Below are 288,358 nucleotides of genomic sequence, written 5' to 3'. Positions count from 1 at the left end.
TCCATCAGGCAAGTAGGGCCCAGTCTCCCAAGAGATTATAAATATTTTTGGAGGGAGGGAGGGAGAGAGAGAATGTGTATTTATGTGTGCTGAGACACATGTATTTGTAGAGCATGTGTATGCTTGTACGTGTGGAGGTAAAAGGTCAACCTCGGGAGTCATTCATCTGGAGCCATCCACATTTAATCCACATCCATTATTTATTAAAAATAATACATAATAATTATGTATTATTATGTGCACGCACGCATGATATGTGTGGGCATGCACATGTCATGGTGCTTACGTGGAGGTCAGAGGACAAATTAGAGTGGTTGATCGTTTCCTTTCACCATGTGAGTCCTGCAGACTACCTGCTGAGCCTCTTCACGGCCCCCGCATCTTCCTTTCTAAGTTTAAGACAGGGTCTTCACTGGTCTGGAACTCTCCAAGGAGGCTGGGCTGGCTGACCCGAGAGCTGCCTGTCTCTGCCTTCACAGCACTGGGTGAACAAGCATGTGCCACAGCTGAGGCGTGGAGTGGGGCTGAGTCAGGAGTGCAAACCCAGGTCATATGCTTGCAAAGTAAGAATGTAACTTGTAGATTTTGAAGTGAAATTTCTGTGTCGGATAGTTTTAAAATTCTCTCAATAGACCAGACAGCTTAGAGGATATCTCAGTCTGTCACCCGGACGACAGTATCAGCACACCAGATAGTGGGTGGCCTGGGCAGGGGAAGCATATTGCTCACAGCTTCAGAGGCTATGAGGACAGCTTCTGTGTGGGGCCTAAGGATCTGAACTCAGTTTCTCATGTGTTCATAGCAAGCGTTTTACCTTCTGGACCATCTCGCCAGTCCCTCTAAAACTTCATTTTGCAAAACCCTACCCATAAAGTAACAATCCCATGTTTACCCCTCCTGTTACCCCTGGCAGCCATCAACATGGCTGTCTCAGTGGGCACGAAGTGTTCTCTCCCTGGTTTTGAGATGCGTTCCCTTGATGTATAATGATGTTGCTATCTTTTTATATCTACTTATTGATAATCTGAATCTGTTTCCATAAGACCTTTGCCAGGTTAACTGGGTGACTTGTCATTTTGTTGTTGAGCTGTGTTTCTTATTTTGGGTTTTAGGCTTTTATTAGACTAATGGTCTACAACCATCTCTCCCATTCTACAGATTTTCCCTTGGCCCTTGGCGTTCTTTGCTTCAGAGATTATAATTTTTTTTAAACATGTATTTAAAGTTATGTATACAGTATCCTGTCTGCATGTATCCCTGCCCGCCAGAAGAAGGTACCAGATCTCATTATAGATGGTTGTGAGCCATCATGTGGTTGCTGGGAATTGACTCAGGACCTCTGGAAGAGCAGCCAGTGCTCTTAACCTCTGAGCCGTCTCTCCAGCCCCAGAGTTTCTAATTTTAATGTCTTCAACTGAGCTATGTTTTTCATTGTCTTTATAGCTGTCATTCTGCCAGTACCACTGTCTTGATTTCTGTAGCTTTATGGATAAACATTGAAATTGTTTCAAGAACATTTAGGCTCTTCTAGGTTCTTTAAATTTTCATATAGTTATGGGATCAGTCTTCAAATTTATGAAGTATGATTGGCTGGGATTTTGACGGTCTTACATTGAGTCTGTAATTTGAGTCATGTTGCCATTCTGACTGGTGAACCCACTTACTGAGGTCTTGAATGTCAACCTTGTTCTATAGTTTTTGAGTGTAGATTTTGTATTTCTTTTGTTGAAGTGTGCCTGTGTGTGTGTTTATTCTCTCTGGTGCTATCGTTCATGGAGTTTTTTCCTACAGCTCCTCTGGGAATGATTTCTAGGAATGGGGCTGGCTCTTTTTCATTTTATCTTTATCTAGCAGTCTTTCTGAGCTTATTTACTAGTTCAGTGGTTTTTGTAGTGTTAGACTTAATAAATTTCCTTGCAATATTCTGATATTTGGAAAGAGAGATGATTTTACATCTTTTCTAGTCTGAATGCCTCTGTCTCCACATGTATGCTGAACTGTGCTGGGCAGGATGATGGGGACCAGAAATGGTGGCTGCAGCACCCTGTCTTTGTCCTAGGGGAGAGAGTCCATTCTTTCATGATGCAGTGTGCCTGCTTAGAGTTGGTTTGGGACTTTTCAAAAAAGCGTAAGGACTTTTCTAGTATATTCCTTTGTTATTGGGTGTTTCTATCATGAATAGGAGTTTAATTTTTTAAAGTGAACGAACATATAATTTTTTTAATGATACTAATGTATCCCATTATGAGATTAATTTTTTCTCATATGCATTTAAATTTTGAAAAATATTTTTATCAGTTGTGCATTGCATTTTTGATCACGTTCACTGCCCTTTTCCAGTATAAGGGATTTTTTTTTTTTAATGTTCAAGACACTCTCATTTCTATGGCAATCCCAGTCTGTCGTGGTGTCATTTTTCTTTTTGGTGAACTTGGTTGGCTAGTGTTTTTATGACATCTGTCTCATAAGTATGTCATGAGGATGATTGGTGTAGGGTTGTTGGGGTTGGCTTTTGAGGCATAGTCTTACTATTGAGGTGCCACCAGGATGACCTTGAATTTGAGATCCTTATGTTTCAGTTCCCTGAATGCTGTCTATGCTTCAGTTCCCTGAATGCTGTCACATAGGCAGGGATCACCATGCCTGGCTGTTGTGTGTTTTCCTCACACCTTTTTATGCTTTTGTTACCAGGCTATGCTGGCCTGTAGACTGGGTTTGACAGTGTTCCTTTTTGTCTCATCTTATGGAAGAGTTTGTGAAAAAGTGGCATTATTTTCCCTTATTTGATTTCAGTTTTGAAAGGACCAACTTGGCCATCAATTCTTCCTCTCAAGCCATGGCAAACATTCCATCTTTCCCTGTGACCAAGACTCACCTCCATGACACTTTGACTCATGTCCTCCTCCATGACACTGCCAATCATGTCCCACCTAGATGACATTTTCTCTGAACTTATACAGCTAAGGGATAAACCCTTTAAGCACCCCTGTCAGTGTGCCTGGGGCCAGGTGGCCACACTCTGCTGTTACTTGCTTTGCTTTTGTTGTCCACTCTGAATGTGACCTCGATGAGGGTGACGGCTGCAGTGTCCTCTTCCCATAGTGCCCTGAAGTACCCAGCACACTACAGCAAGGAAAAGGGCAGCCTTGTATAGGATTAAGTGCTCTAAAAAGTCTCTGTGAAGGTGTTTTAGTACATGAGTTTCTTCATGTCAGATAAACTCGTGTGTGTGTGTGTGTGTGTGTGTGTGTGTGTGTGTGTGTATGTGTGTGTATTTGTATGGATATATATCCATAGGTGCCTCTGGTTATGCATGTGCAAATTCTCATACATTGTACAGTATACACATATCATGACCATGTTATTTCAAACATGGATCTAAGTATAGTAGAGAATGAAACAGAAGACAGCATCCTGGGATCCAACCCTGGCTTATTTACCATAAGCTGAGCGTTCTGTTCTGAGGCTTGACTTTTGTCTCTTTCCTTCATATAATATAGAATTAGTTTAAGCCCAGGAATAAAAGTATAGATTGTCTAGTACAGTAGTTTACATTAGTAGGCAAGTCGTGAATGATGACATAGTGATATTTTCAACTCCTTTTCAGTGATTCTGTTACTAGCCATATCCTAAGATCTATTTATTATCTACCATGGTGTGGTATGAATTTGAACTAATAGGGGACTATTTCAGTGAAGTCTTAGGTTTTGCTTATATCTGATTGGCTGAAACCTGTCCTCATTCAGTTCTTTGGCAAAGGAGCATCCTTTCTCCCCACTTTGATTCTCTGGGCTGGCTTTGGAAACTGTTGTTAGAGATTGTCATTTTCCCCTTAGCCATGGGAACTCTGAGCCTGAGGATGCCTTCGGGAGCACCGAGTCCAGTCTCGGCTGCAGCGTACTCAGGTTCCCAGGCTCTCTGCTGGACAGCATCTGGCCCACTCCTCATCTGTCACCTGGAGATAAGGTCATGCCTCCCAGCATCCTTCTGAGAACTCAGACTTGGGTGACAGGCCCTCAGCACAGCACGTGGCCTGGCAGGGACTGATAAGTAATTGCAGTAGGTGTGTCCTCTTCCTTGTCATCTCCAGGGCCTCAGAGTATTTGGCATGTAAGAAATGTCGGAACAAAAGCCAGCAAGGTGGCTCAGCAGGTGATGGCACTTGCCACCGAGTCTGGCAACCTGAGTTTGGGCCTCAGAGCCCATACACTCCTGCAGGCCATCATCTGACCTCCACATGTGCCCTAGGGACACAGCCATACAAGCTGTATACAGATGTGCGTACAGCTATAAGGGCAACAGAATGAAAGGTTTTCCTCGGGGAGGGTATTTTCTTTTGCTTCTGTAGTGCTTGGAATCGAATTTCAGGTTTCCAGATACCAGGCATGGGCTCTGTCGCCAAGCTTCCCTAGCCCTGAGTTTTGTTGGCAAACGGCTTGTCAGAAAGTTCCTGGTTTTTTCTGCCTGTAGCAAGGGTCCCTGCATTTGGAAGGCAGCCCACCTATGTGAAATCAGTGTCGAAGTAGGCCGAGGGTCTGAGCGTGGGGAAGGATGCTTGCCCAGGAGCCTCTGTTGACAGACGGGAGGAAGAACGGGGCTCCTTGCTGGTCGTGTGCCGCTTGCTCTCATTTCTGAACTGGGCCATTCCTGCTGGTTCTGCTAGGGTTAAAACTATCGAGCGGAGTAGATGGTATCGGTGTTGGGAAAACTCAGCGTGTTACTCCAGTTCATTACTCAGGACAGGTAAACAGAACCGGTCCATTAAACCAGACCCGGTGAGCAAGGGCCACTCCTGCAGGGACACAGGGCCATTGGCGCCCACACTGGATGAGTGTCACGCAGGGTCTCCGTTAATTACTTATTTTTGCTGCATTTGGGGTCAGGGTGTATGAAGCTGCTCTAGCAGACTTCTGGTCACATGTCCATTCCTGACCTGTGTGGGCTGCCCGGAAGACTGGAGAGAGACTGTTATGAGCCCAGACAGGCCTAATACAACAGCAAAGGCATGGCATTTTGGCTGCTGTGGTTGTTAATGTTCCCAGTGCTTTATCTCTGACTCGGTATAACGTTTTACATCAGTTTTGCTTTTATTTGCATATTTAGGTGCTTTTGGGAGGGATGTGGGTTTGGAGTATGAAATCACATCGATTGAATTTAGATCTTTTAAAATGTTTTCATCGCACACGTTAAATGTGCTGAGAATAAGATTTCTTCTGGACAGTTGGCATTGTCCCTGATTTCCCTGAGGGACAAGTGCCCTCTCACCCCACCAGGATCAGGTGACGAAGCCAGAAACTCTAGTCAAGGGCATCACCGCTCCTTAAATGTGGCACACAAAAGAGCAGTGTCCTAATGTTGGAACTCTTGCTAAATAGCTTTCAAGGAGGCCTAATTGAGGCGTTGCTACTCCCTTACAATCCTGTGTGCCACCGAAGCGGCGGCCTTCCTTGGTGGCGCCCCTGGACTGTGAGAGGCAGAGGGGAGGTGGCTTCTGCTCCGCACTGGGTCAGAAATAGGGAAGGTGTTTGTTCTAATACCGATTTTACTCTGCGTCAGTCTTGAAAATAGTGCCCAGAAGTGTCCTTGAGACATGTCGGCAGTGTTGTTTACCCAGGGAAGCCTGGGCTGTTGTGGGGGTTAATGTGGAGTAAAGAGAGCAGTGGGAACAACTGGACTCCATGGCTTCCTCCCCGTGGTGCTGGGTATTGCATGTCGACCGATTTTGAATTAAAGGGGGCATGGTGTCATCAGTGTTGACTGAGAGGGACATATCTTTATGAAATCTGTGTTAAAGCCATTTGGAGAGTCTGGAAACCTCTGGATGCACTCCTAAATCTAATAGTCAGATCTCGTTCCTGCGTCCCAGCAACTCCTGACCTAAGCTCCCTTAAGTGGGTGCAGCATGGACCAGGAACCATTGGCACAGGCCCATCTCATTGTCACAAACAACTGCACGTATGTGGGAAAGTGGGGAAGGCAGAGAGAGAACACCCGCCGCCCTTTGATGCCAGGATTGTTACTTTGTCGTCTGCCCACTCCCTACCCTCCCCGGCTGTTGATGCCAGTCTTGGTTTCTCCAGAGTGTATGTTTAACCTGTTGGATTTTTCTCTCTCTGATGTGTGGTGGTTGTTATATATTAACTTAATGCCAGGCAGCCAGGCAGACTTCTAAATCACACTGGTGGATTTTGTGTTCAGTGTAGGACAAAGTTCAGAGCTAATTTCATGGTCTGGAGTCCCCAGTTTAAGTGACTGGATCCCAAATAAAGACATTCCTGTTGAGGCATGGCCCTGTAGTGAAGAACCTAAAACACAGGATGTACCCAGTTTGCTGCTTTTTTTTTTCCTTCGGTTTTTTTGATACAGTGTTTCTCTGTGTATCCCGGTCGGTTCTGGGATTCTTGTAGACCAGGCTGGCCTCTAACTCAGTGTTCTGCCTGCCTCTGCCTCCTGCATGCTGGGATTAAAGGCGTGCACGACCTGCACCGCCATCACCCAGTTTGCAGTTCGTTGCTTTTATATATTGTTCTTTAGTTATGGTGGTGGAAGTAGGTTATGAGAAAGAGCATGGCGTGAGTGCTGTTCTAAGCATAAGGTCCAGTGGCAGGGCTTGAAGTCCACCCCTGCTTTGCTGCTTTGGGGTCCAGGCAGATGCCATGGTGGTCTGTGAAAGCCTCTGATGCCATTCAGAGCAGGACCAGGGTAAGCCTGTGGTTTCTGTTTTACTCCTCCAGGGGGCCTGCCTTGTAATTGTGTTTATTGCCAGTTTGGGCTTCCTCCACCTTGTGAGGTTGAATAGAAGCCTTTCCTCCTAAGGAAGGCTGCAGCACCACGTGGAGAACCTTTGTGGTGCCGAGTAGATGCCACTTCCTGTCACCATAGACCTTACAGCAAACGCTTTGTTCAGAGCAATGCCCAGTGCACAGGACAGACACCCAAGGACGTTTATTGCTTACTTTATAGAAGGTTTTCTTCATGAGGGATTTATTTATTAGTAAAATACTGCTGCGAGCATGATTTTTAGGGGCCCGTAATTTAGACTTTATTGGTCCAAGGCTGTAATTTTTTTCTAAAGCTATCTGGAGATCCATTCACTAAGAAATAAGCTTTTGCTGAAAATTAGGGATTGAGAACTGAAAGAGCTGAATGAAGTTATGACTTTTGTATTACCTCTGGAAGTAATTGCTCCTTTAACTCAAAATCCATTAGTAGCCTGGGTATCATTTTTTTTTGACATCATGATTATTAATGTCTTTTAACAAGCTTTCATTTCAGAAACGTTCAGCAAATCACTGATTTTATTATAGTAGGCATGTTATTTTAGAAATCAAATGATGTATTTATTGAAGGTATCCAGTTGCCTTGGTTTAACTTCGAAGACATATATATATATATATATATATATATATATTCTTTCATGACCCATGTATTAGTCTCAGTTCCCTGAAGAACAGAGTCTGCGGGTTGTACGTATATGTGGGCAGATAGGTGTGTATCCATCCTTATCTGGGGTTTTTAAATGTTGGAATATTTTCATAAGCATAGTGAGATATGATATGCCTTGGGGGTGGAACTCAAGTCTGAACGTCCAGTTCAGGTCTGTTTCATAGACAGGTTGTACATATAGCCCCAGAGTCATTTCAGCTGTTTTAATAATTTTATAACAAAGTTCATGATGTGGGATTCTGAACCGAGGTATATATTAGTTTCACTGTTGCTCGCTAAAATGGCTGAGGCAGATTGCTTGCAAAGAAAAAGGAGTTCACTCACAATGAACCTGATAGAAGAGAAAGTGGGAAGTACTCTACAACACATGGGCACAGGAGACCACTTCCTACGTATAACCCCAGCAGCACAGACATTAAGGGCCTCATTGAATAAATGGGACCTCCTGAGACTGAGAAGCTTCTGTAAAGCAAAGGACACTGTCACTAAGACAAAAAGGCAACCCACTGACTGGGAGAAGATCTTCACCAACCCCGCAACTGACAAAAGTCTGATCTCCAAAATATATAAAGAACTCAAGAAACTAGACCGTAAAAGGCTAATCAACCCAATTATAAAATGGGGCACTGAGCTGAACAGAGAATTCTCAATAGAAGAAGTTCAAATAGCCAAAAGACACTTCAGGTCATGCTCAACTTCCTTAGCCATCAGGGAAATGCAAATCAAGACAACTTTAAGATACCATCTTACACCTGTCAGAATGGCTAAAATAAAAACCACCAATGATAGCCTTTGCTGGAGAGGTTGTGGAGAAAGGGGTACTCATCCATTGCTGGTGGGAATGCAAACTTGTGCAACCACTCTGGAAAGCAGTGTGGCGGTTTCTCAGGAAATTCGGGATCAACCTACCCCTGGACCCAGCAATACCACTCTTGGGAATATACCCAAGAGAGGCCTTATCATACAACAAAAGTACATGCTCAACTATGTTCATAGCAGCATTGTTTGTAATAGCCAGAACCTGGAAACAACCTAGATGCCCTTCAATGGAAGAATTGATGAAGAAAGTATGGAATGTATACATATTAGAGTACTACTCAGCAGTAAAAAACAATGACTTCTTGAAGTTTGCATACAAATGGATGGAAATAGAAAACACTATCCTGAGTGAGGTAAGCCAGACCCAAAAAGAGGAACATGGGATGTACTCACTCATATTTGGTTTCTAGCCATAAATAAAGGACATTGAGCCTATAATTCGCGATCCTAGAGAAGCTAAATAAGAAGGTCGACCCAAAGAAAAACATATAGGCATCCTCCTGAATATTAACCTTCATCAGGCGATGAAAGGAGACAGAGACAGAGACCCACATTGGAGCACCAGACTGAAATCTCAAGGTCCAAATCAGGAGCAGAAGGAGAGAGAGCACGAGCAAGGAACTCAGGACCGCGAGGGGTGCACCCACACACTGAGACAATGGGGATGTTCTATCAGGAACTCACCAAGGCCAGCTGGCCTGGGTCTGAAAAAGCATGGGATAAAACCGGACTTGCTGAACATAGTGGACAATGAGGACTACTGAGAACTCAAGAACAATGGCAATGGGATTTTGATCCTACTGCATGTACTGGCTTTGTAGGAGCCTAGGCAGTTTGGATGCTCACCTTACTAGACCTGGATGGAGGTGGGTGGTCCTTGGACTTCCCACAGGTCAGGGAACCCTGATTGCTCTTTGGGCTGATGAGGGAGGGGAACTTGATCGGGGGAGGGGAAGGGAAATGGGAGGCAGTGGCGGGGAGGAGGCAGAAATCTTTAATAAATAAATAAATTTTTTAAAAAAGTGAAAAAAAAAAGAAAAAGAAAAAGGAGTTCACTTAGTTGACAGTTTCAGGGGAGGCTGAAAGTCCACACAGCTCAGGGCCTCTGATGAGGCAGCATGGGCTTTATCACCTCATGGTGGATCGCCATGAGGGAAGTCAGAGTGATTGAGAGGGGCCAGGCCCAGGCTTTTAGAACACTTCTTTCAGGAGAGCCAGCCCACCTCCTGGGAGGAATTCTTTAAGCCAGTGGTTCTCAACTTGTAGTTTGCAACACCTGAGGTGGGGGCGGTGTGCAAATGTCCCACTCACAGGGGTTGCATGTCAGATGTTTATATTACAATTCATAACATTCATAACAGTAGCAAAATTATCGTTATACAGTAACAACAAAAGTAATTTTAGGGTTGTGGGTCACTGCAACAAGAGGAACAGTAAAGGGTCAGAACGTTAGGATGACTGAGGACCCCTGACTTAAGCCCTCCTGAAGGCACAGCCCTCCTGGCCTTAGAAACTTTTCATCAGGCCCTACCTCTGAACGGTTCCACAAGTTTCCAGCAAGGTAGGGAGGTGGGGAGGTGGCTGAAGGAGAGGCACTTATCTAAACTGTAACGTGATGCAGATCTGTGTTCAAAAAGTTTCACATTGGGGGGTTTTTAGATTTCAGTTTTACACATTCTGAAAACTCAGCAAGGTTGGGGAGTGTCAAGGAAGGAGAGAGAGAGATTGCGAAGTGCCGCTCAGCTTTGAAAAGTAAGCTTGTGAGCCGGGCGATGGTGGCGCACGCCTTTAATCCCAGCACTCGGGAGGCAGAGGCAGGCGGATCTCTGTGAGTTCGAGACCAGCCTGGTCTACAGAGCTAGTTCCAGGACAGGCTCCAAAGCCACAGAGAAACCCTGTCTCAAAAAAAAAAAAAGAAAAGAAAAGAAAAGTAAGCTTGTGGATTGTAGGGCTTTGGCAAGCTTAGAGTCAGCAGGGTGGGTCAGTAGGCTGGGAGTCCTAGCTGCAGCTGATGTTTGAGCCTGGATACCAAAGGTAATGTCTTAGGGTTTCTGTTGCTGTGATGGAACACCATGACCAAAAAGCAAGCTGCGGAGGAAAAGGCTTATTTGGCTTACACTTCCGTATTGCTGTTCATCAGTGAAGGAAGTCAGGATAGGAGTTCAAGTGGGGCAGGAACCTGGAGCCAGGAGCTGATGCAGGGGCCATAGAGGGGTGCATCTTACGGGCTTACCACCATGGCTTGTTTGCTCAGCCTGCTTTCTTACAGAACCCAGGACCACCAACTCAGGGATAACGCCACCTACAATGGGCTGGGCCCTTCCCTTCAATAAATAATTAAGAAAATGCCTTACAGCTGGACCTTTTGGAAACCTTTTCATAATTGAGTTCCCTTCTTCTAGATGACTCTTAGCTTGTGTTACATTACCATACACCTAACCAGGACGGGTAATCTCAGGCTGAGTTCCCTGTGTTGAAGACTCTCAGGGTTCCTCTAAAGGCTTCCCTCTGATTGGCTGAGGCCACTCACACCATGAAGGATAACCAGCTCTATTTAAAGTCTACAAACTTAACTGCCACTCACATTTTAATATGTCCTCAACAGGGACATCTATCCAGGCTGGCATTGTACCAAACAGGTGGGCACCCTGTTACCCTTTGCTCCTAGAGGAGGAGATGTGGACATTGTAGCCTATGCAAGGATGTGGTGTGGAGGACATCTTCCTCCATCTGCTGTGTGATGGAACTGGACAGAAGCAGGGAGTAGCTGGCAGGTGTGGGAATAGCATCAGGAGAAGCAGATGCCGGGCCGGCAAATTGAAATTAGCCATACTCCACAGAAGTATTGTGACCTGTCAAAGAAACACAGTGGTTCATGCCACGCATGTGCTGGGGGCTGGTATGTTGTCACAGAGAGAAGGATTTAGATGAGGGAACAGTGTCAAGGGTCTGGCAGAACCAATGCAGGAAACGTGAGGTTCCAGGACTGAATAAAACCAGAAGAGACTGGAGAGGTGGTTCAGGCAGAAAAGCGATTACCAGGCTGGGACCTGAGTTCTGTCCCCAGAACCAACATAAGAAGTTGTGTGAGGTGGCAATCCTAGCAGTGGGGAAGCTGAGAGAGAGGTAGATCTCCGGACCTGTCTCAAAAAGAGTAAGGGGGAGAGTAGGGAATTTGGGCTGGAGAGGTGGCTTAGTCGGTACAGTGCTAGCTGTATAAGCATGAAGACTGGCTTTTGGATCTCCAGCACCAGGTGAAAGCTGGGAATGCTGGTGTATGTCTTGAACCCCCAGATCGCATTGGCCAACTAACCTAGCGGAATTTGTGTCTCAGGGTCAGTGAGAGATTGTCTTAAACACGAAGGCAGAGAGTGGTGGGAGAAGACACTTAACAACTACTTCTGGCCTCCATACAGATATGCACCCCATATACATGTGCATACACCCCAGGAACATAAACATAACACCTTGCCCCCCTTTACACACACAAAGATAGATGGCGTTCCTGAGGAATGATATCCAAGTCTGTCCTCTGGCTCCCACAGGCACATGTAACCAAACATACATATGTGTGCCTGCAAACACCACACACACACACACACACACACACACACACACTACTTACTCCCGGAATACTATGCTGGGAGTGTGACCTAGTGGTTGAGGTTTTCTAGCATACTTGAGGTTATAGCTGGATCCCCGGCACTGGAAACAAAGCAAAACCACAATAAGCAAACTCTTCCAGTTATGTTGTCTGAGCCAAACTCCCAGCCCAAGTGACTCCACAATGACCTTGGGGGCTGAATCTTGCTACCATATCAGGCCTGGTGCTTTTAACCTTTCAGGATTTCTCAGCCTTCAGTCTCGAGGAGCTGAAAAAAGATGGTGATGATGCAGGCTTGCTAGTTTTCTGCATGGAAAACACAAGCTTTAGAAGTGCTCTTCAGGGCCACAGTTAGGGAGGAGAGCTGAAGCCAGTGAAACAGTTGGTGCACTGAGAAGAAAAAAAAAAGACCAAGGAAGCCGAGTGCAGAGTTGGAGCTGGTAAAGCTAGCAATCCATTGAGAAGAAAAAGGAAGACCAAGGAAGCCGAGTGCAGAGTTGGACCTAGTGATGCCATCAACCCAATGAGAAGGAATAGGAAGACCAAAGGAGCTGAGCACATTTGGCTTTGGATATACTTGGGAAATGCTAATTGGCGCGTTCATGGAGAACCTGGTTACTTTTCTGTGCAGTCACTCGGACCATGCTGTTTAGTTAGTGGGGCCTTAGTGGGGCTCAGTTGTGTGGGTGTGGGTTTATGCAGAATGAGCCGCACCACAGAAGAGACTTCTGTTCATCCTTCTGGAGGGGGGCTGCTCCAGGGAACATTGGGTTGCATACAGTCTTCCTGACAGGAGGGACTTTTTCCAAGGTGGTGTCCCCGGTTCATCTGTTGTTATTAGACCCTGTACTGCCACCCACACAGCGAGCTCTCTTTGACTTACTAGGTCATTGCTGAAGGTCTTTGCTCTGCGGTTCCCAGCCCCTCTCACCCCCAGTCACTGTCCTTGTCTCCACGCCCCTCTTTTCTGGAAGTCCAATGGGAGCATGGGGTGCAGCTGCCTCACCAGGCCTGTATCTCCGAGGGCTTTGCATGACCATTTGCCCGTTTAAAGTAGCGAAGCGATCCTGACTTACTCAGTGGTCTCTCCATTTGCATAGCAGGAACCATTGCTTGGGACATAGTCATCCTCTGCACCCTTGGCATTTTGAGTCTTTCCACCCTTCACACGAGTCTGCATTGTGAAGGTGACACCTGCTATTCTAGTCCTCCTTTGGGCAGCCCCCCTTAAATATAGATGTCTCCCAGAACACTGGTCTTTTGTGTCTCTTCTGAGTTAAGACGTGAAATCCTGGTAGGTAGTGTGTGTTTCGTGTGGAGGCCCGTGATGTTAACTTCTAGTGTTCCCTCCTCTCCCCAAGGCTGAGGACCCTAAGAAGGGCAACTTTATCCAGACTCCAGAGCCTAGATATGGTCTCATCCACTTCTAGTTATACTTGTGGGAAGGAGTGTCATGGAGACAGAACTTTAGAATCTCCTAGAAGATTTGAGAAGCTCCATGGCAAAAAAAATGGTCTTCCATGTGGGTGAAACTAGCAGAAGAATCCAGGAAGCATGCATTGCTCTCAGACGTCAGTTTTTGTTTTGTTTTGTTTTTGTTGAGCAAAGCCTACGTACTGTCCTTGCATGAAGTGAGACTCTGGAAGGTTTCCAAGAATTCCTACAGGTAAGGGCTGCTGTGCAGGATGAAGAACTTGAGGACTGAGCTTTATCCAGGAAGGGACATTGGATGTAATTCTGTGACAAGGGCTGTCCAGAAAGACTTAGGACCTGGTAATGTAGACACTGGATGAGTAGACTGTAGAGTTGAAGCGTGGAATCTAGGTTGAGGAGAAGTCACCGAGCTCCGGGTAGAGAGTAACTTGGAGTGGACAGGAGGGAGTGGCCAAAAGACCTGCGTGTAGAGTGGGTAGAAAATGGGTAACTCAAGGGCAGGAAGATGGTTGACACACAGGCCTTTCTTGATTTGTGATAGTTTGTCAAGGCAGGGTTGTTGCTGCTGAGCTTGTTTTTCCTTTGTTATTGTGGTCTAGAAGTCATGCATCTTCAGTAATCCCTTTAGATTTTCAGTTTGGTTGCTCTTTAGCCTGGTGTCATGCGGCCAGTTTTCTCTTTGCTGGGCTGCAAAAGTGGTCTCTTCTCCTAGTCAGTCCCTCGATCGTGAGGAAGAAGCGCTGATCCCTGCAGTGTTGTGTGCTCCAGAGTGGGCTGTCTGGTAGGGTCAGTGAAGGCAATGCATTTTTTAGCTTGGCATTTTTAACTTACGGTGGATTTTTTTCAGGATATGTCCCCATGGTAAGTTGAGGAGTATTTGTGTTCTCAGGGTTGTAGGTATAGACAAAGATGGTGTAGAGAACTGCTTGTGTGTTGAAGACAAAGCTTCTCCCGAACGTGGTGGTACATGCTTCTAATCCCAGCACTCAGGAGACAGAAGCAGGTCAAGGCCAGCCTGGTCTACAGAACGAGTTCCTGTACAGCCAGTACTACACAGAGAAACCCTGTCTTGAGGTGGGGGGGGGGTACAAAAGAGAGAAATGAGAGAGAGAAGGTTCTGTGTGGTTGGATTACAATGAAAGGGGTGAACCCTGGTGGAGATGTTCCCAGCTCAGAGGCGTTATTGCACCTGAAGCTGGGAATGTGATAGTGACCACTCAGGCACATCGGTCCCTGCAGAAACAGATTGCATTTGGGTTCTCAAAATGGGCAGAGGAAACAAGATCAGGAATAGAGGAATAGCATGCAAATGAGAAGGCTCCACAGAGGTTGGTGCTTCGAGTGTCTAGAGAAGAACCAATAGCTATGACATCAGAGGTTTTTTAGGCAAGGCAGGCTAGATTCTCTCTACAGAGTCCATTTGGCTTGACACTTAGTAATGCATTGACAAAAATACCCCAGGCATTCCAAGATTGAAGGAAACTAACTCAGTGAATCTGGCCACAAAGCTACTCATTGGCTAAACAGTGATCCTTGGAGTTCTGCTGTGTGCCAGGCCCTGTGCTAGGGGTTGAAGCCGCTCTTTCAAACAGAAAGTTCCCAGGTAATGCGCAGTAGGAAATGTGACCAGCAGTGTATGAGTCAAGCTTCCTTGCAGGAATAGAACCCGTGGCCTCTACATGTGTTGTATAATTATGGATTATAAAGGGATTTATTGAGCAGTGGCGGTCCTCATGCTGGAGAGGTTGAGAACCCCAGTGGCTGCTCAGTCCAAAAAGTTGGGCTAGTTTGGCACTGAAAGCCTGGAGGCTCCTTGGACAGTCGCTGGTGTTGAGCACACTTTGAAAGACCAAAGAGGCCAGAGTGTGAGGTTGGTGGAGCACAACGGCATTGGCAGGGGCACTGTGCGGAAGGCGTGGAGCTTGCTTCAAGGACTGGCTGTCCTCTCTCATAGCTCTTTATCTGTCTTGGCCCCCAAACCATTGGACGGCATTGCCTACATTTGGGGCGTTTCTTTCCTCCCAGTTACTGTCTGTCATATCAGTCTTCTCTGGAAATACCTTCACAAACACACTGAGAAGTATGCTTCAGTAGCCATCTCTCAATCCAGCCATGTTTACAGTCAAGACCAACACCCCAACTCTACAAAGCGGTGCTGATACCCTATGATAAGTCCAAAATGGAATTCGTAATAAGAACTCCGAAAACACAGAAGACAGACTGGAGTTTGAAGAGTTTGTAGAAGAGACTCACCTTCCCCTCTTCAAGTCCCAGGTCCACTTTCCAATCTTTTAGTCCCGGGGTCAATAGCACAGCCATCTGGACCTCAGTGGTCCTTTCTGCTCTACTGTGTGTGAACCCCATAGCTGCATCCAGAGACTTTGAAAGGCCTTTAGAACCAGAGATCCCAGACTCAAGACTTTGGTGCTCCAGCAGGATAGTTAAATGATAAATTATGGGGAAGAAACTTGTCAATATGCATTTTCAGATTTCTTACTAGAAAAGTCCCAAACTTGACATCATTTAAAGTATTTGACTGAAAGATGACCAGGCGGAGGCATTGTTGGCTTGTTCATACAGCTAAATTAATGGAAACTTTTCTTTCTTGGGCCCTATAAGAATGTGATAGACATTGTAAGGGACCACTCACTCCCCAGCTCTTTTCAGTACAGGGCACATGGTTGGAAGTGTGGAGAACCATTGGCAGCAAACTACAACTCACCGTGCAGAGAAACAAGATGGGGAGTTACGATGGTGCTTTGTGTGTTCTTAGATGTGGTTCATACGAGGCTCCAGCCACTCCCTAGATAAGGGTTAACGATTCTCCGTTCACCCTACTCAGACTTTTGAAAGATGGTTTGTACAAGCCTGGGAGTTAACTAGTAACTGTGCGGTGGGCTCCCTGAGGGATCTCACTGAAGCCCCTCCCCACCGCCAGGGCTGACCTGGTCCCTGCATTCATCTAGAAAGACAGGGATTTCCTTTAGCATGTCATTGACTCTGTGGCTGAACTGTTGTCTCTGGCAATTCCTAACCTGCTTTCTGCTACTTCTATGTGCGTATTCTAGACATATCATACAAACAGAGTCATGGACTATGTGGCATTTTGCAGTTAGTGTCTTTTCTTTGGAATAATATTTTCTAGGTTCCTCTGTGAAGGATGTGGAGTACCTCCTATTTATAGGGGAAAATACAGTTTTATGGACAAATCCCAGAATTATTCATCCATCCATCTCTGAATATTTGGTTTGTTATGGATATAAATAAACCTTGAAACACATGTTTTTGTGTGTTCATAGGTTTTCAGTTTTCTGGAGCCTGTCTTTAGAAAGGGAGTTGCTGGGTCACATGCTAACTATGTATTTGAGGACCTACCCCTGTTTTCCCAAAGTGGCGGCACCATTTTCAATTCACACCAGCAGGAGAAGGGAGCTCTGCCGTCTTCCAAGCCTGGCCAGCTCTTAGGGTTGTTTGGGATTATGTAGTTTGGCACCAGACTCTGTCGGGTGCTGGTCTGTAGGGGAACTTTCGTTTCCCTTTATCTGTCTCCCGAGTTACTGATTTGTTCGCTTTACTTCAGTATCTCCTTTTACTCCACTGGAAAACGAGGGTGGAAAGAACCAGAGACAACTCATACTGGTTAATGTAGATACATATTAACACTTGCTTACAAGTTGTCAGAAAAGTCCGAGTGGGGAAAGGCTGAATTAATGACCTTAATTAATACTCTGGATTCATGGCTGGCAAACCTGTAGGACTGTAGGTGTATTCTTGGGTATTATGATAATACGTAAATTTTGTTTTCATTTGTGGATCTGTTAAAAATATAGCTGATATTTTACGTTCCATATTAGGTGGATGGCCGCTGCATAAGGAAAACTGCAACTGCAGCTGTTAATACCGACTGTGCCAAGAAACCCTAGCCAGGTCACAGCATGCAGTGCAGCATTCAAAACATCCGGGGGGGGGGGACATTTTCTATTAGCCTCTTAAATCCAGCACATTGGGCGGGGTTGCCAGCTGGTACCTTGGTGTTGTTTCTACAAAGTACCCAGTGAGGTCGATTAGAAGCAGGCGCTCTCCCACAGGGCTCCAGATCTGACATCAAGTGGCCCATTATAAGTAAGCAATGCTTTTAAGTACTATTCTCCAGTCTTTGAGAACACACTGACACTTATATTGTCTCTTAAATTTAATGTGCATAGAGTAAGTACTATTTATTTTTGTATTAAAACCGTAACCTTCATAACATCGAATAGAAATAGCTGTCTCTTTCTCGAGCACATCATAAATGTTCCTCTTTGTCTAGAACAGATGTCTAGTGTTCTTTTCACGTTATCTGCTCACTTAATGCTTTGCAAGCCTTTGTTGATCCTGGCACTAGGCGTATCCAGATAGAAAGCTGTTGTTCCGCCCCTTGCAGAGCGTGCACGAAGCGCAAGGAAGCAGCCCCGAGATGTGCTGCAGGAACTCCGTGCCCAGGAAACTGAACACACACAAGGATGCTTTGAGAGATCCGAAGGCAGGGTAATTGCAAATAAATCACTGGGGGTGACAGCTTTATAGGCAGCGGTTCTGACACTTCCTGTATGATGCTGGCCCAGATGCTCACTGACTCTGTCTCAGTGGCACTAGGAATTGTGCATGGTAAGATCACACTGGACATTTGTAGAATGAGGTGAGATTTGAGAGACACTGTCGTGTGGTGAAGAAGTCAGGTTTTGTTTTCCTACCGTGTGGCGGCCTTGGGTCCCTCTGTATGTGTCTGTGACTTGGTTAACCTCCTCTATAGTGGAAGGTATCTGTAGTCACAGTGGGACAGAAAATGATTGGGTTGTTCCTGGTGTTAACATCTACAGGATTGATAAAATTGGATTGGTTTTTAAATATTTTCATCTTTAGAAAAAAAAATTATGACTTATCTTTCTAGTCTTTAAAAATCATCCCTAACTGCTAAAACTATTTGTAACATTTGTATGATGAACAGGAAAAAATAATGGTGACATAAACTTTTTTGTCATCAAACGGTCTCAATAGAAATATTGCAAAGACAGAAAGTGTGAGCTGACCAGTAGTGACTGAGAAGAGGACTTAGCTGGTCAAAGTGCAGATTCCAAAATGTCACTGCATGGCATCCCTGCAAGCATTTCGTGACCACGTGTCAGAGATTTACTTAGATTAAGTTAACTCCTTAATGTGGATTCCACAGGATGTTAGCGTTGGCTCCCAAATCACTAAAGAGATTTATATATTCTGTTGGGAAAGACTTGAAAAAAATGCCAAGTTAGAAACAAAACTGGGAAATGTTCTATAGATAAAACCATAGCTCTTGTGGCAATTTTTTCTGAAGGGCAGAAGCTGTTGGCATCTCTAGTGGACAAAAAGGAAAACCCACAAATTAACTTGTAACCTGCCTAAATCACAGTGAATTAGCAAGTCAGAATAATGTGTGGTCTCCTGGGGAATGGCACCCGCTTTGGGTAGACCAGCTCTACTGGCTCTGGCTTAGTGTTGGAAAGTTAGCTGACTGGCCATTCATCCACCCATCTATCGCCTGTGTTTTGGCTAATTTAAAAAATACATTATACATTAGGAGTAAAAAGTGGCCATTGATACCAACAGAATTCCTAGGAAGCTCAGAACTTCAGCTGTTTCTTCAGTTCTCCCAGGGCAGAGTTTTCTCTTGGGCTGACATCCCTGAAAAACACACACAACCGGTTAGCCTTCATAGCCTTTGGGTTCTGTAGCCTCAGATTCAGCCAGCTGCAGGTTGGAAATATTTGAGAAAAAGAACTATGATGAGCATTGACTTGACACTGATAGTTAAGAATGGTGATTCTGAGTGATTTAAAGTATACAGGACAGACAGCGTGCCTGGGCTGATGCAAACGCTGTGCTAGTTGCCAGTAAGGGTTTAGCATCTCTGGACTTCAGTACCAGGTGAGGGAGATGTCCGGAACCAGTCCTCCCGAGATGTCCAGGTGGCTCAGTGTCTGCCTGGTGTGCACAAGGCCAGTGTTGAGTCCTGAGCCCTGCAGAACAGAACCCAGCTTTGTTCTTCCAGTCCCCCAGGGTCCCCTTCTCCTCTTCTCTCCTCTCATCTCATTTGCCAACTTCTCACTAGGAAACATAGCCATGGGAAGTTGTAATTTATTTGGAGTATCGATTTTTGTTGTTCTGGGCATCAAACCCGGCTTTGCACATGATGGGCAAGGACTCTACCCCTTAGATACATCTTCAGTCCTTTATTTTGACTTTTAAAGACAGGATACCACTGTGTAGCCCAGGCTATTCTCAAACTCAAGTGCTCTAGCCTCTGCCTCCTGAGTACCCATCTTTATACATTGTTTAGAAAGTTGGATTGTAGCAAAGTGGGAAGTGTGTGTGTGTGTGTGTGTGTGTGTATGTGTGTGTGAAAGAGAGAGAGAAAGAGAGGAAGGGAGGGAGAGAGGGAGGGAGGGAGGGAGGGAGGGAAGGAGGGAGGGAGAGAGATTGATTTACAAAGTTTAGACCCAGACAACACAATCCACAAGAGACTTTGACAGTTGTCTTGTTGAGCCTCCTTGGAGCTACTCTAGGGCTGCTGGTATTCCTCGTTTTTATTCTGCTGGCAGTCCATTATTGCTTTCCTAGGAAATGTGGGTTAGAATTGAAAACTGGACCGATTGGGGCTGGAGAGATGGCTCAGCGGTTAAGAGCATTGCCTGCTCTTCCAAAGGTCCTGAGTTCAATTCCCAGCAACCACATGGTGGCTCACAACCATCTGTAATGAGGTCTGGTGCCCTCTCTGGCCTGCAGGCATACACGCAGAAAGAACATTGTATATAAAATAAATAAATAAAAAACTAAACCGATGTCAGGCAAGAAGGTGAGGGCTGTTTTACACTCTCTTCTCATGCAAAAACCTGGACACTACTATGTGGGCCTGCCCCACATGCTGCCATTAGGATACAGGTACTGATGCAGGTTTTGGAATCCATCAGAGTTAAGGGAATGCCAGTCACAGCAGCTCTCCAGTAGTTGCCAGAGGGCATCTAAGGTGCCAGCCTCCTCCTCAGAGACTCAGTGCCTCCATGTTGTTTGCAAAACATTTTAATGGTTAGAGTATGTTTACATCTTTAGAATCACAAAATCTTACAGTTAGAAAAAAGATCTCCGTAGTTTGCTGCACAGGTTGGTTTGTCAGAATCCATCCCGCTGTTTGGCTCCACACTGGAGGGCTTTAAGGTGGAAAGCCAAACCTTGCTGGACAGCAGGTTTGTTTGTGAGCATCATTAACTGTTAGTTTTCAGACACAGACTAAAACTGCCTTATCCTGACATTGATGTTGCCGGAGTGTACATCTCAATAAGAGCTCAGTCTCTCTTCCAGAGGAAACCATTGTTCTTTGTCTACCCAGTGGCTGTATTTTGAAGCCGGATGTTACGGTGGATGTGAGTGTCAAAACTGTTGTCCAAACCACTGTTGGGTCGGCCTTTGTTTCCTTTAAGCACTAGTGGCAGAGGCTGAGGCAGGAGGATTTTGAGTTTAAGGCCAGGGTGAGCTGCCTAGTAAGTACCTGGCCAAGGCGGCGGGGTTGGGGGGGGGGAGAAACAGTAAATAAATAAAACAAATTATATTCTTGCTTGTTATTTGTTTTAAAGGCAAAGGTAAAAGTAGAGATATCAAAGGATGCAGGAGTCAAAGATTGTTGAGCCACTTCTAAAACATATTCTAAAAATATGTATTGTTACAACATGAATAAACTTCAGAAACACTGTGCCAAAGAAGGAAAGAACAAAGTCATGTGCTGTACAATCCAGAAGGTGCCTATCCATGGAGACAGCAAGTAGCTCCGCTGTTGTCAGGGGCAGGAAGAGAAACCAGCTGAAGGGAGTAGGAGGAGATGGGAAAATAATAGATGCAGGATCTGAAGGAAGAGACCTGTCACCGTTTACCGTCATTTGGTCTTCATCTCTTCGTGCACTCCATGATATTCAAGGGAAGAAATTTCCGTGCAGCCGGGGGAGTGAGGTTCTCCCAAGAGATGTACATAGTGCTTCATGCGCCCCTCTTTCTGATAAAGCTGCTTACCTTGTTAGGGGTGGGGCTGGAGAAGGGAGGAGGAGGATGCAACACAAGGGAGATACAGATTTGTGAAGGGGACTTTACCATCAAGATTCCAGAGTGGAACTTGGAGTGGCCAAGTGTCTTCAGTGTATCCTGAGCCCAGAATCGCCAGGACCACTTTAAAGAGGATGTGGCGTAAATCAGTGCCAGGACCATTAGTCAAGCTGATGTCCTAGCTTTTTCCATACCTCTTCTCAGGATTTTATGCACAGTCTCACATGCTCGGGCTGAGCTTCGTCAAGTCTGTGTGTGTCATGGCTGACTCATCGGTCAAGGTTCTCTGGCTCCTGCGTTGCTTTCCCTGAACCTGCTGCTGAGGACCTGACTCTGTGTGCAGATTGCTGTGCGGGGTCTGAGGAGCATTGCGTGTGGATGAAGGATGAAGACTTCAGTGACACAGGCCACATTCTTACCTCATGACCAGTTCTGGAAAACAGGAAGTGGGGTAGGGAGATGGTGGGATCGCTCAGCAAGCAAAGGTGCATGCTGCCAAGTCTGATGACCAGGGTTCAGTCCTGGGAACCCACTTGGTGTAAGGGTCATTTCTGGCTTCAAGTTCACTGTCTGTACTGGCTCTGGGGCTGGACTTTTTCTCTTAGATGTTATGTGGGAGAAGAAACCGGAAAGCAGTTCTTTATATTAGAAAGTTCAGATGATTCAGAAGTTTGTGTTTTCGGTGCTGGGGGTGCTGGGGGTGGAGCCACGGGCCTTGCACGCTCTCCTTGAGCTGTACCACAGCCTGAGACTTTCTGTCCTCATCCAAGTTCTGTACAGTATTTACTGAGCTTCTTCTCTTTGGTCAGACTCTGCAGTGTACGTACGCTGTGACTGGGGCTGACTAAGAGCCTGTCCTGAGCAGTTTGCAGTCATACCGCGGCTAGCCTTCTGTCGTGGGGAATGTGTCCCGGGAATCCTGGCACAGGTCATGGTTGAACGTGGGGTTCTCAGTACCAGGGTGGCGGCGAGAGAACTGCATCTCCCAAAACAGAAGCTCATAGGTAAGTTAGGATTACCCAGGGATGCCAGAAGGCTCAAGGTGAGGCAGACCACAGGCCTTGTCTGTGATAACAGCCAGCAGCAGTTAATATTAGACCTTATCAGTAAGTAATACTGTTTAATCCTCACAGTGGGCCTCTGGGGTCTCTTGCTAACCTTGTTTAGCTGATGGAAAAGTTAAAAAAACAGCCTTCAGGAACATCCAAAATGAATTATGAATTCCCATGAATCCAATATAGTTTGGAAATTTTTAATAATTTAACTGGTAAGTTATTAAAACCATTGCTTTGTGAGTTTTGTTTTAGGCAGACCCTGTAGTAAGGTCTGTTTAATGTAAGATACTGAGCATTCTGGGGTGAGCGAGCCTTGGTCGTTCTGCTCACAACATTCCCCATTCCCATCCGGAACTTCCTCGTTTTCCCAAACTGAGTCTCTGAATCTGGGAAACTGCATTCCCATCATCCCCGCCCTTCCATGTTCCGATAGTACCATTCAATTTGGGTCTCTACACATTCGGTTCACTGGGTACCTCACATAAGTGTACAATGTTTGCCTGTGTGACTGTCTTATCTCTCCAAGCCACGCGTTTATCCATGCGTCAAAGTGCCCTTGCTTTCTTGGGATGAACGGTATTTTATTTTGTTTATATGCCACAGTTTTGTCTGTCCATCCGTTTGTCTGCCCGCCCATCCATCCATCCATCCATCCACCCATCCATCCATCCACCCATCCATCCATCCATGCACACACACTTGGGTCAAGTCTTTTTTTTTGGTTATTACAAATTATGCCACTGTAAACTCATGTCTACAGATGCCTGTTTTATCTCCTGTCCTCAGTTCATTTGGGAGTTTAGCTGCAGGAGGATTGCTAGAACAAATAAGAATTGTGTTTGATTGGTTTTTGTTTTTGTTTTGTTTTGAAGACCCTTCAAAGTGGTCTTCATAGTGGCTATAACATTTTACATTCTCATCAGTGGTGCACAAGAATTCCAGCATTTCCATGTCTTCAACACTTAAAAAAAATAGTAGTCATCGTTAATGATGTGAGGTTGAAGGCATTGGTGGTGTGTGTATATACGTACATACATACATACATACATAATACATACATGCAAGTCATATGAAAAGAATACATTTATGTTACTTTAAAGGTGAATCTCTGGTGCTTTAAAGGGATTTTCTCCTCATAGCCCAAGGCAGTTTCAGTGGATTAAGAGAATACACTAGTTAGACTCCCTGGTGCAAATGGCAGCTCTAATCATTGCTTAGGATGTGATTTCGGAACTTAGATTTTTACCTTTGTAAAATGAAAGTGATAATACAGGATGTGGTAGCCTTGCTTTTCTGTGCGACAAGTGCCAAATCTAGTGCATGCTCGCAACTGCATAGCACCAACCTGATGTGTGGGGTGTGTGTGTGTGTGTGTGTGTGTGTGTGTGTATTTTCCATATCTGTGCTACATATCCCTATGGTAAAGTTTAATTTGTAACTAGGCACAGTTATTAACAGTAACAAACATAACAATTACAGCAATTACCGTCAGCATATTCTCTCTTACAGTCTTGTAGTAATCATGTTATGGTGTATCTGGTGAACATCACTGTATCTCAGTATTGGGGTGCTGGTATTGCATATGACAAAGAAAGCTGTAAAATGTTTTCTTTAACTTAAGGCTTAGAAAGAAAGACAGCAAACATCAGGGTTGTCAAGCCCTGCGGTAAGAACTGATCCTCCATTTTCTACACATGAAGTTACTAAGAGGGAGAGACTTCATCATGATTGCATACAGCTGAAACTGCAAAATTAAATGTCAGGCTAAGAAGGGGCCACTGCAGTTGTCTCTCTCTTTCTACCCATCCATCTGTCCGTCTGTCCCTCCCTCACCCCTTTCTCTGATAATCCATCTGTCTATTATTGCAAAGTCTGTTTTTCCTGGTAGTCTTATAAAAGGAGGGGGCTTATTGGCTTTGCAGAGAGGGATGCTGTAGATGGGCAGTCAGTGAGGAAGTGGCAGCCTTTTCTCTGTCAAAGCTGCCACAAATGTTTGAGTCTGAAATCTTTGTCCTCAGCCTGGAGGAAGGTGCTGTTGTCCTGTGAAGCTCAAAGTCACTGAGTGTTTTCAGAATCAAAGACCTGATGCTGTCCCTCTGCAAATAGTGGGCATCTTGGGGCAAGGCAACTGGATCCCAGGAAAGCATCCATCCTGAAGCAAGCGGGTGGACCCTCCAGGTTCCTCTTGGTTATGCACTGTGTTTCCCATAGTGGCTGGAATGACTGTAGAATCGAGGTTGGAGTTAATTTCGTCACCTCTCGTACTGCTAAGAAGCCAGTGAGTCAAAACAAACAGAACCAGGGTCTCAGAGAGCTACCTTCCCTTCCTGTGGATGGTGGCTTATGCTAGCTAATAAGTTATGCATTGGGAGACAGCAGTAGTAAGCAGTATTGGGGCTTCCCACATTAAGCTTCAATGGCCCGTAGGTTTAGCCTGACTTTCTTCTTCTTGGCAACCTGGTGTCTCAGTGAATCTTGACATAGGCCGTTGGTCAAAAGAAATACTGATGGTCCCACTGCCTGTATAGCTTTAACCAACTGTCTGGAAATGGGCATTTCTAAGTGTAGAGAGAAAGGAAAATTAAGAACAAATTTGTTCAGAAATTATTGTGCATTTCCCTTTGAAGCCACTCCATTTGAAGAGGCCCTGTCACTGAAGACTGGAGAATTGTAGTTTTCTTTTGGAACCTAAAGTTTGTTGAAATACTTTCACCTAAGCACAGAGGTCCTGGAAGTAAGATCACGAACTATATTTTCATTGCCTTTTTTGGTTTTTTTTTTTTTTTTTGAGATGGTCTTACTCCATCACCCAGATTGGCCTCTATCCCGTGATGCCTATCTTTCTGCCACGTGAGTGCTGGGATCACTAGTGTGAACCATGTCCAGCATTTTTGTTGCCTTCTCGACAAGGTTATCTTCTAGAGAGAATGTGAGTTGTGACTTTTAGGGCCTTTGGCACCAATACAGCAGTGGGGACCATTGTGCTTTGTTGTAATAAGAGCGGCGGGGCTACGTTCCTGGCACCCGGCCGCCTGCACGGCTAGCTTTATACCTGAAATAATTACACGGAAACTGTATTCTTTTGAACACTGCCTGGCCCATTAGTTCCAGCCTCTTATTGGCTAGCTCTTACATATTGATCTAACCCACTTCTAATAATCTGTGTAGCTCCACGAGCTGGCTTACCAGGAAAGATCTTAACCTGCGTCTGTCTGGAGTGGGAGAATCATGGTGACTCACTGACTCAGCTTCTTTCTCCCAGCATCTGTTCTGGTTACTCCATCCACCTAAGGGTTGGCCTATCAAATGGGCCTAGGCAGTTTCTTTATTACTTAACCAATGAAACAACAGATAGAAAGATGACCCTCCTCCATCAGTGCTTAGTGGCCAGTGTTGTTTGAGGAATCAGTTTGATGACCACAATAATACCCAGGATGTTGAAAACGGCCATCCTCTTGCTCTCTGAAGTGTCCTTTAGGCTTTTAGTCATCTCAGATGACCAGAAGTATAGGATTTTAGCTTCACTTTCTCTTTACTAAAAGGTGAGTGTGTTTTGATGGCCACACGCTTCAGGCGTGGAGGTTAGGAGTTGGAGCAGCAGTCACAGCCTAGGGTAACTTGATAAAGCAAAACCGTGCAGTCTAGCAGCTGGTAACAGCGCCAACACCATAGCCTGGGGGCTCCTCTCACCCATGGGTCCCTGCATGTTGGTTCATGCTGGGCTCCCTGCTTCAGGCTGCCTTTCTCTGTGTCCCTTCAGAGGTGGTCCTAGGGCCACAGCACCAGTCTGCTCCTTCCGGTGCTGGTTGCTGTCCAAATGACAGAGCAACTTGGGGATCGTTGTCTCATGTTTAGATAGCTGATCAGTGTCAGGCCCAGGACGTATCTGTGGCTATCCCCTGAGCATTCTCCTTGCAAGTTGTAAAAAACAATGCCTGCCCATCCGCCTACCCATCTATCTGTCCACCCACCCACTTACCTAAGTACCTACCTAGAATGGAGGTATGTGTTTTCCCGAGCTTTACTGATTAACAGTGAGCAAATCTCCTGAGAGCAGGAGAGCGTGCTGATAGAGAGCTTGTTGAGTATGAGCAAGGCCTCCCCACTTCCTGCAAACTTCCAGCCCCTGGCATTCACCATTCTACTTTGAGTTGCACATGTGAGTGAGGTCTTGTAGAACTTGTCTTTCTCTCTGACACAGCTCCATTCATGTCCCCTGGCCCATAGACACTTCAGTTGGTCTCAGATTCCTCCACAATTAGCACTTTGCTTGGGCTCACAGTCCCCGACCCGTAGGCACTTTGGTTGGTCCCACACTTCTCCTTCTCCACCCTTTAGCTCTTTGGTTGGTCCCATATCTTGGCTGTTTTGAGTAAGCCTTGAGTATGAGGATGAAGATATACATCTCTTTAAAGAGCATCTCTTTACAGGTCTTTTGAGAGGTGGGGAGGAGGATGAAGCAGTTGGTCTCCTGAGTTTTTTGAAGCACCTCCGTACTCTTCTATAAAAGCTATACCACCTTCTCCTCCCAGCTGAGGCTCCTTTTCTTTATACATCCTTCTTAAGGTTTGCTGTCTCTCCGAGTTTGAAGGTAGACTCCACGAGTGGTATGAAGAGTAGCTTCTTGTAGTTTTGATTTCTAATATTGAAAAGTTTTTTTTATAGGTCTTGGCCATCTGTATCTCTTCTTTTAAAATATTTTTAATCTCATTTCTTTATTGTGTGTGTGTATGTGCATGCATACATGTGCTTACACATGCATACCATGGCATGCATAGAGAGGCAGAAGACAACTTTCCAGAGTTGGTTGTCTCTTTCTGCCATGTGGGTTCTGGAAGTTGAACTTAGGTCTGCAGCCTTGACTGAAGGCACAAATGTGCTCTGAGTCACCTCGCTAGCCCCATGTGTGTGTGTACTTTAGAGCACGATTAATCTGGTGTGGTAATGCACTCATGTATCCCAGCCCTGGGAAAACAGAAGGATACTGAGTTCAAAACCAGCCTGGCTACAAGATGAGACCCTGATGAGACTGTGTCTCAAGAGAATCAACAACAACAGATTAAAAGAGGAAAACCGTCTGTTTGGGTGTTTTCCATTTTGAACTGTATTCATTTGGTAGCTTTTGTTACCAATGAGTTCAATTCCATATGATTTTTTTCTTCCTTTCTCTTTCTGAAGCAGATCCCTTCTATGTGACCCTATGTATTCAGACTCCGCATGTGCCATCCTCCAGATGCTGGGATTATAGGTGTGCCCCGCACCTGGCTGGGATTCCAGTTTTATGCTGAAGTCTTTTGTTTTCTTTTTGTCATAGAGACAGAGTCTCACCATGTAGATTTGTTTACCCTGGAACTCACTATGTAGACCATGTTGGCCTTGAACCCACAGAGATCTAGCTGCCTTTGCTTCTGAGCACTGGGATCAGGACGTGTACCACCCTGACAACCCCTTATGTTTAAATCTTTATTGATCTTGAAATGAGTTTGTGTATTCTATAGGGTTTGTTTTTTTATTCTTTGGTGTGCAGTGTGCCGTTTTCCAATACCATTTTAATAAACGATACTGTCTAGTCCCCATTTTTGGTACTTTGTCAAGTATGAGTTGATCATATTAAGTACATATGCATGAGTGACTTAGTTTCTCCGCTCTCGTGACGGCTGGAGTTCATTGTCAACTTGACAGAATTTAGACTCACCTAGAAGCTCGGCTACTAAGTGTGCCTGTGGGAGATTATCCTGATTGCATTAATTGATGTGGGATAACCTATCTTAATTGTGGGTGAGATTATTCTCTGGCTGGCCCCTGCATTGCAGAAGTGCAGAAAGGGAACGGAACAGGCCTGCATTCATCTCTCTGTTTGCTGATTGTGCATGGGTTGTGACTAGCTCTTACCTTGGCTTCTCCTCCTGACACACTGTACCTTGACCTGGGAGCTGAAATAAACGTCCTACTGTGGGTTGCTAATGATTCTAGTGCTTTGTCATAGCAACAGAGAAAGAAACCAGGGCAGCTCCCCACCCTGTGGTGCTGCTCGGCACATCCATTTCATGCCAACATTATGATGTCTTAATTGGGATTTGAAATCAGGTAGTTTGATCTAAAAATAGCTTTGTCTATTTGGATTCCTTTGGTTGGTTGCGTATGAATTTTCAGATTTTTCCTCCATTGCTGTTGCAGAGATTATATGGACTATATAGATCACTTTGAGGAATATGAACATTTTTACTATGTCAGTTTTTATACTAGTACTCTCCTGTTTCTCCCATCTGTGTTCAACTCCTTGGTTAAATTTATTCTTAGGGTTTTTTTTTTAAACTGCTCTTGCAAACAGGATATTTCTTGATTTCTCTATACATGGAATTCATTTCTATATAACATATAGAAAGACTATTGATTTTCATATAGTGATTTTGTATACTGCAGCCCTGCAGTGGTGTTTATTCTTTCCAACAGTTTCAGCTGTAGTCTGTGTAGCGTTTTCTCTGCATGACACTGCAAGCCGGGACGGTACAACTTCTTTTCTGATTTTTATTTTTGAGACAGGTCCTTATATGACTTAGGTTGACCTGGACTCGCTATGTAGCCAAGGATGACCTTGAACTTCTGATCGTCTTGTTTCTACCCTCCAAGTGTTGAGAGTGTAGATATGTGCTCTCATGCCTGGCTGGTTCATTAATTCTTATTGCTTGCCTAACTGTTTTAGGTAGGACTTTGATTATTATGTTGGCATCGTAGAGCCTAGGCACTCTTGCCTTGTTCCTGGCCTCAGAGGGGTAGCTTGTAGCTGTTAACTATTGACTTCATGGCTTGTTACACATGGCCTTTATAATGTTGGTGATTGATGTCTCGGATGACATGTTTAAGGAAGTTTTTCTCATGAATGTTGCATACCACTGAAGGCTTCCCTGCATATTGAGATGAACAGATGAATGTAAGATTATTCTGCACTTTGCTGAGGATCCATACTCACCGAGGGTATTGGCTTTCAGTTTTCTCCCAAGTCGGTATATTTAAAACTGGACTCTTTGCATGTCCCCCCCCCCCTTCACTTGCATCCCAAAGGCCTCTGTGAGCCTGTACACTACACCTTGGAACCTTGCCTGATGCTAGACTCACTCCTGTCCCTGCCACACTCACACACACACATGCACACACACTCAAGCATATGCACACATATGCTCATGCACATACACATACACACACAATCCGGCATCAGGCCCTGTTGATGGCACCCCCTACATCTAGCTATGCTTTGGCAGCCTTCAGTGCTGTTCTCCTATGATCTGCAGAGGTCATCTGCTGCCTGACATTGGTGGATACTCCAGTGTCCTCTCCTTACCCACCTTCCTTCAGCTAGGGTCTGCTTCAGGCTGTTGGAGTTTGCAGTTGTCTGCTGTGACATCTGTGCAGATGAGGATGCTCACACTGTCCATACTGCCGGCATCACCTATTCTTCCCCAGACACTCCGTAGTGGCTAGGATGGGTTTGCTGGCTGTTGTCCTCCTACCAGGCCTAATACCAATATTGGTTCTAATGTCGCATAGGCAGGGGGAACCTAGCAAACATTTGGTATGTGATTGAGCAAGGACATGAACAAATGACATCTCACCTGAAGTTTGTTGTTGCTCAACAAGCAAGTCAGAGAAATCTTGCTTCAACAGCGCAGATAGTGCTCCTTCCTAAGCTGTTCCCTGGAGTGACAGCTGTCTTGGTTGTCACTGAAGGTGTCCTTACTGTCTGTGGCCCTGAGCTGTTTATGTAATCACTCCAGGGGCTGCTGAGATGGCTGTCAAATCTCTCAATTCTCTTGTATCAGGACAGTTGGTCTAAGAGGGACCACTGGGACTTAGAGAGTGACTGCCATGTTATCCTAAGTCCTGAAGAGTGTGGAAAAGAAACGAGCCGTCTAACTCTGATAGTTTGGGGGCGAGGCAGATGATGCCAGGTTTTGTTTTTGTTTTTAATGAAATTTAAATACAATTCTATGGGCCACACTATAGGACATATGTTCCTTTCCAGGTTGCCAGATATTGAACCAGTGGAAAGCCTGGCTTTGTCTGTTGGATGGGCAGGCAGAGGCTCAGGAAATCACCACTTACGATCATTGCTCTTGGAGTGTCACTGCTGTTCTTTAGTTCTAAGAGGAACAACAAACAGCCAGTCAGATCAATCCAGGAGACAGCATGCACAGAAAGTCTGGGCAGCAGGTTAAAGGAGCTAACATCACAGCAGTCTGACATTTTCATGTGTGGGAGCCCACGACAGCACAGGAAACTGCAGGTTCACCTCTGTATGTGGGCCTTTGTTGTTTTGCCTCTGCAATATTGAGGACAGATCCCTAGGCTAAGAAACTGGGGAATGTGGCCACGTGTGTTAGGGAACCTGATGAGGGCTGGGAGCCCTAAGAGGAAGCCACCAGAGAATGCCAGAGACAAAGGTGCTGTCTTAGTTATGGTTTTATTGTTGTGATGAGACACCATGACGGTGGCAACTCTTGTAAAGGAAAACAATTGGGTTTGGCTTACAAGTGCAGCGGTTTCGTCAGTTAGCAACATGGTGGGAAACATGGCAGTGCACAGGCAGATGTGGTGCTGGAGAAAGAGCCTAGAGTTCTAAGTCCACATCAGCAGGCAGTAGGAAGAGAGAGACACTGGGCCTGGCTTGAGCATTTGAAACCTCAAAGCACAACCCCAGTGACACTTCCTCCAGCAAAGGCACACCCCCTAATGCCACTCCCTAAGCATTCAAGTATGAATCTATTGGCCATTCTTATGCAGACCGCCACAGCTGCCACTTCAAGACTGTAAAGGGTCTCTGTCACACCGAGAAGAAAGAGGACATTGCTTCTCGTTCTTTCCATGTCTACTACCATTCTGACTTCTGCTGATAGTGATCAGCAGGTTCCTCTTTTTATAGAACAATGACTAGTCACTTACTTTGGTATATTACAAGTGAATAATTACCAATAGATTAACCCTGTTACTATTAGCGTCTTAGTTTGGTTCTCTTTGGCTATGATATTATGGTAAAATACCTTGACAAACGCAACTTACTGGAGAAGGGGCTTATTTTGGCTCCCAGTCCATTAGGCGGAAGTGTGAGGCAGCTGGTCACATTGCATGCAGTCAGGAATGAGGCAAGATGACGGATGCTGATGCTGAGCCATCTCTCTCCTGTCTATGCAGTCTAGAACATCAGCCCAGGGAAAGTGGCCACCAGATGTAGGGTTGGTCTTCTCACCCAGTTAACATAACCCTCACAGGTGTGCTCCAGGGCTTGGTTTCCCAGATGATGCTAAAGCCTGTGAGGTTGCAAATCATCGTGATTAGAAAGTAGTCTAATTGCATTATGAATTTAGTCCAACTGGGGTAATAATATGAACATTTTGTGGTAAGGGGTATTTTAAAGTCTGAGCAATTTGACATACAGGTGTTTTGAATATTTATATCTCACAGTCTGATGACCTGAGTTTGGTTCCCAGAACTCAGAGGGTGGAAGGAGATCTGTCTGTTGCAAGTCGTCTTCTGGCCTCTGCCACATGTTCGCTGTCACAATGTACACACACACACATGCACACGCACAGGCACACGTGCACGTGTGCATGCATGCACACATACACACAATTAATTGGTTAAATATAAGAAAAGAAATAAGCAGTTCCTTTTTTGAAGGAAAGTAAGCAAGACATCCATAAGTGTGGATCTGGGTTCCTTGAGGGAGAGTCATGTGACTTAATGCACGCGCAAGTTTTGATATTTCTTTTGTTTTTCTGACTACCTTTTGTGAGAGTGGAATTGCTTTCCTGTGGTAGAATATAACACGGACACTCTCTACCTCCCTTTTCTTTACCGTGGGGCAGAAGTGAAACATAAGTAGCAATGGTCTTGCGGTTCCACCTTTGGACTAGCCCTGTGAGGTGAAATTTCCTCTCACAGTGCTGGGCAGTGGCAGCAGCCACCACTTCCAGTCAGTTCCATGACCATGAGAGGACATCTAGACCTCTGTGTCAAAGGATCATGTCAGTGGGATGCCAGAGTGTAGCTGAGTCAGGAGCAAGCTTGTCCTGTTTCATTAGGTGCCCATCAGATGTTCCTAGCTGCTGGATGCCAGTGCTGTCCCACCCAAGGAAGAGGAGTGTGTCCCTGTGCTGTTTGGGTGCCTCTAACAGGGCAAAGATGGGCGGTGTGGGCAAGGCACTTCGTATAGACAGTCCCAGGTGAACAATGACAGAACCATGACATGGAAATCAAGCAGACACGGAGGCCTGGGAAACATGTCCATCCTGCGTTTACTAGAAGGTACTGGGATGGGGGAATGTTCTCTGGCAGGGTTTGGCCCTTCCTACTCATTATTGATTTATTGGATGTAGAGGAAAGAGCAGGTGCCCACCAAAGACATTGATGTGCCTTGGCCCATTGCCTGTCACTGTAACAGAATACTGCAGGCTGGGAGATTACAAATGCTAAAGGTATATTCACCTCAGTCCAAGATGGAGGAGCAACATCTAGACAATGAAGGCCTGAGTCAAGGGCTCTTGTCTGCATCCTAACATGGTGGGAGGCATCAAATGGCAAGGGAGGAAGATGGAAGAATGCAAAAGAAGGCCAAGTTTACACTCTCAGTGATAAGCTTACTTCCGTAGTTAGGGTCATTTATTCTGCAAGTCAGTCCGTTTCTGAGGGCATAGCCCTCGGTGTGTGATCAGTTCTCAGTCGCTTAGGCTGTTCCTCTGCCAAGTTGCCGTGTGAGGTTTGAAGGGCTCTACATTAGCAACCTCTGTCACTCTGACAGAGGCGACTGAAGGGACAGAGGATTGATTCTGGTTCACAGTCTCAGGTGATATAAGTCTGTCTTGGTAAGGAAACCGTGACGGTAGGGCTGACTGCTGTCTCGGGTTGGAGCATGAGGCAGCGAATCACGTCACAGAGGCAGGCAAGAAGCAGGTATCATCTTCAAGACCTGCCCTCCACAACCCGTTTCTGCTTCTAAGACCACAGTCCCCAAAGCTCCGCAGAACACCGTGCTGCCAACAGTGGATCAAGTGGGACATTTCACAGTCAGACCCTAATAGGGACATTGAAACCATAGCAACCCGTGTAAGTGCCGTCCTTGATTGTTCACAGGGAGGACTCTGCAAGTCTGGGCACCTGGAATGGTGCTGGTACTGAGATACTCTGAGTAGCTAAACTCACTAGCAGCGGGATGTGCTGGCAGCTCAGGGGCCCCTGTGGAAGCTACTGGCCGTGTGTCCTTATGGAGACAAAGCCTTGCGCTGCCTATGAGTCCCTTTTTGTAGCACAGCTCTCCAAGGGGCAGACCCTGAGATTTCTGTGTCACTTTTCTTTCTTGTAACTTTCTCTTAACGGGGTGTTCCTTCTTTCTTAGTTTTCCCTGAGGTTGCGCCCCATTTGCTCTCTCAGTCAAAAGGGTAAGAATGCCACTTTCCCATTGGTTGCCAGGAGCTCTATGCTTGGGCACAGTGTCCCCAAGGATGAGCTAGAGACCAGAGCCTCCCCTTTAACAAAGTGACCATAGATTTTCTGCCGGACCAGGACATGTGGCAGGGGGAGGGGTGAGGCTGCCAGGAGCTATGGGTGGCTGGTTCCTACTGGCTGTATTCATTGTTGTATCATTGCACTCTGTCGTCAAGTGACTTAGGAAGGTCTATGCCAAGAGTTGTGAAGGGCTCTGCAAGAAGACATGGAACCTGTCAGTTCCATCAGAGGACAGCAGTTAGGCGTGACAACAGAAAGGGTCTTGGCTGTACAGTAGTGCTGGCGTGGTAATCTGAGTTGCTGGGCTGCACAGCTGGACGAAGGGTCTTTTCTTGATTCTGTCTTTTACTGTTACGGAACATGTTGGAGGAGGGGGTCACTTGTTTGTTCCTGGCCGCCCGTCTAGCTTAGCCCTGAAATAATCACACAGAAACCATATTAATTAAATCACTGATTGGCCCATTAGCTCTAGCTTCTTATTGGCTAACTCTTACGTATTAATTTAACCCATTTATATTAATCTGTGTATTGCCACGTGGCTGTGGCTTACCGGCTAAAGTTTCAATATGTCTGACTCTGGCCTGGGCTCCATGGTGTCTCTCTGACCCCGCCCAGCAAACAGCCTAACTCTCCCCACCCAGTTCTGTTCTGCCCTTGCCATAGGCTCAAAGCAGTTCTTTACTCATTAACCAGTAAAAGCAACACTTAGACAGAAGGCCCTCCCACGCCAAGAACACTTTGCTGTGATCTTCCCTGAACCATGGAGAGATCGCTTCCTTTACTCTTGGATGGAAACCAAGCAGAGAGTCCATCTCTCAAACCGCAGACACAGAGACACAATTAGTACCAACAGCCGAGCCATACACTCTCAGAAATGTAAACATGCTGGGGAAACATGATGGTCCGTGCTCCTATCAACAGTCATTCGCGTGGCCAGCGGAACTCTGGCTGAACCACTTGGCTGTTCCTCTTGGTCATTTCTGTGTCAGAGGACCATCAGTCTGAGTGTGTGAGCCCACTGGCACATAGCCCTGGAGTCTGAGTGTGTGAGCCCACTGGCACATAGCCCTGGAGTCTGAGTGTGTGAGCCCACTGGCACATAGCCCTGCAGTCTGAGTGTGTGAGCCCACTGGCACATAGCCCTGCAGTCTGGTCAGTCTGCCTCCAGCAAGGAGAGGTGTTGCTTCTGCTCCAGTGACCCTTCTAAGTGCTCCAAGATGAAGGCCACCTATCTGGGAAAGCTCTCTTTGCTCTGAGTGGTGAGAACAGGACGCATAGGCACAGGCTTCACAGTGCCATCTGTCTTGGCATTTGTGCAGTTTTGTGCAGGCCTTAGGTGGCCTTGGCTGGTAGCCGCTTCAGTTTTTGTTGTTGTTGTTGTTGTTTTCCTCTGCTGTAAGGCAAGTGCAGAAACTGTGGGTAGCCTTGACAAGCCACTGGACAATTTTAGGGGACAGTTTTTCAAAATTATCTGAGCCCCTGAGTGCATGTGAGGTGAAGGAAGAAGGGGACAGGGCCAGGACCTGTTCTGAGCTTTAGGATTGGCACCCTGTGTGGCCAGCACAGCACATTACCCGCCTGCTTCTGTACCTCATGTCCACCTCCCTGAACCCCCTACTCCAGAGACAGCAGGGAGATTTTCTTTAGATCTAAAACTGACTTTTGAGCCGGGTGGTGGTGGCCCACACCCTTAATCCTGCACTTGGAAGGCAGAGACAGGCGGATCTCTGAGTTCGAGGCCAGCCTGGTCTACAGAGTGAGTTCCTGGACAGCCAGGGCTACATAGTGAAACCCTGTCTAAAAACCAGAAACAAACAAACAAGCCTCCTTAAATCCATCAAACCCTAACTTTTGAAATGCCCATTTTTTCTCATTCTTGCCATAGGAATGTAGTTTAGCCCCATAACGTAGATAAGAAATACCTGGGGCCATGTCATGCTTACATGAAATTTACACATTTTTCAAATGCACAATTATTCTGTCTTACCCAGTTACTCACAGTTTCATTTCTAACGCATAAACATTTAATTTCAATCATTGAATAGTTGGATAATCACATGACTTTAGAAACCACCTGTCTCTACACTTGGGAGAGTGCTGAGTCCCGGATCTACGGAAGGGGCCTCCTTCCCTTCCTGAGCTGCTGGTGCATAGGGGGTCCCGTGAGCCTGGGAAGTAAACCACTTTGCCCCCTGGAATTAGAAACTCTGATGCATGTGACTAGAGAAACATCGTACATTGTGATACAGTGAAAGAGTAGCTGTGTTATATACGTTCAGTATAGATGGAATAACCTAAAATGCAATAAAAAAGAAAATGAAATTTTTAGAAAGACACCCCCCACCATGTAGGCACTTTCCTGTATGAAATACATTACTCATACGAAAGAAATACAGCCAGTTCTCAAAATGTGAAATTTTAACTTCTGGCCTCTGACTTTGTCCTGAAAAGTGCTGAGAGGACAGGAAGGTAAGAGCGCTGCTGTGGGAGAGGCACGTGCGCTTGTCCAGCCGGAACAAAGCATCGCATCGCCATGGGCTTTTCATTCTCTGGGTCCCAAACTGAAATGAATTGCACGGGTTTATGGTGAAGGACCATGCTTGACGTTGTGAGATATTTAGAATTTTATTATTTATCTGAATACATTTTAGCTGCACATTTCTGCTTTTTTCCATAGCCATCACTATCTATCTATCTATCTATCTATCTTCTATCTTCTATCTTCTATCTTTCTATCATCTATCATCTATCTATCTATCTATCTATCTATCTCCATCTATCTACCCACCCACCCACCTACCTACCTATCCATGGGGCCCATAGATGTGAGTTCTTCTCCACCTTAACTAAAGATCAGAGAGCTTGAACTTATTTTTATTCTTTCAAAGTTGTTGGCGACAGGTGTGGCTGCAAACAAGATATCCTGATCTAGGGTGTGGTTACTTGGTATTTTGGACATTAAGATGGCCCACAGAGGCTGACTGCTCCACCCTCTCCACAGGTCAGAGAGTTCAAGTCTCTTCCTACCCCTTCATTTTAGACCAAGGAATGACTGCCTACAGGATACTTGGTCTAAAGTGTATTCGCCGCATATCCTGCCGAAAATATCAGAATGCTTAACTCAGGAAATAGTGTTGAAGCAAATAACTGTTCTGATTGTCCTTTGTGTCGTGTTAAAGCAGTCCTTGGCCTTCTTCCCCCCTTTTTGAATTGGGGTACATAAGCGTATGGAAAATAAACGGGGATGGATTCAGTATTCAGTATTCACTGAGCTGTCCTCCTGGTGCCATCCTATGTCTCTGTGTTTCTTTCATATCTCTGTTCCTCCTACCTAATTTTTCTAACCCACACGCCCCTACCCTGGAATGTACAAACCCGTTGAAACGGGACCCTGACTCCTGTCTATCTTGATGTTTTTGAGACAGCATCTCAGAATTTAGCCTAGGCTGCTCTAAAACTTGCTGTATAACCCAGACTGGCCTCAAAGTCAAGATCTTCCTGTGCCAGTCTCTTAAGTGCTAGGATTGCCTTGAGCTGCCACACCTGATGCAGTCTTTCTTGTCCCCGGTAGCTTTAGTAGCCACCTCCGGCATGGCATAGTCTAGAAGACATGGGGCAGCTCCCACCGAAGAATGATGTGACCTCAGATGTATCTCAGATATCTGATGTATGCAGAACAAATGCCGTCATCCTTATCCTCAGTCTGTCATTCATGTGGTGGATGCTGAGGACAACAAAATCAGAAGTAGAACTTTTCACACTCTTCACAGGTTGCCAGGGAAACCAGAGAAGGAGCAGGATGCTGGAGCAAAGGTGGTGAACAGTAGAATCTGTTGAGCTACACACAAGGAGGTGCTGGGAACCAGAGAAAGGGCCCCTGCCTCAGAGAGGGAGGAACGGCTATGTTAATAAAGTCAAGGCAAAGCACATGCCTCTTAAACAGGACCGAAAGGCCTCTAGGTGTTTCCAACAGAGACGCCAGCACAGGGTTTGTATACAGTCGGTAATGGGGCAGATATGCTACTGACCCCTAGGCTGGAGAAGAGAGGGGGCTATCACTTGAACCCAGGAACTGAGAGCACCTGACAGGACCTGGGATATGATAGGATGGATGCCATCCACAGAGGTCCAGGGCCTCCTTCCTCCCACGCTCAGGTCACCTCCCACAGTGAGTTCCCACTGACCAAACCTATCGGATGTCTTTAGTCATGGAAGTTAGGAACTGTGAGCCCCTGTGACCACAGCAGCGCTCACAGGAGAGCCATCTGAGAGTGGAAGAGGGCAGCAGTAGGGAAGACTGTGAGCTGGAGGGGTAACCCTGAGGTGGAGAGCTCGCCTAGCTTGCACAGGCTGGCAGGTTTTTGTTATTTATTTATTTTTTTTTTTTAAAAAAATGAGCTCTACAAAACCTAAACAGAATGGAACCTGGCTGGGGTGAGGTCTGGAGTGCTAAGCCAACGACATAGTTTTCACTGAACGCTCCACCTGCAGATCAGGAAGTACCTTAGTGACAGAGTGAAGGGGGAGGGGAGAGCTGGATGCAAGAAGGGAGGTAGGCAGGAGCCAAGCGTCCAGGAGGAAGGCGCCTCAGGCTAGTGATAAGGTAGCACACCGCGCCACACTCCTGGAGCCAGGCAGGGATAGTCTCTGAGATTTGGTGACCACAGAGACCAGGGAAAGAAGTGGGGAGATTGTCTCCAGGTTCTGGTCAGTGCGGGATAGTGCTGGACGAGATTCCAGGCCCACCTGTTATGTTTTCCCCAGTACTGGCCTTGTGCTTCCCACCCCTATCTAACAATCGAGACTCCTGGTGAATGCCTGAAACTTAGATAAAGTTGAACTTTAAGTTGAATGGTAAGCGTAAGGTGCTGTTTGTTTACATACATGTAAGGGAAGAGCTTTCTTGAGCCCCTTTGAACGGCCAGCATCTCTCCTCTTGTGCTTTGGGTAAGTAAAACAAGGATTATTTGAACTCACCACTGCAATGCCACGGCAGCCACTCTGATGGCTACTCAGTGACTCGAGGGAGGGAAGGAAGTGTGTGTGGCATGGGTAAGCTAGCCAGAGAGATGGTCTGTGCCGCGGGCAGGACAGAGAAGGGTGGTGTAAAATGCAAAGAAAAACCTATGAATTGTCTACTTTTGGAATATTCCTTTTAACCATTTTTTTTGGTCACATTTGTCTGAACATAGCTGAAGACATGGAAATGGATGGGAGGGGGTGGCGTTGCACGGTAGTGCTCATCCTCACTGATTTTTAGGAGGGCATTAGATGTGCTCACGGGCAGTATCCGTAACCCAGAAAAGCCGGTCCCCACTTTTCCATTAACACTCCCGGTTCCAGTGCATTTTCTACCAGTGTCATTGTTTTCTGCAATTTACATTTAGTCAGTGGTTTTTTTTGTTTGTTTGTTTGTTTTTATCACTCATTTTCAAATTTCAGTTCTAATTTAAGTTTGCTTGGTACAGCTGCTTTTAGAGAATCCTCATTACAAGTGGGGAGAAATATTCCGCTGTAAAGTTCGTTCAGCCCGGAGTCCAGCTTGTGGGCCACTGGGTTTCCCAATATTCCCATCTCACATTCTTTCTCGTAGCCTCTCTTCACAAGCCTCTCTGGCAGGGTTCCCGTGATTGAGAAGGGCTGGCCATAAAGCCAGTAATTGAATTGCGGCCCTTGTTAGTTAATGGGGGTCAAGGCATCGGATCGAAATAATGCAACTTGGTGTGTTACTCAGAGATTCCAGGAAAGCTTTTATTTTTTCCTGTGATTTTCACTTTCCACCCTAAAGCGGTGAACAGCAGTGGCCTTGTTCAGCTCGCTCAAACAGCGCATCGTTCATCTTCTAAAGCTACGCCCTCTACTGGCGTCACTACAGAAGACTTTTAGAAAGTGCCCAGGCTGTTGCAAGTGTGCTCTGGAGTCTGAATCTAAATTTACGTATCTTTTAAAGTAAATACTTGACTAGTGTTGTAAAGACGTAAGCATCTTCAATCTAGAAAACAACTGTTAGGCAGTGCCTGATGGTACTTCTTAGGTGGCTGAGGCAGGAGGATGGCTGTTCATAGATAAACTTAGTGAGACCCTGTCTCAAAATAAATGGTAATAAAACAAATAGCAGCAAAACAGTATCAGTTGTGTGTGTGTGGGGGGGGTACTGGGATAGAGTTCAATGGTGGAATGCTTGTCTAGTGTGTGTGAGGGAGGTTCTGATTTAATCACCAGTTAGAGCAAAGAAGAGAAAACTCCTACAGGCTGTCATGCTGATCTGCTACCTGACCAAGGAGGCTGTCAGAAAAACTGATACAGCTTTGTTTCAGGATAACCCTGAGAAAGCTTAAGTGTGCAGTTACACAGTTCTCACACTCATCAGGTACACAGATCTGTTTGTATTTCTGGAGTCTCGTTATGCTTTGGACATGTGGTGAGCCTTCAGCCCCGTGGAAGCACAGAACAAGCAATCTCCTTCACAGAGAAAGTGACTCCTGCAGTTGGCCTCAAAGAATTGGGTTTTCTATGCAGGGTATGTAGACCTATGGCCCCATTTCCCATGCCTCCCAGCTCGTACTGCATTGGGCCACCCCTGCAGCTGCACCAATGTATCCAGTTAAGGACTTCCCCAACTTTTGCCTGAAAGCTGAGACCGCTCACCTTGATTCACTGCCTCCCAGGCGGACTGTGTTCCCAGGTGCCCTGGGCTCGTGCCTAGTCCTTCTCACTGTTTTGAATTCCTCATGGGGCCTGCCCTGCTGCTTGCCCCCAGCGGAGGATCGCCGTTGACTTAATGAGTTGTTGATCGCTGACTCCTGTTTTATAGACGACAGCATGAGGCATAAGTTGCTGAGGTGACTTCCTGGAGGTTGTGTGACGGTAGTGGGTTTAGCATCTAGGCCTAGCCCCTGTGTCTTCTAACAAGCATTTTCAAATTACCCAACAGGCTTGCTTCTCTGTACCCCTTGAGCCCTGAGGGTCCCTTTACCACAGGGTTTGTCCTGAAATAAAATGGTCTTAGGGTGCCCTCTACTGGTGTCACTAACGTCAGCCAAGCTATAAGGCGGGAATCCTGCCTTCCCTTGTGTGACCATTATGTGACTCAGCCTGCAGTCAGTTCTTGCCTGTGAAGGGACTTGGATACTTAACTATCTGGTTCATTTAGGATCCCGAGGGATGGATATAAGCACACTCCCATGTTGCTGAGGATGGATGGATGATCTAATTACTCTTGGCCCCTTTCAGACAGTTACAGATGTCACCTCCAGTCTCAGGGAGAAGATTCAAGACTCTGCTCTTGTGACTTATTCAGATGCAACCCAGGGCTCCTCCCCAGCCCCATGCTCTCACTGGCTGCCCCCTCCATTAGAATTCCTCCCCACTGCAGAGGGTGCAGTAGGGCCAACAGTATTCCTATGGGTAAAGTGCCGACAGGCTGAGTCAGTGGGGGCTCCCTTAACCCAGGCTGAGTCAGTGGGGGCTCCCTTATCCCAGGCAGAGTCAGTGGGGGCTCCCTTATCCCAGGCAGAGTCAGTGGGGGCTTCCTTAACCCAGGCAGAGTCAGTGGGGACTCCCTTATCCCAGGCTGAGTCAGTGGGGGATCCCTTATCCCAGGCAGAGTCAGTGGGGGCTCCCTTAACCCAGGCTGAGTCAGTCAGTGGGGGCTCCCTTATCCCAGGCGGCATGGACCCTTTATCAGCTTTCCCCTGGCTCTCCCGACAATCCTCCCTCACTGGGCACCATGCAGGAACCAAAAGGAAAAGAAAGTGGTGAAGTGGTGTGCAGGAGCAGGTAAAACATGCTGCCCTTCACGTAAGATTAAGTTCAACTTGAAAGCGGTAAGCTAAATCAAACCTAACCTCAGGTTCTCCCTACAGTTTCCTCCTGCTGCCTTGACTGTATGTTGGAGGTAATGTCCTTGACTCACATCTAAAAGCAGCTGGGATTTGATTTGTCAAGGTCGGGAGGGACTGGGATTGGAGGCAGATGCCCAGGGTGCAGATCCCAGCTGCGTCCCTGTCTCCCTACGTGTTAGTTTAAAGCAACCTTCAGAGAGGTTGGCTCAGGACCGCCAGACAAATGCTTCACCTGTCCATGTGGCTCCGTCCAATTGTCTGTACAGCAGAGTTCCTTCTGATGGCCTCAAACTTGTAAAGACCTCAGCATGGAGCCTGTCTCTGTGCTTGACCTTCGTCAAAGGTCTAGAGACGGTACAAGCACTGTCTGAGCTGTGTTCTTTTGTAGTTTTATAATCTGTCACTCAGTTATTAATTCATTTATTGGGAACAGAATAGCCATGGCATTTAAGCCATTCTGTGAAGGCCAGGAAAGTCTGAGCCAGACTTGTCTGATGGCAAAGGTTAAAGATGCAGTGTTTTCACTTTGGGAAAATAGGTATTGCTGCAGAAAGGTGTGGGCAGGGGCAGTGGGCACGGGCAAGGGGGAACGGGCAAGGGGGAATGGGCACGGGCAAGGGGGAATGGGCACGGGCAAGGGGGAATTGGCACGGGCAAGGGGGAATGGGCAAGGGGGAATGGGCACGGGCAAGGGGGAATGGGCAAGGGGGAATGGGCACGGGCAAGGGGGAATGGGCACAGGCAAGGGGAATGGGCACGGGCAGGGGGAACGGGCAGGGGCAATGGGCACAGGCAGGGGGAATGGGCACGGGCAGGGGCAATGGGCACGGGCAGGGGCAATGGGCAGGGGCAATGGGGAATGGGCACGGGCAAGGGGGAATGGGCAGGGGCAATGGGCACAGACAAGGGCAATGGGCACAGACAAGGGCAATGGGCACAGACAAGGGCAATGGGCACAGACAAGGGCAATGGGCACGGGCAGGGGCAATGGGCACGGGTAGGGGCAATGGGCACGGGCAGGGGCAATGGGCACAGTTGTGTTATATAGGGGCTTGGATGTAAGAGGGAAGAAGGCATTTTATTCACATGTCTGTATCTGAGTGTCTGATACTCCCATGCGTTTCTTCACATCACTTGGAGGACAGGTAGAGCTTTCTGGGTGTCGTCTACACAGGGCCTTTCCTTGAGCTTTCCTGGCAAGGTGTGTTGGGCCACGAGTCCCTGTAACACCGTATGGCTCTCTCGCTGGGATTCTGAAGTATGTTATAGCCTTCCGTAGACACTTGACCTCTGTCAGATTTCCCAGGAGTCCGCAAACCCGGCTTCTTGTTCATTGCAGTGCTACCTTGCAGGCTGGTGTTTCAGCAGGCAAGCTTGGAAGTCACTGTGGGGTCAGTGTTTGATAATAAAAGATCCCTTCCAGTTCACACAGAGAACAACGTCTTGCCATTTCCGTCCAGCATTCTCTCAGGATTTCAGGAGTTTGTTGAATGTACATCCCTAGCTCTCTGTCTCATTCCTCATGTTAGGACTATATATATTTGCATTCCTTCCATTCTTGCTGTGATGAAAAGTAAATTTTAAAGTAATTCTGAATTCATCAGTCTTGTCCTGGGCCCTTCCTTTTTCTTCCATTATCAGTTGTTAGGTTGAACGATCAGCCTCTGTGGAGGCGCCTCCTTGGGGACAATGGTTAAATGCTGGCTTTGTTTTGTGCTGCAGGCAGTAGCTGCGACTACGGATCCAGATGTACACAGCAGATGTGACAGCCAGGCTGGCATCCTTGGAGATGAAGGTCTGGAGCTGGGACCTCCGGTCACAGGCGTGAATGGGGGTCTGAACCAGGCTGCCCACCCCAAGAACATGACAACAGCTCAGAATGGCCATGGGCAGGGTGCCACGGCCACTTGTTCAGCCTCCAACCTAAAGGCCCCCAAAATGGTGACATCCTCAGCATGTCAGAATGGAAGCTGCAAAAGCAGCCCAAGCAGCGACCCGGAAGCCGCGGAAACCAGGCTCAGCCCTTCCAAGCTGGTGCGTCTTTTCTCTGGGAATCGGAAGAGGATGAACGCCAACCCTGAGAGGCCCCGCTCGGTGGTCCTCGTGGGGAATTCTTCCACGTGGAATGCCCTGGCCTCCTTTCGTAAAATGGGATCTTTTAAAAGACTGAAATCCTCTGTCCTACAAGGAATTCAGAACCGGGAGGGGGCAGATGTTTCCAAGGAAGGGCCAGCAGGAGACCCGGGAAGGGCTGCTCCCAATGGCACCATAGGCATCCTGGGAAAGGGCCTGGGCAGGTGTCCATCCTTGGGGCCTGCAGGGGATGGGACCGGGTCCGACTGCTCGGACCCTGAGGACACAGAGGATGCCTTCCAGAGGAGCACGCACCGCTCACGCAGCATTCGCAGAGCCTATGGTCTGGGCCGCATCAGCCTGCTGGACCTGGGGCGGCAGGCAGCACCGGAGCCCACCCTGTGCGAGATCCATGTGAGCGACCCTGAGCCCATCCCTCTGCCGCGCAGAAGCAAGAGCATCGACAGCTTGAGCATCCTGAAGAGCTCCTTCAAGCGCAAGTCTGCGTCCAACCTCACGGAACTGACAGGCGACAGGCAGGTTCCCCCCAGGACCCTGAGCAGCTCATCCACTGACTCCGAGAAGCCAGGTGGCTCCCAGAGAAGGACCAGACGCTGGAGGAGCCCCATCAGGGCCAAGGACTTCGACAGGGTTTTAAGACTGGTGAGCACCGTCAAGGATGCAGCCTGGAAGAGGGAGGCCTCTAGGAGTATGGCTCCTAGCCCAGGCCCTGGCCCAGGGGATGTGAACCCGCCACTGGAGTCACGCAGCAGGCTCCATGATGACTACTCGCGCCGCACCAGCAGCAGCGCGGAGCCAGATGCCAGGCGTGGTGGCCCTTTATCCACACCCTGTATCCCTGCACCATGCGCGGCCACGCCCATCGTAGCTCAAGGACCCCACCTGGATGTAGACACGGCAGTCTTTCCCCTGGAAGCCAAAAGCGTGCAGGCCCTGGGGGATGATGAGCCTAGTGCCAGTAGCCCATCACCAAGTCTCACAGACCCAGAGGGGTCAAGCCAAGCCTCCAGTGAGGCAACTGCTGGCAGCCAGCTTCCCTTGGACCCTGTACAACTTCCCACCCCTCTGAGGCCCACCACGCCCAAGCCCCAAAGCCCTCAGAGCCCAGGGAGTACTAAATACCCCAGCCTAAGTGTGCTGTCCCTCAGCTCAGCAGACAGTGAAGAAAGGACTGAGGATGCTGCCCACAGGCAGCCAGAACCCGTGTCCCTCCAGGATGCCGGACGCACCGCGGCTGGTGGTGAGGGAGGAGAAAGTAGTGACAGCTGTTTGCCCGCGACTCTCGATGGGGCTGCCAATTCGGAAGAGAGGAAGGAGGAGGTAAGGGTCCAGGCCCCTCTGGTTGGTGCTGGTGTCAGAAGAGCTGCTTCTTGGTATTGCTTGGCCATTCTCCCAGGGATTTCCGAAGGCTGCTGGTTCTGTCTGTGTCGAGTAATCTCGTAGAATATTTGCCGAGATGGAAGTTGTTGAATTAATCTAGTTGTGGAGTACTTTATCATCTGTGTATTTTAAATTGGGTCCTTGCAGATGCAGCTCTTTGTGACAGGGAACATTACGTGTCTTGAGTCTTTTATTTCCTAGGAATGAATTAGAAATGCGCAGCTCGGTACCTGTCAAGCCCAGGATGATGCTTCTTCCAAGAGATTTTAATGATGGCCATTGTACGTATTTTTAGGGTAGAGCTCCAAGCAGCTCATGGATTGAGTCAGCACACAGCTGTCAGAGCTACAAGAGCAGTGTTCTTTTCACATCCTGTCAAGCATCCAGGCAATTTTTACTTCACTGTGCAAATCTTACTTTATAAGAACACTCAGTGATATTTCCTTACATAGCTAAAGACAGAAGTGTGTCTATATGTATATATTGTAAATTGTTCTTTGCACATGTTCCTAGACTATGCCACAGCTGTGAATTGGTGCTTGGGATAGGGAGTTACCCCTTAGGAAATGTTTTCTCCTGCTAGGTCCTGGAGAGGGCCAGCGGATAAATGGTTGCACAGCTAGTTGGGTTTGCAAGCAGAAGCCAGGGCAGCCTGTAGACTAGCTGTTATAAATTTACTGAGATGAGGTCTTGCTCCATAGCCCAGACTGGCCTCAAGGTCACAGCCCCAGGTGATACCACACTTCCATACCTGGCAAATACCTATTTTTGACCTTTGCTGTCCAGAGACATCTAGATCATAGGGCCTTCGGGAAAGGACCTAGAAAGTAAAATTACTGCAGAGTGCTTGGGGAAGAGCCAAACCAGATTTAAGGGTACCCCGTCAGCAGGAGTGTGGCTATTCACTCTCTAGGCCTGAGGGCCAGGTTGTCTGTCAGAGCTGTCCAGTACTGAAGATGATTTGCTCATCTGCATACTTAAAAAAGAAGTGTGGGTCCCTTGCAGGACACAGGCGGCCCTGGGAAGGAGTTCCAACTCTGCTGACTTTGGGTTGTTTTTTTTTTTTTTTTTTTTAATTAGGTAAAGGCTTTATTCAATCCTGAGCATGCTTGTCAGTATTGGATCTGTACCACAGAAGGCCCTGGCTTCTGGCTGCGTGTGTTTGCACACACATGTAATCTCAGTGCCTACAGAATGTTCTGGCCACTGGCTGTGTGTGGTTGCACACACGTGTAATCTTATTGCCCGGGAGATGGAGGGAGGAGGACTGTGACCCCGACACCGCTCTGCTGTGTAGCATGGCGGCCTCAACAGAGAGTAGTATCTTGTTGATGGTTGTGCTGGTTGAGACCAAAGATTTGGCAGTCCTATTGGACTCTGACAGGGGTTGCGTATCGTGTCAGAGACTGAGTACATCTCAAGATTGGAGGCAGAGAGAGAAGGGGTAAGTAAGACCACATAGTCCCCATCAAGGGCATTCCCCAAGTGACCTCAGGACTTCCCACTAGGGTCTCCTAATACTTTGACCCCAGAAACTGAGCTTTAGCTTTGGACCTTTAGAGGACATTGAACATCCAAATTGGCCTTTGTGAGACATCCTCAAGCAGACACTCCTGCCCCCATTTTCTGGAGGCCCACCACTCTAGTAAAGGATTTTCGTAAGTCTAGCAGGTTCTATATGTTAAAGGTAGGATTCTGGGGCTGAGGTAGATTGCTTCCTTCCTATGCTGAGTGTGATCTCCGGGACTATATAATCCCAGTGTGGTATCTCCTGCCCTGTAATCTCATCTCTTGAGAGGTAGAGACAGGAGAACCAGAAGCTTAAGGTAATCCTCAGTTACATTAAGCAAAGCAGAACAAAATACAAAATAATTTGGGGGAAACTTTAAATTTTTAAGTGTTTTAACCAGATTGCTATAAAAAGGAGCTGGGATCAGCAGGGGGCTGGAGGGGTGTTGGGCTATACTGCTGTCTTTTGCAAAACACAACCTCATCCTGCCACCTGGTGGTGAGTCTTGGTAAAGAACAGTGCTGGATTGGACATGACCCTAAAAATTATTCCTTCTTTTAAAAATGCCATTCAGAAGCTGAGTGTACTGACACAGATCTGTAACCCCAGAGGGGCAGAGGCAGGAGGATTTCGAGTTCAAGGCCAACCAGAGCTTCCTAGTAAGCTCTGTCTTAAAAAGACACACATAGACGTACACACAAGCACACGCACATTCAAGACCCAGGGCCGTCACTCTCTGGTAGAGTTCCTCCCCAGCACTTGGCAGACCGTGAGTTCCATCCTTGAACTTTGGAGATGGAGGCCTTCTGACATTTATTTGTTAACAGTGTTCCTCCTTCCCTAGAACGGTGCAGGATCCATAGTTCACGGTATTAGTATGGAATTTACAAAAGGAACACTGTATTTCTACCTGTCTGCAGAGTAGAACCGTTGACTATAAGTAATGAGCGCTCCAGCTCTGAGCCCTTTCCAGAGCTGGGGTGAATCTTTTGTAAATGCTTCTAGTTTGTGCCATTCAGGTATCTTGGCAAACCGGGGAATCTTGAACGTCTCTGGGTCTCTGTTGTCCCTAAGTATGGAGTGACCTGATAGAATTGCGGAAGCCACATAGTCTCTTATTTAAATGTTTACCTAACATCTCAACAGTTTCAAGATGATCATTTTAAGTATGTGTTTGTCATACATGTATGTATGAGACAACATGTATATCTGTGTACCCTGTATGTGTCTAGTGTCTGAGGAGGCCTAAGGAGAATATTGGATCTCCTGAAACGGGAGTTATGGATGGTTATGAGTTGCCATATGGATGCTGGGAATTGAACTGAGGTCCCCTGGTCCTCCAAAGAAGAAATAAATGCTCTTAACCACTGAGCCATCTCTCCAGCCACACTCCCTCAAATCTTTTGTATATAACACTGCATTATACTTTGACAAGAAGTTGAGAAATTCTTCCAATAATTAGATTGGTTGCACATTAGTATTTTTAATGAGTCAGCATCTAATTTAGTTCAGGCTGACCTTGAATTCACTATAAAACCTTGAACTTATTACCCTCCTGCTTCTGCCTCCCCAGTGCTGGGATGACAGTGGGAACCACTGTTCCTGTGTATGTGCTGCTAGTAACCAAAACTAACAGCTTCATTCATACGAGGCAAGCTCTCTGCTACCTGCCACCCCAGGCCTTTTATATCCTAACAGTGTGTTATTTCATTCAGTGACCTCATCAAACCCAGTGTGTTTTGAATCTACCAGGTGCAAGAGACTGAAGTCAGGTAAAGCCTGGTAAGGCATACAGACACCACTGAGGTTATGTGAGGATTATCTAGCATGGAATATATCCCACAAAAGACATAAAGACAATATAAAGAAGAGTCATGGTTCTCACACACTTGTGTGAAATTGGTCCCAGTAGTTGCAGATTTGATAAGGGTGACCACACTTGACTGACAGCAGTGGGGTTCCGGAAGGTGTAGTCGTCTGGGCATGTGATGCAGACCCCTGTTACTGTAAAGAGCGAGGAGGGGTGTCACTTGGTTTGATGTTGTAGAGCCATCCAGCCGCTGATGCCATAGTTGTGGTCAGGTCACCCACACTCCCAGCCCCCATGCAGAGACGCTGTTACCTGGTGAGTGCTGAGGAGCCAGGAACGTGTGAACAGAGAGACAAGCCAGGCTCCGAGCTCTGGAGATGAGATTTAGAAGGAAAAGCCCCAGAAGGAAAGTTGCCAGTTTATATAAAAATATCCTGAAGGTGGTAAGCTGAGGTTGAGAGTGGACAGGAACTAAGGTGCGCTGAGGTTAACCTGGGCCTGTCACACAAGCTGCTGTGTGGTTAGCCCGGGCTGACCAGTCCCTCCACACAGGCTGCTGCAAAGGTAGGTGGGCTCACACACCTGACTTCCTGTGTCTGTCAGAGGCTTGCTTGCGCCTGGCGGTGCCAGGTGGCTGAACTGCTGTGTGCTTGGGGAACTGCAGATGGGCTAACTTTTGTGCAGGTGGATGGGTGGAGAAATGACAGATAAGGTTGGTCAGTAGGTCTGGATGTGATTAGAGAGGACCTGGCTTGGAGCAATAGACGTGTCCCTTACCCTGCAGGCATTGAGGAGTCAGGAGACAGCAGGGGCAACTGTGGAGTCAGGCTTCACTGAACCAGCTTTGTAGAGAAGTGGTAGCCCTCCTGAGTCTAATCCTGCATGGAGGGGAGGAGGTCACAGACCGCAAAGTCATTTAGCAGTTTCTATGTGCAGCGAGTCTGTGTGAGTGTTTACGGGGACAGAGGGTCGGTGGCCCTTTGTGCCACAAGGGAAGTACTTTGTGTTGGCATGCCAGCCATCAAACAAGCCACGAACCTCGCAGACTGGGAAGCAAAAGGAAGGACCCCTTGAACACTAAGTACGCTGCTGCTAAGATAAAATGTCCCTCCCCCCGTAGAGCAGTAGAATCGTCCAGCAGGGAAACGGTGAATTCAAGCCAGCTTTCAGCGCTAATGAACGACTCTAGGGTCTTCTGATGCTGCTGCGGCTGCGCAGTTCAGCGGAGGTGCACGGAACCTGGCGAGTCCAGCAATGTTGCTTCTGGGAGATTTTGATGGCTTTGAAGTTATTTCACACAACCGTTCCTACAACCAGGAAAATGTTACATCCACAGAAATGAACGTAGCTGGGCATGCATGAAGCTCTCGGTTCATCCCCAGAGCCTGTAAACAGGCATGGAGGTGCACCACGAGGGAGGTGATCTGTTGCTGCTTACCGAGTTTAAGACCAGCCCGAACTACATACGACCCAATAAAGGGAAGAAAGGAAGGAAAGAAGGCAGGAAGGAAGCAAGCAAGGAAGCTGGCTAGTGAGATGGCTCAGCAGGCATTGGCACTTCTCACCAAACCTGACCACCTGAGTTCTACCCCCAGAATCCTCATGGTGGAAGGAGAGAACCAGTACCCACTGGTTGTCCTCTGACCTCCACACTTGAGCTACAGTACTCCTGTGTATATGCACATACATACATATAGATAGTTTTTTTTTAAAAAAAAAATCTGTTTAAAAAGAAAACAAAGGGAGAAATGTATTGATCCCAGAAAATCTGCTCGGGATTGACTTAGGCACCTTATGGAGGTGGAATTGGAAGCTTACAGCCTGTCACATCGACCTTGGATGTGGTTTCTTCTTTTAAGAATGTGTTTGCATTTATTTATTGCATACCACAGCCTATGTGTGGCAGTCAGAGGACAGCTTGGGGGAGGACTCGGTGCTCGCCTTCCACCACGTGTAGGTCCCGGGGCTGGAACTCAGGTGAGCAGATGGCGCAGCAGGCTCCTTTGTTAGCTTACATTTGTTCTCTCCTCCTAAGAGGTTTTCAGCTATGCCCCCACCCCGCCCTGTTTCTTCTTTTGGAGGAAGAAAAACATCCAAAGTGCAAAGGGAACTGGACGTGGCAGTGCATGTCTGTCACCCCAGCACTCAAGGCTGAGGCAGGAGGATTGCCATAAATAGGACAGCCTATTTACACATGGAGACCCTGCCCTTCAACCTCTATCCCCACTCCAGTCCAGCCCCCAAAAAGAAAGACAAGAAAAGAGTTGTTTGTAGAAAGACAAAGCTAGACACTCAGATCTGGAGTCTGTGTGAAACAGCTCTTTATTTGTATAATGGAGTCATTTTCCAACCCGGTCTTTTCGAAAGTTGTTTCCATTTGCTCTGAAGTCCTTTGCTTGTTATTACACACAAAGATGCTCTTTCTTCAGTGACAGGTTTCACAGAGTTCTGCTGGACCCTTCGTGCTGACTGACTGGGACTCCTTGAACTTACAAACACCTCTAAACGGGAGTTATGGCCAAGGCCAGGGGCTCTTGGGAGGCCAACCTGGACTGCATAATGAGCTCCTGGCCAGCCTGGGCTACATGTGAGACCCTGTCCCAAGAAAAAAATAAGAACGGCTTTCTAAGATGATTTCTAAATATCTTTTTTTTAATATTTATTTATTATGTATACAATATTCTGTTTGCATGTATGTCTCCAGGCCAGAAGAGGGCACCAGACCTCATTACAGATGGTTGTGAGCCACCATGTGGTTGCTGGGAATTGAACTCAGGACCTTTGGAAAAGCAGGCGATGCTCTTAACCACTGAGCCATCTCTCCAGCCCCCTCTAAGATGATTTCTAAAAGCTGAAATCTGAAGAAATGCCGGCGTGCCTGCGCGTGTCAGGCTTCCATGTCCTGTTTCTAGACTAGTTTGTGTCTGGTGAAATGCCATCAGAGATGATGTGCCCTCTGAAAACTCCAGGCGCAAGCCCGTGGGGAGCACCCGTAGGCCCTGAGCTTGTGAAGACTGGGAGGTGGGAGGATCCTTGGAGCCCACGAGTCATAGGCCAACCTGGAAGCATAGGGGAGACCTCATTTCTAAATAAATAAATAAATAAACCTCAGGAAAAACAACAGGGAGAGAGGAAGGGATCAAAATCACACAGATGCTTTTCCTGAGCACAAGCCTCAACCCACCTTTTAAGATTTACATGTATTTATGGAGTGTTTTAATTTGGAGCATGGACGCTGTGTGATAATCCTAGCACGGTAACAAGCTGTTTCCATTGCCTTTTCCATTTTATTTATTTTCTCTTATTTGAAACTGATTTGAATTCCCAATCTTCTTGCTGCCCCACCTACCCTTTTGTGGGGAGGGAGAACAGTATTTTGCTATGTTACTCAGGCTGGCTTCAAGCTCTTGATTCAAGCGCTTCTACCCCAGCCTCCTGACTAACTGGGACCACTGTTAACTGCTCCAGGCCCAGGGCACTGGGCCTAGCTTTAAAGGCATTTTAAATCATTGGCTGAAGTTATTTTTTTTCTCTGTCTCATCTACAGGATGGATAAGGCCATTTACTCTGCCACTGAGTCATGCCCCCACCCCAGCATGTCACATTAATGTTATGAGTAGCATTAATTAACTTTCTAGTGACTAATATTAAACATGTTACACATTCTCATGTTTATGAAAACCTGGGCTAGGAGGATGTGGCTCAGAGTTCGAGTGCTTTGTCTAGCCCATGCCCGATCCTCAGCACTGGAAAGAATGTAGGATAATAATCACATTAATGTGAACCATTGTCGTCACAGTACAGGGAAAGTTTTCTCTCAGCTACCAGCTTATTTTATTAGGGGCTCAAAAAGGCATAATAAACCTTAACTGAACTCCTAAAATAAGAAGAGTCAATTTCAGTGTTCTTTTCTGGGCCAGTTCTCACTGCTGGCTAAGAATAGATTCTAGTGTATATGTTTTGTTGCCAGATTTCTCTCTCCTAAGCTTTCCTGTGATAGATCAGAATGGAAATTCCTTTCTGGCTGGCGGGTGACAGGTGTACCATCTGCATATCAGACAATATATGTGGCTATCAGACAATATCAGACGGTCTGTTTGGTAGAGGGAAAGGGGGACATTCTATAAGCGGGGTGTCAAACATCGGCCATGTTTTCTCTGATAGCCTGCAGCCCTGTGTGGTTGGAAGGGTGTGCCCCCTTTCTGTGGAGCAGCACTTTCCACCCAGGGAGAAATGTGTGGCTTGAGGAAAGGCGAAGCTGTAAGGAAACTGTGGGAATTTGAGGGACGGGCTGGGTGAGTGAAGGGGACAGAGGCATTAAAACAAAAGCAAGTCTTCTCTTTCCAGACGTGTCTTTATTAGTTTGTTGTTTTGTTTTTTGAAAGAGGGTCCTGCTGTGTAACCCAGGTTGGCCTTGTCCTCTCCACCCTCCTGTCTCTACCCGCTGGGTCACAGGTCCTACTTAGGCACTTTGAAAACCTGTCATTCATCTGGAATCTTAGGAGTTCTTACTTGAAAAATCATAAAAAATATATATATGCCCATATATATATATATATATATATATATATATATATATATCAACTAATTAGATGGAGATTTCACCTTGCTGCACAGCAGTTAGTCTTTAGTTTCTCTGTCCCTTCTCCCTCAGTTTTTTCTGTCTTTGAGACATGGTCCTGCTGGGTAGCCCAGTGCAGCCTTCATCTCCTGGGTGCTGGGGTCACGGTGCACCCCAAACCCAGCTAACGTCTATTTTCCAAACTCATGTCTGTCCTCAGAAATGTTTCACGTATGCTTGTAAGCTTATTTATATTTATGCTGAATAATTTGGGGTACTGTATTTAAGTGGATGCTGTTAGAATCATGTGCACTGAAAGTGTTATAAAGACAGTACCTTTAATAAATCTTGGGAGTGGGGCTGGAGAGATGGCTCAGCAGTTAAGAGCATTGCCTGCTCTTCCAAAGGTCCTGAGTTCAATTCCCAGCAACCACATGGTGGCTCACAACCATCTGTAATGAGGTCTGGCGCCCTCTTCTGGCCTTCAGGAATACACACAGACAGAACATTGTATACATAATAAATAAGTAAATATTAAAAAAAAATAAATCTTGGGAGTTTTAAAAAAAAAAACAACTATGCACGCTAATGGCATATTGCTCAGACTGTCTTCAGACACATTAATCTTCATTTAGGGAATAAAGAGCATCCCTAATCCAAATGTTTGAAAGCCAGAATCTTCCAAATTCCATGACTTGTTGAGCACTGATATGATTGCACAAGGGAAACTGTTCGTACACAAAATTGTTTAAAAAAAATTGCCCTTAAATTGCCATTGGGCTGACTGTGATGAGGTATGTGTGAAACAGTAGAGAACTTTGCTTTTACACTTGGACCCTGTTTAGTATAGTTTGTGTTATTTGATAAAGACTGTGACCAGGGCTGAAGAGATGACTCAGGGGAGCACTGGCTGCTCTTCTAGAGAGTCTGAGTTTAGTTCCCAGCAACCACATGGTGGCTCACAACCATCCCTAATGAGATCCTGTGCCTTCTTCTAGCCTGCAGGCATACATGCAGACAGAACACTGTATACATAATAAATAAATAAATTTTCCCCCCAGCGCTTGGGAGGCAGAGACCTTTGTGAGTTCAAGGCCAGCCTGGTATATAAGTGCTAGTTCTAGGATAGGCTCCAAAGCTACAGAGAAACCACGTCTTGAAAACAAACAAATAAACAAACAAAAAGATAGTGGGACCAAAAGCAACTTGGGGAGGAAAGGATTTATTTTATTTTATCTCAGTACTTATAATCCGTCATGAAGGGGAAGTCTTGGAAGAAACTTGAGGCAGGAACCAGGAGTCAGGAGATGAAGCAGAGACTGCGAAGGAACGCTGCTTATTGGCTTGCTCCTCATGGCTTGCTCTGTGTGCTTTCCTACACACTCCAGGACTGTTGTTCAGGGGTGGCACCGTCCGTAGTGTGCTGGGCCCTCCCACATCAATCATTAATCCATAAAGTGAACGACAGACTTGCCTACAGGTAATCTGATGGAGGCATTTTTCTCATCCGAGGTCCCTCTTCCCAAATAACTCTAGCTTGTGTCAAGTTGAAAAAAAATCAAAAACAACCAGAACAAACCCATCCCTGAGATCTCTTTATTTGTATGCAAATACTCTAGAATTAGAATCCAGAAATAATCTTGCATAAACGGAGGCCATGACTGCTCCAAGTGTGGTTGAGTGGGGAGGTTTGTGTTGTAGAGGCGAGGGAGAGAGGAGCCAGGGGCATCTGGAAGAGTCCAGAGCAGAGAGAGAAAGTAGTAGGTTAAATGTGGCCGGCCGACTGAGCCAGGCCAGGAGAGGAGAGAGAATGACTGGGGGAGGAGGAGGAGGAAGAGAAGGAGACAAGCGAGAAAGAGCAGGTCAAAAGAGGAAGACAAAAGAGAGAGCACACGGCCTGCAGAAATGGCAGGGTTATAAGGGAATGAGAAAGGGGGAGGAAGTATGAGCTGGAGACATTTAGGGTGGGAGGGGGGTGAGAAGAGCCAGGGTACTTGTTATACTGAGTGAGCCTGGAGGCCAGCATGTACTTTGATATGCCTATAGGCACCACAGTTAGCCATTTGTCCCCAGTTTATTTTGGATCTAACAAATCTGAAATGCTCTTATCCTAGGGTAAAGATACCCTAGGATCTCCAGTTGGGGCTGGAGAGATGGCTCAGGTGTTAAAAGCACTACCTGCCCTTCTAAAGGTACAGAGTTCAATTCCTACAATGAGATCTGGTGCCCTCTTCTGGTCTGCAGACATACATGCAGACAGAACACTGTATATATAATAGTCTTTTTTTTTTTTAAAAAAAAAAAAAAGATACTCAAGAGGGCTGGAGAGATGGCTCAGCGGTTAAGAGCACTGACTGCACTTCCAGAGGTCCTGAGTTCAATTCCCAGCAACCACATGGTGGCTCACAACCACCTATAATGAGATCTGGTGCCATCTTCTGACCTACAGGCAAGATACTGTATAAATAAATAAATAAGTCTTTTAAAAAAAAGATACTCAAGTCATAATTTTTAATAAGGATTTGGGTTTTTGTCAGGAGTAGGGCTTCGCCTCCAACTTCACTCTGCTGAAGTGGAGCGTGGGACAGGTGCCCTTAGCGCCTTGGTTTTTGAGTAGATCCCTCCAGTGCTTTCCTCCGGAGTGGTCAGGAAGTTTAAATATGGAAGCATGTGTTCCGGGAAGCGTGTGTTCCGGGCTTCAGGCAGGGAGACTGTGCTCTGCATCCCTGTAAACCACGGTAAAGCAGGCTGTGGGTCTCAACCCCTTTGGGGGGTCCCCTATCGAACATCCTGCATACCAGATATTTACATTATGATTCATGACAGCAGCAATGTTATGGTTATGAAGTAGCAATGAAAATAATTTTATGGTTGGGAGTCACCATAACGTGAGGAACTGTGTTAAAGGGTCACAGTGTTGGGAAGGTTGGGAACCACTGCTATAGAGGGTCTTCCCTTTGTCTTCCATCTCCTAACTTTGTCTGGGCCTGTGGTTCTCCAGGAGCATTCTGGGAAGTAAGCTTGATACGATACGCATTTTCAGAAACCTGTGTCTCCATCAGTTTCTTTTTTAATCTTTATAGAGTGTCTTTAATTTCATTACGTGTTACATTTTCTTCTCAATTCCCCTGCTGTCTCAGCTAGCTAGACTTGCCTAACACGGAACATGCAGCAGATGGCTAAAACAGCAGACAGTTCCCACCTCACAGGTATGGAAACCACAAGGTCAGAGTCAGAGTTTGGCAGTGACGATCTCTGGCTTGTAAATGTGTCATTCCTTAACTGGGGACAGAGCTCAGCTGGTAGAATTTCTGCCTAGCACACTTTAATCCCAAGAGTTGGGGAGCGGAGGCAGAAACAGCAGAAGTTCAAGGTCATCCTCAGCTAAGTGTCAAGAGTGACTCTAACTTGGGCTACTGAAACCCTGCTTCCAGGTAGATAAATCCCAGGAGGCACTATCGCATCTTTGAGAGCTTACTTCCTTTCTGTTTGTATCCAAATTTTCCTCTGCATATAAAGTCAACCGCCATTGGTTTAGAACCCACCTAAGCCAGGGGGAGCCCAAAGCACAGTCACAGATACATGGAGTGGGTAGGATTCCATCTGTCTTGGGGCATTTACCAGCTAACCCTGTGAGTCTGGCTTTTGAGTAGACATTCTTTTAAGCATTTTTCTTTTTAATCACCTGTTAATTTCTTTTCACAGAAATGTTTTAAGCAAACAGTTTACATAGTCTTTTATTTCTGTAACTTAAAAAAAAGTCCTATATAGAAAGAAAATATTGCTCACCGACTAGGAAGGCCACTTGAGAAGAGTTGAGAAAGGCAAGAGTTAAAAAGGGCAGTCCCACAGTGCAAGGTCTGTTTACAGAGGTTTATGACTTGGGTGTGACTTGGTCATTCAAGCTTCTGAGCCTCTGAGAGACTTGAGTTGAGCCGGCTGGATTGGACCAGGCAGAGCTCTGTGTGGCCATGTAGAGCCCTGATCATAGTTTTAAAAAGACCTGAGCAACTCTGGAAAACATGGATATGGTCAACTGCCTGTTCCTCCAGTGTGTGTGTGGGCAGCCTCTGCCCATGGCTAAATCTCAGGTAGGTTCTCAACCTGGAGAGAAGGACCTTCGCTGGAGGGTGTGTTTAAAATCCTAAGAAGGAGCCCAGTATTCTCCACTCTTCCCAGTGAACCTGGGCAGTATTCCGAAAGCACAAAAGTTCTGCTTAAAACAAAAAGATTGTTTAGAATTGGTACAGCTGTTAGCAGAGTCCTTGCCTGGCACGCCTAGCGTGCATAAAGGGTCAGCCAGTTCCACATTGGCATGGGAAGGAATCTGCCTCCGATTGGCTGAGGAGCTGCCTTTGAATGCTCACAGGAGGTTTCTCTTGAAATGGATGTTTCAGCTTGATGTGATACTTTGTAGCTAGATTTTGGGATCAGTGGGACATTTCCATGCTGTTTAGAGGGTGGCTTCTCTTGTGTCTTCAGCGAAGGTATGACAATCTAAGTCCTTACAGTTGGAGTTCTTCTGTGCTGCCTGGATTCAGACGGTAGCTGGCACAGAGGTGTGGCAGGAATACCTGCTAGGCTACTTTGACTGTGCCTACCTTGCCCAGCCGCAGTCACTTTCTGGTATATTTATTTTTGGCATCGGTAAGAAAATACAAGTCGCGCGTTGCATAAGCATGAAACAAAGCTTCTAGCCATTAACAACAACAAAAATCTAAAGTTTTAGAAAATAATTAACCATACATGTCTTTGTGAGTAGCTAGACTACACCATGCCTCAGATTTTGTGTTGTGCACTTGTTTTTCTAGCAAGGTGCCTCTGACCCTTTTGAAATGACATCGTATAAATGGATTTATTCTTACTGTGTACTTAAGTAGGCTGTGTCAGATGATAGTGATTTGTTTCAGTGCCCCATCATAACCTGATTTTCAAACAGATTTCAGGAAACGGTGTTAATGTTATGCTTTCTCCTTTTCCCGTGGTGATGGCAGGGAGGATGAAAACATGCGTATCTTCTTGTGGGTATGGGTATGAGCGAGTTCACGGAAAAATACCTCCGGTGGGTGGTGAGGATTAGCGGTTTCTCTACCATTTCCGTAGGGAAAGAAGGAGGGGAAGGAAGTTGAGTGGGAATGAGTGTCTCTTAGGAGAAATAGGTCTGTAGAAAAGTAAATGGGGAAAACAAGGGTTGTGGTTCTCCCTTTCTCCAGCAGTGTAAGGAATGAGTGTAGGGGAGGGACCTTAGGACCACTGAATTCTTTGGGGGAGACTGTTACAGGCAGGTAACTTTATAGGCTGGTATGGGGGTGACTGTTCTCAAATGTCTTGGGCTCACAGAACTTATAGAGTATAATCTGCCCCTTCACAGATGTCTTGAAGGTACGGGACAGCGGCATAGACAGGCTGTGAATAGAAGTTCATAGGACACCTGAGTGGGTGTGTGGCCCTGGGCAAACCGCTCCACTCCTCTCTTTCTCAGTGTTTCTAGCGTGAAGAACGAAGAGGTTGATGGAGAATGTCTGTACAGTCCAGCGCCTGCTTTAGCACAGGTGTTTGCTTTTCCGAGACAGGCTTTCTCTGTAGCTCTGGAGCCTGTCCGGGAACTCGATCTGTAGAGCAGGCTGGCTCCAAACTCACAGAGATCCACCTCTCTCTGCCTCCTGAGTGCTGGGATTGAAGGTGTGAGCCACCGCCGCTGGGCTAGCACAGGTTTTTAGGTTGCTGAACTGTACTTACTTATGGGGTCCAGCATTTTAATTTGATTCATGTATACTGTATCTTATTTTTTAAGTTGGGAGTCTCACTATGCTATCTAGGCTGGCCCTGAACTCATGTATAACCTTAGCAAACACTGATACATGTCAGAGTGGAAACTAAACAAGCCTTCCTTTTAGAGCTCTTGTCACTGGCGCAGGGTTTCTTTTCCTAAGTCTCTACCATTTAACTTTCTTCTCGCCCAGACTGTCATGAGCAGGGCAGGGCCAGGCGCCTGGGATTGCTGTGTCATCCCTTGGTCACCTGTGTCCTCTGCTGCCCTCCCTGCCTTCCAGTGTAGACAACTCTGCCTACTCTGCATATCCCAGGCTCCTCCTTCAACCCGCGGCTTCATAGCCTGTGTGGCTTGTGTTTTTACAAAGTGAACAGGGACAAGCTAGATGGGTAATACTGTCCTATAATCTCAGCACTTGGGGAGCCCGGGGTAGGAAGATTGCTCAGACAGACACAGACAAACACACACACAATGAAAGAGAGACAGAGAGTGGGGTGTGTGTGTGTGTGTGTGTGTGTGTGTGTGTGTGTGTTTGGCTGGGTACTTGAAGATGTCCAGGTTTCTTGAGTCTACTGCTGACAACCACCTCCAGTCTCTGGACCAGCCCTACTCCTTCCTGCATCCAGACTTTGGGGGATCTGCCAAGTAGACTGGTACCTATTTCCAGGCAGGGCAAGTCCAGGGCATGGCTACTCTGTGACCATTTTTGTGGAGTGACAACTGACTCTACCCGATAAGGCCTATCCTGCCAGAACTGCAATTTAGCCACTTAACTGAGGTTACCCAACCAGCCCTGGCCCTTACAGGGATGGATATGGAAGTCTGCCCAGTTCCAAACTGCATATTTTCCTGATTGCTTTTGAAGAAGTTTATAAAGCTGGGTGGGCCTGGTGGTGCATAACTGTTTACTCAGGAATGGTAGCTAGTAGGTTAGCCTAGGATACATGACAGAACCCTGCCCTCCTCCTTCCCCCCAAAGATGGAAAACGTATTTGAAATATTAGAAGTGGTAGGTGTCTAACTTGAAATCAGCACTTGGTGGAGTGCTTGCTCCGCACATTCAGGCCCCTAGGTTTGATCCAGGAACTGCTACCAAAAAAAGCGCTGCCTCTTTTAGAGTCACAATATCTTGTCCTTGTTCTTTTGAAGTAGCCTTCTTTAGGTAGCCCAGGCTGGCTTGAATCCATCGTCCTCTTTCCCAAGCCCTGGGATTACTGAGTGGACCACCATACTCAGCTGACAGTCATGGAGGATGGGGTTATGGTGGTGATATTGTCTGAGAGCCAAGGTTAGCCCCGACTGGTCCAGGCCCACACAGCTTGTTTGCAGTCTGGCTGTTCTAGGAATGCTGCCTGGTTCAGTCCTCTCTCTTTAGACCATCACTCTGGGATGAGACCCTCAAGTGTCGAGCCCTCCGGGCCCTGGATGTAATCGCTTCTGTGTGTCAGTAGCATCCGTACTGAAAAGAAGAGACTTCAGCGCAGCTGTGGGTCTTGTTACCCACTTACTGATTACACACTCGGTGTCTGGCTGCTGTGGCTAGCCTCCTGCTGTTTAAGCATATTTGGGAAATGCCCACCTCAGTTCTGTGTTCATTTTATTGTAGACCCGCTGGCATTCCTAAACGTCTCGCCGTAGCTCATCGCTGGTCCCCCAATGTCTCTTAAACTGTAGAGTTAATTCAGCCTGGAATGAAGTTCTGCTCGTTTAATCCACATCTGGGTGTGTTCTCGCTGTGTCTGGCACAGTTAGTTTAAGAAGCCTGGGCCTCTGCAGAGCGGGAGGGAGGCGGCAGCCATCTGCTCGCACCTGCCTGCATCTCTGAGCTCACTCCGCCTGTTCATTTGCAAAGGTGGTGAATGAGGATGACTGGCAGCAGGGCTCAGCCCAGGAGGAGGAGCAGACCGAGGCGGCCCGCGTCTCCCGGAGGAGATGGGGCTCAGGAAGGCGCACCCGGCCACGGCCGCTGTCTGACTACGGCCAGCTGGCTAGCCGAAGCTTGTCCATCCCTGAAGATGCCATTGCTGCAGACCCCCCAGGTGACGACCATGTGGACAGGACGCAGCCGTCAAGAGTGACCGCCACCGGCCAGGACCCATGCGCCCCCTCAGGCTGTTCCAGGGCGGGCTGGAGGAGGCGACCTATATCAGTGATTGGAGGGGTCAGCTGCTATGGCAACACCCAGGCAGAAGATGTGGAGAACCTCTTGGTCCAAGTAAGAGCTGGTGTCTCCAACCGTGGCCAGCAGAGACCCTTGGCTCCTTGCCTCTGTCTTCCCTGCAGACTAAACTGGACACTGCTTTTCCTTCTGGGGAGGGTGGACCTCCGCACACCTTTTCCTCCTGACTTTGAAACTTACTTCGATTCACACTAACAACCCATTCTCTCATCGTCTGTTTTCCAGTCTCCTTTCCTGGAGCCTCAGCTAACAGCACAGACTTGTCACTTGTCTGAAAAGCTTGCGACCTGAGCCAGGGGGCCATACCCTGGCTTTGTCTAGCGTACTTGCTGAGGGAGTGATTGTTGAGAGACAAAGTGGTTCGTTGTTAGAATGCAGGCATAGGAACAAAATAAAGATGAACCAGAAGCGGGTGGGGTGGATGTAGCTCGGTGATGGAGCATTTGCTTTTATGCATGGAGCCCTGTGATCCTTCCACCCACCCACCTATGGCCAAAACAAAGCAGAAGACTGTGCTCGGGGAAGAATTGGTCTTCTGAACTATCACAGCTCTCTTCCTCTCCGACCCCAGGCCTTCATCACACCTTCATCCACCACTCCTGGAAGGGGTGACCTCGGTAGGCTTGGAGCATGCTAGGCAGGCTCTCTACCATGCAGCAGCAGCAGCAGCAGCAGCAGCAGCATTCCTTATTCTGCTTCTTGGTTGCAGTTTTGCTGCAGATTTGACCATAAACACCATTGGTCCCTCAGCGCATTTGGCAAATATTTCATCAGTGTGTGGTGAGCACTTTAAGGTTATGGAACGTTCAAGTAAAGGCCCAGTCTTGGAGACACTCCTACTTCTTTGTATGCTTGGCCCAACTAATGCCATGCTCATGCTCAGATAGTCACAAGGTAGTTTATACAATAATTTATATGCTCAGTCTCATTCTGAAAACTTGTTAGGTGCTTTCTTAGGTTTCCTATAAGAGTTCTCTGAAAAAGAAATTTGATTTTAGGCTTGGATCGTGCACTACAGCACTTCCTGCCAGGGCCAACACGATGTCTTCCTCGTTCCAAACACCGAGAAGCTCTAGCTTAATTTAGTTGATTGGAGTTCTGCGAATAAAGTGAAAAGCCCAGTGTGGTGGCGCATACCCGTGGTCCCTCCAGGTCATTCAGCTCTGCAGAGTTTGAGGCCAGAGCGGACTATGAGACCTTGCCTCAAAAACAAGAAAACACAAGCAAAAGTGAAGTTGAGTGTCTTTTAGGGTACCCCATTTGTTAGGAAATATTCCTAAACCAAAACAAATTGCAATATATTTGAATGTATTATAATATATTAATATATTTGAATGGAAGACACAGTTGAGGTATAATCTGAGATACTTAGAACATACTTTTATTTCTGAGCATCAAGATAGTATTGTGTGCCAACATGGTGGTTCTTGCCTCTAATTCTAGAGCTGAAGAGGCTGAGGCAGAGGAATTGTGAAATTGAGGCTAGCCTGGTCTACAGATATACAAACTAAGGGACAAAAGGAGAGCCAGCTCAGTGATTAATGATTCTTATTTGCCTTCTAGAACGCCTGTGGGGGGCAGCTCACATCTGCCTGCAACTGCAGCACCAGGGGTCAGACACCTTCAGGCCTCTGGCAGGCATCCACTTTTAGGTGGCAGACATAACACACAGACACATACGCCTGTACATGTAAAATAAAATATTTTTTAAAATGATTTACTTATTTTTATATTATGTGCACTGGTGTTTTGCCTGTGTCTGTGTGAGGGTGTCAGATTCCCTGGAACTAAAGTTACAGTTGTGAGCTGCCTTGTAGGTGCTGGGACTTGAACTTGGGTCCTCTGAAATAGTAGCCAGTGCTCTTAACCACTGAGCCATCTCTCCAGTCACCAAACAAACAAACAAACAAAAAAAGCAAAGCAACACTGGAGATCTGTGACCATGTGTGTCTGTGTGCTGTGGCCCAGCCCTTGCTTTCTCTGATCCTACTCTGGGCAACCTATCTCCTTAACTGTAGCTAACTGCTCTGCTGCTGTCTCGGCCTTGGCCTTCCTATCTCCTTCTCTGTTCACCACTGTGGTGTCACTCTTAGCAGGGATGAAATGTGACTGCGCCATCACTGGGGCTGCTGTGGAAACCTTAGAACAGCTTGTTGCCCCCGAGCTTGGCGCAGCCTGCTGCTGGTCGTGGGGTTTGCAGAAGCCACTCCACATCTGCCAGTTGTTCAGGGTGAGAACACAGAGCGTTCTGTGGCTCGCAGGAGCTGAGACTTCCTGGCACCTTCTCACAGCTCTTCACTTCCTTTCGCAGCCAGCAGCCAGGCCTCCCGTGCCTGCACACCAGGTCCCACCCTACAAGGCTGTCTCTGCCCGCCTCCGGCCCTTCACCTTCTCCCAGAGCACTCCCATCGGGCTGGACCGCGTGGGGCGCCGACGGCAGATGAAAGCATCCACCGGTGAGTCTTGGGGCTTCCTCTGAACCCGGAAACCTTTGGTCTGATGTCAGGGAGTCCGAGTCACCCAGGTGATTCTGCACTTTCTCCATCTTTCTCTCGGTCAGGGCAGTGCTGCGGTAGTTATCTGGGTTACTCTGAGTTTTAGACGCCAGCTCCCTCCTCTCATGTCTCCACACCTAAGTTGCTGCAGAGCCATCCCGGTGGAGAGACCCAAGGCTCTAGTGTGGAGGATGTTTTTGGTATGTTTGTTTGTTGAAGGCTGTAGGAACACCATGCCAGATCTCTCCTAGCTTCTGCCAGCCTCTGGGCTCCTCGGCTGGCCTGTGCAGCCCCATCTGCACCTGCGTACTCTGTGGCAGTCTCCCTGCTGCAAACATAGCTGCCCACATTTCCCCCTTTTGTAAATACACCAGTCACAACTGGGGACCTGGGGTGAGGATGCTGTCGTCGTTTGGGGGTGGGGGTTCAGTGCTTCAGTGGTTGTATCAAAGTCTCTCATGCCTGCATGTGCTCGGCTGCCAACAAAGACTAGAAAAGCTTGAAAGATGTTGTCAGGCTCTTAGGAATGGAGGGGTTTCTCCTCAGCCCCTACACACAAGCACCCGATTTCATGATTTATGTATTTTTTTAATTAATAAAAAAGCAGAAACAAAAACCTTTAGGGATCTTTGGTTTTAAAAACACCAAAATTAACTGACTTGTTTAAGACAAACTATGTTGTCCAATTGGTGGAGTACCTGCCCAGCCTTCACAAAGCCCTGAGCTCGGTCCCTAGTACTACATGAAACCATGCATAGTGGTACGTGCCCAACATCTCTGCACTTGGGAGATAGAAGCAGGAGAATCAGAAGTTCAAGGTTCTCCTCAGTCATATAGTGAGTTTGAGGCTAACTTGGTCTACATGAGACCCTAACTGAATAGGGGGCAGGGTGGAAAGAGGAATGGATTAGAAGAATGTCAGGTGCCCCGAGAATGGCTGGAGAACTAGGTAGGTAGGACATGTATGATGTCAGGATTGCCCCCAGTAGTCATGGAACCTTAAGAAGCAGTGTCGCTGGTCACTGTACCACCAGGGGAAGGGGGAGGCCAGCCTGTCCTGCCCTTCTGTCATACTTCAAGAGTATGGAGACTCTAGCTGTTTGAGCCCAATGGCCTGTTCACCATGTGAGTGGTGTCCCCCTGCCTCTGCATTTGTACAGGTATTTGGTTCCCTGCCGTCAGTGTGTGCCCAGTTGGTGTCAGGAGCAGACTGGTCCCGACAGAGTCCTTCCTTGGCGTGGGTCCACTCACACTTCCTCTCTCCCTCTGCAGTGAGCACTGACAGTGTGTCAGAGGAGAGCGATGAGCAGGACAGAGTTCCCTTCATCCCTTAAAGCCCCGCGAGAGACAGTGAATCAGCAGGGAAGTGTTTAACAGAACAGGGATGCTCTGCAGGAGAAGACGGCAAGGTGGGGGATACTCATGTCCAAACCACCCTACCCCACAGTGCTGTACCTACCCCAGATGCTATGGGAGTGCCCCTCCTTCCTTGGAGATAACCCACAGGCTGGTCGCTGCATCAGACATTGCTAGGCCGACGGCCTTAGTCTGTGTGGTAATTCCTGCTTCCTCTCCGGCTGCTCGGGTGGCTTTCAGAATCATAGTAGAAAGTGGGGAAGGGTCACGTAGGTCTGTGAACTGGTGCACGTGTGTCCATGATGTCGTAAAAGGAACTTCCTCTAGAGCCAGGCCATAGGGTTTTGACTCGGCAACCCCTCTTCTGACTGTCTGCTGCCTGCCTCTCCCAGCACCTCTTACCTCATAGGGATGTGTCGGACAAAGTGGTCCTACTTCATTATCTGTTATGTTCTTCTTCTCTTTTTTATCAAAAGTCAGTTTACTTACAAAAATGTATAGTGCCTCAACTATGGGCCAGGGGCTATTGCAGTAATTTAGGGTACAGCATTTCAAAGACTACACACATGACTTCTGTATTCTTGGGTTTTATGTCCTCTGAGTTTATCTGCTACAGACTGGAAATACTGAGAAGACATATCTTTACTGAACGTGTCCAGGCTCCTGTGCCTTGACCCTCACACATGCTGCATACTCCAGCCCTAGCCTTGTCATGACTAGACGGCTGAAGGACTGTGCACGTGGTATTTACATTGTACCAGTATTGTGAGCCGTCTAGAAATGATTTCAAGTATATAGGAGGATATGTGTTTGCTGGGTGCTAAGGTCATGCTATTTTAGATAAAGGGGCTTGAGTATCCAGGAAGGAGCTTGGCATCCAAAGGGACTTGGATACAGAGGGGTACTGTACATCCCAGCATTTGAATACATTCCCGATGGGATTCTCTACACCACTAGTGATATTTGTGGAGACTAGGAAAGGGCAGGAATGACACTGAGTAGCAACCTGGGCAATGAAGAGGTAGTGGGGTCCCCTAAAGCAGCAGCAGATAATACACAGAGGTTCAAAACGGAGGCCAGTGACTGAGCTCTGGAAACATGGCCAGAAGAGGGCGCTGTGGTTAGAGACAGTGGCTAAACAGAAAGGCCTCTCGTGTCTTGGGGTTCTAAGTACTATATGGAGTCATTGCCAACAGGAAAAACGGTGCATTCTGGTTTGTGCTTCAATTACAAACAACAGCAGAGCTGGGCGTGGTGTCACAACCCTTTAATCCCAACACTCGGGACGCAGAGGCAGGTGGAACTCTGAATTTGAGGCCAGCCTGATCTGCAGAGTGAGTTCTAGGACAGCCAGGGCTTCACAGAGAAATACTGTCTTGAAAAACAAAACAAAAAACAACAGTGAAACCTGTGTGCGTGTGTGTGTGTCTGTGTGTTCACGCGTGCATGGGGTGGGGGGCACAAGCACACCATAGGGTGTGTATGTAGGAGAGAGAACAACTTGCAGGAGTCTGTTCTTCCTTTCCACCATGAGTCCTGGGGATCAAACTCAAGTCGTCAGGTTTGGCGGGAGGTACCTTTCCCCTCTGAGCCATCTTACCGGCTCCTAGTTTGTGCTTTGTTTGGAAGGAAAACATGGCCAGGCCTATGTGGCCGTGTGTGTCTCTAATCTCAGAAAGTTAGCCAAGTTACTGTGGGCTTTACAGTGAGTTCCAGGCCAGCCTGAGCTATATAGCAAAATCCTATCTCAATCAATGAATCAATAAATAAAACTTAAAGATTGAAAGCCAGAGAGCGAATGAAGGAGAAAAGCAAGTACAGTAGTTTGGGGTAAGGCGAATGAAGAGAAGAAAGATGGGCGTGAGGCTGCTGTATGAGGCCCACTGAGCATCCACAGTGGCAGTGACCACAAAAGCCGCCAGCAGTTCCCGCGGGTGTTCATTTCCCTGCAGCGAGAGGAGGCCGAACTGACGAGCCCAGGCTCTGACTCGGTGGGCTAGAGCTGGGATGTCCCATGGAAGGGCTTTTCCCTTGGAGATGAGATGCAGTTAGAGCAGTGCTAAATGGGAGGAGGACATTTTGCAAGAGTAGCTGCCTCTGTGTTTACCCCTGGTTTCCGGCTGTGGCTTAGCATCCCCCGGTGACATGAGTCACAGGTTCACAGCATGTGCCCCTGCAGGGTGTCATGGCAGCACCAGGGTGTGTCTCCAAGCTTCCTAGACCATTGGGTCTCACTGAGGTGGTGTTGGGTGTGAGGCAGTCACTGGGAAGTTCTATGTGGCATCTGGGAGACGCCATGGCAGTTTAGGAGACTTCAGTGAGACCAGCAAAGAGATGGGCGTAATCTGTGTCCAGCACAAGTGGCTTTTTCAGTGAGGACAAATCATTGCCCCTCTGTTATAAAAATGTCCATTGTAATCAGCTTCCCACAAGTAGCTGTCTGGTTCCTACAGAGAACCGTATCATTAGTCCTGGTGAGGACAGGCCCTGCGGTCTAGCTCAGGCTGGCACCCTTTCTGCAGCTATGGCCTGGTGGGTACTTTGTTTCTTAGTGAATCCACTGAGCCCCCCCGCCCCCCATCAAGATGAAGAGAGAGGTTAGCTGATGCCGGCATCATGAGCATCATGCCCACATGCCTATTAAACAGCGTCTTTTGTGGTTCACTTTTCAAGCTTTGAAGGTCTTCTGTCAGTCACACCCCTGGCCCCACGTTGGGGGCCCAGTGTTAATGTCAAGCCATTAGCTTCCAAGCATCCATGTGTGCAAGCTCACTCTGTCTGGAGAATTAAGATGCACCTCTTCCACTAAGGGTTACTTACTCTGTGCTGGGTGCATAATAACCTGGTAAAGGATGCAAGGCTGTCAACAGGAAAACGACTTACTTAGAATACCTGCCCAAAGATGACGGGCTGTGTGGGGACCCCAGATGCAGGGCCCTCGGTTTCCCCGTCACACTTGGCTGACCAACAGATTTTGCGCTTTATTAATCATGTGACACTTTAATGGAGGTTAAAAAAAGTTTTTGTTTATTGCTCCTTTCTAGGAACAGGAAAGCGCTTTAGGTCTTTTCCTTGCACAGGTTGGAAGTTAAACTAGATGCAGTTTTGCTCTGAGGGCACCTCTCCCTTCATTCTAGGGAGGAGCCAGAGGACTCTCCTTAGTGGAACTAATCTCCATAACAATTACATTCTCTCTTTCAGCAGGAGCCTTGGCTACAACATGGCACTTACTAGTGATGTTTTCCTCTCCAGACTGTGTGCATCTTGTATTTCTTCCTGGCTCACTTGCTGTCTTGTATTGTAGACATGCACATGCGTTATTAGTACTAACCTTACCATAGATTCTACATTATACTGTCTTGAAGTTTTCTCCATCAAATTAACTAGTCCATTATGTTTCAACTTCGTCTCAGGCAAGTTCTTAGGACAAGGGCAGAAAGCATCCAGATTTGTTGCCACAGTAACACACGAATGGATTCTAGCTCAGTTGCTCTTAAAGTCTTTGCTGTTCTCTGAAACTTCTTGAGCCAGGCCTTTATATTCTCATTGATCTCACCACTGCCACAAAGATGGACCACCAGGCTCTGCCTACAGTATTCATCTGCTTTTCTAGTCCAGAGTCCCAAAGTCTTTTATATTCTCCCCCAAATCAGCATGCTCAGGTTCTTCATACCTATCCCACTCTCGGTACCAACTTCTGTTTTAGTTACTCTTCTGTTTCTGTGATAAAATACCATGTCCAAACACAATTTGTAGAAAAAAAGGGTTTTATTCTGACTTACAATTCCATCGTGGCAACAGGAGCACACCTTCAGTAGCAAGCATAACACAGACAGCGTGGAACAGGAACTGTGGACAGATGGTGAACTCTCAAAGCCTACCCCACAGTGATGCGCCTCCTTCATCAAGGCTGCACCACCTCTCTAAACAGTACCACCTTCTGGGGAACAAGTATTCAAATATTTGATCCCATGGGGGGACATTTCTCATTCTAACCACCATAGAGGTGTTTGGACGATGTACCAGAAAAGTTCTGAAATGGCCCCCAGCTTCATGAGCCTATGGGTTGAACCCAGGTATTACCCAGATAGATGTGACTGGTTTAATCAGTTACGTTCGTTAATAGAGTGTGTGGACATTGCATGGGTCCTGACAGCAGCAAGCCAGTTCATTTAAGAGATGGTTTTGAGGCTAGGCATGACAGCAGGCACCTATAATCTCAGCACTAAAGGGGCAGGAGCATTGTGAGTTCAATGACAGCCTGAGCTACACAGTGAAACCTGTCTCAAGAAGCCAGGACATAATGTAAAAGGACTGGGGCGGGAGAGATGGCTCAGTGGTTAAGAGCACTCATTGCCCCGCCTGATGGCACATTGCTGTCAGCTATTCTAGTCCCAGGGGATCCACTGCCCTCTTCTGGCCTCCACAGGCACTGCAGGTGCACGGTGCAGAGACCTTCATGCAGGCCAACACATAAAATAAAAATCAAGAGTAAATTAAAACAAAAAAAAATTTGAAGAGCCAAATTCAGAAGTTTTCATCGGGACTGAATGTTGACAACATGAATCATTAGTTTTTTTTTTTTTAAATAATTATTTATTTATTATGTATACAATATTCTGTGTGTATGCCTGAAGGCCAGAAGAGGGCGCCAGACCTCTTTTACAGATGGTTGTGAGCCACCATGTGGTTGCTGGAAATTGAACTCAGGACCTTTGGAAGAACAGGCAATGCTCTTAACCACTGAGCCATCTTTCTAGCCCGAATCATTAGTTTTGTTAGCAGACGCAGCGATTGTTGGCTCTTGTGGGAGGGCTGGAGCATCTAAGCACCTTCGAAGGCAGATTTAACAGTTAACATCTAGGCAAGGCTTTTCTTTAGCAGAAAAATTAGAGAGAAAAAGCAACAGAGTGAGGGGCAAAGATAGTCAAGAAACTTGTTGACAGTCCTGCAGTTACTTAAGGTTTTGTGAACGAGCCTGCGAGTGTGCGTGAATGAGTGTGTGCGTGCATGAATGGGTGCTTGTAAGAGCTCAAAACTCATTAACTGGGAGCCAGAGTGGCATGCGCCTTTAATCCCAGCACTTGGTAGGCCAAAGAAAGTGGATCTCTGTGAGTTTGCCTGGTCTACAGAGTGAATTCTGGGACAGCTAGGTCTACACAGAGAAACCCTGTCTTAAAAAATCAAACAAAACAGAAAGAATCACTGTACAGGAACCTCCTGCCTTGGTTTTGTTTGTTTGTTTTTATTTTTGTTTTCCTTCTGAGATAGTTCACTAAGTGTAGTATAAGCTTGCTCACCAGCCAGCCTTAGGAGCCTATCTGCCTCCTCTTCTCTCAGTCCTGGACTTACAGCCGTGTGGCTCTGTGCTTAGCTTTTCTTTACATGGGTTCTGGGGATCTGACTTAGGTCCCCAGGCTTCCAGGTTAAGAATGTTACTGGCTTAGCTATCTTCCCAGCAGCCCCTGTTTCTAAGTCATTATTATAGAAACACGTTGTGAAGAGGTCACTTGTTTGTTTCCCAGCTGCCCTGCAGCTCAGACCCAAAATAATCACACAGAAACCATGTTATTTAATACACTGCTTGGCCCATTAGCTCTTGTATTGCCATGTGGTTGTGGCTTACCAGCTAAAGTTCCATTAGAGCTACATGGCTTCTCTTTGACTCCACCTTCTTCTTCCCAGCATTCAGTTTAGTTTTCCCCCGCCTAACTAAGTTCTGCCCTGCTATAGGTCCAAAGCAGTTTCTTTATTAACCAATGGTATTTACAGCATACAGAGGGGAATCCCACATCATAGACATACTGAAATAATTTCTGAATAAAGTTAAATAAAAGATTTGTTTATTTCTCATCACTTTTACCCATGAGAAAAAACTGAAATAAAATTTGAGAAATACTGGTCATCACTCAGTGAGTGCCTAAAAGCTTATTTCTTCCTCCCTGGTCCTGCATCAAAATCTGCACAAGCAGAACTGTCAATGCCCAGTGGCAGAGCACAGGCTTAGGGTGTGGGAAGTCCTGGGCTTCATCCCAGTCACCAAAGAAAACACTGTGTCTATGGCTACAACTTCCAGAGATGTGAGTGGTTTTGTGTCCACTTTTTTCTGTTGTTGCTCTTGTTGTGAGGCATAGTCATGTTCAAACCTAAGCTGATCTCAAACTCAGGGATCCTTCTGTTTCTCCCCCTCAACTGCTGGGATTATAACTGTGCATGACCACACCCAGCTAGCTAGCTAGCTTTCTGCTTGAACCTAAGCTGATTTCAAACTCAGGGATCCTTACTGTTTCTCCCCCTCAATTGCTGGGATAATAACTGTGCATGATCACACCCAGCTAGCTAGCTTTCATTCTTTCTTTTCTTTAAGAAACAAAGATCTGGGCCTTCTCAGTGTAGTGGTCTTTCTTCTCACATGCTTGCCAGGACGGCTGTGTTCTCTCTAGCTCTGGGCCCTCTCCTGTGTTCAGTTTAGAAGCTATCCTTATCTCTTGATAGCCTGAAGTACTGTGAAGGAAGGCTCCTGGGCAGTCCTGAGAACGCCTTTCTCCAGCATGGGTGTGGTGTTGGAGATAACGGAGTGAGGGCAATGAATCACAGTGGCCCTTTAAGTGTCTTTGTAAAGTTCCTAGCTAAAAGTGCTGCGGTCAGCTGGGTGTGGTGGTACCGCCTGTGACTGCAGCACTCTAGAGGCTAAGGCAGGACAAGAGTTTAAGGCCAGTGTGGGCCAAATAGTGAAAGTACCCTCTCTAGGGCTTCAGGGATAGGTCCCAAGGCCTTGAGCATGCTCTGTCGCTGGCCTACATTCCCAACCCTTTAATCTTTTTTTAGTTTGACTGTCCCTCTCTGTTTCCTAGGCTAGCCTTGAACTCTCTGTGTAGCCTGGGAAGCCCTTAAACTTATCATCCTGCCTCACAGTCCACACTGTTAAGAGTAAGGCACGTGCTGTCATGCCTGGCCTTCACACGCCTCCTTTTAACACACACACCCCAGGGAAAATATATTTGTATTTCTGAGTCTGCCTAGCCCATATATTTTACCAAGTCATATTTGATACTTTAAAATTTTTATTCCAGGCCGGGCGGTGGTGGCGCACACCTTTAATCCCAGCACTCGGGAGGCAGAAGCAGGCGGATCTCTGTGAGTTCGAGACCAGCCTGGTCTACAAGAGCTAGTTCCAGGACAGGCTCCAAAACCACAGAGAAACCCTGTCTCGAAAAACCACAAAAAAAAAAAAAAATTTATTCCAGTTTGCTCTTACGATAAACTATGTTCAAAAAAGAAGACTGTCTAGTTTCCTTAATGTCTGGGGCGGGGGAGTTAATATTTAAGTGTAGTACCTGAGGAGGCCAGGGCATTCCTCTGAGTTACAGGCATTGCTGAGCTACCCAATGAGAGTGGTAGGAACTGAACTTACATCTCTAAAAGACCGTTAATGTGCCTTTTAATGCTGGGCCATCACCTCAGCTGTGTTATATTTTTTAAAATCACTTTAGCAATTCAGCAGGACTCTTGCTTAAAACATGGGTTCTAGATGGGTGGTGGCAGTGAATACCTTTAATCCCATCAGAGGCAGATGGAACTCTGTGAGTTCGAGGCTAGCCTGGTCTACAGAGTGAGTTCCAGGACAGGCTCCAAAGCTACACAGAGAAACTCTGTCTTGAAAAACAAAACAAAACAACAACAACAAAACTAACAAAAAAAAAAAAAAACCATGGGTTCTAGCCCCAGCATCTTTAAAAAGTAAGTTGGTCAGTAAATCAGTAGCATGCTAAAGCAGCTGGTAGTAATGAGAGACAACAAAGAAAGAGTGAGGAGGTTAGTTGGGGACAATAATAGCAACTTAACCTGGAGGTGAGTTAACTTTTGTTTCTGTTTTCGGTTGTTTTGAGAGAGAGGGTCTTACCGCATGTCCTCAGCCACTTCTGCTGCTGCATCCCTGCGCTGGGTTCTAAGCACATGCCATCGTGCTTGGCTTGCTTTGCTGATCAAAACATGTAGTATTTCAATTATTTAAGTAGCTGTGTGTGCCTGCATGAGGAGGCCAGAGGACAACTTACAGGAGTCTTTTCTCTCTCTTCCGTGTGGGTCCCAGGGATTGAGGTCAAGTTGTCAGCCCTGATGGTGAGCAAACGCCATCACCCGCTGAGTCATGTCAATTATCCTTTAAAAAAAAGTTTTTTGGGGGGGAAGGTTGATTTTCAAGACAGGGTTTCTCTGTAGCTTTGGAGCCTGCCCTGGAACTAGCTCTTGTAAACCAGGCTGGCCTTGAACTCACAGAGATCCGCCTGCCTCTGTCTCCGTGGAGTTCTGGGATTAAAGATGTGTGCCACCACCGCCCGGCTTTTTTAAAATTTTTAAAATTTTTTTGAGATAGGACTTTCTCTGTAGCCCAGGGTGCCTCAAATTATATAGCTCGGATTGGCCTCACATTGACAACAGTCTTCCTGCTCTAACCTCCCAAGTGCTGGAATTATAAATGTGAGTCACATACCCAGTATGAACTGACTTTTTATGGCTTTATAAAATCCTTCTAACTTATTCCAGTAATCACTCAATTATTATTCTCTCTCTCTCTCTCTCTCTCTCTCTCTCTCTCTCTCACACACACACACACACACACACACACACACACACACACACACACAGAATCAAACCAACCCAGTCTAGATTTCTAGTGCACCAGGTGGAATCTGCCAGTCTCCCTCAGAAGACCATGCGTTTCTAGCAACATTGTTGTAGACGTGAGTCATCACCACACACAGAGAAGCAACTGTAATTTCTGTCCTCCCTGCCCCACCCAGGGCCTGGGATCCAACCCAGTGCCCTGCATACCCCAGGCCAGTGCTTTACCACTGAGCCGTGTCCAGCCCTACAACTCCAATCCTTTCAAGGCACGATACAGATAAAGAACAACTCCTTCTGCAAAGGACACTCGAGAGAGATCACAGTTGTCCTTCCTATCTGTGGGATCCACACTTACTAACTGAACAAGTCTCAGATAAAAACATTTGGAAGAAAACTTGCGTGTAGATCGGATGGAAACATTTCCCTCATCATTATTCTGTATGTTTACAGCCCAGTGTAATCCTTTCACACCGTGTTTGCACAGTTTTGGGAGCTGCAAGTCATCTAGGAATGATTAAAATCCGGGACAGGCTGTGTATGGATTCTGTCTTAGGGATGTGAACGTCCCAAGGGGCTGGAAATCAGCCTATGACTGATGTGGAGGGAGCGGCTGACCGCGAAGCACACTGGCACAGCCAATCACTGGTGAGGGGAGGAGCCTTGAAAACCTGCTCTGCGTTCAGCTGCCAGAAAGAAATCTAGTGAAGTCGGATGCATAAGCAAGCGCGCGCACATGCGCGCGCGCGCACACACACACACACACACACACACGCACATGCACACGCACACGCACACACATATGTACGTACGTATGTACGTAATCTCAGCTCTGGGAAAAGCTCAGAGAGCAGGAGTCTGAGACTGACCCATTTCAAACAAATTGTTTATTACAGATGGACTGCGATTGGTCACTGTTTTTATTGTGCAATGCTAGAACTAAATATGAGAATAAGAATTACATTTTCAAAATGAATTTTTTTCTATTGTTTTTGGTTTGGTTTAGATTTTGGGAGCAGTTGTCTTACTGTGGAGCCCGACTAACCTGGAACTCACTGTGTAGGTCAGGCTGACCCTTATAACTGTCCCTTCTGAGAGCTGGAGTTATAGCTGTATAGCACAGATATCTCAGTGATTAAAAAAAAGAAGAACTTCAGCATATGGCACACTGCCTTTTGCTTTAATAAGAATGTGAAAACTATTTTTAAATTCTTTTTCTTCTTCAAGATTTTCTTTTTATTTTGTACAGATGTGTACAGATGTGTAGGAGCCCAGGGAGATGGGCACTTAGGGCAGCTGGAAATTCCCTCTGATCCAACCTGCCGCAGGCTCTCTGTCCGGGCCCCTCCCTGGGCTCCGCCCCCTCCTTTGACCCCACCCTCTCGCGGCTGCTAGGCAACCTACCAGCGCCTCCCTTGACTTCATCAGGTGCAGAACATACACAACACAGATTTAATCTTGCTTTGTCTAAATAAGAAAATGTCCCAGGCCTTTTCCAGTGTTTAGGGACAAGTAGTTTCAAAATTCAATTGTGTAAATGCAGAGACGCTTGCATTTCCCCCCCATTTTATAGTGAACCAACTGTACACCTAACTCAGTACAAAAATTTGTGCACACATTTTCTTTTCCCTAATTAAAGAACTGGTATCAGTTGTGAGATCACTTGGTGTTGATTCCGTGTTTGGGTTGTTGATTGTGTGCTTTGAGCCTGGGTCTCGCTCTGTAGCCCTGGCTGGCCTGGGACTGACAGAGGAATACCTGCCTCACACAGCACGGTGCCTGGCGCTGCTTCCAATTTTGTTTTTTTTTATGATCAGTTGCTAAGTGTGAAACTGTCAGGAACCGCTGTCTGACCTGCTGTGAGGGCCTGGTTGGTATCAGCTAGGGAAGTACCCTGGCTGCTCCAAGCCTTTCTAAGTTGAATTGATTTATTCTATTTTGTGGTGCTGTCTGTCTTCTGCCTCCTGTAGCTGGGGAGGAATGCCAAGCCGTACTCAAGGGGCCTGGGACAGAGTCTTTAATTTTGTTTGCTTTTCCATCTGTCTTATTTGGGTTTCATTTCCTTCTCCTTTCTCTCATTTTGCTTGTTTCTAAGTTAGATTTTAAATGTGCTGTGACTTCAAAGAAACTTCTTTTTTTAAAAAATTGGGGCATGGTGATTGGTACACACCTGTAATCCTAGGCCTTGGGAAGTAGAGCCAGGAAGGTTAGGGACTCAAGGGTATCCTTGGCTTCAGAGATTTGATTGGGCGATGTAAGACCCTGCCTCAAGAACCATTAAGGAAGAAACACTGTATACATGTATAAGATTATCAAAGAATAAAATACTAATAAATTAATTAGACAAACAAAAGCTAGGTGTATGGCTTCTGTGTGTAATCTCAGCACTTGGGAAGCTGAGGCAGGAATGTTGTTAGGAGTAAAATCCATCTGGCCAACAAGATGAGTACCAGGCGCCACCTCCAGTACCAGTATAAGGCTCCGCCAACCCCAAAGCACAGGCCTGAGGAGATGGCCAAGTGGGGAAAGTGCCTACTGAGAAAGTATGAGGATTGGGGTTCAAGTTCCCAGAACCAGTGTCACCCTTGGTGATGGTAGCACATATGTCTCCAGTCCCAGTGCTCTTACAGGAAGATAGGAAGTGGGACAGGAGAGTCCCTGGAAGCTTAGGGGTCAGCTGGCCTGGCCTACATAGCAGGGGTAGGGACAGATGGGACACGGATGACAAGAGGTCCTGTCACAAAACAAGGTAGGTGAGAGTTGACATCCAAAGTTTCCTCTGACCTCTATCCGTGTTGGTACTTCTTTCTGTTTTGGGTTTATTTGACAGTATTTTGTCCCTGCTGTATATATGAGACCCCTTGCCATAGGCAGAGTTCTAGTTTGCTTTTTGTTGCCCTGATAATCAAGACCTTGACCAAAAGCAATTTGGGGAGGAAAGCATTTATTTGGCTCGCATAGTCCTGATCAGAGTGTTTTGTTGGTGGTGGCGGCGGCGGTTTTCTGTTTGTTTTTTAGAGACCACAAGGTTGAATGTGTTTGGAAAGGGGCTTGAACCTGGGAGGAGCTGGGAGAGGGAATGAGTACGGTCAAAACACATGCTATGAACTTCTCAAAGATGTGTTCTAAAAATGAGAGAGAGGAGAAGCGGTCTGTGCCTCAGCTGCCTGGCCTGTGTCTCTGGGTTCACTGCGGTGTTGAGAAAATCATAACTGATGCATCATGGTGTGAATTGGGCAGGAAAGCTTGCGCAAGGGACGAGTCCAGTCCTGTGTCATCCTGACGACTGCTCCTCTACTGTCTGCAGCTGATCTGACCAGGCCACTCTGTGGGTCACTGTCAGTGGTCAGTGACTAGCTCCCTGGAGGTGGGAGGGGTCAGCCCAAATTGCTTCCGGTGGGAGGACCTGAGTTTAAATAGCCTGGAGTCTTTGGCAGCCAGAGGGTTTAGAGGCCAATTTAAACCTGAGATTCAGCTACCAGAAGGAAGGATGGCCTAGGCTGCCTGGAGTTGATCTGTGGCTTGAGCTGGAGGGAGGTGGTCAGATGTGCGTTTCAGAGCCTTCGTTGGCTCGATTGCTAGTGGGAGGTGTCCCTTGCCCAATGAGGTTGCCCTGTAGTTCAGAAGTAGGAAAACTTGACAGTAGTATTGGGGACGCGAAGAGCACGGAAGTCTAAAGAATTGTCCGGATGCTGTGGGTGAGGGTGAAGTCCATGATGACATTGATGCCAGGGTGACTGGGAGCAGGTTCCCAGCCCCGTGTGTGGAACCGGAGCCGTCAGCTTAGTCTTTAGTAGGCCCCAGATCACAAGGCTGTGTTGTGTGGGAGAGGGACCCAGGCTGAAGATAAGGACTTCCTGGACCAGAAGTGGGGTGGGGGCAGGAAGAGAAATTCACAGAGATAGAAAATAGTCGGGATGAGTAGAGTGCCAGGAGTTGGTTGGAGCTCCTCTATGTGAGATGGAACATAGGCCCCAGTGGCTTGTGTCTGTGGTTCCCAGATACTAGAAAGGCTGAGGCTTCGCTTGCACCCAGGAATTGGAGATCAGCTGGGTACCACAGGGAAAATCCATTTCAAGAAAAAGCCAACAACAAGCCAGATGAATAATTGCAGTTAAGTGACTCCGGCCTGGAAGAGCTTGGTGACCTTGATCAAAGAGGCTTCAGGTTCTGCACTGGAGCAGGACGCTGCAACAGAAAGCTGGGAAGGGGTCCAGACGTTAGGATTGCAGTTCTGACGTTAGGATTGCAGTAGTTGGTAGAGTCTTCTGAACCCGGGCGGTGCGTTCCTCCTTTTATAATTGAAAATATCCTGTAAGCGCCAGGGATCAATTTGTAATGATTTTAAAAGCCTTCTAGCCCTGTGTGGCCGCCTCTGAAAGCTCGTTAACATGCATGAGCCATTGTTCACCCTTGCTAAATGGTTTTGGTGCAAGTAACAACACGTGCATTTGAGGAGGTTTAGTCCCGGAGGAGGCTGTGGCTCTGCTGTGGAGCTCACCCAGGATGCTCAGGCTCCTCCGTTCCATCCTAGCACAAATAGTGAGGGACAGCCTTGATGTAGGGTTATGATGTCATCTCCCGGAATCATGAGATTTCATTTCCCTGGTTTATATTTCTAAAAGACGTTTATAGATTGATTGGCTATTTGGGAGACAGTCCACTCAATATTTTTTGCCCAGTTTTTGGCTTTTTGAGACAGAGTGTCTTTGTGTAGTTTTGAAGCCTGTCCTGGAGCTCACTCTGCAAATCAGGTTGGTCTCGAACTCAAACACATCTGCCTGCCTCTGCCTCTCGAGTGCTGGGATTAAGGGCGTGCACCATGACTGCCCAGCCGCCAAGTTTTCATTTTGTTTGATATTTTTTTGTTGTTGTTGAATTGTTTCACTTAAAAAAATTATATACTCTGGATATTAACCCAGCTCCCCATCTTCCCTAAAGGATTTATTCCATAAGTGAGGGGATTTATTCCATAAGTGCTTGCTGTTTGTGTCATATTTTATTTGATTTTTTCCACTTAGATAAATTGAAATATGAAAAGCTATAGAATCGTATTTCTTTGTAAAAATGTGTTTGTGTAGTTATTTAGAATTCTATTTCTAATATTTCGGGATTAATGGACTCACCTATTGATAATTTACTTTAAAACAGGCCACATGTTTCTGCTGTAGTTGGGTACAATTAGCAGAATAAAGTAATGCAGTCGAGAGGAGGGGAGACTTGCGCAGCTCACCTGGCATCATTCCGCCTGTCCTAACCACTGTTGGGATGATTTATGGTGAACAGACTTGTGGGTCCTAAAGCCTACACGGGATCCCGCGGCAGGTTGCTATCTCAGCATCTTAAATCATCAGTGAAGGGGGAATTGAGTCCATAAGCTCTGACTCAGATCCATTCTGGACAGGTCACCCTATTTACAGAGTGGCTTGGAGCTCCTCTGTTCAGGACACCCAGCTACAGCTGAAGCTGTGTATATACACTTTACACTCAGGTCGTTAGGGAGGAAACTCTCCTGACTCTTCTCCGTGGATTCTTGGGACCCAGAACTTGAGTCACTGCATCATTGTCCGTGGATTACCTAAAAGTTTATTACCCTAATAACAACCCCTCAGTGTCTTATTAGAACAAAGGGCAAAAAGAAAGACAGTGTCCCGTGTAACGGAGTGTGGGTCCCAAGTGTGGGGGCAGGATCAGGTAAGTGTGGGGCACCTTTGTGGTTCCTTCAAGTATAACTTTTCGCAGGGCATTGGGGTGCATGTCTGAGACCAACCTGAGCTGGAAATGACTTGCCTAGCATGGTCTCCATTCCCTCAACCCCCCAAAAGTCTTTTCGTTTGATCTTTGTTACCGTTATTATTCAGGGTAGGTCTGTCTGCTTTGGTTTATTCCTTGATTTTAAATTTTATTGTCATGTAGCGAGTGACATATACTCAGGTGATGCAGCATTTATGTGGAGGTGAGAGGAAAATTTGGGGGGTTTGGATCTCTCCTACCACATGGGTTCCAGGGATCAAACTCAGGTTGTCAGGCCTTGTAGCAGGCAGCTTTACCCAAGGAGACTTGGTAGCACAGGATGGTCTTGAAGTTGCCCTCTAGTTTCTATCTCCCAAGCCCTGGGGCTACAGCATGCCCCCTATACCCATCCTGCTGGCATTACAGTGTGCCTTGCTATGCCCAGCCACTCCTACATTTTCTTCATACTGTTTCTCGAAAGCTTTTTTTGAATGAAGACTTGGAGCTGAGCACGGTGGTTCACACCTATAATTCCAGACCTTGGAACACTGCAGAGAGAAACTCTGTCTTAAAGGGGACAAAAATGGAAATATGAGATCCCATCTCAGTTGTTGAGCCCCTAAAGAGGGTGACGGTAACTAGGCTGTAAGGAAGGTTGGTTAAGGCTGCCGTGACCCAAGCCCTGTCAGGTGTAGAGGTCATGTGTCCTTTCCCATGAGCCCTTTCTCTGCCTGTGTTATACTGCATACCAAGGGATTATGGTATTGGCTCTATTTACTTGTACAAGGGATGAATGCATTTACTTATCTGTAGGCGCGTCCTTGCTGTTAGTGTTTTGCTGGCTGCTGAGACTGCATAGTAGAATGCTGTCCCCAGCCCTGCTGTGAGATAGTGTGGATTCCACAGGGTCTGAGGAATCCAGAAATTGTGTTCCTTTGCAAAGAAAGGATTAGGAACAGGCCATAACTGCCGGAAGCTTGCTGCCTCCAGGCGGAGATTACATGAGCTCCAGTGGCTACTCACCAGCTGGTATTTTGTGGCTTATCATTGCCTGTAATCAAGGGGTTTAAACAGGAACAGAGCGTTCCGTCTCAGTCTCAGTAAAACATGATAGAGATTTTAACTTATTATTATTGTTTTTATAAGGTACAGGTCTTGCTATGCCCAGACTGGCCTTGAACTCTCAGTCCTCCTGCCTCAGTCTCCACAGTGATGGTTACAAGCATGCACCCCCATGTTCACCCCAGCATTTAACACTGTCCCAGATTCTCATAGCTTTCTATCTTCTAGCAGTTAAAGCAGTCTCTGTTCAATGACTCATGTTTCTTCTAGTCTTTGTAAAGTAGAATCAGAAAGGAAAAGCTCAGAGGAGCCTGACTAATTCCCAGGTTTCAGAAAGTGGAGAACTCAAGCAGGTGTGTGCAGGTCAGAGGACAACTTGGAGGAGTCAGGTCTCCCCTTCCATCATGTGGGTCCCCAGGCTCGAACTCGGGTCGTCTGGCTGGGCAACGAGCGTTCTTATCTGCCAAACCATCTTGCCACCCCCTTCCTGTTTCTAAAAATTGCATTTATTCATCTGTGTGCGTGCACAAGTGTGTCCACCCACACGACACAGTGTACATGGAAGGCAGTGGACAGCCCAGGACAGTGCTTTCACTGTGTGAGCCCTGAAAATCAACCCCGGATCTAAGACAGTTCTGTGTTTATTTCTGCATCAGTCTGAGTTCTAGCCAGTGTCTGTGGAGAGCATCCGGGAGCAAGTGGAATATGAAAGTGAGGGAGACGGTGGGTGCCTTCATTTAAGCCATACAGAACAAACTTCCTGTGGCATGATGTGTCCAAGTCCACATGACCCCGCCAAGCTGCAATGGCTTTGAAGGATCAGAGCAGCACTTTAGAGAGCATTTGGTTCTCAACCCTTTTTGTTCGCTTGTTTTGAGATAGGCCCCATCAGGTTGACCTGGTTGGCCTTGGAACTTCCAGCCCTCTTGCTTTTGCCTCCTGACTGCTGGGATTAAAGGACCGTATTAGTTACTTTTCTGTTTTGTAATAAAGGCAGTTTATAGAAGGAAGATTGTATCGGAGCTGATGGTTCTAGAGGGCTAAGAATCCATAACGAGAGGCAGGCATGGTAGCAAGCAGCAGGCATGGAGGCAGGAGCAGGAAGCTGAGAGACCACATCTTCAAACCCAGACATGAAGCTGAGAGAGTAAACTGGAACTAGGTGAGACTGTACATACTTAATCCAGCAGGGCTGGACCACCTAACCCTCCCTTAGCAACCCTGCCAGATGGGCTCCAAGTGTCCAAGTGGGAGAGGGTTCTCATTCTAACCACCGTCTTCCTCTCCCTTGCCCCCATGACCATAAAATACAAATGCACTCAGTCTAACTTCAGAACCCCTCATGGCCTTTCACAATCTCAGTGTTTAAAAGTCCAAAGTCTCTTCTGAGGCTGAAACCATCTCTTAAATATGCCCTCCAGGAAGATCAAAAGACAAATTACACATTTCAACATATAATGAAAGCCACAGAGTACACGTTACCCTTCCAAAAATGAGGAATGGGGACATGGTGGGCAAAACTGGACCATCGCAAGACTGAAATCTAGCAGGACAAATACCAAACCCTGCAGCTCCAAGTCCAGTGTCAAAGGGTTTAGATGGCTTCACCCCTTCAGCTCTCTTCCTTACAATCTCTCTTTCCTTCCTCCCTCTCCGGCTGGTTTCACTCCCTGCGTGCAGTTCTCCCCTGCAAATGTCTCACAACTCTGGCATCTTCAACATCTGGAGTCTCCCAGGCTTCACTTTCCCCGCTTCGGACAATAGCCTTTCACAGCTTCCCACCTTCTTTGGGCCTTCCTGTTGAGGCCATCTTCCATGGCTCTCCGAAACCCTGGAGGAAGAACCAGGGCCCTTCACTCTCGAACCCTTCAGGCCTCTAAAACCATCACCACGAGGACAACCCTGCCAAGTTTGGCTGCAGGTTTAGCAGGAATCCTACCCCACTTGAACCTCATTAGCACAAGCTTTTATACTTTTGCTTTCTAGGAGCGGACATTGCCTTAGGCTCTCTTTTGGTAATTTAGTTGGGTGGAGTCTTACCCTGAGGGTACCTTGCCCTAGGCTTCTTCAAGATGCTAATCTCAGGACTGCTTGTGTCTCTTCCAGCTTTGCCTTGGCTACAGCCTTAAGATTCCAAAGTGTTCTTTGTCTCTCCGAACTGTATATTCTGTATTTCTTTCTGTCCTCCTGTGGACCCTCAATAAGCAATATATAATATGATACGTGTGTGTGTGTGTTAGCCCCCTATACTCTGGGTCCCCTTGACCAGAAGTACAGTTGGAAATAGCTATGGAAACTGGAAAAACACTTCAAGATGGAGCCATACCCAGACCTCGAGGCTCGAAGGGTCCTGACCACCAGTCTCAACCTAAAGGAGGAACAAGTTGAAACTTGGTTTATCCAGATACGCCCTCGCTTTGCTTGGCTATGGGAGTCTGGCCGCCATAACCCTTCTTCCTTTGCTTCCCACAAAGCCCACTGCTGCCGGCCACCAAGCTGGCAGTTCAGCTCATTCCCATCAACTCCTCGGAGTCCTCAACCTGCTGTGAGCACGCTTGCTGATTTTCCATCCAGAGAGATTGTGGTCTCACAGGGCCATTCCAAACCCCCTTGCTGCCTCCTGGCTTCAGTGAACTCACCAAAGTGCTGGAGGCGGTCTAGAAACTGGGGGCTTGGGGGAGAAAGGATCCATCCCTAAACACCTGGATGCCAAGACAGATGGCATTGGACAGAAATGGCATGGAAGATGACAAAGCAGGCATTTTCTGAGTCTCTAAAGGGAGCCTCTGGTAGACCCCCACAGTGCCACACCCTACAGGGTCCCATGTCAATGACTTCTGCCTCCTCTGGGCTGGGGGTTGTGGTTCCAGTTCTTTTAACACCCCTCAACGGTGGCCTGTACCCCAGGCTAGCTATCAGATTACTATGTAGCTAGCATAGAATGATCTTGATCTTCTTATCTCTACTTCCCAAGGGCTGGTTACAGGTCAGTATATGAGCATTTTCTTGCCTGTTAGCATTTGCTTGTTTTCTTTGATTTTTTTTTTCCTGCCTACTAGTGCTTCTGAAATTGCTTTTTATGGACCTGTTTTGGGTTTCAGAGCTGGGAGTGACAGACTGATGAAATTATTAATAAAATTACTTTAAAAAAGAGTGTCTATCACGGTGGGGAGGCATGGTGTCGAGCACAAGGCATGTCAGCAGGGGTCGGAGGCCGAGATGCCACATCTGCATACACAAAAAAGAAGCAGAGAGAGAGAACAAACTGGAAATAGGTGAGAGTTTACACTCTCAAAACCTGCCGCCAGTGACATACTTCCATTATCAGGTCTGCACCACCTAAACCTCCCCAAATGGTACCACCAGCTATCTGGTGACCAAGTGTTCAGATGTCCAGGCCTGTGGGGTAAGGTTCTCATTCAGACTCCCACAAAGCCTATGCCACCATGACTAGCCTGCTTTCTCCAGATTTCTAAGTATTTGCTATCAGTGTGTGATTTGTGACTCCCATTTCTATGCGTTCTTTCTTGACTTGGGGTCCTTTGTGTTGCCTGCTGTCGTAGTTTCCCAAAGGAATGGGTTTGTGTGGAAGGAAAAGACCTTAATTTTCACTGTGCTTGAGGTTTTGTTGGAGCATTGACAACAGGCTGTAATCGCTGAATATTTTTTAAAGCCTAAAAGTCAAACCAGTTTGTTCTATGATACTTTCCCCCTCTGCATGTGTCGCATGCATGTGCACACACCTGAGCAAGCGTGCTTGCATGTATGGAGGCCAGAGCCCGACACGGGATATCTTCCTTGAACTCTCTTCGCTTCAGTTTTGAGACTGGCTCTCTCATTGGTTGGTCTGAAGCTTGCTCCCAAACCCCAGGCTTCACTTGCTAAGCAGGTTCTCCCTCACTGATCCCGTCCTTAAATCATCTTTTAAAAGGAGGATTTGAAACGGACTCTGTTTATGTCCGTTTCACCTTATTTTAGGTTGGTTTTGTTTTGTTTTAATATGTATGGGTATTCTGCTTGCACATAAGTGTGTTGACCACATGTGTCCTTGGTACCCATGTGTTGTTCTTTTTTAAAAAATGCTCCAAGATCCCCGTGGCAGTAGGCAGCAGAAATGCTGTAGGTCCCAAATGGTGGTAGCGGGCCATGTGGTGGCAGGCAGCGGGCCCTGGGAGCAGCCAGTCCCAGGCAGAGACAGCTGCTGGTCCCAGAGCAGTGGTGGCGGGCCATGTGGCAGCAGGCAGTGGGCCCCAGGCAGAGTAGGCTGCTGGTCCCCGAGCAATGGCTGGTTCCAGGCAGGGAGACACATGGCGGGCGGGCAGAAGACAGAAACAAGGATAGACACGACATGCAGGGTGAGGTTGAATTCAGGGCTTATGGAGGAGGAAGGGTCAAGGGGGGAACAGAGAGAGAGGGAAAGAGAGAGAGAGAGAGAGAAGAGGAGAAAGAGACAGAGAAGGGGGGAAGCAGAGAAGTGGGGAGAGAGGCAGAAGCAAAGCTGCCTCTCCGAGAGGAAGATGGAAAAGAGAGCGAGCTCAGGCAGGAAGCTGAAGATCAGCCTGCCTCAGCGGATGGGGAGGGGAATGGGTGTGGCTTGTCTCTTAATGGGACCAAAACCATAACATTCCCAGGTCTTCCTTATAATAAAAAGCACGTACGTCAAGGAAGCAGAAAAGGAAGGGCCCAAGATGGTGGCAGGCAGGTCAGAGGTAATGAAAGTGGGTGTGGCTTGTCCCTTAAAGCTACAGGAAAGCACAACACCAGGGAGGCTAAAAGAGGAGATCTGATGACCTGGATCTGGAGTTACAGATGGTTGTGAGCCATCATGTGGGTGCTGCGAATTACACCTGGTTAACCTGGTTACCAAGGGAGGCAGTCAGTTCTCTTGGTCACTGAGCCACATCTCCAACCCCTTACCTGATTTTTAATAAAACAAAATTTATTTTCAGTTTTTCTGGAGGCCAGGAATTTCACTGTCCAACTGCCAGCACTCGGTGATTAACTTTCCGTAAGCTCATAAGGTTAAGGGTGTCATGTGACCAGAGCAATGGCCTGTGGGCTGTGGGTTTTTGATTTGTTGTTGTTTGTTTATTTGATTGTTTTTGAGGTGGGGTTTTGTATCAGTCCAGTCTGGCCTCTAAGTTGCTAACGGCTAAGGATGACCTTGAACTCCCATTCCTCTTTCCCTTCTTCCCCAGTGTTGGGTGTACCGGTGTGTTACAGCTTTTTGAAACTGTAATTGCCCTGTGAAGCTCTCCTTAGCAGATTTAGGGTAAGGAAACAACAGGTAAATGGAAATAGCCATAAATAATGAAACGTGCGGCAGGGGTTACTAACTGGGCAGCCTTGCATTCTCAAGTACTATGATTTTTAATGTTTTCTTTATCTTTAGAGACAGTGTTTTGATCTATAGCACAGGCTGGCCTAGAATCACGTTAGTGTTGCCTCAGCCTACCAAGTGTAGATATGAGCCACCACATCCTCCCTCCTTCCCTCCCTTCCTCCCTCTCTCTTTCTCTCTTTCTGTCTCTCTCTCTCTGTGTGTGTATATGTTGCTAGTGATTAAACCCATAGCCTTACATTTGTAATTCCCACTGGGTACTGAGCTGCACTCTACGCTTTGGTACTGTTGGATTGATTTGTTTTGAAGCAAAATCTCACTACCACACACAACAGGCTAGCTCTGCATCACTGTTCTCCAGGGTGTGGGGTTTTTAGGCGTGAACCTCCTGACCTACCTTGAGGCTGTGATTCCGCAGGGAACTGGATGTTACTGGGTTCCCCAGTTATCTACAAGCTGCAGGCTCAGGACAGCTAACCCTTAGAGTTCCCAGGTCCTGCACTCTGCTGCAGGTGAGCGAGCAATAGCCAGGTGGAAACTTGCTCTGGTCTAGTGCAGAAAGAAGAGCAGTGAGTTGCGCTCCCTTGGGTTTTCAACACACGCTCACGGCTGCATTTTGCCTTTTTCATTTTTTTAATCCATATGTTGAGGGTGGTCATGTGACCACTGTTTCGCACACGTCAACTCATTGTTCCTAAAGTTTAAAAAGGTAGGGACTTCCTATCCGGAAGAAATGTAGGAAGCACACTGTTGCTGCTGACAGCTGTGGCAGAATGTCAAAGACCAACCTGCTGATTTCCCATTATTTGGAAAACACAGAAAAGCATGGCGGAAAGTTATTAAAAATAACTCACACTGTTATTTAATGGCCCCTCCTTTAGAATAAAGCCCATATTTCACAATGTAGCAGACACAAGTATTACTTTTGTAGAGTAAGGCATTCACATACTATGTGTCTTATCTTTTTGTCTGTTTGCAATTTTTACCCATAAATCTTTTAAACAAAAGCCCCTTTTTCAGTGATTCCATAAATTACAGTTAGAATTATGTGGCATCATAACTCAAATTTTTGGCATTCCATGCTGTGAAATTCTAACTCCCTTTTGCTCGGCGACCTCTGTGCTCACCTCCCTGAAGCAAACAGTTTGGGGAAAGTGCTCTGCTGGGCTAAAGCAACTCTGGAGGGTAGACTTAAAAGCCACACTTTTCGATCTCTGAGGCAGCCACTGGCTCGCTCGCTCTGCTCCGTTTAGAATTTCCTCCCAAAAGTCAGCGCGTGGTGATGCCGCTGGAGCGACTAAGCCTGAGTCACTGGCAGCAGGCTGTTAGTTTCTGGGCAGCGCCGGCCAGGAGAGCACACAGCGCTCCAGAGTTCCTGCAGCTGCCAGCCTGACCGGCCACCCTCCACCATGAGCTGAGGACCGCTTCCCGCGTCACACCCTCAACCTGCCGCGCGGCGTGTGTTTAAACAGAAGGATGGTAGCCAGAGGAGAAATAGCAAGATTTTGGAGTCTGGAAAGCCTCCACATGGGTATGCGTGCGGTTCTCCTGGGGGCAGTGTTGTTGACTCCACTCTCTGAGCTGCAACTCACAGTCTCCCTCCCCTTCCCCACTCCTCTTTTTTCCGGTGAGAGTGTACCTGGAAGGAAGGAAAGGGAAAATCTCTTTGCTCCCGGGAGAGAAATTAATCCTGGGTGTGATAGAGTAAGAATAAAAAGTCGTGTGGACTGCCTTTTACGAGGGGTGGGATCCGGTGTTTGTTGTGGGGTTGTTGCTGGGTTTTGTTTATGTTGCAGGAACTTTCTTTCTTTTAAAGGGGGTTACCTGGGTGCCGGTGTGTGGAGACGCAGAGTGCTCCCTGCTGAGCTAGGGGGAGGGGTAAGGCCTGAAGCCCAGAGTTGGCTTTAGATCGTTACTGTTTGGGAAGCAGTCTGCCCTAGTGCAGTTTGTACGCGATGCTCGCTCTACCTGTAATCCTTACTTGCTAATATTTCCTTTATCAGCAACTCTGCTAGAGTATTTAAATGTGAAAGCAATGTTATTCTAGGAAGTTATAAATTGTAAAGTGTGCATTCCTAAGGGCATAAGAGGGGAGGGGCGCGTCACAGGAAGACTTCTCCCCGACTGCAGTGGGATGCTCTAAAAACAGCTTGTCTTTGGTCTTGCCTTAAATAGATGCCAGATACGTGTGCTGAGATGAATGGGAGCTGCGCTTGACAGCTTGAAGGCAGGCCCGGGCAGCAGCGAGGCTGTCTGTAGCTGGTGCTTTCTTCACCAGCCGCGATAGGACAGGGATGTGGTTACAGCATCTGTCTCTGGCAGATTATCCCACAGGATGAGTGTGAGCGACAGGCGCAATCATGCTGTCATCAGACAGGGCACAGCAGAGTAGAGTCAGGATAGAGGGGTTGGGAGACGAAGAGGGATGAGGAGCCTCCCGTCCTGCAGCCCACTCCACCTTTTGTTGCCTGTCAGGAAGAGTGCCCTTCCCCTGTTGCACAGTACTCCAGAATCTTCCGTGGAGGCTTGTCCTTGGGGAAACGAATGGATGGGTACCCAGCCTCTGTGACCAGCCTAGCTATAGAAGGTCAGCCACCAACTCCTCTGCTGTGCCACTGTGGATGGGTCTTGGCGTGCTGTGCCTGAGCACAAGGGAAATCCCGGCAAGCCCTTGGAATAACAGTTGATACCCACCCCCCCATGGTGGGTTGCTGCATAGGGCACTCCAAGAGGGCAGGAGAGGGGAGTGAACCCCAGGATCAGCTGGAGGATGGCTCCTGTCATTTGGTGTGACCCCCATTTTTTGTTTCCAGTTTTTTGTTTTGTTTTTGTCTTTAAAGGTGGGGTCCCTTAGTTAAGGTGGAATCTCCTAGTCTACTCAGTCTGTTCCTGAACTCAGGGTCTTCCTGCCTACCTATCCTGGGGGCTGGGATTATATGCATGATATACCACCACAGCTGGGTGATCTTGAGCCGCAGCCTCCTCCTAGATAGATGAGTGATGCTGGTGATAATTCAGGACATGTGTTAGGTGGTGGATACCATGCTGCATACAACCTGGCTTCCCTGATAGATTCCTCCAATCAGCAAGGTGGCAGTTGGACCTGGTCAGTGGTGGGGAATATCCAGGAGGGATAGCCCCTCAGGTGTCAGCCAGCAAGGATGGATGCAGACAGCCACCATCAAAACCAGGGACCCACGGAGGTGGGACAGTTGGTTGAGGGGATAGCACACACTCCAGGGCATGTCATAGGTAAGGCTGAGACATGTTACAGGGCACAGAGAGGCCAAGCTCCTCTTGGCTACTGGCCCAGAGACAGGTGCCCTGGGTGCCGGCTACCCAGGCCTCATCCCATCCCACCCCGTCTATTCACTTTACAGATGAGCACGGTGAGCCAGTGTGGATGGCAGAGCTCCAGGCAAGCTGGCTGTGGTGGGTGTGGGAGTTGGGGGGTAGATGTTCATTGGTAGCTTACTTGTGGAAATTGAAGACTTACCAAGCCATCTGCAGAGAAATGAATCTATTCTAGAACTTTGGAATGGCTGTGCCCACTTGTGATGGGACTCCCTCCTCTCAACTGTGGGCGCCCCGAAACATGTAACATGCTGGTGAGAGCGGGATAGGGAGAACTGTTTCTGAAAGATCCTTGGTCAGTATGGAAGGTCATCAGCGAGGGTGACTGTGTCTGCTGCTGGGGTCTGTTTGGATCTTGTTGTTGGTCTGTTTGCTCCAGCGATGCCAAGATAACTGTTTTTGGAGAATGGATTTCAAGGCAGCACGACATAACAGCAATAGTTTAAACTTGAGTGTGGAAGGTGTCTCGTGCTTTATTTGGTTCCGCCTGCGGCAGCAGCTCACAATGAGTTCCTGGCGTTAAGGTCTGCGAGACATAGCCGTGGACATAACTAACTGAAACAGAAGAACGGTAATAATGGGGTACAGGATGATACGAAAGACAGCTGTGTGCATGTGGGGGGGGGGGTATTTGGAAAGAAGAGAGCCAGATGTGGTTCTAGCACAGGTAAGAGGTGGCTATTGTAGGGGATCAAAGCGGAGATGAAAGACAACTAGAGAGTCGTTAAGAAGAGACAGTTGGGCTCTAAAGAATGATTCTGAGCTCTGGGCTGTTTGCAGAGGGAAGCTTGCTCCTGGGTGGGAAGGAGCAAAACAGTCTCTCCCATCGGAGCAGGAACACTGGAACATTCCACAGCTTCAGCCCTTTCCGTGGCTCTGCAACCTGTGGTGGTATGGGGTGGTGGGGTCGGGTCCCAGACACACATTGTAGAGCAGGTCCACAGGTGTGCTGTGCTGTGAGGGTAACCTGAACGCACCCACTGCCTCTCTATTCTGTCAGGCATCAAAGCCATTTGAGGGGCTTCGGGAAACACAGGTCTCAGCTCCCACCTCAGTTCTGGCTCAAATGGCCAGAGAATAAGGTGGGATCTTCATCTTTCGAAGCATTCTCCAGTGTGGCAGGGAGCCCTGAGGAAGAGCGGACTAGGTACCCCTGCCTGCAGCTCTGTGGGCATTGCTGGTTCCCTCTGTGGGTCTGGTGGCCTGGGAGTGACTGTCTGGGAGGAGGGGCTGGGCCCACCATTTCAGCTGTAACCACAGCTGCCTGCCTGTGAGGCCATTTCCGCTTTTGAGGGGGGAAGCTGGAATAGCTTATCTCAGCCTGGAGGAAGTGGAGTGAGCAGCAGGAGGGGTTCTGAAATGTGTGTTTTTAACAGACTATTCTAAGTGCGGGAATTTCCCCAAACAAAGCTCTGGGGAAATCCCCGCCAGGAGCTGGCTGCTTGGGAAAGGGCATGGGCATTAACAAGTTTGTGGGTGACAGGCTGTCCCTTCCAGCTGTGCCTCCTCCAGGCTCAGCCTCAATGACTCTGAAAGGCTGGGTACTTCTCACCTCCACCCACCACAGTTGATGCCATCAGGGGTGTTTTTCTCAGTTATAGAAGAGAAAGCAAAGGCTCCAGGCCTCACTGGGACCCAAACTATGCTCGTGGGACCAGGTAGTCCAGTGCTCTTAAACCCTGTGCAGCTTTGTACAGCAGTAAGTCAGTGAGAAAGAGACTTGCTGCCCCTAGAGGAGAGTCATGCCAGGCACTGCGGATGGGTTTGTTCTCCCGAGTACAGCCAGGAAGGGGGCACAAAACACGGTTCCAGTGCTGATGCTGTGTGATGTCATTTCTTGTCCAAACTCCCCTTTAGAATCAGCTGCCCCATCAGAAGTGGTAAAGTCAGATTTAGCAGATTTAGCAGAGGAGCATAGGTGCCGTTCTTTGTTGGCTTTTAAGAAACCGACACCCTTTCTGATTAGGTTCATAACAGCTCTGTTACCAGTGGCCTTGTGAACCTAGGCGTTGGCCCATTCTTTGTAGGTAGCACACAGCCTTCCCTGGTCGCATCTGCCTGGAGGTTTGTCCGATGTCCACTAGAGAGTTGTGCCCTCATCTGAGAAGGTAACAGGCTTGGAGGTGAGGTGATGCCTTCTGAAACCAACGTCTCGAGGCACTGTGTAAGGCAATTGGATACACAAATGGTACCCCAGGGAAACAACCTTTCTGAAAGTTTTTCAACAACCTTCCTGTCATGGTGGTTCAACTAGAGGGTTGTGAGCCACTATATTGTGTTTCTGGAACGGGTGGGCTCCTGAGAAATGTTCTTTTAGAATTGTCTCAGGCACACAGACCTATCGAAATATGAGGGTAGAGACTCTTGCAGTTAGCATGCTCAAAGCCCCGAGTTTAATCCCCAGTAGTGCAAAAAACTGAGAGAAGAAGATAGAGGTCTTCCTGAATTAGGCTGGAGCTTTAGTAAGGACGTACTTAGAAACAGAACTTGTCTGCCCTGGCGGTGGATGAGACCTGAGAGTCTGGGTATGTTAAAGTGACTTTGGTTTGGGCAGCCCTGACTCCATGTTTGCAGGATTGTTTTGCTGAGAGAGGGAGAATTTGTTTTCTCCAGGGATGGGCTCTGAAATGATTATACAGTTCCAAGCTGTCAGCCCTGAAATCGAATCAGTGCATAGGAGCAAACTAAACAGACTCACAAGGTTGTGGTTATATTGTGGTTTAGTGTGTGTGTGTGTGTGTGTGAGAGAGAGAGAGAGAGAGAGAGAGAGAGAGAGAGAGAGAGAGAGAAACAGAGACAGATGATAATTAAAGAATGGCCATGAATTTGAGAGGAAGTTTGGGGGACATAGGAATGGACTACAGAGAGTGAGGAGTGATGTAGCTATGCTTGTTTTTGTTTTTAATAATTTATTTATTTTTAGTTTACTTTCATTGATGTTTTGCCTGCATGTATCTGTGTAAGAGTATCAGATCTTGAAGTTACAGACAGTTGTTTTGTTGAATTGAACCCAGCTCCTCTGGAAGTGCTCTTAACTACTGAGCCAGCTCCCTTATGTTATAACAACAACAACAACAACAACAATAATAATAATAGAATGTCTCATGGAGAAAAAGTATCTTTTCCATACTTAATTTTTCAGCAAAAGAAATTATATTGCTAGCTGATGTAAACTGATGTAGCCACCTTAGAAAACAATATAAAAATCTTGCAGCAGAATGAGCTACCCCAGCACTATTCTGATTGAGTTCAGAACCCAAAGAACTGAAAACAGGGCTTCAAAGTGATGATGCGTGTACTCATGCATACGGCAGCATTGTTCATCGTGGCCAGGAGGGCAGACACCCAGTATGTCCATCCACATGGAAGCAGACAAGCAAACCGGAAAGGGAGGCACGCATGGCCTTAGGACAGAAGGGACTTCTGACTCGGGCAACATGGACAGACCATGTGTGTGTTATGCTGAAGGAAGCAGTTGCCACAGCAAGGCTCATGCGACATGGGTCTGAACACAAACTATCTGAAGTAGAGTCACAGACACAGGAAACAGAAAGGTGGTTGCCGAGGAGCGGGCAGGGGAGAGAGGGAGGAAAGGAAGTTAGCGTTTGTATAGGGCTTCAGTTTTGCAAGATGAAAGCGTTCCAGAGGTCCTTATATAGTTGTCAGCACAACACTGCTCAACTGTGCTTTAAAGGGGTTAAGCTGGAGTTTTTTAAAAATTACACCTTTAGCCGTTGGTGGTGGTATATGCATATAATCTCAGCATTGAGAGAAAGAGGTAGATAGGAGGCGGCAACTGGCCTACAACATAGTGAGGCTTGTCTCTAAACACCCAGCCCAAACAAGCAATTCTCTTCTGATTTCTCTTGGTCTTGCTGGAGTACATTTTGAAAATTTATATTAGTTATTTATTACAGAAAAAATGACTGTGAGTTAACAAGTCACCTTTACTAACTCCCGTCGATGGCAGAGGAATTTGAAGCCTCTTGCGGCTTGTAGGGAGTGACTGCAGAGGTGCAAGGCCCGGCTGGGGAAGAGGTTGCCCACAGAGGTGGGCATGGGATTTGGCAAACATCAGCTCACGCCAGGCTTTTCAGGTCCGCTTTTCCCATTAGCAGCGTTCAGCTCTGCTGAAAATGATTCACTGCAAATGTCTGGCACCAACCACACCACTGGAGCAGAATGAAGTCGGCTTCATCCATCCCAGGAGGCCTTGGATGTTGCAGAAAAAAACAAATCCTGTGGAGCTTCCTGTGAAAACCTCAGACCAGGATTTTGAGTTTGCCGTGGAAGCAGCATAGAGCACGGGTAGGGAATGGGATTGGAGGCACGAGAGACTACTGTAGATGAAGACCAACTGCAGGGCTTTTCAGCCATCATCTGAGGCGGGTGCTGGGCTGTGATCCCAAGGAGACCTGGTGTCCATCCTAGCCTGGCCTGGCACAGTGTGGCTCAGTTATGTAATTTCTTGGAACCTTGCTTCTCCACTAGCCATTAGGAAAGCACGAAGTGTCTTCTGTACCAGGTGTTTTCATGGGGTGCAGGACATGCAGAAATAAAGCATCTATGCCTCACCCACAGGACTGGGAACTTAAGAGCCCTAGGGGTTAGGAGTGACAAAAATCACAGCTATCATTAAGGTTGTAGAAGGCGAAGAAGGAAGGTTTGTTGTTAAACACTGGGAGCCAGGGATAGGGTTCAGCAGTTCCTGCTACTCCCACAGCAATGTAGAAGCATTGAAGTGTTGGTGCCAGTCCATGTTCACCGTCACACAGATTTTTCTATCTGGTTACCAGTTACGGCCATCACAGAGGTGGTCAGTGCTGCCCTGGAATGGGAGGGAGGAGATATGGGCCATTGAGGTCCCTCCACACAGTGCCCAGTCAAAAAATATTCTGCACTCCGCAGAGTTTCCCTTTAATCATTTTGTTTATTGTTTATGCACGTGCGTCTGGAGGACAGGGCACCACTCGTGAGAGTCAGTTCTCTGTATCCACCATGTGAGTCCTAGGGATAGAACTCAGGTCCTCGGGCCTGGCTGTGGGGGTCTTTACCACTGTGCCGTCTTGCCCGCCCCCAGTTTCATTTTTTTAGAATGCTTTTAGTTACTTATACTGATTGATTAATTGAGACAGCGTCTCCATACTTAGCTCAGATTGGCCTCTCAACTTGTGGCAATCATCTTGCCTCTGCCTGAAGATATGGTTTTCAAATGGGATGATCAAGAAGAAGGAGTCTTAAGAGAAGTGTCATGTGGGGCGGGGGACATCAGGATGCCATCAGAACCGGGGTGACAGGGTGTGGGTGTGTGGCAAACTTCGGGGCTTTGACTCTCCCCTGTCGCTCATGTGCAGAGATACAATTTGGATGAGGAGTGATGTTATTGCTTCCTGGAAACAGGACGTGGGTGGGGTCAGGCAGGGAGGCCAGCAAGGGGGAGCTGAGCGAGCTTGTTAGGATGACCCAGGCTAGTGTCGGGAGACAGGTGGGAGATGGCTGGGTTCTTATCCCCTTTGGAGGGGAAGACAGAGTCCAGGTTGGCTGTGAAAGGCAGGAAAGGAAGGATGGCCTTGGAGTATATAAAACACGAAAACCTGCTCCCCTTACAGATGGCGGGACTCAACTTGAAAGGGGCTGAGTGTCTTTGCCCATGGTTCTTTAGCCGGAAAGTGAAGCCGGCCCAGCAGTAATCATGTAATTGACATGTAATCATCCCTGCCCTGCAGCTTACACCTGTGTACCCATGTGGGATGGATGTAGGGAGGTCGGCGTGGTCCTCACTGCCAGGATTGGCCATCTCGCTATCATGCCAGGCATCTTTCCTTACACATTGCATGTCTTCTGCCTCTAGCCATGCCCATCCCAGTCAGCTGGTGCGGAGCCAAAGTCAGTGTACCTGGGCTCACGGAACCCACCTTGCTTCTGTAGTACTCAGCAAGAGCTCACTGTGGTGCTGAGTCTGTCCCACGACCCACTTCATTCTCGTAAGCATTTATGGCCGCAGCTCAGAGGCCATTTGGCCTTTTGACCTTGTCACTTTGGGTCCCTGTCTCCTGTGAAGTCGAGCCCTCTTTCCAGCGAATCCCTTTTATTAGACTCCTGTGAATTATGGGTTGTAGATGGTAGATACTGGCTTAAAAAAGAAAAAAAAAAAAAAAGACTGATTTTCCCAGCAACAGGCAGATCGGGTGGCAAGGTTCTCACTGGGCCAACATCGTTCACTGGTTCTCTGAGGGAGAAAGTGTTGTTTTCAGGACTTTCCTCTGACTGAGCTTCCTTCTTCTTCTTCTTCTTCTTCTTCTTCTTCTTCTTCTTCTTCTTCTTCTTTGTTTTTTATAAATCTGGCTCAGCCACCGCTGAAATGTGATAAGGAGAAATGGGGCTGGTGGTGTTGGGCAGTGCCAGGTTGCTGCTGGCTGACAGCCAAAGGTTCCTGGGCCCCAGCCAGACCAAGGGTTTGTCTATGCTCAGCTCCCCCACGATCGTTAGAACCTTTTAGCTGTGAACCTGGGTGAGCCCCACCAGGTCTTACTACAGGCTGCTGTCTTCCCTGCAGACCCCCACGCCCTCCTCACCCCCCACCTTCCCACCCCCTCCTGGGGTTCACAAAGGCTTTTATCTCTACTGCTGTCTGTGATGCCTGAGATGCTGACTTACACATGCAGAAAACCTGTTCTCATTTCCTGAAGGCTTCCTTCCTCAGCATCCCACACACTTACACCCCAGGGTTGTGCAATAGATCACGTACTAGTGCAACTGTCCACTCCGCACCTGCAAGGCCTGTGACCACAGAAGGGGGATGGAAGGTAAGACTGAAAAGGAACAGACACTGTCCTGTGGCCTCAAGTGTGTTTCTCAGACAGCCAAGGTCTGACTTCCTCAAGACCTCATTCTCCGCCTCCTTTCCCCTCCCCCCATCCCTGAAGGGAGGGGGAAGCTTGCAGATGCTGAGGCCTTGCAGACACGTGTACACCCAGTGGCTACCCCTGCCCTTTGCCTGAGGAGTCAGAAAGACACCAGATTCAGGACAGCGTAGGAACTCCTACGAGTGTTTCTGAGCTTCTTGGCTTTGCCTTCAAGTTCAGGAACACCTTGACTCACTTCCCGAGGTACTTCCAAGGCTGCTCACTACTTTATAGCCAGAACTCGTCTGATTGCCATCAGGGATGGGAGCTGAAGCTCGGAGGAAGGGACTGGACGCTGCAGGCAGCCAGCAGCCACTCAGGGCCCGAGGCCCAGCTCAGCTGCACCACATCAGCTTGTCCAGAATTCATGGACTCACCAGCATCCGGGGCCTCAACAGCACTGCTGTATATAGCTGGGCACAGGCTCTGAACTGGCTCTGAAAGTGGGGTCACTAAAAGCAACACTGTGGGTTTGCAGGTGTCAGGGGACCTCAGCCTCAGGAAGCAAGGCAAGAAAGCATGGATCTGTGAGCGGGTCCAGCCAGGTCAGATGCTGCTGGAAGAAACGGAGTTGAGTTGAGGCTCATGGGATGGGGCGAGCCAGGGTGGGGTGGCTGCCGCAGAGGGGCCTCTTTCACGCAACACTGCTTCTTCCTACGATGTCACTTTTACCAGTCCTTCCAGACCCTTGTTGAGCTCATCTTCAGTTGCTCCCCACCTGAGCAGGATGTCCATCACTCACGGACACCGGCTGTGCTCCCCTTTGCCCAGGCTGATACCTTGCTGCCCCTCACTGCAGCACCCTCCTCTGTCCTCAGCCCTCCTACCTTTCTGTTTCAGCAGAATCATTCAGTCCTTCCTATCGCACAGTCTGCCAAAATCATCTTTCTGAAACTTGCAGTGTAAAGGGACCCTGGACTACAAACTTTTTGTCCCCTGACTGAAAGCATTGAAAGGAGACAATTGATATCACGTTCCCGTGACCCAGCTCTTGGCCAAGGTGGGAGACCAGTCTGGGCTATGTGTAGTGAGACCAGTCATACAACCACACACTGCAAGAGCATTCATGAGTTTCTGTGGCTCTGGGAGTCTCCTGCCTTCTCCCATTCTCTCCTTTCCTTACCCAGAGGACCCCTGGCCACAGAAGACACATTTGTGGATACATGTGATGTCGGATTCCCTCTGTATGCTGTGAATATGTTTTATTACCATGGGTTAATAAAGAAGTTGCTTCAGCTTATAGCAGGGCAGAATACAGCCACGCTGGAAGAGACATAGAGAGAAAGTACGCAGAGTCAGGGAGATGCCATGTAGCTACCGAAGGAGACAGATGCTAGATCCTTACCAGTAAGCCACAACCATGTCCCGATACATAGATTAATAGAAATGGGTTAAATTAAGATGTAAGAGTTAGCTAGGAATATGCCTGAATCATTGGCCAAGCAGTGTTGTAATTGCTTTAGTTTCTGTGTGATTATTTTGGGTCTGGGCAGCCGGGATACGAACGTGCAGCCTCCTACTACATAAGAGAAACCTCAGACCAAATCTGGCATATGCTGTGTTTTCTTCTTTGTGCTCTGGGGACAAGGTTCAGATGAACAATAGTAATAAAGAAATCCAACAGTAATGACAAACATAGACCGTCAGAATCAAGGGTACTTACCTAGCATGCATTGAGCATTGGGTCTCTTTCTGGTACCTTAAGTAGAAGCCAGTAAGCAGACATTGGAGTTATTTCTGGAAATTTCCATTTAGTTTTTTTTGCAACCATGTTTATAAGAAATGGATATCCTTGGAAGTGAAGACCAAAATGGAACCCCCATATTTTTATCAATTATTATTAAAAAGTTTTTTTATAATACAATTAACATAATCTCCTCTTCCCTCCAAACACTCCCATAGACCCCTCTTTGCCCTCTTTCAAATTTAAGACTTTTTCACTATTACATACATATGTATATATGTATATACACATTATATTCCTAAACGCATACATACAACCTGTCCAGTCTGTATAGTGTTACTTGTGTGTAAGTTTGCAGGGCTGACTGTCTGGTACTGGATAACCAATGGGTGTGCTCCCCCCTGGGGAGGACTGCGTCTCCTACTCCCGGCATTCCTTAGCTGTCTGTAGTTCTTCATATAGGGGTGAGGTCTCACAGGTTCCCCCATCCATCTACTGGTTTTTGTCCTTTTCTGCTCATTTTGGGTGGTCGTGTTGGTGGGACTTTATGTGTATCTTGGTTATTACTAGGAAACATGGGCCCACAGCAAGCTTCCTGCCCCTCTTCCACCAATGTTTCCTCAGCCTTAGGTGCAGGAGCGTTCTCTAGATCGTATCCCCTGGGACTGGGCTTCACAACTCTGTGTTTCTATTGGTTGTGGTTTTCTGTATTGGTCTCTGTCTGTTGCCAAGAGACGTTCCTTGCTGAGGAGTGAAGACTGCACCTTTCTGTGGGTGTGAGGCGAACATTTAGTGTGGACTTAGGAATTACGCTATCTGAGTGAAGTGGAGGTGTGGGTTCTCCTCCAGCACCCACGATGTCCCTCGCTCTGGGTACTCCCTCCATATCTGAAGCTCCCTTTCTGTTGTCCTGGTGAAGATGCCCACGGTTTCCATTTCTGATACTGAGCACCATTCCTTGTGGGTTGGTGACCTGAGAGGAAGATCAGCCCACGCTAACTCCATGGACACCTCTGGTCTTGGTTTTCTGTTCCCTTATGGGCTGCAGAAGAGTATGTTTTCAAGAGTGACGAAATTCTCACGCTCTTTATGCTTCATGACTATCAACAGTGATGAAATCCTCACGCTCTTTACTTCAGGAACATCAACACATTGCTTGAGAACATTATTATGTTCCTGTTCCTTTTTGTTTTAAACGAGGTCTCACTCGGTAACTTAGGTTGGCCTCTAAGCCATGGGGATCCTCCTGCCTCAGCCCAGGTTCAGGAATCCCAGCTATGAACCCTCGTAGTTGACTGTTACCTGTATTTGTTATATCCACTCTGGAGTGGATTTCCCACTACATCACATGTAATTCCCTCTCCCTCCACTCCCAGTAACTGTTGGCAGTATCGCCAAAGGTGCTGGGGCACTGAACTCTAGCTGCCCTTGGCACCAGCTGCCACCTCAGGGTTAGGGTTTCACAGGGAATTTCCTAACACTTCCCTACTCTCGGTGAGAGAAAATGGCCATTTTCCACGAGGAGTGTTCCTAGTGGCCAGCTGTTTGACCCTATAAATGGATGGCTGTTAGCTGTATCTTGCCCTGTCACCCTGGCTCATCGGGAACTCGCTGAGTCCCCAGATTTGCTGCTGTCCCTCTACCTTTGCCTCTTGAGTGCTGAGATCCCAGATGTGAGCCCCCATGCCCGCATCTTTGAAAACATGTCTTCTCTGGCTTCTTCCCGGCAGTCTCTTCAGATGGAGGTGCAGAGTCTTCGGCCTTAGTGGATGACAATGGCAGCGAGGAGGACTTCAGCTATGAAGAGCTCTGCCAGGCCAACCCTCGGTACCTGCAGCCAGGCGGGGAGCAGCTGGCCATCAATGAGGTACTGGGATCCCACACATATCAGATACTTGATTCTCAAGGCTGTGGCCCTCTGATTAGTTCTTAGCATGTCCTGAAGTCTGGGGCTCTGGCTAGCTGGTTTCCGACACTGAGTTTCTTTCATGTCCAGGGACGCATCTATAACTGAGCTTTGTTCGTTACTGACAGCCCTCCCATATGCACTAAGGTAAAGGGCCGCCGGTCTTCAGGGCTGGCTTCTCAGCTTTTTTTTTTTTTTTTTTTTAAGATTTATTTATTTATTATATATACAGTGTTCAGCCTCCATGCCTGCAGGCCAGAAGAGGGCACCAAATCTCATTACAGATGGTTGTGAGCCACCATGTGGTTGCTGGGACTTGAACTCAGGACCAGTGTTCTTAACCTCTGAGCCATCTCTCCAACCCGCTTCTCAGCTTTTTCAATGAGCCCATTGTCTCAGAAATCCTCACAGCTGATCTCTGAGGTAAATGGAAAACACTTGTCTGTATTTTAACAGACACCCTGAGGTAAGGACATGGAATTACACTGGGCCTGGTGGTGTGTGTGTGACACCAACAACTCTGAAAGCTGAGGCAGGAGGCTCGAGTTCGAGGCCTCCAGAGGCTGCTTACGGAGACCCTGTCTTACATAAGGGCAGGGTAGTTCAGTCAAAGAGTGCACAGGTCTCCGGGTTCTATCTCCAGCAGTTAAGAGGAAAAGGTGAAGTGATTTTCCTACTACAAATGGCAGAACTACGATCCGTGTGTCCCTTATTCCTGGTCAGGTGGTGTTGTCTTCCTATTGCATTGCATTAACTCCCCTCCCCTCCCCCTCCCCCTCCCCCCCAGCTCCCTTTTCGGTGGCTCAGGTGATACTCTGCACTTCATTATGTGATTACTTCCTATTATATGGGCTTGTAGGAGTATTCCAGGCCTCACTGCAAAAGGCTAAGTAAGCACTGACATACGGCGGCTAGATGTAGTAAACACATGTTTTATTTGATTTAGATGACTTAACCACGGTGGAACTCCACTGTCAGTCAAGGGGTTTCGTACACCTTTGCTTTTTGAGACAGCCTTGCTGTATGACCCAGACTAGCCTTGGACTGGTGATCCTCCTGTCTCAGACTCCTATGTGCTGGGATTACAGATAGATGTCACCACCCTTAGCATGTATCAACCTTTTTAAGGTTGATCTGAGTTTCCCTTTAAGAGCAGGTCACAGGCGCCTACCTGATGCCGTGTTCCTCACCTTATTTCATATGACTAGTTTACCTGGACAGCACAAGTCCTTCCAGACAGAGTAGAAGGCGGCGCGCCACCCTGAGAAAGCATACCTAGCACGCGGCTCTTAGTCTGCCCGTGTTGCCGAATGCTAAGCTTGCTCTCCCATCTCTGTTCCAGCTCATCAGCGATGGCAGCGTGGTCTGTGCAGAAGCACTGTGGGACCATGTGACCATGGATGATCAGGAACTGGGCTTCAAGGCTGGGGATGTCATCCAGGTCCTGGAAGCCTCTAACAAGGACTGGTGGTGGGGCCGGAATGAAGATAAAGAGGCCTGGTTCCCTGCGAGCTTTGTGAGGGTGAGTGTGGCCCTCTGTTTTCCAGGGGTGTTCTTGGGAAGGGACCTGTAGAAGAGATTGAGGTAGATCTCAGTCTTTCCTCGGGCCCAGCTCTTCTGTCAGTGTGTTTAACATCACACATAAGCCGGACCTGTAGGAAGTAAGGCAATTATAGTGAGGATCTTAATGAAAGCAAACAAGCCATTTGGCATTGGTGCCACCCATGGATATTTATTGAAGGCACCGTGCCTTGATAACTCGGCACAGAGAGCAGACGCCTGGGAGGTCTTTGCCTTGCTTCTGCTACTGCCCCCGCTTCCCTAAGCCACCTGCCTCCTGTGTGTGACCTGTAGCTTCGAGTCAACCAGGAGGAGCTGCCCGAGAGCTGCAGCAGCTCCCATGGGGAAGAGCAGGATGAGGAGAGCAGCAAGGCCCGCCACAAGCACCCTGAGAGCCAGCAGCAGATGCGCACCAACGTCATCCAGGAGATCATGAACACCGAGCGCGTGTACATCAAGCACCTCAAGGACATCTGCGAGGTACGTGCCAGTCAGAGGCGGCCACCTCCTCCAACCCCATGCGTCTCCTTAGATCCCTAGACAGGATGCCCAGTCATTTCCCTGCAGATGAAAATGTGGTCCTATTTGGTGATGTTGCCCTGGTGTTTTCAGTGATAATTGGTAGACACCGTAGCAGGGAGCCAGAGAGACAGTGTGACTGTGTAGCAATTCCTGGGATTATGGACACTGGCCACCATGTCTAGCTGTTATTCAGTAGTCTCGTCCTGGTTCCAGAGAACAGGCCATTAATAGATGTGAGGCTGGCAGTTTCCTCCAAGCTGGCTTTCAGTTCCCGGATCAGGTGAGCGATGTCGCTCTGAATGCTGATGTCAGCGCTGCCCCTCCAGCTGTGATCGCTCAGTGCTAGAGCCAAGCTTAAGTCAGGACAAGTTCAATCGTGGATGAATCGGCTGCATAGCCTGCCACTGCTCACCTCTCATCTGTACAAGTGTGGTGACTGAAGTGGCTTCAGGCTGCTGTTTCAGGAGAGTCACAGCTTCCGGCTAAGCAGGGCCAAGCCCCGACCGTGGACGGGCCTAATGCCCGGCCCAGCTCAGCTCCTCACAGTGTTTTCACTGGGCACATACCCTCTTAGTTGCCTATCACAGATGAGAAAGAGACCTTGAAGTTCAGAGGCAGGGTTGTCAGGCACTGTGACCCTGAGCTCACACTCTGCATCACCACAGAAAATAGAGGAATTGAGGGGCTGGGGTGCAGTACTTATGCACATGCCCAAGCCCCTGAGTTCGGATCCTCAGCATCCACATAAAAGCTGTCTGCGGCAGCATGTGTCTCTGATCCCAGAGGCGAAGATCGACAGGTCCCAGGGCCTCTCTGGCCAAGCAATCCTGTCAAAACTGTGAGCCCCAGTTTAGTGAGAGGTCTTGTCTAAAAACAAAAACAAAACAAACAAACAAACAAAAAAACAAAGATGGAGGGTGATTGAGGTCACATGTAACTAAATGAGCAAGCCTACCAACACACTCATGTACAACACATGCATGTACAGACTTCGCCACATACGTGAAGAAGGAAGTGGTTTATATACTAAATGGTCTGTTTATTCTGTTTAAGCGTGTTGTGTTACTTTGGAGGTAATTGTTCCGTGCATGTGTAGACTTTCCGTCCTGTGTCACTAACTTTCCCAAGCCAGAGCACAGCCCTGACAACATGCATAGAGAAGGAGTAGTTAGCCCTCTTACAAGGACACAGACTGAGGAAGGACAGACTTGTGCTATGGAATGAAAGCAGGTGAGGACGGAGTCTTCGGTGTGGATATTCTTGAGTCTTGGCTGTGGTTTGATAGATCAAAACCACATTGGCTTGACAGAAAGCCTTCACACACTGACCTCCCCCATGTCCCTGGCCTGGAGAATTAGAATCTAGTAAAGGAGGCAACGTGAAGCCAGACATGGGCACACCAATCTGTAATCCCAGCAGTGGGTAGGTGGAGACAGGTGGATCACGGCCCTTCGGTCAGCCAGCCTAGTCTACTTGGAGAGTTCCAGGCCAGTAAGGACTTGGTCTCAAACAAAAAGGACAGTGCCTGAGGAAGGACACCCATGGTTGTCCTCTGACCCTCATATGAACGCACGCGCTCCCCCACAAAAACCTGAATGCACATACAGACAGCACACACTGTGGCAATGTGAATTTTTAGGCTCTGCCATTTGAACCTCACTTCTGGAAACTTGAAATCCATGTGAAGCTTTTCACTTTGGTTTTGGTTTTAGAATATCTCCGGTGAATTGTAGTTGTAGATGTGTGATTGTCTCATCAGGGCCTCACAGAGATAAAAATCATTTTCTCTAATTGAAATTCACTCCAGCTTAGGAATAGTGCCACATACCTGTCGTCCCAGCACACAGGAGTGTATGTCAGGAGGAATGGAAGTTTGGGACCAGCCTAAGCTACCTGTGAGACCCTGTCCTGAAAATAGAATAAAATTCAGCCCAAGACCTTGGCATGGGGCCAAAGCACAAATAGAAACAACAAACTGTATTGTTCAAGTATCTCCAAACAAATAAAACCGTTTGCTTTTGTTCTCTGCAGGGCTATATCCGACAGTGTCGTAAGCACACGGGGATGTTCACGGTTGCGCAGCTAGCCACTATTTTTGGAAACATCGAAGACATTTACAAATTCCAAAGAAAGTTTCTGAAAGACCTTGAGAAACAGTACAACAAAGAGGAACCTCACTTAAGCGAGATAGGATCCTGCTTTCTTCAGCACGTATGTCACTGTCCCTCCTGTCACCCCATCCGGTCAGACAATAGCATAGAAAGGCACCTCCGCCAGAAACACTCCAGACCTTTCTTCCCTTGGCTCACGTACTGCCTTTAGGTAGATGGGATTTTCCTTTTCCAGAGGGTGAGTGATCTAAGGTCACATGCTCACAGGCAGATGGTACACAGCCTCGGAGTTTCTCTGGTGGTGACATGAGTTATTGGTCCTTGCTATTTAGGTTGACTATAACTGACAAAAGATTTTAGAGATTTTATTTCTCTACTTAGAGAATAGTTTAGGTAGTACTACCAGTGGCAGCAATGTACCCTCATTTCCTGGGTGCTGAACCCCATAGTTTTTTAGAGGCAGGGTGCTATAACTGAAGCGGTGGCTAAGCCTTCATTGGAACTTCATGGTGGTTCCAAAAGAAAGCAGGCAGGAATGGGTCCCTGGGTATCCAGGTATCCTCGAGGCACTGAAGACCAGTGTGGCCAGAGCAGCCTAGGCCTGTGGGTGAGAAGCTCAGGAGAGGCTTTGGGGGTGAGCAAAGGCAGGGCAAGAACACGCAGCTGAGTGGTCTCAACAGCAAGGAGAGTCTTAACTGCTCCCACTGCCGTAGTCAGCCCTGTCAGGTGCTGGCCCAGAAGCCAAGAAAAGGAGCCTTGCTAAAAAGGGGTGTTTTCCAGGGAAGTCTGGCAGGGCTGGTTGTGCCAACAAAGAGTAGTGGTCTCCAGCACCTGCGTCGTCGAGTTAGCAGGCGGGGTGGCGAAATCACAAGGGGGGGGGGGGCTCGGCCAAGTCTGCATGGTCAAGCAGGGGAAGCAGGAAGGAAGGGCAACCGTGGGTGCATGGCCCAGCAGCGACACTGGAGGGAAGGTGGTGGCCAGGGATGTGGGCTTGAACTCAGTGACAGGGCTTTCAAAGCAGTGTCCACCCAGTCTTGAGGAACAGGGGGCAGAGGAAAGAGTGCAGCCCCAAGCCCGGGAGAGCAGGCAGCAAGAGAAGAGCAGCAGTATCGCTGCACCTCAGAATGAGAAGTCTGCAAGAAGGGAAGTGGGCAGTGGCCTATCCGTTGGAGAAGGAGTACCACGTGGAAGCCAGGCCCAAGGGTTAGGCAGTGTGCCAGCATCATGTGGTACCTCCAAGCCAGAGTTTATCAGTGGAAGGAAGGGACCAGGATGGAGAGCCAGACCTCAGAGCATTGCTCCCCCTCTGCCGTAGGCTTGGACTGGAGTGAGCCCAGGGGGTAGGGTCTCCGATCCTTCTACCCACCATTAAAAAGAACACAGTTATCAACCACCCACAAGTGAGCTTCCTACTGACCAGGCATGAAAGCCACTGCCAAGCGTGCATTGCCCTTGGGGTGTTGGCCTGTCCTCCCTCTTCTCCAGGAGTGTCCTCACAGATGGCTCAGGGCCACTGACTGACAAGGCTGCCTTCCCTTCCAGCAAGAGGGCTTTGCCATCTACTCCGAGTACTGCAACAACCACCCGGGTGCCTGCGTGGAGCTGTCCAACCTCATGAAGCAGAGCAAGTACCGGCACTTCTTCGAGGCCTGCCGCCTGCTTCAGCAGATGATCGACATCGCCTTGGATGGCTTCCTCCTCACGCCCGTGCAGAAGATCTGCAAATACCCGCTGCAGCTGGCCGAGCTGCTCAAGTACACCACACAGGAGCACAGGTGAGATGCGGGCCGCCCAGGGGCCGTGAGACTGAGCCCCAGCCAGCCTGGTGCTTCTGGCAGAGACAGGTGCTGGTGGTGCTGGTGCTGATGGTACTAGTGGTCCTGGTGCTGGTGCTGGGGGTCCTGGTGCTGGGGGTCCTGGTAGCCTTGCGGTTCTGCCACTGAGCTTCATGGATGAAGTTCTCAGAAGTTTACAGTGTTTATCACTATAACAAGATATAGGAAGATACTCTGTGACATCCAGAAATAGAAAAGCAAAATAATTCTTTTGTTTCTTTGTTTTGGTTTTTTTGAGACAGGGTTTCTCTGTGTAACTTGAGCCTATCCTGGAACTCACTCTGTAGACTAGGCTGGCCTCGAACTCACAGAATCTGCTTGCCTCTGCCTGTCTCCCAAGTTCTATCTCCCAAGACCACCACCATTGCCCATTATGCAAAAGAATTCTTAGGCTGGTTCTGTGAGTGCACGGAGGGTTGGCTTTGTTGTTGTTACTGTTTAATTTAATTTTGGATTTTTTGAGATGGATCTTGAAATACAGCCGAAGTTCATCACGATCCCACCTGTTTCCTACTAGGGTTACAGGCAAGCACATCACACTTGGCTGCACAGGAATTTTCACTTAGGTGTTATTTGGTACAGTTTACAAATATTATGTTAATATCCTTTGTAGTTATTTATTGGCAAATCAGTTTTTAGTTTTGAAAGAAATCGATAGTACTACAGCAGTCCCCTTTATTCTTGGGGGATCTGTTTTTCTAGATCCCAGAGGATACCTAAAACTATGGACAGAACTGCATCCCTACATGTGTATGTATGTGTATATGTGTATATACACACAGTCTTTTTCTGATGCATACACACCTATAAAAAGATAAAAACTGGGGGCTGGAGAGATGGCTCAGTGGTTAAGAGCATTGCTTGCTCTTCTAAAGGTCCTGAGTTCAATTCCCAGCAACCACATGGTGGCTCACAACCATCTGTAATGAGGTCTAGTGCCCTCTTCTGGCCTGCAGATATACATACAGACAGAATATTGTATACATAATAAATAAATAAATATTTAAAAAAAAGATAAAAACTGCTCATAGCGGCTCACACCTATAATCTCATCACTTTGGGAAACTGGCAAGAGGATTGCTGTTGGTTCAAGGCCATCCTGGGCTACTGTAGAGAGTTTTTAGAATAGCCTGAACTACAGATACAATTCTGTCTGAAAAGGAAGATATATTTACAAGTAAGATACTGTAAGAGATTAACAGTAACTACCAAGCAAAGCCTTCTGGAGAGATGGCGTGGGAGCACAACGCTTTCCAAGGTGGGCAGCTGTAACCACGCACACTCTGCAAGACGGACTTCATGCTTTAGAATAATTACAACAGTATATTATTATTATTATTACAAATGATAAATAATTTCAACTTAGGAATTATTCCTGGAGTCTTCGGTTTAACGTTTCTAGACTGCAGTTGGTAATGGGTAACTGCAGTTCAGCAAAATGAACCTGGATAGAGGAATGAAGGAGGGTGAATCTGGGTAAGGGTGAGAGTGAGCCCTGAGGAGTTGGAAAGTGACTCACTTCTGTCCTGCGCCTCTGGCAGAGACAGGCGGAAGATCAAAGTGCCAGGGGCTACTGAACAGACCCTAGTTAGGGTGAAGGCTTAAAGAATTAGACCCCCAAGGGAATAAGGAGGAAGAGGCTTGTCGAAATGAATAAAAGAGAAAGACAACTGTGTAGGATCTTTCTGTCTCGGATGTGGCTATCGGAAGAGCTTAGTGGAGAAAAGTAAGGAAGTCAGGAGAACCTCAATTGGTAGAGGCTAAAAACTAACTACTGAAGGGCATCATAGTAGTGACTTGTAGATGGAGACTGCATGCTCGTTTCCCGGCTGCCCAGAACCAAACAATCACACAGAAACTATATTAATTACAGTACAGTTTGGCCAATAGCTTAGGCATTTTCCTAGCTAGCATCTTAAATTAACCCATTTCTATTCATCTGTGTATCACCATGAGGCTGTGGCCTAGCTGGTAAGGTTCCGGCATGTCCTTCTCCTTTGGCAACTACATGGCATCTCCCTGACTCTGCCTACTCTCTCTCTATATCTGTGTTGGGATTTCCTGCCTGACTTTACTCGGCTAAGCCATTGGCCAAAGCAGCTTTATTCATTAATCAATAAAAGCAACACATATACAGAAGGACCTCCCACATCAGTGATTTGGGGAAAATAATGAGAGATCTGCGAAGCGAAGCAAAGCCTTCTGGAGAGATGGCGTGGGAGCACAACGCTTTCCAAGGTGGGCAGCTGTGACCACGCACACTCTGCAAGACGGACTTCATACTTTAGAATGTTCTGAGTATTTTACCATGGGGGTGCAACCTGCATGGCACAGCACACATGTGGGGGTCAGAGGGCAACTTTGTGGTGTCAGTTCTCCCCTTCCCTCTTTACCTGGGTTCCAGGGCTTGCATAGCAGACACCTCCACTCTCTGAATCACTGCTCAGCTGCCTGACTTTTCTCTTTTAAGAACATTTTTTTTCCTGTGAGCATTTGCAGATTTTGATTATTTTTCAAATTTATTCCACCTATTTATTTATTTATTTATTTTTGAGGCAAGGTGATCCTGGCTGGCTTTGAACTTGAAGAAATCCTGTATCTAGAAATACTGCCTATATCCCCCAAGTAGTGCTAATATTATAGGCATTCGCTGTCACACTTGTTCCAGTTTGTGTGTGTGTGTGTGTGTGCTCCAGAGCCAAGGGGACCAGGACTCATATGTAGCCGATGCTAACCTCAAACTAACTCTTGATCCTCCTGCCCTGGCTGCTCGTGTGCTGAATGACAGGTGCGCACCGCCAGAACCAACTTTGAGAAATATTCAAAAGAGAATGACATTGAGACTCTTACTTTTTTTGTTAAAGTTAAATGGGAGGATGGAGTATTCTAGAGAAAAAGAAGCAACAATAAAGCCTCCTAGTTTCTGCTGCTTTGGGGGGCCTTTTAGAAAATACATCATCCCTTTTCCTTGGGGCTCCCAAGTCTTAGGCAGTTCTACCTCATGCTCATTTTGCCTCTTGCTCTGCCTTGAGAATAGACCCCCGGAGTCAGGACCTGCCTTGTGGACAGTCCTGCAGACTTCCTGGCAGTCAGTGCTCCTGTGTGTGTCCACAGCTTCTTAACAGTTTTAGAGGCGTGGCCTGGGGGGCTGCCGGAAGACCATCATACTGTATGGCTTACGGTCTTTCATGTCCCTTCCTCAACAAGTAAAAGATGAGACTTGATGCGGATAATTAGTCTCAGAACGCAACCAGTGGTTTTCGCACAGCTTTATATAGCAGAAGTGGTTATGTTAAATCAAGGCAGAAATGAAGGCAGTTCTCTGTGCTAATGGAAATAATTCAAAGCTGCTATGACTAACACTAGATTTCTGTGACATTTACTCTCATTCATGGTGATTTCTGGGAAATGAATGACAATATTCTTACTCCAGAAGAATTGTGAATTGTGTTCTCTCCGCTCACTTAACCTGTGCAGACTATGGCCTATTCATCGGGAATAATGGCTCTTACTCAGTGCCTTGTCTAGACTGTTAGCATACAGACCAGGGTCCGAGCACACTGTCAGTCCTCCTTTGTGAGTTGCATGTCCTTACAGTTGAAATGAACTCCCCATTTTGCAGCGATTACAACAATATCAAGGCAGCCTACGAGGCCATGAAGAACGTGGCCTGCTTGATCAACGAACGCAAGCGCAAGCTGGAGAGCATTGACAAGATTGCCCGCTGGCAGGTGTCCATCGTAGGCTGGGAGGTGAGTGGCGCTCGCATAGGCGGAGTGGCTCACCGCCCCTGTGCCTTGGACCCAGGGGCAGCATCCTTTAGCATTCCGTGTTCTGGCTTTCATGGTCTGTGTAGTCAGAGGGATTTTGATAAATCTAAAAGTCAATTGCCTTATTTATATACAGTGCCTACAAAGAAATAGGGTCTGAGTAGGTGAGATGGCTCAGAGGGTTAAGGTACCAACCAGAAATAGCATGAGTTTAATCCCCAGCGTCTACATGGTAAAAGGAGAGAAATGAACCCTACAGGTTGTCCTCCACCCGCCACACAGGAACAGTGACACACTCCGCCCATACACAGAAACTTAAGCAGACACAAGATAAATAAATAAAGGCAGTTAATTAGGTTTTTGCTTTTTGGGCTTTCTTCTTGTTGTTTGGCTGGTTGGTTTTGTTTTTTCAAGGTAGGGTTTCCTCTATGTAGCTCTGGCTGTTCTGGAACTCACTCTGTGAACAAGACTGGCCTCGACCCTGTCTCTGCTTTCTGGGTGCTGGGATTAAAGGTGTGAGCCACCACTGCCTGTCTTTAAAAATAATTTTTTTAAAAGTCATTACTCATTGCTTAGAGTCTGGTCCCCCCGACATGGAGAGCCAGTTTGATCCTAAACCAAGGCCCCGTTTCTACACAGTCATAGAACACGGTAGTAGGAACATGGGGTCTTGAGCCATAATGACATATTTGAGTCCTGTATGATCCAAGCAGATATTCTCTTACCGTCTTTAAGGAGAAAAATACTACTTTTTAGGTTACATGATCATTAAGTAATAGTACAAATAACCCTACTTGATAGGGCCCCGTAGTAATGGCCTGATGAATGTATACCCTTATTTATTGCATGAGTACACAGGGAAAGGTGTAAGCACCTCATGCAAGGCCACGTAGCTAGAGTGTTGGCAGAGCTGGGTTCCAGCCCAGTATTCTGGCAGACTGCATGTCTGTGTGGGTCACCTGTGCTGAAGCACAGCAGCTAAGAAAACTGGTGCTGTTGAGATTGCTGTGGAACCAGGTTAGGTTCTCTTTACCTGGCTTTCAGGGACTGAGCAGGTACAGGGTGAGAGGGCAGGGTCAGCTGAAGAGAAGCGCTCTTCCTCCAGAGCCCTGACAAACCTCTGTCCTCACTGCTGATCCCCTGTTTTTTAAGTGAAGAATCTGGGGCACAGAATTGCTCTAGGAAAGGAAATAGAAGCAATATTTTGGAGTCAAGTACTTTTGCCTCCAAAATATGCTGAGTATTATTGAGATTAGAGGGAAATGAAAATTTTTAAATGAAGGCCAGCTTCATACCAAATTTGTTAGGGTGATGCTGGCATCCATCCACTCTAGATATTATAAAGGGGAGTTTATTTTTTCTTCCAGCCTTTAGATTCTAACATTTAGAATGTTATGACCTAACAGTAGAAATAATCAAACATTAGATCATTTCATCAGAATTTACTAATTTCTTACTGGCAGCCTGGCCTTTTATTTCCAGGACCCTAAGCTGCTCCAGGGAGTGGGTATACACCTGACTCGGGAGGTAATTCCATTATACCATATCCCTGTACAATGCAACCTCTGCTTCTCCCTTATTCTGAAATCAGGCTTTATTAGCTCCTGCTGCAGATGCTGTCTGGATTCCATTACTGTAGTGTGTGGTTTTTTTTAGATCAGGAAGACACTTCAAGTAACACAGAGGAAATAAAGAGCAGCAAAGAAGTATTTCAGGACAAGGGATCCAGGAAGTCAGGGTCTGAATGGCCTCTGAGGCCCTGCCCGTGTGTAGGGCAGCAATGCCTGGCCATAGGGAGCTGGAATATTCTAGAAAGACTGTACCAGAGACCCCTTCTTTGTGTCTACTACTAGACACAATTTGGTTCAGACAACTCACAGCGTAATTGCATTCTCTCAGGGCCTGGACATCCTAGACCGAAGCTCCGAGTTGATTCATTCGGGGGAACTGACCAAAATCACCAGGCAGGGCAAGACCCAGCAGCGGATCTTCTTCCTCTTCGACCACCAGCTGGTGTCCTGCAAGAAGGACCTGCTGCGCAGGGACATGCTGTACTACAAGGGCCGCATGAACATGGACGAGGTGGAGCTTGTGGACGTGGAGGACGGGCGGGACAAGGACTGGAACCTCAGCATGCGGAATGCCTTCAAGTTGGTCAGCAGAACCACAGATGAGGTGCACCTGTTTTGCGCCAGAAAGCAGGAAGACAAGGCCAGGTGGCTGCAGGCCTATGCAGACGAGAGGCAGAGGGTACAGGAAGACCAGCAAATGGGTGAGTCCCCTCAGCCTCCTCCATCCACCGCTGGCCTCTTCTGCTCAGTCACTCCCTGAAGAGCCAAATCCGTGGACGGGGCTGCAGGCACATGCTTCGGGGAGCAGTGGTCGAGATAGCCCCTCACCCCATAGGAATTGCTTGTTCCCTTTATTCCCGTTTTACAGACAGCCTGGCTTGGTGTGGTGCCAGGGACTGACCATATGATGGTGGCACACACACGCCCCTCACCCAACCAGTAGACACATTAGATAATTCTTGCTTTTCTGTACTCACTTATTCATGTTGCATGTATGTATGTGGTATATTTGTTCCTGGCGGGGTGATGCATATGGAGGTCAGAAGAGGACATCTAGGGACCTGCTGTGTCCTTCTCTGCCTTTTTCACTCGCGATGGGTCTTACCAAACCTAGAGCTAGGCTGGCTGCCATCAAGACCCGGCAATCTTCCTGTCTCAGTCCCCCCACAGCATTGGTTACAGTTGCACACGAGTACACCAGCTTTTTACATGAGCACTGGGGATTTGAACGCAGGACTTCAAACTTGTACAGCACGCACTCTTTATCCACCCCCAAGCAGTCATCTTCCTAGCCCAGAAATGCCAGAAAATGGACTTCCCCTTGATCAGCACTGCTGCAAAGCACTCTAAATTCGCCTCACTGCCTGGATCGGTTCAGACACAGTTCCTCCTAGGCCTCCCCTTATCTCTGGCATCCATAGAACCTGCACATGAGTAAGCTCCTGCTTCTGATAGTCAGTGGTATCCTTGTGCAGACTGAGCATCTGCGGTCCCCAAACCAGAATCCTCTGAGTGTCAGTGTGGAAAATTCCACTCTTCAGCATCATGTGAGGGACCTACTTAAAATACAGATGCCCCAAAAGTACAGTTTGGAGATAATTCCAGGCTGTGTAGAAGGGGTCTACGAAACATAACCAAATCCCGTGCTTAGACGTTGGTCTCATCACTAAGATATATATTGTGTATGTGAAAATATTAGAAAATCTAAAGTGTTGCATGTTCCAGTCCCACACAATTCAGACAAGGGGAACTTAATCTGTACTTTGGTGTGTCGTCCCAACTTCTGCTGACCTTTTGATTGCATGATCTCATGAGAAGGAAGCTGCCGTGTGGCGTTAACCAGCGTAGCATTCACAGTTTCTATGTCTGAGCTCCAGAGCCGCTCACACAGACTGGGATTGTGAGCACACACTGTCAGATGTGAGCTGTGGTGCCCAGATCAGGGGTGTACAGGGATAAGACGAGTGAGAAATGGCTGTGGTGCCCAGATCTCAAGGATTGTGTATCTGGGCCAGTACTGCCCTGCTGCCCCTGAGCCCAAAGGGCTTTAAGGGTGATCCCCATGTCTCCTGTATAAGCCAGCACCTTCAGACTTGGCCATAGAGTCTGCTGTTGGAACTAGAAAGTGTCCTAGGATCCTATGTTGAGAGCTCTTAGAAATCCATCAGGCTATCTTGCCAGTAAAAGTAAGAATTTCCTCGGAGACCTTTGGAGCTCAGACCAGTGTGAGGTCCGGTAGCTCCCAGCCTCACAGATTGAATTGTCTACTCTGTGTGACTGTCCTTTAGACCCAAGGGAACTGGAACCCACAGTAGCTGCCGTGCATTGACTACTGACCGTCAGACTCTGTCGCAATAAGGCTTGTCATGAAATCCTTCTCAGAAGTGTGCAGGTAGTTACCAAAATGTGAGGTGCGATTACTCAGTCGGTCACCCTGTCTGCCGCAGCTCGAGAAGCGGCGAGCTGGAATGATTGCTCTCCCCGCAGCTTGCGCTGTCGTCCACACTGTCTGGTGTGACTAGAAGCACCCAGGTCGGAATGCTTGCACTCCCCCAACTTAGTCATTCACACTGTCTGGTGTGACTAGAAGCACCCAGGTCGGAATGCTTGCTCTCCCACAGCTTGCACTGTCATCCACACTGTCTGCTGTGACTAGAAGCACCCAGGTCGGAATGCTTGCACTCCCCCAACTTAGTCGTTCACACTGTCTGGTGTGACTAGAAGCACCCAGGTCGGAATGCTTGCACTCCCCCAACTTAGTCGTTCACACTGTCTGGTGTGATTAGAAGCACCCTGGTCGGAATGCTTGCACTCCCCCAACTTAGTCATTCACACTGTCTGGTGTGACTAGAAGCACCCAGGTCGGAATGCTTGCTCTCCCACAGCTTTCGCAGTCGTTCACACTGTCTGGTGTGACTAGAAGCACCCAGGTCGGAATGCTTGCTCTCCCACAGCTTGCGCAGTCGTTCACACTGTCTGGTGTGACTAGAAGCACCCAGGTCGGAATGCTTGCTCTCCCACAGCTTGCGCAGTCGTTCACACTGTCTGGTGTGACTAGAAGCACCCAGGTCGGAATGCTTGCTCTCCCACAGCTTGCGCAGTCGTTCACACTGTCTGCCGCAGCTAGAGTCGGATGCTTGCACTCCTTTCGCTGAGGGTCCATGATGATCACACAGGCATCCTAAACACTTCCAGCTCTGTTCTGCAACTTGTGTGTGTCTTCTGCTTTGTGTCCAGTGTGGACAGGTCCTCAGGCTGGGCCTGGAGCAAGACCCCAATCTCTGTGTCTGAGTATGGGGTGGGAAGGAGACCCCGCCGGTCAGACAGACATGGGTATGTGACTGCAGGAAGCCAGGGGAGCAGAGCCTATCTAGAAGGTAGGGTTGGAAACAGAGACAAGGGGCACCCCGAGCTGCGGAGGTAGAGTGTGGCTCCGCTCCGTTGCAGTGCTACAAGGCTCCTCACCTCAGGAGAAGCAGTCACCCCAGCCCCGCCGCAGCTCCTCTGCTGTTTGTCTCTCTGTCCTCTCTCCGGGTACAGCTTGTTTTTACATAGTTGGCCCACAATGGGTATGTAGACGGTAGATGGCATTTCAGTCCACACTTCAGGGCTACGATGCAGAGCTCCAACCTGAGGCTTCAGGTGAGTAGAATCTCAACCCATAGAGCTCCCATCTCCTGTGAGCAGCAGCCCTAGGCCTCTTTGCCTTGGGCTCTCTTCCAGAGTTCAGTGCTTTAGACCTGCAATTATGGTAGCTTCCGTGTGGACATTGGCCCCGGGCGTGTCTGTCTTGAGACATCAGGGTCTGTGTCTCATGACAGTAGCACCTCATATCATGCACGTGCCAAAACACCCGGGTTCAGAGGTCATTGTGAGGTCCCTGGTGACATCGCTGGTGCCTTTCCTCTCAGGGTTCTTTGATCCAGTCTGTAGAGAACACCTTGGCACTGGTCTATGTAGTACACACTTTGTTTTGACAATGTTTTCGGGTTCTGAGTATGGACTACCTCTGTTTCCAAATCCAGGAATGGAAATCCCAGAAAATCAAAAGAAACTCGCTATGTTGAATGCCCAGAAAGCCGGACATGGGAAATCTAAAGGTAAGGTTGGTGGAGGCTTTGCCTCCTTCCTGTGGCTCTTGTGGTAATATGGAGGCAGTGTCCACAGAGAACCTTCTCCAACACTGGGTGGACAGACAGAGCCGGGACACTAAAGAAACAGACCCAAATTGACATGTAGGTGGAGTCTTTCAGGTTTGCATGCAGGTGCATGAAATACTTCAGACAGCAGCAGAGGCCTTCACGCCTCCTAGCCCTGCCAGTGCTCCCTGCTCCTCACATTCCTGAGGGGTGAGAGGGGATTATGGTACCACTTAGCCACCAGGCATCTTTGGTTTGAGGAGGAATCTCCATTAGCAAAATGCTTGCCCGCTATAGGTGACCAGGCGTATTCTTTTGGGCCAGCAACCACTTCTCAAATCATGACAGGGAGGCTTACTATTAGTTATGAATGCTCAGCCTCGCTTAGGCTTGTTTTTGGCTAGATTTTTCAAGTTAACCTGTTTCTCTTTATCTAACTATTGCCTAGGAGCTTTTTATCTTCCTCCCCTCTGTATACTTGCTCTGCTTCTTCTGTCTGTCTGCTGCCTGGCTGGCCTTGGGTGTCTCCCTTCCTTTTTCCCTCATTCTCTCTTTTCTTCTCTCTTCAAGCCTAGCTTTCTCCTCCTATTATTTATTCTTTTTGTCTGCCAGCCCCTCCATTCCTTCCTTCCTCTCTCCCTCCTTCCCTCTCCTCTCTCCCTCTCTCTCTCTCTGCCTAGTTATTGGCCATACAACTCTTTATTAGTTCAATCAGGTGCCTTAGGCAAGTAAGGTGAAACAAAGGCTTCTTTAAAGAAACGAACACACGTCTACATAATTAAACAAATGTAACACACCTTTGCCTAGTTACAGTAACGTTTTACAACACAGCTGTACGTCGACACTCGACACTCTGCGTCAGTGGGTGAGAAGACCCTAGGCTTCTTCTCGAGTGTGCTTCCCCACTCTGTGCACAGGAGTGTAACTTGGCAGTGACGCAGAAGCAAGCGCGGCCAGGCCACATCAGGGTCCTAGTGCGCACACTCAATGTCCCCAGGGTAGATAGTGCCAATGAATGTCACCTCACCTGTTCTTGTGACACCCTGGTACCGTTACTCCTGTTTTAGAGAGTGATGAGGAACTAAAGCACAGAGAAATCAAAGAATTTCCCTCCAAATACTCAGGGCCAGTCAGTGTGGAGTAGCATTTGGGCCGAGGGAGTGTTGACTTCAGGCCTTGATTTGAGCATTGTTACTACTTACCCATCCATACCAGGAGCCCAGTTCTGATTCCGCCCTGACCTCCCTGGCAGTGAAAGGTGATCTGCTTCATCTCCGGGCTTCCTTCCTGTGAGAGTTTGGGGGAGTCTCCATGACGTAACCGTTGCTGACCCCACACCGGCTATCCGAAAGTCTTGTTGCTTAGGACAGTTTCTTAGATGGCTTTTTGATTTCTGTGAATCAGTTAAGTACTTCAAGCCCCAGTGTGGCTTTTAAGTGATTTGTCTGTCTGTCCTTCCTGAATTAGGCTACAGCAGCTGCCCCGTGGCCCCGCCCCACCAGAGCCTGCCGCCCGTTCACCAGCGCCACATCACCGTGCCTACCAGCATCCCGCAGCAGCAAGTCTTCGCCTTGGCCGAGCCCAAGAGGAAGCCGTCACTCTTCTGGCACACTTTCCACAAACTAACCCCCTTCAGAAAATGAGCCTCACTCAGGATGTGCCTCTGAGGTACTGTGGGGAGGAAGGCCAGGTTCGTCTCTTCGGTGTGGTGTCCGGTGTGGTGCTGCATGCTTCTTTTAGGAATCTGTGACGAGGAGAAGGAGTTGAACTCATCTTTGATCTTGAGAGGCCCTGCTGCCCTCATGGAAAGAAGGGCACCGTGAAGCACTGCTCTGTCCTACACTGGAAGCCGAGCTGCGCTCTCAGGTGGCCGGGATGTGGAGACCAGGCCTCTCTCAGCATGGGAACAGCTGACCCAGTGGTCCTGTGAGTTTACCACTGATGGTCACACCCCTGCTGCAGTTCCAGACAGTTCCAAGAGCCTTTCAGTCCCTTGGGGGCCACTATATTAAGGATGCCTTCTGTGTTTGTTTTTAAGCATTGATGGAGATTGGTAGGATGTTGGCAGCCATAGGATGGCCTGGGTCAGGTCAGGCCTGGCAGAGACAGTGAAGGGGTTAGAAGTGCTGGGCAGGTGCCCACTGTTTTCCAAGGTGTACCTAGTGCCAAGCAAGAGTGTAGGCTTCATCTTACAAGGTTCCCTGTTCACAAGCTAGGGAGAGACAGGAGGCGCCTGTCGCCCCGGCAATGTGGGTCATGATAGCATCCTCAAAGCCGCGTGCTACTTCCCTGACCAGAGGGAAGGGCACTGCCAGCTCGTTTGTCCTGCTCACAGCACAACTGAAGAAGCTGCCGTTCACAGAAATAGTGGCGAGGTGAAAATTGTTTCAAGTTTGATAACATGAGAATGGGCACCCGCGCATCTTCAGCAGCCATTTGCAGTTTCTTCATCAGTGAGGTGATGAAGACACAGAGGTTCCACAGAGAAAGCGAGAGACAAAGCGTCCTGCTTCCTGGGATGTGGAGATACCTGTCACATGACCTTGAAACGGTAGTTCACGGGCTGTGTCATCTGGAGGTTGACTCCTTCGCTCTGAGAGACAGTTTAATGAGTTTAACGCCCACAGAGAGTAACCTCCCTTTGTTGACATTGTGGAATTTGATAAAAATGCTTTTTAACCAGATATAAGGAAGACTGGTCCTACATTTTAATCGACACAGTGAGCTGGCAGGGAGGGATCCCACCATGCAGCTGTGCCTTTTGGACAAGCTTGTTCTTGAGAGCAGTTCCTGCAAGGTTCTCCTTGCTCCTCAGCTCTTGCTTGAGAACAAACAAGTCTGCAGTGTTAGAGATGAAGATATTGGTCCATCAGCACGGTTCCTCTACCCAGTTCGCCCCAGCTAGAGCTAGGCCTAAAGCTACTGACCTCACAGCAAATCACCTTGACCCTGGACCTGGGGTTAGCCTCGGCCTTGCTGTGCACCCTGGGCGTGTTCACTCAGAGGCAACACTGCTGGGGATTGTGGTCAGAAGCCCCAGGGCTGGGCTGTTTCTGTGTGTCATGAAGTGGTTCAATGCACAGAACGTGTGTGTGTGTGTGTGTGTGTGTGTGTGTGTTAGAGAGACAGAGAGCGAGTGAGAGAATCCTTAAATAGATGCCTCAGCTTAGCTGCATTTCTATAACTGACAGGTTGTTTTTGTATTTTACTAACTGAATGCAATGATATATTTTGGAAATTATACTTAGTGTACTTTCTCTGCTACACTGTGTCTGTCCGGCAGTTTCAACAGTTGTGCTCTTAATACGTGAACTGATTTGAGGAAGTGAAGAGAGTCTTTTGGTCCTGTTTATAGTCACTGATTCAACCTGAGGCTCACTGCAGACTTCATTTGCTGTTACAGTGAATGACAGTGAAGAAGTAATACATTAAGTTTGTGACTGGTCCTGATAGATTTCCCAGCTGCCCTAACTTCCGGTTCCCACCTACCTCCACAGACCTCCTAACAATCCCGAGTCACGGTCAAGACCTGGGCCGGCCCCAGGCAATTTTATACAGTGTGAGAAGTGTTTGATCAAATGTCTGACCCGGATGAATCTTACTTGGGATTTCTGGGTGAGTTTGAAAACTAATGTGTTTTTAAAAGCTATAATAGCCTTTTGACTTTGTAAAAAATCTGTATGTCTATATAAATTTTATTACCAAATACCTGAGTTCTACAAAAAGTGGAAGACCTTAAGTATTATTTTTAGTTCTCCAAACTTCCTTCTTGATTTGAGGCTTGTGCTCTACTTTGAAAGGAAGAAAAGAGAAACAGCACGGAGCCTCTTGCCGGAATGGTGTCTGAGGCTCGTGAACGTTCCCTCCCTTTCCCTGAACGGCCAAAACAACTTGTGATTTGATTTCCATTTTAATGATTTCATTTGTTCTGTCGTTAGCATTTCAGAATTTGCCAGCTCTGTTGATACAGTTGAGAGGGCCTCCCTGGTTTAGATTATATATGACCACCATGTGGTAGGTGAAAGGTGATCATAAATAATACTTGAAAGTGTATAAAAAGAAGGAACATTCCAGGCTTTGTCTCAAGAGTAAAAGGGAGTGGTAGACAGCTAGTCGGGCTCTCAAGAGACATATGGTAGACCTGCTTCTGCAGGCGGGAACCATCACCACTATGGAACGCCATTTCTAAATACTGTGCCTTTTACTATCCAAGCCATTCAAGACTGATTCCACATCCTACGTTGCTGTTTTTACATACAAAGCAAAAATGTATTTAATTTGAAATCCAGTTCCCAGTGGAAGTCTTTTGTAAGCGCCTGCGATCCAGCATCATGCGTGTGTGGAGAATTAGACCTGGATATTTCTCAGGACAGGTCAGTTCTGTTTCCAGTTGGAGTTTCCTGGAGCCAGGGCATGGCTTCTGCATTTTGTCTTCATTCCAGATAGGAAAAGCAGAAGTGTCCCTCAGGCCAGTGCCAAGAAGTGTGAGTCAGTGTCTTTCAGCAGCGTAAAGCTAGGATATTGGGTGCAGTGTGCCCACAAATGGTTTCTTCTCAGGATCCAGGGAAGGGGAGTTTGAAGGACTTGGGACAAAGTAAGTAGCTAGTCTGGGGGGGTGAGGGAGTCAGCTTATATAATGTATGAAAATTTGCTTAGCCATCCCACGTACTTCATTATTACCTTCATGGTCTCTTAGGCATGACCGTTTATATTTAGAAAGTATTTTGAGCCACTTCTGTAATTTAATAATTGGTCCCTTTTGGGGGGTACACGTTGGTGCCCAGTGTGCATGACTTGCTGACTTCTTGGCTATGCTTTTGGTGAAAACTAATCCATATTGGGGTGCTGTGGTCTGTGTAAGTCAAGTGCTACTCTTGAGATGGCGAGTTGACCTTGACACTGAAATAGGATCTGTGTGCAAGATGTGCATTTTTTTGCTAAATGAAGGGTTTTTTGTTGTTGTTGTTTTTTAAAAAATAGGTATTTGATTTCTTGTAAATGCTGTGAATCTCTATTTGTCATTTTGTATCTGTATATTAAAATACTTCGTCAAACTGGTCTTAGTGATGCGTCTCCATATAAAGTAAGCCACATTGTACAAAAAGAGGTGGGACTGGGGCATGCACAGCGCCCTGCTTTTGCTTCTCGGTCCTGTGTGGAAACAGTGTGGAAGCACAGGTTGGTGGATGCAGGTTTCCCCTGGCTACATAAGGAGGTGAAAGTGAACCTAAACCTAACCTAAACCGCGATCTCAAGAAAAACTCTTTAAAGGCTGCGGTTTCTGGAGCTTACAGATCCTTCATTGCTCCGACCTTGGCGCATCTTCCTAAAGACTCCTTCCTATTGGGTGGGAGGAAATCACTGGGGGGGGGGAGAGAGGCAGGATGTTGGAGAAAGGCTCTGAGGAGAATGAGGAAAAGGGCCATTGGACTTCCAAAGCCGTTAGAGTAATATAGGAGCCAGAGAGGGCAGTCTGTTGCAGCAATTTCCCATGAATGGTGGGATGTGGGTGACCAGGTCTCTATGTCTCTGAGTGGCCAGAGCTGCGGGCAAGACCCTTCACTGGGAGGTGAGCTTTTGGCCTTGACCTCCCTCTCCCAGGGTGTGGGGTGAATAAGAATTTCCTCTTCTCATTAGCAAGCTCAGAAAATCCCAGTAAACAGCCCATTGTTTGCTGTGACTAATCCGAAAAGGGTTCCTCAGGGTTACCAAGGCTGCCTCCTGCCTTCTGTGGACTCCCAGCAGCATCTGTCCCCTGGTACCCTTGCTCACCTCTCCGTGGGCTCCGCTGGGTGAAAGGGTGACAGTGGCAACACGGTGACCTGGCATGGTTCCATACGTAGAAGGAAGCGTAAGTGGAGGGCCCAGTATTTTATTCTAGAAGAGTTGGGGTGGGAGGAGGGGGAAACAAGCATGTATTAGTTGGCTGCTGTATGCACAGGAGACCATATCCCTACACAGGAGTATGTGGTTGGAAAACCCTATAGAAATACGATGAAGTTCATCCTTGCATCAATAGTGCCAGAGATGTGACGTAGGCACACGACAGCTCCTAGAACGGAGTCCGGTCCCCGACAAACTTCAGGCCAGGACTCAACTCCTAAGGACTTCACGGAGGTCCAAGGCCCCTGTAGGATTCTGTGGATAAACACATGGCTTCTGCTGAGTCAGCTGGGACCAGGTGGTCTCTGTGGAGCTGGATGTTAACAGTTGACTCTGACCCTGTGGCACTGGTTTCAGGTGGCATTCCCTAAAGTGGCCAAATGGCTCAAGGCCAGCTGTTGCCAGGATTGTGAACCCAGGTTACAGTGAATCTGAAATCAGGTAGAGGGATGCCCCGGGAGATAACCTAGCAGACTTTGCGGTGATGCCAGCAGGTCTTGGGGAAGGGGAGTGACACTGGTGACCGAGTCCTCTCCTTATGCAAAGAATGAGTTGGAGTGCCACAAACAGGCAAAGGAGTAGTGTAAACAGTGGACCAGGCACCCTGTCAAACTGCTGATTCTGCTAGAGCTAGGAATACAGCTGGAGAGAATTCCAAGTGGTCAGGGGAACAAAGGGGACTGTGTCAGCTTGAAGCTGCGTGACCCACAGAGGTTCTTCTAGCAACCAGCTGCACTGCCCACAAATGAAGGGACTTTGGGGCCTGGCTGTGCCCCAAAGAAGCCAGATCTAGCTCAGTGGATGCTCCCAATCCAATCCCACCTCCTCCTGGGTATGTCGTTGGGGCTGCCTGCTGTGCTGCTGAGGGCACATGGGGTGTGGTTTGCTGTGTAAGGTGAGACTTCCCAGTACCTGCATACCCAGGTGGCTGCTAGGTAGACCTCATGCCCTTCTCAGCCTAGCGTCCTCTCATGTTCCTGAAACTTGTGTTTGTGACTGAATGTCTCTACCCTTCTCAGTAGAAGCTGGAGGGGAGTGACTGCAAGGTGTGGCTGATGGTAGCTGAAGCATGCTCGAGGAATGATTGCAAGGTGCAGCCCACAACAGCTGCAGCGTGCTCGAGGAATGATTGCAAGGTGTAACCCATAGCACTGCAGCATGCTCGAGGAATGATTGCAAGGTGCAACCACGATGGCTGCAGCATGCTCGAGGAATGACTGCAAGGTGCAACCCATGGCAACTGCAGCGTTCTCCATGGGTTGAAGAGTGAATGGAAGGACAAAGTCCTCATCTGCTCTGTGCGTGGTCTAAACTAACTACTCAGACGTTGGAAGGGTCTGGTTGGGTCATGGTAATGCCGCATCGGGCACACCAACAGTTGAAACTCGGGAGTTCCTGAAAGGGAAGGGCAACTGTCAGGCCCAAACAGAACCCCGATTTTCCCCAAAAGCAGTGGATAACCTGCTCTGCTCAGGCTGGGCTATAGAGGGAACAGCATTCCTCAGGAAATCATGAAAGGGGTTTCTGTCTGCCTGAAAGGTCCGTTTCCCTTGGAACATGCCTGTGGACACATATCAAAGCCTTCTAGACTCCTCAAGTCCCTATCCACATGTACCTGTTACACATTTCAAAGCCCTTTTATGGAGAAAACTTTTTTCCCCTGTTTTTTTGAGAAAAGTCTTCTTGTGTAATCCTGGCTGTCCTAGAACTTTTTTTTTTTTTTTGACCAGCCTGGCCTTGAACTCATAAAGATCCACTTGCCTCTGCCTCCTGAGTGCTGGGATTAAAGGTATGCACCACCACTGTCCCCAACCCACCCCCCTTTAAACTGAGGACTGAACCCAAGGCATTGTGAGTGCTGGGCAAGCGCTATACCACTGAGCTATTAAATACCCAACCGGGAGAAAATAACTTTATTTTACCGTTTACTATATTTAAAGGGCTGAGCGGGTCACTGGGAATATCCAGCCTTACCTAGTACTTCAGAAGTCACAAGTACTCAGAGCAACCTCCTGACCACACTAACCCCCAAAGCACATCTGAAGGCCTTTCCCTTCTGCCTTCTGGCTGTCAAAGTGTCCTGCGGAAATGTGAGTGCCAAGGGGAGGATTAACTGACTTGTAGGGTACCCTTGATTTTAGTTTTGCCCTTGATGGAAGCCACAGGCCATAGTAACGAATCATTTGAAAGTTCTAAGTAAACAAAAGTAATCCTGATGGTCTTCGATGCACAGGCCACCCAGTTACTATCACGGCCATTTGTGTCATTTCTGTGTGTCGCCCCACAATGGACTCAAGGCCAATAAGAAGCTGCTGTTCACATTAAGGAAAGAAACCTGCAATGAGGATCCGTTTTCCCACATCCCACCTGCTGGAACACCTGGGGTCCCCTCATTTTACCTCAGAGGTCGACAGAAGAAAGAGGTAAAGTTTTCCACACCCAGGGGTGCTCCAGAGAGATGCCACCTGACCCCAGTGCTGCTGTGATTTTTGAAGCTCATCCAAGACCTCTTGTGCCTCCCTCCGTCCCCTCCCCTTCCTGCTATTTTGCAGTTATGTCCACTGGGGAGTTGTACGGCAGGAAGGCATGATTTTATTTACCGTGTGTGGGCTCCCTATTCTCACAGTGTCCGTGTGCAGCCTAGGACTTCAGGTAAGAGAGACGGAGAGGATTTTTTTTTTCCCGTGTTGAGTTGAAGGCGCCTGGGTTCCAAGGTAGCCGGGTGTCTTTAAAAGCTCTGGGTGTGAACAGCGGTGATCTGCTTCTAAAATGTTTTTCTAAAGGGCAGACAGGTGTGGTGGTTCATACTTGTAATGCCACACAGGAGAGGCTGGCACAGAAGGCTTGATAGAGAGAGTGAGTTCTAGTCAGCCTGCCTGGGCTGTAGTACGAGACTGACTCTCTCTCTCTCTCTCTTTCTCTCTCTCTCTCTCTCTCTCTCACACACACACACACACACACACACACACACACACCACACACGGGGCGGGGGTATTGGGATGGTGGCGCTAAACAGGAGAGAAAAATCAAAGATTTTCACTTGCCAGAATTCTGCAATACTGGGCCTCGGAGGAGGCAAGAAAAGCAAAACAAAACAGGATAAATCACAAGAATAGCAGCCCTTCCTAGAGAAGCTCACAGATGATCCGCTACATGTTTTAACGAGTCTGTTTTAATGGTTACGTCTCTGCTAATTTGTATGGTCTTTAAAAGCCTCGTGCGTGTCGAGGAAAAGAGAAGTGCTGTGACATTGTGCTGAATATATGAGAAAAGCAAATAAAGCCAGCTTAGGGAGGAGGGACACCGTGATGTCATCCCTCCTGCTTTATGCTCAAGCAAGCCGGGCCTCAGCAAAGACTGCTCACAAGCTGGCCCAGCGTAGCATGCCCGCCGTCCAGCACTTGGAATGCTGAGGCAGGAGGGTCATGAGTTCTCAGCTGCCCTGAGTGGCGTCAGAAAGACCTTGCCTGGAAAAAGTCAGGTTGTTCTCCCGATTTCTGTCCAACGTTAGTGTTTGGGGCTTCGTAAGGACTTTGAAGTGTTTGAGGGGACATAAGGAACCTGAAATGTTCTTCCCCTTGACTGTGAATTAGAGAAAATTAATCAGAAGAGGCACCACAAGTAGCTTTTCCTTTTAAACGTGGGCGGGTGTTAGGCCAGAACTGTCTCTCTGTACCACCTTGGAAGCCAGGAGAGAGTCGCATCATCTGGAACTCGAGTTACAGATGGTCGTGAGCAGCCCTGTGGGTGCTGGGCATTTAACCCAGGTCCTATGGAAGCCCAAGCTCTTAAGCACTGAGCCATCTCCACCCTGGCAGGTGGGTTTTTATGGAGAGGTTGGGACGCGAGGGGGACGCTGGTAAAATACAAGAGGAATTGGTGTAGAATCTACCCGTCACCCGTGAGCTCAGCAGCAGAAGCCGCTGTGGATAACTCATGGATGTGGCTCTAAGAAAACTCAGCTTCCTGAAGTGGAGCGCATTCCTGACTGAAAGGGAAACAGCTGGGATTCCTCTTCCAGAAACACTTTCTGTATCCCATAATACTCCACAGCTTCCACTAGAGGGTGACACAGTTTTTTGGACGTCACTCAGGTTAAGAGCACTGTGGGTAGCATTCAGTTCGTAGCACCCACGTCTGGCAGCCTGTAACTCCAACTTCCTTGGGCATCTGATGCTCTGGACTCCAAGGGACTTTATGTTCATGTGTGTGCACTCGTGCACTTGACACAATTAAAAATAATGAAAAAATAGCTACAAGTGTGTAATTAACACTACAAAGACATTTTCCACAGGAAAGCCTCTTACCTCGTCATTCTGAACATTAACATGTTGGGTTATTTACATATATTTCTAGTTTTTGATAAAATACCTGCATCAATATCTTCATAAGGTGCCTGTTATTTTAGTCTCTAAACACCACTTTAAAATTCTTTAAACCTCTACTTTATTTTTTGCATGTCTCTGTGTGTATTGTGCTTGTTGTGTGGATAGTCTCAGAGGCCAGAAAGAGGACTCATGAGCTCAGAGGCAGTGCAGGAGCTGAACTCCAGTCCTCTGCAAGAGCAGCAAGAGAACATAGCTGCTGAGCTATCTCGCCAGCCCCATTTTAGTCTTTTATGTTTTTGCCTGGCTCTTTTGAGACAGAATCTCATCCGTACTCAAGCTGATCTTGAACTCATCATCCTTCTGCCTCCAGGCATCTTTTACATATGTCATCAATCATGATAGCTCTTTCAGTGCTTATGTACGGTCCCGCTCCCTGTGTCCCTGTGTCTGTTGTTAGCCATTACATAATGTGCCCTTTTCCCCCCTTAACAGATGATGCTGCAGGTACCTTCAGCACACAGATCTTGCTTTATTATGAGTAATTTTAGAGATGGCACTCCTGGATCAAAGGGACAGAACCCCCCTCATTTTTTTCTTTTCTCTCCTCTCTCTCTCTCTCTCTCTCTCTCTCTCTCTCTCTCTCTCTCTTTCTTGCCTTTCCAGAGGCTTATGAACATCTATGTTACTGCAGACGGTACATAAGAATCTGGGATCTAAGGGTGGCATTAACCCGTGTGTTCTTCTTTGTTTTGTTTCATTCCGAAATTCTTCAAAGAGCTGTCATCACATCGTCCTTGCCTTCAGCCATTGCTGTTCAATCTGCTGCTCTATACTATACTGGGGACATAATGTTGAAAATACAGTCAGATGACCTGTGACCTTGTATCAGTGCAGAATCCCTGCCAGGCGGCTCCCGAGGGAGAGGTGATGTGGCACTTTGCATGCTCAAGGGTTGGTTCCTCATCGGCATCCCATGGACTCAAACCCCGCAGGGACTTGCATGCTGATCCTATTGTGGAGAGCAGTTTGCCAGCCATTCTTCCCCTCTCACCCGGATCTCAGCTCCAACCTGAGGCTGAAGGCAGATTAAAAACAAACAATTACGAAGAGGCGGGAAGCCAAGTAAGAGGGCCAGTGTTCTCAGAGGAAAGGAGTTGGGAAATGGGCTTCCCCCAAACTGCTGGTGTGTGCACAGGCCTGGGCCTCAGCCTGCTGTGTGCTCAGGAATGCACTATCACAGAGGCTCGGGTGTCTTTTTGCTGTAGCCTTGGTGGTTAAGCCAAGAACTCGTACCTCACACAAGTGTTCTAGCACTGAGCTGAAGCCACAGCCCCAGCGTCGATGTTTGGTATGTTGCTGTTAAGGCCACATAATTTCTGTTATATGTGTATAGCGCTGGGATGGGACTCAGGGCCCCGCGTGTGCAAGGCAGCCTTTCTACAATTGAGTCACTTCCTCTGCTTTAATGTTTTACTGTCTTTTATCGTGAGCAAGCGTACATATAAATTCAAACTTTCCGGTTGAGCCGTCTTAAGTGTATGACTGAGAGCAATGAGTACATTCACAGCATCCTGTAGCCATGTAGCCGTCCCCATCATAGACCTGCAGAGGTTTCATCTTTCCCCCGAACAGCACCTCCTCCCCTTCAGCTCCTGGCACCCACTATGTTGCCTTCTCCATGAGTTGGATTACTTTGCATGCTTTAAATTTAACAGATTTAACTTTCAATCCCAGATTTTGTCACCGCTTAATGTCCTTGAGGTTCATCCATGATGCAGCATGGGCTGGAATTTTCTGCCTTTCTGGGGGCCAAATGGCATTCCACTGTATTTATACACTACATATTCTATCCTCTATGGCCTCGTGAGCTGCTCCCCCTTGTGGCCTCTGTGGACATTGCTGCCAGGTACAGAGATGTAGGCAGACGTAGGTAGCTAGCAGCTACCAAATAAACACACAGAAGCTTAATATTACAAACGCTCTGCCAATAGCTCAGGCTTATTATTAGCTAACTCTTACACTTTAAATTAACACATTTTTCATTTCTTATGTACCCTCCATATGGGTTAGTACCTTTTCTCAGTACAGCATGCCCAACTTGCTTCTCTCTGTCTCTCTGCTGGGGACTCCAAACTCCACTCTTCCCCTTCCCAGTATTCTCAGTTTGGCTCTCCTTTCTTACTTTATTCAGTTATGATATTGGCCAGTCAGCTTCTTTATTAAGCCAATCACAGCGACAAATCTTCACCGTGTACAAAGGGATTATTCCATAGAACAGAGTTTGTTCAAGTTTCTCAGTTTTTGTTATTATTGTTTTGTTTTTGTTTTTCTTTGGCTCTATTCCCAGGAAAAGAATTGCTGGCTCAGATGGTAATTCTAAGTGAACATTATTATTTTCGTGTGCTTTTTCATCTATTTTGTGGTCAAATTTGATCTTTACATCAGCTCCATGAGATAAGAAAACATTTTTCTCTGGCTCAAAAAAGTGGCTCACTCAAATTGAAACAATAAATTTGAGTCTCTGGAACTCAAAACTCGTCTTCCACATTTTACTGACTATTAAAAGTGGTCCCAGTTGTGTGTTACCACCTGAGGACAATATGCCTTTCTTTTCTCCCTCTCTCTCTCCTTTCCCTTCTCCCTCCCCCCTCTCTCTCTCCCCCCCCTCTCTCTCTCCCTCCCTTCCTGCTTCCCTCCCTCCACCCCCCCCCTCAACAATAGAGTCTCGCTATATAGCTCAGGCTGACCTAGAACTTAAGATTTTTTTTCTCAGCCTTCTGAATGCTGGGATTATAGGCATGTGCCACTCTGTCAGGCTTGGCGACAGCTTGGTCAGGTGCCTGGTTTCTGCCTTTTTGCTCCGATTATCGGACACGTAAGATCATGTTCAAGCCGTTGTCAGTGCAGAGAGAAAAGGCCAAGTCACTCCCCAGCAACCATGTCCATATCAGAGACCAAAGCCTGTCCCATAGCAGAGAGGAGGGCCTGTGTCCATGCCCAGAGACCAAGGCCTGTCCCATAGCAGAGAGGAGAGGTTATGAAGCCAAGAGATCAAGGCTGGGTCTCATCGCAGAGAGGAGAGGCTGTGTCCATGCCCAGCAACTATATCTACACACAGTGACCAGACATTTTTCAGTTTCTGTTTTCCTCTTCCCTCCCAGTCCCTGTCATCTGATCATGAAGATTTGGTGGCTCCTTCTGGTTATGGGTGCATGTGCAAAGAGTGCGTACTCCCAGGACACCTGCCGGCAAGGGCACTCTGGCATCCCGGGGAATCCAGGTCACAATGGCCTCCCGGGAAGAGATGGACGAGATGGCTCCAAGGGTGACAAAGGAGATACAGGTACTGAACGTCTGCAGCTTCTTACTGCCTCGTCCCTCTCTTCCTGCTGGTATACTGTTCCACCTGCCCACGGAACCCTCGCCCACCAGTGTCCCCATCTTGTCTCTTTGTCATTGAGCTACCTCCCCAGCTTGGTCCAAACGGATTTCCTAAAAACACATGTGTTCTGGTAGCCCATGCCTTTAATCCCAAAACTCAGGAGGCAGAAGCAGATGGGTCTCTGTGAGTTAAAGGCCAGCCTGGACTATATATTGAGTTCCAGGACAGCCAGAGATACATAAACAACAAACAATAGAAAGAAAACAAACAAAAGTATCTGTTTCTCTCTTTTTCCATTTAGTTCGTATATATATTCTACTATGTGTTATTTCTTTGGAGAATGATGTTAATGCGGGCTGCTTGGGAGGAAAATCTGCTGCTTCTTTACCCGGTACTCTGAGGATGCGCTCTATGTGTGTATGTTTTGTTGTTTTGTTTTGTTTTTTTTGAAACAGGGTTTCTCTGTGGAGCCTTGGAGCCTGCCCTGGATCTTGCTCTGTAGACCAGGCTGGTCTTGAACTCACAGAGATCTACCTGCCTCTGTCTCTGCCTCCTGAGTGCTGGGAGTAAAGGTGTGCACCACTGTTGCCCAGCTCACTGTGTGTTTTACATAATCAACACACAATTAGTACAGTGTCCATAACATACATTCAATTGTTCAGGTAGATGTTAAAGCTCTGGCCTGTATTAAAAACTTTGAGATATACAGAATACAAGAATTTGGAACTAAGCAGGGAAAAAGAGAAATTTAGTAGGAACGCTCAGGCTTTAGGGTGGTGCAGACAAGGAATGGGAGATAATGGAGAGGAGGGCTGCTTTGGGGATACCTCCCTCTTGGTGGTTCAATGGGACTCAGGACTTGCTTGGGGTAACAGCAGGCTTTATGATAGATGCAAACCAACCCGTGTCTCTTTCCAGTCGTGAGAGTTGAAGGCTGTCCCAGCTGCTTGTCACCCCACAACTACAATGGTAGGGTTTAAGTTTTGGGGTCTTGGCTAACTTGAGCGAGACAGAACCTGGAGTAAACCATGGCTTTGTGAGCTCTTCTGTCACCATAGTGTGGCCGTTACTTGGTGGCCTGCTCCCAGACTCAAGATGGTGTGTGACTACTGGAACCCTTGTGTCCCATCCCAGCTTGCTCCGCGGTCTTCACCCCGTCTACCATGCTTTTCCTTCCCCAACAGTCATGGCACAGAGTTCTCCGATGCTTCACAGCACCTGGAGAGCCTTCCGCTCCACTCTTCGAGTGAATGGGATTGGAACGAGAGATGCATCTAGCACCTCCCACCTTCAGATCACTTCCGAGTCCAAGTCCCGAGACAGACTTGCAGCATGGCCCTCTGTGTTTCAGTTTGCCTTGCTTCGGGCTCCTTGGGCACCCCACAGCTGGGTGTTCAGGAAGTCACCAACACATTTTATAACCTGCTCATCCTACCTGATCCAACACCCTGGATACTCACCAACAGTTGCTACCTCCACCTCCACTGGTGGAAGAGGAGGCAGGCTGGGGCAACCCAGGACTTCCCATATCAACCACTGCTGGAGACTCATAGCCGGGAGATTGGAACTGGCCTCTCAACTCTTGTCTGCTTTCCTCCCTTCCACCTAGGAGAACCAGGACATCCCGGAGATCCAGGGAAGGATGGAATTCGTGGGGAGAAAGGAGAACCAGGTCAGTGGTGACTTTGCGTCATCCCTTGTACAGTGTTCTGACACAAGGCTGGACTGACAGCAGCCGATCCACACTGCTGTGAACTGATCTGTCTGGTGCTTCCAGGATGAACCATTGTATAAGTCAAGGTTCTCTAAAGGGACAGAACTGGTAGAGTGATTGTATATAAATATAAACACAGAGAGAAGGGGGATGGGGATTACAAACTGTGGCCTGTGTAGTCCAACGATGGCTGTATCCCAACAGGGAGGCCGAGAATCTGTTGTTCAGTTTATGAGCCTGGATGTCTCAGCAGTTCCAATCTGGTTCTAGAGTCCTGGGGAATTCCTAAAGAGCTGTTGATCCTCAGTCTATCTTGGAACAGTGAAGAGGTAGATTCTAACACTAGCAAAGGAATGAGTCAGCAACAGGGTGGAAAGGTTTGCCAGCTAGAACAAGGGAAAACGGGCAAAAACCAAAACCTTCCTTTTTTTTTTTTTTTTTTTTTTTTGTCAATCACAGTGGGCTGATGACAAAAGGTATGGCCAAAACTTAGGGTGGGTTTTCCTGCCTCAGATGATCCAATCAAGAAAATCTCTCGGGCTGGAGAGATGGCTCAGAGGTTAAGAGCACTGACTGTTCTTCCAAAGGTCCTGAGTTCAATTCCCAGCAACCATATGGTGGCTCACAACCATCTGTAATGGGGTCTGGTGTCCTCTTCTGGCCTGCAGACATACATGGAAGGAATGCTGTATACATAATAAATAAATAAATATTTAAAAAAAAAAAAGAAAAGAAAATCTCTCACTGGGTTTGGTGGTGCATGCCTTTGATCCCAGCATTTGGGAGGCAGGCAGATCTCTGTGAGTTTGAGGCCAGCTTGGTCTACAGAGTGAGTTTCAGGATAGCTTGGGCTACACAGAGAAACACTGTCTCAAAAAACAAGCAAACAAGAAAGAGAGAAGGAGGTAGGGAGGGAGGGAAGGAGAGAGGAAAGGAGAAAGGAGAAAGGAGAGAGGGAGGGAGGGAGAGAGAGAGAGAGAGAGAGAGAGAGAGAATATGAGAATGAATCCCTTATAGGTAGGCCCAGATGTTTGGGTTTTAATTGACTCTAGATGTATTCAAATTGATAAGCAAGATAATCCACCACAGCCACCAATATATTCTCTCTCTTCAATAGTTACAGGTACATACTGGGATATGTAAACTTCTGGAAATGTCCAAATGGAAATCAGTCTCAGCCTTGTGGGTCATGGGATCTGCCTGTGCACCAAAAGGCAGCCTCAGCTGCCACACAAACAGGTGTTGCCATGTTCTGGGACAGCTGTGGCTGAAAAAGCAATATTTGCATTTTATATACTTTTTGCATAGTATGGAGTCCTGCTTTGTTTTCCCCAGCACTGGGGATTAAACATTGAAATTCATGCATGCTAAACAAATGATGTGCCACAGCCTTTTTTTTCAAAAACATTTATAAACATATATTAATTACAGATAACGGGTCTGCTGTGACATTTTCATACTTGGACATAATGTTTCAGTCACATTCATCCCACTACCCTCTCTTGGCCAGTTCCACAGATCCCTTTCTGCTGCTGCTGCTGCTGCTGCTGCTGTTGCTGCTTCTCTCCTGTCTGTTTTCCTTTCTTGTATGTGTGACCCAATGAGTTCATTAGGGAATCTATAGGCACATGGGTGAGAGTGTGCTTGTGGGAGTGGGAGACCCTTACTAATTAGCTAACTGCTGAAGAAAGTGTGTCTCCCTCTCCATCACACACTGAGTGCATAATCAGGTAGGAGGCAGATTGGGGCAGCAGGCTACAGCGTGCTGACCTCGCATCAGTGCGTGAGTACCAAGGAGGAAGGTCCTGCTTCACTCAATGCATCTGGCCCTGCTTCAGGGAGAAGGTGTCACTTGAGTAGGGCCCTGGGCTACTGGTGACTGGTACTTTCCCAGAATTAATTGCAACCTGAAGGGTAGGGAGTAACCGATGGAGAAAGACGGCTGTAATGCCAAATACATGTAACTCATTCTGGGGATTAATCTAAGGCTTTTTATGAAAATAGAAGCATTCTATAAATTGGGTAACATCACTGTTCCAGCTCTGTAGATGAGGGGCAGATGTGATGGGGGCTCACTGTCTGCTTGTCCTGTATTGTCCACAGATGCTGGGGTTGGAGAAAGGTTGGCTAATGTTCTGGGGTAAGCCCAGGCTCTCTGCTCATGAGCATCACTGCCTCCCAGTCCAGGCGGAGGGAGTGAACGGTGTGGAGTGTTCATGTAGACCGAGGAAAACTGGCATGGAAAGGCAGACGAGGGCTCCACAGTTGGCAGGCATGGGGGCTACAATGAATGTCTGATTCCAGGTCCCACTCCTTGAGGGACTGAGGCCCTGTGACACAGCAGCCTGAATTGGTCTGCTCCTTGTCATAGTGTCCTTCAATGATGTGTGCTTTCCCCTTGTTTCTGGCTCAACATGGGACACTTTGGTGGCACAGTTGTCGATACTCAGATGAGCCCTGCTACTGACTAAAGTATGCTTTTGGAGGCTGGGGATGTGGCTCTGTTGGTAGAGTGCTTGCTTAGCATGCACGAGGTCCTGGGTTCTATTCCTGGCACTGGATAAACTGGGAGTGGTCAAACACAGCTATCGTCCCAGCACCCAGGAACTGCAAACAGGAGGACCAGAAGTTCAATATCATCTAGTTACTCTCGGTTATAGTGAAGTTGAAGCCATCCTGGGCTACATGAGACCCTGTTTGTTTGTTTGTTTTTAAGTTGGTTTGTGTGTGTGTGTGTGTGTGTGTGTGTGTGTGTGTGTGTGTATGTGCTTACACATGCATTTCCCTGCATGCAGTTTGGGAGTTTGTGACTTTTCAGACTCTGAGCAGATCTTTGAACCCACACACTGCTTTATCTCAATTAAATGCTTAGTGATAGGAACTCCAACATTGCTCACGAGGAAATGTAACCTAAAACACCTTCATTATCTTTCTCCCTTCAGGAGCAGATGGAAGAGTTGAAGCAAAAGGCATCAAAGGTGATCCAGGCTCCAGAGGATCCCCAGGGAAGCATGGCCCGAAGGGATCCATTGGCCCTACAGGAGAACAAGGGCTGCCCGGAGAGACTGGCCCACAGGGGCAGAAGGGAGATAAAGGCGACGTGGGCCCCACTGGTCCAGAGGGACTGATGGGCAGTACTGGACCATTGGGCCCCAAGGGCTTACCTGGTCCAGTGGGCCCCATTGGCAAACCAGGTCCTAAGGGAGAAGCCGGACCCATGGGCCCCCAGGGGGAGCCGGGAGTCAGAGGGATGAGAGGCTGGAAAGGCGATCGAGGAGAGAAAGGGAAAGTGGGCGAGGCTCCCATCTTGCCTAAGAGTGCCTTCACTGTGGGTCTCACGGTGATCAGCAAGTTCCCTCCTCCTGATGCGCCCATTAAATTCGATAAGATCCTGTACAATGAACTGAACCATTACAACGTGGCGACGGGGAAATTCACCTGCCACGTGGCCGGCGTCTATTACTTCACCTACCACATCACTGTTTTTTCCAGGAATGTGCAGGTCTCTTTGGTCAAAAATGGGGCAAAAGTCCTGCATACCAAGGATGGTTACATGAGCTCTGAGGACCAGGCCTCTGGTGGCATCGTGCTGGAGCTGAAGCTCGGGGACGAGGTGTGGATGCAGGTGACGGGAGGAGAGAGGTTTAATGGCTTGTTTGCAGATGAGGACGATGACACCACCTTCACCGGCTTCCTTCTGTTCAGCAGCTCTTGACACAGTGGACTCTGCACATGGGCCTCACTGAAGGCTCTGCTGGTGGACATGGTGCCCCCAGAGCTAGCTCGGGGGCAGTGGGATGTGACTGTGTCCATTCTTCCAATTATTGCGTCCATCCTAAAGTGCAGAGGTGGGAAGCTAAGCCTACAAAGTCAGTCATTCGAACACATTCATAATAAACTAACTCAGAGACACCGACTGTGCACCAGTGTCCCGTTAAGGCAAGAGACCAAAGAACTTCCTCTTAGTGTCATTGAACCCAGAGGGAGTCCAGATTTGAATTCTCTACTTTGTGTTGTGTGTCTTCCGTCCTCCCTGTCTGTTTGCTCTGAGTCTGAATCTGTGTCTGCCTGAAGGCTGTCTTGTGAATCTGTCCCTGTCCCCCAGCAGAGGGCTGTGTTCTCTCTCTTATTAGAAGCACAGAAATCATCATATGGAGAAGGGAATGAGGGATGCTTTATAGAAATCTTTAGCACAGTGTCACAAGGGATTAAGTCACTGACTCCAGCTGCTCCCAACTGACCCAGGAACTTTCTCTGTAGACCAGGCTGGCCTTGAACTCTGATGTGGGAGTGTCATATATCAATCTGTTGATTTCATTGGTTAAGCAATAAAGAAACTGCTTGGCCCTGATAGGTTGAAACATAGGTGGGAGGAGTAAACAGAATAGAATGCTGGGAGGAAGAGGAAGTGAGCTCAGAGAGACGCCATGCTCCCCTCTCCTGGGCTGATGTGAGAGCTCTGCTCTCTGAGGCAAACGCGATTCAGCTCTGACCCAGGATGGACATAGGCTAGAATCTTCCCGGTAAGACTGATGCTACACAGATTATTAGAAATGGGCTAGTCCAGGTGCAAGAGTTAGCCGAGAAGAGGATAGATATAATGGGCCAAGCAGTGTTTAAATAAATTCAATTTGTGTGTTGTTATTTCGGGGCATAAGCTAGCCAGGCGGCCGGGGTGCTGGGGACGCAGCCCCGCCGCTCCTATTACAACAGAACTCAGAGATCTGCCTGCCTCACCAGTGCATCAGCATACCTGGCTTAGGGATCTCTTAAAGAGTAAAAGAATAAACAGTGGCCCTGTTTGTTGCAATTAATTTTCCCCACTGGAGAAGGAACCCAGGGTTCCTTGCTAGGCAAGTGCCCTGCCATAGAGCTCTATCCTCAACTTGTTTGTTACAATGTATTTAAGACATCACCATTCCCGAACCCAAGGCGTCCTTTGCTTGTGTGTTTGCAGTGGGAAGAGTTTAGAAGAGTTCTGGTGTCCCTTTCCTGCTCTAAGGGCCATATTGTGACATCTGATATTAGAGGAAAGTAAGAGAAAATGAGATGGGATTATGGCTGAGTGAGTAGAGCATTTGCATGGTATGCATGGGTTCCATTCTCAGTACTCAAAAAAAAAAAAAAAACCCTACTTGCTCCATTTAATGACTAGCTGCATTTCATGACACCCCAGGAGGCTACTCAATACAATGATGGGTACCTTGTTTCCTACTTAGGTGTCTGTGTTACACAACTCAAGGAACAGTTTTAATGAATCTATAATAACTTTTTAGGTTACTTAGACCACCTAATCGAGGTGGGTGGTTTAAGATATCAGAATGTAGCCCGGCAGTGGTGGTGGTGCAAGCCTTTAATCCCAGTACTCGGGAGGCAGAGGCAGGCGGATCTCTGTGAGTTTGAGGTCAGCCTGGTCTACAGAGTGAGTTCCAGGACAGACTGCAAAGCTACACAGAGAAATCCTGTCTTGAAAAAGAAAACCCAACTAAACAAAACAAACAAAGATGTCAGAATGTACTCTGTCCCAGTGTCACAGTTCTGGAAGCAGAAATGGGAGGTCCATGTGTCAGCAAGATTGAGACTAAGTCTCTGAAGCAAGATCCTTTCCTGACATTTCCAGCTTCTAACAGCTCCTGGCGTCTCTTGGTTTGAAACACATCACTTCAGGGGCTCTGGCTATAGTTCCACACAGGGTTCCCTTCGTAACTGCATATGTCCAATTTTTCCTCTTCTAAAGAGGACATCAGTTGTACTGATTCAGGCCCATCCCAAACTGATTACATCTGTAAAGATTCTACCCAACTAAGAGCTGATTGGCAGGTACCAAAGATTAGCACTTTAATGTGTCTTATAAGGAGACACCATAGTCTGCCCTCTGAACTTGCCTCCAAGTTTATGTCCTTCCTATGTCCTAGAGATCAATAGACCCTGCCCTAACATCCTCAATTTCATCTTTATCACATATGCCCAAAATGTCATCATTTAAGCCATTTAAACCAACAACAGGAGAGACCTATTGTGTGATATATCCTGGGGCAGAATCTAGCCAGATGGAAACCTTCAGTCCGACAAGTTATTTGCTTCCAGAGTACAGCGGTGGGATAGGCATAAGATGCCCGCTAAAGGGAGAAAGGGAAAGGCAGAAAGGGCTCACAAGTTTCAACGGATTCTGAAAACCAGCAGAGAAAATATTAGTGTGTGAAATACTCAATCTTGCCACAACACTTCTGTTCTCTATGTGATCTTACCGCAGGGCTCTTTGGGTATGTTTTAGGTAGACTCTCTCCCTGCCCACCTGGGTGCCTGGCAGTGACGGTGAACTGTCCACAGGTATCCACAGCTCATGTGCTCATTGGAACACACGTGCTTCTCATGCTGGTCTCCAAACCTGGCTGTGACGGTTAGCTGTCATGGCCAACTTGACTGAATTTAGAAGCTCCCAGGAGATACACCTCTGGTCATAACTGTGAAGGCTTTTCCAGAAAGCTTTAATTGGAGAGAAACGACCTGCCTTGAAGAGGGTGATAGCATTCCATGGGCTGGGATCCCAGCCAGAAGAGAAAGGAATGAAGGAAGCAGTAAACTTGCCATAGTTCTAGGCCAACCAAGCACCCTAGCTTTCTTTGAACTGACCAACCTTAAATTAGGAGGAAAACCCTTCAGAGGCTTTAAACTCCGGCAGGCCTTGAGAAGAGACTGGATTTTCGTTTTCCAAGTCCAAGCAGAGGGTCTTTATCTCTGTGTGCCTGTGGCACGTGTGTTTTCTCACCTCCGATAAACACCGCTCATCAACGGCTATTCTGTCTGCGGTGCTTGCGATTTCTCTGCTGCAACATGTTCCCCTTCGTATGTTTCCTGCCTTTCAATTTTTCCGACTGGCAGAGACAACGAACCCGCCCAAGACCCTATAAACTGTATCATTTCAAGGCCCCTAGAAGATATCAATGGTTCCAAAGATCAAAATAGATGAAGATTCTCTATAGTTAATTCACGTGGTTACACACAACCTTAGCTGATACGCCTGTGTGCAAATGTAGATGTGACTTCACTCTCTTTTGGAGCAGACAAGATCCTTGGATTCCGACTGCATGTGGCTTCTCCGGGATCCTTCCACGCGCTGCCACTGGGTCTCCTCTGAGAAGGCTACAAGAAGTCACATGCATTCCTGAAACCTGCAAGAATTCCAATTCCGGACAAGACTTTTCTCCCTGCACTCCAGTAACACGAAGGGCAAGGCAAACGCAGGACGTTCCTTCCTCCAGACACACGAGGGCGCTACGAAACGCCGGGTGCTCAGACGGCGCCGGGATGACGCTCTTGCTTGAGAGTCAACGCGCTCTCGTCCGGGCGCCGACAGGGCTGCGCGAGCGTCACGTGCCGCGGCGTGGGCCGCTGCCTTGGAAACGCAGGCGCGCGCTTCCTGAACCCGGGCTTAGCCGGGACCCGGGAGGGTGGTGCCGGTGGCCGTCATGCTGCGGTACGGCCGCAGACTGTGCGGCCTGGGAGCCGGAGCGGCTCTGCGGGGACCTACAGGCCGAGGCGGCCTGCTTGGCGGAGGTCGCGCCCGGAGAGTAAGCACCAGCTGGTCCCCGGTGGGCGCCGCCTTCAATGTCAAGCCCCAGGGTCGCCGGTGGGACCTGCTGGGAGAGCGCCAGGTGAGCGTGCCGTGGGTCTGGGCAGCGCGGGCTCCACCTCTTGCTGGAAGGGGACTGTGCCGGGATTAGTACGCTCTCGGGCTGCTGTCCCGCTGGCTTCCCACTCACTCAGCCCTCCCCCTGCCCAAGGTCCCTTTTTTTCTTCTTCTGACTTTAGAGTTCACACTTGTCTTTGGGTTTGTAACGACGCTCTTCCATTGAAAACCCCATCACACCTTAATTGTCCATTTCAAGCTGCTTTGAAATAACTTGTTGAACCCGGCATGGTGGCTCCTGCTTGGAAGGCTCTCTTGATGGGTAAAGGCGAAAGGGTTCAAAGGACAGTCCTTTTGGCTCCAAACCGAGTTTGAGACCAACCTGAGTTACCTAAGAACCTGTGTTAAAAAGGAAAGTAACGCTGGGAGGTGGTGGCGCACGCCTTTAATCCCAGCACTGGGGAGGCAGAGGCAGGCGGGTCTACAAGAGTTCCAGGACTGTTACACAGAGAAACTCTGTCTCGGAAAACCACACACACACACACACACACACACACACGCACACACGCAACAACAGAACACTATGGAAGAAAATCAGACTTGGAGTTGATTGCTTAACCAGACAGAATTGCCTGTGGTGGTTGGTGTTGGACACTTGATAATGAATGAGGGAAAGGAAGGGACGGTTGAGAGTGGATTATCCAATGGATCCCATTATTTTGTATTTGCAGATTTTGTCCTAAAGGTTAAGGGTTATTTTTGCCTGTTAGTTTCTCCCTGTTGGGCGCCTTTCTGAAGACAAGCCTGCGATATAGTTGCGTTGCATTTCGTGGTGTGAACGCCTCTGTGTTTAGTTTTGTCTCTTTGAAAGTTCTTTCTATATAAAATGCTAGAATAATGGCAATGGGTTTTTAATCCTACTGCACGCACTGGCTTTGGGGGAGCCTAGGCAGTTTGGATGCTCACCTTACTAGACCCGGATGGAGGTGGGTGGTCCTTGGACTTCCCACAGGTCAGGGAACCCTGATTGCTCTCCCAGCTGATGAGGGTGGAGGACTTGATCGGGGGAGGGGGAGGGAAATGGGAGGCTGTGGCGGGGAGGAGGCAGAAATCTTTAATAAATAAATAAATTTAAAAAAATGCTGGTATTAATGGAGTCGGTGGTAGATCTGCCTCAGTGCTGAGTTGAAAGATGTGACAAGTAAGCTTGATTTGGAGCGGATGAGAGATAACTGATTTCAGCCGCATTTTTAAACAATCATTTGTGTGTGTGTGTGTGTGTGTGTGTATGTGAGTTGGAGAATTTTTTTTAAAGTATTTTTATTACATCTGTTCCCCACCCTCTGTGTGTGTTCATGTGTATGTGTGTGTACACGAGTATGCGTATGCACATGCAGCGGTCATAGGACTTCCAGGGGTAGGCTCTTTCCTTGCATCATGTGAAATTATGTCATTAACCTTGGCCATCGTGTTTGTTGATAACCCCCTTTATCCACTGAACCATTGGTTTGTTTTTCGAGGCTGGGGTCTTGCTTGTATATCCCTGGCTGGCCTGGAATTTGTTAAGTGCCGGAATTCAGTTGTGTTGTTATACCCCAAATGTTTTCTCTTAAAGCATATTTCTGGGTGGATGTGGTAGCACCCACATATACTCTTAGCATTTTGGCTGCTTGGACCAGAGGAATGAGGTTCCAGGCCGCTGTCCCAGGAAACAAAAGGAACTGTAAAGCATATTCCGTATCTGTAAAGGAGAATGTACTCCTGACGAGAGAACCTGTGTAAAGTACGTGGCACATTCTGGCGTAGGTCATGTTAAATGTCGGCTCTCTGCTTTCCTGGAGGGCTCGAGGGCTCATGCTTGAACTGCCTTTTAAAGATTTTTTAAAAATGGTTATTTCTGTTAGGTTAGATATTTTTTTCTTTATTAAAATACTGGCGTGCCTTAGTTTCAGCCAGTGACTGGGTTTGGTATGTAACGTTCACTTGTGAGTCGGCTGTCCTCTGTTTTTAGTAGTGGACATGTGTGGAGACTGCTCTGTGAGGGGCACGGTCCTTGGCCTTCACACGTGCTTAGTATGTTTCCATGCTGTCGGATGGGGACGCCAGCCTCAGTACACCCTGTGAGAAATCTGAAGCCTGCGAGGAACAATCATGTGACCAAGGATGTAAGCTGATTATGGTTATCGTTAACATCTGTTTTGTGTTGTCTGCATGCTGGGTTAAACCTTTGAATCTTCATGTAGTCCCAGCCATCTTCTCACGGAGCCACGGCTCCGGCAACTTGACCTATGCTATTTGCTTCTTTTTGAAAAGGAAGGAAGGGGTGAAGAAAACATAAAATTTGAAAACATTCTTAGTATAGTTCTGTGTGGTGTAACAGGAAGAGGGACACTGTTCCCAGGAGCACAGATGTGGATAATCTAGATACCAACTGAAGTCAGGGCTTGCTGCAAAAGTTGTTCTAGGGGGGAAAAAAAACTGTAGTTCTGGCTATAAACTGGAAATGTTGTTTTGGACTTTTAGGGTCTTTTTGGAGTTCCTGAGCTCAGCACCCCTGAAGGATTCCATGTTGCTCAGAAGGAGGCCTTGAGGAAGACGGAATGGCTGGTGGAGCGAGCATGTACCACACCTCCAGGGCCACAGACGGTCCTCATCTTTGATGAGCTCTCGGATTGCCTGTGCAGAGTGGCCGACTTGGTGAGTCTTAGAAGCACAAACAAGGATGGGTGTGAATGCAGGCACATGCATGCCACTGATGATGATGATGATCGTGTGTGTGTGTGTGTGTGTGTGTGTGTGCGCGCGCGCAGGCACATGCGTGCTGCTGGTGCGTGTGTGTGTGTGTGAGTGAGGGCAGGCACATGCGTGCCACCGACCTGTGTGTGAATGAGTGTAGGCACAGGCATGCCACCTATGCGTGTGTGTGTGTGTGTGTGTGTGTGTGAGAGAGAGAGAGAGAGAGAGAGAGAGAGAGAGAGAGAGAGAGCAGGCACATACATAGCACTGATTGCATGTGTGAAGGGCAGAGGAAAACTCTCACAAGTCTGCCCTTTCCTGCCACCTTATAGGTAGAATCCATGACTGAAACTTAGGTCACCAGGCCTGCAAGCTTACCTTCTGCTTGCTGAGCCATCTTGCCAAAAAAGGGCCCAAACTTTATTACTTGTATCAGTTAAGATGATTTGTGGCACACAGAGTCCAAATTAGTGATGGTTCAGAATCTGCTGTAGTTCTGACCTATGTAGAATTTTCCTCAATGTTCATTCAGTGTTGAGGTTGCTGAATACAAAGCACTGCCCTAGTCACCAGGACGAGTTAAAAAGCATGAGCTTTGCCCGAGTTAGGTGATGCTCTAGTGTTCATTGTTTTTTAGAAGAATTGGGCAGTGCCTCAATGGTAGCCTCATCTGGATTAACTGCTTTAATCCCTCCTGCCTATCTTCATCTACCTCTAGCAGCCACTAATCTCTGTCCCCCGCCCCAGCCCCATGTTTATTTGTGTTGATGGGGTCTCACTGTATAGCCTAGGGTGCTCTAGGACTCACTATGTGGTTCAAGCTGGCCATGACTCCTTCAGTGTCCTAGCTTCCCAAGTGTTGGGACTGTCAGTCACTCTCAGTTCTGTCTCTCCTAGAATGTGTAGGGCTAGATACGCATTTGCCACCAGCCTCTCCCATTTGGCCCAACACACCCTCGTTCTTGTTCCTTTCCCTGTATAGAACATTTCTTTCCGCTCACACCCTTGAGTTCAACAGCACCACATTTCAGATGCTAATACATTCCCTAGATTTTAAAGGAAAATGGCTAAACTGTTTGTTGTAAAGGGTTTTACCCAGGTGTGATGTTTTGGGCCCTGACTTTTACTGTGCAGTTCATGGGGCCTGCTTCCTCAGTGGTGGAGACATCATGGACATGCCCTGCCCAGAGTCCTGTGCCTTACCATCTTCCTGTGTCGTTAGTGGACATCTTAAAGGCGGATCTGTGCAGTGGGCGTGTCTGTCATTAGTGGACATCTTAAAGGCAGATCTGTGCAGGGGGCGTGTCTCACAATCCAGTCTACTCTGACAGTGCTCTAGTTCTGGAGACCACCTAATTTGTTGTCTTAGTCTGCATCCTCCTTAAGTGGTACTCTAGAATTTTCTCCTACTTTTTTTTGTTTTGCTCTTCATATCTCATGTTTTGAGCTTTAAAACTATTTATGAAGTATAACAGTGTCTCGTTTAAAAACTGTTTTTAGCCAGGTGCAGTGTTACATGCTAGAATGCCAGCACTTGGGAACCCGAGGCAGGCAGATCATGAGTTTGAGGTCAGCCTGGGCCTCATAGTGAAATGCTGTCTCACAACGGACAACAAACTATAAGAGAAACCAAACAGATTACAATGTAATTTATTTGTATAATTTTCTGCATAAATAATTCAAAAAATGTCTTTTTTAATTTTTAAGGTATTTTCTGCCTGTTTGATCTGTATCATTGTAAGGCAAGAATTTCATAAACTGCCAGGAAATGGACATTTTGGTTTTTCTTTTTCCCATGTGATTTTTATGAACTAGGACTGTTGTCTCTGTTATCTCCACACACAAGGTTTTAGCTAATGGGGCTGCATTGCTGGTGCAGTCACTAGCGTGAGGACCCGACTCACTCCCCTGCTCCATGTAAGGAGCCAGCATGGTGATGCATACCTGTAGCCCCAGCACTGGGAAGGTAGAGACAGGAGGATTGCTCCAGGCTCAGTGAGAGACACTGTCTCTAACGCGAGATAGAGAAGAAATTGAGGAAGAGATCTGGTATCAACTTCTGGCCACAGTGCACACGCACAAATACAGGAACATTCACACACACACACGTGCGTGCGCACACGTTTTGATTTTTCATATTGTATAGCATGTAGAAAGGCAATTTGTAAAATAAGTTGTACATGTTACCCAGCTCATTTTATTTGAATGCCTTAGTAGTGATATTATGATGACCTAATGTTGTACCAGATGTGCCAAACTAGGGATTTAGATGTCTTTGCATTGAATGTTTTCTGATAATAAAATTCGGAAATTTTACCTTGTGATGGTTTTTGTTTTGGCTTTTTAAGACAAAGTCTCTCTGTGTAGTGCAAGCTGACTTGGAACTTTCGATCCTTGTGCCTTAGCGTCCTGAGTGCTGGGGTTGTGGGTATGTTCCACCATGCCTGACTCCCTTGGGTTGGTTTTGTTTCATGTTGTAGTCATACAGTCATTCTGTTGTACAAGGAGAATAAAAAGGTGTGGAGTATCTCATAGTTCCTGCATTTGCTTACCCACCTGTAGGCTCCTTTTGCAGTGCACTGTGATTAACATGAATGCTTGCTTTATATGGTTTCCTAGTCTTTTTTCCCTTTAACTCCTTGATTAAATTATCCTGGTTGGCACAGCGGAAACAGTATGGTTGTGCACTGTTCTAGATGAGGACCAGTAATTCATATTTCCCTCTTTTAAAAGGCCTATAAAGAGAATGTGTTCCCCCTTCCCCGCCAAACCTAGGATGTTAAATTGCTTTTGAAATTAGATGTCATTTTAAAAATGTGCCCCAAGTGGCTTTCTGGATCTGAGTCAGCCTGGGAATGCCACACTGCAGTTTGAGTTCCAAAGTTTTAAAATGTTCAAGACCAAGGTCTGCTCATTGGAATTATAAGATAGGAAGGGTTTGCTGGTTACTCATTTGATGGTGAAAACCTTGTAAAATGAAGTTCATGAAGGTATATGCTCGGGAATGAAACAAACTTGGTTCCAAGGAACTCCAGAGTTCACAAATATCTAGAAAGAATCTAAAGAATCTGCTTGGCCTCCGTAGAGCCAAATTCAGGGAGGAAATTGACGGTCTAAGCCGAGTGGCACATCCTAAATCTGGCTTTGTTTGCACCCATGATCATAGAATCCAGTGTTCCATCAAAGTTGCTCTTGGTTTTGCCTTTCCCCTTTGTTAGGCAGACTTTGTGAAAATCGGACACCCTGAGCCCGCATTCAGAGAGGCTGCAGAAGAGGCCTGCAGGAGTATCGGCACCATGGTGGAAAAGTAAGTTTCCTCCACCCCAGGGTGTGTGTGTGTATAGTGCTTGTTATTCCTATGGCAGGTGGGAGGGTGTGTGATCTGGCAGCCTAGGACCGTGGGGTGGGAGGGCTGGGACTGGTCCCCCTTCAGTACTGCTGGGGTATTTACCTGTCCTCATTCTCCTTTGTCTGTAATTGACTAATTGAGCCAACTGTTAGGGTTTCTGTGTGTGAAAATGGAAGTAAGTAAGTATGAGATGCTTATAAGGTGTCAGGCACACGGGGACATATGGTAATATATGATATTAAATATGCTGGTTGGTTCTTGTCCGGAACCTCAATTGATGGCAGATATTACCTTATGTCCCTGTGTGCTGGAACAGCCCTTTGCTGGGGCTGGGAGAGTTGGTTCTGCTGCTTACTGGCCACTACAGCAGAAAAGCTGGCCCAGCCCCTCAAGGGAGAGATGGCCCTACACTCTGGAGAGATGGCCCTATCCCCACCACAGCTGCCTTCCCAGTCTAAATTTACCTCCATGGGGATGGTTTAGGACCTTTGACATTTTGCTTAAGGGATTGCCTGTCCCTATATTGAACAGTTTCTAAGTATGGCTGTTTTTCCTGGTTCAAAAGACGATACAAAAAAATTACTCCCCAGTTTTGGGGTCTGGGCACACTTTTCTCTTGATGTAGAGTAAACTTTTTAAGAATAGATTAGAAAATCACATGTTTTTATTCATGGTCTGTCTAGGTTGAATACGAATGTGGAATTATATCAGAGTCTGTGGAAATTACTAGATGATAAGAAACTAATGGATTCCCTTGATGCAGAAACCAGGTACTCGCCATTCATTCATTTCCTTCTGACTGACTGCTGGCCAGGCTGGAGAGCCCTCTGGCCCTCTGGGTTGGGATTTCAGTACCCGTGTCTCCTGCGCTTTCCTGAGACTCATCCACACTACGTCTTCTCTTACACCATGTCTGTCTGGGTCACCCTCTTATTTATTTGCTGGATGGCTCTCAAAATCCTTAAAATGATGAGCTCTGGCTCATTAGATTACAATTATTCATTATAATTAGAGGCCTGGTGCTAACTTAGTACACAGGAGTACTTGATATATGACCTTAGAACCTTATTTCTTTGCTTAAAATTTTCTATAAGGTAAATAGAGGACCAGTGAGAGGCCCAGTAGGTGGAAGTATTTGCTGGTAAGGCTGAAGATCTGAGTTCAGTCCCTGGGATCTACATGGTGGAAAGACAAAACTGACCCCTGGAAGTTGTTCTCTGACCTCCTTACTCATGCTATAGCAGGTGTGTACATGCACACACACACACACACACACACACACACACACGGATACACACACACTGATATGCATACATTCATGCAAAATAAATAAATGAAATGTAATAATAAGGTAGGTATGGTAGGCTCATCATTTATTTGTTTATAATATTGGTGTCATAACATAGAAATCATTTTCTTCACCTATTTGTCCTCTTCTTGTTTATGGGACATTTCTATTCTTTGATTACCTAATTTCCCTCTTCCTGCTTCCATCTCCTCGTCTGTCTCCATATGATGTAGTTTGCCACTCCAGCTAAAGCTTTATTCCATGGAGGTTCGCTGGGAATGGAACCTCGCTTTCAGTTCAGTGGATGCGCTGTGGGGATGAGTGCTGGGGACTTGGCCTCAGCTGCCCCAAGTGTGCAGGGCCCTGGTCTTGCTTCTCTCCATTGCCCCTGCAGTTCAGAGCCTAGTGGAGCCAGCTGTGTCGTCTCGGGAGGCCTGAGATCTCCTGGCCCGTGAGCTCATGGCTGTCCTGTGTCTAAAGAGGGGTTTTCTTCAGAAGGGAGTGAATTTGATGTTGTAAAGACTCCAGACTCGGCTGGGGAAAATGTGATAAAGTAACAAAAGGTCTTGAACCAGATTTTTCAAACTACACATAAAAATCCTGTGTTTGGAAGTGCTTTCTGCTCCAGTTGGAATATTCTCCGAGGTAACGGACGGATGGAGGAATTGCAGCCAGAGGCACAGTTCTGGCTATGACTGCAAGGGGTGAGGTAGGGGAGTCATTTCACATCAGGGGAAAGCCTGACTTCAGCAAATGGTGCCTGGCCAGTGGCCTTTCTGGGAAAAGAGAATTGTTCCAATAAAGATTGAATAACTTTAAAAAATTAAACATGGTATTTTGCATTATAATCCCAGATATTCATGAGGCTAAGGCAGGAGGATCCAAGCTCAAGGACTTGCTGAGCTGCAGAGTGAGTTCAAGGCCAACCTTGATAATTTAAAAGATCCTGTCACAAAATAAAAAGTCAAACAGTTGCGACAGCAGCAAAACCAGGGCTGGCTCAGTAGTGAGCTGGTGCTTAGTGTGTGCAGGCTCTGTATCCAGGCAATCAGCTGTCTGTCAGTAGTCTGAGAAAGAGAAATAATTAAAGCATAGCTCTCTTGGGCTGTGGAAGGCTTTTCTTGACTTGATACCAAAAGGAGAAATTGACTGGATTATGTAACAATTACAAACTTTTTTTTTAACAATTAAAAACTTTTTATGGCCAAACTTTTCCATATAGAGAGGTCAGAATATATAAATGAGATACATCAGTTACATGTCAGAGGGTTTGTATATTTATCATATTAATTACTTAGAATATATACAGAAGAAGAGTATATGCAGAAATGGGGATAGAATTTGCTTTTGTGAAAGTCTTATTTCACGAGGTAAGGAATAGGAACAGATGCCCACTAATTTACACTGTAGTTAAACACTGGTCTTGTGGTAGTTGGAAGACGTGGCTATAGAATTAGACTCCAGGGCTGGCTCTTGGCACCATAGTTGAGTCCTGGTTCCAATTGTAAAAAGGGCTAAGGGAGCATTCATAGTATTACAGCTACAACGGCATTTAGATGAGATAACTCATGGAAAGTGTTTTGTTCTGTCCCATATGCCCAGATTGGATGTGCGCCGTGAAAAAGTGGACTAAGGCAGAGAATGCCCAGTAGTCAACACAGGCGAAGCAGCATAGGAATGCTTGTTAGTGACTTGGAATAATGGATCCTCTAATTAACTATAGACTGTTGTAAGGAGGACAGTTAGAGAATGTATTTTGACATAGGAATACTTTTTGATCAGTTTAATTCCGTGGAATTTATCTTAAGAAAAAAAAACAAGGGTAAAGAAATACATATAAAATTTTATTTTTTGTTTTCTTGGATTTTGAGACAGGGTCTTATGTACCCATGCTGCTTTTGAACTGCTTATGCCTGCCTCCTCCTCAAATGTGGGGTTACAGTGTGTGCCACCATGCCCAGATGCACGTAGGTTTTCAAAAATTACAACAGTTACAGGAATGTAGGAAATATTTAGTCCATACAACAGAACCTAACACAAACATGCAGAGTTGTATTTTTTCATGGATGCATTGATTTTAAAGCTTTGTTTCTGAAGAATATTTAAATATAAGAAGGTATTCAGTGTTGTGATGGAATAGTCTTAAGAAAAAATGACTTCATAAATTTTTACAGTAAAGTGATACCATGAAATATTTTTGTTGTTGTTGTTGCTTGTTTGTTTTTTTGAGGCAGGGTTTCTCTGTGTAACAGTCCTGGCTGTCCTAGAATAAGCTCTGTAGACCAGGCTGGCCTCGAACTCACAGAGATCCGCCTGCCTCTGCTTCCTGAGGGCTGGGATTAAAGGCTTGTGCCACCATCTCCAGGAGACCATGAAGTATTTTTGCTTAAAGTGATACCATGACATATTTTTGCTTAAAACACCTTTGGTTAAGGAGAGAGTTCTGTGTATTTATTGTACTTAGAAAAGGCAAGTGATATGAGCTGGACATGAGACCAGTTTTAGGGGCTCCCGTGCACTGTTTAAGAAGGCATACCAATGACTGAATTGTTAACAGAAACTATTTATCTATATATTTTGAGACAGGCTCTAGAACTGCCTATTAGTCCAGTATGGTGCAAGCTTGTAATCCTTTTATCTCTCTTTCCCAAATCCTGGAGCTCCAGGCTTCCCAGATGCCCTGCGAGGCTCCTGAAGTTCTAGAATTTTAGACCTTGGGTTGAGTCCAGCTCACCGCTAGAGAATTGGCCTGGTGTAGGCAAGGCCCTGAGAGTGACCATGGGGCTGGCAGGTGGGGAGAAATTTAGAATAATGTTAATTCTCTTCATTCGCCCATTATCCCAGCACTCAGGAGGCTGAGGCAGGAGGATCACAAGTTTGAAGCCAGCTTGGACTATATAGCAGCAAGATCCTACCTTATAAAGTAAAAACAGCAATAAGTTAATAAGTAGAATAGTATGATAAAGCAATTGGGAAAATAAATATATCCATTTTGAAATATTAAAGCCAAAAGAAAATACCAAAATGCTCCATTAGTCTACCACTAGAAATGGATGCAATTAAAGCAAACAACCAAACAAAAAAACAAAACAAAAAAAACATGTCATTTGTCATAGCCAGAACCTGGAAACAACCTAAATGCCCTTCGACTGAAGAATGGGTAAGGAAAATGTGGTACATTTACACAGGGGAGTACTACACAGCAGAAAAAAATAACGGCATCTTGAGTTTTGCAGGAAAATGGATGGAGCTAGAAAACATTATTTTGAGTGAGGTAACCCAGACATAGAAAGACAATTATCACATGTACTCACTCATAGGTGGTTTTTAAACATAAAGTAAAGAAAACCAGCCTACAAACCTCAATCCCAGAGAACTTAGATAACGATGCAGACCCTAAGAGAGATTTACATAGATATAATCTACCTAGGAAGTAGAAAGTAGAAAAAGACAAGATCTCCTGAGTAAATTGGGAGCAGTGGACCTTGGGGGAGGGTTGGGGAGGGAGCAGAGAAAATGTAGCGCTCAATAAAAATCAATAACAAACAAACAAAAAACATGTCATTGATAGGAAAGTTGTTAATTGGCTTCAAGCCAGAAGCATCAAGAGCTGCTGTGCTGCACCAGCTGTAGGGAAGAGAATGAATGCAGGGGCCTTGAGAAGCTGTTGAGTGTGAGCTGATCCTGTTCTTAGTTGCCTGGGTTGGAATGGTGTTGAAATAATTATGATGTTAGCTTTCCCAACTTACGTGCTAAACTAGTAGGGCCTCAGTCAACTGGAATTGTATTTATCTCTGAGATACTAAACTCTTTGTGGGTATGCTTAGCTGTGTGTTGAAATAGTTTTTATAGTAAATTTCAGAAGTCCTGATTTGAACATAAAAACTGATTTTTTGTTTGTGATTTTAATGAGTTCCTGTAACTTGTGCTCACTGTTTTTTAGGCGAGTGGCTGAACTATTTATGTTTGATTTTGAAATCAGTGGAATTCATCTAGATGAAGAAAAGGTAAATATTTTTCTTACCTTTAAAAAATATGCTTTTAAATGTATTTATTATATGTTGTATGAGTTGCCCTGCATTTGTGTATGTGCACCACGTGCATGGCCTTGGAGTTCAGAAGAGGGTTTCAGAGCCTCTGGCAGCAGTTACAGATGGTTGTGAGCCGCCATGTGGGTGCTGGGAACCAGTCCCTGGGCCTCTGCAATAGCAACAAGTGCTCTTAACCTTCTTTCTGTCCCTATCTTTTCTTTCTTGAAACAGGGTCTGTTTAGCCTCAGCTGGCCTGGAACTGGCTACATAGACTAGGCTGGCCTCAAACTCACTCTGCCTCTCTAGTTCTAGGATTAAAGGTGTGTTCTACCATGTGGCACTTTTGTTTGTTTGTTTGTTTAGAGAGCAGGTTTTTTTATAGCCCAGGTTAGCTCTGATCTTGCTATGTAGTTAAGGATGAACTTGAACTTCCTGTTTTTCTCCAGGCAAGAGCTGAAGGTTGAGCTCAGGGTCTCGTGTGTGCCAGGGCAAGCACTGCCCACTGAATCAGCTCTTTTTTCTTTTTTGAGAACAGGGTTGGCCTTGAGCTTGCTGTTTAGCCGAGGCTGGCCTTGAATTCCTGGCCTTCCTGCCTTCCCCTCCTACTAGGATCACTGGCCTGTGCCACCAGACTAGGCCTTCAGCTGGTTTTGACCAGTGTTGTTACTAGCATTTCGTTGTTAGAGCCCTTGGGTGCCACTTGACTGGGTAAACTCATAGGACTTTTTTCTCTTGTCATAAAATTCTTCTGTAGATGATGTCTAAATGTGAGCTCTCTGGAAGCTGGCCCCTCCCCTCGGTAATCCAGAATGAACGGCAACACAGCTAGAGTGTTAGGTATCATGAATGAGGCTGAGATCTGAGATGGAGAGAAGGGGGCTGCTGACAGAAGTGTCTGTTCATACCTGTGTGCCTGGTGGATCCACACCTTGCTATGACAGCAGCGGTGTCAGTGTGACCCACAGTGCCTTCAGTCTGGCTGTCCCTCGTGTATAATGGATGTGGAAGTAAAGTAGCTCACTCAGCCTCTCAGCTTTGGTGCCAGGAGTTCTCACACTGGCCTCTGCTGTCCAAACCGAGGCCCTGGGGTGGTACAGCTCAGAGCTGGGGTACAGGAGTGACTGGATGCCATCAAGAGTGGCTCCCCATGCCTCCTCTTCTTGGCAACGGTCTAATTATTATTTTTTAAAGATAGCTCCGTCCATCCTAATAAGTGCAGTGAATGCAGAGCTATTTATCTAGGAGCAGAGGCTGGTTTAACAGAATGTCTTGGGAAGTGAGTGGACTCTTGGGCACGTGCAGCCAGACTTCCATGGCTGAGACTTCTCCATCCAGATCAACCAACTTGGGACATTCAGGAAAAGATGTGTCTGCATGGAGCCGAGAGGAGACTTTTCTTTCTTTCTTTTTTTAAAATATTTATTTATTTATTATGTATACAATTTTCTGTCTGTGTGTATACCTGAAGGCCAGAAGAGGGCGCCAGACCTCTTTACAGATGGTTGTGAGCCACCATGTGGTTGCTGGGAATCGAACTCGGGTCCTTTGGAAGAGCAGGCAATGCTCTTAACCACTGAGCCATCTCTCCAGCCCCGAGGAGACTTTTCTAAACAATACTTTTGTGCTCTCACCTGACCTTTACATTGATTTATGCTTCCTGTGTGATTGAGCGATGCTCCACAGTTGATGGAAGGAGGTGCATAGACTCCATGCAAATGCAGACGGATGGACTGTCGGCATTGCTGTCTCAGGTAGGGGGGTTTGGCACCAGATAACACCAAAGAACAATTATATTCCACATCTGATAGACAGGTCTTTATCTTTCTGTTTGTCTGTCTCTCCCTCTTCTTAATTTTGTTTTTTTTCCTCAGACACTGTATCCATTTTGTAGCCCAGGCTGGCCTTGAACTTGTGATGATCCTCCTCCCTCAGCCTCCTGAGTGCTGGGGTCACTTGTGTGAGCTGGTTTTGAACTTGTGGGCTCAAGCACTTCTCCTGCCCTAGTTTCCCGTGACTAGCTTACCTGTGGCCAGGAGGTGTTTCTAGTAGTATCGCAGGGTGCTTAGAGTCCGATGCTTGTGCTGTTTGGGAATGATGAAATGATATGCTCAAAAGAGCACTGGAGGCAGAAAGTCAACTACATTTCATTTTCCAGAGGTTTTAGCACTTGATAAAATTTGGGGGATGACTAATTTTATTACAGTGTGCTTTATTTTTATTTATTTATTTACAAAAAAGCTTTGGGAAAATTTTAGAGCTAAATTTTTAATGTTCATCATTTTTGTTATTCCACTGACTACCACTAGATGGCAATACATTGCTGCAAGAGAAGTCTGGACTAAAGGCATTGGAGGTGCAGGAAACCTGTATTTCCCAGTGAAGTTTGGCTTTTCTTTATTGAAAACTTTAGGTTATTATTTTACAAATTTTTTGAGACAGGAGTCTTGTTATATAACCTGGACTGGCATTAAACTTGCAATATAGTCCAGGCTGACTTTGAGCATTCAAAATGCCTGCCTTAGCATTCGCCAGTGCTGGAATTATATGTGTGTATCACCATACCTGGTTTATATCTATTTTCAACTTCTTCTTCTTCTTCTTCTTCTTCTTCTTCTTCTTCTTCTTCTTCTTCCTCTTCCTCTTCCTCTTCCTCTCCTCCTCCTCCTCTTCTTTTTCTCTTTTTTTTTTTTTTTTTGAGGTGGGGTCTCATGTAGCCCAGAGTGGCATGGGACCACTGTGTCGCTGAGGCTGACATTGGACTTCTAATCTTCTGGTTTCCATTTCCTGTGTGCTGGAATTGCACACATCCAGTTTGTGCAGGGCTGAGAACCAAGCTTAGGGCTTTGTGTGTGGTAGACAAGCACTCGGCTGAGATACACTGCCCCAGTCCTTCTCAGCTTCTTGCCAAATACATCTTACAGATGTGTCTGGAAAAAACTTGGGATGCTTAATAATTTTTTAAAGGTGGGTTCTAAGATTACCTGGAGTCCACCATAAGCCAGTCTGAAGCCTGACTTGTTTTCCCTCTAATAGACCTCAGAGATTCCATAGGGTACAGTTTATATTTCGTCTTCAAACATTTGTGGTGCATGCTGGGAATGAGACTCGGCAGGTAGAGAGAGCGCTTGCCTGGCGTGCATGAGCCCCTGCGTTCAGTCCTCAGCTCTGCATAAAGCAAGGATGATGGAGCAAAGCTTGTAATCCCATCATTCCCTGGAGCTGGGATCTGCGCATAGATGGAGGCAGGATGATCTGAGGCTTAAGGTTATCCTCAGCCAGCCGGGGTTGCATGAGACTCTCGAAAAATTTTCTTTTTGAAGTGACTCCTTTGACCATGGGCCTACAGAAACTCCTTCTCCATGGAGATTGTGCTCGGGAGATGTGCTCTAAAGCTTACATGCCGGCCCCAGCCCCAGCCCCAGCCCCAGCCCCAGCCCCAGCCTCCTGGTGCTTGACTGTGAGGAGCTGGTCCATGTACCACACACTTGGGACCTAGTGTAGAGTGCAGCTCTGCCCCACAGGCCTCTGCCTGCCTGCCTGCCTGCCTGCCTGCCTGCCTGCCTGCCTATCTGTCTGTCTGCCTGTCTGTCTATCTATCTGTCTATCTATTCTATTTTGAGGCAGGATCTAAGTGAGCCTGAACCAGTGGTCCTCTTGCCATGGCGTCCTGAGTCTAGCATAGCAGGCATATACCCTGTGCCCTTCTTGAGTCTGCTGTAAAGGGCTCTGCTGCTGTCATTCTATAGGATATGTGTGTGTGAATCAGAGCCTCTGAACTGAACCTCTCAGGTGTTCACTACTGTGTTGTGAAGAACTGTTTCTCATTTCCCTTCCTCCTTTGCCTTTTAGTCTAGTCTTGTAAGATTCAACATCTTTGTAATCTACTTTTCAAATACTTAATTTTCTTTATTTCAGAAATACTATAAAAGTGCTACTGAAGAGGTGTAACCAGGTGTAACCACTTGTTGACTGACTTAATGAAGGTTTTGGAGGGCAGAGGATTACACTCAAGTGTTCTGTATTAGCAATTCAGATGTTGATTTTCCCCCCACTCTAGACTGTTTGTGAAATGCTAATTTACATCACTTTTAAATACCTTTCCTCCCACTTGTAGCGCAGAAGAGCAGTGGATCTCAATGTTAAGATCCTGGATTTGAGCAGTGCCTTTCTTATGGGAGCCAACTTTCCCAACAAGATACAGAAGCATCTCTTGCCACAGCACATTCGGCACCACTTTGCCCGCGATGGGAGTTACGTTGTCATTGACGGTCTACATGCAGAAGCCTCGGATGACTTGGTAGGAGTCCTCCATTGCTTGTTGTTCAGCTCCCGTCTGAACACCAATAGATGTGTATTACTGCCGTTTCATCTCCATAATCATTAGGAACATGTTATTATAGCCTTAAGTGTTGTTGCTGTTTCATTACTAAGTAGCTCTGAAAATTTAATTTGTGGCACAGTTAATTCCACAGATGCTTTGAATATGGAAAGCAGTTAAAATTCATGTCTCTCAAGGAATTCATTGACTAGTGACCTTTAAGGTTACGTCGTAGTCACTTTTAATGCATGAAGTGCTTTCTGGCACAGAGACAGAAGCATTGGCAAATTGACCTCCCAGAGCCCTGCCCCATGTGCAGCTGTGTCTCATAAGAGCACTGTAGACCCGGTGTGGCTGTTCCTTTACTTGGGAAGCCATGGCTAGCTCTGGGAAACCTGGGAGTCTTGGCCTGGGTGGTGGTTGTGCAGGATTTTGAGCCGTGCTATTATCTTTGACTTTCTCTTCTTTCCCTCTCCCTCTCTAACTACAGGTTCGGGAAGCTGCTTATAAAATTTTCCTTTATCCCAATGCTGGTCAGTTGAAATGTCTAGAAGAATTGCTAAGCAGCAGAGATCTTCTGGCAAACTTAGTAGGTTATCCTACATTTTCCCACAGGGCCCTCCAGGGAACCATAGCTCAGACTCCAGGTGAGCCCATTTATCCAACTTCTAAGAACAAACAGGACTTGGAGGAAACAGCATTTCTCCTAAGTGGGTGGGTAGATCGACAGTGCTGGAGAGCCACCCCAGGGCACTGTGCTCCCAGCCCAGAACTTCTGATTTTAAACACACACACGTATATGACATTTGCTTTGAAGCCCAGCCTATCTTTGAACTCAAGATCTTGCCTGAGCTTCCTAGATGCTGGAATTATAGCATGAACTACTATGTTCAACAGTGTCTTGCTTTTAATACATTAGAGAACCATTTAATAGAACTTATCTTTAGAGTTAGTAATTTGCCCCATATTGTGTGTAGGTGCTAAGAGCAAGTCAAATCTAAGTTTTCACTTGTTCATTTAAACTAATTTTACTCTGACTCAGCCCAGTGTCCTCAGATTAGTTGGGAGTGAGAGGATGAGGGGTGATGTCATAACCAAGCCCAGTCCTGTGCAGGAAGGTCCCTCCTGGGTGAGCAGGGAACTGGGATTGGACAAACTGGCCTTGCGCTGGGCTAAGGAACCTAGGAAAGAATGTCAGGCACAAGGAGTGGTGGGAATACAGATGAGCTTTTCAGAGGCATCTTAGCATTTGATAATTGAGGCAGTCAATCAGCAGCAGGGTGCGGAGGATGGTGCAGCCCTTAGAGTCTAGGTGCGCTTTGGAGGTGTCTGGAGAGGGAGGAGAGGACTGCAGTTTTCTGCGCAGCACGCACACATGCTGTTGTAGAAAGAGGGAGCACCGGGAAAGACTCTGTGTGGAGGAGTTCCCAGCCTTCCTGTGTATCCCCTCTTTTTCCAACACGCTCCTTCGTACCTTAAAGTTCTTTATGTTTTTCTCACTCTTCCCTATACAGCCTCTTCCCTCAACCTGGCACACTCCTAGCCTGGGTGCCCTTGCTCAGATTTGCAGCTTTTCACGGCTGAGCCCCAAACCACACCTCTTCCATGATAAATTTTCAAAAACGATGTGCTCTTTCCGCTTTCCTTGGACTTTGCCCTCGAACCTTTAAAGCACTTACTTTTATTTTTATTTACTTTTTTCTGCCCATTATAGAACTCAGGGCCTCACACATGCTAGGCATCTTCTCGGTCACCAAGCTTATCAAAGTCAGCTCTTAAAATTGGTTTCGTATAACTTAATTTCTAAATTGATATTATATTAATTATATATATTACATATATATTTATTTTGTATTTTTTGTTGTCTGTTTTTGAGTTTCAAACTGTTGAGGATGACGTTGAATTCCTGATCCTTCTGCCTCTACCTGCCTAGTGGCAGATTGCAGGAGCGTGCTACAATGCCCGGTTTTATTTTGTGTTTTTTGTAGGTACTGTTATATCAGTGGGGTTAAAATGTAGTATTTCTACTTTTATACTGTATAAAATAATATTATTAGAATGTTACTTATTGTTACTGTATTATATGTCATTTAACTCCTCACCAGTGGGAATCAGGAGCCTGCTTTGATTCAAGATACAGTCAAGATGCTGTTATCTTGAAAGTGGCCACTGTGGGGGGCTGGAGAGATGACTCAGTGGTAAAGAGCACTGGCTGCTCTTCCAGAGGTCCTGAGTTCAATTCCCCACACCCACATGGCAGCTCACAACTGTCTGTAACTCCATTTTCGGGCACCTGACTCTCACACCAATGAACATAAAATAGTAATAATAATAATAATGATAAATGATAAATAAATAATAAAATGAATTTTAAAAAAGTGGCCACTGTAGATACATGGCTATGGGGGCCAAGGACTCTGAGATGATTAAGTTGAAATATTTCTTTAAAGGCTTGGGGCTGTATAAGGTCACTAAGGGAGTACACTGTAAGGAACGGCTGGCTCTGGGCTGCTCTGGGTTCAGGCTGTGCGCAAGAGCCACAGTGCTTTGGGGAGGAGTGGGTCAGCAAGTAAGAAGGAAAGGAAGCAGTGTGTCCTTCAGGAAGCCGCTCGGAGAGGCCTGAGGAGAGCCCTGTGGCCGGTTGGTGTGGAGAGGACTGGGGACTGGCCCTTGGCACAGTTGGGTTTATTAGGGTTCACTGGACTCAGTCGTTCATCGGATCCCATCAGTGGCAAGCAAGTAGTTGGCAGTCAGTGCAGTGTGACCTGTGTCCTTAAAGACTTAAGGCTTACTGCCAGATGGTTAGTACAGGCAACAGCACCATGGGATTTTAGCAGGTGATCAGATGGTGCGTGAGTTTCAGGATGGTGATGATGTTGAAGGAGTGGCGAGTCTTCACTGAGAGCCGTGCAGGAGAGAAGTGAGGTTACTCTGGCCGTCCATCTGGTGACTCAGTTAGAGGCAACCATGTAGTGAGCGAGCATTGGGTTTACTTTTAGGGAGTTTCACATCCAGTACTGTGTTTGTGTGTGTGTGTGTGTGCATGTGTGCACGTTCACGCGTGTGCATGTGTGTGTGTGGGGCTGAGGTAGATGTTGGGTACCTTCCTCAGTTGCTTTCCACCTTTTTTTTTTTTTTGAGACATGATCTCTCCCCAATCCTAGACTTCACCATTTGGGTTCGGCTGTGACCAGGAAGCCCCAGGGAACAGCATGTCTCCACCTTCCCAGGGTTGGGGTTATCAGCCAGTGCTCCTACACCTGTTTGTTTTTCTCCCGTGGATTTTGGAGGCTGAACCATTGGTCCTCATGCACACATGGCAGGCACTTCCCTGACCCCTCCATCTCCTCGTAGTCTTTTTAGTATATGTTTCCAGATTCTTTGCATGTCACCAGAAAAACAAAATGGGCAACTGAGTAAAGCATGGCGGTGTGGAAGTCAGACGCATACGAAGAGATTTACTTGGAATCGCTGTCTGTGGTAGCTGGGTGATGGGAAGAGGTTCGGATGCAGACTTTTGTCTCCTTTCAGTTTCTGACGCAGTTGGCTTGGCACACGAGACCGAATCTGAGATTTCTAAAGATGACAGGGCAAGGAACTGCGGCTGTGGTTTAGGTTAACCCCACTCCCTGCTTAGTGTTTCATTTCACTCAGAAAGGAGATAGCTTCAAGAGAGGGCAACAAATTAAACCCATAGAGAAGATCATCTGGAAAATATAAAGAAGATGTTTGTGGCTGACTGAAACACACATAAAAGCACTGCAAGGCGTTTGGGGGCAGAAGGCGCCATGGGACATGGGACACTTTCCATGGGAACGGCGGGTTTACTCTTGTCCTCATGGGGCCTCACTGGTGCTACCCTGGCTGAAGAGCTGCAGTTAGCACCAGAGTCTGCTTACAAGGCCTTATGTAGTGCTGCTTGGGGTCGGTACCTAGTAGGGTTTTACATTGTCTGTAAATGGCAAAAGTGACCAAGGGAAACTATGCTTTTTAAAGTTGAGTTTTTGGTGAACCGTTTTTCTAAACTGTACTGATATTATTTATATTTTTGTTAGTGAATATTATATAAAGGTGATGGGTTTTTGCTCTCATTTTTGTTTAAATACACCATGAACTTTGACCCTTTTCGCTCTCCATTGTCCTCTCTCTTCCTTTTCCCCTACTGTGTGTCCCCTTACTCTTGGCTATGATCAAAATGCATTGTAAACGTGTGAAATTCTCAAGGAATAAGCTAAAACTTTTACATGACAATCTCTAGTTTGATCCAGATTCCTGAAAACGACACACTTTATGACTGAGTAAAGCTCCATATCTCTCTCTCTCTCTCTGTCTCTCTCTCTCTCTCTCCCTCTCCTTCTCTCCGTCTCTCTCTGTCTCTGTCTCTGTCTCTCTCTCTCTCCTTCTCTCCATCTCTCTCTGTCTCTGTCTCTGTCTCTCTCTCTCTCTCACACACACACACACACACACACACACACACACACACACTATTGTTTCATCTGTTGATGGACAGCCTGGCAGTTCTGGACTGTTCTGTGATTTGGCTGCTGTGAGTGGATGAATGTTGCTGTGGCACACTGACTTAGTCCTTTGGACATCACACAGGGCTGGTGGTTGGGCAGTAAGGTGGTCCTTTCAGGTTCTGAGGTCCCTCCACTGATTTCTAGAGTAGCTGTACATTACATTGCCACTGGCAGTGAACAGAGATTCCTTCTTACCCATCCTTGCCAGAATCTGTTTTGTGTGTGTGTGTGTGTGTGTGTGTGTGTGTTTGTTTTTCTAATAACAGCCATTCTGATTAGAGTGGGGAAGGAATTTCAGTGTAGATTTTCATTTCCCTGGTGGCTAGGGCTGTTGAGCAATTTTGAGACAAGGCCTCCCTTTGAAGCTGGACTGGGCTGACCTTGACTCCTGCCACAGTATCACGTGAGCTGAGATTACTGGCATGCACTGATTTTTAGGACCAAGCCAGCATCTAGCCATCCTGAAATTTAGTAATAATTGCATATGTGTCTGACACTTTCCATACATTTGGATGGGAATTTTTTTCTCTTTTGCTTTCCATTAATGCTCTTAACATTGGGTGTAATCTGAGGCTTTGGATAAGTACTCCGTAAGTTTAATTTGTTTTTTTACACGAGATAATCAGTGTTGGAAATAATTCCAAGCATATGGAGGCTACTCTGCCTACCCAAATCATCTCTCTGGGGAAACTAGATGTGTGATGACCCTCACAGTACAATTTTGACATCTTTATCCATGTGATTTCACATAATTGAAGTTATTTTCTTTTGGATTTCATCTTTAGAGACCGTCATGCAGTTCCTTGAGAAACTATCTGACAAACTCTCAGAAAGGTTAGTCGGTATTGTATTTACTATTTTAGTTGTGCGGTCAGCTTGTGAGTGTGGTGTGAGTACGTGTATGTCTGTATGTGCACAACCAAGTATGTTTGCAGGTACACATACACACATGTGCACGTGGAGACTTGAAGTTGATGACAGCTGCCCTCTTCTCACTCTCTTCCTTATACACTGAGACACGTTGTCTCACTTGAATCCAGGCTTGCCAATTCAGGTCGTCTAGCTACCAGCTTGCTCTGGGGACACTGTATCTCCTCTTAAATGTCTGCTTGGCACGGACGTGGGTCCTGGGGATCCAAACTCTGCTCCTCACCCTTGTGCACCTTCTGAGGTGTCTCTCCAATTTCTGCAGTTAGATTTGTTTTAAAAATTAATAAGTAATTTACTGAGAATGTAAGCTTAGATGTTAGGTCTTTTGGCGAGGGGTTGTCCCTTCTTGAGAAGACGTTGAGAGCAGCCTCCCTCAGATACCAGTCTCAACAACTTAGCTAGTTCTCATTGACCTACGTTCTTTAACAGCCCCTCATTCATACCTATTTAACCTTAGCCTTTCCAAAGTGTTCTTGAAACCATTTGTTTTAAACTGTATCCCTAATTATAACAAACTCATAGATAGTGTCACATGTCTCTTGGGGCTTGGATGTCTCAGGGGAGCCTGGATGCAGTGGGTCTCCTGGATTCGATTTCTTTTTTTAAAGATTCTCTGCTTTGGGGTTTTTAATGCCAAGCTGCATTCCCCTTTCTGCCCCACACCCCGTGGTGGTACCATTTGTACCTTGCTGTTTTCTCTGTCCTTCCTTCCAGTCCCTTACCTCCTGTCCCTGTTCTCAGTGGGCTCTCTTCCAGCACTTGGAGAAGGGTTCCAGGAAGAGGTATTGCCATAGTTTGGGAACCCAGGCAAAGGTGGCCCCTTATCTGCCTCACGACGCAGTGTAGCTTCTTTTGCCATTTTTGATCATAGGAACACATTGTGTGTGCTCAGATTTCTGTTTGGGATTTTTAAAAATGGTTTATTTTATGTGCTGAGTGTTTCATCTGCATGTATGTGTGTGCACTGTGTGCATGCCTGGTGTCTGTGGAGGCCAGCAGAGGGCCTCAGATCTGATGTGAGTAGGTGTTGGATGCTGGGAACTGAACCCAGATCCTCTGGAGGGATCGTACATGCTCTTGACCCCAGAGCCACTTCTCCAGGCCCATCTGTTAGGATTTTAAATTTGTGCTTTTGAGTCCCTTTTTAATTTGGCTCAGCTTTGTCCCTTCTAACATCTTTTACTGCCAGTGACGAGGGAACGTCAATTAAGAAGTGTCTTAGTTTTCTCACTGTTGTGTGAAGGGGTCTCCGTTTATGTATAGTTATAGATTGTATTTTCAGCAAATGTACCTTCATAAGTTTGTAGCTTTATATGTGTGTGTATGTATGCATGTTGATTCTAAAAGACACTTCCTGTTACTGCCTGGAGTTTTTCTGTAGGGAAAAGTGATGAATAGCTGTTGTGCATATAACCCATATGGATATTTTATAGAGAGGAACTTGTTAGTTTCCTGCATTTCGGGTGCTAGTTTAGAGACTTTAAGAGTCTGCTGATGAATCTTTACTTGGTTTTGCTTCCCAAGCTTTAGTACTTTCAAGGCTTGTATTCACATGTGCGTAAGGTGGAAAGAAATTGTGTTGACATTAGATCTATGTAGTTGCATAAGACACTTGAGTAAAAGTTAGATTAACACAGTTTGCTTTTGTGGTAAGACATACCTAATTTTATTATGACTGTTGGAAAGGTTATAGAGTTATTCTTATTGCAATTACTAATTTTTTTCTTAAGTAACAATAGACTTGTTTTGCAGAGCTGCAAAAGATTTTGAGATGATGAGAGACATGAAAATGAAACTAAATCCTCAGAATTCTGTAAGTTAAATAAGTTGGATTTTTTAAGGTAATGTATACACAATTTCAACTAAAAGCATTATCTCTTTATTCTAGAACCTTTATTTTAAAGTTTTATTTTCAAATTTTTTTTTTTTTTAAGTTTTTCGAGACAGGGTTTCTCTGTGGTTTTGGAACTAGCTCTTGTAGACCAGGCTGGTCTCGAACTCACAAAGATCCGCCTGCCTCTGCCTCAAATTTTTAATTTGTTCTTTGCAGTTTTATATATATATATATATATATATATATATATATATATGTATAAGTAATTTGATCATTTTTCCCTTCCCCATTAGTCTCTTATCCCTTCCCACCAAACCCCTTCTTTTCCCATCAAGTCCCCCTCACGTCTTTTGTGTATGTGTTCCACTGCACCTGACTAGGGTTCCCATATGAGCTCGGGTGGTGGGTTATTTATTATTTCATCTAGGGCAGCGTGCCAGGAGAAAATGGCTCCTCTCCCCCACACCCATTAACTGCCTGTAGCTCTTTAGGGAGAGGTGAGGCCTTATTAGCCCCTCATCAGTCATCAACATGAAGTCATCTTCATCAGAATGAAGGAATATGGACGGGCCCAGTCCTGGGCAGGTCTTGTGCAGGAAAAGCCACTGTTGCTGTGAGTTCATGGGCGCAGCAAACAGTCATGTCAGGAAGACAGCGTTTACAGCACCCCTTGCTTTACATTCCTTCCAGCCAGCCCCCTTCCACAATGTCCCAATGTAGTAATAAGGGCGGCGGGGCTGCATCCCCGGCACGCGGCCGCCCCCACGGCTAGCTTTACCCAAAATAATTACACGGACACTGTATTCTTTTAAACACTGCTTGGCCCATTCTCTTCTAGGCTAATTCTCACATATTAATTTAGCCCATTTCTAATCATCTGTGTGTAGCACCCCAAGGTGCGCTTACCGGGGAGATTCTAGCCTATGTCCATCCTGGGTCGGAGCTTCATCCCGGGAGCAGGGCATGGCGTCTCTCTGAGGCGTCTGCCCCCGAGAGGAGAGCTGTCGAGTCTGACCTCACTTCCTCTTCCTCCCAGCATTTTGTTCTGTTTACTCCACCCACAGGGCCAAGCAGTTTCTTTATTGCTTAACCAATGAAATCAACAGATTGATATATGACACTCCCACGTCATCCCAAGCCTTGGAGAAGGGCTGTATAGATGTCCCATTGGAGGCCGAACATCCAGCAGTCACTTTCTCTCAGCACTTTGACCACTTAGGAGTCTCTGCAGTAATTATCAGTTGCTGTAAGCAGAAGCTTCCAATAGAGGCTGAGGTCGGTACTAGTCCATGCATATAAACATAATGCATAGAATGTGGTTTGATATTGTTTCTGCTTAGTAACCATAGTAGGTTCTGCCATAGGGCCTGTTACTTCTGCGGCCATGGCTTCTGATTAATTGGGTAACAGTACCAGACATGCGCTGTTGTGGCACGGCCTCAGATCCAGTCAGGAAGATTTGGTTACTCCCATAATTGTCATGCCTCCATTACATACCTGGGTACATATTGTTGTTTCTGGGACGTCTTAGGATTTCCTGTAAGTCTCTATAGTCTTTTTAATGTTGGTCTTTCTTAGTGAATTTGGTATTGAAGTATTTGATATATAGATCCTAATTTGAGGTTACCTAGAAACTCAGCATTTTTATCAATTAGTTGGTGTGTGTGTACATTTATGAATATATATTAACAGAAATGTATTTGTGAAGCACTTCCTTCTGTTCAAGTCAGCTTCCCATCTCAAGGTGGCCTTTGATAAAGCTGAATGGAGGCTTGATTAGCAGGTGGCAATTTGAACCTCATACCTCCAGCGCTTGCTGTATCATATGGTCCAAGTGGTAGAGCAGGTGGTACGCGTTGGCTCGGGCCTTCTCGAGCGCCCACTCACAACCGGCATGGTTGCGGATCTCTTAGTGTATGGGCCAGAGGAACATTACCCAGGTGAGGAATGTGTGTCTCCAGAATCCAAGCAGGCCCACTAAGCTTTGTGCCCTTTCTTGGTGGTGGGAGGGCCCGGTGCAGTAATTATCCTTCACCTTGGAAGGAATGTCTCTGCATGCCCCACACCACTGGGCTCCTGAGAATTTAACTGAGGTAGAGGGCCCTTCAATTTCGGTTGGGTTTATTTTCCATCTTCTGATGTGCATATTCATTACCAACAAGTCCAAAATTGTTGCTACCTCCTGCTCACTTGAACCAGTCAGCAGAATATCATCAATCTGGTGGTATTTTGTGGAAGAGACAGATGACCAAGAGCCTTTGAGCTAAGTTATGACACAGGGTTGGAAAATTAATATCCCTTGTCTATATGTGTTATTTTCAGTCATAAGGTCATATGATCTCATAGTATAGAGCAAGTGTCTTTGTGACCAGAATGCTGCCCAGGCACTTGGGATGTTCTGAAGTGATGGGGTTGCAGACATTAGGATCCTTGTCCATGTGGCTCAAATGAACCACAGGCTTTCTGCAGTTGTCTACACCATTTTTTGGTAGGTGTTAGTGTTGGTGAGTCTCGTTTTGATAGTACCTGTCAGGGCTGTAGGCCAGGGAAATATAAAGAAAGGAGCCTTGTAGATTTGAAAACGATGACAGTTTCCCAGCCTTACCCACTAAAAAAGAGATGATACATTGCCGGGCTGGATAGACTTAGGGTAGCAGCCAATCTGGGATCTTGCTATGGCTGTATCTGACCTGGCAGCTAATGTCAGTCATCTACATCTGTGCAGTGGTGGGCACAGCCACGTAGGATTTCAGACAGCAGATCAGAATCCAAAGAATTAAAAATCTCTTAAAGAAAGCTAATTCAGGGGCTGGAGAGATGGCTCAGCAGTTAAGAGCACTGGCTGCTCTTCCAGAGGTCCCGAGTTCAATTCCCAGCAACCGCATGGTGGCTCACAACCATCTGCAATGAGATCTGGCGCCCTCTTCTGGCATGCGGGCATACATGGAGGCAGAATGTATACATAATAAATAAATAAAACCTTAAAAAAAAAAAGAAAGCTAATTCAGTCAAAGCTGATATACCTTGCACCTTCCCTCCCAACATTTTTGTATGACTGATGGATACAGGTAGCTGTGCAAATACTGGTGAAGTCCTGATCTTCTCAGGAGGCTCCGTTCTGGCCAGTGGGACCACTGCTCAGCCTGCTGCTCCAGCTGCACTTACTACTGGTTCCTGAAGTGTAGTTCCTGACCTGAAGCATCAGCACAGAACTCAGCCCCACATACCAATCTAAACCTGGGTTGAGGCCTGTTCTTGAGTTTCATTGTGCCCTGGAGGTGGTTCCCACTCCTACTGTTCCTGCAGCTTACCTCAAGAGCCTTATCCTCCCCTCCCCTTCCCATGACCACAATCTTGGCTAGCTTATTACAGTTTTTCTACTCCCCTCAAAAGTATACTTGTATTAGTTAGAGTTTCTATTGCTGGGAAAAGACACCATGACCATGGCAACTCTTATAAAGGAAAAACATTTAATTGGGGTGGCTTACATTTCAGAGGTTTAGTTCATTGTCATCATGGTGAGACATGGCTGTGTGCAGGCAGACGTGGTGCTGGAGCTGAGAGTCCTTATATCTTGACTGAGGCAACAGGAAGTAGTCTGTCCCACTGAGTGTGGTTTGAGCATATATGAAACCTCAAAGCCTGCTTCCACAGTGACACACTTCCTCCAATAAGAACACACCTGCTCCAGTAAGGCCACACCTTCTAATAGTGCTACTCTGGGGGTCATTTCTTTGAAACCACCACAGTAGTGGATTTAGAACATTTAGCCCAGTGTGGGCAGAACAGGTGCTATGCATTTACTTGAACTCTGAGTGAATGAACCAGTAAGTGACTAGATTGCCATGGGAAAAGTCACTACAGCACATGTCTGGTTTTGTCACTCTGTTTAAAACCCTTCACCAAATGCTGCTCTTGTCATTGCACTTCTGATGTCTTCCCATGTTTTCCCCAGTCACTCAGAGTCTGGCCTGCCTCCTGTATCCGGGGCAGCATGACTGTCCTCGCTCAGGGTTGTCCTTCTCCCCTACACTGGGATGGCATGACTGTCCTCGCTCACTTCTGCCCCGTGTTCTTTGTTCTTCAACTCTTGTAGGTTGGTCGTTATGTGCCCATCCCTTGGATATGCTGTGGGAGGGAGCTTCCAGCCACTCTTGGTGCCGCAGGAAGGCCTCTCCTTTCTCACCTCGATTAACTGTTGCTGTCTCCAGACTTTTGGGCTTTTCTTCCTCCAAAACAGCCCTGAGCCCACCCCTAGATCTGAAACTTCTCAGCTAATGCTGTGCCTTAGGCGTATAATGAATTTTGTGAGTTCTTTTTTATTTATTTTTTGTTTGTTTAAAAAACACCCTTCTGGGCCGTGGTTTTGGGTGAGCTATGTGAAAGGGTGCGTGTGCACTTGTGTGGAAGCCAGTGGTCAACCTCACATGTTATTTCTTTTGAACTGTTCATCTTGTTTTTTGAGAGAGGGGTGCCCAGTGGTTCAGCCAAGCTGGCTGGCCAGCCTCAGCCTTAGGCATCTTCCTGACTTTTCTTTCCCACTGGGATCACAAGCATGCACTACTACACTTGCTCTTTATGTGTGCTCTGGGGAGTGAATTCAGCTCCTCATTCTTTCATAGCAAGCACTATTACCAAGCTCTCCCCATCCCCATCCTGTGATAGTATGCTGTGCTCTCGCAAGTCTCTTTGCCTTCCTATACCATCTCCTCTACTATGGCCTATGTCTGCTTATGTCTGTGGTAGGAGCCCCACTCTGCTATCTACAGATGGTGCGTGGAGGTGCTGGGAGCTGGGAACCGAGCTCCGGGAGGTGAAGGTTCAGGAATACCGTCCCTACCCTTCAGGGGCTCTTGGGAGAGAGACCATGAATTTGTACTTTTACGTTGCCACACATGCGGTGCCCAAAGTGCCATTGCGCCATGTGGGAAGGAGCACCTCCTTCCTCAGGGGAAGTACTGAGCTGAAACTTGGAAGGGGGAGAGCCACAGGACAGCTGGCATGCTGTACCCTACCAGAGCCAGGTGTTGTGCCTGTGTGGGAGGTGCTGTTGACTCAGTGAGTGGCCGCCATGCAGCAGGCTCTGTGCAGAGGCAGGACCAATGTGGAAGGATCCTCACCCTCCTGCAGCATGCAGTCTGGTAACTTGACCCCCAGTGGCTTTCAGCATCCTGTACTGACTGCCATAGCACTGTTACTGCTTCTCTCTCTCTCTCTCTCTCTCTCTCTCTCTCCCTCCCTCCCTCCCTCCCTCCCTCCCTCCCTCCCTCCATCCCACCTTCCGTCTCTCCCCTCTCCTCCCGTCCCCTCTCCTCTCCTCTCCTTTTTGAGATAGGATTTGACTTTTTAGCTCAGGACCTTCAAATTTGGAGTCCTGCCCCAGCGTCTGAAGGCTGGGATTCTAAGCCTGAGCTCCCATGCACTGTTCTTTTACTACCTCCTTAAGACAGTTTCTTTGTTGAGACTGGAGTTGCTTCTGCCTCAGTTACATTTTAAGTTACTGCTTTAATTTTGGGGCCATACCCCAACCTGCTTGTTTAGCTTTACAAAGCACACTTATCTCATTTTACTACCTGTAGTGGATAGATTCATATCTGGGGTATGCTTTGAGAAAACTTTGATTCTGGCTGGTTTAATCCATTAATGTTGGCTTTTGTTGATTACACTTTCGAATGCCATGTACCTTTGCCCCAGATTTTGGGTTGTGCCTTATTTGTACCCTTCTATGTATTGGATACAGAGAATTCAAATTGTGCCATGCCATTGTTTTTAAATTCTTTTTTCTCACATATGTTAAAAATAACTGGTTTATCTTTTATAAACTGACCAGGTTTCTGATAAAAATAATGAGTTAGTTAGCAGCTTTGCTGACAGTGAACCATTGCCTTTCAGGAACTAATGCCCTGGGACCCCCCCTACTACAGCGGTGTGATTCGTGCAGAGAGGTAAGCTTCCCTAAAGGACCCCTGTGGGAAGGGAGACGGGAGTTAATGTCCTGAGCACTCGGTGCACTAGAGACTCAGCTGCTCAGGTGCCCATCATACAGCTGCCTTCCCCGAGACACAGCGCTCTCTGAGGGCAGAGCTGTAGTCTCAGTTGCGGTGTTTTAATCTGATCCTTGTGTGGCTTTGCCTGTCCTTAATTCTCTGGGCACTGCTGTCTCATAAATGTAATTGTTTCTTTATAACGCCATTAATAAGCACATTTATTTATTATTTGTTCATTTATTTGCATGTGTGTATATGGGGAAGGGCATACATCCAGCACACATGGTGGTTAGAGGACAGCTTACTTGCAGGAGTCAGTTCTCTCCATTATGTGGGTCCTGGGGCTTGAACTCAGGATGTCAGACCTGGCAACAGGCACCTGCACTCACTGGGCCATCCTGCTGGCCTGCTGTCCTTACTTTAAAGCTCTGAGGAACACACGCACTGAGTTTTCAGGAACCACGAACTCTTTGTTAGCTCTTCAAGCCCATGTCAACACCAAATAAAATCATTTTATTTGTAATTGTAATTATACAATGAGAATTTGGGGAAGACAGTGCCATAATATTTTGAATGGCATTCAAAGAGTTTTTTACTTACATATTTATTTATATTTATTTGTGTCTGTGCATATGCTATGTCACATGTGTGGGGCTCAGAGGACAACTTGAAGTAGTATTTTCTTGCCTTGTGATTGAACTCATGAGTGTTTTGACCTGCTAAACCATTTTGCCAACCCTAAGTGGCTCTTGTTTTAACCTGGTATATTTGTTTTGTTGTTTTATTGAAGCTAACCACAGGCTCGTTTGCGTTACATTAAAACTTCAGATGTGTTTGTGTTTCAGGGTTCTCATTTAGCTGCCTGAAGAAGACAAGCAGCCTGTTTGGAAATAGGAGAATTAGCGTGTGTTAGGACTGCCCAGGACTGATGTGGGGAGACAGCAGCCCACGAAGGACTGTGGCTGTGTGCTTTTTCAGTTAGGTTCTTCTGAGAAATTAGGTCTTTCAAGTTTGAAGAGATAGGAAAAAATATCTGAAATTGTTTTATTTGAAATTAAAATTTATTTTTGAATAGGCCGTGCATTTATATGGTTTAAAGCATCAGAACAATGGTAAAAAGATGTTCAATAGGAAATGCTGGCCCATCCCTACCCTGACCCTCAGGGCCGTTTTCTGGCCGTTTCCTAGAGTTGTTTAATCTGCCCTGTCAGCACTTGGGTTTCGCTCTTCGTGCCTTGGCAGGCCTTGTCTCTTCCTGCTAGCAGCAAGCTCCTGTGACCTGGGTGTATGCTGCTGCTTTGCATCAGGATGTCTTCAGAGGGCAGTTTCCTATTATCTACTCATGCTAAGCCTCAAAACTCTCATGAGTAGTCACATAATAGAAAAAGTATGTTTTACATAAAATTACACAGAAGACAGTGGACTGTCATAGAAGGACTTCTGTTTAGTGTGTGAGATCTCATCTTTGTTGGTGGAGACAGGGTAGTTTAAAAGTTCTTAAAAATGAACCTTTATTACGAAATTACGAAAAGTTTCAAAATAAACATAAAATGAATAATGTAAGTAGCTTCCTGACGTTCACCTCTGGGGTCTAGTGAGCATCAAGCTGTGCTGGGTTTTTTCTTCCGCCCCCTCTTGATTTCTGTGTTGCTGTTTTGTCCTTCCTTCCTTGCCCTACTACATTACCTACATACCTTCTGGTCAGTCTCAGATTTTGTTTATATACCCACATGCTCACATCTCTGAAGAACAGACGTCTTACGGACCTTCAGCATCATTACCTAGTGCTAATCTGTTATCTCTACCTAGTCCACCATATCGTGTTTCCTGATGGTGTGTGTTTTCACAAGACACTGAAACAGTCGGCTTCTCAGGAGGAAAGGTTGGTTTTTGCTCCAGTTTTGGAGGCTCCAGTATGTGGTCCATGGGCCTCTTTGATTTGGGGTCTGGAGCCAGGCAGTGCATCATAGTGAGGGGCACAGAGTGGAAGGGCTGCTCACTTTACAGCAGTTGGGAGGTAGATAGAGTCGGGAGGGTGGGGTCCTGATGCTCTATTTAGTGACATACCCCCCGTGAACTAGCTTCCTTCCATTGGGCCCCACTTTTTACAGATTCCACCATTTCCAGATAGCACTACTGTGGTCTAGGAGTCTTAAGCCTTCAACAATGGTGGCATTCAGGATCAACATGGTGACAGTACCTAATCTGTTTTTGCCTGTTAGTTTGTTGAATTAGGATCCAGGCAAGGTCTGCATATTCTAGTGTCCCCACCTCCACCCACCCCTTGTTTGCTTAGCTTGTGCGGGAGTTTACATCACCCAGTAATGGTCTAAGGATGGACTGGACTGTTCTCGGGGACTTGGAAAAGTTCCTATGCAAATACCACCCTGGCCATCACTTTTTATCATTTTCTCCCAAGGCTCTTGAGGACTGCTTCCTGCTTGTTGCCTTCTTCTGGCTGCCATCTATTGCTGCTGTTCCTTTGCTTTCTGGCTCCTGGCAGAACTGGCCCGCAACTCAGCATCGTTTCCGCTGTCCTCTGAAGTAAAGAAGTAGGGTAGCAGATAGTCACAAGCAGAGGTCTCCTTGCTGTCACTGCCGGGTTCTGCCACTGTGTCATCTCCTTTGCTGGCAATGCCCTTTGTCCCTACAGTCAGCTCTGCTGGCTCTCCTTCCTGCTGCTCGAGGATGGTGATAGAGTTAAACTTTCTTTGTCTGGTACTCATTTCTGTGGGTTTTGCACTGTGGAGGGAAACTGCACCCAGCTAGCAGAAGCTGGGCCCCATTGGTGGCTTCTGAAGGCAGAGTGGGGCTAGATGGCCCTGGTGGCCCCTTAGAGCAGAGGAAGGGCTGGTCGTGTTCTTTTTCAGTTTTACGTGTTAACTGAGAAACAAGCTGTCCTGGCATGACAGTTTCTCCACTGATCCTTCTGTAGTTAACCAGAGAAGATGGCAGCTGTTGGTGTGGGGTCTCCTGCTGTAGAACTCCAAAGCCATCATTAGCTGTAACTGTCATCAGGCTTTGTCACTCCTGATGGCAAACACCCCCTTCCACACGCATGATAGCGTTAACTATTGTTCCCTGGGCAGTGCTATGTTGTAAGTTGTACTTTCCAAGTGTGGATGTTCCTAGCACAAGTATCCTCGGGTGGGCCGCCTTTGTGGTTCTGAAGAGCACCTCCCAGAGCCTGTGCTGCTAAAGCCTGCAGTGCCACCCTTGCTCATCACTGAGTGCAGCAACGCAGAAGCCTTTGCTTCTCCAAGGTTTCAGCCCAGGTTCATGGACCACACTCTCAGTAAATTCAGTGCCAAGATTTTTGAAATACTCAAGTGCTCTGTCTTTCCTTTCACCCCTTTCTCTTCTCTTCCCCCTCCCTTCCCTTGATTCATTTTTTAAATACTCAAATTATAATGAGGAACTTTCCGGTTGAATGTCTTCAGTGCTTATTTAGCCCTGCTGTCCCTGAGGGGCTTTGATATAATGCTAAGTTAGGTTGGTTTTGTTGTGGTGCTGGGATTCTACCCACATGCTTGGGCATGCTGTATATAAACAGTACCAACTGAGCCACACCAACCTCAAATTGTGTTGTTCCTAATAAAGATGAAATTATATTTGTACTTTTGTACTGTGTTGGTTTGTTGCAGATTGAACCCCCTTATGCAGTCCTTCAGAGCAAGCAGTCTTGCATCACAGACCTGTAGGGAGCCAGAGAAAGGGACAGCTCTTAGTTAGTGGAGCATTTCTGAACTTTGTTCTGGTGGGCCCCCATTTAACTGTGTCTTCTGCAGAGGAAGCAAAGAGCTCTTGACAGTCTTGTTTCTGGAGCCACACCAAGGGAACTTTTTGCAAAATCGATAGAAAACTGAAGGTTCTGGGATGGTGGTACATACTTGTGCCCTAGCTAAGCTGGAGAGCTGGGTAATGCGGTGAGAGACAGTGTTAGGGAGGTGGAAGGACAACAGGATGAAGGTGGGGGAGAGAGGGAGTGGAGGATGGGGGATGGGAGGGACTTTGCTAGAATTTGCAGTGATGTCTGGTGTGTCACAACCAGAATCTCAGCATGATGAGATATTATTGTTTGCATTGGCCATGGCTCTGGTATACTCGAAGGGTGCAGGGTCGTGTGTTGTACCCCTGATGAGTGTCTGTGGTAAAGAAGATTGCTCCATGGATTATATATGGGAATTAAGGAAGTTGTGGATAGAGGCATTGTAGGTATGTGTTAACAGGCAAGCCTTGACCAGTAATGCCCCATAAAGGCAGGCACAGTGGTCATATGCAGAGCCTGGCCTGACCGACCATGGGCCTAGTATCCTCAGCATAGGGAGACCAGTGACATACAATAGTCAGCACATCACACTGTAGTACCTACCAGTGTGAACTGAGTTCTGTGAATGGTGTTCTTTTGGCTACCACTTAGCCTGTATAAAGGGCCTCTCAGATCCTCGTAGTACTATGGATAATGTGAAGCTTTCTGTAGGCGCTGCATTCTGGCTCAGTCATTTGGTACGAGTCCCAGAGTGAGGGGAGGAGGTAGCTGAGCGAGGTCAAGGGCATCTGATGTTCTGACCTCTTGCGCTGACCCCACCTTGCTTCCCTTCTCCCTCTCCAGCCTTTGAGCTCCTTCACCAGGAGCCTCCTTCTGGGCTGCTCTTGGTGGCTCTCTCTGATCGCCATCATTCCTCTCTGGGCCTAAGGGTGGAATTAGCAGCAGCCACCATGTTTGTACCAGGGCTCTTTTCCTCTGGCCCTGTGCCCCATTGCCCATGGTCTGATCATTGGGGCTACAGCCTCACTTTCTGGGACACAGCCCATGAATGTTTACTATTAGTAATATGTAATACAGTTTATGATGCAGGTTCTTTGACCATGCTGCGTTTCTTCTTAGAGTTGGCAAGCTCTGAGGAGGAGAGGGAAGCACTGGGTTTCCCATTGCTTTCTTTCCTGTGGCAGTGATCATGGTGGCAGTGTGCTGGTCCCCACCCCCCCTTACTTACATTGGAGCCTGGGAAGTGTTTCCCATTTTCCTGATGTGAAAGTCAAGACCCCAGAAGCCCAAAGTACAGAACCAGAAGGATCCCATGTTCCAATTTCAAGCTTAGGGCTTGTGGTGGTTTGAATGAGAATGGCCCCCATAATCTCATATATTTGAACCATTTGTCCCTAGTTAGTGAAATTGTTTAGGAAGGATTAGTAGGTTTGGCCTTGTTGGAGGAGGTGTGTCAATGGGGATGGCCTTTGAAATTTCAAAGCCCGCTCCAGGTCCGGTCTCACTCTGCAGATAAGCTGTAAACTCTCCTCTATTGCCTGCCTGCTGGCTGCCATGCTCCCCGCCATGATGGTCATGGACTCACCCTCTGAAACTGTAAGCAAGCACCCAATTAAATGCTTTCTTCTCTAAGTTGCCTTGGTCATGGTGTTGCGTCTCAGCAGTAGCACTGTAACTAAGACAGGCCTCTTCTTTCTGTTGTCACCAGCTTCTTTGGGCCTTTGTTTCCTCAGGTGTAATTCTTGTCCCATCTGCACCATGAGATTAGGTAAGGAATAAGAGAGGTGCCCTATAGATGGAGAGCACTGTGGTGGGGTGTGGTAACGTCAGACCACTGCAGATCCAGTTTCTCCAGTGGTTCTTTCTTTTGGTTTCTCAGAGTCTTTCTTTTAGCCAATCTTCCTGCGTACCTTCTGTGATATCCCTCTTGTAAGCTCCTCCCTCAGGTCCTGGAGAGCTTGTGGTCCTCTCCCATTTCTGTCCTGGCAAACTTCTCCCCAGCAGGAGTCTATGCTGGAGGCCTGTTCTCTCTAATCTTGGTGGTCTCGTAGAGTTCTGTCAGTCTCCCAGCTAAGACTTTCATGTTTTCAGGGTGAGCTGTTATGTGGCAGACCTACAGGAGAAAATGTCCATAATTCTGTTTGCCTGAAGAGTCCTTTGTTCTCCATTTTGATGGATAACTTTATTCAATGTAGAATTCTTGGTTAGTGGTTTTTTTCCCCCTGTTGACATTTTTAGTATTTCAACCCACATTTTCTAGCTACATGGTTTCTGAGTAGTCCATGTAATTCTTATCCTTGTTTCTCGGTAGAAAAAGATGATCCCCCCCTCCTGTTTTTAAAAGCAAGGTTTGCCTTTGATTTTCTCTGGTTAAATATGCTATAGTAATTAAATGTGGTAGGGAAAGGCCTACCTGTTGATGTTCTCTGCTCTTTTCTGTTTTTTTTTTTTTTCCATTTTGGTCCCTGGTGTTTTTTGTTTGCTATTTTATTTAGGTTTTTATTGTTTTTGAGATATCTCATGGTGTAGTCCATGACGCCTTGGAACTTAGGTCTTCTTGCCCCAGCCTTGCGGGGAGGGGTGCCGACACATGCTATTGGCTAGTGTTTTTTCATTTGGGAACTTGTCAGCCATTGTGACAAACATTTTCTTCTATTGTTCTCATTATTTATATTTCACAACTTTGTAGTTATCCTACAAATCTTGGATAGTTTTATCTATTTTTCATTCTTTTCTTTCTTCGTATTTCTGTTTTATTTTCCCCCAAAGTCAGAGTCTCACTGTATAGCCCGGGCTTGCCTCCCACAACTTGTGTTCCCCATGCCTCTGCTTCCAGAATGCAGCTTTATGCCCTGGCGTTTCTGATTTAAACGCTTCTGTTGACATTGCTTCTAGCTCTGTGATTCTTTGCTCAACAATTCTAAGTCTGTGAGCCCTTTCGAGGCATTCGTCATTTCTGTCACTGTGTTTTTAGTCTCCTCCATATCCTTTTGATCTGAAGTTCCTTCCTTCTGCATACGTTAGCCATCTGTTCTGGTGACATTCTCTACTTTTTCCTTTAGAGACCTTAGGATGTTAATTATAATTGTTTCATAGCCCTGTCTGTTCATGTCCACCTCCCTGCTGTGTCTGAGACAGGCTCTAGGATTGCTTTGTCTCCTCTTACTGCTGTTGCAGATAAATAATAACAAATTGAAAAGACTAGTGAAAACAAGGCAGTTTTTAACATTCCATCCTGCAGAAAGGGAACTAGCATAGAAAAATGTGTGATGTGATGATGGTTTTTAAAGTGGCCCTCCATACAGGAAATCCCTAGCTTCTTTGTAAGCCAGAATTTGTCTCCTCTCCAGATTGCTCATCTTACTCAGGACAAAAATGCCATATCTGATGAATAATTTAGGGTTTAAGACTGCCCATTTTCTGACGGGGGCTCAGTCACGTGGCAGACTGCCTGCGATTCTCCTGCTCTGAGAGATCTGAGACAAGCGGGCACCAGCCACCAGCAAGGGCATGCTTATCTCACGACTCTGCTGAACTCCGAGCACGCCTCATACTGCAAATGGATCACGACACTCTGTCTCTCTCCTACAGAAACCACCAGGCATTTAGCCTGTAAAGAGAAAAATGCCATTTGGCTAACACGTCAGCAGGTCCAGCTCAGGATTGGGCGCTCCATGCTTTGGGCCCTGGTGAGGGCATTGAGTACAACAGCTGAGCTTGAAGTCTGTGAGTGGCTTGAGTCCTTGGGTGACCTCCACAACGTCTCCCAGCCTCTCCCTTCCTGGAAGATGAGTCTGGAGATTGTATTTCTACATCATTTCTACCCCTCAGCTCCCTGCTCTTTGCTTGTGTTTTGATTAAGCAGTTTCTTTTGAGGGCAGGCCACAGTAAGAGCAGAATGTTCTAGCAGTATTTCAGGATTCCTTTTCTTCTCCCACTACTGGCAGGAGGCATTTTTCTCCATGTTAACTTTGTGAACTGCAAGACACATGTAAGTAAACACGCAAGTGTGGGGTACTGTACAAGACTAGGGAGTTGTGGCTCACTACCTGCCTCTCCTGTTTTGGGGAAGCCATTTGCTGTGTAACCCGGGCACTGGAGGGCCCTGATGCTCTTCCATTTGTTCAGCTCCCGCTGTTAGCTGTGGTGGTGGCCTTGGGCTCCTCGAGTGTCTGACCAGAAGCCTGGCACTTCCTTCCTTCTCACCAGGTATTTCTTCTCCTGGTCTCATGGTGTTCCTCTCTAAGCAGTGGTGGCTCTGTCTGTGCTGTCTCCTTCCACCCCTTCTCTCTACAAGTCCTGGGAGCTGCCCTTGATCAGATGGTGATCACTTGGCTGTGGCCTCTGCGGGGCCTCCTCCCACAGCTGCAGCAATACCTCCTTGTTGGTCCTGAAGGTCTCAGGTTTCACGACTGCTTTAAAGGTGTGCCTTTGAATTGTACGGTTCCTTCCTCCTCCCACAGTCTTTCTTCTCTGGCATCCAGGGCAAAGTCACCTTTTCCTCTGTGCACGGTTGTGTGTGTCCTAGGCAGTCTGGCTCTCAGTTCTTCCCACTGCCTCATTCACACAGTCCCGCCTCCTCTGCATCTCACAGGAGAGCAGAGTAACATGTCTTTCCCAGCCCTGATGTCCCCTAGCACTTCAGCCCCTCATCAGCTGGCCACCTGAAGCTCCGGAGGAGCCCTCTCTACTCTTCCTGCTCTCTTACAACCTGTTTCTCACATTGTCCAACCTGCGCCATTCCAGGCCTCATCTCTGACTGCACCACAGGCAGTCCCTGAGATGGAACGTGCAGTGTTGTAACTTCTGTTTACATGTATTCATTCTTATTTCAACTCACAGACAACTTCTTTGAGCTTTTGGTGTAGTGGAATAATAATAGCACATGCATATGGTTTATAGATGCTTTGCAGTGAGGCTGAGTCCCCAAGTCACTTTACTGATGGAGTCCAGCAGTTCACAGAGCACAGCCTGCAGAATGCATGCCTGCTTCCTCAGCATTCTCTCTCCACCCCCTCCTCCTCCCTCCATGTTATCTTCATACCCTTTTCTGTTTCTCTCTGCATTATGAATGGTGCATGTTTAGCCACATCATGTCGTCATATTTCGGTCATGCTGCTGCTTCCGCTCATTCCCCAGTGTGAATTCCTCCCTGGTTCTCCCTGTACTCTACAAGCAGATCCCCTTCTCACCCTGTGGACTGCTTGCCATCATTCGTTCCCACGTCTGTTGAGCACCAGCTCTAAACTTGCTGCTGCAGATTCGGCACATGCTGTTGTAGCTCCTCATTCCTGCTCCGACTTTGTGGGCAGCAGCCTTGTGTGAGGACTCCACTGCAGTATCACTCTGAGCACCCAGATTTGCTTTCCTGGACGACAGATCAGAAACCATGTTGTGTGTTTGGATTTCATTACCAAATCTGTTTGGTGCAATTTAAATTTACTCTTGTGTCCAGATATTCTATGTAGCATTAATTTTTATTTTATATAAAATTATATAGTTAGATATATAAACATGTTTATATTTTATATAGAATATATAGTTAGAGTGAGAAAGTAGAAATGTAATGAGCATCTACATTTTTTCCTCAAGTTATTATTTTTGACTGAGGCTATAAATTTTGGCCTGATATGATGATTCAGAAATAAACATTTGAATGATGTATTTGCATCTGCTTGGTTATGTTGGAATACATAGAGCATATAAAATATTATTTGGGGATGAAAGTAACTGTGCTTACCAGTTACGCTATCTAAAAGATGTGTATAGTCACAGAATATATGCATTTTAATATGGTATCTCTGGCATTTTTTCCATAAACAAATATTTTTCCAGTTGTGAACTTTAAAATGATTTAGCATGCTTTAAATTTTATTTAGTTTTTGTTCAATAGTTTTGTATACAACTCATCTTTTTTAAATGATGTATTTTATAAAGTGAGGTCCTTATGATTGACACTGTTCACATTTTGCCTATAAGTATATATTAAAGAATGTGTGTGTGGCTGCGTCACCGAGACTAAATAATAAGGTCATTGAAAGCTTAAACATAGAAGAGGTCAAGATTAAGGAATGATGGGCCAGTGAGATGGCTCAGCAGGTAACGCTGCCCCAGAGCCCCCAGTGGGAGGAAAGAACCAACTCCTAAAGTTGCCCTCTGACCTCTGCTGGCATGCTCTCCTTTGTGTTCTCTCTCTCTTCTCCTCCCTCCTTTCCTCCCGACATAACAACCAAACATACTCTAATAAAACATACTCACAGACTCTAATAAAAAATACACTTAGTACAGGGACTACATCTACCCTGATTACTATAGTACTATTGATGCTAGAAATAGAAGATGCTCATCTTTCTAGAGAAAAGGGAGTTGAGTAGCGCTCAAATGATAGAAATATAGTGGCCCCTTGGTGTCACGGGGGGAGGGGTGACTTCATGGCTCCTTGTGGATGTGCAAATCCAGTAGTAGAATGGCCTCCTGCTTGCATGGGCCCTGGCATGGCCTCCCAGAGAATTCACCTGTCTCCTTACACTACCTGGTTCAGTGGTCATTATCCTTAGTTGTCCGTAGGATAAGGAGAAAAAAAAATTAACAAAAAATAGTCCATACATGTAGGAAATGAGTGACATTCTGAGTGGATGTGTCTTGTTTGACATGGCCCTGTCAGGGACCAGTTCCTCAGCCCTATGAGAGCGGCAAAGGGTTCCCCAGGTTAGGCTCAAAGGGATGTCAGCAGTGTGTGCAGAAACGTCCACCATAGCTTTCTCCCTCAGGATATTTATGGCCTAGAGACTGTGCCTACCAAGACTAGCTAAGTCTGTCTCCTCGTTCTGCTGTATTTGGTAACCCTACCTCCTTGTTTATCTGTATGTAATAACCCATCTCCTTGTTCAGCTGTATGCAATAACCCTGCCTTCCTGCTCAACTGTATAGAATACACACGTTGAGCTTTTGAAGTGCTATGGATTCTCCATCAGAGAGCCCAGGCTACCCAATCCCAGCTTTTTTTGAATGTATGTTCTTTCTTCATTTCCTCATTGCCCTAGTCAGGCAGGGTTCTAGGATCCAAGCCTTGCAAGGCTGGGGCTCACACAAGTTCCAAAACCCAGTTCATACATCTGACATATCCTCCACTCCCCACCCACCCACGTGTTTTCCGCTGCAGTTGTTTGAGTTGCTGGATGCAGGACTACAGACTACAGACTGCCAACTATACCCTCTTTCTGTGAATTATTTTTTGCCACTCTGGTCTTAAGTATAAATGAACAGTTAACTGAATATATTTTCTGGGAGTAAATTGAAGAAACACTGTTGACCTCTCTTCCTTCTCTTAGGTATAATATTGAGCCCAGTTTATATTGCCCGTTTTTCTCCCTTGGAGCTTGCATGGAAGGCCTGAACATCTTATTTAACAAACTGTTGGGCATCACCTTGTATGCTGAGCAGCCTGCAAAAGGAGAGGTGTGGTGTGATGATGTCCGGAAACTGGTAAGCTTCCCCGGCTGTGTCAGTGAGTCCCAGCAGTTTCTCCTTTGAGGTAATTGTATTCTGACAGAGCGCCCCAGCTCATTTCTCTTTCATAAAAAGTTCAAGCATCACTTCTGATTTAGGACCTTGCATGAAGAACCTAAACGTAGAACAACCAGGTTTGTTCTTCCAAACAGGTGTTCTTAGGAAACCGGGTAAACCGCTGATTTTCCTTCACATGCTTCGACACGGTCATGAACTCTACTTGTAAACAGTTCGCTATTCCTGACTATATAATGTCAACGCCTGTCCCTTTGTAGTTCCCACATGCATTGTTCTCCTTCTTGTCGGTCTCTTTCATGGGTTTGCAGTGGTCTTTGCATCAGACATTAATTTGATCCCGTTTCTGATTTATTTGACTTTGGTGACAACTTCAAGCCTGACCTTTTGCTTTTCTCCTATTAAGACCCACTTTACTTGGGGTGTGAATATTTAAAATTTTTCTTCAGGAGGTTTTGTGGCTTTCTTGCCCCCATATTAATTTATCCCATAGGTTTCATGGGGCAGTGACATTTACCTCTTGCTTGCATGATAGCTATGCTTACTTCACTGTGTGCCCAGTCATGTCAGCTGCCTTGCTGCCCCTTGGCCATGTTTTGGGCTTGGGATAGGTATGAAGCAGTTCAAGCTAGGAGAGCTCTATCTCTGTTGTTACCCACAAAAGATCTCGTCATGTTATTAACTTCCTAGACGGCACAGGTTAGGGAAAAGTCAGTATGTAGTAGAAGGGAAAGCCAGTAACAGGCTAGAGGATAGATGCAGGTGGTGCCTGGGGTAGCATCAGGTCCATGGTGTTCATTGTCATCTTCTGGGTGCCTTGAATCACTGTGGGTACCCAGGAGATGCTCTCTAGGTGCTTGCCACACGAGTGGTGAATGAATATACTTGCTTGAAAATTTAGAACAATGAATTGGAGCTCACTCTCGTAGAATCACTAAGTTCAGAAAAACAGACAAGATGGAGCTGAGTGTGCATAGGGAACAGAGTTGTGTCCAAACACTCGTATCAATTGCATAAGATAGGGAAGGAAAAGAATTCGCCACTAACATTGTCAAGCCAGCCTTTCGGGTTGTTTTGAGAACAGTCCTCTGTGCAGAGCTGTGGCTGCTGCAATTAGTTAATGCAGAGGAGGGGCACATGGGACACAGGGCCCCAAGGAGGATGTGTTCTCCTGAACATGGGATTCTCAAGTCAAATGATTCAGAGCTGGGGCAAAATAGGTGAAGAACTTGAGCAAGTTGGGATGTAAAATGTAATTAAAATAATCATGGCTGACTATGAGTATTTAATATACAGGGCCCTGTGTTCTATTTTGGGAGTTTTGGTGAGATCATTGACCATTGAATTTGAACTTGTATTCTAGGCTGTTGTTCATGAATCTGAAGGGTTGCTGGGGTACATTTACTGTGATTTTTTCCAGCGAGCCAACAAGCCGCATCAGGTAAGCCTTCCTTTTACAAGCTGCCTTGTCTAAAAGTGGCCAGCAGTTTATCAGTATGAATGTGAACTTTATATGTCATTTGTATAATATCTGAAGGCACTAAAGAGTTACCAAATATGTAAATGTGAAAATAGGATAGAATTGGACAGTAAAACAGGTCATGAGGAGAACTGCGTGGACTCATACGTGCTGTTTGAATCTGGAATGATATTAACTAAACTAATAATTAGGATTGGTGACTTTTTACAAGCTCTTAATTTTGAAAACCAGCACATAAACACTTTGTATATTCACACCTTTTAATGTTCACCCCGGCCTTCTGAATTGGGCTTTAACACTAAGGGAAACTAAGGCCAGTGAAGTTTTGCACTTGCCCAGGACACAGTTCTTAGGTCTTCACCCTAAAATTCTGTCTGGAGCCCCAGCTCTCAGCCCCGCTCTATGACAGACAGTTGTCTACTTAGCGCTGTCAACCTGACACAGCCTAGAGAGGCTCAGTTGAGTGATTGTCTTTACCAGGTTCATCTGTGGGCATGTCTGGGCGGGGTTGTCTTGAATGCTAACTGGTATAGAAGAGCTCAGCCTCTGTGCTTGGTACCATCCCTAGCCAGGTGGTCTTGGGCTGTATAAGAAAGCATGAGCGAGTAAGCTAGCAAGCAGTGTTACTGCATGGTCTTTCTGCTTCAGTTCCTGTCCTGACCTCCCTCAGTGACAGACCTGAAAGTGTAAGCTTGTTTTCCCCCAGCTGCTGGGCCCACGGAAGCTGTTGTGCTGCCAGTTAGTTCACGGTGTGGGAAGCACACAGCTTGCTTCGGCTTCTTTCACTGTGCACTAGATTTCCCCACAGGTCACCTTCAGCATTTTCATGCAACTCGTTGGGAAATACCATGACTTTAGGCTACCAATTACAATAGCAACAACTAAAAAAACAAACAGGAAAATGATAGCTGTCATTTAGTAGTGATCCACAGTTTCCAAAGCGTTTGAACAGAAGTGAGCCTGGGAGGTGGGCTCAGACTGGGATTTGACAGGTAGCACTCCACATTCTGTAGATCAGGTTTATAGTGATTTGTTTAGGAATAAACGAGAGGACCAGAGGACAAGTCAACAGTCTCTGCGTCCCAGCTTTCCCGCTTTCTTGAGTGGGTGGCCTCTGACAATCAGTTGGGTTCAGACCCAAGCGGCAACATATCCAGCGAGTGTGTTTGGATGCAGAATTTGACATTTCAGTTGTCTGTCCCCATGTCCTTGTGAAGGAGTGACAGTATATCTGCTCCAGACTTCTGGCTACCCAGGAGGAGGGATGGCAGACTGAAAGACTTTCTGTTGCTTGCCTGACGCAAAGCAGGGCCATCAGCGCTTCTTCCCACCCACTGTTAACACTTCTGTGTGGGTCTCAGCTCTTCAGTGCCTGTACCCAGCACTGGTCATGTCAGGGCAATGCATGCTTTTGGAGTTAGCTGAGTGAATGAGTTAGTAGGTTAACGATTAAGGTTTTAGAAAAAAATAAATATATAGGATAAAAATTGAGTAAGTTATAAGTCTGAACTCACACATTTCTGTAGAGTTTTATATCTAGGCTTGTTCTTTAGAGTGTCCAACACCTTTGTCTCTGCTTGTTTGCCTTCTCAAAGGACTGCCACTTCACCATCCGAGGGGGCAGATTAAAGGAAGATGGAAGCTATCAGCTCCCAGTCGTCGTTCTGATGCTGAATCTTCCTCATTCCTCCAGGAACTCCCCCACCTTATTAACTCCTGGGATGATGGAGAATCTCTTCCATGAGATGGGACATGCCATGCATTCAATGCTTGGACGAACTCGGTACCAGCATGTCACTGGTGAGGAAGGCTTGTTCCGGGAGTCTGTGGTGATTTCTAGTGTCTGGCCATTGCTTCCTGAGTCTTTTATCTTAGATGAGTTTCTAGGTCCTTTCCTGCTGCTCTCTCGACGGGAGGAAGACTCAGTTGTCAGTCTTGAGCTTTTGCATGTATATATTGTCTGATGTCCCAGGGAGCGTACACTTGTGTGTGTAAGATTAGGACGTGTCATCTCAGTTGCTGGCACAGCTACAAGTGAAAATTCCTTTTCATTTATAAAACTCCATGGATTTTGTTACGAGACAAAATAAATTATTTCTTAAAAGTATGAAGTATCTTTTACCTGTGCTACTACTGTACAATATTTTAATTATGCTTCATGAACTTTAATGATGACATTGAGGATTTTATTCTTAGCTTTCTTGTCTCTTAAATTTTTTGTTTTAAATTTTTTGGAGACAAAGTCTCTAGTAACCTAGGCAGGCCTTGAACTCACTGTGTAACTCAGACTGGACTCGAACTCCTCATCTTCTTGCCTCCACCTCCCAGTTCCTGGGAATACAGGTGTGCACTACCACACTGGCTCCACTTCATCTGTAGTCTCCAGCTCCCTACTGTCAGTGGTCAGCATTCCTTGCTTATTAACAGTTCTGAACACACAGAACATGGGCAAAGAAAAGATGTTTGAAAAGAGTGTGCGTGGGTTGACTGGAACAATACGGTGTCACCAAGAGGGTCTTAGGGGATTTGTTTCCTTAAGGAACTTTGAATTTAAAATATTGATTTTTCTTTCCAAGGATTGACTTTGTAACAAAGCAGGAAGTAGCTTAAATAAAGCCCTTTGAAAACATGGAGGCTAAAAGCATTTGGTAATGGAATTCATTGCATTAAATACAAATGCCTTAATTGTTGTAAGAGGGTTTTAATTTGTATTTCATGTCAAGCTGGTATAGCAGAAGACAAGCTATGTGCGGAGGGTGTGAGCTCTTGCTTTGTAAGATATTTTGGCAGCTGTGCAAATACTTTGTTTTACTTTTTATATAAAGAAAAAATATAGGATTATAATAAATTTTTCTGCAAATATGTACAAATATATTATAGAAGTAAAATATTGATTCAATAAATTAAAGCTTATCATAGTTCATCAGAAGTACAAATAGAAGTTTAAAAACTGCATATAATATGAAAGACAAACATGTTGATTTAACTCCGATTTTTCTTCTCCCCATTTTAGGGACCAGGTGCCCGACGGACTTTGCAGAAGTTCCGTCTATTCTAATGGAGTACTTTTCAAATGACTACCGGGTAGTCAGCCAGTTTGCCAGGCATTATCAGACGGGGCAGGTAGGAACCACTAATACAGGCTAATCCTTCCTAATCCAGAAATTCAGAATTGAAAACTGAACACTTACACAATTACAAGTAGACAGTCACAGACCTGAAATCAGGCAGCAGGTCATAGTCAAAACCCAACACACAAAACAAAATGCCTCCTAAAGTGGTCCCCCTGTATATTTGTAAGGTAACACTTCTCTTCATCCGCGGTCCTGTTAAGAGTTGGGTTCTGTTCCTAAACTGTGTTAGCTGTGTATGTGCAAACACCATCAACCTGAAAAGCTCAGAATCTGAACTAGCAGGTCCGGCTACAGGCATTTTGGATAAGTAGTTCTGCTACTGTGTTGTGCGCTGGGGTGCCATGATTGGCTTTTATGGTCTCCTGCATAATGTTGAACATTTTGTGCTTCTTTCCTTTGTTTTCTCAGGCCCCACCCCGCAAGCTGTCAAATCTTATTCCCAGCACACAGTCATATACAGAAAACTAGCTACCCTTTATCTGCTGCCAAGTCATCTGCTCTTGTTCCCATCTACAAGGAAAGCCCCATGTCCCTACTTTGCCCTTAGCAACTTTATTATCTGAATGGTATGAAATCTGAAAATTCCTTAATTCAAGTGTGTGTGTGTGTGTGTGTGTGTGTGTGTGTGTGTGTGTGATGCATTGCAATTTTAAACAACTTCCAAGTTAACAGGAGAGTTCCCACGAGTATGACTGATGGTATGTCGCCCTTGAATGACCTACATGTGTTTTTGTCTTGTTTTTGTTGTTGTTGTGCTGTGGTGCTAGGGATCTAGCCCACAGCCTTGCACATGCTAGCCACGTGTTCTGCCATTGAGCGACATCCCTACCCACTGTCCCATGCACACTGGAAAACACATTCTTGTCCTCTGAGCATTTCCCATCATAATGTGCCCTGCTTCACATTGCTCTTTGCATCTCTTGGCCCCAGACTTTTGCCTAGTCCTGGGGTGGGAGAGAGTGAAAGGAATTAATCGAGTTAGGAGGAAACGAAGGGCGGATCCCACCTTTGTTTTCATCTTCTTCTGACTATCTCCAGATGTGGATGTGACTTGATTGTCTTTTAGAGGGCTTGATTCTATTTTCATCAACTCTTGAAGAGCAGATGTGTTTCTAGGTAGCTAATCTGAATGAGTCTTCATTATAATCTAGTATAGTTATTAAAATGGCAAAATTAAAGGTGTTGTTGCGGAGAGTTGTTTGGGGATTACGTAGGCATAGTCAGTGGTGTGGTAGCACATACTCCTGCGAATAGTGCGGCCATTGATAGCTGCATGCTGGGGTTTGAGTGTGCTAGGAATTTAGTAATTGCTTTCTTCATAAGGTCTATGGAGTAGATCCACGTGCTGCCTACCCAGGACAGCAGACAGCAGGGTTCAGACTGCCTAAGGGTGCAGGGCGTGACTAGAAGAGGGTAATGAATACCAGAGGTCATGGAGAATGGTGTAGGAAGGAGGCTCTGCACCAGCTCTCACTAGCCCTGTCTGTTCTGTTAAGGGCAGGCTAAGGATGTGAGCCTCAGCCAGAAAGTTCCGACTGAGTTTATGCTTCATGCCAGTCTCCACATCCCACAGTTACAGGTACAAGTCAGGCAGTATCCAAGCCTCTTGACTTCAGTTCCGGAGGCCAAGACAAGATGAGCTGTTTTGGCTAGAAAGAATCCCCCCCAAAGGCCTGAAAGTCCTCACAAGAGCTTGTGGAAGACTTGGGGGTACAGGTAGCAGGAATGGGGGAAAGGCCTGGGCGAAGGACTTGGGTAAGCAGGAGTAACCTAATAAGGGAGGAAGTGAGGAGAGTCTTCACGGGGAATGACATCAACAAATGATTACTTTTCAGAAGTGTCTGGCATCAAGAAGTGACAGGTGGGGATGATGGTCTGGAGTCTAAGGGAACAGTTGACTTAGTGAGCTGTACAGAGTTCTGAGGAGCAGGCTGGAAGCATTGCATATCTTAGGGCATTTTGTATGAGCTGCTCTGTGAGCAGGCCCAGCTCATCTTTCCCACCTCTGGCCTGCCTGCGCTTGTCTGGAAGCTGCTCCTGTGTGTACTCTTCTCCACACACACCTCAGCCCAGTGCAGTGTACACCGGACTTTGCTGCTCCCATTCCTGGGCGCCTACTGCTCTTGGCCACTGACTTACACACAGCTCCGCCCCACTTGCTGGCTTCCCCAGATGCTACCTTTAAACTGTGGCCTCAATCAGCCCTTAGCTGTGAGGGCTGGAAGGTCTCTAGGTGGATGATAAGGGTGATCCTGACCACTGCTTTCCAGCTTAGGGATGACAGTGTGGGGTGGGGCAGTTTTGTGGGATTTCCTAGAAGCACAAGGCCCCCAGAGGCCTGGAAAGCCTCACAAGTAGAGAACTTAAGGTAGCAGGGATGGCCAGAGAATAGGGCAGAAGAGGGAGAGAAGAACTAGTCAGGGAAACTCCTTTAGATAGTGGAGTCAAAGGTGGACATTCCATGTCAGAGGACTCCATACGGCTGAAGTTTAAAGAGAAGTTGTCAGGTTCTTATTTGAATGTATTAGTGTGTGACATTGTTGCCCAGAAGGCATTAACAATACAAACTTAAAATCTAGAAGTTAAAAGGGCCCTTCCAGTGTGTGGGACCAATGACAAAGTGATGTCTGGAGGAAGGGAAATTAGTAGTTACCAGTGGAGGGAAAACAGAAAGTGCAATTCAGCAATGCAGGACTGAGAACAAGGGTTCCCAGGTAGCTCAGAAGGACATGAAACTTTCAGAGTCACGGTGGTTTTGTGGTTTTGTTTTTTGTTGCTTTTCTTGGTATGTGCCTGCATGTGTGAAGTCTTGGGTCCAAATTCATCATTGGCACTAATGTCAGTTTCAAACAGGCAGAGGATTGGAGAGGGCCCAGAGCCACTGCACAGCAGGTGGGGGAATATTCAACAAAGGGAGGGGGGTCCCTCAGGAAGAAGAGCCTTTTCAGCACTTAGGAGGGAGAGTAACAGGTATTGGGAGTTCAAGACCAGCGTGGAGACCCTATCTCAGAAAAATGAAAAAGCCCCTTGAAGAAGATAGTTTTAAAAAACAGCAGTAGGCCCTGAATGCACTCCAAGGTAGACACGCTTCAGGGAAGCATTAAGCTGCTTTGGATTAATTTCACACTCAGACTCAGAAGTCATGTCCAGTGCCCTTCAGGACTTGCCGACACAGTCTAAGGAATTTAAAGTAATTTTGTGATTTCATGGAGAATACAAAGCATGCCCACAGGCAAGAGACATATAAATCAATGCTCTTAGATCCTCAGAGGGCTCGCCTCTTCTTGTTCTAATTAAAACACCCTGTGGCTGATCCTCCTTTTATTTTAAAGGCAGTTCTAGCCGTAAGAATACAGAGTTAATTACTAAATCCAGCTCTTTATAAATAAATGATAGATGAGCTCAGGACAGTGTCTTCATGTTTAATATCCTGTCCAGTTGCTTTCAGGAAAGGATCTATCCTCCTTCTATGAGGCATATTCTAGAAAGTTTGCAGAGTCCACGGTAATCTTTCAGGAATTCACTGACATTGGCTAGATGGGAGTGCAGCCAGTGAATTCCTTAAGCTGGAAGAATTAGACGTTGGCTTTTGTGATTCATAGGTGCTGTGCACAGATCAGGTGACAAACACTGGAGGCGTTCATTTGACAGTGTCCCCACAAATTCATCACCTCTTGGATCACATTTGAGGACCTGTGGCACTGAATGTCCCTCTCCTCTCTGCTTATTGGTTCCAGCCTTTGGTCCTTTACATATATTGTGTGTAAGTATTGAATCACCTATAGGCAGCCTATGCTTCTAGGGGCATGCTCTTTATCCTCAGTAAACCTTTCTAATAGGCAACCTCCTTTTCTTCTGAAGCTGCTGTCCTTTGTTGTTTACTCATCTGTATTTAATGGCAGATGTGTCTCCCTGCCCCCAAGTCCATCATAAAATCACAAGCAGTCTTCATAATTACCGGGTTAAGATAGTCTTAGCTTCTACACCCAGTATTAAAAATATTAAGCATTTCTGGACTTGATTCCTGACCTCTGACCTGCTCCCAAAATACCTCCCTAGGAAGTGAGGTGTGCCCAGAGTTTTCCTTTCTTTCTCTACCGATTCCTAAACGGCAGGATCACTTTGTACCATCTTAGGGGTTATAATCTTTTCATATCAGACTTTAGGTAAACTTTTAAAATTGAGCCCAAGGGTAGTGGTTAGGGTTAGGGTTTCCTTTGTTCCAAGATTCTTTCCCCATCTCACTTTTTCAGAGTAGAATTTTCTTTTTTAAGCCCAGGACTCTGACTGAATTGAAGTAGCCAAGTTCCTAGGAAGACCAGATAGCTGCTGTACACTCTGTGTGTAACAGTAATCCCCCATTTCCAAGTTTTTAGTTTGTAGATTGTATTATCATTGACATTCAAACTGCCTTGTTTGGAGCAGGGCGGTTTCCCTTCCTCCAGTGACCTGTCACCTAAGGGACAGTCAATGCACTGTGCTCTGTCTTACCTGTAAGTTGTCCTGGTAGGATTTCCACTCACTCTCTGCAGCTCCAGCTTTATAATAAACTCAGTGCCATATGACTAGTTCTCCTCAATTTGTTCCTCAAAAATTTTGTCTGTTCCTTGACCCTTGTGTATTTTCTAGAGATTGTGAAATCAAGTTAGTTTTTTTAAGTATAAGAATTCAGTATTTGTATGTCTGCACCAGCATATTTGTGTATATGGTGTATCTGTGCCATATACTAGTGTTAAGATTGAGTCTTCAAATTTATGACTGGCATAGCTTTTCATTTATCAGGTCTCTTAGGAGTATTGGAATAAAGTTTTAGTGTTTTCTTCCTAAGGCTTTAGCCAACTCTTGCCAGACTTAGTTCTAAAATCTTCAGTAGCCTAGTGTATCAGTCAACTTTCTGTTGCCTGCAAGATGGAGAACTCTCAGCTAGTACTCAAGCACCACGTCTGACTGCATACCACCATGCTCCCCACCATGGTGATAATGGACTAAATCTCTAAATCTTTATGTAAACTAGCCACCCTGAATTAAATGTTTTCTTATAAGAGTTGCATGGTCATGGTGTCTCTTCACAGCTGTAGAAACCCTAACTAAGCAGCCTCTTCATCAGTTACTTCTACTGAGTCTGTGTTTTGTTTTCTTTCTGATCCACATATCTCTTGTTTCTTTTTCTTGCCTCATTCCATTTTTTGAGTAGAAGCTGCATATGAATATGACTTGCCTTGATCCTGATTGATGTTTTTGTTTGCTTGTTTTTGTTCATCCTGGTTTTTAAAGGAATGTTCCTACTGTTTTATCATGAAGGAAGGCACTTATTATTGGTTTGGTAGAGATCCAGAAAAAGTAAATTCCTTCCTATTTTTAGCTTACAAAGTTTTGCTTTTTATTATTATTTTTTTTTACCATTAATGATTGCCATATTCTACCAGATTTTTCCCCCACGTCTTGAGGAATTCAAAAGTGATTAAAAGTGTTAGGAACTAGCAGTAAGGCCCTTTTAAATTCTAGTATTAAGCAGCTTTGGTACTGAATTTTTTAACACAGAACTGACTTCTTGTATTTTTTGAGTAGAGGAGATTCGGGTTTATGAGAGAGATCAGCTAATGACTTTTGCTTCTTTGGTATTGAGTATAGGCCAGTATCTAAAATGAGCTGGTGTGTTAGTGTGTGTTCCTTCTTCTGTTCTCTATGTGTGTGCATGCATGGGCCTGTGTGTGTGTCTGTGTGTGTGTTTAATAAAGCTATAATCATCTGTTTCATAAGGCTTGTCAAAGTTCATCTCTAAAGCCATTTGTGATTTACTTTCCCTGTGGGAAGATTTTTAGAGTGTGGTTCTTTAGTAGTCATTGAGCTCCTTGGATGGACTTTCTTCTTAGTAAGCTTTGCTAAGTTGTAATTTTCTAGAAATTTAACCCAAGTTCTTAAGTTTATTGGCATAGTTATTTGTAGTATTCTTTTATCTTTCGTTTTAGCTTCATCTGTAATTATATCCCTTTCCACATACTTAGTATCGTTTTTCTCCTTTTCTTTCTTTATTAATCTTGGCAGGTGTTTGTCCATCTTATTAATATTTTCAAAGAGGAAATGCTGAGTCTTTTGCTTTGAGTTCACTGATTTTTTTTTTTTTTATAGAATCTCATTACGTAGACTTCATTAGCTCTTGCACTCACTTTGTAGACCAGGTTGGCCTTGAACTCATTGAGGTCAACCTGCCTTTTCCTCCCAAGTGCTGGAATTAAAGGCATGTGCCTCAGCTTCCCTGATTTGTTAAGATGGCATTTAGCTAGTCGTTTAGACTTATACAATTTACACATTTACACTGCATGCTTTCTGCTTAAAATTTCATAATGTGGAACAGGGTCAGGGTCTTAGATGCCCCAACTGTCATCATTCCTCTGCTTTCTACTTTCTCTAGGCTCCATAAAATTGAATAATTATCATTCTATGATTCATATTTAGACTAAAGTCTTCAATGGTGCCCAGTAAACAGAGTGCATTCATGACATGCAAGGGAGGTCGGGTAATTCTACAGTGTTTTCCTTTGGTCTGTAACTATGTCTGACTGAGTGAATGCTGGGAGTCAGTGCTAGCAGTGCTCTGTACTTCATTCAGTATGATAGCGGGTGCCCTGTACTGCTGGAGACCCATGCGACTGACTGGGCCTCAGAGATGAAGTTGCAGAAATGTAAATGAAGCCACTGGACGTATGAGTGCTTATGGCATGGATAAGTTAATTAAATGCTAGAACAGGACACTCTGTTGGATGCCTGGCAGAACCATGGGCGTTTGGGTTGGGTAGTGAACCACCAGCCAAGATGTATAACTCCTGAGTTTATAGTCAGCTTTAGTGTTTTTTTCTTTTATCATTGAGTCATTGAAAGCTGGTCTCAAATTTTCAGAAAGAAATGTTTCATAAACACTTTTGTTTTTAAATAAAAAACAATGATAATCATAGAAAAATCCAAATTGAATGACCATAATAAACAAACGAAATGACTGTAGTTATTGGCAAGCTGTTTTTTAATTGTTGAAATAAGATGTGCACCATGTTCCCATTTATCAATGGCAAAAACTGGAATGGGGGAATCCCTACCTGTCGGTTTGTCTGTCTGTCTGTCTATCTATCTATTTACTTTTGTGTATTTCAAAGCTGAACCTTGGATTTGAAATTTACTTGCACAGTGCTGCAAGCAGCACTGTTCGTGGCGTTTCCAGCATGAGACAGTCACCTGGGCACTGAACGTGTGGTGTGACTCAGCTCCGCATGGGCTGGCAGGAGGAGCCTTGGACACCTGTGGTAGGGCAAGGGGCAAGGCACAGTCCTTTCCTCAGTGCACCTGGGTGCCCTTTGCTGAGCTCCCTCAACCAGCATTGGTTAGAAATGGGCTCCCGGGGAAGTTACCAGAACATTTGGGAGTCCATGCCAGTTTGGGGGAGGCCAGTGCCAAGGTGGACCTAGAGAGGCTGAAAGGAAAAGAACGTGGGTTCACACACAGGATGTAGTAGTTTACAGGTTAACAGGGCGTCATCCTTGTGTGCGTGCTTGTTTCTTTAAGGAGTTTTATGTTTTAGACTATTTTCTTTTCTTGGTTAGAAGTGTGCGTTTAATTCTTTAATCATTTCCAAGTCAGTGCTTTGAATCACTTGAGTTTTCAGACTATGGATAGGACTGAGGACAAGAAGCCCAAGTACTCTTGGGGAACAGGCATACCCTGCAGCAAGGATGACAGGGAATCTGCAGCAGGGGGCTTGACTGATCTGCTGGTGAGCTGGACCTGCTTCCACCACAGAGGAGTGGTCAGACAGGATCCCTGAAAGTCAGTGGGCCCCAGGCCAAGGCCAGGGCCAGGGATAGAGCTCCCTGGATTCCATCCACTGAGTGGATGAAAGGTTAGGTTATATACCTAACTCACTTACATTTTTTTAAAATAAGGCTTTGAGAATTATGCATGCATGTAGTGCATTTTGATCATATATCCACATGTACCCTCCTCTCCCAACTCCTCCAGGTCTAAACCGCTTTTCCAAATGACACATGTAAGGACCTTTAGAGATAAGGGTATTCAACGTACTGTTTGTGGAACATTTAGAACTGAAACTTTTATTTCTTAGATTTGGTGTGCATGTGTGTACATACTTGCGCAGAGGTCAGAGGGCAACCTGTAAGAGTGAGTTCTCCTTCCACTGTGGTTCACAGGGTCATCAGATTTGGCAGCAGGAGCTTTTATCTGCATAGCCATCTTGGCCCCTAGGATTTAACTTTTTACTAATTTTGTCTTTTCTTTTGGTTTCCCAATAGAAGTGGAAAATACACTCTTTATCTCAGATAAAATATGTGCCAAGTAGAAATTTATAGTTGTTGATCTGGAATGTTGGAATTACATGTTTTGAAGATCAGAATTTTCTGTGTGGTTTGAAATGAAAATGCTTTAAATACTGCAGACTTTTTAGTTTTAAAACAAACTTTGTTAGTTCTGGCCAAATGCTCTTTAGTTAAGTCTGTTCCCATGTCCACATGTTCATGAAGTGCTGTGTACTTTAGGAGACGGTCAAGTTTTGCTCTCAGACCAGTTTGTCTGACGTGATGAGTGTCAGCCTTCATGCCTTGCTGGAGCTTCCAGGAACAGCCTGGTGTACTCATGGAGTTTCTGGAGCTCGGCTTTCTAGTCTGCTGGGTTGCTTAGAGCTAAATTTATTGTGAAAAGTGTAGGAATCGGGAAACGTCTTTTTATATGCCACCTTCAATTTTGGCCTCATTTGATTTTCCTACTGACATTTTCCCTACTTTCACGTTGCTATCCATTAATTATGCTAATCGTGTATTTGAGTGCACGCTGTAATCCCTGTGTTTTGTATTGCTACTACTAACACTTCTGGGGAGAATTTGTTGGGGTATTAATTTAAAAAATGAAAAACTTTGTATGGGAATGGCCTTGTCATTGGGTAGCAGGATGCTTTGATTGTAGGGTTGGATTTTGAAATGGCACAGCTACCACCCTCTTCACATCTTCACCTTCATGTGATGCAGTTAGCAGGATTATGTTTTATCTGATATTTTGAAGAAAAAGAAGTACAGTCATTTAGAAAACCCAACAAGGCAAACTTTCTTCAGAGGGTCCAACTGCAGTGGAGTTTTACAGTAGGAGAGAGATTCTGGTCAGATCACCTCCAAATACAGAAGGACTTGGGCTTGTATAGGGCAGAGGGCCAGGGCAGGGTGTGGTCTCCTCTGCCTGTGTCTCCATGTGATCTCTGTCCTGTGTCTCCATGTGATCTCTTCTGCCTGTCTCTCCATGTGATCTCTGTCCTGTGTCTCCATGTGATCTCCTCTGCTTGTGTCTCCATGTGATCTCCATGTGATCTCTATGTGATCTCCCCTGCCTGTGTCTCCCTGTGATCTCCTCTGCACACGTCCCCACCATCTTCACTGTCTACCGGGAAGCTCTCACTATTAGGACCATCTATTCTTGGACTGCTAATTTCTAAAAGTGTGGTCCAAATTAATTTTCTGTCTTTATAAAACACCCAGCCTCAGAGACCTTTTTGTAGCAACAGAAAACAGTAACATGTTGATTAAGCAGGATTCTTCTAAAGGTGGACAATGCCTAAATTAACATGGAAACTTAAATTCAGACAGAACTTGAGCTGAGAGAACCCTTGTTGTCTTCCCTTAACTAACCACAGTAGCACCTTCTACTAGCAGTTTGTTGGATGAATGGATGAAAAGTTGGCTGGTACCTTTAGCATCCTTCTATTTTTAGCATCTGATCATTTTCTTTTCTTTGAATTGGAAGTCTTCTCCATCTAAGGCTTACTTGTGTACTGCACAGTGGCTGGGCATCAGGCGAAGGTGCAGAGGTCTACAGATGAGCCCAAGGGGTGAAGTTTGTATGTGAGTGTTGATGTGGCTAGTACAGCTGAATACTTTAAGGCCAGGTGCTGTGTTCTACAGGAAATGACATTAAGTGCTGTGTTTGATCCTGAACCCAAGGGAGCTGAAATAATAAAACTGTCTGTTTGGTTCTCAATAGTGTTTTTTGTTTTTTTTTAATATTAACATGGGCTAGAGTGTAAGTTCCCAGAGACCCGAGACTTCTGTCTGTTTTTCTTGACCCACAACTATACTGTCAAGGAAGGGCAGGCTGTCAGCAGACACTTGTTCAGTGAACTATCTCTTGGCGAAAGCCCGAGTCAGGTGTGGTACTGAGCACACTGTCTTGTTCCACATGCTGAGGCGTTGTCGGCGTCGCCATGCACGCCTTTAATAGTTCAGACATGCTGATCCTTTCTCAGACTTTGCCACCTTCGTGTCAGGAATGCCTTTTTGATGAAACATTGACCCGTTGGGTGTGTCCCACCCTCCAACCACGTAGTAAGCTCCGTGGGTTCCCTGCTGTGACTGCAGGAAGAGGCAGCTAACATTCCAGCTCTTCTTGAGCCACAGGACCTTGTAGCATCTGAGTCTAAGGATGCAGACCAGCCCACTAAATTGACCGCTCCAGCAGGCAAGAGAGGCCAAATGACATTCTAGCTGAGAGGAAAGCACGGTGTGTGTGTGTGTGTGTGTGTGTGTGTGTGTGTGTGTGTGTGTCACAGGCCACTTTTTTTTAAAGATTTATTTATTATGTATACAATGTTCAGCCTCCATGTATGCCCGCACACCAGAAGAGGGCTCCAGATATCATTACAGATGGTTGTGAGCCACCCTGTGGTTACTGGGAATTGAACTCAGGACCTCTGGAAGAAACAGCCACCAGGCCATTTTTTATTGACCTCTACCAGTAATCATGGAACCACAGGGAGCAGCAGTAAACCACAGTAGCTGCCTCTTCCTTAGCACCTGCTGTGCTAAAGCTGCCATACTCAGTCTTTGAAAATCATTGCTTGTTTCTTGTAGCATCTAACCTGTCTGGTTTGGTTTATTCTAGGTGTGCATTCCTGGTGTGAAGCTATGATAAAAGGGATAATTTCCCTGACTTCATTCTCAGCAAGTTCATTATTTGTATATAGAAAATCTGCTGTCATCACACACACATACACACACACACACACACACACCAGTGTATTCTTGTGACCTCCCCTCCTACTTGCTGTATGCATGTAATTCCCTCTCTTCCTCTGGTGCACATGTATGTGTGTGCATATGTGTGTGGAGGACAGAAGTTGTTGTATGGTGTGTCCCATTGTTCTCTTCCTTATTTTTAAGATAGAGTCTTCACTGAACTCACTGATTGGCTAACCTGGGATTATAGGTGTGTGGTGCCAAACCCAGTTTTTTGCGTGAATGCTGGAGGTATGAACACAGGCTTTCTTGTCTGTGAGGCAAAGCAGTTTACCCACTCAGACATGTACCCAGTGCACCCAGTAGCAAAGCTGCCAGTTCTTATATATTGATTTTGTATCCTGCTACATGGCTGAAAGTGTTCATCAAGTCTAAGAGTTTCCTGATGGAGTCTTGAGGGTCTTTTAAGGATAGGATCAAGTCATTTGCAAATAGGGATGATTTGACCTCTTCCCTTCCTGTTTTCTTCCTCTTGTCATACATTCTAAGACTCTGATCATTATTCCAAGTAAGAGCAGTGAGAGTGGGCTCCTTTGTCTCCTGATTATAGTTCCAGTGCTTTTCAGTTTTCTTGTTTAAGTATGTTTGTGACTGATTGAGGTGTGTTACATCTGTTGATTGGGAGTCACCTCTGTATGCTGTGAATATGTTTTATTACCATTGGCTAATAAAGAAGCTGCTTTGGCCTATGGCAGGGCAGAATAAAGCAAAGCCAGGCAGGAAATCTGAACAGAGATACAGAGAGAGAGAGTAGGCAGAGTCAAGGAGACACCATGTAGCTGCTGAAGGAGACAGATGCCAGAACCTTACTGGTAGGCCACAGCCTCATGGTGATACTTACATAGATTAATGAAAATGGGTTAATTTAAGATGTAAGAGCTAGCTAGAAATATACCCAAGCCAACAGTCAAACAGTGTCAATAATATTGTTTCTGTGTGATTATTTGGGTCTGGACAGCTGGATCCCTGGGGCTTTTATCTTAAAGGAATTGTAAAATTTTGTCAACAGTCTTTTTTGCAAATCTATTTGAAATGATTATGTGATTTCTGTCTTTGCATGTGATTTGCACATGTTGATCAGCCTTCCATCCATGAATGAAACAAACTTGGCCATGGTATATTATCTTTTTAATATACTCTTAAATTCAATTTTCAGGTGTCTTACTGGGAATTTTTATGTCTATGCTCATTGGTAGAATTGGTTTATGCATTTCTCTTTTAGTCTCCATTTCACTAATTTCTTATCTTCATAGTTTGGTGCTACCCACTGCTTTTGAGTTTACTTCTTAGTCTGCAGGTGTCTTCGCTTGTGAGGTATAGTTCTTGAAGACAAAGATCCCACTAGAATCTCGATCTTTTGTCCCAGTCAGCTAGTCTGTATCTTTATTGATAAGTAGAGGCCACTTACACTTAAGGCTATTATGGGAGATTTCTACTAATCTCTGATTTTGTTGTTTTTTCTGTTTTAGTTTTCTGTTGCTTTCTCTTCTACTAGTTTGCTGATGACTGTGTTGGACGTGATGAGTTTTTTTCTACCTCTCCTTTCTTTTTCCTTCTCGTGAAATTTTTTTTCCATGTTCTTGTAACTGAAACTTTTTCCTTCCTCTTTATATTGAAATGAATATTTATTTAAATGTTCTGCAGTGCTGGTTTGTTTGTTTATCATTAACTGCCTTAGTTTTAGCTTGATTTGAAATGTCCTTTCTCTGTTTGCAGGTTAGCTTTTGGATGCTGCTGTTTGGGGTGGTGGCAGCTTGCTCAGAGCTTGCAGTATGTCTTACAGTCTTCCTGGCCTTTGGGAGTGCCACTGCGAATGCTGCTGGAGTCAGCACCTTTCCGTGACAGCCTTAAATGCTGTTCTTTTTTATTTCTAACACCTTGACGTGGAGAAGTTCTTCCTTGTTTATGTCTATTTAGGGTTCTGAATGCCTCTCGTGGTTGAACTTTTTGCTACAATTTCATTGACTAAATATTCTGTGCTTTTAGCATTTATCTCGGCACCTTCTTCATCCTGTGCATTCTTAGGTTTGGTCTCTTGGTAGTTCCAGAAGTTCTTGGGTGTTCTGGTCATGTTTCCTGTTTGTCCTCCCACCCACACTTTGTTTTTCCCAGTCTAGTGTTTCTTTGACCTGCTCCTTCGTTTCCGATCGTCTTTCTTCTGTTTAGTCAAGTCTATTGGCAATGCTTTCCGCTATTGTTTATTTCATTCATTTCTTTTTTATTTCTGAGAGTTTTAATTATTTGATTTTTTCCCCTTAAATCTGTTTCCTTGTTGAAGGTTTTTTCTTGTTTCCAGTATTTTCATTCATATTGCTGAGTTTCTCATGAATTTGGCTGTCTTTCCCTTCTCTATGACTGACTTGAATGGAATTCATGTTTGCTTGTGCTCCTTTTCAGGTCACTGGTCATTTTTACATTTCAACTATGTCAGTGTCTTGTCTTTGAATGGAGTCACTGAGGAATTTAGCTTTTCTGAAGCAGTTATGTTGCCTTGCTTCTCCCATGTTTCCTGTGTTCCTGTGTTGTGCTTTGTGCATCTCTTGGTTTGCCTGCCTTCTAGTTTTATTTGGGGATCCTCTTACTGTCCAATCAAAATGGCTGAATCCTCAGGACCACTCAGACAGTAGAGAACAACCACAGCATTGGTATCTGCATGGCCAAAGGACTTGTCTTCCTACTTTCAAGACCTCCGAGATCTTAATCTCCCTGCCGGAGGGTGACACTTGAGTTTGAGGTTGTACAGCAGAGAACAGATGGTGGTTCCGGAGGCTGATCCACTGGCCCTTGACCTCAGGATGAAGGGCTGTCAAACTCGGTGTCACCCTCAGTTATAATGTCTTAGTTGCTTTTCTGTTCCTGTGATAAAATATGCTGGCAGAAGCACTTAAGAGTGATAAGGCTTGTTCTGGCCTGCAGTCCCTGAGGGCTGTGGACCATCATGGCGAGGAGATATGGCAGCAGAAGCAGGAAGCATCTGCACTCAGGAAGCTGAATGAGGATATAAAGCCTCAAGGCCTGCCCCTAGTGATCCACTTCCCCTAGCAAGGTTCCACCTCCTAAGAGCTTCAGAGTCTTCCTATACAACGCCACCAGGTGGAAACCAAACACTCAAACACGTGAGGGCACGAGGGACTTTTCATATTAGAAACATTGTATCGCCTGCCTTTTTCCATCTCTGTCTTTGTGAATCCCTGGTCTTCTTCATTAGGAATAGAGTCAGTTCTTTCTTACTTTCTTCTCTTTAACCCAGTCACAGGAGGGTTGACTTTTCTTATAGGAGTGGAAAGTGAAGAAAAGTCTCCATGTTTGTGTGAGTTGTGGGTTCCTACTGTAGTTTTCACTTTAGTGAGTCAGAGGAGCAGTTTTTGTGTCTGTGTGGTCCATCAGAGTCTGGGATGCAGATGGTAAACTGTGGATGAGCCACACTCTGATTGCTAAACTGCCCCTTCTGCCTCTGCTTTCTTAGATGATATGTTTCTCTGCAGAAAGGATTTTAGCTTTCTTCAGTAAATATCATAATAATTACTTTAAAGACATAGAAAAGTACTTCAACTACATTAATCATTTTTTTCCCAAGAATGTAAGTGTCATAGGATAGGTCTAATTAGTCCCTAGAGAAAGCCTTAAATAATACAGGGACTACACACTGTGCCCACGCTCTCTTATTCTTCCAGGTTGGAAAGATAAGAACCTGAAGTTTATCCTCACACTGATTTTCCAGGGTGTCATCTAGCTCTAACACGGGCTAGCACCGTGGGTTAGTATTTATCTCAGCACTTTAATCTTTTGGGCTCATTGTCAGTTATTATGTGTACTTGAAAGTTAAGAGAGCACTTGAACACACTTGCTGGAAACAAAGGAAGAGAAGTATTCCCTTTGGGGTTTAAATAGATTTGAAAGATCAGTGCCAATACTGTCATTCCCTCTAATCCTGTTTTTTCATGTGCAAACCCTTATTTGACAGTTCTTCTTAAAATTAAATGGAATGTCTTCAGCCATGTTATCTTGTCAACTAAAATATTCAAAAGATACTTTTACACTATAATGAGATCTGCCATTCTTTTCCCCCCATTTGATGTTATTTTTGAATTCCTTGACCCTGAAGTATACTTATCGCAGTCACTTATTAAGCAGTGTACTGACATATATTTTGTTTTGTTTTATAAAGCCACTGCCGAAAGCTATGGTGTCTCGCCTCTGTGAATCTAAGAAGGTTTGTGCGGCTGCAGAAATGCAACTTCAGGTGTGTGTGCATGCTTCATCTAATATTTCCCAGCTGTTATCCTGTATATGTTAGAACTTCAGGTGTGTGTACATGCTTCAAGCTAATATTTCCCAGCTGTTATCCTATATATGTGCACAACTTCAGGTGTGTGTGCATGCTTCATGCTAATATTTCCCAGCTGTTATCCCATGTATGTGCACAACTTCAGGTGTGTGTGCATGCTTCATGCTAATATTTCCAACTTCAGGTGTGTGTGTATGCTTCATGCTAATATTTCCCAGCTGTTATCCCGTATATGTGCACAGCTTTAAATTCCTGCCAGTGCTTTACATTTATTACAATAATTATGCTTCTGAACACCTTTCATCTCAGTTCAAAGAACTTGGCCAGAATTGACTCATGAAATTCTCACACTATCCTTATGAGTTACATGTGAAATATGAAATATGGTCATTTCCCATTTTTATCAAGGAAATCATTAAAACCTCAAAGGGCTACAGAACCAACCATATATATATATATTGTTACTCATTTTTTGTCTTTCAAAACAAATTGTGGTCCTCCATGTGAAGCTTAAACAGTAATTACCGTTAGATTTAGGATAATATTTATAGACAATTTCTGGGTTACCAGATGAAGACAGAACAGTTTTATGAGCCATCTGGATGCCAGGTCTGTTAGCAGATGTTCAGCTGTTTGTAGTTCCTGAGATTGCTTGTGGCGGTGTTCTGTCCTTATATCCTGTTACTTGTGTCAACAGCGCCTGCACGCTCGCCTTTCATCTTGGCAGTGCTCTGTCGTGGCCCAGGCAGCTCTTTCAGGCGGTCGCTGTTCTGTAGTTGCTTTCAGTTTTTAAAGAATTCCCTACCAGTACTCTGACAAAACAAGTCCAGTCCCTAGAAAGCAGTAAATGAGCTCTGTTGTTGTTGTCTCTCGGTGTATCTCCAGCTGGGAGGACAGTGTAGTGCTGGAGCATGCACAGGCCCTGGCTGCAGTCCCTGATTCTTCAGTGAGGAGGACAGCTGTATGGACATAACCGTGGATCTTCAGTATTCAGTGGCCATGAATGTGAATACAATTAAAAATGATTTTTTTAAATGGTGTTACCTGGGGGAAAGTCCTTTTATAACTTTGTTTTGATTTTTGAGACATGGTCTCAGTAAACGGCCCAGGCTGACCTTGAATGTGATCCTCTTGCCTCAGCCTTCCAGTGCTGGGATCACACGTATGTGCACCCCTGGCACTGCGCCTTTTGATTTGCTTCTACATTGTCTCTCAGAGCTTTGTTTCTGAACACCTGTCCATCCCAACGATTTTATTTTAAACCAGAAACTAATAAACCCAAGAGGCGGAGCCATTCCTGACAATGCAGGTGCTCTATCCTGCTCCTAACTGGTGCTGTGTAGAACAGCAGGTAGAAAGGAAGGGAACCGTTGTGTGTTCTGAGGCGGTGTAGACAGTGTTTTAGAATATGTGAAACTCCTTTCACCATACATTGTTTAACAAATGGGCTGAGTACTTTTGCGTGGTGTAAGGATGGGGTTCCAGGAGTGCAGCTGCTGGATGAGCAGTGCATTTGTTGCCTTTTGGTTGCCGTGATAAAACACCATGATCAAACACACCTTAAGGAAGAGAGTTTATTTTGGCTTACAGAAAGGTAAGCATAGAGACACATTTCTCAGAAAATTAGGAAACAACCTACCTCAAGACTCAGCAATACCACTTTTGGGTATATACCCAAAGGATGCGCAATTATTCCCCAAAGACATATGCTCAACTATGTTCATAGCAGCATTGTTTGTTATAGTCAGAACCTGGAAACAACCTAAATGCCCCTCGACCAAAGAATGGATAAAGAAAATGTGGCACATTTACACAGTGGAGTACTACACAGCAGAAAAAAATAATGACATCTTGAAATTTGCAGGCAAATGGATGGAGCTAAGAAACAGCATATTGAGTGAGATAACCCAGACCCAGAAAGATAAATATAATATGTACTCACTCATAAGTGGTTTTAAGACATAAAGCAGAGAAAACCAGCCTACAAATCATAACCCCGGAGAACCTAGACAACATTGAGGACCCTAAGAGAGACATACATGGATCTAATCTACATGGGAAGTAGAAAAAGACAAGATCTCCCTAGTAAATTGGAAGCATGGGGGCCATGGCAGAGGAGAGAAAAATATATAGCTCAATAAAAACAATAAAAAAATAAAAAGCAGAGGCACATCCGCAAGGAGCAGGCATGGCGGCCGGAGCAGGAAGCTGAGAGATTACATCTTGAACTGCAAGCACAAAGTAGAGAGAATGAACTAGAAATGATATGGAGTCTTTTAAATTCTCAAAGCCCACCTCCAGTGACACACTTCTTCCAACAAGGCCACACCTGAATCTCCCAAAACAGTGCCACCAAACTGGGGACCAAGTGTTTCTAAAAGTCCACATTTACATCATTTTTAAAAGGCATAATTGAAAAAACAAAGCTCTTGAGTTCTAGCTTGTTTGTAGCATGGACAAAAAGTGTGCCGCACAGGGTAAAACTAAGTTTCTGTTCATAATAATTTGCCCCATCAGGTCGAACTTCTTTGGTTATTGTTACCCATTGTTACTCATGACAGAACTGAGAGAGCTGTATTTAGCTGTATGTTTAGATTACCAGCTAGGGGAACATAATGTTTATATTCAGAAATGTCTGTATTTTTCCAGGGAAGGCTTAACTTAGCTTTATAATTCACAAGCATAATTCTATATGTAGGTGAAGCCAGCGGCCAGAGGTCGTTTGCATGTTGTCTTTTATCCAAACTAATCCTTACCTCTTTCATGTCAGCAGCTGCACATTCCCTGCAAATTCCGTTTCTCGGCCAGAAAGATGCACCTCAGCTGTAACTGCATGTCAAACTCTTCTCTTTAAGTAAAGCACTTCACTTTGTTAGGAGGCGAATTCACACCATTAGGACGCAGGCGAGCAGGTCAGATGTCCTGGTGAAAGCCTACTTCTCTCTCCTTAGACTTAGTTCTCAGCGCTCTCTAAACTGCAGGTTTGGTGCTCACATTTCCCTGATGCTGCTTTCTTCTGTTTTGTTTCCCAGCTGCTCTCCTGTTCTGGGGAGGGGACGGTCCTCCTCCCCCTGTCCCCCCACTGCAGCTGCTTCCTTTGTTCTCACAAAGATATGAGGTCTGCTGTGACCCTTGCTCCGAACCCTACGACAGCTGCATCAGGCTTTATCACTTCTGTACTCAGGGCATGTACATAGTTTTCACATCTTCTTCTAGCCAGCTGTACCCACACAGTGATCTTTCACCTCCAGATACAAAACAGGGTTCTGGCCACTTCACACCTCTCATTTATGCTCTACCAGGATCCAGGAAGAAACCAAACAGGATTTATTAGATTCAGGGGGCTACAACCTATAATTCTGATTTTTTTACATATTTTTAACTGCATAATTTCAATTTTGTGACCGCAAATTTAATGATGGATAAGATTCAAAACTGAAGAACAACTCATATTTTAGAAAGCTTCAGAGGACCCTTTAAGCTTTTGACTGGTCATATATGTGGTACAGAGTATGTCTCAGATAACACATGTTTATATTTGTGAGTCTTCTCAGCTGTGGTTCATAATTGTCATTCTGGTGCTCTTACAACATCTTTGACTGGCCACATCTTAAATACAGGATGGACTACCAAAGCTAAACAGAGGTTTCTGTCTGCCTAGGTCTTTTATGCCGCCCTGGATCAAATCTACCATGGCCAGCATCCCCTGAGGAAGTCGACCACAGATATCCTCATGGAAACGCAAGAGCACTTCTATGGCTTGCCCTATGTTCCTGACACTGTGAGTCTGCATTTTAATTCAGCTCGTTCTAGACTGGCTGAATTCTCTAGGTTCCATCATTACCCTTTGGAGGACTTGGGATCCCTACGTGTGTGTTGAGGTTGTGTGTGGCCACATGTTAGGAACGTCCTGGCTCATCTAATACTCCATGCATGATTTTTTTTTCTTATCTCAGTGCTTACCAGATTCGTAGGAAAGTGGGTGTTAGTCAATATTCTCTTTACTTTTTATAAAACTACACATATATATTATAATTTGTATAATATAATGTCTTTATACATATGATGAGACTCTAATAGTGTTCACTGCAAAGGGAACTAACATTTATTAAGTATCTTACATTGTACTAAGGACTGTACAAATTCTTTATATCCTGTCTTATTTAGTGCCTTGTTGGACTGTAAGGTAGGAGTCTCTTTGTTGTTTCCAAGTTCTAGATGCTCGACTTTACCTCGCTGTTTTGGAGAAAGGACTAAACTTCATTCTTAAACCAGCCTAGTCTGTTAAATACTCTATTCTCATTGGAGCTCATATAGAGGTCATCCCTAGTATTAGATAGTGATGTGTTGGGATTGAAAGCCTTTGACCTTTACAGTACTCCATGTCGTTGGTTTCTTATTGTCTCAGAAGCTAAAAGTTCTAACGGTACAGAATTCCCTCGAGAGTGGGAGAGCTGACCCTGTCCCTCACCTGCTGCAGCACTCAGGACAGTGTGACTTGTACTTACCTGGGCAGTACAATAGAGCTGACCCTGTTGATAGGGGTGCAGGTGACCTGGCCCAGTGAATGTTCATGGGAGATCTGGCCCCACCCCTTAGCTACCATGCAGTACAATGGGTGAGGGAGAGATGCTGTTCCCCATCCCCTGCTCTTTGCTGCCTGTGGCAGGTGGGAGAACTGGCCGTGAGGTCATGAGAGTGGGAGAGCTGACTCTGCCCTTCTCTGGCTGCAGCACTCAGGAAAGCGAGCCTACACTTTGCCTGGGCAGGGCAGTAGGGTGGGAGAGCAGGAGAGGTGGCCCTGCCCCACGTCTGCTGTGTGGTAACACGGTGAGGAAAAGATGCCCTCTGCCTACCCCTTGCCACCTGTGGCAGGTGGGAGAGCTCAGCAACTGCTGCACTAGGGAGAGCAGGCCATATCCCTCACCTGGGCAAAACAGTAGAGCTGGCCCTGCTCCTTGCTGCCTGCTGCACTGGGTGAGCTGCTGGAGCAGTGCTGAAGAGCTGGCCCAGGTGGTGACGATGAGGGAAAGCTGCCAGGCTGACCAACCCAGGCCCAGAACCAGGATATGAGTTAGCCCACCCCAGCATCCACCTCATCTATGAACTGCTGGGGCATGTGAAGGGCCGGGCCTGCAGATCCAGAGCTGTGGGACCTCCATGACACAAGGCAACAATGGGATATCCACGAGGAGTCCCAGTGAGGGCCCAGCGTTGATAGTGTGGCAGAAGCCAGAGGCCTTGAACCAGACCAGTGACTCATTGCAATGAACATTTACAAGTCAAGATGTATGGACTTAAAAAATAAACATACACACAGAATGCTGATCACACTACCCTCCCCCCCATGCATATGTGGGTCTGTGCTAAGCATGAGGGCTACCATTGGGCTACTGGCAAGTTCAGCTCCATGTAGATACAGCATAACCAGTAAGGAGTGTGTGTCCTAAATAAACCTAGACTGGGTTAGGAGGGCTGGGCACTCTAAACTTACAGAACTTCACTGTGGCTGGAGGACATGTCTCCCACCTTTCCTGTCTCCGTCTTCATTACCTTTCTATTGCTGTGATAAAACAGCGCGACCTAGGCAGCTTTTGAAAGAAAGCATTTATTTGAGCTGGCAGTTCAGAGGATTAGAGTCCATGGTGGCAGAGTGAGGGAGCAGCTGAGGTCTCGCATTCACAGCTACAAGGCAGAGAGGGGGAGCACACTGGAACTGCACGAGTTTTTTTAAAATCCGAAAGCCCACTCCTAGTAACGCTTTCTCCAAAAAGCACACACCTCCTGATCCTTCTCAAACAGTTCTGCCAGCTTGGAACCAAGTCTTCAAATATGTGAGCTTGTGGAGGCCATTCTTACTCAAACCCTCCTGTTGCGTTCCATAGACTTACAGTCATAATGCAAAATGCATTTAGTCCAACTTTAAAATCTCCCTTAGTCTTTCACAGTGTCAACATTCTCTTCTGAGACTCAAGGAAATTTCCTAATTGTAACCCCTGTAAAATGAAAAAGCAAATTGCATATTCACAACATATAGTGGCACAGAATACACGTCATACCAAGTGGAAGAAAGGGCATAGTGAGGACATACTGGACCAAAGCAAAACTGAAGCCCAGTGGGGCAAACACTGAATCCCGTAGCTCCGTGTCTGATGTTAAAGGGCTTAGATGGCTCTGCCCTCCAGCTCTGCACACTTCTCTCTCTCAGGCTGGTTCCACTCTTGCACCCAGCTTTTCTTGGCAGTTGCTAATGGCTCCGACACTTCTTCGCTTTCACAGCTCATGCAGTGACCTCTTAGGGTCTCCATGCAGACAGCCCTGCCATGCAGCTGTCCTCACTGTCTCTCCTCAACTGTGGAGGAAGATTCTACAACCCCTTTACTCACGTATTCTTCATGACTAAACCGAGAACCACATGGTTGGCACTGCCAAGTCTGACTACCCACTTGGGGTGATCATTGGCACCCTTGATTCACACATCAGCTTTGATTTGTTGTTGATTTTTAGGAGCAGAAAATTTCTTAGACTTTTTCACCAGTTGGAATTTTCTCTGTGTGACTTCTTTCCCTGGGGACACCACTCCCTTTATTCCATTTCCGATCAGGCCTCTCCTTTATCTCCCCCATCTCTTTTAACATAAGCCTTGGCTCCAATATTCAATTTCCTACTGTGCTTTTAAAAAAGATTTATTTATTATGTATACTGTGTTCTGCCTGCCTGTGTGCCTGCAAGCCAGAAGAGGGCACTAGATCTTGTTACAGATGGTTGTGCGCCACCATGTGGTTGCTGGGAATTGAACTCTACCTCTGGAAGATCAGCCAATGCTCTTAACCTCTGAGCCATCTCTCCATCCCCCTACTGTGCTTTTAAACTGTATATTTTGTTTATCTCCCCCCCCCCCCCGCATGTTCTTTTTCACTGTAGACCTGCATAAGAGTAATTACTAACAACCATGCAATGGAGTCAATATTAGGCTTTCTTAAAACCTCCTCCACCAGGGAAATTAGTCCATTACTTTTCAGTTTAGCCTCAGGAAAATTCTTCGGACAAGGGCAAAGAGCAGCCACATTCTTTCTCCAAATATTGAAGAATGGTTTTTAACCAATGCTAACATTCTCTGAAGCATCTTGAGCTGGTCCTCATCTGTCCACACTGCTCTTAGCACTGCGGTCTTCCCAGCTCCTGCTAGAATGGCCCATTAAGCTCTGCTTAGAGTTTTCAACTGCTTTCCTAGTTCAAGGTCCAAAGTCTCCCATAGCAAGGTCACTCTCTCTGTCTTAGTTATCTGCACACCATGACCGTAACCGAGGCAAGAGAAAATGTTTGACTGGGTTAGCAGTTCCAGAGGGTTAGAGTCCATGATGGTGGAATAAAGGAACAACGCAGAGCAAAAGGCAAGGGGGCACCCTGGGAATGGTGGGAGGCCTTTGAAACCTCAAACCTCACTCCCAGTGATACTCCTTCTTCAACCAGACCACACTTCTAACCTTTCTCAAATAGTCCACCAACTGGTAATCAAAGGCTCAAATATATTAAGCCTGTGAGGGCCATTCTCATTCAAATCATCACAGCTCATCTGTTTTTCTTTACTAAGTTTCCTTTTTAAAATAGATGGCGTGAAAACATGAAAGTTGTGCCGTGTTGAAGACGCCACTCAGCACTCTGATGTTGCTGTGCTTGCTATGAATATTCAGATTTCTTGCCAGCGGGTGTCTCCTGTGTGTCCTCGTGTATAGTGGAGGGATTCAAATCCCAAACCGATGATTAGGAGACACTCGATGGCAAGGATTGTGATGTCCATGGTATGTAACAGCACCCAGACCACATATAAGAGGTCTGAAAACAGACTTCTGTCTCAGACTGTACATAAAGCATTAAGCAGATTGGGCCCAAATGTGGGAGTATGAGTGCAAAAGGATGCCATTTCCACAGCCTTTTTATTCTCACAGAAGCAAACACCTTATATACAATCCACAGGCATTAAATGTAAAACAGAAAACTGACAAATTTAACTGCATTGAAATTGAAAGATAAAAACCATAAGTTTAATATAAAGTAAGCCAGTCTACTCCTACCAGAAATGGAAAACTAAGGTATAGAAGTAGATATTTTCATGTGCCCCTTTCCTTTTCTCCCTTTTTATTGTAAAAAGCATAAAATTTGACATGTTAGAAAAGATGCATTTTTAAAACACTTTGAAAGGACACAAGACACAAGTATGTTATAAACCACATGAAGCGGCCTCCATATTGACCAGAAATGCTGACTAAAACCATATCCTGTTACTGTTTTATTCTAGCTTGGTAAAAAGTATGCCAGTTATAATACCAAGTTGGAAAGGCTGTGGCATCACAGGACTGTGACACTATGGCAGGACACAAAGTGTTTCCCCATTCAGAGAGAGTTAGGCATTATCCACTAACATTGATGTGGGCACTCCTGTGGCCAGCGCTCATCACTTCCGTTCTACGTCAACAACATGTTGTGTTTTCCCTGCTAGGTATTCTCTCAGTTCCAGGAGCTAACCACAGGGTTTAGACCAGGTTGTGAATGTTTTTGATGAGGATTTGAGTGGGGAAGACCCTGTGAAAAGCCCAGGCTATCATCAACAGGGAAATGAAAAGCACTATGCAGAAGGGTACACTGGAGTAGAGCTGCTGAATCCGTCAGGCAATGAGCTGAAGTCAAAACAAGTGAGTTTCTTAAGAATCAAGCTGAGTAGAACTTCCATACGGAGTTCACAGCCAGGTAAACGTGGGCATCACAGAGGAGCACATACACAGGAAGGCTGTAAGGACTGAAGGGAAGTCACACACAGTGCAGTAGTTACCACTCTAGCTAAGGAATGGAACCGTGTACACTGTAGCAGTGCTTATGGATTAAATCGGTGGGTGTGGAAAGCCGGTCATTCCACTTTATTAATCAAAATGTAGTCTTGCTATTCAGAAAAATCTTAAAAATTACTGAAAGGTGATTTTGTTTCTATTGTATGGGCTAAAAGCAAAAAATATGTTTTGAGAGACCCATTCTAGGGTGCCCTGTGTCCTGGCAAAACGCTGGTGGTGTGAACCAGGACAGTGGTCGCCATGTACGGGATGGTGCAGAAGCAGAGGTGAGCTCTGAGGCTGGACCACATGTGCAGGTCGGGGAAATAGCCAGGGAGACGGAGACCATGGCTGGCAGCAGCCACGTGGGATGAAACACAGTGTCATAGCAGCTTCATGGTGTTCCCCAGCAGCTTATTTCTAGGAATTGTTTGTCTTAAATAGTCAGAAATAAAATAGTAAGAAAAAAATAAAATTTGAATGATAACCTAGAGAATATTTGCAGGGCTTGCAGAATCCATACAAAATATCTAGATGCTTACAGTGTGATCACAGAGGTCTCAACCATCTGTGGGGAGATACTGTGCACCGGCTTCACAGCCCAGGTCTCTCCTGTGAGACCCCCCAGAAGCCACAGTACACAGAGCAGAGTCCGCTAGCGGGAGAGGTTTTCACAGATCGGTGTCTGCCTAGCGAGCCTTGGTATGACGTGCTTGGCAAAACTGAACTCAGATCACTGTAACTGTTGGCATGACTGTCTGTTCCTTGTGAAGTATGGTGCCGACTCTGAGTAAGCACCTTATTGTGCCAGCGTTTTATTAATATTTATACGAGTGCTAAACCTCCGTGTAAAACACAGAAAGTTAATTTGCACTTGACTTGTTTTTCCATGTAGCAGTTTGATGTTGGGAATCCAAAAGTCTTGCTCAACAGGGTAGAGGGCGATTTTAAACCATATCCCACAGGCTGATTTTCTGTTGTATTCTGTCTCTTAATGGGTGGTGTTTGTTGCTTTTTTAGAAAAGATATTTTCATTTTGAAATTATATGGTATGTGTGGTGATGTGAGTGTAGACACCCTCAGAGTCTGGAAGAAAGTTTCAGACTGCAGCTGGAGTAAGGAGTATGTGTTAGCACCCTTCCTCATTTGCAGTGCACACTCCTAACCCTGAGCCATGTCTCCAATCTTGTTGCTTATTGAATCCCTGAGTCCTCCTAAGGGTCTTCTGTTTCTAAGTGATTGTACATTTCTTCCATTTTAACCCAGATTGTATACAGTGTTACAATTTTGTTGTTCTAGGGTTCTAGATTTGTATCTTTGTTGTTGTTGTGTTTTGAGACAGGGTCTCTGTATAGCCCAGGCCTTTCTGAAGCTCATACACGCCTGTCTCAGCCGCCACTGAGAACTAAGATTACAGGCATGTGCCGGCACCACATTGACTGGGTTTGTGTCTCTGCACTCTCACTTGCTCTGAAGTAGAGGAGGGCTAGCAAGTCTAGGAAAGGTCTGGAGAGCTCATGTAACCCGTCCCTCTCAGCTGACCCTAGTGAGTGTTTTCAGGTGTAGACCGTGAACAAATGGCTGCCACGCGGAAAGTATGTGGGTGTTATGGCTGGAGTTGGTGCTTTAACGCATCTGTTTATCAGTGGGTGGTAAAGTGGTGTTTCCAGAACAGCTCTTTTTGGACCAGCAGTGTTCCTAAAAGAAGAGGTGACTTTCTTTTACAAGAGGTTCCTGTAGGCTTCCACATCCTTGTCCAAGCAAGAGTGGCCCAGTCTTTCCCTGCTGTACCAGCACGTGTCTCCGAGGCTAACCCTCCCTGAGTAGAACTGAAATGAGACAGCAGGAAAAAGAAGGTACAGGAGAGCATTCCGAGAGCCCAGCTCAGCTCTCACCGTACCTCAGTGTTGGCAGGTGTGGCCTGGGAGGTGGTGACGAATGGGAAGAGTTGAAGTGACACAGCTTGACCACCATAACCCTCAACCAGAGAAACGTGGAGTCTACGAGGAATGACTACCTAGTGTAGCATAGAAATGTGATAAGTTTATGCCGCAGGACTACAGGGAATCTAGGTGTTGGGTCGTCATATGTGTATCACAGGACATGGTCCAAACATGAGCTCTGTGGATTGGGAAATTACCACCTAGGAATCTGCAATAAGCTGCGAGGGACTGTGCTGGGGAGCTAAGGGTAAAGGACAGGTTGGTGATACTGCTGATGGGGAGGAGTGTCTATCAAAGGGACACTAGCCCAGCCAGCATGATCACACATCTCCTTCTCATGGGGACAGCCATTTCTCGGTACCAACGGAACCCCCAATTTTAAACATACTGTTTTCCTTTATACTTCTACTCCCACAATCCCAACAGTACAATGTTCTGCTCTTTATTATGTTAGGGTTATATTGGCAGGATGGTGGCTTGAAAATTGTTTATAGAGTGCTTGCTTTGAAATGTGGTCTCTGATTCTCAAGGAGAACATAATAAATGAAGGCTCACCATACGATTTTTGTGTGATCTGAAGGCTTGATTTGGGAAGCAGATTCCTAAACTGACATTTCTATGGCCATGATTGTATGTTCAAGGGAAAGTAGCTGCTCACTTGCCAGTTGGAAGGTGATGTGCAAAGGTGCTAGAGGAGATGCATGGCTGTTGCCCCAGACTCTCAGCCCCCAACCTCCCTGATCCTGGGGCCAGCAGGGAGAGGGCATGGGGAGGACTTGTGAGATGGCCAGGCTGTGCTGTGTGACCTGCCTCAGCTTTTTCAGAGTGGGGCTTAGCAGACATGCACCATCATAACCCACTATGAGATTTTTTTTCTGTTTACATAATCGTTTTTTTATGAGCTTTTTGTTGAGTTATTTGTGTAAAGCATGAGAATAATATAGAAAGAGCTATATGAAAATGGAAATGGATATTTGTTCAGTTAAGCACATTAAATTGTCTTCAAATTTTAGTTATAGCTAAAAGTTGTACAGCTTTTCACAGACAATTTCACAAGTGAATGAATTAATTTATTGGTGCTGGCACTGGCACCCAGGGCACCCACATGCTAGGTGGGCACTCTGCCCTGAGCACCACCCCAGCCTCGCTGTCGCTGTCAGTTCCAATATTAATATGAACTGCCATCACTGCTTATCGGACTTAGCAGCAGGCAGCAATGGCGTCCTTTTTTTGTTTGTTTTTATTTTATATTATGGATGAAGCATGACTATAAGGAATAGTTACTAATTAAATAATTTTCACCATCTATATTAAAGAGTTTTTGAATTTTTTTTATATTAACGACTTTTAAAATAAGGCTGGTGAAAGAAACCATGACCGCACAAGGTCTTCACGGAGATGTGTGAAGCCCGCTTCCTCCTTTGCTGCTTTTGTCTCACACTTGCTCGGAGGCTGTTAGAGAAGGACCGAGACACTTTACATGTGTGTAGAATAGATTGCCAGCTGGGCATGGTGGCTTACCCCTGTAATCCTAGCACTTGGATGCAGAGGCAGGAGCATTGTTGTGAGCGTGAGGCCATCTTGGACTCACTGTGACTCTCTTTCTCCTCCTGTGTGTATGTGTGTGCATGTGCGCTCAAATGTGCAACTGTGAGAGAAGACCCCATATCTACCTTTTTCTTTGGAGTAGTCAATTAAAATTCTCTGGTGAAACGTTTACTTGGGACAGTTCTGTCTCCTCCCACCCCCTTTGTTCCAGGTCCCCGCGAATGGCCAGTCTGAATGAGGTGAAGGGCTTGCTTGGGTAGAACTACCTCTGAATATCTAATGCTGCCAAGCAAGTGAAGTGTTAAAGAACACCGTGCTCACTTATCTCTGCTTTCTTTATCATCAATACAGAGCCATCTGGTGCACATCTAGAAACACCTAAGTGGTTAATGGTGTGTTGAATTCCTTCCCTCTTTGGCTACATAAACAACTGAGAACTGTTTACCTTGCCTGACATGCTAGATTTACTATGGCTTCGTAACTAAAACACACACGTGTTGTAAACTGGAACACTAAGCTCCCGAGTCACTCATTTTCTAAAGCCTTCCATGGCTTCGGCTTGTGGGAGAATTGCAGCTCTAGATCCCACCCATTTAAAACACGTAATTGTCTGGGTTGTTTTTATAATAGTCCTGTGAGCCAAGTCACCAGTGTTCACTTTAGTCTCGGTTTCTGTGAGTAGTGCTGCCCCCCTTTTGGCCTATAATTTGCTGCAGCTTGGATATAATGAACTGTCCCAGAATATTAGAAGCTTTGTGCTTTGAGCAATGCTCATGTATTTCTATTTCTGGCAGCCTTTATTCTGGTGACTCCAAGGTCAACCACGGTATCCGCCACAGGGATGTGCCCAGAACATAGTGCATCCATTGCTTATGCAGAAATGGGCATGCAGAAGGGCTCCTGCAAATGCCTAAGGATCTCTGGGCCATCCTCAGAGCCTCTAAGCTGCCTGTTTGGCACAGTAAGAAGGGCTCTGACTGAGTGCACTAACTGGGCATTTTAAGGGCATTTTTGGAAGGTAAGATGTACATTTGATTGAGAGTTTCTAAGCTGTGAAAGGCGCCCACAGCATGAAGTCTCCCATGCTTCTGATCCTTAGCTCTCCCTCTTGATTTGTTTCTTTAATTGTAATGCACCAGTTTTTCGCTAACGAGCACATATTCCTCATAAACTCAGAAAGGCAAGAACACCTATACCCTTCCCCATTTGCTCTTTGTTTCCCGTGCCATTAGAGGGCAACAGCTCTTTGAAGTGACGTTTGTCACAAGCGTTCAGCTTGTCTTAGTTCTGGATGTAGCATACACAGCCCCGAAGCTGGGGCCTTGGGATGTGTCCTCGTGTCCTCTTCCTAAAAGAGCCTGGAACTTCTGCTGCTGCAGAAGAGCCCTGTTCTAGGTGACACTGTCCTCTATAACAGTAAGCACGCATTGCCAGCTACTGTGCAGACGTGCCCTGGGGATGCATTAAAGATAGATATCTGGTGGATTAAGCGTTCATAAATTAACAAATGAGATAGTTGAAGCCCTGGCCACAGTAGGATGGTACTTGGAGGTGAGGCCTCAAGGGCTTGCTTCTTAGGTCATGAGCTGGAACACTTTGAAGGCCCAGGTGTCTTTGGAGTGGTTGAGCTTCCTGTCCTCGTCATCTACAGTTGCCTTGTGAAGACAATCATCCATTAACCAGGTGCAAGTCCTCATGCACACTGCCAGTAACTGAACTGTGGTCTCCCAACTTGCAGGGAAAGTGCCTACAGCTTAGGCTGTCCTGTTTGTGTCAGTTTCTCCAGCAGCCTGGACAGCTAAGACGTAAAGTTCAGATTAGTCTGAGTAACTTTACGCTGTGTTTCTGTTTTGTATGGAGTGGAATGCTTACCTGCTCATCAAAGATGTGGTCCTCTCTTCCCCACTGTGCTTTCCCAGACTCTGCATTTCTGTGGGGTTAGTGCTTTACTTCAGCTCAGATCCTGTCCCAGAACCCCATTCTCTGGCCCCTAACCTTTGTTTGAGGCTTGGACTCATTTTATGTTCTAGAAGACCTGCAAGTGACCCTGTGGCACAAATGTCTTTGTGCACATAACTACTTTAACCTTTGTTATACTCTTAAGAGCAGGAGGGCTGGATAAAGGTGCACACAGTTTGTGTTCCACATTGCACAGATCTCATGCAAAGAGTTTTCCTTTGATGGCCCTAGTAACTGACTTTAATTTTTGACAGTACTGTAACTTACAGCTTTTGACCTGCTGCCTTTTATTACTATTGAAACTGACATCTCTCCTGATGGTCTTTCCCTGTCTTTATAGAGAAAAGGTGTTAAGATTAAGTCTTACCAGTTCTTAGTTTCCCATGTTTATGTTGGTCATCTTTTTGCTAGGAATATTAATATCTTGTCCTTAATATTTTTTGTATATATTGACTCAACTTCTTTCATAATTCTCTTAACATTCAAAAAGCTTTATTTTTGTTGGATTGGCTTTTTTGTGTCTTGTTAACTGTAGTAAGAGCTATCCGAATTTTTTATAGTTCTGTCACACTTGAAAAATACTTCTTGGCATTGCACAACCCTGTCTGAAAAACAAAAAACAAAGACTTCCTTTGTAGTTATTATTGTTGTGTGTGTGTGTGCGTGCACGTGTGTGTGTGTCGTGTGTGTGCATGCATGTACAGCCCACATGAATGCAGTGCTTATAGAGGCCAGAAAGAGGATGATGGATCCCTGGAGCTGGAGTTAAAGGCGGTTGTAAGCAGCCTAATGTGGGTGCTGAGAAACTTGGTCCTCTAGAACACAAGAAGTACTCTTAACTGCTGAGCCACCTCTCAGCCCAAAGACTTCTTAATGCAAAATATTTGCCTGTACTTTCGACATTCTTAAGATTTTATTCATTTCTCTCAAATCTTGATGTGAATAACTTTTGGTCTGAGATTTGGATCCAGCTCTAGTTTCTCTCTCTGGTTAGTCACTCATCTTTCCCATATGCAAAGGTCTTCTTTGTTAGAACTTTGTAGATTTTTTTGGTGTACACTAATGTTTATTTTGTTTCTGAGCTTGCCAAGTCAGAGGTTCTTGCTTAGGCTGCAGACCCATGTGTATAAGCTGTGTTAGTTTTCCGTACAGCTGCCTTTGTTTACCTGCCTAGTCCTTCACGCTGCCATGTATTCATCATGTTCTTGGAAGTCTCTCATGTCATCTGTTTGTTTGTTTATTTATCTGTTTACTTTCTCCTTCTTTGAACTAGGTCTTGCTGTCCTTTCTAAGGTTTGCATATTCCCATTTGTCCTAGACTGGTGCAAATGACTTGAACTTTCAAAATAAGGCTTAAATAATGAAAAAAGATGACCATTCTTATTATGTTTATGTTTTTAATGGGATGTTTCTTGTTTGACCTACAAATTGGAAGGCTATTTGAGGGAAGAGAAGATTCCAAGTGTAGAGTGGTTTGTTCTATTGTTGAAGACAAGAATAAAGAAGTGATGTGTGGCCAGTGTCCTCCAGAGCACCACAGCACATGTAGGGGCTCCTCTGAGCCTGAGTTTAATCAGACCTGATGTGATGCAGGAGTCACGTGGAGCGGAGAGCACTATCAAGTGAATGGTTGGTGTTGATCGTCAGCTTGACAGGGCCTAGGAGATAAACCTTGCATATCCGTGAGGGAATTTCTAGACTGGGTTAATTTAGGAAAAGAGCCACCGTAAGTGTGGGTAGTACCATCCTATGGGCTGAGGTCCTGGATTGAGTAAAAAGAGCTGACCAGCGGAGTTCATCTCTCTCAACTTCCTGACTGTGATGGTTGGTCAGCGCTTCATGCTCCTGCTGCCATGCCTTCCCTACCATGCCCGACTGTACCCCAAACTGTGAGTCACAATCAACCTTTCCTTCCGGAAGGTGTTTCCATTGGGTGTGTGTTTTTTTTTTTTTTTTTTTTTTTTTTTTTTTTGCGGCTGTTACAACAGGAAATCAGTGTGATGCTGACATAGCCTAAACAGCACAGATGGATGTTAGGCAGTGCCACTGCTGGCAGTAGAATATTGGAGGTACAGCTTGAGAGGGGAACTTAAATGATAAACATAGTGCGTTTGGAAACTAGATTAATCAGTTGCTCACAGAAAGGGTCGGAATAGGGAAAGAAAGTAGGCTGACTCGAGTGGGGATCTCACTGTCCTGTTGTCCTCAGGGATTTGATAGTGGTCTCTGCTTTTCAAGAATAGCCACTTGCCAGGCCACCAGAGGTCCCATTGCAGTGCCCAGCTAGTTGTTAAGTGGCTCTCTGGCCGGCCTGTGCCCTCTCCACTTGTAGCGTGTGTGGCGGCTAATTAGATGAGCGCTGGGATGGCGGCTCTCTCTAACACAGCCTTCAGATCCTGACTTAGCACTGATGCAATCTTTCTTTGCACATGTGTATGTTTTCCTGTCCCCGGGAAGCTTTGAAATAGTCTCTGATTTATGGGGAGTGAAAAGTGAACCAAACTTTCTCGGAACATGTAGAAAAACTCAGACACTTAAAAGCCAGAATGAAATAGCATTTGAAATGATTTATACAATCACAACAGAAACTTTTTCCACTTACCCAAAGTACAGTCTAAATACTTCCACATCACAGAGTCCTTTAAATGGAGGCAAGGTCTGTCTATAAATCAAGCGTAGTTTACATTCTCAGACCCACTTCTAGCTCATTTTCCCCCTTGAAACCTAGAGTATCCTCCAAACAGTCGTGTATCAAGTTAAGGTGAAGGTGAAGCACAAGAAAGATTCTGGAGAGCAAAGAGTGGCTGCAGCTGTAGTTCAGAGGGTCACAGCGCTGACAGCCAGGGGACAGCTCTGGTGCTGTTGACCCAGCTCACGTTCATGGAGGTGTTCAGCTGAGAGCTTTGTCTGACTGCTATTCTCACAAATCTCAGAGTCCTCATGCTTGATCCACACTATCTTTTGTTTTGTTTTGTTTTTCAAGACAGGATTTCTCTGTGTAGCCCTGGGTGTCCTGGAACTCACTCTGTAGACCATGCTGGCCTCAAATTTACAGAGATCTACCTGCCTCTGCCTCTCGGGTGCTGGGATTAAAGGCCTGTGCCACCAGGACTGGGGATCCAGACTGTCTTCTAGTAACTTCTCACTTGAAATAAGGTACTAGCACCATGTTCCTCTCACTCAGCTTCCCCCATAGTGATACTCCTCACAGCCCTGGTGTGTCATCAGAGGAAGACCAGCTGTGGTGTTGCCAGCTCAGTAGTCCGAATTAGTTCATCATGACAATTTATGAAACGTACTGGTTTAGTTTCGAGGATTGTATAGCTGAGAATGTCTGTCTTAAAAAATGAATGTGATTTTGTTCTATTTAGGTGAGAATCAAATTGTATGTGGCTAGGAGCAGTAGAATACCATGGAGCGTCTGCATCCCATTAGGTGTTAGGAATGCATCGGGGCCTGAAGGTGCTGACTGCAGAGAGCCGTAGAGGCCCTTTCTGTTTGGGCTGCTTGCTGATGCTGTGACATCACTCATTTTTAAGGTTTCTGCTTCCTGCTGATCTTTTTCATTTTCTTTCTTTCTCTTCTTTGGTAGCATTATTATTCTGGTTTTTTTTTGTGGGGGGGGGGCTGTCATTCGAGATAACATTTTTCTGTAGCTTTGGTGCCTGTCCAGGAACTCTCTCTGTAGACCACACAGAGGTCCACCTGTCTCTGCCTCTAGAATGCTGGGATTAAAATTAAAGGTGTGCACCACCACCGCCCGGCATATTATTATTCTTATTTAAGCGTTTTGACCAAATGCTGAAACAAAGCGCCACAGATGAGAACTCACCCTGATTTTGTACTCAGCCATTTTCTGTCTTTTCCAGAGCTGGGCATGACCCCCTTTATTGTTTTCACAAGTCACTCATAGAAAATGGTCCGCAGTTTGAAAACTTGTGTGTTAACTGTCTTGGTCCATGATTTTCTTTTTCTTTCTTAAGTCATAAAACATTTCTCACACAGACCAGTTTTAGACCTAAATTATTTAGGAAAACCGAACCACAGCTCATACTTAGTCTCAGCATGCCTATTTCCCTCGTGTGTATTATGTCTTTTGACAGACATTGCCCAGGACACGTGCCTGGAAAGGATGGGATGTGCTGTTGAGAACTCGGCATGGGAGGGGAAGTGTGTGTATTCATGGAGTCAGAATGGCATTTCATCTGAGTATAATTATTTCTAACTTGAATTTCACCCTGTGCTAACCATGGTGCGTAGGTTATGTCTGCAGAGAGGTGTGTGCACAGTTCCGGAGGCCGTTGGGCCCTTAGAAGGTTTGGGGTTGGTAAGCCGGGTCCTGACTGCAGCAGGGATGGCTCTGTGGAGAGATAACTATGGCTCTAACATGGATGGCAGACAAGGTGTGTGCGTGCGTGTGCGTGTGAGAATAGGTGAATAGGTGTGTCAGTCCATGGAAATGAACCTGAGAGACCCCAGAAGTAAACCCATTCATTTATAATTAAAGACTCACAAAACAGCTCCTTGGGAAAATAATTGTCTTTTAAAGAATAATGATGGGTCAACTGGATGCCCACGTGTAAGGGTGAGCTTGAGTTGCTGCATATTTTGCATATAGAGATTTGCTTCCAGCAGAGCAGAGAACTCAATTTAGGAGTTAAAACTAAAGCTGCTAGAAGAGAGACATGGGTCTACATAGTCTTCACCTTAGATTAGACAATTGTTTCTAGATTTGACACCAGCAAGCAACCAGAGACCACAGATAACTTGGACTCATTGATACTTTAGGAAAGTCTACGCTAAAGGCATTCCCATGGAGGTGAAAGGACAACACACAGTGCATGGAATGTGTGTCTGACGAGTGTTTACTGTCCAAAGAGCTCTGGCAGCAATTGAAAGGCAAATAACCCACTGCTTCTCTAAGGAAGATAATAGAATGCCAGTAAATATATAACACTCAAGAACCCAGCGAGGAGGTACCCTTTCCCTTTGCACTAGTTGGTTTGTAAGTTGATCATCACTGGGATACCTGGCCTGACATAAACAATTCAAAAGAAAGCTTTGCTTTACCTCAAAGTTTCTGTCTATGGGCTGGCTCCATTGTTTCTGAACTGTGGTGAGGCTGAACATTATAGTATAGAAATTGTATGGAGCAAAGCAGCCTACCTCATGACAGACAGGGGCTAGAGACAAGGTGCATCTTCACAGGGCATACTGTCAGTGAACTACTCCAACCTGCCCCACATCCTGTACCTTCTCATCACCTCCCAGTAACGTCATCCTGTTGTGACCCACCAGTGGTTTAATCTGTGGATTAGGTTAGAGTCACAGAAGCCAACCACTTTCCTGAATTCATCAGCTGATGTCCAGTATGCGAGGCTAGGAGAGACATTTCATATTCACACCACACAGGATGGAAGTGGGGGCATGTTGATGTGGATTAAGGAGAAATTCATGCTCTCCTCCCTGCCAGTGGGAGTGCAGAATGTGTAGCAGTTTTGGCAAACAGTCTGGCAGTTCTTCAGAAAGTAAACATGCCAGATGACCCAGCAATTCCATTCCTAGGTTGAGTGTTTTTGTGTATTTTTTTTTCTCAAAAGAATCAAAAATAAAATGGACACCCCAAATTTTACATATCTTCATAGCAACATTATCCCTGAATTCAAAGGTAGAAAGCAGTCCAGATATCCTTAAGTGTGTGCATGGGTAAATATGAGTGCCGCATGTATCTACACATTGGAGTATTTGTCATGAAAATAATGAAGGATTGATGCATATTACATCATGGGAAATCACTGAAAACACTGTGGTCAATAGGAGAAGGCAGTCACAAAGGCTCATGTTGTGATCTCTTGGGAAAGGTCTGTCTAGACTTCGTTAATTCTTTTGAGTCAGGAAAGGGTGCAGTTGTTTTCAGAGACCAGGGGAGGAAGAATGGAGAGGACTGGCCCCTAGTGGATATAGGGGTCTTAGTGAATGCTGATATGCTTTGCAGTCAGAGAGAGAGGCTGTGTGACTGAGACTACACTAAGAGTCACGGAGCTGCACACTCTAAAGTGAATTACGGGGATATGACTTTTATCTCAGTTAAAAGTCGATGCTGGTGGACTGGTCCAGAGAAACGTACAGACAGTGAGAAACCTTGGAACACCCAGTCCTAAATGGGATGTCTCCATCAAATGCCTCCCCTCAGGGTTCATGGAACCATGGTGAAGAGGAGGTGGAAAGAGCCTTATCTAACAACTTGAGATGGATGACATCACAGAAATAAGGCCTCTAGACTCAACAGAACGGACACTCGCTTATATGAACAGATTTGGATAGCATGTACCGGGCCTTCATGGGCCCAAGCCAGATGAGGGCCCAGTGCTGAGAGGGAAAGTGGACACAAGCCCCCATCTCAACCCAGAAACTTTCTCAGTTGATAACTGCTCACAAATGAAAATTAGTTTTAGTTTTCTCTAATGAGTTCACATTTAAGGTAAGCTCCATGCCCAGCAGTAGACGGCCAACACAATATGAACTCAGTTTAGAAGGTCTTTTTCCCTCTCACAGTGCTTTGTCTGTGCATAGCTTTAACCCCATGGATCTTTTGCCTACATATTATGGTTTCTGATTTTGTTTTATGGGTTTTCTGTGTGTAAGTGTTTCGGTAGCTGTATTTCTTACTGTGCTTTTTCTTTTTTTCTGTTCTTCTATTTATCTTATTATTTTAGATACCTGTTTGTATTTTATTGAGAATAAAAGGGAGTGAATTTGGGTGGGTTTGGAAGTGGGGAGGATCTGGGAGCAGTTGGAGAAGAGGAAACCATAATCAGAATATTGTATAAAAAATTATTTTCTATAGAAAAAATGGTCACCAAGCAGGTATGAATCAGATTTGAAACCAGGTGGTCTTCTGTGTTTCTGATGCTGTAATATGCTACTTTGACTATGCCCTTGGCTAGAAGTACGGAGTTGAGTGCTACATTGAATAACTTGATGAAGTAGCCAGGGCCCGAAAGCTAGCTGTGCCACTTAGGATCTTGTGCTGTGTTCTTAATCTCCACAATAATGTATTTTTCCTCATTGACAAAGTCAGACAATAAAGCATCAAAAGTGGGGGGAATAAAAAGTCAATGTTGACATAATACTTGGAGCAGAGAAAACTCTCAAGGGTGACACTCGATGGCCTTAATTTGCTCCCATGAATGACACCGAATTGCTGCGGACATCAGAGAGACCTGACTTCTGAGGGGTGCTGGTCTCAGTGTCACGTGGGATGGGTTTTGAAGGAAACCTATAGCTCTCAGTTCCCATCCTGCCCATCTCACTTGCTGACCTTTGGGAGATTACATCTGGGGCTTCTGAATCTAAGCAAAGAAGAAACTGTACGGAGCAGAGCACACAATGTTTTAGCCCTGCTGCTGCTGTTAGGACATTGCTGTCTGTGTGTATTGATCTAACTAACGGTATTGGCCCCTCATCTCACCCCTTAACAACCCCACTAACGAGCTGCTCGGCATTACTCAGGCGCTGCTTATATCTCCGCCACAGCTGTAACAGTCTGCTCTTGTGGGGAAGGGATTGTAGAAGCCATTACTTAAGGAAGTTTGGACATTCTTCAGAGGAGACAGTCAGGGAGGACTGATGACGCGATGATAGAAAGCAGGCGGCCCTGGTAACTTCAGTGATCAGTCGCGTGTTTCATTTCTGGCAGTCCTGCCATGCGGGATGCAGGTAGTAACAGGATCTGCAGATGACAGACTGTTGCCGCCCTGGGCGATACTTGAGAATGCGCAGTTAATAAACTTCTGGAATGCCTTCTCGGCATGACAGGTGGAGGCAGTGGCCATGCAGTTCCAGGGCCGAGGGTGTTTTTATCGTCCACTGAACTCAGTTTCATCACCAGGACACATGGGTCTCGGAGATCCGTGCTCCGGGTTGCAGGCGGCTAGCTCCGTCCTCGTCTGCAGTGTGTCATGGGGCATGAGTGGGAGGCTCTTTCTGCAGGATAAGTAGAAAGCAAGTCTAGAAAGCTGCGGCTTCCCAGCCGGGGAACTGTAGCCACATTTAAAGCTACGAGGTGAAGGTGAGAGGTTAAGTGTGGACAGTGGAGACATGATTAGAGGCTTTGGGCCTCAGAATTCAAATGAGGCCGTGTGACTGTCCTGCATCCTTCAGGACCACAAGTGTACCCCAGTCTGGCCATGAGGTCAATAAAGTTGGTAATAACATTCTTATTTTTTTTATGTCTAGTTTTAAAACAACCTATTTTACATACCAATCCCAGTTCCCTCTCCCTCATGTCCTTCCACTCCTTTAATCTTCTACTTACCCCACTCCCATCCACTCCTCAGAAGAGGGTGAGGCCTTCCATGGGGAGTCAACAAAGCCTGACACAATCACTTGAGGCAGGAGCAAGGCCCCTCCTCCTGTATCTAGGCTGAGAAAGGTCTCCCTCCATAGAGAATGGGCTCCAAAGAGCCAGATCATGAACTAGGGATAAATACTGGTTCCTCTGCTAGTGACCCCACAAACTGCCCATGCCACACAACTGTCACCCACATTCAGAGGACCAAGTATGGTCTTATGCTGGTTCCCCAGTCCGCAGTCAGTGAGCTCCCACTAGCTCGAGTCATCTGTTTCTGTTGGTATGCCCATCATGGTCTCGGCCTTTTTGCTGTTAGTATCGCTCCTTCCTCTCTATGACTGCACTGAGGAGTTTGTCCCAGTGTTTAGCTGTGAATCTCTGCATCTGCTTCCATCAGATACTGGATGAAGGTTCTATGATGACAATTAAGATAGTCATCAATCTGATTACAGGGGAAGGGTAGTCCAGGCACCCGCTCCACTATTGCTTAGATTCTTAGCTGGGGTAATCCTTGTGGTTTCCTGGGAGTTTCCTTAGAGCCTAGTTTCTTGCTAACCCCACAATGACTCCTTTCAAGATATCTCTTTCCTTGCTTTCCCTTTCTGTCCTTTACCCAACTTGATCTTCCCGATTCCTCATTTTCCTCCCTGCTCCCCTGCTCTCCTCCCCACTTCCCTACCACCCATCCCTTCCCTCTCCTCTGCCAATTCACTAAGGAGATGTTGTCTACTTCCCCTTCCCGGGGATCCATATATGTCTCTATTAGGGTTCTCCTTGTTTCTTGTCTTCTCTGGAATTGTGGACTATAGGCTGGTTATCCTTTGTTTTATGCATTTTCTTCATTCTGATTTGTCATAGAACAGAAAGTAATAGAAGGAAAATCGCAACCCAAGGAATCCAACATTGCCAACACTGCCTACAACAACTCAGGCATCTAGCGACCCTTTACCAGCACAACTCAAAGAAGGGAAACACACAAACTCTACTACCAAAAACAGTAAGAATAACCGGAGTAAACAACCACTGGTCATTAATATCACTTAATATTAATGGTCTCAATTCACCTATAAAAAGGCACAGGCTAAGAGATTGGATACGAAAACAGGATCCAACATTCTGCTGTTTGCAAGAAACACATCTCAACCACAAAGACAGGCATCTACTCAGAGTAAAGGGTTGGGAAAAGGTGTTTCAAGCAAATGGTCCTAAGAAAAAAGCAGGTGTGGCCATACTAATTTCTAACAAAACTGACTTCAAACTAAAATCAATCAGAAGAGATCGAGATGGACACTTTATACTCATAACAGGAACAATTCATCAGGATGAAGTCTCAATCCTGAATATCTATGCCCCTAATATAAAAGCACCCACTTATGTAAAAGAAATATTACTAGAATTCAAGGCAGACATCAAACCACACACACTAGTAGTAGGAGACTTCAATACACCTCTCTCTCCAATGGACAGGTCAATCAGACAGAAACCTAATAGAGAATTAAGAGAATTATTGGAGGTAATGAAGCAAATGGACTTAACAGACATCTATAGAACACTCCACCCAAATAGGAAAGAATATACCTTCCTCTCTGCAGCTCATGGAACCTTCTAGAAAATTGACCACATACTCGGAAACGAAGGAAACCTCCACAAATACAAAAAAAAATCAGTGTCCACCTGTGTCTTATCAGATCACCACGGATTAAAGTTAGAAGGCAACAACAATGCTACCCCCAGAAAGCTGACAAACTCATGGAAACTGAACAGTCAACTACTGAACCACACCTGGGTCAAGAAAGAAATTAAAGTCTTCCTTGAATTTAATGAAAATAAAGAGACAACATACTCAAACCTATGGGACACGATGAAAGCAGTGCTAAGAGGAAAGTTCTTAGCACTAAGTGCCCACTTAAAGAAAACAGAGAAAGCATACATTGGGGACTTAACAGCACACCTGAAAGCTTTAGAAAAAAAAAAAGAAGCAGACGCACCCAGGAGGAGTAGAAGACTGGAAATAATCAAACTGAGGGCTGAAATCAACAAAATAGAAACACAGAAAACAGTCCAAAGAATCAATGAAACAAAAAGTTGGTTCTTGGAGAAAATCAACAAGATCGACAAACCCCTATCCAAACTAATTAAACAACAGAGAGAGAACATGCAAATAAATAAGATCAGAAACAAAAAAGGGGACATAACCACAGACACAGAGGAAATTCAGAGAATCATTAGATCTTACTACAAAAGCCTGTATGCCACACAACTGGAAAATGCAAAAGAAATGGACATTTTTTTTAGATAAGTACCATATACCAAAGCTAAACCAAGACCAGGTGAACGATCTAAATAGACTTGTTAGTCGCGAAGAACTAGAAACTGTTATCAAAAATCTCCCTTCCAAAAAAAGCCCAGGACCAGATGGTTTCAATGCAGAATTCTACCAGAACTTCCAGGAAGAGCTAATACCTATACTCCTTAATGTATTTCACAATATAAAAACAGAAGAGTCATTGCCAAATTCCTTTTATGATTTATCATAGAAATTTGTCTGTAGAAATTCAGAGATGGGGTGTGGGGTATGCGGTAAGTTACGTTACTTATATCCTGATATCCTTGTAACTTTAGTGATTGTGGAAATTTAGACATAGGAATTGGACTGGCACGTGTAGATTGGGTATGAAAAGCAGGTATTTATGTCTGATTCTTTATGACATTTACTGTTCGCTGTGTGAATACTTACTGCAGAAACTACTGGTCACAAGACACAAAGAAGTGTGTGCGTGCTGCCTGTGTGCAGCAGGCTTGCAGGTGACAACACCATAATGTTTGGGGGACAACACCATGTACGAAACTGTTGCGGAGTATTTGTTTACACTGTGAAGATGTGTCACCCTGATTGGTGTACAGAGGAGCTGAATGGTCAATAGGTAGGCATGAGAGGATAAACAGGATTTCCGGGGAGGAAGAGGAATCTCTGCGTGTGGATTGTGCCAGCGAGATACCAGGGAGACACTGAAGAGGTCAAACATATGGTACAGAGCAGAGGTAACCAAGCAGCATGGCAGAACATAGATTAATAAAAGCGGGTCAATTTAAGTTATAAGAGCTACTGGGACAAATCTGAGCTAGTGGCCAAACTTTTATAATTGATAAGAAGCCTCCATGTCGATATTTGGGGCTGGCTGTCCAAAGATAGTCTGACAGGAGAGCTCGCTACACAGAACAGCCCTATGAGGCAGTGCGATGCTGTCATATCTGCAAGGGAAGATTCAGGAAGGATAAGAGTCACCTCTATGACATCCAGCACCATTGTCATATTCTGTCAACTAAAACCAGGAGCAAAGTCTGTTCACCAAGGGTTGACGGACAGATGGCACCATCTGTGATTGTGCCCAGCAGATAACGATGTGAAAATTTTCATTTTCTCTTTGGGCATTATTGTGTCAGGTTTGGGGGAAAATGTCAGAAAATCTTTTTGTTATTTTGAAAAGTGTGTGTGTGTGTGTGTATATGTGTGTGTGTGCGCGTGCGTGTGTGTGTGTGTGTGTGTGTGTGTGTGTGTGTGTGCGCGCGCTTGTGCCGGCACTCGGGCCACAGCACACATAGAGAGGTCAGAGGATAACTTGCAGAAGTCAGTTACTTCCACATGATGGTCCCATAGATTGAAAATCAGGCTGTCAGGCTCGACCTCAGGCGCTTTAGCTCACTGGAGCCATCTCACCAGCCCTAATTCTATTTTTTTGAGACGAGATCTTTCTTGTCTGGAGTTCCACCCTCAGCTATTTACAAGAGCCAGTCTCAATAAAACAGAGGCACACAACAAAAAACCTTACATATAAAAAAACTATACGGGATCCAAATTTGTTTTTTGCACCATAGCATCCTCTTGTCTGTAATAGGAACGTAATAGTTCCAGGGTTGCTCATCTGTAACATAACATTGACCATCTCTGTAGTTCAGGAAGCCCATCGTGTCTATCTAGCCAGTCACCATGGGATTCCTGTTGTGCTCCTGCAGGACTGTGTGAGTCCAGACCCGACACAGCAAGTGTTCCGGGTGGCGTGGTACACACCTGAAGCAGAGCACCGTGCTCTAATGCAGCCTGTATGCTCCACTGATAGGTTGTCTTCTGGTGTGTTTTAGGTTACACATCCACATATACCAGGAAATGAAATGGTGTCTGCTATATTTGATAGTAAATTAAGAGAAAAGATGAGTTTCATTCTTGAACATTTATCCCATGGCTAACAAGTGCTGACTGCACAAAGTTTCCTCATCCATGTTCCAAAGGGACAGAAGTAAATAATCACGATACCCTGTTTGTTCCTGGAAGGCAGTGGAGACAGAGAAGGGTAAATAAGGGTCCCCTCGCCTCCACTCTGCGAGTTCTACTGCAGGTCGCAGAGTCCATGCTTTCGCTGCTCTGTTCACCAGCAGGTGGGATCCTGGGTCATCTTGGGCCAGTGTGAACAGTCACAAGTCTGTGTCACTGGCCCTTTGGTACTGTGTGTGCTGTGTGTTTTGGAAACAGTGAGGGAAGGTGAGAACTAAGCTCTTTGATACATACCTCTTAAGAAGGAGATTTAAAGGGGAAGCGACACCTCACTCCAAAGAACTGCAGCCTTATTCCAGAAAGAATAATGTCTTTGGTTTTTTTTTTTTTTTTAATGAAAGAGTGAAATGGAAACAAGAACTTAATATTAGGTTGAATTAGCAGGAATCTAGTAATTGTATTCAAACAGCAGTGGAATTGCAGGTCTTATCCACAAGTTTACAAACCTCTGATGAAAGGTGTCAGGTAGGCATAATTTCTTTAGTGTGTCTGGAGGTAAAAGATGGGTTTAGAACCAAACTCAAGGCTGTAATTAGAGCGAGAGAGCAATAAGGCTGACTCCACAGTGCAGGTGGCTATCCCCACACTCCTGACATCTCTCTCCTGTTCTGAAAGGTCTTGTTTTTATTGTGACGTTTATATGGGGCTCACCTGAATTGGAACTAAGGAACTTGGACATTTCTTAGCTCAGCCACGTTGCTGTGAAGTAAGTCTGCTCTGGAGCTAGAACTAAACAGTACTCAGCAGGTATCTACACTATACACTTGCCCTGCCATGACTGTGAAGCTAGTTCTGCCAGAACAAAAGACAAAGCCCCGTGGGCCCTGTGAGATGTTAGATCTCTGTCCTGGTGGAGTGTCAACACTGAAGGGGCAAGCATGTTCTGCCAGAAGGCTCATCACAGCCTTGTGCTCTCTGAGAAACTCCCAGTGTAGATTAAGATTCCAGCATGCCATAAAAGCATGAAGGCTCCCTTTCCAAGTACAGCAGATGATACAGAACTCTGTGTGCATTCTCAATGAATTCCGGGGGCCCGCCCTTTTGGCAGATTATAGCTAGTCAAAGTTAGCTGTGCTGAAATTTGACCAGTAATGGTCCTGGGCTCATTGTTTTAAAGAACACTATGGGGGCAGGGAAGATGGCGTAGTTGGTAAAGTACTTGCTGCATGAGTGTGAGGACTCACACCCACACAAAAAGCTCATTTGGCAGCACATGTCTCTTATTCCCGTGATGGGGAAGTAGCAGCAGGGGATCCAGTAGTCTACTTGGCAAGCCCCCGGCCAAGAGAGACCGTCTCAAAAATGCAGGTGGCAGACAACTGCGGAAGACACCTCTGTTGACTTCTGGACTTTAGACCCACACAAATACACACACCACACACATCCACATACATACCACACACACCACACCACACACACACACACATACTCACATACCCACCACACACACCCACATACACACACACACACACACACACACACACACACCCTACTTTGTCTGAACAGGGCCCATAGTCAGGCCTCTCTCATTTGCCTCCCTGCTGCAAGGGGCTTACGTGGCAGAAAGCTGAGGGGCTGCGTTTCTAGTGATTTCCCAGCAATAGTGTAGCCTCCTACAGGCTCGGGCAGCCTCACTTCAGAGTGCTTGTTCTTGTTAAGTGCTGTTTTGAGGATTGTACCTGAGCCTAGGGGAGTACATGCCTTGTGCTGGGTACAGCAGGCCTGGTCACTGTGAGAGTGACGCAGGATGGCAGTAAGTGCACTTGTGTAGTCTGCATGGTGGTCAGGAGGCATCAGAGCCCTTGTGCCAACTGACTGTGTGCCTCATCGCTGGATGTTGCCCTCATACAAGACACTGCCAGGGACACACTAGACAAAGCCTTCTCCTTTGGGGCATGACCTGCACACTGTCTGCCCTATTCCTAATCATGTCTTTTTGTAGAACGGGGAGAGTAGACACTGAGGATTGCGTCCCAAGCAGGTTGGGATACTTCTGCATACACCTGTGCAGCACCTGTCCATTTCAGGCAGAGTAATTACCTCAAAAGAGGTGGAAATTGTGTAACTAGCACATGACCATGGCTTTTAAATTGTGAGCTAGGCATGGGGTTCATATGAGACTTACCACGCCTTTGTGATAAAGGGACCATCATTTTAGATATCTTGGTTTCTTTATGTATTAACTAGAATTTGCTTATCTAGTTCATAGCAAATGACAAGGTTGTAAGAATTACAGTTTACTTATCCTTTATGTCTCAGGGAATATAAGACTTGTTAAAGAATGATTCCACAAGGAAAAAAAAAAGGGCTTCATTTAAAAAACAATTTAGGTCACATAAAATATATGCTTGAAGAAAATGTAAAATTGTGTCCGGAAGCCGGGTGGTGTGCTGCACGCCTTTTATCCCAGCAGTCAGGAGACAGAGGCAGGCAGATCTCTGGGAGGCCATCCTGGTTGGCAGAGTGAGTTCCAGGATAGCCAGGGCTACACAGAGAAACCTTGTCTCAAAATAAATAAATAAATAAATAAGTGTCAGAAAACTGCAGCCCCCTTTTTCTTTCTGTGACAATGCTCACATCTGCTTTTATTGGTCAGAAATGCCATCCAGGGAGCTTAGGTGCCTGCCCCTGCACACCCTCGCAGAAGTCTTTCGTAAAATAGCTGCTCTCTGCCCTCGAGTGGATGCCCCCACATTTCTCTTTCAGATGCCCACAACTGGTCTGGCCTCTGTTCCTCCACTGACCCTCCTGCTGCTCCCACTGAGTTGTCCCCTCGCCCATCTGCTGTATACATCCCACAGTGACAAACTGTGGGCAGAATAGCCAGCTGGCTGCTTCCTCCTCTTCAAGGTCAGCAGATAAACTGGGCTCCGGGAGGCAGATCCAGTGTCATCTCCTGCATTCTGACTGTCTGCAGCACCGGTCATGCTGCCTGAGACGTACCCCGTGTCTTTTCTGAAAGATTCTCTCTCTGCAGCAAAGATCCCGTAATTCTATCCTCTGTGCCTTTTAGCTTTGACATAAAATGCTATGAAATACCATAAAGTGACATAATAGAAATGTGGGCACATTCGGCTTTAGGAAAACCCCCTCAGAAATGAGGTCACATAGCAAACAGTGGTTACAGTGTCAGAATCCAAGAATAAGTCAACTCATGACATTGTATTCTTTCTAGGTTATCATATGAAATAAAATGTACTAAGTAATTAAACTCAATGAAAAGAAATTGGCCAAGAGAATTTCATTAAACAGTAAAACATATTTTGTATGCTAAAGGTGTGTTCACCTGAGGTGAAGTTGTTCTCAGGAACCTTCATCACTTAGGCCCCAGACTGGGTCCTCTAAACACGGAAGTGTCTTAGCAGTGGCCGACCCCTGGAGGCTGAAGGCCAGGCTGTCAGCTTATCTTTTTCTGAGGCCATGCCTTGTACTGCAAATGGAACCTTCTCTGTGTATAGAGATCTTTATCTGGATACATGTCTCTAGGGTCTCTGTCCACATTTTGGGCTGGAGAAAATAGTTCAGAGGTTAAGAGAACATGCTCTTGCAGAGAACCTGGGTTTGCTTCCTGGCACTTGTGTGGTGACTCACAACCACGGGTAACTCCAGTTCCAGGGGCTCTAATGCCTTCTTCTAACCTCCATGGGTACCAGGCATAAATGTGGTGCACATACATGCAGGCAAAACTCACACGTAAAGTTAAATAAATCTTAACACATTTCAGATCCAGCCACATTCTGAGGCTTATAATCTCAATCTCTTCACACACATTGGGGGGGGGGGGCGCTGAGTGAACCCATAATAGTCTACAGATACAACAACACTGACATTGTGAGTGACGTGGCTCTGGGGTGGGTTTGAGTTGGGACGCCTAAGTTCTGTGTGTATGCCGCACTGTGTCCTCTCAGATGCTGTTCTCAGCTCCTGTGCTGGCTTTCTTTTTGGCAGGCTTGGCAGCTGAGGTTCAGCCACCTCGTGGGATATGGCGCCAAATATTACTCATACCTGATGTCCAGGGCTGTAGCATCCATGGTCTGGAAGGAGTGCTTCCTACAGGATCCTTTCAACAGGTAACAAGGATAGGGTGGGGCAGTTTATGAAACATCCTCTCCATAATCCATAAGACACAACACACACACACACACACACACACACACTACACCCAGTGTCCTGGCAGTGGGTGGGACACTGTGACCCATCTCTTATTAGACCTCTTTCTCCAGTGGGCCCTTTTATCTCCTGATATGACCATGAACTTTCCCTCACTGTGCAGCTCTGAAGCCTTCTGTGGGACTTGCCTGGTATCCTTGGTTGTAGAGGGGACTCTGTGTGAGGCCCCCGACATCTGCCCAGAGCAGACTTGGGCTGCCTTCCATGCAGCCCCCTGCTGCCTGCAGCTTCCCCAGGCTTTCTTGCCAAAGCCTGAGTGACTAGGGACACCCTATTCCTCTCTCCTATCCACTACAAGACTTGTCTGTCTTCCTCACCTAGAGTAGCACCGGCCTATGCCATTAACACCCAGTTTGTTTCTGGAAATGGACCTTCTTCCTGCTTTGAATGCCTTCTTTTCCTGGCGAAATTGTCCATACGGAAAATGGGCAGTCCTGAAGAGGGGCCTGCTTTCCTGTTCACCTTGGCTTGGGTCCTTTCCTGGCAGCCACTCACTGCCCCTTGAGCAGCACAAGTGCCTCGGTACACTGCCTCTCATCACTCCCTGCTGTGTGACCTCTGAGGGGTCCCGGGAAACCTTCCCATGTGTCCTCCATTTGGATGGATGACCAGTGGTTTAGATCGGCATTGACGATTTTGACAAAATTTCCAAGACCTGACTTCCTGGGCTGCTCTCAGGAGCACAGGATCAGCAGAGGAGCAATAAATATGCCCCTTGTAGTTAGAGTTTGAAAGTGGGAGAGCATCAGATCCACCCCTTCCCAATAGTCAGACCTGGCCATAGAGTGTTTGGGTGAGGACTAGTGGCCCATCTTCTGGCCAAGGTCTAGAAGGTGTGGGCCTTGTACAGGCCAAGAAGAGCAGGACATCTTATGTTGTGTCTCTGCTTGAGTTCCTCCTGGTGTTCTCACAGGACCTTGTAGCAGTAAGAGCCCAGAGGACCTGTGGCTCTGGCCTCAGGATTCCTTCGAAAGAGCTTCCTTTGGAAGCGAACCAGTAATTACAGCCTGATGTCATAGTCGCTTAGAGCACTTTGTCTTCTCACCACCTAAGTGAGATATCTCTGACACTCCTCAGTAGTTCCAGTAGATGGCTATCAGCTCAGAACCTTGCCTGTTCACACAGCCTCAACTCCATGTGGCTTCCAGCAGCTGCAGAACTGGCTCTCCATCAGAGCACACTGGGGCTCATGAGATGGGTGACAGCTAGCAGAGGACCAAGAGGATTCTGGGCTCTCCCACCCCACCTGCTTGTCTCTGAACACTCCCTGCGCACCCCTCAGCTTTCCCCCACTTTCACAGATTCAGATAATCTCAGAAGTTAGTAATCACATTCAGTCCAGAATCTTCTCAATTTGGATCTGACGTCATAAGGTTTTTTTCTATTTTTTACAGCTTGGTACCCACGTTTCACTTTGTCCCCAGCCCCATGCATAATGCAGACACTTGGTCTGCTTTCCAGACTTTATTATTCCAAAGGGTCTTCAGCCAGCTTGACTACAGTAAATCAAGACTGGTAGCTCTTTACTGAAGATTTCTATAAAATATACAAAATTTCATCTTGTTTGAAGGATCTATACTTTAATAGAAAACCACATGCTAATAAAAACATATCTCCAAATATTTCTCTGTTGATTATATGTGAATTCTTGCCTAGACACGTAGCTGCTGTACTTTTATGATCATGTAAAAGTTAGCTTGTAAAAGTTCTCGCTGGACTAGGAAATTCCTAAACTCTGTCAAAGAGTCCTTTTTTCTTGTGTTTGGTTTGGTGTTTTGTTTTGTTTGAGGCAGGTGGTACAGGCTGCCCTGGAACTCATGATTCTCTTCAGCGTCCAGAGTTAGGCTTACAGGTTCTGCACCAAAGAATCCGAACTGAGAGCCAGACACTGGGTCTCCTTGGCACACAGGACTCCAGAGCAGAGGCATGCCAGGGAGAGGCCAAAGAGGAAGGCTTTGATTTGAGGGAAGGGTGCTATTGCCCATGGCCAGAAGGAGGGACACTACCTCCTCTTCACACCAAGGTCAGAGATTGGCGAAGCCTCTTTACACCTTGCCCTTCCTCTGTGTGAGTTTCCTGCTTTGCCTTAGTGCTCATGTTAGGGTGCTGATCATGGTCATGTTTTATTCATGATGTAATGCTGCGTAGAAGTCCAAGTCCCCAGCACCCAGGTGTAGTGGCGAAGGCCTGCAATCCCAGTGCCGGGAAGGTACAGATAGAAACATCCCAGAGCTCGCTAGCCAGCCAGTCTAGCTGAATCAGTGAGAGACTGTCTCAAAAGTAGAGAATCATTGAGGATTCAATCGCCTGAGTTTGACCTCTGACCTCCACATACTCATACACTTGCAAACGTCACCTTCATGCACATATGCTTCATGAACACACACACACATAAGTTAGGACAGAATTACCTGTTATGCACAAAAAGCTTGTAGAGCAAGTAGGATGAAAGTAATACCAGGTGTGTAGTTAGTGGTAGAACACTCTCCTAGCATGTACAAGGCCCTGGGTTCGGTCACCAGTACCATGCCAGAAAGCTTACCTAATCTCATTAAACTGTGTAGTTGGTTGTGTTAAAAGAACTATAATTTGAATAAAACATAAAACACTAAATACCTTATTTTAAAGTATAAAGTGTCCCCCAGAGCTCAAGACGAATAGATATAGCCATACAGACTGTGTGAGCCAGTGTGTTAACAGAATCTTTTCCCCAGGGCCGCCGGGGAACGCTACCGCAGAGAGATGTTAGCCCATGGTGGAGGCAAGGAGCCCATGCTCATGGTTCAAGGTAAAGTACAGCCCACACTGCCTCCTCTTCTGGGACTCGGGGTTTGTTTGAGTCTGCATGGGGTATGTGATACAGAGTCAGCTTTCAGAATGTTGGTAATTCTCTGTAGAAAACAGTTAACTTGCCAAAGTCCCAGGAAATATGCCTTTAGCTCTTGACAGGTCATGGTGGAGTGCTTCCTTATGTCTGGATTTTCATGTTATTTTAGCCCAAAGAATTCATGCATTTATTCCTTTTTTTTTAATTCTGAGAAACCCAGAGTTTAAGGTTAGAGATTTGATCTATTGAAAAAAATTAGAACCTAATTAAAGCATCTTTTTAAATATTATTTCATATTGATTATTTGGAAATTTCATACCTTGCATCCTGATTCCGCTCACCTCCCAGTCTTCCCATGTCTGTCCCCCTCCCCCCATGACCCCCACCAAAAAAAAGTCCATTTTGTGTGGTCCTTGTAGTCCCTGGAGCATGGTCAAATTCCTAGTGGCCAGCCTCCTGCACAGATGGCAGAATCCATCAGCTGATGAGAGCCCTGTGGTAGCCGGAACAGTTGCCTGCACTGCAGCACTGTGGTCCACCAGGGAGCCCAGGGACATTAATATGGATTCCGGCAGCAGCCCCAACCACAGGCCTCTGCCAGGGGTTCAGTGGTAGTACTGGCCACAGACATCAGCATGGCCCTTGGCTCCATCAGGACCTTTGAGCCACTCATGGCCCTCAGTGACTGCATGGACCACACACCTCAACATGGTACTCACATTGGCATGGCTCCCCAAGGCAGCGAAGCCTGAGGACATCACCAGTGTCAGTGTTCATTGTGGGCAGCAGCATGGGCAACCAACACCAATATGAGCTCTGGTTCACAGTGGTTCTTCTAGGAGGTCCAAGCCAGAAGGTGAACCTTTCCTCATCTCAGGCTTCCATCATTGCCCAGAGCTGGGGTGGGGGTGGGGGTGGTGCCACAACCAGGCAGCAGGTTCGGTGGCTGAGTTGACATCCATGTAAGCTTCATACAGCATCCTGCGGACCTGCTCCATTTTGCTCTTTCCTACCCCTCTATCACATATGTTTGTTGTGGTGATACTTGGACGTCTACTGGCCGCATGTGGTCCCATGGCCCCAGGAGACCTAAAGCATCTTTTAATAGTAGTATCAAAATTAATTCTTGTTTTCCCATATTAACAAATGTTAATTTATGGAAATTTTAATTCTAGGTGGGAATGACCATCATGAATTTTCATGAAATGTCCTCACAAATGTTTATAGAGAGATGTGCTTCTTATTGGACACTCTCAGTATATTGGTAGTTATAATTATAGCTAAGCCTTTGACTGACTGTAATGAAACTGCCCTAGGAAGTGACTCCCAGCATTTGCAGAGTGCTATTTTATTGTCCTGGTAGTAACTGTTCTAAAGTGTCCTCGTGCCTACTGTTGACGCTAAGCCCAGATCCTTGCATTTGATTCTTCCTGTGTTCTTTAAGCATGTGAGTAGCAGTGTTCACCAGGTCTGCTTGTAAGCTCCAGGGGTTAGAGGAGTGAAAGACGCCAAGGCAGACACTGCTCCTGTGAGCCTGTGTTCATTTGATCAACCTGCCTGGGTTGGTTGAGTTGTTGAGGTCTAGGCTCCCTCTCTACTCAATGCTTGATGACATTACGGTATCGTGCATCAGCGGACAACTCCAAATTGCGTGCTTTTAATGAAGAGCATATGCTAATCTTGCCTCAGTGTCCTCCTTAATCTCTCTTGGCCCTTCTTGATCTTTGCTACATCTAGAACTCCTTGTGTGTGACTTTTTCCTTGCAATAGGGCCTGGCTCTTTTGTCCAGGCTCTTAAACTGAAGCAGCCCTTCTCCTTTAGTCTTCCAGATAGCTCGTACTTAAGGCACTCACTACCACATGCCTGGCTGGAATTGTTTTGAGGGGCTCTCACATGATAGTTAATTTAATCTCCTTAGGAATCATCTGAGGCATGGACTGTCATCATCTCCTTTTATAGATGATGAAGCAGACCAGACTCCCTGCTTCTGTTGGGAGTAGTGAACAGAAGAGCCACGATTTAAGCCTGGCCCTGCAGCAAAGACCAAGCTTTTCAGGAGCCCGAGAAACAGGCTCCAGGCAGAGGGACATGAATCGGCTCTGATAGTAGGCAGTGGATTACATCCGGGTAGTTCCCAGTCCTGTGTAGACAGCCCATTTCATTGGAGAGACTGCTTGCTTGTGGTGATAGTTTGTGTGTGTGTGACATCTGTGCTTCCCTGGGCTCTAAATGCTCTCCTCACGTGGATATTAATTTCAGCACTGTTCAGCACAAGTCAAACTTAATTGTTCATGGTTCTCTTAACTGCTCGGATTTTCCACTCTGCCCCGAACCATAGCGCACCCTCCTTGTACAAATTTTGTGCTTTAGCTGAAACATTTTTTGAGCTAAAAAAAATTTGCACTCAAATTCCCATTCTCATGAGAGAAAAACAAGTCCATGGTTTGTGCTACAGCTGTAGAATTTAGATTCCAGTTAGCACCAACAGTAGACCTACTCTGCTTGTACAGTATTTTATATTTCTCTTCATGTTTTCCCACCAGATACTATTATTGATTCATAAGGTATATTACATGAGGGGGGTCTGCAGAGAGGTCACAACATCTGTTGTAACTCAAGAGTTGGATTTATAAGACAAGACCCACAATGGCTACTCACTTGTGTGTCTACACACAAAACAGGATGTCAGATGCTGACATTTTAGCCTTGACTTCGGGGCATCCCTGGGCTTCACTCATAGGTTGCTGAGCTTTGTGATGTATAAGCGAAGCACTTGGTGGAGACCATCTTCTTTCTCCCACAATCTCTCGTCCACCCTCCTCCAAGAACACAGTAGGTAGATAGCCAGAGTGCACGTGGGAGATGCTTTGATATCAGTTCCCTAGCGACTGACAGGCTGTGCATGGACAAGCGAGACAGATTGCAGGTGGGGTTTAAATGAAACTGGTGTGAACTCGCAGCAGTGGTATGCTAGATAAGATATGTGCTGAGAAGTGTTAAAGCTCAGAGGTTTTGGGGGTTTGGCAGGGACTTCTGGGTGCCTGCAGAAAGCAGTCTCTTGCAGAGCAAGTCTGCAGGTCACCTTCAGAAGTAGCAGGGTTAGCTGGTCACCTGACTCCAGCCAATCTTGGTCTTGACCCTAGAAGTAGCTGCACTGACAAATCCCTCTGCCTGCAACCCCAGGTCCTGTCTAGAAGGCAATCTTTCTAGTTCCCTCCCTGGGGCAGAAACCCTGGAGGAGTCTGTCCTCTCTATTGAAGGGCTTGCTGGGAGCTGGGCTCTGAAGCCTTTGTGACTGCTCCTGTTGCTGCAATGCACTCTGTAGAATGCCTTCTGCTTGCCTGTTGTGTTTCAGATGGGATGCTGCCGTGTCTTGGGGTGGGGATGGGAGTTTTGTTCCTTTGCCTCACCTGCAGCTGCACTAAGGGTTTTCAGTAGCTGAGCCTGCTCTGTGTCTCCTTTGCCCTCAGGGCTTGAGCATACCAGCCATAACAAAGTTGGGGACCACATAACTCCCCAAAGCATATTTGACTTAGTTGGCTTTACTTACTTAGGAAAAGTTCCATTTTCTTAGGTATTTTATATACTTAACTGTTTCTAAATATGATGAAGAAGATAAATAGCATGCCTTTCTCAGACTCCGTACTTCTCTGATCAAATCTGGCCTTCATTTGCTACTCTGAGGGGAAAAATGAGTTTCTAGTATAACCCTGCATGTTTCAGGGACCTGATGCCTCTGTGTGGTGTCAGAGACCCTGGATTGAGCACTCTCAGAGAGCTCAGAGGCACCTCTTGAATCCTCAGGAGCACACCACTCTTGAAAAACAGGTGCACTGGAGATCCACAGTGAGCCACCTGCTTAGCCACTCAGTCCCTCCGGCATTCGCAGCCCCTGGAGACAGAGACCATAGTGGCCTGCGGCCCAGCCATGAGAGCTCCAAGAGCTCACAGTGGTGCCTTTCTTCTGTCTCATCAGGGAAAGCCCACTGCTAGGCAGTCATGTCTCTGCTGCCCCAGCTGCCAGGCATGCACACAGCGCCCAGTGGTTCTCACAGGTGACAGCAGGCTGCCCTGAGACTGGGCCTTTCCCCTCCATGACCATGCAGCATGTTGAAAGCAGGTTTCCCCACTGAAGAAGTGTGGCAGGACAGAACTGGATTTTCCCTTCCTGGAGCTGCCATTGTATCTTGACAAAGTCGGTCTCCCTCAGTAAGATAAAATGAAATTTGACTTGAAAATACCCTCCCCTCTACTGTCTTGTGAAGGGGTGTGTGTGGCACTCGTGCATGTGGTAATGAGTCAGAGCTTCCCAGACAGGTGGGCCTTGTAGATTTTTAAATGCGTTCATAGATCATATAAAGAAGCTTATCACAAGCGCCGTATTTATTGACGAAGCCCCCCAACTGAACATGGTGTGGCTCTCTTTCTGGTTGCCATTCTAGGTAAGGCCACATCCCCCCTGCTTTGTGTGAGTGAAGGTTCTGGCTTTGTTTCCTACTCCCTGCTGAGTTTCTGTGTTACATTCAGTGTCAAATTTCTGAGTACTTTTGCCTAAGATGAAACACAAAGATAAGGCGTTTTCATTCACATTGCTGTCCTGTAAGATCCACATTGGAATGTTTTTCTTAAGTTGTACTGTGGTGAGCATGAACCGGAGCTCACTTTCCTTACTGTCGTTTTAGAGTATATATAGTTTTCTATAAAGATCAAGAGCCCTGGGCCGGCGAGTATCTGACCAGGGGAATTCTGTCCTTCCTGGGTTGCCCTGCTGTTTCCCAGCAGCAAGAAGAACAGCCCTGAGTGCTGGAGTGTTAGAAGAGAGGGCACTTGTTGGTTCCCGGCTGCTTAGCCCTGAAATAATCACACAGAAACTGTATTAATTAAATCACTGGTTGGCCCATTAGCTCTAGCTTCTTATTGGCTAACTCTTACATCTTAATTTAATCCATTTCTATTAATCTGTATATCGCCATGTGGCAGTGGCTTACCAGCAAAGTTTCAGCATGTCTGACCCTGGCAGTGGCTCCATGGCTTCTCTCTGACTCCACCCTTCTTTCTCCCAGCATTCAGTTCCATCTTCCCCGCCTACCTAAATTCTACCCTGCTATAGGTCCAAAGCAGCTTCTTTATTCATTAATGGTCATCAAGCACACAGAGGGGACTCCCACATCACTGGAGAGGTGGAGACTTTGTCAGCAGTTTGCCCCTCATGCAAGCCAGCACCCCATCCTCCCTAAGACTTAGTCCTATGCTTGTATTTGCTGTGCCTTTACTGAGTTTTTGAGTTCAGACTTTACTTCATTTTCCGTAGTTTTTACTAATTACTAAATGGTCACCATGAAAGGTCTTTTTTTGTGTGTCACCTCCCTTAGTGCCCTGTAACAAGAGTCTCTGTTTCTATAAAGAAACCTAGCCAAGGTCCACATCCTTCCACTGCTGTCTCCCTGCAGGATCTCTGACCTGAATGATCTATTGATGGGGGGTTTGTAGCATCGGCCTCGGGGGCTCCTATTTCCCCCAAGTCTGTGTCGTCTGCTCTTTTTGTGGTGTTACAGCCTAGGATCACCATTGCCATTTAGAGTCTCCTCTGGCCTCTGAATCTGTAGGGAACCCTCCTTCCTCTGGCCTCCTCTGAGCACTTTCTACTCCATGGCAAAGCCTCCCACTTCCTTACCCATGTAGCAGCAGGAGTGACCACAGTGGCCCTAGAGGAAAGACTGGCCAGAGCCCTGAACCTGCAAACAAACCTATGTGCTCTGAGTTTGGCCCTTTCTACCAACAAGCTCGGCTTTATTTTGATGTCTCTATGGCCAAGAGCAGTTTGCAGTGATAACTGATGGTGTTCTAGAAATCAGATAAGAGGAAGAATAGCAGATAAATTAGTCAATTCTCAGGAAACTGAAATTCCTTTCCCAAGTGACTCACAGGACCAATGTCTAGAAGCCCGCAAGGCCCGACCTTAAGCTGATTAAAATTCATTTACTACTTAGTATTTCTGCAGATCTTTATAGAGACAAAAATGCATCCACTTTGCCATAATTATTCTGAATCATCTCTTCTAGCACACTAGATATCATTTGTGCTCACAAAAACAAACCAAAGGATTATGGCTTAGACTCCCAAAGGTTACCCCAAAGAGATTAATAAAAGCAACTCAGATAGTTACCCTTTCTTAAAAGACCTTTTAGGATCAGGCATGGAAGACTCCCAGATCCAAGATGTGGGTCACACCATCTACCTAAACTTGGGTTCATACCATCTACCTAGAGACAGATTTACACCATCCACCCAGATGTGGGTTCATACCATCCTCCTAGATACTGAGTCACACCATCCACCCAGACATAGGTTTCCACTGTCCACCCAGAAACTATCATACTATCTTCCCAGACATGAGTTGACCCCATCCTCCCAAACAGAACGTCACATCATCCCCCCAGAGACAGGTCTACAGCATTCGTGCAGACATGGCTTCACTCCATCCCCCCTGAAATGGAACCAGGGCTCTTTGGGGAAAATGGCTGATTCTAGACCCAGAATGGGGACGACTTTGGAAGTGATCCAGGAACATCTTCAATGCCACAAAATGAGTGTGCCCAAAAGCACAGTCAGGAGTGGTAAGTGTGTCATCATTAGTGAGCTTGTGATAGAGCCCTCAGTGGCCAAAACCAGGAATCTGAGCACCTCAGTCAATAAATAGTGCCATGCCAAGGTAAAACTCGGAGCCTCAGCTGTGGATCTGTGTGTCCACACTGACATGGATGATGGAAGGACTGAATGGGCAGAACAGACGTATTCCCCTCGGAGAAGACTTCTCATGTGTGTAATCTCTCAGTACATGGCACCTCCCACTTCAGTCTGCGTGGTGTGAACCCACGCACACCACCCAGATACTGTGGGAGAGGAACAGGGGGAACTTTACTCACAAGTTTGGCAAATGGCAGGCATCTCATCCAGATGCTGATAAATTGTGAGGGCACTGTGTCCCTGAAGAGAGGTGTGCAGCCTCCATGACGTCTATCCCAAAATCACATGGTGAATTTGATCCTGAGTAGATCAGATAATCCCAACTGGGAAATCCTTCTGCCTCAGGCCTGGGCAGCGCTCAGCAAGCCTGTTAAGGTTGTGGATAAGGAGGGACATGGGAGCCTGCGGAGACAAGACTAGTGCAAGGTGTTCTGGGTGGGACTTGGGACAGAAAAAGGCACCAGATAATAACTGAGGTGATGAGAAGGCAGTATATATTTCGTCAGTTCTACTCTATTGGTCTTTTTAGTTGTAAGAAATATGCCATCACAGTGTAAGATGCTGACCACAGGGAACTGGCTAGCCCTGGACCATATCGGGCTCTGTACAGCCCAGGATTGCAGTAAATACGGATGGCCTGCTTGTGATTAGACCGAGGCTGTGATTGGGGCCACATCCTTCTGCTCCCTGGCAGCCATTCCCACTGTGGCGGGGTAGGGGAAGCAGAGGCACACAGGTTCAGTTAGAGCGACCTGACACAAATGCCACTGGGGAGAGCAGGCGCCTTGGGGACCTTGGGCATTGGGTGTACTTCTGATGGAAACCCTTGGCTGTCCAGGGCAGATGCCTAAGCAGAAGGCCGTGGTAAAGGTTAAGTTAAACCCCTGGCTGATGGAGAATGGGCATTTGGCAGGAAAAACATAAACTGAAAATATTCATGAAATAGACTCAGCGTGTCCTGGGATTTGACATTGAAGTGAGGGAGTGAGGTAAAGCTCCAGACTTTGACCCTAAAGAGGTCATTATGTTGTTATGGTAACTGAGAACTGTAGGACTGTGGGATACAGGTGAGTCAGCAGAGTATAATATATAGACACTGCAATGGAGACAAGCCAACTCTAGGTTTGTGGATCAGTCACAGTGTGGAGTTCAGAGCACGGAGCTCCAAGCCACAAAGATTCAACCCCTGTGTTGCTGAAGGAACTTAGACGGAACTGGCTCTCAGTCACCCTGCAGTGGGAAGCTTTGTTTTCAGAAGTCACGTTCATTTTCCCGTTACATAGTTCCTGCTGACCAGATGGCACATTTACTCAAATTGGGGCAGAATGTTTAGTCTGCTTTAAAAGTTTGGTGTCTTACTGATGCATCACCCAGTTATTGAGTATTGTTTTTTTGTTGTTATTGGTTTTGTTTGATAATACAGTTACTAACCTAACACAACATAACCAAACGTGCTTATTGTTTGGCTTTGCTGCTGGTGTAGTTTGTACAAGAGAAACATGATGACAGTCAAGGACCCATAAGCCCTGTCTGTCAGCAGAAATACAAATGATGTCTGAAGTAGGAAAGCTAAATAAACAGTCATTATTCAACACCAGCTTGATTGGTTTTCCCTGTTGTCAAAATGTATATGTGGCTATTTAGGAGAGGTGTTTTTACATGGTTTTTAGCACTGAAAATTAGTAGTTATTATTTCCAGTTTTAAAAACATGCAGTTAACTTTTAATCATGCAGCCCGATTAATTCACCAATATTGGCATCATGGCAGGAAGCTGGCTGGCATGTTCAGTAGGTACGTGCTGCCTTTGGATGGCTAGTATTCCCAAGTTTATTTTTTAATGTCTGTTTGCTTTTTAATTTTTTTAATCAAGTGAAATTTTCAAGAAGAGATAAGCTTTACCATATGACAAATTCTGCCTGTCTGAGCCAGCATGCGTGCCCCCGGGGATGGAGGCCCAGCTTTGGCAGATGCCAGAACATGCTCAGAGGCCCAGAACCCGGCTCCTGAGTGCCTGCCCTGAAGTTCCTGTAGTGACTTAGGAAACCTCCTCACATAGAGAATTAAACATGAAGAGCTAAGATGATTTTAGTGATAATTTTTTTTTTTAACCCAGGTCTTAATGTGTGGTGTGTGTTGGCTTGGAGGTAGTCCTATCTCCTGAGTCTGTTGTCATGCCTGGCTAGGATCAGGTGCTTTTTAAAATTTTATCTTGTCAAGCAAGACTGATGCTGGAAGTAAATCATTCTGATGGCCTGTGACAGGTTGTTCAGGAGTTCCCATAGATTGTGTTCCTCTCTGTAGTGAGGGAGGCCTCTCCTATCTCTGAACCGCCTTACCCTTTTTCTTCTGACATAATGTCCTCCAGATTGCTTTATTTTGGTCTCTGCCCTCAGTAAAGTCCGAGCTCTCTGTCGTCGTGTTCCTGGTCCTATCTACATATCATAGGACTCCGTGAGGGCCTCTGGTAGAGATTTGTTAAATGTATGGCTTTAACGTTTGAATATGCAATGTCCCCACAGGCTCCTGTTTGCATGCTTGGTTCCTACTTGGTGATGCTATTTAGGGAGCTGCAGGAAGCAGGCCACAGGGAGTGGTTCTTGGGGGATAGCAGTCCTGGTTTTTCTGTTTTCTGTACCTTGTAGTAAGCAGCTCTTTCACCACCACTCTTGCCGTTGTCCCAAGTGCAAGGGGCTAAGCAACCACAAATTGAACCTTGGAAGCTGACGCTGTTGAGTGGGGGCCTTCTCTCCCTGGTGGATCGGGCACTATGAAGATGTTAACATTTGTTTGAAGTCACTGTTAGTGTTAATACAAAGTTCTTTTCATTTGCATTTAAGTGTCCCTTTTGTTCATTTTCTGTAAATAAGAAAAATATGTCAGGGGATTGCTATTTGACTCTCTAAGCAATGGGTGTTGGACTCTGCTCCACTGTCAGGCAGACGCGAGCACCAGCCATGAACAGTCAGTCCATGGACACCTTGAGAAAACTACAGAAGAGCGCAGCCTCAGCGGGGACTATTTTAAAAGTTTGTACTAGCTATTTTGCTATTATGACCCTCCCCTGATGAATTCTAGATTACCCCACTCCATTTCCATCTAGGCCATAGGGGAGCTCTTCCCTTAATGGCTAAGAAAAGGATAGTGATTGGTGTTAAGAGGCAACACTGAGTTTGGTTCAAAACAAATGTCTGTGGTTGGTCCAAACAGCCCTTCCCATGTGTGTAAGGCTGCTAAAACTCACTGCCTGGGCCAGCAGGGAGTGCTTTCTGTGTGCAAACTCACCTGCTCTCTGCCTTCCTCTGGTAGGCACCTCCTTTTACCTGCTCAGGCGCTCCAGCGCACAGCATGTCAGGGTACCTATTCCCCCTTTCTCTACTCTGTTCTTTTTTGATCAGTATTATCAAAAAGTGGAGACCTTAAATGGGTGCTGCCATTTGGCTCTTGAAGATGCTGTGTGCTCTTTCCTTTCTGGTCTCTGTATCTGACTGCCACATATAGTTTCATTATACCAGCCAGTGTTCCAGAAGACATAGTAAAGTACATCAGTCTTTCCATTTTGTAATTTTTTCCATTGAAGACCACCAAGTCATTCTAGTAACTTAGAACTACTTAAGAAATGAGCATTAGGCCAGGCAGTAACTGTTGAGTGCATTGTGCTTTGGCACTGTAGGGCAAGAGAAGCCCTACAGTGTGCTAATCTCTTGACAGACCAAAGAGTAAAGCCTCCTCTCTCCAGAAGCTGGGAGATCAGGTCTTTCTTACACTAGCATTTGCCAGAGCCTCTACTCGCCTCCATTTCCTCCTTCTTGATACTTTTTTTGGTTTTGTTGTGGTGGGCTTGGGAGGCCGTGGTGAGGCATGCCGGTTATTGTTTGTCAACTTGACACAAAGTACAGTCACCCAGGAAGAGGGAACCCCAATGGAGAATTGCTGTCATTGGACTGGGCTATGAGTGTGTATAGGGCATTTTGTCGATTGAGGGCTCAGCTCACTGTGGACAGTGTGAGTCTGAGTTGTGTAAGAAAGCAGACTAAGCAAGCCATGGAGGTCAAGCCAGTAAGGAGTATTCCCCCATTGTCCCTGTGTCGGTTCTTCCTGTAGCTCTTACCCTGGCTTCACTCCATGATGGAATGTAATGTGGAAGCTGAAATAAACCCTTTCCTCCCCAGGTTGTTTTTGGTTAGTGTTTTATTAGCAGCCACAGAAAAGCAGAAAAACAGAGAGGTCAGTTGATTGGTTGGTCACTTTTTTAAAAAAATTTGTTTCAAATAATAGATTTTGATCATATTCTTTCTCCTCCAAGATCCTACCTACCTTCCTATCTACCCAACTTCATATTCTCTCTCTGTCTCTGTCTGTCTCTTTCTCTCTCTCTCTCTCTCTCTCTCTTTCTCTCTCTCTCTCTCTCTCTCTCTCACACACACACACACACACATAAACACACACACACAAATAAAATCAAAAAACACTTTTTTAATAAGACAAAAATAAATGAGGCAAAAAAGTACACAAAAAAATACGGGTTCCACTTTGTATTGGTCAACTATTCATTAGCATGGGAGTGTGCTTGATAGATTCTCTTCCCATCCAGTATCAATTAAAAATAGATTCTTGATTAAGGATGAGACTTTATGTCCACTTCCCCTTCTCAGTGCTGGGGTTTTGTCTGGTTGGAACCAGTGTAGGCCTTGTGTGCTGTCACGGTCCCTGTGTGTTCGTATGTGTAATGGTCCTGCTGAGTCTAGAAGAGGCTGTTTTCCTTACAGTCATCCATCACCTGGCTTTTACAATCTTCCTGCCTCCTCTTCCACTTAGATCCTGAGTCCTGAGGGGAGGAGTTTGATGAAGACATTTAGGACTGAGTGCTCCAAAGTCTCCCACTCCCTACACATTGGCCAGTTGTGGATCTCTTTGTTAATTCCATCTACTGCAAGAAGTAGCTTCTCTGATAAGGCTTGAATGGTGCTCTGATCTATTTTGTCTTATTGCTATATTCCTTTAGCAGAGTAATAGTATTAGGTTTTCCCCTAGGCCCATGATCTAGTTCAGGTTCTTAGCCACTTTTAGAAGTATCAGGAACAGGTTCCATCTCATGAAGTGGACCTTAAACCTAATCAGAAAGTAACATTTATGCTACTATTGTACTGTGTATCTTGCAGTCAAGTCTCTGTTGTAGGTCACAGTGTTTGTAGCTGGATGATACTGGAACTACTTTTTTCCTTCCTCCAGTGTAAAAAGTACCTTCTGGCATCAGGAATGCTGGTAACAAGGTGTGAGACTTCCAGTTGTCACCAACTCAGTTTCTCCGTGTTTGATGACATAAAGAAGCTGTTTTCAGTAAAAGGGCCTGCTGTCAGGTTATAGAGGTAACCAATAGCCTTGACAGTAGCCTACAATATTTGGATGGGGAGTCTGTGGGACCCCTTTGGCCAGCAACTCAACAAAATAGAACTGTTCCTGGCCCTGGAGGTGTTAACTGGTACCATAAGATATCTAGTCGAGGCATTGTCTCCCCCTTTATACAATGACTCCATTTTAAGCCTGGCAGTGGTGGCACATGCCTTTAATCCCAGCATTCGGGAGGCAGAGGCAGGTAAACTCTGTGAGTTCGAGGCCAGTCTAGTCTACAGAGCAAGTTCCAGGACAGGCTCCAAAGCTACACAGAGAAACCCTGTCTCAAAAAAACAAAGAACAAAAAAAAAAAAAAATCAAACAAACAAAACAACCCCCCCCCCCAAAAAAAAAACAAAAAAGATTGTCACACACATATCCAAAGCTTAAAAGCTAACATCTACGTGTATAACAAAACATGCGATATTTGTCTTTTTTGGTCTGGGTTTCCTCACTCAGGATGATTGTTTCTGTCTTTCTGCAAATTTCATAATTTCATTTATCTTAACAACTAAATAATATTCCAATGTGTAAATGCGTCACTGTAGTAGCTTGTTTTACTCTTTACTCTTTGTGGGGGACCAACCACCCAGCTCCCAAATAAACACACGGAGGCTTATTCTTAGTTCTGAATGCCAGGCCTTAGTGTGGCTTGTTTCTTGCCAGCTTAACTTAAATTATTCTACTGCCTTTTGCCTCTGGGCTTTTATCTTTCTCCATTTCTGTATACCTTTCTTCCTTCTTACTCTGTGACTGGCTGGGTGGCTGGGTAGCTTCCCCTGGTGTCCTCTCCTTGTTCTCGCTCTTGTTGCTCCTCTTCTTCCACATCTCTCCACCTATTTATCCTCTCTGTTTGTCAGCCCTGCCTATCCTTGCTCCTGCCTCGCTATTGGCCATTCCGCTCTTTATTAAACCATCAGGTGTTGTAGACAGGCACAGTAACACAGCTTCACAGAGTTAAACAATGGAGCGTAATCAAAAGTAACATACTCAACATTCCACATTTTCAGTATCCACATATCAGTTGATGGAGATCTAAGCTGCTTCCAATTTCTAGCTGTTATGAATAGAGCAGCAGTGAATATGAATGAGTCAGTATCTCTATAGTAGGGTATAGATTCTTTTGGTTATATGCCCAAAAGTAGTATAGCTGGATCTTGTGGTATATCAATTTAACTTTTTGAGGAACCTCCACACTGATTTCCATAGGGACTGTACCAGTTTGCACTCCCATCAGCAATAAATAAGTGTTCGGCTTTCCTCACATCCCCCTAGCATGTGCTGTCATGTGTTTTATTGATCAAGGCCATTGTGATAAGATGCAGTGTGTTGTTTCAGTTCTTTTTTCAATAGTCTGTTGACAATTGCTTAATGTCCTCATATGTGATCAGTTTGGAAAAGGTTCCATGGGTCACTGAGAAGAAAGTATATTCTTTATTGTTTGGTGAAATACTCTGTAGACATCTGTTAGGTCTGCTAGATTTATGACATTATTTGACTTCAGCATTTCTCTGTTCTGTTTTAGTCTGGATGGCCTGTCTGTTGGTGACAGTGGAGAATTGAAGTCACGCAGTACCCACGTGTGAGAGAGAGTCAGTGTGTGATTTTAGCTATAGTTGTGTTTCTGTTATGAACTTGGGTGCCCTTGTGGTTAGTCCTTAAGTGTTTAGAATTAAAGTCTCTTCTTGGTGGATTTTTACTTTGTGAGTATGTAGTTTTCTTTCCTGTCTCTTCTAATCAGTTTTGGTTTGAAGTCTATTGTGTCAGCTATTAAAATAGCTACATGTACTTGCTTCTTGGGTCCATTTGCTTAGAATACCTTTTCCATCATTTTCCCCTGAGGTGACGGCTGTCCTTGATGACCAGGTATGTTTCTTGGGTACAGCAGAAGGATAGATCCTGTTTTCTAATCAAAACTGTTAGTCTGTGCCTTTTTGCTGGGGAGTTGAGACTGTTAATGTTAGTAGTTACCAATGAGCAGCATTTATTGATTTCTGTTATTTTATTCCTATATGGTGGTCCCCTCCCCGCCTTTTTAAACCAACCATACTGGGAGTATTTGTTCCTTGTGTCTTCTTGAATGTAGTTAATCTAGATTGGTAGATTGAAATTGCCAAATTTGGTTTCATTGTGGAATGTTTTTCGTTCTCTATCTATTGAATCACAATGTCAATCAATAGTTTCATTGGGTTCAGTGATCTGGGCTATTATCTGTGGTCCCTTGGAGTTTGTGGAACATCTGTCCAGGCCCTTCTGGCTTCCAGAGTCTCCATTGCAGTGGTTCTCAACCACTCATGCTATGACCCTTTAATACAGTTCCTCATGTTGTGACCCCCAACCATAAAATTATTATTACCATTGCTATATCATAACTGTAATTTATTGCTGTTATGAATTATAACGTAAATGTCTGTGTTTTCTGATGGTCTGAGGCTACCCCCCCCCCGCCCCGAAAGGGCCAGTTGACCCCAATGGGGTTTCGTCCCACAGGTTGAGAACCTTGGCTCCATTGGCCAGTTGGGTATTATTTGAATGAGCCTGGCTTTATATGTTACTTTATCATTTTCCCCTTAAACAGCTTTCCCTTTGTTCTGTGTGTTTAGTGTTTTGGTTAGTATTGGTTAGTATGTGTCATAGGCAGGGGTTTCTTTTCTGGTCCTGTCTGTTTGGTGTTCTGTATGCTTCTTGTATTAGGTTGGAGAAATTTTCTTCTATTATTTTGTTAAAAAAATATTTCCTAAGCTTTTGACCTGGGTTTCTCCTTCCTCTATTCCTATTATTTGTAGCTTTGATCCTTTCATAGTGTCCCAGGTTTTCTGGCTATTTTGTGACTGGATATTTTTTAGGCTTGAAATTCTCCTTGAGTGAGGTGTTCAGTTCTTCTACCTTGTCTCCAGCACCTGGCATCTCTCTTGCATCCCTTTCACTGTGTTGGCAAGGCTTGCCTCTGAGGTTCTGTATGGCATCTGAGCCTTTCATTTCCAGTTTCATCTCGGCTTGGGTTTTCTTTAGCGATTTTATTGTTTTGTTAAATTCTACTTTCATGTCTTGAAATGTTTTTATTATTTCGTTCAGTTGTTTTTGTTTTCAGTCTTCATTAAAGAAGGTATTTATTCATAATTCTCTTAAGGTCCTTGAATATATTCATAATGGCTGTTTTGACGTCCTTGTCTTGTGTGTCTGGTAAATTGTCTTTTCACTGCCTATCACAATAGGGTTGCTGGGTTCTGGAGGAGGTGTGGTCTCAGTTCTTTATGTTGGTGACATGTGTGCTGATGTCTAAGCATCTGGAGTTATGATGTTTGAAGTGTTTCTTGGTGTGACAGCCAGTCTTATTTTTGTTGGGTGGGAGTTCTAGTCTTTGGTTGCTGTTGCCCACTCTGGGTCCCAGCCAAGTGTAGCAGCTGTGGTGTCCCTGGGTCCCACCCAAGTGTGGCGGCTATGGGGTCCCTGGTAGAGAGCAGGTCATTGAGTAGAATCACAACGGAATGGAGATGCGCTAGAAAGGAAAGCTGCGAGGAACAGCAAGAAAGAACTAGAGGAACCCTGGATTTGCACCAACAGCCCACATCCCAGGAGGATGGAGATAGGCTGGGAGGAGGGGCAGCAGGCAGGCTGAGGCCAGTCTAAGGGTTGAGTATTGAGACACTGAAATGGAAGACAGGAAAGAGGATAAAGGATCCTATCAGAGTCCCAGGGCTAGTATAGCAGCTGTGATAGAGGTTCTGAGCCTTGGTAGAACCACAAAGGAATGGAGATGGGCAAAATTTGGAAAGACTGAAAGGGACCCCCAGGAATAACTAAAGGACCCTGAGTCGGAATCAGGAGCAGCTATGTGTTTTTCTGAGACAGGGTCTCACTCTGTAGCCTCCTTCCTCAGCTTCTCCATGGCTGGGATTGCAGGTGTGAGCCAGCATATGCCACTCCCTGTAACTGACATTAACCAATTTTACTTCATTTCATTGCTGAGACTTGAGCCTGTGGCCTTGCACTTGATAGGTAAGTATGCCAGTGATCTGCACTCACAGATCCACCCAGTTGGCATCTCATTTGCTTCACCCTAAGTGCATGGGATGTACTATATGAATGTGCCATTTTGCCCTGCTAGAGCTTGAACTGCTTACCTGCAAATGCTCTGTAAATTGTTGTGTGTAGTTCAGGCAGTGCCTGTGCCCACAGAGTGGAACAGTATTGATTATAAAATAGCCTCAGAGAAGAGACAGAGCAAAGACCACAGACTCACAGCATATCGCTGCTGCTCTCTAGATTTCTGAAGCACAGCCGAGCACCTCCATACTAAACCTAGGGCATAGGGTTTAGCTCCTGCCACGGGGTGTCAGAGCTCCTGTGCTGTGTTTTCAGCAACACTTTGGAAGCAGGCTCACTCCACAGAAAGGCTGATGATGTAATCAGAGTGTACTGTGTACAGCATCCTGGATCTGCCGTATATTGGTGCATAAGTCATGGAAACAGGTGTGATGAAGTCTGGCCTCTGCCCTAGTCCTTCAGAGCTGGTCAGTAGTACTGTCAGTGGCACTTGGTTTACCGTTGTGTGGAGTAGTCTAGCATTGGTTGGCTCAGCCCCCTTCTACTGCCTTCCTGAAGCTACACCCTCACCCCTGTCTTCGTCAACCCACTTGTCACTTCCTACTTTAATGGTTGGTGCTTCCTTTGATAGTTTCTTCTGAATTATAGATGCTGTTATATTCTATTAGATATAAATTTACTCAAGCCCTTCTATTGTGTAACATTTCAGAAAATGTCTGGGTTTATCTTATTTCAGAACCAAGAAAGCCCCAATAAAATAACTTCTGGCCAACAGACTGAACCAGAAAAACATACCAATTTTTTTCATTATGTCCTCTAAAGAATGTAAGTGCCAGACATTATGTATATAACCCCAGCACTTAAGTGGCTAAGGCACTTCTGTCTTATTGCAGATTCAAGACCAGTCTAGACTACAAACTGAAATTATTTCTCAAAAATATATGGATAGGGTTGGTTAGATGACTCAAGTGGGTAAAGGTACTTTCCTTGTAGACCTGGTGGTTCAATACTCTGAACCCACATAAGGGTGGAAGGAAAGAACCAGCTTCACACAGTGTCCTTTGACCTCTTCATGTGTGCCATGGTGCACATACAATAAGAGTAAATTCTTTGTTTAAAACGTGGTTAGATACATGTACATTTAAAAAATACCACATAGATAATATATTTTAATGCCATGATTATTTAGTGGGAACATCATTAAACATTAACAATAGTCTGCACGCATGATGTTCTCTGTGCGTATGTGTGTGTAAACATGTTTGTGAATGTAAAAGTGTGTAAGGGTGTACATGGCAGGGGCTTGTCAGAGGTCATGGCCAAGTGTCTTCCTTCATCATGTCTCCACCTTACTTTTTGAGGCAGACAGGGTTTTCACTGAACCAGCTAAGGTGGCTGGCTGGCAAGCCCTAGGGATGCACTGTGCCCATCGGTCCAGTGCTGGCACTACAAGCCCATGGCCCTAAACCTGGGTTTACATGGGTGCTGGGGAATAAACTCGGGTCTTCATGCTTTTGTGGCAAGCATTTTACCAACTGGGCATCTCTCTAGGCCACAGATGGTATTGTTTGGGGGGTGGAGTTTGACACAGGGTCTCTCTTACACAGAGATCTGCCTGCCTCTCCTTCTGGAGTACTGGGATTGAAGGTATGTACCACTGTGCCCAGTTCCCAGATGCCACTCTTTTTATTGTTTTTATTGAGCTATACATATTTCTCCATTCTCTTCCTTTCCTCCTCCTCTACCCTCTCTCATGTCCCCCACACTCCCAACTTACTCAGGAGCTCTTGTCTTTTTCTCCTTCTTATGTAGATCCATATATGTCTCTCTTAGGGTCCTCTGTTGTCTAGGTTCTCTGGGATTATGAATTGTAGGCAGGTTTTTCTTTGCTGTATGTCTAAAAGCCACTTGTGAGTGAGTACATATTATATTTGTCTTTTGGGGTCTGGGTTACCTCACTTAGTATAGTTTTTTTCTAGATCTATCCACTTGCCTGCAAATTTCAAGATGTCATTATTCTTTATAGTTGTGTAATATTACATTGTGTAACCTACCACATTTTTTTATTTGTTCTTTGGTTGAGGGGCACCAGATGTCATTCTTAATATGAGGTTGGGACTGTACATTATGGACAGTAATATTAGAAAAGCTGGTGTCATTTGCCTGCAGCTCTGATTGGAGTCACAGTTTGCTTGCCCAGTACTCTTGAGGCCTTGAGCTTCTGAGTGGACTGATGCTGGGCATACACCAATAGAACACTTGGAACATCACCTCCCACAGGGTACTCAGCCTGTAGAGAAGAGTTTAGCTTAGGAAGTGAAACTTGGCATCTGGAGAGCTGGCTCGCATTTAAGAGCAAAGACTGCTCTTGCAGAGAACCCGACTTTGATTCCCAGCACTCATGGCAGATGGCTCCCACCTGCCTATAACTCCTCAACCTCCTCAGGCACCTGAGCGCAGTGCACACACACATGAGCATAATTAGAAATAAAATAATTCTTCTTAAAAGAAATTGAAACTAACTTTTGCTAGCCACCTCCTGTTGGAAGTGTTGCCACAGAGCACGGGAGTAGGAAGAGTCCGACAGTCGTCACAGGCTGTCTTCTAGTGTATGTCTCTCGAGTAGTGTGGTGCAACATTAATGATAATGAATTTGGATTATGAAATTGGCGATATTCATACATATTTCACACTAATGTGAGATTTTTATTAAAATAATAAATACCCTGTATACTGATTTTTCCAAGCATTAGTGTTTTTATTGCATCTTAGCAAATGGTCTGACTCTATGTTTTTAGAGTTGAATGTGTAGGGGAGAGTTACAAACGTAGCAAAGGTGATGAGAACAGTCGCAATAATTCTTTGAACAGTCTAGGGTGCTTAGTAATTCACTGGCCTGAAGTCACCCAGTAGCAAGGACAGAACTTGGATTTCAACTGCAGAGCTGACTCACCTTGCGTGGGCTGGTAATTCCTTCAGCGTCTTTTTCAGGTTCTACCAGGCAGTCCTTGCCTTGGGAGTAGCTGCCCGCATGTTCCACTGTATTTTTCCCCTCATTCCTTTGTAATTTCTGGTAATTGAGTTCCCTCATCAGAAATACGTTATGCTGGGAAAGATGCTGTTGAGCTCTCAGAGACCAGTCTGCACAGTGGTCTGCTAGCTAGAAAGGATATACCTCTCTCGCCTTACCTACAGGGAAATGACCTTACAGTAAAATCGGATATGCCAAGTGTGAATGCAGGAGGTGGCTCCTGAAGCATGCTCGCTGGTAGGAACCTCCTTTTCTTGAACAGAGTTTACCTAGGAGTAAGTAAAGACACGTGCCATGACACCAGATCCAGAGTTGGGAACACTGGGCTTATGACATAGTTTCAGTAATAAAGGAGGATGCTAGCCTGGCATAATAGGTAAGTAAATAGACTCCTTCCTTTTTGCTTATTCGGTTATTCACCCAGCATAGCCTCAGAAATAGCTGCCAGCTTTAAGGAAGGAAAGAAATGAAAGAGAGCACCTGCGTTCTCAAGGAAGGCTGAGGCCTCTCTTTGGTTACGGGTGCTGGGTTTTTTAAGAGGGTGTGTCTTTATTTAGTGTGTGGGCATGTTGGCCTCGGGAAGACATTCAGCTTCAAAAGGCAAAATGTTTTGTAACCCAGAAATGTAATTGTGAGTAGAATTATTATATCTGATGATGAAATGAGACCTGACTAGTGTGCACACAGCACGTGTGAGGTTGTACTCGCTGGGCCTGCATCTGTTGAGAGTTCAGAGGCCCCACGTGAGCACAGCTGTGACTCCACGAGACGCAGCCCGTGTGAGCAGGGGTGGATGCTCATGCAGCTTAGGGAGCAGGCAGCTCTCCAGTTCAAAGGAAGAGAGGAACTTGACTTGCTGGCAGCTTACTGCTGGTGGCGGTCTGATTTCCCCAGGAGCTGATGGTAGATAGTGGGGATCCACCTTCAGCTAAAGGTGTGGGTTAGCCACCGCCTTCTATCAAGGAGAAACTTCAAAGTGGGGAAGGTGAGCCACACAGTTGCCCCAGGCTTGGGAGAGACAGACTTGGAATGGGAATTCCAATCTCATAAAAGTCACTAAACAGCTCTCAGGCGTCAGGCAGCCTTTGTAGCTATAGTTCCCAATTGGTCTGAACTGAGTTTGGCACATATAATTATTTTGGCATAAAAAGTAGCCATTAACTATTACAGAGGACTTTTAGAATTAGTCATGGTATTACGGATGGATGTTCAGACCTCCTCAGAGTTCCTGCATCTTTGTAAGGTAATCTCCTTTTCTGTAATGTTGGATTAGCATTTCATCGGATGAACCACGTGCTGCATTGGAGCGAGCCCTTTTGATCTCTCCTGTTTCGGCTGTGGTCAAGTATACATAATATAAGATTGACTGTGTGTATTTGTGGGGTGGGGTGCACAGGCACAGTGGCCAGAGGCCAATAGTAGGTGTCTTCATCACTCAGCAGTCAGCTCTTTTTTTTTTTTTTTTTTTTTTAAGGCAGGGTCTCTCACTAAACCTGAAACTCAGCAATTCAGCAAATCTGACTGGCCAGTGAGCTCCAGGGACCCACCTGTATCTGCTCCAAGTTTCTAGGCGGATGCTGAGGACGTGAGCTTGTGTCCTCATGCTTGCAACTACCCGAGTATCTTCCCAGCCCCAAACCCACCATTTTAATCATTTCAGCTTACTGTTCAAAAGTGTTAGTGTTTACAAAATCGTGTGGTTGTCCCCAGTGTCCTTTTCTAGAATTTTCCCATCACCCCAGTGATGTGTTCATAAGAAATCTTTTATTATAGCTATATCAGGTGACTTTAGTAACATCTTTTTGTTTCTTTATTAAGTAGTTAGCTATCTGATTTTTTTTTGAGCAAGATTTTTGATAGCAAGAATCAGAAAAACGTAAAATAAGCAATGATTCATGAGCTGGATAATTAGCTTGTGATTATATGTTTTGTGGTAACAACCTAAACACTTAATCATAGAGCAGTATCCTGAAACCCAGCTTGTGCAAAAATAATGGGTAGCCTCATCCGTCAACTCTTGAACTGGGAAGTAGGTTTTCAAGCCCCGGAGGCTGAGGGTTACTGTTAGTTAGTAGTCTTTTTTCTGCATTAAACACAACCTTATTTAACTGTGTGACAGTCTAGCAAAACAGGTGACCTTAAGCCAGTTTCCTAAACCTCGCGACTACTAAACTCTTGCGTTTTTGCTTTTCCTTGGTTTGCTTCTGGCATGATGGAGGCTTCTCTACATTAGGTGTCTGGTCCACAGGTCCTTATCTAGTTGCTCAACCAAGGCTAACTAACCACTTACCAGATACTCGCTGTATTGTCAGTGTGCATTGCTTTGTTTGGAGACCTCCAAAGTGTATTTAGAAAAGGAAGAATGCAATTTTTTTTTTCTCTGCTCCTCTTTTGTGTGTTTCAAAAGAAAATGCCCACATAGAAGAAAGTTAGACTGGCATCTTAAGTCACAAAATGCCATGGGAAGCTGGGTAATGTCCCATTCAGCCCCACGCCAAGCCTGCCCAGCACCTCTGTAGTTACCTGGTAGTTCCTGTGTTGACTTTCTGAACTGACCTGCTGGCCTGACAGTCATTTCCTTTTGGAGCTTGCTGCTCCACCAGTTCACCAGATTCCCCCGAAGTAAGCGGCAGCTCGAGTAGGACGGCTCTGCCGGAATTTAATCAGCTGAGGTGGAAAGTGCTTCTTCTGCCGACCCGGTGGGCTGTTTGTCCTGCAGTCTTGCTCTCTGGACACTGCCTCTCCTGATTGGTATCAGGCCATCAGAACTCCAGGGTCTTCTGTCTCCAGGGAGTGCACATCCACCCCACAAACTACTCCTGCACCCACAAAGCCCACAAATAGAAAATGTCCTTGCCTGACTTGATAAGCGAAGAACCAATTCTAGGAAGACCCATGGTCTGTGGAGATCACCCCACCCCATTTCCCCCTGGACAAAGCTTGATGACTGTCTCCCGCCACTCTCTGGCGCTCTCTTCCCTACCTTGACCAGAAGAGCCCTGTGTTGGGAATGGGATGGGGTGGGGATAGGGAGCAGATTAGCCTTCAGAACTCGCTCACCTGTCACTGGACCTTCTTCTAGCAGAAAGGCAGCATCATTTGGATGAAAATTGTCCTCTGCATGTAGAACACACTCAACAGTCAGCCCTGAAACTCCCCTGTCTCCTAGATCTCGTCAGCTCTTGTAACCGGCCTGTGAACTGGCAATCTTTGTGACAAAGACAACTCTGACTTCTAAAGAAAAATAGGTGTTTGGGGAAGCATGCAGAAGAAGCTGTAGAAGTGGAGAAGTGAACGCTCTTGGCACCCTCAGGACCTGGAGCTTGCTGTTTTGGCAGAGAGCCCAGTTCCGGAGGCACTGGCCCCTATGCAGCAGCCATCCACTTTACTGAGCATCACTTGTGAATACTCATGGCACTCCTCCCTCAGGCCCCCAGTGTCTCTGCTCACCAGTGGGGCCTTTCCATGGGGTGGCAACTCCCTTCAGCTCCTGCTGGACTGAGGTTTGCTTATAGTTCTCACACACAGAACAAGCAGGTGGACACAGGAACAAACCATGCAAGAAATGTTTCTAGACTTCCATGCTTGAGTCACCCAGCCATTGCCCTCCAGCCTGCTCTTGTTCATTGTTCTCTCCTGCTTTTTCTTTTCTAAATAAGAACACTGTTCCAGCCTTACAGGGAGCTGCAGTGTCTTCACAGCCTCTGGCTTCCCCAGTGCCCTCTGATCTGCCCTTCCCAACCCCTGCACAGATTTTTAGGTATTTTCATGGAAATCTATTTGACCATTTTAGGTTTATTTTCAACTACCTTGTCCTTGCTCTGAGAACTTGGCATTTGATGTTCCAAACAATTCTGTTTTTTTTTTTTATTGGTTATGATTGTTTCCTATTGTTGGGAAGCTCTTCCATGGTTTAAATAGATGCACATCTTTCGTGCCTAGTAACTTTCAACAATAGCCGCCAGCTGAGGACAGCTGCGTCTTATTCCAGGCTCATGTCCTCTTCTGGTCTCTTGGGCTGGCCATTCTATACTGGAGCAAGATGCAGATCCTGGGACACTGGTTTTGATGCAGGGTCTGGGGTCCCAAGATCAGGCATTTGTGTTTCTTGAGCCAGGCATATAGCTCATGGTAGACCTCTTGTCTAGTAGGCAAGGGCCCTGGATTCAGCTCATCCAGAACTACAAAAACAGAAGTAATGACAAGTCACATTTCTCACAGCATCCCAAACTGACACCAGTAGGAGCGTTCTCAACGTTTAAACCTCACGAATCCTGTAAGACAGAGTCTCAGGATTTTATAAATAGTATCCTCCTAATAGAAGGTGATTTCTTTGTTAGTCTTTAGTTCACGTTGGGTTCTTTGGCATAAATATCAGAAGCAAATGAACAAGTGGGTGGAAAACCCCTTACACAGGTTCTCTTTAGAGGTTCTTCACTGATCCTCCTTTGTCTTTCATTAAACTTGTACAAAACCCAAAAACATTTAATTTATTCTTTGTTTGGTGTTGAACAATCTATGAACTAGATTCAAAGGGGAGAAATAACTCTTTAACTTCTCTTTCAAGGCTTAACTGAATTCTAATGTGTTTAATTGCCGGTAATCCCCTGCATTCTCTAACCCATACACACACCATTTCACCCCAGGCACTTAGTAAAGGAGCCAGAGCAAAGTTCTGCCTCTGCAGGGCTGGCTGGTTCAGAAGCTTACACATGCCAGCAGCCAGGCAGCTGCTTTCAACCACGTTTGCAAATAGAAGCATTAGCTGTGTACTCAGAAGAGCATTCACGGGCCTGAAGAGTACAGACCTCTGTGTGGCTGTTTTAAATGTCTGGCTAGATTGTGTATGTACAGTCACAGCATGCTCTTTGCTTGGACAAGTGTTGTATACCTCATTGGTGAGGTATAGATGCATGTTTAAGTAACATTCCCCCAAGCACAGAAGGCTTATGCTGCAAGGACTTGTCACAGATACGTGAGGACATCCAGAAAATACCCAGAGGCTCAGAAAAATTAGATGCTTTTTTTCCCTATCTACAAGACAGTCCCAGCCACAAACAAGCATTCAACATGTGCCCTGATGGGACAAGGCCTTGCATCGTGGGCTGTCCTTCCTAGTCCCCCAAGTGTTCCATTGTGGCCATTACCAGCTTGCTGCTCTGCCAGCCAGCACAAACCAGTTTTTTCTGTCTGGTCTCATTTGAGGTAGTCACAGTTGGTTGCTCATATTGTGCTTCTAGAGCAGCAGTGTGGCTGCCCACACCTAATGGGTGTTCTGGCTGGGACAATGCTTTGTTGTATGTAGGGTCACGTGCAACATCAAGAAGTCGCAAGTGTTCAGGGTTTCTCCACACATTTAACACATCAAGGATGCTAATCATTAATCGTGGCATTTTTAGGAGGGATATTGTCTCACAGAATATGGGTTCTGGATTCAAGTAAACCAACAGGAACCATGAGAACTGGGTGGCCTCTCCACTGCTTGAGAGATCTGTCTCTGGTTTATGGTCAGCCTTGAAACCATATACACACAAACAGCCTCAGCAGATTCTATTAATGTATGTTTGTGCATACAGATACACATGTATGTGTATAACAAAAAAAGAAAAAGAGGCTAAAAACTTGAGAGTGGAGAGTAACTGGGAGGAGCTGGAGACAGGAAGAGGGGTTTCTATTTCAATTTAAAACATTCAAAGTAACATACACTTAGCCAGGCGGTGGTGGCACATGCCTCTGGGAGGCAGAGGCAGGAGGATCTGTGTGAATTCGAGGTCAGCCTGATCTACAGAGCTAGTACCAGGACAGGCTCCAAAGCTACACGGAAAAACCCTGTCTCAAAAAACAAAAACAAAATCAAAACAAATAAACAAAAAACCAACAGCAACGACAAAAAAAATGCACTGAAAAAAAAAAAAGAGCCAGGATATTAATGCTTTTAACATCATGCCTGGCACTCAGTGCCCACTCCATTTTGAATGGCTCTTCCCTAGCAAGCCCATTCTACTTCTGCATCTACCCCTGTGAGCCATCTCTGCCTCCACTCTTTTCAACCCAGAGTAGCAGGCACTAGAGAGTAGTCGCACAAGAAGCATTTTGGAAACCTGCCTGCTGCAACAATCAGTTCTGGAATTGACTTGATATCATAATTTATTTAGTTAGACCCAGAATAATTGCTCTGTGTTCCAAGGTTGTTAAACAGGTACTAGAATAGACCAACAAGGATGCAAGTGTTCTGGCTTATACTGCCATTTGTTGGCCTATTTGCCTCTCAGGTAAAATGAGAAAAATAAATTGGAACATTCTTACTTAATGGTCATTGGATGTTGCTTGACCCTCAAAGACGGTCAGGTATATGAGACTCAATATCGTAGTTTCTTTTGTGAGCTGGGATGGGTGCACAGTGTGTGTCTGAATGCAGTTTTGACCTTATTTTCTTGCCGTTATTATTTTTCTCTTCAGTTCTGACACAGTCAGTCCTTACTTTCTTGCATCCACACCCCCATGGTAGTTTCCACAGAGAGCTGTGCTGTCAACTCTCCTCAATCCAGGGCCTCCTAAGAACCTGCAGAGCTACTGTCACCCTTTCCAAATTAAGACTTAAAGACAAAGGGAACATTTTTGACAATTTTTTTGGCAGACACACGTGTTTGGTTTGCTTCCTGTTGCTGTGAGGGAAAACCAACCAAAAGCCAGGTAGGGAAGAGAGTTTGTTATTCCTTCAGTTTGCAGTTTTTCATGGAGGGAAGTCAGGGCAGGACCTCAGGCCCAGACCCGGAGGCAGGAACTGCAGCAGAGACCATGGAGGAAGGGAGCTTACTGACTCGCTCCTCTGCTTCATGTTCATCTGGCTTTCTGATAACTCCCCGGGGTGGCACTGCTCACAGTGGGCTGGGCCCTCCCACAAATCCCACATCTGTCATTAATCAAGAAAATGCCCCACAGACTCAACTACAGGCCAGTCTGATGGTGGAATTCGTCTCAGGTGAGGGTCCCTCTTCCCAGGTGACACTAGCTTGTGTTGAATTGACAAAAAACTAACCAGGACATATATCTAAGAGCCAACTTTCGTTTTTCTTATTTGTGAAACTGTCTCAAACATTGGGTTTGTCTTTAATTCTCTGTGTAGAATCGGTTCATGTTGATACTTGCAAAGCCCTTCTGTGTTGGATTTGATCGTTTGATTGGAGCTGCTGTGTGCCCAGAAGCTCCTTCCTGATCCTTCAAGTCCCAAGTCCTTTCTACACTTTCATCTTCAACAGTCGCATTTCAAACGAAGTCATCAGACCTCACAAACTATTCTGAGGAAAACCCGAGCTGTTTGTATTTCTCTCCTGTTGCCACAGTCACCTTTGAGGCGCAGGAACGGTGCAGGATGGGCAGGGCAGTGAGCTGGCACGGGGCAGGTACTGAGTATCTCTGTTCCGAGGATGAGACCAGATCACCTTGATGCTGGCAGGTTGTTGGGTTGAACTGGTCCACTTCAAAGACAAAGGTTGGTCATCCTTACCTGTTTAGGTTGGCTCTGAATAAATGGTTTTACCCCCTGACAGTTACAGTCATTTAATCTTAAATAAGCAGTTACATAATTATAGAAATATTCAGATTTTAAAAGAAAATGTATAATTGATTGAAAGCCATGTTTGCATCAAGAAAGCTGGCACCCAGGGAAGGTGTGTACACTGCTGTCCAATCAGGTGGACTCTACCCATAGCACTGCCAGCATCGGAAGGTGCAAAGCTGAGCAACCAGAGTGTCTGCTTTCATCCTGTAAAGAATATGATGCTTCGACTTTCAGTTGTACAAACAAACGCATCACAGTGCAATTTTCTGTCCATGTTTCCTCACGATGGAACTATTTAAATCTGAATTTGAAAGAGAAGAAAAACAATCTGTGGCTCAAAATGAAAATACTATTATTGTTCTCAGCCAGCCATGCCTAGTTAGCAGATCCTGCATGTTGGGAGCTGGTTTTCCTTCCCTGTGCCTCACCCTGCGTACAGTGCATGGAGAAGGGATGATAGTGGTACTCATTTGTGTTTTAATAAATAGAGCTTGCCTGAAGATCAGAGAGCAAAGCAGCCATACTAGTCAGCTTTACAGACCAGGGAGTAGTGGCACACACCTTTAATCCCAGGACTCTAGACAGAGGCAGATTGATCTCTGAGTTTAAGGCCAACCTGGGCTACACAAGATTGAATCTCAGCACTTGAGATCACACACTTTTAATCCCAGCACTAGGGAGGTGGAGACAGGAGTGATGTGGCTATAAAGGGGAAGAGACAGGAAGTCAGTGGTGTGTGGAGTCTGAGGATTTGAGGAGACAGGATCTTGCCCCTTTGGTCTGAAGATTTGGTAGAGGTAAAACGTCTCTCTGGTAGTTGGTTGCTTTGCTTTTCTGATCTTCAGGTTGAACACCAATATTTGTCTCTGGGTTTTTATTATTCATGCTGTAAATGAGTGCATTCCTGACTGTAGACCTGAACTACCCCTGCCATCTCAGGCTTTCTCACTGCTGACTGCAGCCTCGACATCACCTGACTGTTCTCTGCTACTCTCATTGGCCTGTGGTTGTTCATTCAGGCTTTGTCCTTCCTGCCCAGTTGATTTCCTCTTCTGGTCCTCTGCTGCTCTGGTTCAGAGCCTCGGGTTGTCCCCATGCCCTCTTCCAGCCTCATCCTGCATCCCAGTCAAGTTGGGAGACAGCAGACACTTTTGTAGGTTCCCACAATTGTACCTCTCTCCTAAAAGGCACAAGTTTGGAACTAAGTGTACTTTTTTATTGGTAATTTTTCAGTTATTTCTGTTTAGTTTTTGAGATTATAATATAATTACATCATTTCTCTGTTCCCTTTCCTCTCTCCAAACCCTCCCTTTTACCCCTCCTTGCTGTTTCCAATTCATGGCCTCTTATTTTCATTGTTGTTATATACATATGTGCATATGTATATACATATATATTTCTAAATATAACCTGTTCAATCTGTATAATGTTACTTTCATGTATGTTTTCAAGGTTGAATTTGGTATTTAATAATGATAAAAAAAAATTTTAGGCATCACCATTGTTCTATTCAATAGATTTACCTCATGCACACGAGTAACATTGAATTATTATCCAGGTAGAGAACAAAACCATCTCTCTAGAATATTCCCTCATGTCCTATCCCTATTGCTTAGCAACTGGACCACTCAGTTTTGACCAGACCCATTTTGAACTTCATATAACAGAGTCTATCAGCTGTCTTCTGGGTGAGGTGGGTTCTTGAGACCTTCAGAATTCTGCAGATCTGAGGCGTCTTCTGGGTGAGGCGGGTTCTTGAGACCTTCAGAATTCTGCGGATCTGAGACGTCTTCCCTTCTGGGGCTGGGGAATGTGGAGGGACTCAGATTCAAGATTTTTGCAGAAGAACTGATGCCTCGTTGGGTTTGGAGTGTGCAGGATGTGCTTGCAGCCCCACCAATAATCAGATGACTGAAACCCTAGCTTGCTCTGGTCAGCAGTTCTCAACAATTCAGTCTGGTAACATCGCTCCCGGTGGACAGTAATAGCTACAGAAGCAGAATTGCTTGGGAAATGCATTTGGGCCTAAGTCTCTTAGCCAGATGTTTTGAAGTCGGGAACAGCTTCAGGTCACATGCTACCTGTGACTTGTGTAATGACCTCTTGTGTGGGATTAGAAGCCACAGTTCTGCCTCTGGTGTCTCTGGAGCTAACTGACCCTCCTGTTGCTTGGCCGCAGGCATGCTGCAGAAGTGTCCCTCCATTGATGACTTCGTGGGCGCCCTCGTTTCTGACTTGAATCTGGACTTTGAAACTTTCTTCATGGATTCTAAATAGCAGACGCATGGCTCGCCACCAGATCTCGATCATACAGCTACAACAGCTCCATCCAACTTCAGTTCACTGAGGAAATATTCCCTGACAAGCCTTCAACTGACGGAACTTGGAATAAATGTGTTTCAATTACGCTGTGTCTCACCTGCTTGGCAGTGTCTTAAGCATTTTTTTTAGTCTATTTGTGAACCATAGAAGTTTCTGATTATAGAGTACCAGTGTTCCTAGCTTGGTGCTGTGTCCAGACTGCTGCCTTGTTGCTGTCTAATTGAATGCATTAGAAACGCTGCAGAAAACTAAATTGTTGCAAGTTAGGACAATTTGAAGAGTTCTCAAAAAGATCACACCTGTTTTTTAAAGGAGGACTGCCATTTCTTAAGACCTCTGTCCTAGTGTCTTGGATAGTCAGTTGCAGCAACCAAGAAGCCAGACAAAATATTGCCACTGACATGCATCTTCCAGGGTGTTTAGGCTCTACTGATGGGCTCAGAACTGGGAGGATGTGAACTCGAGCTTTGCTGTCTTGACTGAAAGTCAGGGAGTGAGCACATAAGGAGCCGGGTTCGAACCTCATCTGTCATTCCCCAAAACCCACAGCTTATGCTGGTGTCTACTGAGCCACTGCGTATTGCGAATACTGGGAGAGAAATCATTTCTTGGATGTGAGGTGTTTTCCCACCGTTAAAGTCAAGCAGCTAACTGTAGCCCTTTCGCTCTAAAATGGCATCTGGTAGAACGTACCTCTTCCTGCTTCTGCATGGCCAGTGGCAACAGAAAGGACACGTTCACTGCACTCAGACTCTAGAAGCTTCCTACAAGCTCATCAGATAGAATGGTATCCTCAGTGACCTGCTGACCTTCTCACCTGCCCACATGCGCATACACATGCAGTTCTGGATCAATGGGAAGGAAGTGGTTGGCGCTCTGAGGCCAGCTTCCTCACAGCCAGGATGGCGCAGTGTTGTCTAGTCTGAGGCTCTACATGCCAACCCTAGGAGGCACCTGGCAGGAGCCTGGAAGCTGGAGGATGGATTGGGTGGTGGTGGTGACAGAATGGGCTCCAGTGCCAATGCCTGGGGGTGGAGCCAAATCCCACCCTGTTTCTTCTCCTTATCTGATCTGATCCTTGTGCTCACAGATGCCGGCTCTGTTCTGGGAAATATCCGGGGAGGCATCAAGCTGTTGTCAGCTGCAGGGCCATCTGATGATGCAACAGGCTCTATGGTGTCCCTGGGGTGCCAAGTCCCTGTGTCTTCACCAGTGTTCCTTTTGCCAGATATGTGGGCTAGTCAGGGGAGCTGAAGCAGATTGGGGAAAGCAAGGATAGCCCCCTTTAAAGAGCTGCTTCTGGTTCTTGGAGGACTTTGCAACTGTTACAGCTGCTTACTAACCATATGAAGAAAGAGCCTGCCCAAGTGAGGAGACTGGAAGGCCAGTCAGAGGGAAGGGAAGGGATTTAGGAAAGGGGAGGGTCCTGGGATCCTGTAAGACGTCTTCGTGAGCCCACTTGCCTCTCTGAGGCTGTCATTTCACTATCTAAGTGCTTTGGTCTTTTCTACACACAATTCTGTGTCCATCCCATAGAACAAAATTAATTTTTTGAAAGTCACACAGCAGAGACTAGGAAATGTACAGCCCCCTAGAATGTGAGTTTATTATTGTTTTTCTCTGTGTGGGATTTTGGGGTAGCAGACCTTCGCTTTAGACTTGTGGAGGGATGAGCACCACTGTTTTGTTCTAGAGAGAAGTGCTTGGTAGCGTTTCCCTCGCACACCCCAAACTGGCTTAGATGTTAAAATTTGGTGGCTTTAATCGTTTTAAAAAAATTAGTTAGCAGTGATTCAATTAAAAGTAGAATAAAAACAACAGATATGCTGGAGGCTTGTCTCTCGGTGGCTCTAGGTCCTGCCAAACTGGCAGGGCTAATAAGCATGGTGGCCTGCGTCGCAGGAAGTGGGCTCCAGAAAGAACAAAGAGCTCTCAGAAGATCCTGTGGTCCCTATTTGCAACCTGTCTGGTATGCCTTTGTCACCTGGGCTTCACCGATGATTACGCTCATTCTGCCTAATGGACACACTCCCCCCCCCCCCACTCCTTAGGGTGACAGGCTTCAGAAGGTAATGTTTGGTGGCTGGTAATATTTCTGTGTGTTTGTCCAATTGATGAAACATTTCCTACAGCTGACCGGGACCCACAGTTTCTACCAGTCTCAAAAGCAGGCTAGTATAGGTCATGTCTAGCTTCTTAAAGGATCCCAACATAGAATTCAGTGGTCACTTTCAAAATCCCATTTGCAGCATTATTATGAACCATCTTCAGATGAACCAGGTTAACCGGGGCCATCCATGCTTACATCTTGACACGGCTCCTCTTATCTGGAGAGAAATTAAAGGATCTCTTTTCCTGAGTGTTTGTTCCATCTCAGCTGTTTTAAAGTCTGGGAAACCGAGCCTGTAAGGGTGCGGGAGACATGCCTGACCTTTGCGAAGTCTCTTTGTCCTCCGAGAATGAATCAGAAGGAGCCTTCAGAGCTTCCCATCAGCAGTCTCCATGGCCTACAGAGCCAATGGGATTTTCTCCATGGGGAGGAACAGATGGGGCCCTGTAGAAGGCAGGGCAGGTAGTGAAACCGGAGGGAGGAGTCTCTGGGCCCTAATTGTTACTGAATGGAAAACAAAGAAGGCAGATGTCCTGAACATTCACTGTGTCCCATCCAAAACACGAGCCAGAGACGAGACTGGCTCCCTGAGTCACTGAACTCAGAAAGAAGTCAGGCCAAGTGGACCAGGAGTGTTCAAGTGAAGATCAAACTCAGAACATACCAAATGTAGTAAGGCCTGGGTATCATTGTGAAACATCATATGGTCCATGCCAAATCCTGCGCTTCTGTCATTCTTCCTGTGTCCCATCCGATTTGTCACATGTTAGCCCTTTAAATGATGCTGTCAGTAGGTTAGTTCTGGGTCCCATCTAATTTTGGCATGTTTGGGTTTTAAGTAGCTCATAAAACAGCAAATAAAAAGCAAACTGTGCTTACCCCACTACAGGAGGCAGCCTTCGCAACTGCAGCTCTGCAGCAGAAATGGTCTTTGCCCCTGTGTACCCTAACTCTGGGCAGGATGACAGTGGCCCCTGAGCAGCCTGGGGAATGGGGAGGAGGGAAGCAGGGATTGGTCTTCAGCTCCTTTCAGCCTAAACTCTCTGAAACTTGACCTCCCAACCACATGACAGGCATTCCTGGAACTCTAGAATCATCTGAAATATTTGAGGTCAGATGGAAGATTCCCCCAAACAATACGGTCGCCGTAGGTCACTGCTTGATGGCATTCAGTTGTCAAGTGTAGGGCAAGAGTGAGGCCAGACCCCAATCCAAACTTGTGACTTGAGGCCCCAGCACAGCCTGGGTGTCCTTCCCCACAGGTCTCCCGGTGACTTCCCTCCATACAGGGTCACTCAAAGTCCCCCTCCCCCGCTCCTGTGCCCTCAGTCTCAATGATGGAGGAAGGTCATTGGCTAATAAAGGAACTGCCTTGGCCCATTTTATTGGTTAGAAGATAGGTGGGAGGAGTAAACAGAACAGAACACTGGGAGGAAGAGGAAGTGAGCTCAGACTCGACAGCTCTCCTCTCAGGAGCAGACGCCTCAGAGAGACGCCACACAACCAGCTCCCAGGCAGACGCACACCATGAAGCTCTGACCCAGGATGGACATAGGCTAGAATCTTCCAGGTAAGCGCACCTAGGGGCGCTACACAGATGATTAGAAATGGGCTAAATTAATATGTGAGAATTAGCCTAGAAGAGGCAAGATAGAAATGGGCCAAGCAGCGATTAAATGAATACAGTTTGTGTGTTGTTATTTCGGGCATAAGCTAGCCAAGCAGCCGGGGTGCTGGGAACGCAGCCCCGCCTCTCTTATTACTACACTCATGATTCCTATACAGATGCTCCTGACTTAATATGGTGAAAGAGCCCAACAACCCACCATAAACTAAGGTAGCTTCAGTGGAAAATGGATTTAACATACATAACCTGCCCAGCATCCTTGCTTAGCCTGGTCCACCTTAAATGCTCTCAGGATACTTCAGTGGCCTACAGTTAGGAGACAAAGCCGTCTAACAAGAAATTGATTTTATAATATGGTGTTGAATGTAGTTTGTTGAATACAGCACTGAAAATGGAAAACAGACAGGTTTTCCAGCCTACCTTCCGTGGCCGGCTGGAGAGCCATGTTCACATTGTCAGTCCTAAGAGCCAGTGTCATTTCCTTTATAGCACTCACGGGTACCAAAAGTGCCTATTTGTCAGCTTCAGAGCTGATTATATCTCATCTGCATCCAAGTCCCATTGTGTTTGTTAACGTGGCGGGGCCATGCAGAAGGATTTACCAAAGACTCCCTGTGTGCTAGCCCTCAGCTCCCCCAAGCCCACAGCAAGCAAGCTTTCACACAGCATCTGGGGTGGGGAACAGCTGGGGAGCAGGGGGCCAGCGGTCCCAGGAGGTTAGTGGAATGTGTGGACAGCAGGCATGCTGCTGTTGAAATCTCGAGTGGAGTTTCATAAGCCCAGTTTGTTTATCAACTCTTTAGGGGGAGATGGAGCCCTTCTCCCTTGCCTTTCTCCTATAAGGACTGGAGCTTATAGACTCTCCCGGGGAAATTGCCACCCTGTTAAGTGGTCCTTTCAAGACGACTTGCCTTGCTGGGGCGCCTTACTCCTCTTGACACAGTGACGTCACTTTGGGGAAGCCTTCATGGAGTAAAGGCAGTTACAGGAAATGGCTGAGGGAAGTCATATGACAGGTGTCTTCAAAGAGGCCATGAGACACGGAGCTGATCCTTCTTCCTCATGAACCTGGAACTCGTATCAGGTCGGGGCAAGAGCTAGTGTGGCTGCCAGGGCCTGCAGCATCCCGAGCCTTCACAGCATCCACTTGAGCCCAAAGCACATGCCCACTCTCCTCACAGATCACCACCCATCCAGAGTGGCAGCAGCTCAGCTTCCAGCCCCATTCTGTGTCCCTCCGACATCACTGTCATTGTCAGTGGTGGAAGAGTACTGACCAGGAGGTACAGAGGAGCTGCTGGGAAGGGTGCAGGGAGTCTGGCTTGCTGGTTCTGATGCTCCAAGAGGCTATTATGGCCAGGAACACAGGCACACCCAGATCCTGCCCCGTCCCAGAAGTCTCCATGTAGAGGGTCCAGAAGGAATACTTCCCATCCCCAGATACTGAGACATTGTTATTTGCTGAGCTACAACACACCCTGGAACCAGCTGGAAGCGTGCAGTTGGAGCCTGCGGGGAGGGCTGCGTTTTCAAGCTCTCCTGCTAATTTTCTGCCAGCTGGACAGAAGCAAGGGACAATGTTTATGGTCGAGTGCTGAAAGAGAGACTGCCTGGTCCCCTAGGAACCACCACCGTGATGAAGACACTGGGAGATGAAAAACCCAGACCTGTGAGCACAGGATTCCTATCTACTGGGACTCTGGACCAAATCCCAGCTGATGTCCTGTTTTCTGAGTAACTGTGTCCCCATCCTCAGGGACCTGGAACACTTATTCTTCATACCTTAGTTACTTTAGGAATGAAGAGCACTCACACACAAACACACACACACACACACACACACACACGCACACTCTCACATGAGTTCATACACACAGAGAGACAATGTACATATGTATGAATTTTGAGACAGGATTCTAGTCTGCTTTCCATGGCAGTGGTAAACACCACAACCAAGCGAACTTTATTCCTCTTACAACTCCTGGGTCACAATCCATCGCTGAGGGAAGTCAGGGCAAAAATGCAAAGCAGGAGTCAGGGGGCAGAAACTGGGGAGATGCCTGTGGCTAGCTCACTCAGTGGCTTGTCCGGGCGTTCTTATACAACCCAGGCCCACCTGCCTTGGGGTAGTAGCACTCAGTGGGCCAGACCCTCCCATATCAACCATCAAACAAGACAATGCTGTAGACAGGGTCAGTCTGATCCAGGCAGTACTTTAGTTTCTTCTCCCCAGATAGGTGTGTCAAGTTGTCAATAAAAACTTACCAGTGCAAACAATCTCACAGACCCCAGGCTTACCTCAAACCCCCGATGTAGCCAAGGACAACCTTGAACTTCTGATTCTCCAGACTTCATCTTCCAAGTGGGATTTTAGGCATGAGCCACCGCATCTGGTTATATGTGGTGCTGGGATTAAACCTAGGGATTCATGCATGCATTACCAGATGAGCCACATCTCCAGCTGAGTTTTACATATTTTTAAGAAGCACTATGAAGCAAATACACTCAGCTAAAAGTGGTAGTTCCTGGTCTCTTATCTAATGGTGCCGAGTTTCAGCTTTAAATGAAGAGCCCTGGAGGTGGGCTGAAAGGACCAGAGTTAGCACCGGATATCCCAAGACCAAGCTCTCAGCACAAAGGAGGTTAATTTGCCCCAGTGGGATAAAGGGCAGGGAATAAGAGACAAAAGTAGGAGACAGAGGATGAGGGAGAATGGAAAAGGAACAAGGAAGAGGGGCAAGGGGTTATTTGCCCCGAGGGACAAAGGACAACCTTTGGATAGAAAGGAGACAGACATGGCACATAGGCAAATGGCGTTTTATAAAGGAAAAGAGGAAATCCCCATATTAGAATGAGCTGTTCAATTTTGATTGGACAGGTTAGTTGGGGTAGCCAAAAGAGGGCTTTTGATTCCTAGACTTCAACACTTTGATAGCTGGACCCTGGTGGTCAGCCTTAGGAGGAGGAAGTGGCCAGATAAAGAAATGGACCTTGGTGGCTAGTGTCAGGAATCTAACTGTTTAGCAAGGCAGAGAGAATGGGGGAAGGGGAAGGCAGCCAGAGCTGTGTTTGCCACCCTGGGGCCATGAACAGTGCTGATGGCCACACATTAGGAAAGTGTTTAACAACCTTGAGTTGTCCATATGATACTCGGTAAGGCTAAACTAAGTGAACCTTACTGCCCCCCCTCCCCAAAAAAATGAAGGACCACCAGTGGCAGGCTGGGGCTTTAGTTAGGCGGTTTAGTGCTTGCTAGCACACACTGGGCCCTGGGTTCACCCCACCCACCCCAAAAAGGAAATTAGTGGTTTCTTCTTAACGGAAGAGACTTGCTGAGACACATGGCCGTAGTGTAGGGATGACATTCCTGAATCTTATTTGTCCCACGTCCTGTGATCTCCTGGACTATAACTGACCACTTGGAGTATTGAGTTCTGGTGAAGGACTTCATGAGTCCTCCGATGTCAGCTGTAGGTGGCCAGGGTGGGGCTCAGCAGCAGCTGTGCCAGACTGGGCTCCCTCCCCAGCACCACAAACAATGAAGCGTCCTCCCCCTTTTCTTTGATGGCTAATTTTACCATCGTGTGGTGATATTATATTTTTGGAGAGCTCTTGTTTCCTCCTCAGCTGTCATAGTATCTGCTTATTTTGAGCCAAGTAATTCAACGCTGACATTTGTTTTTTGTTTGTTCTTTTGGCCACAAGTAAACACATACTTAAGCAATAGCTTCCTTCTGCTATTGAATTACGCAATCTAGAAATACCAGAGGGCTTTAATTTTAGTTTTGTAGACTATGTAATTGCAAAATACTTTCACATACAATGATGAAAAGTGATAGAATTTTAAGTGTGTGTGTGGGGGGGGGGCGGATATTTCTCATTGAATGCACTTCCCCGTGTCCTCAACTGGCCTCCTGCCACCTGGTCCCACTCAAGGCTGAAGGAATTCCTCCAGGTGCTCTGCACGCAGGACAGAAGTGACAACCAATCCCTGGAGTCTGAAGAGTACAGTTGGCTCTAGGCATGGGGGGGAGGGGGCTGGTACCGCTTAGCAAGGGCACAGACACCTGAGTTCCTCACATAGAACGTGGCAGGGTTTGCCTAGAAGCTACATACAGCCTCCTGGATGCACAGGTAACACCAGCACGGCACAGATGTGGCCCAGACACTCGCCATGTGGCATGTGCACCTGTTCAGGGCAGAAATGGTTCCATAGGAATACTCTGTCTGCAGCTGGCTGGACCTGGCGTGTGGAACGCATGTGCAGAGAGACTGTACCTTTTTGTGCTGTGCCAGGCTGACATACAAACCTCAGAAGCACTTGGGGAGGTAGGTGCTGTGTGAGGAAATAGTTTTGTTTTTATGTATACGAGTGTTTCCCCGCATGAATGTGTGTGGGCCACATGTATGTGTGCCACAGAGACCAGAACAGGGCTTCGGGTCACTTGGAACTGGAGTTACAGAGAGTTGTGAGCCACCTTGTGGGTGCTGGGAACCAAACCTGGGTCCTCTGGAAGAGCATTCAGTGCTCTTAACCACCAAGTCATCTCTCAAGCCTGAGATACAGGTAGGTTTTAGGATGATGTAGCTGGGGCCCAGCGAAGTCAAATGGCCTTTAAGGGAGGAGGGACACGCAGTTTCCAGCTCAGTGTGGGTCCAGTATCTGTGGAATTCATCCCCATGTTGGATTTCATGCCCAGAAATGCTGTGACCCTTTGGGGGCCCTTCTCCCTCCTGCATTCCTCTGCCTGGGTGGCCTGGGCACCTGATCCCTCCTGTTAACCTCCCATTCACACCAGGGTGGCTGTACTTCTCATTGCCTTCTGGGGTCAGAGGGTCAGAGACCTGGAAATCAACTCTCATTCCCATTGCCACCCCCATGGCCTGCTAAGGTCGACCTCAGTGCAGGTGTTTACACAGAGGGACTCTATCAGGACCAATCTGATGCCAGGAATACTCTTTTTTTTTTCCTCTGCAACCCACCTGTAACTGCCTGTCTGGGGCTGACATCAGCATGCAGGTGATGGTCACCTGACATCAGCCTGACTCCTGGTGGGTGACCTCAGGAACTATGGGGCAGGATTTCCTGGCTCCTCTCCCCATCCCATCAGGCCTACCTGTGCCACTCTCCTTTCTGACCCTCCGACTTGCCATTCTGTCTTCTGTTGCGTTCTGCTCTTCTCTCTACTGGGAAGGAGATACATCTCAGGTAGTCATAGGAAGAGCAGGTGAACCAAGCGTGTTGACAGGAGAAATGGCCCCAATCATGAAGTCTCCCCCAGAGGCAGGATCTTGGTGAGTGAGGCTGGGAAGAGAATTGGAGCCTTTCCATTCCCATATAGTGCACAACAGTGGCAGATGGTGAAGACACGTCCCTTTTCCGTGGTGCACACCCTGGGTCCACAGAGGACATTATCACCCATTGTAGAGGTGCCATCACATGGACCTGAGGCTTGCCTGGTGTCCCCTGTGGCTTTGCTGCCTTTTTGTTCAGATCTGCAGGCCTCATTGTCACGATCTCCTTTGCCCAAGCCCTACCTCCCCAGCTACCCACCACTCACTCACCAGGCTTTGTTAGCTACGTCTGAAGCCAGGTGCCCATGCCAGTCCCTCTGTGGTCACTCTCGCCAGCTCCCACCAATCCACATGTTCTGCTCTTTCTGAGGGCCATGGCTGAGGTTCCCTGGGGCTCAGGGGGAGTCCTCCAACTGGCTTAGACCATGGTTTGCTGTTTTAGCTACATAATTCATAATGCTTCATGTTTTATGCGGCTGCTCCAGCCAGATCGGATTGCACACTCCTGTATAATTTCCTGCCCTTTCCTCTCTCCCCTGGGGCCTCTCTATGTTTGCGTGTCCAGTGCTTTATCTCCCTGGCGTTAATAACTGTTTTGGGTTTGTATCCTCCTTAGGGTAAATAGTTCTCATTTTTTCCACACTGGACCTCCTCTGGTTTTCTTCAATTCTTGCCTCTTGCTTCTTCTAGTATTAGACTCTCTTTGAGCGGGAGGCTGATTAGTTTCAGTTGATGGTGAGCTGCCCACCCCAGTCCTCTCAAGAGGGAGGTGACTATCCCAAAGATAATTAGCATGGGGCCGATGGCCTTCTGCTGTCTCCTTTCTCATAGTAGGTGAGGGCCTGTTCAAGTGGTCCAGGTTCTGCCAGCTGATGCTGGTGAAAGCATTGAGATGTGTGGCCCTGACTACTCCTGAGACTGTATTGGCCTCCCTGTGTTCTTCTTGACAAAGCATCGTGGTATTGCATGGAGACTTGGGCCTCATCACTAGGCTATCTCGTTACACATATGCAACCATGGCTAAGCCTGAAAAAGAACGTATCTCCTTTACAGGATGTAAGTTATTATTATACTTAGAAGTGATTACCTTAGTCCATTCTCTGATGCTACAACAAAATACTCCAGGCTGGACACTTTATAAAGAGGTTTGCAAATCTCAGATTTCTGAAGTGTGAAGGGTGTGGTGTTGGCATTCCTACTGATGGATACTAGCCATTTATCTCAAGACACCGAGGTCTTTGGATTCAGGTGCAGATGGGCCTTAGCAGGCTTGGAACATCGTTTTTGGTCCAGGGGCGGCCTTTCATCCCCAGCATCTCATCTGACCTGGACGATAGTTTACAAGTGATTCTACCTAAGGATGTCATCTCTCAGCAAACTGCCCTCAGAAATACTCATCCCTGGGTGCAGGTGCTCCAGGGAGACATCACCTCTACAGGGCAATTGGGGCTGAACACCTACAGTGATGGCAGTACCTGGTGACACCCCAAAGACCTGCCCCTGTGTTGGTTCTTGAGATAGTAGGTCACAGGGTCAGTGGTGATGACCCTGTGACAATGGTTGTTTCCTTTACAGGTCTCGATCTTCCCACTACAGCATTAGTGTATTTTATTAGGTAGTGACTGATGTGGGAGGACCCATACCACTGTAGGCAGTACCACCCTGGGCCTGTGGTCTTGGATGGCATAAAAAAGCAGGCCGAGCAAGCACGAGAAGCAGGCCAGTAAACAGCACCCCACATTGGCTTCTGATTCAGTTCCTGCCTTCAGGTGCCTGCCCTGGGTGAGTTTATACAAGTAAAACATTTGAGGGATCATCATTTGTAGTTAAGGAGAGACACTGAGTCCAGGAATGTGGCAGAAGAGTCCCTGCATGAGGGCCCTGAGAAGCCATTGCACAGACCTGTGCAAGTGCAATCTGGATTGCTTTGGAGACCCCAAGACATTAGAGGTGCCAGATCCATGGAATGTCTACCATGGAGAGCTGCTTACAGGGAGTGGGACTAGCCCAAGAGAGCAAAGTGGGTTGCAGTCAGCAGAGCTGGAAGGGCAGAGCCTTCTAAGCTATTTGACATCAGATCTGGAGCTTCAGGATAGGAGTTTTGTCCTGTTGCTTTCAGTCTTACTTTCATTCAGTATTTCCTCACTGTGTCTCTTTTCTCCTTTTCTGAATGGCAATGTATATTCTGTGCATTGTACATTGAATGTATATCATTTGATTTTGATTTCCCAGGGCGTTACAGGTAAGAGGTGCTATTTGTCTCAGAAGAGACTTTGGACTTTGAAAGGATGTTGAGACCACAAAAGTGTGCGAATTTTGAAGCTTGATTAAATGTATTTTGCTTTATGACATGGCCTTGAGCCTGGGGCGGGGGCGGGGGGGACGCAGGGAATGGAATGTGGTGACCTGAATGAAAAGAATTCCATATGCTCATATATTTGAAAGCTTGATTCTCAGTTAATGGAACTGTTTGGGAAGGATTAGGAGGTGTGAACTTGTTTGAGGATGTGTATTGCCAAAATGGACTTTGAGATTTCAGAAGAACTCATACCATTCCTCAGTCTCTGTCTTTGTCTCTGCCTTGTGGTGGGGAGCAAGATGTGAGCTTTCAGCTATTCCTTTGCTCCACCATCATGGACTCCAACCTTCTGAAATCAAAAGTCAAATAAAAGTATTTCTTTTATAAGTTGCTGTGGTCATGGATGCTTTATCATAGCCAAGAAGTCATGAAAGAAGTTTGACAGTCTAAATTCCTATTTGACAGTCTAAATTTAATAAAGATTGAAATAGAAAACTGACTCCACAAAGATGTCCTCTGAACTCTACACATAAACCTTGGTACAAGCTCTCACAATAGACATACATCATGAACACACATGCATATGATAATAAATATTAAAGATAAATGAAAATACATAAATGTTATTGGTGTTCTATAGATCACCCGTTGACTCCAATAATCTCCCAGGTAAGGAAAGTTCTGGATGGTCTGTGCTAGCTAAATTATCTCTAAACAGATCAAGCTGGGTATGTAGCACACATCTGTACTATGCTTGGAAGGCAGAGGCAGGAGGACCACTACCCCCAACCATAATGAGACATCACATCTCAAAACGACAACAACAGATTTAAAAACCAAATAAGAAAACAAAGCCAATAGCACTGGGAATGAAAGGGGACAGCTGAGAGCCTGGTCTTCACTGACTAGTTACTGAAACCTACTTCAGGGGACCACCCAAGGTGCAGAGGAAGGGTTGCTGTTGGAAAGTTTTAAAAATTCAAGTATTTTGGCAAGGCTAGTTTAAAAGCAGTCATCAATTTCAAGGAATATGATGCCAACAGGGGGTCATGAAACTGCTACTTCCCAGCCTGCTCAAGTCTTGCAAGAGAAGCTCTGGGACCTTCCTGTGGCAAAGGTGTGACCTAATGAAATGAACTATATAAGGCCACGTGCCAGAACATACTGAAATATGGCAGGTACAGTAGAAGATTCTGGAAAGTCCTAGAACACTATATTGAGTTTCAAGATGATTGATGTGATCAACTTGAACTTTACTCACAAACCTTACTGGGTTACAACTGGGTTACAAATTAACCTATAAAACATCAAACAGTATCCTCTCCAGCAAAAACAGGACAAACTGAGCTGCAGAACCCTTCACGGTGGTGGCAATGAGAGCAGGCAGCTGTCACTTTCTTAGAGTCTGCCAGCTCTCCTGTGAGAATTTCGCCATCTCTGAGCTCCTTTGCTCAGAGAGCTGGTGAATTTGTGGTTTTCCCAGAAGCCAAGCCAGTCTCTACCATGTTTAAAAAGCCTAGGTGGACTGCAGGTTTGGGTGTTTTGGAGAAACCCCATTGTCCTATCCCATAGTGCCACTTCCTCCTAGAGACACCTGCTAGCAATAATGCATGCTGCCACTATAAAATAAATTCCGGAAATGTAAGCTCCTATTTCAAAATCTAAAAATGACCAAAGAGCCTGACTGAGGGGAAAGAGAGATTAAAAAAGAAACAAAGAAGGGCAAGGGAGGGGAAAGGCACCCAGGGGTCAGTGCTGCTGTGTGCACAATCTGCCCATCCGGTCTCTGGCAGATCAAACCCACTGATCTCTGGGGGGGGGGTGGGCTGCAAGGGTTTTTTTAAAGTTATTTTATTCTTGTATTATAAAACGTGTGTGCTAAAGTTTTGATAGCATGCATTGCAAGGTAATTTGAATATCTCCCAGAAGTTGACACCGTGCAAAACATAGCCAGACCAACATCAGGATTTCAAATTATCATAAATGGTGAGGGTAGACAAGGTTCTAACTGAAGGAGTTGGAATTTGGTGACACTTACTATGACTTCGTGTGATGTGCATAGTAACTCAGTGACACTCATAGTGATTGTGTGTGCCCTCACAATAACTTTGTATCCTCACAATGATGTTCTGCGGCACAATGACTATGTGTACCTCACGATGACTTTGTGTATACCCTCAAGAGAACGTTTTGTATTCTTACAATGACACTGTATGACATAATGGCTGTGTATCCTTAGAATGACTTTGTGTGAATATGTGTGTGCTATACCCACAATGATTTTGTGCCCTTCAAGATGACTTTGTATACCATCACAATGATGGTACGCCCTCACAATGACCTGTTGACCCTTACAATGACTCAGTGTGCCCTCACAATAACTTATGTGCCCTTATAATAACCCTGTGTGTCTTCACAATGACTCTGCGTGACCTTCAAAATAATACTGTGTACCCTTACAATGACCCTGTGTACCCTAATAATGAATTATGTACCCTAATAATGACTCCATGTGCACTTACACTTTGTGTCACACCACAATGACTAAGTGTATCTTCACACTATGTGTGACCTTCACAATGACTCTGTGTCCTTCTAAATGACTGAGTGCCTTCATAGACTATGTGCCTTCACAATGACACTGTGTGACATTTACAATGATGTTGTGTGAGCTTTACAGTGACAGTGTATAGCCCTCACAATGACATATGCTACCATATTAACTCTATGTGACCCTCAATGATTTTATGTACCATCAAAATGATTCATGTAACCTTCACAATGACTCTATAACCCTCAGAGTGACTTGTATGTCCTCATAAGAACTCTGTGTCCCCTCACAAAGCCTCAGCATAACCTTCCATATTACTTTGTGTTCCCACTCAGTGACACGTTATTAGTGTGGCCCTAATAATGACTCTGTGTGACCCTCATGGTGACTTTGTATGTCATCACAATGACTCTGTGCCTTCACAGTCACTATGTATGACCTTCACAATGACTGTGTGCCCTGTACAATGAAGGCAAGCCCTCACAATGACTTTGCATGGCCTCGCAATGACTTGTGTGCCTTCACGACGACCTTGTGCCCTCAAACAATGACTCTGTGTGCCTTTCTCAAGGAATCTGTGTGCCCTTCACAATGACTTCTGTGTGTCATAATGACTCTGAGTGTCCCTCACAGTGACTATGGACCCTCACAGTGACTATGGACCCTCACAGTGACTCTATGGACCCTCACAGTGACTATAGACCCTCACAGTGACTCTGGGTGGGCAGCACTGTGGCTTTGTGCAATAACTTGTGTGCCCTCATAGTGAATTTTTGTCTCCTCACAAAACCTCAGTGTAGCTTTCATAATGACTTTGCATGCCCTCCAAAGGATTCTATATGACCTTCACACTGTATGCCCTCACAATGCCTGTGTACCTTTACTATGACTTGGGTGCCCTGACAGTGACTTCATGTGACTTTTACAATGACTCTCTGTGATCTTCAGAAAGAATAGTGTTCCCTTACAATGACATTGCATTGTCTCTTAATGAGTTTCTGTGCCTTCACAATGACTTTGTGACCCACAAAGACTTTGTGTGACCTCACATTGATTTTATGTGTTCTTCACAGTGACTCTTTGTGATGCCCACAATGGTTTTGTGTGACCTCCACAATCACAAATTGTGCAATCAAAATCTGGACCCTCATAATGATGTTGTATGTCCATGAAATGACTCTATGTACCTCATGGAGATTTTGTGTGACCTTAATGACTTATTAGGTATCCTCACAAATATATATATATATGACATTTGCAATGCCTGTGTTAATTACTATCTCAAGGATTTTTGATGCCCTCACAATGACATTTGTGCCATCACAATGATTCTGTGTCCCTCTCAAAGATTGTGACTTCTAAAGCCATTCTGTATTATGTTCACACAGACTGATTGTCATGAACACAATGATTCGTTATGCTCTTATGATGACTATGCATGACCTCATATGTGCAGGAATGCACTCATGTTGATTCTGTGATCTTTGCATGATTCTGAGTGACCCTCACAATGAGATTATATGTCCTGAAATTGACTATGTGGCTTTCACCATGACTCTTTGTGATTCTAATAATCACCTGTGTGCCCTTGAAATGACATTGTATGACCCCACAGTGATTTAGTGGGCACCTGACATAGGCTTCATGCTCTCACAATAACTTTGTGCTCTCTCACCATCACTTGGTATGCCCTTCAGGATAATTCTTTGTGGCCCTCACAATGAGTTTGTGTCCTCACAGTGGCTTTGTGTGTTCTTCACTATGACTCTGTGATGCTAACAGTGATTTTGTGTGACCATCACAATGATATTTTATGCACTTTCAGTGACCTCTGAGCCATCATAATGAGTCTTTTTATCTACAAAATGAATGAGTGGCATCACAGTAACTCAGTGTGACCCTTACAATGACTCAGTGTGCCCTTACAATGTATTTGTTTGACTTCCACATTGACTTATGTGTGTGCACAGTGAGTTTGTGCTCCTTCACAAGAACTTTGTGGCTACCGAACATTGACCTATATGCCCTCACAATGACTTTGGCTTTCTTCACCTTGACTCTGTATGATCTTCACAACAATTAACTGTGAGGTTCACAGGACTTATTACTATGCTCACATAATCCTAAATGATGTCACAATGAATAGATAGTTATAGTTTTCCATTGTTATGATAAAAGATAAAATAGATATAAATATTGTAACTGTAATTCTTGCTTGATAACTGTTTTGCTATATGTAATTTTGCTATGTTAAAGTTAAAGCCTTCCTTTTATTGTTTAAACAGAAAAAGGGGAAGTGATGTGGGAGTGTCATATATCAATCTGTTGATTTCATTGGTTAAGCAATAAACTGCTTGGCCCTCATAGGTTAAAACATAGGTGGGAGGAGTAAACAGAACAGAATTCTGGGAGAAAGAAGCTGAGTCAGGGAGTCGCCATGATTCTCCCACTCCAGGCAGACACAGGTTAAGATCATTCCTGGTAAGCCAGCTCGTGAGCTACACGGATATTAGAAATGGGCTAGTCCAGGTGTGAGAGTTAGCAGAGAAAAGGCTAGATATAATGGGCCAAGCGGTGTTTAAAAGAATACAGTTTCCGTGTAATTATTTTGGGGCATAAGCTAGAGCTAGCCATGTGGGTGGCCAGGTGCCAGGGACACAGCCCAGCTGCTCTTATTACAACACAGTGTAATTGTCACACAGTCATTGTAGTGTCAAATATAGTCACTATGAAAGTAGACAGGTCATTGTGAGAGTATTCAATGTCAGTGTAAAAATCACAAAAGTCACTGAAGTAACACAGGGTCAGGGTGTGGGAACACAGAATCATTATGAGGATACAGAAGTCTATAGTGATATTTTATTTGTGTTTTAATAAATAAAGCTTGCCTGAAGATCAGAGTGCAGTGGTACGTCACTAGAGGCTAGGGAGTGGTGGCACACATCTTTAATCCCAGGACTCAAGGCCACTCTGAGCTGTGTGAGATTGATTCTGTCCAAAATAGAAATAGAATGCACAAAAAGGTGCTCCCAGCACTGGGGAGTCACATGCCTTTAATCCCAGCACCGGGGAGGTGGAGACAGGAGTGATATGGTTAGGCAGAGAGAGGTATTTAAGGCAGGAGGAGACAAGAGCTCATTGCAGTCTGAGGTTCAGTGGAGAGCACTGGAATCTTTAGTTATGCTAAGGATAGGATCACTCCTTTGTCTAAACCTTGGTAGAGGTAAGAACTCTCTAGTGGCTTGGCTGCTTTGTTTTTCTGATCTTCAGCTTGAACTCTATTATCTGTCTCTGGGTTTCTATTAGTCATGCTACAGAAGTCACTTTAAATGCACCCAAAGTCATGAAATTCACAAGAGTCCTTGATGAGCATCATAAAGAGACATTGAGAAGAGCATATAAAGTCATCGTGATTACACAAAACCTCATTATGAGGGTCACAAGGATTCATTACAAAGGAAGAGAAATAAAGTCAATGTTAGATGACAAATTTATTTTGAAGTCACGCAAACTCTTTGTGACTGCATATAAGTCATTCTCGGTGTACAAACAAGCAATGTGAAAGTCAAAAAAATCATTGTAAGGGCATGCAAAATTATTTTGAGTATCACACTATGTTACTGTGAGGTCACAATTCAATGTGTTGGCAAAGTCATTTGGAGTTCTCAAAAGTTACTTGAATCAAAAGATGCCACTGTGAAAGTCATACAGTTGTTGAGAGCATCACTGTCATGGTGAAGAAAACACAAAGTCATTGCAAGAGTACAAACATCAATGTTGTCATTGTGAGGGCATGAAAGTCACTATGAGAATCACAGAGAGACATTGTGAAGGCCGCATAGAGTGAATTTTAAAGCATTCAGTCTTATTGGGAGGGTCACTCGGAGTCATTGTGTGTAAATACTCATATGAGGCTACACAAGCCATTGTGAGAGCACATAGGATCATTGAATGCATCACAGTAAGTCATTGTGAACATCACACTGGATCATTTGAAGGTGAAGGTCACAGAGCCATTGTGAATGTCATACACAGTCATTATGAAAGTAAACAAGTCATTGTGAAGGTCACATACGGTCTCTGTGAGGTCATGCAGAGTCACTGTGGGGGCACATAGAATCATAACAAATCATTGCGAAGGTCACACAGAGTCATTGTGAACACATCATGTCATTATGAAGCTCACACTGAGGCTTTTAGATGCTCACAAAGTCATTTTTAAGGCTACACAATTATGCTGAAGGTGTACAGAATCATCATGAAGGTCGCATGAATTCATTCTGATGGGACTCAGAGTCACTGTATGGGAACACATTGTTTTGTGAAGGTGAATTTATAATTATTGGGTGCACACTAATCTTGTGTGTGCAGTTATTGTGAATCACATAAAATATCACTGTGAATGAACATAAAGTCATTGCACAGAATCATTGTGAAGATCAGACAAGGTCAATGCGAGGACACACAGCCTCATTGTGAGGACCCCAAGAGTCATTGTGAGGGTTTACATATTCATTATGAATGTCACACTGGATCTTTTAATGCACATAGTCGGTGTGAACATCTAATGAGTAATTATGACGGTTACAATTATGAGCTGCTGTGAGGAAAACATACTCATTTGAGGACAGACACACACAGTGATGTTGAGGGCAATTAGAAATATTCTGAGTCTCACACTATGTCACTGTGCACATCATACAGAATCAATGTTAAGATCCCACAGAGTCGTCATCAGTATCACAGAACCATTATGAGGGCTAACAAGTTATTGGGAGAATATACAAATGCTGTGGGATAATACACTGTATTAGCTTTTATACACTGTAAAGATTTGTCACTCATATTGGTTTAATAAAATGCTGATTGGCCAGTAGCCAGGCAGGAAGTATAGGCGGGGCAGCCAGACTAGGAGAATTCTGGGAAGAGGAAAGGCAGAGACACAGTCACCAGCCAGATACAGAGGAAGCAAGATGAAAATGCATTACTGAGAAGGGGTATCAAGCCAGAATGCTAAACATAGATAAGAATTATGGGTTAATTTAAGTTGTAAGAGGTAGTTAATAAGAAGTCTGATCTAAGAGGCCAGTTTATAATTAATATAAGCTTCTGTGTGTTTTGGAGGGACTGAATAACTGCAGGACTTGACGAGACAGAAACTTCTGCCTACATACAAAGTCATTGTGAAGTTCGCAGAATACCTACAAAAACTCATAGAATCATTGTGACAGCTACACAATCATTGTGAAAGCACACAATATCCTTGTGAGGGTCACACAAAATCATCATATGGGCACACATATGGACTAATTATTAGTGCCTAAAAGTAACTATGATTGCACATGATGTAATTAAGAAAGTCAGACAAAGCCATCATGAACCTCATCACAAAGAGCCATGGGAAAAATATGTAGTGATTTGAAAGCACACAGACTCATTGTGAGGGTCACAAAGATTCATTTTGAAGGGCAAACAAACTTAATGTGAGAGAAACCTCATTGTGAGGATATATGGGTCACTGTTAGGTGTATAAAAGGTTATTATGAAGGAACAGGAACTCATTGTGAGTATAGTCAAGACATTCTGAAGAGCACAGTGAACAGTCAAGGGAAATCATTGTGAGATCACATTTAGTTACTGTGACATCACACATTCATTGTGTTGGCAAAAAGAAACATTTTAAGGCCTGAGATATACAATCACTATTTGTAAAGGTCACACAGTTAATATGGGCATCACAAAGAGTCATTGGGAAGAACACATAAAATCATTGTGAGATCACACAAAATTGTAATGTCTACTACAAAGAATTATTGTGGAGAGCATACAAAGTTATTGTGACAAAACACAAAATCATTGGCAGGACCCACAAAGTCATTGTGATAGCATGTATTTCATAATCACAATAAAGGTCACCAAGAACTATATTGAGGGCACAGACCTCATAGTGAGTATCAATCACAGAGTCATTTTGAAGTCACACAGAGTCATTAGAGGGCACACAATGTCATGGTGAGGGTCCACTAGACAGACTGAAGGTTACACAAAGCCAATGTTATTTTGAAGTCTTCAAAATATCTTCAGTTCTTTATATATTTTGGAGATCATTCCTTTGTCTAATGTGGGATTGGTGAAGATCATTTTTTATTCAGTGGGCTGTCTTTTTGTCTTATTGACTGTGTCCTTTGTTTTATAGAAGGTTCTCGGTTTCAGGAGGTCCCATTTATTTATTGTTGCTCTCAGTGTCTTCACTACTGGGGTTATATTTAGGAAGTGGTTTCCTGTGCTCATGCATTGCAGGCTACTTCCCACTTTCTATTCTATCAGGTTCAGTGTGGTCAGATTTATATTGAGGTCTTTAATCCATTTGGACTTGAGTTTTGTGCATGGGGATAAATATGGATCTATTTTCATTCTTCTAGATGTGACATCTAGTTATGCCATCACCAGATGCTTTCTTGTTTCCATTATATAACTTTAGCTTTTTTGTCAAAAATCAGGTGTTCATAGGTGTGTGGATTAATATCTGGGACTTCGATTCAATTCTATTGGTCAATGTCTCTGTTTTTATGCCAATACCAAGCTGTTTTCATTACTTTAGATCTATAATAGAGCTCAATGTCAGGGATGGTTATGCTTCCAGAAGTTCCTTTATTGTATAGGATTGTTTTGGCTATCCTGGGTTTTTTGCTTTTTCACATGAAGTTGATTATTGTTCTTTCAAGGTCTGTGAAGCATTGTGTTGGGATTTTGATGGGGGTTGCATTGAATCCATAAATTGCTTTTGGTAGGATTGCCATTTTTGTTATGTTGATTCTACCTATCCAAGAACATGGGAGATCCTTCCATTTTCTCCTATCTTCTTCAATTTTTTTCTTCAAAGACTGAAAGTTCTTGTTGAATAGGTCTTTTACTTCTTTGGTTAGTGTTACCCCAAGATATTTTATGTTATTTATGGTTATTGTAAAAAAGTGATGATTCTCTGATTTTTTTCTAACTTTCTTTGTCATGTTTTATATAGGAAGGCTATGTATTTTTTTAGTTGATCTTGTATCCTGCCACATTACTGAAAGTATTTATCAGCTATAGGAGTTTCCTGGTAGAGTTTTTGGGGTCACTTATATATACACTATCATATCATCTGCAAATAATGAAAATTTCTTCTTTCGAATTTTAATTCCCTTGATCTCCTTTTGTTGTCTTATTGCTATAGCCAGAACTTCAAGAACTATGTTGAATAAATATGGAGAGAGTGGACAGCCTTGTCTTGTTCCTGACTTTAGTGGAATCACTTTGAGTTTTTCTCCATTTAATTTGATGTTGGCTGTCAGTTTGCTGTATATTGTTTTTATTATGTTTAGATATGTTCCTTGTATCCCTGATTTCTCCAAGAGGTGTTAGATTTTGTCAAATGCTTCTCAGTATCTAATGAGATGATCATATTTTTTTGTTTCAGTATATTTATACAATGGATTACATTGGTAGATTTTCATATGTTAAACTATCCCTGTATTTCTGGGATAAAGCTGACTTGATCATGGTGGATGATTTTTCTGATGTGTTCTTGGATTTGGTTTGCCAGTATTTTATTGAGTATTTTTGCATCTATGTTCTTGAGTGAGAGTGGTCTGTAATTCTTATTCTTGGTTGGGTCTTTGCGTGGTTTCAGTATCAGGGCAACTGTAGCCTCAAAAAAAGAGTTTGGCAATGTTTTTTCTGTTTCTACTATGTGGAACACTTTGAGGAGTATACATAGTAGTTCTTCTTGGAAGTTCTGGTAGAATTCTGCACAAAAACCATCCTGCCCTGGGCTTTTTTTGGTTGGAAGGCTTTTGTGACATCTTTTATTTTCTTGCACTTTATAGGTCTATTTAAATTGCTTACCTGGTCTTGATTTAATTTTGGTATATGGTATCTATCTAGAAAATTGGCCATTTCTTTTACGTTTTCCAGTTTTGTGGAGTAAAGTTTTTTGTAGTATGACCTAATGATTCTTTGGATTTCCCCAGTGTCTGTTGTTATGTTCCCCTTTTTGTTTCTGATTTTGTTAATTTGGATGTTCTTTCTCTGCCTTTTGATTAGTTTGGATGAGGATTTGTCTATCTTGTTGATTTTCTCAAAGAACCAGCTCTTTGTTTCATTGATTCTTTGTATTGTTTTCTTTGTTTCTATTTTTATTAATTTCAGCCCTCAGTTTGATTATTTCCTGTCTTCTTTTGGGTGAGTCTGTTTCTTTTTGTTCTACAGCTCTCAGGTGTGCTGTTAAGTCACTAATGTGAGCTTTCTCCACTTACTTTAAGTAGGCACTTAGTGCTAGGAACTTTCCTCTTAGCACTGCTTTCATAGTGTCCCATAGGTTTGGGCACATGATGCCTTCATTTTCGTTGAATTCTAGGAAGTCTTTAATTTCTTTCTTATTTCTTCCTTGATCCAGGGGTGGTTCAATAGTTCACTGTTCAATTTCCATGAGTTTGTAGGATTTCTGAAAATAGTGTTGTTGTTAAATTCTTACTTTAAACCATGGTGACCTGATAAGACACAGGGGGTTACTCCAATTTTTTTTTTTTGTATCTGTATGTAGAGGTTTGCTTTGTTACCAAGTATGTGGTCAATTTTAGAGAAGGTTCTATGAGGTGCTGAGAAGAATGTATATTATTTTGTGTTTGTCTGGAATGTTCTATATATGTCTGTTAAGTCCATTTCAGTCATGACATCTGTTAGTTCTCTTGTCTGTTCCATTTCTGTCTGGTTGACCTGTCCATTGACAAGAGTGGAGTGTTGAAGTTTCCTACTATTAGTGTGTGGGGTTTGATGTGCGATTTAAGCTTTAGTATTTAGATTTAATATTTCTTTTACATATGTGGGTATTCTTGTATTAGGGGTATAGATGTTTAGGATTGAGACTTCATCTTGATGGATTGTTCCTGTTATGAGTATAAAGTGTCCTTCTCCATCTCTTCTGATTGATTTTAGTTTGAAGTCTATTTTATTAGATATTAGGATAGTTACACCTGCTTGCTTCTTAGGTCCATTTGATTGGAAAAATCCTGAGTGACCAAATATCTTAGTTAGAGTTTCTATTGTTGTGAAGAGACACCATGAACATGGCAATTCTTATAAAGGAAAATATTTCATAGGAACTGGAATACAGTTCAGAGGTTTAACCTATTATTTTCTTGGCAGGAAGCATGGCAGTGTGCAAGCAGACATGATTCTTTGGAAGGGGTGGAGAATTCTACATCTGGGTTGGCAGGCAGCAGGAAGTGAACTGACTTGAGCTTCTGAGAATTTAAAGCCCACTCTCAGTGATACACTTCCTTCAATAAAGCCACCCCTACTCCAACATGGCCACACTTCCTAATAGTGCCATTCCCTATGGATCTATGGGGGCCATTTTCTTTCAAATCACTGCACCAAGCACTCTAGTGTATAAGCCTGTGGGGGCCAATTTCACACAAACTTACACACTCATTATTACTGTGTTAGGGTTAATATGTGAGTGTAGTTATAGTACTTTTTTTTTTTAAATAACTTGTGTATCCTGGCATTTTTGTCCATAAATGTTTAGAAATGCAATATTTTCTTAGTGGTATTTTCCATAAATGAGTATGTTAATCCTCTCCATCTATTATGATTAGTTTTGATTTGAAGTTTGTTGTGTAAGATATTAAAATAGCTATAGCTTCTTTCTTTTTCTGAGTCCATCTCTTTGGAATATATTTCCCACTTTTTTTTACTCTGAGATGATGTCAGTACTTGATAGTGAAGTATGTTTCTTAGATGCAGCAGAAAATGGATTATTTTACTGAGGAATTGAGACCATTAATATTGAGAGTTATCAGTAAACAGTGTTTATTGAGTCCTGTTATTTTATTGTTATGATGTGGTCCCTTCAACCCTCCCACTTGATTTAGTGGTCTGGGATTATTTTATTTATTTTATTATTGTTTTATTGGGTGGTTAATCTTTCTAGAGTGCAGTTTTTCTTCTACTACTTTCTAGATAGCTCAGGTGGCAAATAAATAGTGCTTAAACTTGTTTTTTATTGTTGAATGTTCTTTTTTGGTTATTATAATTTAATTGTTTTGCTAGGTATAGTAACTGTCTGGACTGGTATCTGTAGTTTCTTTGAGTTTTTAGGACATCCACTCAGGTACTTCAGGGTTTCAGAGCCTCCACTGGGAAGTCAGGTGTTATTCTAATGATCTTCCTTTATTATAATATGGGGTCTTTCTCCCTTTTGTTAATCTTTCTTTGTTTTGTATGCTTAGTACTTTAGTTTTTATGTATCATGAGGGGTTTGTTTTCTGGTCCTATACATTTTCTGTTCTGTATGCTTTTTGTACCTTGATAGGCACCTCCTTCTTTTGTTGGAAACATTTTCTATGGTTTTTGTCTGAGCTGGGCAGTGGTGGTGCACACCTTTAATCCTAGTACTAGGGATGCAGAGGCAGGTGGATCTCGGTGAACTTAAGGCCAAAATGGTCTGCAAGACCTAGTTCTAGGATAGGCTCCAAAGCTACAGAGAAACCCTGTCTTTAAAAAAAGTATTTTCTGTGCTTTTTGCCTTATTTCTTCTCATTCCTCAATTTCTGTTACTTGTAGATTTTGCTTTCTCATAGTGTCCCAGATTTTCCGAATAGTTTGGGCCTGTGTGTGTGTGTGTGTGTGTCTGTATATTTGTGTGTGTGTATATATATGTGTGTGCATGTGTGTGTATATATTCATATATATTTAGCATTTTCTTTGACTGAGGTATCCATTTCTACTGTCTTGTTTTAAAAACCTGAAATTCTCTCTCCCATTCCTTTTAATATGTTGATGAGGCTTACCTCTGAGGTTTTTGCTTGAAAATTTAGGAAATTTTCCATGTCCAGTTCTATGTCATTTGGGGTTTTCTTTAATAATTCTGTTTCTACTTCCATGTCTTAAACTGTTTTTTATTATTTCATCCCACTGTTTGTTTTTACAGAATTTTAAGGGATTAAATTAAGGGATTTATTCAGGTCCTCTTTAAGGTCCTTGAACATGTTTATAATGACTTTGTGTATGTCCACAATGTAGTGTGATCTTTACAGTGACTTTGTATAGCCTCACATTTACTTATGCTCCCTCTTGGTGACTCTGTCCTCCCAAAACCTCAGTGTGACCTTCAAAATGACTTTGTGTCCTGTGACAGTGACTCTGTGTGACCCTTACAGTGACTCTTGGGACTGTCACAATGATTCATTTGTCCTTCATAATGATTCTTTGTGACCCTCACAATGAATGTGTATGCTCTTCACAGTGACACTTCGTGATGCTCACAATGATATGTGCAATCTGTAGTGATTTTGTGTATGGTATTAAACAGGATTCTTTAGAGAAATGGAATGGATAGAATGATGTTTGTAAAGGGGATTTATTAGAATGTTTCACATGCTGTTGTCCAGCTAGTCCATCATTGGCTGTTTCCCAAAGGAAATTCCAAGAATCCAATAGTTGTTTAATTCATGTGGTGGTTTGGATGAAACTGGCTCCCAACAGAGAGAAGTGTGTTGAAGTCAACAAAATTGAAAGGAGTTGGAGATCTATAGAGCATTTTGACATCAGACATGGAGAAGCAGAGTTTGGTGTTCACCCAGCTGGTTTTCAGTCTAGTATTTTCTCATTGTGATCTCATTCATCTGCTTTGGAATGGCAGTGTTTAATCTGTGTCATTGTATGTCGGAAGACTGTGATCTGCTTTATGATTTTGATTTTACAGGATTACAGCTAAGAGACTGCCATGAGTCACCAAAAAGACTTTGAACTTTTAAACATTGTTGAGACTTTGATAGACTATGAGTATTTTTGAAGTTGGACTGAATGAAGTTTTATATTATGTAGGGGCCAGGGAGTGAAATCTGATGGTTTGCATGAAAATGGTCCCCACAGTCTGATAGAGAGCAGCACTACCAGGGGGTGTGGCCTTGTTGGAGGAAGTGTGTCACTGGGGGTGGGTTTTGAGGTTTCAAATTCTCAAGCCAGGCCCAGTGTCACTCTTTCTCCCTGCTGCCTGCCAATCCAGATATAGAACTCTTGGCTTCTCCAGCACTATGTCTGTCTTCCATGCCACCATGCTTTTCACTGTGATGATAATGGATCAAACCTCTAACCCTGTAAGCTAGCCCCAACTAAATATTGTCATTTGTAGGAGTTGTCATGATCTTGGCATGGCTTCCCAGCAATAGAAACCCCAAGACAGTCCACAAGGTTTTATATCTCACCTGCTCTTCAGGATACTTTGGGATCCTGCAGCAGTACTTACTAATATTGGTGAAGGAATGCTCCAGCAATAGGATAGGTGAATTTGTCATTGATAGCAAGAGAAAGCAGACAAAAGAAAGATCTTCCTTCTTCCATGTCCTTTATATAGGCTATCATCAGAAGGTGTGGCATAGATTTAAGGTGGGTCTTCCAAACTCAGATGATTCAATCAAAAGGTATATTCTCAAGATGTATTCAGCTGTTTGGATTTTAGTTAATTTTAGATATAATCATACTGCCAACCAAGAATAGTTATCACATGTGCCTTCACAGTGGCTTTGTGTGCTCTGTACAATGATTCTTTGTGACCCTCACAATGACATTGTCTTTTTCAATGACATAGTGTGATCATCACAATGACTTCCTTGTGACTCTCAAAGTGACTAATGTGCTTTCAAATGACTTTGTGTATCTTCACAGTGACTCTATGTCAGCCTCACGTATGTGATCTTCACAGTGATTCTTTGTGACCCTCACAATGGCTATGCACATCCTCACAGTGACTTTGTGTTCCCTTAAAAATGACTTTTTGTGATGCACATAATGACCTTGTGTGACTTCACAATGATGTCTTGTGCTTTTACAATGACTCTGTGTTTCCCTAACAACTGGCTCTTTGTAACCATCACAATGACTTTTTGTATAGTATGGTGGCTTGAGTAGGACAGGTTCCCCATAGGTTCGTATATTTGAATGTTTGGTTTCACAGTTTATGGAATTGTTTAAGAAAGCTTAGGAGATGTGGCCTTGGAGAAGGTGTGTCATTGGAGGTGGGCTTTTACACAAGGCCCAATCTTGCTCTCTCTCTGTCTGGAACTTGTGATTCAGATGTGAGCTCCTAGCTACCCTTCCAGCTCCACGCCTACCTATATGT

At 45.8% G+C, this 288,358-nt stretch overlaps 3 protein-coding genes across 8 annotated transcripts in view; all 3 read left to right on the top strand.

Annotated features, from left to right (window-relative positions):
• Positions 1-120,126, top strand: part of Spata13 (spermatogenesis associated 13) — a 136,611-nt gene extending 16,485 nt beyond the window's left edge. Inside the window, exons 1-13 of one of the 4 annotated variants that reach the window (XM_041633933.1) lie at positions 22,284-22,410; positions 43,524-45,215; positions 60,782-61,144; positions 63,420-63,564; positions 99,391-99,527; positions 100,909-101,088; positions 101,421-101,606; positions 103,680-103,859; positions 105,302-105,534; positions 109,217-109,346; positions 111,264-111,636; positions 114,961-115,035; positions 116,542-120,126. In XM_041633933.1, the coding sequence (XP_041489867.1) occupies positions 43,665-45,215; positions 60,782-61,144; positions 63,420-63,564; positions 99,391-99,527; positions 100,909-101,088; positions 101,421-101,606; positions 103,680-103,859; positions 105,302-105,534; positions 109,217-109,346; positions 111,264-111,636; positions 114,961-115,035; positions 116,542-116,717 (3,729 nt within the window). In that variant the 5' untranslated portion in view covers positions 22,284-22,410; positions 43,524-43,664 and the 3' untranslated portion in view covers positions 116,718-120,126. Of the gene's footprint in view, positions 1-22,283; positions 22,411-43,523; positions 45,216-60,781; positions 61,145-63,419; positions 63,565-87,135; positions 87,249-99,390; positions 99,528-100,908; positions 101,089-101,420; positions 101,607-103,679; positions 103,860-105,301; positions 105,535-109,216; positions 109,347-111,263; positions 111,637-114,960; positions 115,036-116,541 lie in introns of those variants that run through there. The other 3 variants (XM_041633934.1, XM_041633935.1, XM_041633937.1) reach the window with 3 other exon arrangements.
• A 3,428-nt stretch (positions 120,127-123,554) lies between these two features.
• LOC121435065 (complement C1q and tumor necrosis factor-related protein 9) lies at positions 123,555-134,748 on the top strand. The gene is made up of 4 exons (XM_041634133.1): positions 123,555-123,609; positions 128,447-128,628; positions 130,277-130,339; positions 133,324-134,748. Exons 2-4 carry the CDS (start codon positions 128,463-128,465, stop codon positions 134,094-134,096), a joined length of 1,002 nt encoding a protein of 333 aa, XP_041490067.1. The 5' UTR covers positions 123,555-123,609; positions 128,447-128,462; the 3' UTR covers positions 134,097-134,748.
• Positions 134,749-137,713: 2,965 nt separating this feature from the next.
• Positions 137,714-261,398, top strand: LOC121435118 (mitochondrial intermediate peptidase). Of its 3 annotated transcripts, none has more exons than XM_041634208.1 (19): positions 137,714-138,036; positions 140,535-140,708; positions 143,966-144,054; positions 144,780-144,866; positions 149,328-149,391; positions 153,530-153,712; positions 154,224-154,380; positions 159,039-159,087; positions 160,936-160,996; positions 166,910-166,962; positions 178,105-178,258; positions 179,661-179,738; positions 181,373-181,577; positions 182,791-182,900; positions 198,139-198,213; positions 201,920-202,039; positions 229,165-229,286; positions 232,125-232,174; positions 261,172-261,398. In XM_041634208.1, exons 1-19 carry the CDS (start codon positions 137,851-137,853, stop codon positions 261,267-261,269), a joined length of 2,115 nt encoding a protein of 704 aa, XP_041490142.1. In that variant the 5' UTR covers positions 137,714-137,850; the 3' UTR covers positions 261,270-261,398. The 3 variants fall into 3 exon arrangements, with proteins under 3 accessions (XP_041490142.1, XP_041490141.1, XP_041490143.1); XM_041634207.1 differs by having other exon boundaries at positions 137,715-138,036; positions 232,101-232,174; XM_041634209.1 differs by lacking the exon at positions 137,714-138,036 and adding an exon at positions 140,041-140,176 and having other exon boundaries at positions 232,101-232,174.
• Positions 261,399-288,358: the final 26,960 nt, after the last annotated feature.

Source organism: Microtus oregoni, unplaced genomic scaffold (genome assembly GCF_018167655.1).
Source record: "Microtus oregoni isolate MIOR12 unplaced genomic scaffold, Mior012 000045F_ref0000178, whole genome shotgun sequence".
Lineage (NCBI taxonomy): Eukaryota > Metazoa > Chordata > Mammalia > Rodentia > Cricetidae > Microtus > Microtus oregoni.
The sequence above is the reverse complement of the archived record's forward strand: the minus strand, read 5'-3'. Positions and strand labels throughout refer to the sequence as shown.

Bases quoted from the DNA above. Each gene is read 5' to 3' on its own strand.
- LOC121435065 (XM_041634133.1), top strand. From the start codon at position 128,463: ATGAAGATTTGGTGGCTCCTTCTGGTTATGGGTGCATGTGCAAAGAGT. The intron at 128,629-130,276 runs GTACTGAACGTC...CCTTCCACCTAG, and splicing joins GGGTGACAAAGGAGATACAG to GAGAACCAGGACATCCCGGA. The intron at 130,340-133,323 runs GTCAGTGGTGAC...TTCTCCCTTCAG, and splicing joins TGGGGAGAAAGGAGAACCAG to GAGCAGATGGAAGAGTTGAA.
- LOC121435118 (XM_041634207.1), top strand. From the start codon at position 137,851: ATGCTGCGGTACGGCCGCAGACTGTGCGGCCTGGGAGCCGGAGCGGCT. The intron at 181,578-182,790 runs GTGAGGAAGGCT...TCCCCATTTTAG, and splicing joins TCGGTACCAGCATGTCACTG to GGACCAGGTGCCCGACGGAC. The intron at 182,901-198,138 runs GTAGGAACCACT...TGTTTTATAAAG, and splicing joins GGCATTATCAGACGGGGCAG to CCACTGCCGAAAGCTATGGT.